This window comes from Euleptes europaea, chromosome 7 (assembly GCF_029931775.1).
Source record: "Euleptes europaea isolate rEulEur1 chromosome 7, rEulEur1.hap1, whole genome shotgun sequence".
Classification (NCBI taxonomy): Eukaryota; Metazoa; Chordata; class Lepidosauria; order Squamata; family Sphaerodactylidae; genus Euleptes; species Euleptes europaea.
In genome coordinates this window covers 90,055,809-90,340,952 of record NC_079318.1, presented here as the reverse complement: position 1 = coordinate 90,340,952, position 285,144 = coordinate 90,055,809, and the positions used below count along the sequence as shown (strand labels likewise).

General features: G+C 48.7%; 8 protein-coding genes across 9 annotated transcripts; 3 read left to right on the top strand and 5 right to left on the bottom strand.

Moving 5' to 3' along the window:
• Positions 1-5,565: 5,565 nt before the first annotated feature.
• On the top strand, positions 5,566-23,959 carry ADAMTS4 (ADAM metallopeptidase with thrombospondin type 1 motif 4). Its single transcript, XM_056853490.1, has 9 exons — positions 5,566-6,141; positions 11,494-11,817; positions 13,232-13,364; positions 14,655-14,822; positions 15,373-15,659; positions 17,184-17,370; positions 17,816-17,991; positions 20,580-20,755; positions 23,497-23,959. The coding sequence occupies exons 1-9, from the start codon at positions 5,566-5,568 to the stop codon at positions 23,909-23,911; spliced, it is 2,442 nt and encodes an 813-aa protein (XP_056709468.1). The 3' UTR covers positions 23,912-23,959.
• A 12,753-nt stretch (positions 23,960-36,712) lies between these two features.
• Positions 36,713-61,833, bottom strand: LOC130480867 (palmitoyltransferase ZDHHC3-like). The gene is made up of 9 exons (XM_056853489.1): positions 61,430-61,833; positions 58,866-58,954; positions 50,195-50,280; positions 47,859-47,971; positions 44,600-44,661; positions 40,328-40,430; positions 37,874-37,946; positions 36,993-37,122; positions 36,713-36,852 (listed from the first exon to the last, which is right to left on the bottom strand). The coding sequence occupies exons 1-9, from the start codon at positions 61,831-61,833 to the stop codon at positions 36,761-36,763; spliced, it is 1,152 nt and encodes a 383-aa protein (XP_056709467.1). The 3' UTR covers positions 36,713-36,760.
• A 17,681-nt stretch (positions 61,834-79,514) lies between these two features.
• Positions 79,515-99,376, top strand: B4GALT3 (beta-1,4-galactosyltransferase 3). Its single transcript, XM_056853869.1, has 6 exons — positions 79,515-79,773; positions 86,291-86,526; positions 88,945-89,135; positions 90,034-90,156; positions 92,755-92,859; positions 98,785-99,376. The coding sequence occupies exons 1-6, from the start codon at positions 79,521-79,523 to the stop codon at positions 99,374-99,376; spliced, it is 1,500 nt and encodes a 499-aa protein (XP_056709847.1). The 5' UTR covers positions 79,515-79,520.
• Positions 99,377-102,617: 3,241 nt separating this feature from the next.
• On the bottom strand, positions 102,618-120,878 carry PPOX (protoporphyrinogen oxidase). Its single transcript, XM_056853873.1, has 12 exons — positions 120,789-120,878; positions 118,734-118,868; positions 117,909-118,024; positions 117,671-117,803; positions 113,883-114,027; positions 112,251-112,441; positions 108,149-108,209; positions 107,171-107,289; positions 105,878-105,991; positions 105,005-105,154; positions 104,044-104,086; positions 102,618-102,754 (listed from the first exon to the last, which is right to left on the bottom strand). The coding sequence occupies exons 1-12, from the start codon at positions 120,873-120,875 to the stop codon at positions 102,618-102,620; spliced, it is 1,431 nt and encodes a 476-aa protein (XP_056709851.1). The 5' UTR covers positions 120,876-120,878.
• A 5,096-nt stretch (positions 120,879-125,974) lies between these two features.
• On the bottom strand, positions 125,975-218,738 carry USP21 (ubiquitin specific peptidase 21). Of its 2 annotated transcripts, XM_056853867.1 has the most exons (14): positions 168,256-168,351; positions 157,246-157,339; positions 155,417-156,233; positions 148,967-149,026; positions 145,207-145,330; positions 144,226-144,337; positions 142,222-142,359; positions 140,198-140,262; positions 138,594-138,697; positions 136,789-136,875; positions 135,840-135,918; positions 133,183-133,290; positions 132,030-132,144; positions 125,975-126,128 (listed from the first exon to the last, which is right to left on the bottom strand). In XM_056853867.1, the coding sequence occupies exons 3-14, from the start codon at positions 156,206-156,208 to the stop codon at positions 126,038-126,040; spliced, it is 1,875 nt and encodes a 624-aa protein (XP_056709845.1). In that variant the 5' UTR covers positions 156,209-156,233; positions 157,246-157,339; positions 168,256-168,351; the 3' UTR covers positions 125,975-126,037. The 2 variants fall into 2 exon arrangements, with proteins under 2 accessions (XP_056709845.1, XP_056709846.1); XM_056853868.1 differs by lacking the exons at positions 157,246-157,339; positions 168,256-168,351 and adding an exon at positions 218,732-218,738.
• Positions 173,145-180,943, bottom strand: UFC1 (ubiquitin-fold modifier conjugating enzyme 1). The gene is made up of 6 exons (XM_056853872.1): positions 180,792-180,943; positions 179,016-179,083; positions 177,726-177,789; positions 176,575-176,651; positions 175,878-175,968; positions 173,145-173,309 (listed from the first exon to the last, which is right to left on the bottom strand). The coding sequence occupies exons 1-6, from the start codon at positions 180,912-180,914 to the stop codon at positions 173,238-173,240; spliced, it is 495 nt and encodes a 164-aa protein (XP_056709850.1). The 5' UTR covers positions 180,915-180,943; the 3' UTR covers positions 173,145-173,237.
• On the top strand, positions 207,026-219,991 carry TOMM40L (translocase of outer mitochondrial membrane 40 like). The gene is made up of 9 exons (XM_056853874.1): positions 207,026-207,139; positions 208,494-208,561; positions 210,186-210,278; positions 212,772-212,873; positions 213,298-213,403; positions 216,294-216,416; positions 218,396-218,472; positions 218,568-218,670; positions 219,815-219,991. The coding sequence occupies exons 1-9, from the start codon at positions 207,034-207,036 to the stop codon at positions 219,952-219,954; spliced, it is 918 nt and encodes a 305-aa protein (XP_056709852.1). The 5' UTR covers positions 207,026-207,033; the 3' UTR covers positions 219,955-219,991.
• A 5,312-nt stretch (positions 219,992-225,303) lies between these two features.
• Positions 225,304-244,061, bottom strand: NR1I3 (nuclear receptor subfamily 1 group I member 3). Its single transcript, XM_056853870.1, has 8 exons — positions 243,886-244,061; positions 242,861-242,991; positions 235,975-236,168; positions 233,063-233,277; positions 230,577-230,722; positions 228,806-228,922; positions 226,464-226,569; positions 225,304-225,442 (listed from the first exon to the last, which is right to left on the bottom strand). Exons 1-8 carry the CDS (start codon positions 244,059-244,061, stop codon positions 225,304-225,306), a joined length of 1,224 nt encoding a protein of 407 aa, XP_056709848.1.
• Between the last annotated feature and the right edge of the window lie 41,083 nt (positions 244,062-285,144).

The following is a 285,144-nucleotide window of genomic DNA, read 5'->3' as shown; positions in this document are numbered from 1 at the left end:
GGGGGTGGGGGAAAGAAAGAGAGAAAGAAAGAAAAAGAGAGAGAGAGAGAGAGAAAGAAAGACAGACAGACAGACACAGGAAAGGAGTAGAAAGACAAAAGAAAAAAGAAAGAAAGAGAGAAAGACAGATACAGGAAAGAAGTAGAAAGACAAAAGAAAAAAGAAAGAGAGAGAGAGCGAGAGAAAGAGAAGAGAGAGAGAGAGAGAGAGAGAGAGAGAGAAAGAAAGAAAGAAAGAAAGAAAGAAAGAAAGAAAGAAAGAAAGAAAGAAAGAAAGAAAGAAAGAAAGAAAGAAAGACACAGGAAAGAAGTAGAAAGACAAAAGAAAAAAGAGAGAGAGAGAGAGAGAGAAAGAAAGAGAGAAAGAGAGAGAAAGAAAGAAAGAAAGAAAGAAAGAAAGAAAGAAAGAAAGAAAGAAAGAAAGAAAGAAAAAGCCATCTGTCATAAGCAGAGGAACTTATAATTATAAGGTCCAGCTGCCAAGCCAAGAGCGTGAAAGATTTCTCTCTGGACTTAGGCCTAGTTTTCCTTCTTCTTCAAAAGCAGTGCTTCTTCCAAGGCCCTTAACCCTTGTATTAACTTGCCTTGCCGAGCAATGGTCAGCTTGGCCTCTCTCCCAGCTCTTCCAAAGATGGTGCGGAGGCCTGTGGGAAAGAGGGACAGCGTGTTCCCAGAAGAGACCTGTTGGCCTGGGAAAGGCAGGGAGACCATCATAAACCAGCAGCTCTCACTCACTATGTGGAGAGGACCTTTTCGCACAGAGAATCGTCATCAAAGAGGGCAAAAAGTGGGATGTTCAGCATGAAGGCAAAGCGGGCATTCCCAAAGCATAGGGTTGCCAACCTCCAGGTACTAGCTGGAGATCTCCAACTATTACAATCTCCAGCCCACAGAGATCGGTTCACCTGGAGAAAATGGCCACTTTGGCAATTGGACTCTATGGCATTGAAGCCCCTCCCCTCCCCAAACCTCACCCTCCTCAGGCTCCACCCCAAAAAGCTCCCACCGGTGGAAAAAGGGACCTGGCAACCCTAGCGCCCAACAGTTGTTTAGGGGCTCGGCAACTTGCCATGAGAGTTTTTATTCCCAGGAACATCCGTTCAAATTTCTGTCTCGTTTCTCAAAGAACCACACCATAGCCTCCAGCTGTATCTAGCAGCAGGTATCTCCTTTCTCAAGATAGGTTCTACTTTGTGACAAATATCCATGCGCTAAGGGTCATGGTAAGGTTGCCCGGCGGAGGCTAAACTGGTGAACTGGATTGGTTTCCCCACTCCTACACACGAAGCCAGCTGGGTGACCTTGGGCCAGTCACACTCTCTCAGCCCCACCTACCTCACAGGGTGTCTGTTGTGGGGAGGGGAAGGGAAAGGTGATTGCAAGCCAGTTTGATTCTGCATTAAGTGGTAGAGAAAGTCGGCATATAAAAACCAACTCTTCTTCTCCTTCTTCTTCTAATGTGGGGAGGAAGGAGTCACGGGGCCATGATAGGCAGGGACCCTGTCAGGGTGGCAGCATTTTCTTCTCACAATACTGTCACTTCCTTAGGAACTGAGTCTAGGATATACCAAATGCGCCCGACCATTCTGCTTCTGCCGAAAGTGTGATGAAACCCCGAGGGAAATGACCACGGATCGCAAAAGACTTCCTTCCCGTTGAGGGTGATTACATTACTGTCCCTCTTTAGACATAATGATCCTCCTGCCCATCCGGGAACAATCCCTGTGGACGAGTGGCAATCACAACGGGAAGCCCTCCCTGCCCTACGGGACGACGTTTCCTATTGTCAGGGCCAGTCTCTGCTGCCTTCTACCTATTCCTGCATTGACCCTGTTTTTAACCTTTCGGTAGGGTTGCCAACCTCCAGGTCTTAGCTGGAGATCTCTTACTATTACAACTGATCGCCAGGCAACGGAGATCCGTCCCCCCCCGGAGAAAGTGGCCGCTTTGGCAATTGGACTCTATGGCACTGAAGTCTCTCCCCTCCCCAACCCCTGCCCTCCTCAGGCTCCGCCCCCAAAACCTCCCGCTGATGGTGAAGAGGAACGTGGCAACCCTAGCACATGCCCACAGAAGGTCCGTTTTGCATGCTGGAGAGACTCATTTTGCAGACTGCAGGCATAGGGCCATCGTGTGTCCCCCCCCCCCCAAAAAAATGTGTCTTGAATTTGAAGAAGAGTTAGTTTTTATATGCCCACTTTCTCTATCACTTAAGGGAGACTCAAACCAGCTTAAAATCACCTTCCCTTCTCCTCCCCACAACAGACACCCTGTGAGGTAGGTGAGGCTGAGAGAGTGTGACTAGCCCAAGGTCACCCAGCCGGCTTCGTGTGTAGGAGTGGGGAACTCAGTTCAATAGATTAGCCTCTGCCGCTCATGTGGAGGAGTGGGGAATCAAATCCGGTTCTCCAGATCAGACTCTACCACTCCAACCACCGCTCTTAACCACTATACCACGCTGGAAGTCACAAATCTGCAAATAGAAATGGTCTACTGTATTACCTTGCAGAGGCTGTTCCCTGATTTCCCAGACATTCATGCAGAAGGATCCCTAAGAAGGGACTTTAGAATTCTGGTCAGTTTAACCACAAGTTGCTGAACCTATCCCTTGCTTCCAGATACTTACCAGAGGGTCTTCCATTTACTGGACACATGAAGGTACCTTATACTGACTCAGACCTTCAGTCCCCCAAGGTCAGTATTGTTTTACTCAGACTGGCAGCCGCTCTCCAGGGTCTCAGAGCAGGAGAAGAACCTCTAGGGGAGGGGCTGTGGCTCAGTGGTAGAGCCTCTGCTCGGCATGCAGAAGGTCCCAGGTTCAATCCCCGGCATCTCCAGTTAAAGGGTCTAGGCAAGTAGGTGATGTGAAAGACCTCTGCCTGAGACCCTGGAGAGCCATGGAGAAGGGCTGTGGCTCAGTGGTAGAGCCTCTGCTCGGCATGCAGAAGGTCCCAGGTTCAATCCCCGGCATATCCAGTTAAAGGAGCAGGCAAGTAGGTGATGTGAAAGACCTCTGCCTGGAGGGCTGCTGCAGGACTGAGTAGACAATACTGACTTTGATGGACCAAGGGTCAGATTTGGAATAAGGCAGCTTCATGTGCTCATTTTTGGGGAGGGGCTATGGCTCAGTGGTAAAGCATCTGCTTGGCCTGCAAAAGGTCCCAGGTTCAATCCCCGGCATCTCCAGTTGAAAGAATCAGATAATAGGTAATATGAAAGTCCTCTGCTTGAGATCCTGGAGAGCAGCTACCAGTCAGAGTAGACAATACTGACCTTGATGGGCTGATTCAGTATAGTGCAGCTTCAGGTATGTTCACGTATGCCACTTCCTATTATGGAATAATGGAGTCGCGGACAGGAAGAAGCTTTTCTCCCTCTCTCATAATACAGCCCTGACCTGGATGGCCCAGGCTAGCCTGATCTCGTCAGATCTCAGAAGCTAAGCAGGGTCAGCCCTGGTTAGTATTTGGATGGGAGACCACCAAGGAATACCAGGGTTGCTGTGCAGAGGAAGGCACTGGCAAACCACCTCTGTGAGTCTCTTGCCATGAAAATCCCAAAAAGGGGTCGCCATAAGTCGGCTGCGACTTGACGGCACTTCACACACACACATAATACTAGAACACGGGGGTCATCTGCTGAAGCCTGAGGATGAGAGATTCAAAACTGATAAAAGGAAATATTTCTTTACACAACACATAGTTAAATTGTGGAACTCCCTGCCCCAGGATGTGGTGATGGCTGCCAACTTGGGAGGCTTTAAGAGGGGAGTGGACATGTTCATGGAGGAGAGGGCTATGCATGGCTACTAGTCAAAATGGATGCTGGTCACAATGCATGCCTTTTCTCTCCAGGATCAGAGGAGCATGCCGAATATATTAGGTGCTGTGAAACACAGGCAGGAGCATGCTGCTGCAGTCGTCTTGTTTGTGGGCTTCCTAGAGGCACCTGGTTGGCCACCGTGTGAACAGACTGCTGGACTTGATGGACCTTGGTCTGACCCAGCATGGTCTTTCTTATGTCCTTATGGAGGAGAGGGCCATCCATGGCTACTAGTCAAAATGAATACTAGTCATGAGGCATACCTATTCCCTACTGAATTATTATATTAGGTGCTGTGGAACACAGGCAGGATAATGCTGCTGCAGTCGTCTTGCTTGTGAACTTCCTAGAGGCCCCTGGTTGGCCGTTGTGTGAACGGACTGCTGGACTTGATGGGCCTTGGTCTGATCCCGCATGGCCTTTCTTATGTTCTTATGAGCAACGCAGGTACAAATCAATAAATATAAAGACAATAAAACTGGCATGCCAGACTCCTGTTGCAGCAACATAAAATGTGCCTGTGTGTGTGTGTGTGTGGGGGGGGGGGAACAATGTCTAGAAGCAAGCTCATGTTTCACTGATGCAATGTGAGACGGCACAGAGAATTTACAAAACAGAAGGTCCCGGCGCTGTGTTTTAAAATGAAAAAGAAAAGCTGCGTCAGAAACTGGCTTTTGGCCGACTCCATTGCACCTTCTGAAACTGGGCCAAGAGCCGGACCGTGCTTCCCACTCTCGGCCCGCTCCCCCCCCCCTTCGTTCTTATTTAGGAGAACAAGGGAGGCAGAAAACCCCAAACCCGTTTAATTTATGATGCCATCAAACTGCCGCTTGCTTGCGTGGTCAATGTGCATCAGCCCACAGGAGGAAAGGGGGGGAAAAGGACTCTTTAAAAAAAATTGTCCGGCTCAGCCAATCAGCGAGGGCCAGAAACAGCTGTTATAAGGAGCCGGCTGCTCTGGCAAGCTACTATAGAGCCATTCAATAAAAGGAGGAGGAGGAGAGATTAATATATACTTGCATCTCTCTCTCTCCAAGCTCTTAAAAGTGTCCCAAGAATTATTAGACAGAAGAAGAGGAAAGGAAAAGGGGATTTTAAAAAATTGGAATGACATTGATTTCCCAACCCCTTATTTTTCCTGACAGCATCTTTGCATCCAAAACGTGTTATTAAAAGGGAAGAAAAAGTATTTTTTTTAAAGTTGTCTTTCTTTTTTTTTAGTTTGGAGCGAAAGGAGAGCTGAGTTTCATTCTGCTGCAGAGACTCCCGGAAGGCAGCGTGTGGAAAATAAAGGCATATTCAGTTGGAAAGGACTTGGCCTCGAGCAGATCAAGGGGGGGAAGTCTGGAAAGAGAATTTTGATTGTTCACTTTCAGAAACCGAAATAGCAGCGAGGAACTTTGCATTCGGCCATTCGAGAGGACCAGAGATTCTGTCTGTTCAGGGCTGTCCGACTTCGAATGCAGGGGATGCCCTCAGATTAAGGGCCGAGAAGGACAGACAGCAAAGAGGAGAAACGTTTCTTTTATTGACAATTGGCATCTGCCGTGAAATCCCTCGATCTGTTCTTTTTTTGCTAATCTCAGGGGCTGGGCTTTTTCCTTGAAGGAAATTTTCCCTTCCAATTTTTTTTTTAAAAAAAAATTATTTTCAACGTTTTTTTCAGAATAGAATAATTAAAAAAAACATTTTGTTCCCAATGCATCTTCTGCTGTTTGCCACCTGCTGGTCTCTGGTCTTGGCAATGGACGACCGTGCTCGTTTCGGTGGGTATCAGGAAGAAATTATCTTTCCTGAGAGACTAAATGACACCTCCTATCCTTCGGGTCAGGATAAGGACGGCGTGTCTGAGAACAGCTTGGGTGGCGGCTGGAACCCAGAAACCCAGCTTTCGTACTGCCTCCGCGTGTTCGGTGAAGAACTGGTACTCAGTTTAGAGAAAGACCCCAGTTTCTTCTCAGAGGGCTTGACGGTACAGTATTTGGGCAGGTCCGGGCAAGCCGTGGACGGCCCCGCCGATCAAGGGACTTATTTCACCGGCACCGTGAACTCCGACCCGGAATCGATTGCGGCGGTCAACTTTGACGGGACGTCTTTGCTGGGGGTGCTCCAGTACCGCGGCGTCGAGTACCACGTGCAGCCTCTGGAAGGGGGAGTACCAAACACGGCGGGAGGAGTCGGCGCCCACGTGGTGAGGAAGAAAGTGTCGGAGAAAGCAGCCGGTCCCATGTGCGGCGTCGGATCCCAGGTTCCGGACACCGTGCCAGCCCCGGGAGGTGAACTGTTGGCTAGGAAGGATGAGTCCCCCAGGAGATTTAAGGTAGGAGAGTCCACATGCTGGTTCTAGGAGGAGGAGGAAAATCACTGGCAAAGGTTCTTGCCGATAATGCTTTTCAGATGCCGCTCAGCTCTGTGTTGGTCTTGGCAGTGAATCTCGTCCTCCCAGGGAAAGGAAAATGCCCTTATTTTAGCATCTCTGAGGTTCTTCGAGAGATTGTCCTCAACTAAACTATGTCAGATGGTGCACGCTAACCCAGATTGGTGCTAGGGTTGGCCATTTCCCCCCCTCCCGAGAGCCAGAAATCCACGCCTGACATATGGCCTTACCTGGCAACACTTGGAGAACCCAACAGTGGCTAATAACTTTCACAGTACACCCAGCAAAAGTTATTATTTCTTGGGCAACTGTGCTTGACGTATACCGTCGATAACTAACTGTTCTGACAAAGGTTTCTATACTCAAGCACAGCTTCATTTAGAATCCTCTGACTTAGTAACCCAGATTCTTTGCACAGCAGAATAGGGTGATCGGCAGATGTGAGGCAAGATCCGCATATATTTTTCATCATTCCTCAATTGCACGTCTTAGGAAAAGAAGTGCGTTTGGTGTTCGGGACCCCAGACTTCCAACTAGAATCCTTCTCTCTGGTAGTTTCCCGCATGCAGGGAGTTTTGGGCAGGGGGAAGCCCAATAAGAAATGCTATTTACAGAGCCCATAGCAAGTGTTGACAACAGCCCTAAGAGGTAGGCCACTAATGTGCATAGCAGGTGAGAGAAGGCCGGCTTGCTGAATGCCACAGAATGAATTTGTTGCCCGGGAGATTTGTTGCCAAGTGGGGTTTTTTCCAGCTCATGGACTAGGGCAGTGAGCGACTCCAGTTCTCATGTGTTTCCTGTGCCTTTGGAATCTGTTTTTATCCCACACTTCTCCCAAGGAGCTCAGGACAGCCCCCTCCCCATTTTATCCTCACAGTAACCCCTGCAAGTGTGTGAGGCTGACAGAGAGAGTGGTGAGGTTCATGGCCAAGTGGGAATTTGAATCCAGATCTCCAGGGTCGAACACTCTAGCCACTACACCACCACTGTATTTGATGTGCAGGCCTGTTCTTTTCCAAAGCCACCTATCTCCTAAATATGGTTACCAACTCCATGTTGGGAAATTCCTGGAGATTTGGGGGGGGGGTGGAGCCTGGGGAGGGCGGGATTTGGGGAGGGGAGAGCACTCAGGGGAGATGTAACATCATAAAAGGCTGATCTCCAAAGCATCCATTTCCTCCAGGGGAATGAATATAGTCTGGCGATCAGCTGTCATTCCGGGAGATCTCCAGGCCCCACCTGGAGGTTGGCAAGGCTACTGCTAACCTAAAATCCCGGCTCATCGGTCTCGGATCTCCCCATTCCTCCCTCCTTGCCTTTCCCGTCAGCTGCATACTGTAAGCATTCTGGGGCAGAGGCAATCGGTGTCTTTTCCATACAGCACCTAGCACAGCATCAGCGTTAGGGTTGCCAGGTCCCTCTTCGCCACCGGCAGGAGGTTTTGGGGGTGGAGCCTTAGGAGGGCGGGGTTTGGGGAGGGCTTCAATGCCATAGACTCCAATTGCCAAAGCAGCCATCTTCTCCAGGCGAACTGATCTCTATCGGCTGGAGATAGGTTGTAATAGCAGATCTCCAGCTAGTACCTGGAGGTTGGCAACCCTAGTCAGCATCACCAAATGTGAAGCAGAGATAGGCACTGGCCACCTTCTTCCCTATTTTGCTATTTGTTCAAATCGCGGCTCCTATGCGCACATCAAAAGAGTACAGAGATGTGCACAGCTGCCCATAAATCTCCCTCCCACAACTTCATTCTGCTCAGGCCAGGGTCCCTGCGTGTTCTTTCCAGAGTGTTCCCGGAGGCAAGAAAATAACGGCACAATCCGAACCAGGGAAAGGCCTGCCCCGTGGCACCGGTTTCATGCCCACGATTCCTTGTGCTTCTCCCTCCCCCTTTCTTTTCCTGCTGCTTCTTGCCCTGACTGGGAGATTTCATCAGCAGGGTTTGGGAGACGCACAGAAGTCTTGGCAGGGATCTAGAAAATGACCGGACGCTGGAAACGGATCGCTGGGATGGCGTAAGCGTTTGTCTGACGGACCCCAGAGACCCACATTCCGTTCTGCACTCAGCCATGAAAATAAATCACAGGGTGATCTTGGACCAGGCTGTCTAGACTGAGAGAGAGAGCCTGGTCTGCCTCACAGGGGTGTTAGGCGGATACAATGGGGGAGGACGGGACAATGTACAGCACATGGAGCTCTGTGGAGGAAGGGCAGGATAAAAAACGAGTTCTTGAGGGAGACACAGCTAATGCCAGAAGCAGTTGATCCTGTGGGCCAATTCCACAAACGGCAGCAGCTTTCTCTGGTGCAAGATCATCCTATTGAAGCAAGTAGGGTTGCCAACCTCCAGATACTAGCTGGAGATCTCCTGCTATTCCAACGGATCTTCAGCTGATAGAGATCAGTTCCCCTGGAGAAAACAGCTGCTTTGGCAATTGGACTCTATGGCATTGAAGTCCCTCCCCAAACCCCGCCCTCCTCAGGCTCCGCCCCAAAAATCTCCAGGTATTTCCCAACCCGGAGCTGGCAACCCTAGAAGCAAGAGGCTTGGGGGGGAAAGAAGGGGGCTGTGTGGGTCAGGCCAAACCCAGATCTAGGCTGGGAAAGAGTGTTGCAGAGGTGCTGGAAATGGAGCAAAAGGTTTTTGAGCCAGAACTGAGAACAATGGGGAAGTTGAGGCCAGGCCTGGCTAATCCAGAAGCTTCATACTGGCTGGCCAATTACAGGGACCGATGTTGCAAACGCCAGTCCCCTTCTGTACCTGAAGGGGGCTCGGAGGTCTCACGACTGAGCACATAAAGCCTTAGGTCCCCAACATACCCATTTTTAGGGCCCGACATGATTAAGCTGACCCCAGATAGGGTTGCCAACCTCCAGGTGGGGCCTGGATATCTCCTGGAAGTACACCTGATCTTCCGACTATAAAGATCAGAAAACGGAGGATGACCTCTATGGCATTATACCCTGCTGAGCTCCTTCCTCTCACCAAACCATGTCCTCCCCAGGCTGTACCCCCCAAATCTCCAGGAATGTCGTAACCCGGAGCTGGCAACCCTATATCTGGCTCCAGCCCAGGTCCTGTCAGGCAGGCACGCTCTGAAAATTCCTGGCTGAAACTTCGATTCTTGGGCATACAGGGGCTGGTTTGGATTGGTACCATGGCTTAAACCTTCCCTCCTTGAGCCATTTTCCTGACCTAAAACACCCCCAGTAGGGTTGTCAGCTCCGGGTTAGAAAATATCTGGATATTTTGGCTGTGGAACTTGAGGAGGGCAGGATTTGGAGAGGGGAGGGACTTCAATGCCATAGAGTCCACCTTCCAAAGCTGCCATTTTCTCCAGTGGAACTGATCACTGTCGCCTGGAGGTCAGTTGTAATAGCGGGAGATCTCCAGCCGCCACCTGGAGGTTGGCAACCGTAGCCCCCAGGGAGCTGCTATTTCCCTTGATGGAAAACATACGTGAACACATGAAGCTGCCTTATACTGAATCAGACCTTTGGTCCATCGAAGTCAGTATTGTCTACTCAGACCGGCAGGGGCTCTCCAGGGTCTCAGGCAGGGGTCTTTCACATCACCTACCTGCCTGGTACCGTTAACTGGAGATGCCGGGGACTGAACCTGGGACCTTCTGCATGCCAAGCAGATGCTCTACCACTGAGCCACAGCCCCTCCCCACCTATAGTCCCTTGGTATCTGTATTATCAGCACATGCAAGTGTTCCCCAGTGGGGCAAACCGTGGCTGTCCGGGGCTGCACTCCCCAACACCAATTTTGGCCTTTCACCTCCGGCTCTGACGCACTCCCAGTGCAGCTGAGACAGGCTTTGACTTTGCAGCGTTGTGGGGATGTCTCAGCGCTGAGCGGGCCCAGGGAGACGGCACCGCCTCCCTCCCACGAGCCCAGGGCTGGTGCCTGGCCTCCCTTAGCATCGAAGGCAAAGCTGGGTTCTGGCCAGAAGAAGTCGCTGCCCCCAAAGCCTTCCTTCGCTATTAAGGCTGGCAGGCGACCAAATGACATACGTTCACTGAGCTGGCTAACCCTCACGCTGCCTAAAGACGTCAGGCCTTCAAGGGCATTCTTTCTCTTGCGGCCGCCGTAAATTCAAATCAGCCCTAACAAAGAATGTAGCTACATTTATTAGTTGACTGTTCCTCCGATTAGAAGTAGCAGCCTTTTGGATCAGTCGGAGCCTGAGGAGGGCGAGGTTTGGGGAGGGGAGGGGCTTCAATGCCATAGTGTTCAATTGCCAAAGCGGCCAATTTCTCCAGTTGAACTGCTCTCTATCGGCTGGAGATCAGTTGTAATAGCAGGAGATCTCCAGCTAGTACCTGGAGGTTAGTGAACAAATTGCTGCCACTATGGCTAAAATCCTTAATCGCTTGCTATACGAGTTGTACAAACCAAACCAGGCTCCACATAAATTCGAACTAAATGTATTCAACCGTTTTATCAAAAAGCATTATTCCAGAATTACATTGTTAAGCACGCATCCAGACATATATAAACTGAAGTGCACTACATGGAAGTTACACCATGTCAATTTCGCCATCCACCATAAGAGTCTCTAATCACATGTGAAGAGTCCTCTGTATTCTGCAATTTTTACGGTATGAGCAAAGATTGTCTGGCAATAAAAATTGCAGAATACAGAGGACTCTTCACATGTGACCAGAGACTCTTATGGTGGATGGTGAAATTGACATGCCGTAGAGACCCTTATGGTGGATGGTGAAGTTGACATTGTTTACTAGTATCATGTGTATGTGTGCAAAGTGCCGTCAAGTTGCAGCCGACTTATGGCGACCCCTTTTTAGGGTTTTCATGGCAAGAGACTAACAGAGGTGGTTTGCCAGTGCCTTCCTCTGCATAGCAACCCTGGTATTCCTCGGTGGTCTCCCATCCAAATACTAACCAGGGCCGACCCTGCTTAGCTTCTGAGATCTGACGAGATCAGGCTAGCCTGGGCCATCCAGGTCAGGACACTAGTATCATAGGGGCAGCTCAAGCTCTGTTTTGTAAGTACCTGGAGGTCGGCAACCCAAAGATCAGTTCCCCAGGAGGAAAGGGCTGGTTGGGAGGGGGGGTTGATGGCATTGTTCCAAATCCCGCCTTCCTCATGCTCCACCTCCAAATCTCCAGGAATTTCCCTACCCAGAGTTGGCAACCTTACCTGCAGGTCACTTCTGCTAATTGCGCGGCTCCTTCACCCCTGGCGTAAGGACCCTTTCCCCAGGCGACAAGCTCACTTCCGATCAGCCCAGCTCACCGTTCTCCATCCCTTCTCTTCCCCGCAGAGGTTCGCTTCCATCACGCACTACGTGGAGACGCTGGTGGTGGCCGACGAGGAGATGGCGCGTTTCCATGGGGCGGGCCTGAAGCGCTACCTGCTCACCGTCATGGCTGCCGCCGCCAAGTTCTTCCGCCACCCCAGCCTGAAAAATCCCGTCAATCTGGTCGTGACCAGGCTGGTGGTGATCGGGCGAGCCAAAGACGGGCTGGAGGTGTCCTCCAACGCTGCCGAGACGCTGAGGAACTTCTGCAAGTGGCAGAGAGGCCTCAACACAGCTGAGGACAAGGACCCTGAGCATTTCGACACAGCAATCCTGTTCACCAGAGAGGTAAGCAGCTCATTTATGAAGCTATTATTATTATTATTTCTTAAATGTATTCTCAACCCTCCCCGGCACTGTCGGGCTCAGGGCGGCTTCCAATCGAATGAATACATATAGATATAAATACATTGTATTAAAACATATCACTTAAAATTTGAAAACTAAACCCAATTTAAATGTAGATGGCATCCTAATTCAATACTAAAGGTAAAGGAAGTCCCCTGTGCAAGCACCTGGTCATTACTGACCCATGGTAGATAGAAGGTCGAACCAGAAAAAACGGGTTGAAATTAAATCAAAAGAGTTTCCATATAGACATTAGGAAGAATTTTCAAAAAGTTGGAGTGGTTCCTCAGTGGAACAGGCTTCCTCGGGAGGTGGTAAGCTCTCCTTCCCTGGAGGTTTTTAAGCAGAGGCTAGATGGCCATCTGTCAGCAATGCTGATTCTATGACCTTAGGCAGATGATGAGAGGGAGGGCATCTTGGGCATCTTCTGGGCATGGAGCAGGGGTCACTGGGGGTGTGGGGGAGAGGTAGTTGTGAATTTCCTTCATTGTGGAGGGGGTTAGACTAGATGACCCTGGTGGTCTCTTCCAACTCTAGGATTCATGGGGTGACGTCACGTCACGACACTTACTAGGCAGATCATGTTTACGGGGTGGTTGTCCATTGCCTTCCTCAATAGTCTACACTTTACCCCCAACAAACTGGGTACTCATTTTACCGACCTCAGAAGGATGGAAGGATGTGTCAACCTTCAACTGGCTATCTGAAACCGACTTCTGTCAGGATCGAACTCAGGTCGTGAGCAGAGCTTTTGACTGCAGTACTGCAGCTTACCGCTCTGCTCCACGGGACTCTTCCTAATTCAATACTGGCTCCTATTTAAAAAGTGCTCACCAAGGAGGTTGACCAAGGTGGAAGTCAGCAAGGCCAGTAACCTGCAGGGGGTCCATCTAGGGTTGCCAGCTCTGGGTTGGGAATTTCTGGGAGATTTTGGGGGTGGGGCCTGAGGAGGGCAGGGTTTGGAGAGGGGAGGGACTTCATTGCCATAGAGTCCAATGGCCAAACCGGCCATTTTCTCCAGGGGAACTGATCTCTGTCGCTTGGAGATCAGTTGTAATAGGGGGAGATCTCCAGCCGCCGCCTGGAGGTTGGCAACCTTAGGTCCACCGGCCCCAGGCCAAGAAGGCGAACAGCATTGCCCATTTATGCTGGCATGGTGCAGTTATGGATGGCTCCCTGCCCTCCTGCTTGTCATTAAAGGACCCTGGGGTGAGTTCTTTGTGCAACTGAATGGCTCCTTGAGCAACCTGAACGCCGGCAGGGGAGGAGATTTCCTAACATTGTGGCATGATCATCTCTACTGCATGTCCTAACAGTGTCTTTTTCTTAGCGTGTGTTTGCGTTTCATTGGCAGGATCTCTGTGGGCGCGATAGCTGCGGCACTCTGGGGATGGCCGACGTGGGCACCGTATGTGACCCGGCACGCAGCTGCTCCATCGTGGAGGACGACGGGCTCCAATCTGCCTTCACCGCGGCGCATGAACTCGGTACGGGATGGTGCCGTTCATGCAAATGCTGGGGCGACAACCAGATGCAACCCCAGGAACTGTGCAATCGTTCCACCGGGGGCCAGCTCTGGGTTGGGAAATACCTGGAGATTTTGGGGGTGGAGCCTGGGCAGGGTTTGGGAAGGGGAGGAGCTCAGTGGGGTCTAATTAGGGATGCCAGCCTCCAGGTGGGGATATAATTAGGGATGCCACCCTCCAAGTGGAACTTGGGATCCCCCAGAATTGCAGCTCAATTCCAGACTACAAGGCTCAGTTCCCCCGGATAAAATGGATAATATGGAGGGTGGGTTCTGTGGCATTGTACCACACTGAGGCCCCTGTATTCCTCAGGTTTCATTCCCAAATTTCCCAGCCTCGATCTGGCTACCCTACCACCCCCCATCCCTGCCAAGTGGGCCCGACAACTTTAGGTATAATGCCATAGAATCCTCCCTCCAAAGCAGGGGAACTGAACTTGGTCATCTGGAGATCACACGAACACACGAAGCTGCCTCCTACTGAATCAGACCCTTGGTCCATCAAAGTCAGTATTGTCTACTCAGATCGGCAGTGGCTCTCCAGGGTCTTTCACATCACCTACATGCCTAGTCCCTTTAACTGGAGATGCCGGAGATTGAACCTGGGACCTTCTGCGTGCCAAGCAAATGCTCTACCACTGAGCCACAGCCCCTCCCCAATTGTTATAGCAGGAGATCTCCAGGTGCCACCTGGAGGTTGGCAGCCCTGGGTCTGGGCATCTATCTAAGCAGATGGCCCCCTACTGGCCAAAGAAGCTTGGACCATCTATCCCTACCAGGAATGAGTGACTGCCCCTAATCTGAATCGGGGGGCCATGCCCTCGGGAAACAAGTTCCTCCCAACATGGGACTATGTCAGGAGGGTTACCAACCTCCAGGTACTAGCTGGGGATCTCCTGGTATTACAATTGACCTCCGGCCGATAGAGATCAGTTCCCCTGGAGAAAATGGCCGCTTTGGCAACTAGACTCTATGGCATTGAAGTCCCTCCCCTCCTCAGGCTCCGCCCCAAAAACCTCCCGCCAGTGGCAAAGAGGGACCTGGCAACCCTGTTATCTCAGTCAAATTCAGGTTGGGGGATCTCAGACCCTAAATCCTTCTGTGTAGCTTGGCACTCAGATACTAAGAGCCTAAACTCCATTTTAGACAGCAGATTCCACCTTGGCACTGTAAACCGCTAAGTAGGGAATACCTGTAGCATATAGGATACAGGATCCAATTTTTAATTTCTCTTCCCGCCACCAATGTTTAGGTCACGTCTTCAACATGCTCCACGATAACGACAAACACTGCAAAGACATAAACAAGGAAACTAGCTCCACCCACATGATGGCTTCCGTCATGACCCCCGTGGACCCCGACGAGATGTGGTCGCCGTGCAGCGCCCGATTCATCACTGACTTCTTAGACAACGGACACGGTACAATCTCACCTTCCCATTTGCTGACACCAGGTCAGTTGCAATAGTGGGAGGTCTCCAGCTAGTACCTGGAGGTTGGCAACCCTAGCCTCTATGCCCTGTTGTGGGCCCTCCAGAGGAACTGGTTGGCCGCTGTGTGAGACAGGATGCTGGACTAGATGGACCACTGGTCTGATCCAGTTGAGCTCTTCTAATGAAGGTCTCATCCTCTATGCCCTGTTGTTGGTCCTCCAGAGGACCTGGTTGGCCACTGTGTGAGACAGGATGCTGGACTAGATGGACCACTGGTCTGATCCAGCAGAGCTCTTCTGCTGTTCTTATGAAGGCCTCAGCCTCTATGCCCTGTTGTGGGCCCTCCAGAGGAACTGGTTGGCTACTGTGTGAGACAGGATGCTGGACTAGATGGACCACTGGTCTGATCCAGCAGGGCTCTTCTTCTGTTCTTTTGGGTTCCTTCAACAGGAGTGAGTGTTCCACAAACAGTAGCTTCAGGGCTCAACCAGGCCTGGTCTCAGCTAACCCCCCGGGTCTCCCTTCTCTGCCCTTGCAGGCCACTGCCTCCGAGACAAGCCGCACGAACCCCTGCGCCTACCGGCTGCCTTCCCGGGCAGCGAGTACGACGCAGACCAGCAATGCCAGCTGAGCTTCGGGGCTGACTCACGCCACTGCCCCAACCTCAACCCGCCGTGTGCCTCGCTGTGGTGCACGGGCCGGATCAACGGGCAATTCATGTGCCAGACCAAATACTTCCCCTGGGCGGACGGGACTCGTTGTGGCGAAGAGAAGAGCTGCATGAAAGGCATCTGCATCAGCAAAACGCAGCTAAAGGCCTACAACGTGAGTAGCCCCGCCAGCGGGGGGAGCCAGAGAGTCTTTCCGTTTCACGATTTTGTAAGGGTTTAAGGGGGGAAATGGAGGAGGGGAAAGAAAGGTTAGAACTATCAAAATTCTAAATGTTGTTCAAATTGTGGCAAGCTGCAAATTCAGCCCCCATGTTAGCAGCTATTAGGGTTGCCAGGTCCCTCTTTGCCACTGGTGGGAGGTTTTTGGGGTGGTGCCTGAGGAGCGCAGGATTTAGGGAGGGGGGGGGACTTCAATGTCCTAGAGTCCAATTGCCAAAGCGGCCGTTTTCTCCAGGTAGGGTTGCCAACCGCCAGGTACTAGCTGGAGATCTGCTATTACAACTGATTTCCAGCCGATAGAGATCAGTTCCCCTGGAGAAAATGGCTGCTTTGGCAATTGGACTCTATGGCATTGAAGTTCCTCCCCTCCCCAAACCCCACCCTTCTCAGGCTCCACCAAAATCTCCACCGGTGGCAAAGAGAGACCTGGCAACCCTATCTCCAGGTGAACTGATCTCTATCGGCTGGAGACCAGCTGCAATAGCAGGAGATCTCCAGCTAGTACCTGGAGGTTGGTAACCCTAGCAACTGTATCCGGTTGGTGCACCCCAGATGAGGTGTGCTTAGAAGAAAATTGACACCACCGGAGTTAATGGAGAATGTGGGCAAGTTACAAATTCTCCCCTCCTCACCAAACTGCCTTGAAAGCTGATCCTGTCTGCATAGCCCTTAATTGGGAACCCAAAAGACAGACTTCGTGATAAATGGTGGCCCAGGTTGCTGGATACTGGAACAGGGAAACCAGTCAGACTGCAGGAGAGTGATTCTATTTTAGCATGCTTCTGTATGTATATTTTAAAATCTCTCCTGTAGAGTTGCCAGCTCCGGGTTGGGAAATAACTGGAAATTTTGGGGGTGGAGCCTGAGGAGGGGAGGGTTTGGGGAGGGACTTCAATGCCATAGATAGGGTTGCCAACCTCCAGTTGGCGGCTGGAGAACTCCTGCTATTACAACTGATCTCCAGCAGATAGAGATCAGTTCACCTGGAGAAAATGGCCGCTTTGGCAATTGGACTCTATGGCATTGAAGTCCCTCCCCAAACCCCGCCCTCCTCAGGCTCTGCCCCAAAAATCTCCCACCAGTGGTGACAATGAACCTGGCAACCCTAGCCGTAGAGTCCAATTGCCCAAGCGGACATTTTCTCCAGGGGAACTGATCTCTGTCGCCTGGATGTCGGTTGTAATACCTCGAGATCTCCGGCCACAACCTGGAGGGTGGCAACCCTACCCTCTTGGCAAGCCAAAAAGTAGCCCAAGAGGGAATGGATTGGGTTAGCTGTACTAAATTTCTACTTGCGGGGAGTTTTCTTCTGTTACATGTGGGGAGAACCTGTGGTTTGCAGGGCCATCTAAGGATCCCACCACCTGCTGTGTGGATAACACCCTCTGGGGTGTTACCGCTTTATTCTTTCAGGTACATCATGTATTTTGTTCTCTCTCTCTCCCCTACCTGTCTGCAGATTCCCACCCATGGTGGTTGGGGGCCCTGGGGCGCATGGGGAGAATGCTCGCGCAGCTGTGGAGGAGGAGTGCAGTATTCCTCTCGGGAGTGTGACAAGCCAGTCCCACGCAATGGCGGGAAGTACTGCGAGGGAAAGCGCACGCAGTTCCGCTCCTGCAACGTCCAGGATTGCCCTGAAGGCAGCGGTAAGATAAATGTATTGTATTTCAAAACCTCCCGTCCATTCCGCCTTGCTGTTTCGTAGACAACCAAAGCAGTCTGCATAACCTAAGCACAGTAAAAAAAGACTGAGTAAACTCGGCCCCGTGGCGCAGGGTGGTAAGCTGCAGTACTGCAGTCAAAAGCTCTGCTCACGACCTGAGTTCGATCCCGACGGAAGTCGGTTGCAGGTAGCCAGCTCAAGGTTGACTCAGCCTTCCATCCTTCCGAGGTAGGTGAAATGAGGACCCAGCTTGCTGGGGGTAAAGGGGAGATGACTGGGGAAGGCAACGGCAAACCACCCCGTAAAACAAAGTCTACCTAGGAAACCTCGGGATGTGACGTCACCCCATGGGTCAGGAAGGACCCGGTGCTTGCACGGGGGACCTTTACTTACTACTAAACTTGGCTCATCTGGACATTTCCTTCCAGCCTTGACCTTCCGAGAGCAGCAGTGCGCCGTTTACAACCACCGAGAGGACATGTTCAAGGGCTACCCTGCACCCATGGACTGGGTGCCCCGCTACAGTGGCGTGGCCGAACGGGACCAATGCAAGCTGACCTGTCAGTCCTACGCCTTGGGCTACTACTACGTCCTGGAACCGAGGGTGAGCGTTGCCATGGTGACGAGGCCTCCGGGCCCTTAGGAGACTTCTGCGCGGTGTCGTGGTTAAGAGCGGCGGCTTGGAGCGGTGGGCTCTGATCTGGAGAACCGGGTTCGATTCCCCACTCCCTCCACATGAGCGGTGGAGGCTAATCTGGTCGACTGGATTTGTTTCCCCACTCCTACACACGAAGCCAGCTGGGTGACCCTGGGCTAGTCACAGCTCTCTCAGCCCCACCGACCTCACAGGGAGTCTGTTGTGGGGAGGGGAAGGGACGGCGATTGTCAGCCGGTCTGATTCTTCCTTAAGTGGTAGAGAAAGTCGGCATGTAAAAACCAATTCCTACTCCTCCTCTTCCTCTTGTTCTTCTTACAACTTAGGTTAAGAGGGATCAGATGGTAGATGACGTAAAAGACTTGTCGTCCTGAGACCTTGGAGAGCCGCTGCCAGTCACAGTAGGCAATGCGGACCTTGATAGACCAATCGCCTGACTCAGTAGAAGGCAGCTAGATTCAAGTCCAGTAGCAGCTAAGAGACCAACAAGATTTTCGGGGCATAAGCTTTGACTCTCGAAAGCTGATGCCCCAAAAATCTTTGTTGGTCCAAAGATGCTTCTGGACTTGAATCTAGCTAAAGCTGGTCTACTTTAGACCAACACGGCTACCCTCCTGAAAATATCTTCAGTAGAAGGCAGCTTCATACGTTCGATCTGAGTGCCAATCCTTCCCCTGAGGAATCCTGAGAATTGGAGCATAGCCAGGATGTTGTTAGAAATTCCTAGGGAAGAGGAAATAACTTGGAGTTGAAGGCTGTAGCGAGGATCGGTAAAAAAAAAAAAAGGTCGGCCCTGGTCAGTATTTGGATGGGAGACCACCAAGGTATGCTAGGGTCGCTATGCAGAGGCAGCCAACGGCCACCCGCCTCTGCTCCTCTCTTGCCTTGAAAAACCTATGGGGTTGCCATAAGTCGGCTGCGACTTGGCAGCAAAAAGAAACAAGACCCCAAAATTGAAGGGTCAGGGTTAGGTCAGTTGTGAAACATTGACGATTGGCACCGGGAGAGCAATGTGTAACTCATTTCCCTCCAGATGTTCTGTCAGGGGTTGGTATTTGGAGGGAAGCACAGAGGAAGAAGAAAGAGCTAGGAGTGCATGAATGATAAGCTAGGAGATAAAGAATGGGTCTGACAGTGGAAGATTTCTGTGGAACAGGAGGAGGAGGAGGAGGAGGAGGAGGAGCTGGTTTTTATATGCCGACTTTCTCCACCACTTAAGGCAGAATCAAACTGGCTTACAGTCTCCTTCTCTCCCCCTCCCCACAACAGACACCCTGTGAGGTAGGTGGGGCTGAGAGAGGGTGACTTGCCCAAGGTTACCCAGCTGGTTTCATGTGGAGGAGGAGGAGCGGGGAAACCAACCTGGTTCACCAGATTAGCCTCCGCTCATGTGGAGGAGTGGGGAATCAAACCCGGTTCTGCAGATCAGAGTCCACCGCTCCAAACCACCACTCTTAACCACTACACCACGCTGGAGAAGCAGAGGTGAACAGAGCTGGAGACTGAACCCGGGATCTTCTGGGTGCAAAGCACAAGCTCTCCAGCTAAATGACCCTTGTGGAAATCCTTGAATGGACATCCCGAGTGCTGTTAACGGGTAAAAGGCAGTGCAGAGTAATGGTTAGAGTATCACCCTAGGAGCAGGGAGCCCCCGGTTCAAATCCCCAGAGAGCTCACTGGGTGATGTTGGGCCAAGTCTCTCGGTCTTGGCCTAACCAACCTCACAGGGCTGCCGTGAGGTCAATGGAAGAATCGCGCATGTCGCTCTTGGCTCCTTGGGGGAAGGCTGGGATAAAAATGTGATCAATAAATAATAGTGTGGGGTTTGGTTTGGTGTAGGGGAACGGGGAGGGGGACCTTCCTTCCCCTGTGCCGTTTTCCTGATCTCTCCGGAGCAGCTGTTTGCCCCGCTGGGAGAACCGTCGCAGGAACAGCAGCTCCAGACAGCCATTTGAGATTGGGAAATGGTGCATGTGAGGGAGAAGGTTATTCTGTCATCCCCGTTTATTCTGTCCTTCCCTTGTGCTGTGTCCTTAGCCAGAATGAGGGCCCCGCAGCTACTGTTTGCCAAGCAGAAAAGCTCAGGAGACCTGTTCACGAATCTCCCAGTTTTTCATTGACTTTGAAGAACAAGAGTTGGTTTTTATATGCCGACTTTCTCTGCCACTTAAGGGAGAATCAAACCGGCTTACAATCGCCTTCCCTTCCCCTCCCCACAACAGACACCCTGTGAGGTAGGTGGGGCTGAGAGCTGTGACTAGTCCAAGGCCACCCAGCTGGCTTCATGTGCAGGAATGGGGAAACCAATCCAGTTCACCAGATTAGCCTCCGCCGCTCATGTGGAGGAGTGGGGAATCAAACCCAGTTCTCCAGATCGGACACCACCGCTCCAAACCACTGCTCTTAACCACCACGCCACGCTGGCTTGTGTGTGTGTGTGTGTGTGTGTAAAGGCCAGAAAGCAGAAGAGGGAGAGCTAGAAATGGAAACAGATGGCCGCACAAGCCCTGGGCAAACCCAATCTCGCTTTGTTTCAGGTGGCTGACGGAACGCCCTGCTCCCCTGAATCGACCTCGGTCTGCGTTCAGGGACGCTGCGTCCACGCCGGCTGCGACCGCGTCATCGGCTCTAAGAAGAAGTTCGACAAGTGCATGGTGTGCGGAGGAGACAACTCGCACTGCACCAAGACCTATGGCTCCTTCACAAAGCCCAAGTGAGTGACCCTTGTTTCCGATGGCGTGGGGAATGAGAGGGTGCGGCCAGGTTCCCAAATGGCCAGCAACACTTTTAACCAAATGGAGGCCAATTGGACACCTCAGTAAGAATCCTCGTCAAAAGGAAATCAGTGATCCAGTCCCAAATTTAAAAATTTAGAAAGTTTTAGGTGGGTATCTGTGTTGGTCTGTAGCAGAAGGGCAAGATTAGAATTTGATAGCACCTTAAAGATCAATGAAGAGTTTCAGGATATGAGCTTTTGTTTATGCATGGGTACTTTCACTCACGTTCGCCTCCAGTTTGTCTCAGTTGTTCCTTGGAGTTCTGCATGAGTTGTCTGTCCATTAGAGATGACCTCACTGCCAGCCCTAGCAATGTCTGGGTCTTCCCATTCCTCTGTTAACCCGACTCTTCCATCTTCCCTGAGCAAAGCCCGGGTGAAATCCCCATGCATAAGGCAAAGTGTGGGACATGCAAGCTTGCTTTCTCTCACAGCCAGTTACAAAGCAGCATGTCGAGAGGCGTGGATTGAAATACTTCCTGCTTCCTCGGAGCTCTTTCTGAGCAGAAGAAAATCTTTTTTAAACGGAGGCATGGATTTCTCCCCCCACCCTTTCAGATTGCTCCGTTTTTTATTTTGTTGTTCTTAAAATGCTTTTTTATGTGGCAACTGGGTTTGGGGGGGGAATCTTCTCTCACAGCGAGCACTGCAAAGTAAGCCAATTACAAAGCAGCATTTAAAGGGGCGGGGACTTGATTTGAGCTTGGAGACTGCTGGTGCAGAGCTTCCCAACAGGAAAGCGTGGGTCCAGCGAGCAACAAACCTCAGGTCAAACTCCCATGCATAAACGACCAAAGTTTCCTTGGTCAGATACAAGAAAGAATGGAGATCCAAGTCCTTAGATCCCATCTTCTGACTGGAATATATAAGGGCTCAGGGATCTCCGTTCCTACTTGTATCTGATGAAGGGAGCTTTAACTCTTGAAAGCTTGTACCCCCCTAAACATTGTTGGTCTCTCAGGTACTCCTGGACTTGTCTCTAGGACATTTAGAAGTGTTTTCACTTGCACTGCATCTCTTACGATTCCAGAAATCACAACAGATTTAAGAGTCCCAACAACCTCCCGCCCCTTCTTCCAGGTCATGACATAAAAAGGTGGCACTAAAACCTTACAAAATATTTTTCAAGGACCGCCCCCCAAATAGTTATGAATACACAGAGGAACAAATGTGCCTAATTAAAGAATGCAGCCAACTTTTCAAATTAAAGAATTACAGATGGCCCCTGTTTAGAGTAGGAAAAGAATGCCGTACTTACTTGCAGCTTTCTTTTAGGTTAAGGGGAGACCGAATGCTTGGTGTCAACTTGCCCCTAAGCTCATGATGCTTGAAAGTGCAGGTGGAACGCACCAATATTAGCAGAACAGACCTGCAGGATGCATCTTGGCTTGAGTAGAGCATAGACATTTGTCCACCTGTACAAAACTATGTACTGTTGTCCTTCCCAATGCGGTGACTATTGTAGAAATGCAAAAGCACACCTCACTATGCATATATATGATAGCTAGGAGAAATCGCATAGGTCAGACACATTCCATACAATCACACAACAAGGGTACAAAATTATCAAAAGTGTATTAAGCAACCTAAGGTGAATAACTATGGGACGTTGTTAAGCACCTTTGACTAAGGCAGTTGCCTAGGTGAGGAGGTGCTCTCCATCTTCATGTTTTTGGATTGTCTTGGCCATGCCATGATTGTATTTTTCTGGTTGCTATATAAGTTAGTTAGAGATAGAATATAGTTTATGTAGGTTTCTGTTATCCACCTTAGGTTGCTTAACACACTTTTGATAAATGTTGTACCCTTGTTGTACTATGGTTGTGTGATTATATGGAATATGTCTGACCTCTGCGATTTCTGCTAGGGACTATTGTAGAAGCACAACCAGATTAACCTTGAGATTGTTTTCAGGAAATAGGTAGGGTTGATCACATCAGACCTCAGAAGCTAAGCAGGGTCAGCCCTGGTTAGTACTTGGCACTTGGAGATCTTCCGGAGGCTCGGCAAGGCCTGCTTGTTTGCAAGGGCTTTTGAGGGGGTTTGAATCATAGAGTCGGAAGGGACCACCAGGGTCATCTAGTCCAACCCCCAGCACAATGCAGGAATTTCACAAATACCTCCCCCCACACCCCCAGTGACCCCTACTCCATGCCCAGAAGGTGGCCAAGATGCCCTCCCTCTCATGAACTGCCTAATAGAATCAGCATTAGTGACAGATGGCCATCTAGCCTCTGCTTAAAAACCTTCAGGGAAGGAGTACTTACCACCTCCCAAGGAAGCCTGTTCCATTGAGGAACCGCTCTGTTAGAAAATTCTTCCTAATGTCTAGTTTGAAACTCTTTTGATTTAATTTCAACCTGTTGGTTCTGGTCTGACCTTCTGGGGCAACAGAAAACAACTCGGCACCCTGCTGTATATGACAGCCCTTCAAGTACTTGAAGATGATGGGCATCTTTTGAAGGAAGGCAGAAGGGAGAGATTTGGGGGGTTGCTGTTTTATTTTTGGTTCTAGCTGGGGATGATTGAACTATTGTAAGCTGCCTTGTACCATGAGAAAAGGTGGGATATAAATGTTTTAATAAACAAACACCTTATGGTCCTTCTGTAACTCTTCATCTCAGGGGTGATCAAAGATTCTCCTTGGTTTCTGACACGTTGTGCCTTCTGCCCACCAGGTATGGTTACAATGATGTGGTCACCATCCCAGTGGGAGCAACCAATATCCTGATCCGCCAGAACAGCGGCTCGGACTCCTCTAATGATGGGATCTACTTAGCCTTACGCCGGCCGGACAACTCGTACGCCCTCAACGGCAAGTATATTCTTGTGCCTTCTGAACAGGACATCCACCTTCAGAACGGGGTCAACCTGCGCTACAGCGGGGCCACTAAGGCCACGGAGGTTATAACGGGCCGCGGGCCGCTGAAGGAGCCTCTCATCTTGCAAGCCTTGGTGGTGACGGATCAGAGGGCCCCCCGCCTCAAGTACACCTTCTTCGTCCCCAAACGCCCAAAGAGTTCGTCGAACCAGTGGCTGAAGCAGAAGGCCCGCATCTTGGAGGTCTTGAGGAACCGCCAAGGCCGCAAATAGAGCCATGAGGTGATTCTGGGCAGGCCTCGTGGGCTGTTCCTGGCCCTTCTAAACCAGAAAGCGGTATTTTTTGAGGGAAAGAAGGGCTCAGAGGAAGATTGCATGTTGACGCCCTTCCAAAGGTGACAAACTGCACCAAATCAGCCCAAGGGATCCCAACTAATATCACTGGTCGGACTTTTGTTTTGTTTTGTTGTACACGGTTAACAAACAGGTACCATGGTGGTCCCTTCTTGACAGCTGCCAGTATCCCTGGGCCCTTCCAGAACTTTCCGCAGTTTGCCAGACTTTTCTTTCGGGTGGGCCCCCTTGGTTATGCCCGGACACTCGGCAACGCAGGATGCAAACCCAGTGATCACAGGCCTAAAGAGGACATTGCTCACGTGGACAGTGTTGGTTTGCCAGGTCTGCCTCTTTCTTCCCCGGGGGAATGAGAGAATTGTGGGGGTGACCAAACCAGGCTTTGGAAAGAAGGGGGGGAGAGGAGAAAGAGACGCCTCCCTTTTTCCCCGTGCCTGACTTGGCAAGAAAAGTTGGTTTGCGGACACGGGGACGGAGCGAGACCAAAGAGAGCGGGCATCACTGCTGGAAGAATTCCATTTGGGTTCGTTGAAGCTTTCGAGAGGCCTCGTTTCACGATCCGTTGCGGCTGCGCCGTTGGCTCGAACGGATCCCTGACCACACCTCTACTGTATTTATTAGCCGAGTTATTTATTGGCCAATCTGGATACGCAGAGCATTAATCGCGGGGAAGGTTGTCTTGCTTTCCTTTCTTTCAAACACGCAGGCAGCGACGTCCCTCCCCGCTCGCCACAGCTTGCCAATTCCAGGCCGCACGTTTTCTGGGACGGCCAGGAAATGTGCCGGAGAGAGTCTACCTCAGCCCCTGAGCGCCGCCTCCTTCCGCTTCTCAGAGTAACTCTTTCCTCGGCCCTTCAAGGCCTGTGGCTTCCAGAACAGCCCGGCCAAGCCTCTCTGGCGTTTTGGCACGGGTGCATTTTCTAGTGGCCGTGCTTAGGCACCAAAGAAATTACAGGCCTTGGCTTGAGGGCGGCCCGTTCCCAGGCCTCACCCTGCACACCCTGACCTCTGTGCCTCCCTCGTCCTTCTGCTAAGAGGGAGGGAACAGGCTGGACTTCTCACTGCCGGGGCCCGCGATCGAAACGTGTGCGCTGAGGAATTTCTCCTTTTTTGCTCAAAGAATTTTGTTCTTGGGCTGGTTCCGAATAAGGCAGGCTGCCGGCAGAGTCGGGAACCCTAATGTGAGGGCTGGAAGCTGCTCTCCACGGAGGTAGCGGGAGAGTAAACCTGAAACTTAGAAGGAGAGGGCCATTAAACGAACCCCTTTTTGGCTTAAAAAGACAATTAAAGGGGGGAGGAAGAGCAAGGGAGACAGGAGAATTCTTTTCGGCTTGCAGCTGTAAAATGGGAGCAAAGTTTAGTGGTTGGAGCAGTGGGAGAGGGCGATGGGACTGCAGCTACCATTGCGAGGGGGGGACAGCATTTTGCAGTGTGAGGCAGGCGTTTTGGGGCCCGGCCTTGGGTGCTTTCCCCCATCTTTGTTCTGTCCGTGACACTTTTGAAACCCACCTTCCCTCTGAGGACACGGGAGAGCCTACGTGGTTTGCTCCTCCTCCGCTTTATCCTCGCAACAACCCTGCGAGGTAGATTGGGCCGGGGGCAGCTACACTACGGTCACCAAGTCTGCATCTTGGCTGATGAGGGATTGGAATCCGGAGTGTTTCGGGGAGCCTTGAAAAGAGGAGAGCGCTGCTCACTTAACCCTGCGCTGCTGTTATCAAAGATCCTTCCTCCCCACCGAGGATCCTTTGTGGCCATTTCCACCTTTCCCCCCTTCCTTATGCCAGGCACTACGCCCTCCCTTTCCCATGCTGCTTCCAGGCAGTAAGAGCACAACCATTGAAGAAGCAAAGAGTGGAAGCGATGCCTTTTGAGCATTGCTGAAATTTCTTTCTCTGAGCATTGGCGCACTGCAAACTGTACTCTCCCAGGCAACCCTGACTACTGAGTGGTCGGAGCTAAACACTACCCGAGGGAATGAAAAGGAAGTGGGGCTCCTAGGTTCCTTTCCCCCCACTTCTAGGAGAAGCAGGGGGGCATGGAACAGAGACCCTCAAGGGTGCTCTCTCCCAAGAATCAAAGAGACATCCCTGCGTCCATGAACTCTGCTCACGCTGGGACTGATCTGCCTGCGGTTCTCTCTCTGGAGGGAGTGTTATTTAAACCCTCTGTAGAGCCAGAGGGACCCTTTCCCCTTGCCTCCGGTTACGCTTTGCATCTCCCCCCCCCCCATTACTTCCCCAAACCAAGAGGGGAGGAGAGCGAGGTTTGAAGGTAAATAATTTAATTAAGTTATAATTTAAAAGGATCGCCACAAAGACCTGGACCCCGAGGCAAGTCCCCCTGGGGGGGTCAGAGGGAACGTTTTAGCAACGCATTCATTTTTTGTATAAGCAGCTTGTTAATATTTAGTAACGATTGCTGAGATTCTGGTTTTTTTAAAATAATAAAACTCTGCCCAGTTTATTTAATACTATTTATAAACCAGGTCTTTGGTGCTTCGTGTTTCTTTCGGCACATGCTGTTGTATTAGCGGCCTGGCAACGTAACGGAGGGTTGGAATAAGGCTGCCAGGTCCCACTTCACCACCAGCGGGAGGTTTTTAGGGCAGAGCCTGAGAAGGGCGGGGTTTGGGGGGGGAGGGACTTCAATGCCATAGAGTCCAATTGCAAAAGCGGCCATTTTCTCCAGGTGAGCTGATCTCTATAGGCTGGAGATCAGTTGCAATGGCAGGAGATCTCCAGCTAGTACCTGGAGGTTGGCAACCCTAGGTTGGAAGAAAAGGCGAACTTGCAAGAGTGGGGCGGGGAAGACCTGGCTGTGTTGGGCCTACAGTACTTGCTCAAGAGGCCACAGCTCGGTGGTACAGCCCTAGTCTGGCTTGTTGGCAGTTGTCCCGTGCAAGTCCCCAGCATCTCCTGTTAAAAGATCTCAGCCACAGAAGCTGGTGGGTTTGAACCTTCTCTGCCTGAAACCGGCAAAGTGGCTGCCAGGGTCAAGAACCGTTACTGAGCTCATTGGACTACTGCTCTGACCTGAGCGGCCCAGGTTAGCTCGATCTCGTCAGATTTCAGAAGTTAAGCAGGGTCAGCCCTGGTTCGTACTTGGATGGGAGACCACCAAAGAAGTCCAGGCTTGCTAAGCAAAGGCAGGCAATGGCAAACCCCCTCTGCTGTTCCCAGCCTTGAAAACCCCATGAAGGGTCGCCACAAGTCAGCTGTGATTTGACGGCACTTTAGAAGAAGAGTTGGTTTTTATATGCTGATTTTATCTACCTTTTAAGGAGAATCAAACCAGCTTACAATCTCCTTCAGTTCCTCTCCCCACAACAGACACCTTGTGAGGTAGGTGGAGGTGAGTTCAGAGAAAACTGTGACTAGCCCAAGGCCACCCAGCAGGCTTCATATGTAGGAGTGAGGAGACCAACCCGGTTCCCCAGATTAGAGTCTGCCACTCATGTGGAGGAGTGGGGAATCGAACCTGGTTCTCCAGCCTAGAGTCTGCCACTTGTGTGGAGTGGGTAATCAAAGCCGGTTCTCCAGATTAAAGGCCGCCGTTCTTAACCACTGCACCACGCTGGCTCTCTTACACACACACAGTTGGACCAATGGCACAGCTGGGAATAAAGGAAGCTCATAAGTTCAGTTCAAAATACAGGGCTAGCCCAATCCAGAAAGCCAAAATTCCAGTGGTACCCACCTCAGTTCCATGAATATGATGATTGTACTGAACAATTTAAGATTAAGGGTATTTGGGTCTCCCTTTGGTACTAGGGTAGGGGGTTGTTATGGAAGGGAGTGGGGAATGGTACCTTCTTTGCTGGGACACTCCCTTAGACCAAGGGTTCCTTGGAAAGCACCCTGATAACCAGCCACCACCAATCAGGGACCTCCTGAGAAAATCTACACTGAGAAGATATCCTTCTAGTGCAGTGCTAGAACAATAACGAAGTAATAGGGTAGAAACCCTAGAAAATACCTTATATCCAACTATGTAGCACTTGTGCAATCCAGCATGTAGGGAAGAGCTTCAAAGAAATATCCCAGAGAAATAGATTGTACTAAGTGAAGCCAAAACATTTTTAATGAAAAAATGCTTATTATAAAGAGGAGAAAGGAAAAGCGTGGTTGGATTAAAACAGGGGTGGGGAAAGGACAGAACAAAATATGGGGGGGGGGGGAATCCACACAAGAACACAGACTTCCAAAATAAAAAGCAATACAATTAAACTAACTCAAGTATACCTAGGCTGTAGCAAGTTCTTCAGAGCATGTACAGAGTCACTTGCAGTAAGATGTTGGAGGAGTCCTTAACTCTTACCCAACCTCCTGTGGACTCCATTTTCTGCTGAAGACTGAAGACAAGTCAAAATCCCAAATGTCCAGATATTTATGGTCAAGGGAATTGGACCTAAGCCAGCCACCTCTCTAAGAGTGACGGCCAGTTTTAGCCAATGCCAGGCAAAGCTCCATCTCTGATGCCAGAGGCTACTGTTACCGATCAGAAACCTAGGAAATATACTCCCACCCTCCTCCAGCGCCCACGAATGGCTCTAAACTTCCATAACAAATAGGGGGTCTGGCCCAAACAGGATTGTCATTTTTCCAAAAAGGAATGGAGTTGGCCAGGATGATCCAATGTGGAATGGAAATGCATGGGTAATTCTAATGTAAATCCCAGGTGTAGTAGTAGATGAGTTGTTTTCTATATGCCGACTTTCTCTACCGCTTAAGGAAGAATCAAGCTGGCTTACAATAACCTTCCCCACAACAGACACCCTTTGAGATAGGTGGGGCTGAGAGAGTGTGACTAGCCCAAGGTCACCCAGCTGGCTTCATGTGGAGGAGCGGAGAAACAAATCCAGTTCACCAGATTAGCCTCCGCCGCTCATGTGGAAGAGTGGGGAATCAAACCCGGTTCTCCAGATCAGACTCCACCACTCCAAACCACTGCTCTTAACCCCTACACCACGCTGACACTCTAGGTAGTACTCGTGAGCCCTAGTAAGGTATTAGGGTTTCTGTCACAGGGGGCATGGTGATAATCTGGATAGATCTTGGCAATTAAAAAAAAAACCTTCACCCCTCCTCATAGCCAAGGAACATCTCTATGCCCTCGGGTAGCTTGTGACGAGCAAGTGGGTTATCCCCATTATACTATTGAAGGAAAACATCCTGCAGACACCAGCAATCTCTCCCATACATTTTGCACAGAGCTCAGAGTGGGGAAGGCAGTTCTTTTTCCCTAGCTTTTATCCTCACAAAAACCCTTGCGAGACACAGCGGGCCAGTCGGTCACTCACAGCCCAAGGTGACCCAGGGAACTGCATGACCGGGTCTTCCAAATCCCAATCCAACAGGCCAAGATCGCATTGGCTGACTGATCAATCTAGCCCAAGGTCAGGGATTTAATCCAACATCTGGCTGGGCAGCAAACACGCTTCCCTAGGCTGCCAAGGCCTGCCGTTGACCTTCGAGTGGAGACGACCAGCCAGCAGACGACCAGTCAGCCGCAGCCGCTGAAGCGATGTTCTCTCTTCCCCAGAGACTCTTCTAAACTTTGGTCAAGTTGTGGTGAAAACACAGGCCAGTTCTCGCACTTGCTAGACGGACCAAAAGGCGGATAAAGTAGGCACAAAAGCAAGACAGAGGCAGCACGCCCTTCAGAGAGCCAGCGTGGTGTAGTGGTTAAGAGCGGTGGTTTGGAGCAGTGGACTCTGACCTAGAGAACTGGGTTTGATTCCCCACTCCTCCACATGAGCAACAGAGGCTAATCCGGTGAACTCGATTTGTTTCCCCACTCCTACACGTGAAGCCAGCTGGGTGACCTTGGGCTAGTCACAGCTCTCTCAGCCCCACCTACCTCACAGGGTGTCTGTTGTGGGGAAGGGAAGGTGATTGTCAGCCGGTCTGATTCTTCCTTAAGTGGTAGAGAAAGTCGGCATATGAAAACCAACTCTTCTTCTTCTTAAGCGTTGCATTTCTCCGTGGGTTTTGGATGCTAGGCCAGAATTCTCCATGCACATACGCTTGGCGGTGGTCTTAGCCTGACAGCGACATGGCTCCAATTCCATAAAAAGCCTGTGAGGTATGCTTGGGCAGCAATATACACCTCCACCTTTCAGGAATGGACAGCAGCCTAATTCATGACAGTTGGCCATCTCTGACCTGGCAAATTAAAATACCCACTTCCTACTGTCTACCTCACAGATGATCACCTCTGCTTATCTATCTTCACCTACTCAGAGACAGATCATGATGGGTAGCCCTGTTTGCCTGTCGGTAGCGGTAGAAAAGAGCAAGAGTCCAGTAGCACCTTAAAGACTAACAAAATTTCTGGCAAGCTCATACCCTGCCAGCAATTTTGGTTAGTCTTTAAGGTGCTACTGGATTCCTGCTCTTTTCTACTGCCAATAAATAGGGTTGCCAAACTCCAGGTGGGGGCTGGAGATCTCCCGCTATTACGACTGATCTGCAGGTGACAGAGAAGAAGAGCTGGTTTTTATATGCTGATTTTCTCTGCCACTTAAGGAAGAATCAGACTGGCTTACAATCACCTTCCCTTCCTCTCCCCACACAGCTATGACTCACGAAAGCTCGAACCCTGCCAGCAATTTTGGTTAGTCTTTAAGGTGCTACTGGACTCTTGCCCTTTTCTACTGCTCAGAGAGAAAAAGCTCCAGCCATCTCAGGACTGGGAAACCCCTGATGCTGCTGCTGCTTTTTCTTCTCCTCCTCTTCCATGTTCTCCTGCTTCCTCCTCAGATCTTCTTCATTCCAGACATTCCCCTCCCTCCATCGCTTTCTCTGACTCATCCCAGAGCCGAAAGGCTGCCGGGCGCAACTCCAAGCCCCTAATCCTCCCGAAGCCCCGGAGTTGCAGATCGAATTCCGGCGCCCGCAGCCTCGGCTACAATTTCCTGGAAAGGGGGCAGAAGGCTGCTGGAACGCTTTTGACCCTCCTCTGTAGTGATTTTTGAGACAGAAGGTTGTTTTTTTCCAGGGGAGGGGGAGCTACCAGTAGGGAGGCTGACCCACAAACACAAAAGGCAGCATCATCAGACCAAATCCAGAGAGAATTTTTTTAATATAAAATGTCTTACTTTAATACAAATAGCAAACACACAGATGAGCCGTCAACATTAACACTGGCTGCTGCAACGGGAGGAGGGGGCCTTCAGCAGTACATCCATAGGAACACACCCCCCCAAAAAAAAATCTCTTCAGGCAGTGGTAAGGGTGCACGAAACCAGGCAAGGGGTTCCCCACTGCTGAATGCCTGTCAAAAGCACTCGTTCTCCTGTGTTTGTGTAACGGTTCACACTTGCAAGCTCATCCCTGGGTACTCAGCGGGTGACCATCTGAATGCTACATTAGAGGTGCCATGAAAGATCTGACTCGTAGTATTAGCTCTGTCATGGTCCATTCGAACGTATGAATGACCAAGAGACCTTAGTGCGGTCGCCAAGGGGGGATCATGCCATGTATCGAGAAACCCACGGCTGAGTCAAAGTGGCTGGTCTTCCTTTCCTACCCGTAGGCCATTTCTGCAGCTTGGCCTCCCCACTTGAATGTACAAGTGCGTGCGTGCGTCCCCCCCTGGCAACGCCTCTTCATATTCATAATGAGCAACAGAGGCGTATAGGAGCCGCACAGCTTCCTTGCGGTACATTCATTACCTGTCCGTCACATTTTTATCCAATCCTTCCTCCAAGGTGCACAAGGTGGCGCTTGTTTGGTTTTCCACTCCTCTGTTATCCTCGCAGCGACCTGGGAGGTGGGCAAAGGCTGAAGAAAGTGGCTGGCCCAAGGCTGCCTGGCAAACTTCCACGGCAAAGTGGGGACTGGCACTCGGGTCTAGTCTGACCCTCTAATGACTAAACCACATTGGGTGTTGTAGGGGAAAGAATGGGTGACGTACAGTCAATAGCAGGGGTGTCGAATTCAATTGTTAAAGAGGGTTGGATATGACATAAATGTCACTTGGTTGGGCCGGGCCATGCCTCGCCTGCCCAGATCGAGACTGGGGTGTGTGTGTATGGCTGCCTTGGTTGGCTCACAGGCCGGATGATAGCCAGCGTGGTGTAGTGGTTAAGAGCAGTGATTAGGAGCGGTGGACTCTAATCTGGTGAACCGAGTTGGTTTCTCCCACTCCTACACATGAAGCCAGCTGGGTGACCCTGGGCCAGTCACAGCTCTCTTAGAACTCTCTCAGCCCGATCTACTTCCCAGGGTGTCGGTTGTGGGGAGGGAAAGGGAAGACGATTGTAAGCCGGTTTGATTCTTCCTTAAGTGGCAGAGAAAGTCAGCATATAAAAACCAACTCTTCTTCTTTTTCAAGGGGCTGGATCCGACCCATGGGCCTTACATTTGACACCCCTGGTCGATTTCAGACCCTGATCGATTTCAGACCCTGATCGATTTCAGACCCCTGATCGATTTCAGACCAAGGAGATCCCGTTTGACATCATCACTCATTGGGTGACCATGGACCACACCGCCTTCTCTTATTTTAATCAACCTCCAAAGGGTGCTGTGACATTAGAAAGGTAGTGTGGGGGGCAGAGGATACACCCACTTATGTACACCACTGAACTTGAAGAAAGGATGAGATTAAAAAATAATAAGGTGAAGGGTTATACAATTTCATCAGTGCTTCACACAGGCAAAGGAACGAGTGGAACAGTGCATACCAAGAATATTATATCATTTTTTTTAAATAGCAAGTTTCTAGACCTTAAGACTGCAAAGAGAGGGGGAAGGAATTTGAAGGGCATTTGGGTAATGTCTGCCTATTTTGAGCAGCCACTTAGTGTCTTAGCCCCTAGTTCTTTGACCTACGGAAACAGAACAAAATTTGGGGATGGATCTCATTGATCCTCTCCATGAAGGGTGGCACCTGCCTCCCTCGCAAGGAGGATACTCATTCTGGGGAAAAGGCTCCGGTGGCCAGCAGAAACCCTTTAGCGGAAAAGCTCCATTCGAGCCCAGCCTATCCAAATGGACGACATCTGTGCAAAATCTACCTGGATTAATAAAGGTCGCAGAGCACAGGTTTTGTATGCGTAAAATTTGGGTTTGCCTCACTTCCGACCCTTCCCTCAACTGCGCAACAGAATGCAGACTCTCCTGTTCAGGGCTGACGGGCTGATAACAAAACTAATAAAATGAATTCTTCAAATTGCACAACTAGAATGAACAAGGGAAACACCATTCGCCATTCTCAAGCCGGCACCGTCTGCATCTTTCTCGTTGATGGGGTCTTGGCTGAATTCTGACTGGGCCAGAAGGAAGACAGAAAATGGAAGAGAGACACAAAAATACATTTGGCAGCCAAAGTGAGGTGGTGGAGGAGGCATGGTATTAAAACTTTGGACTCTAAAGACCAAAAGCCTTAAGCAAACGTGCTTGGGAGTAGGCCCCGTTTACTTCTAAGTACCCAAACAGGATTGGGTTCATCACCGGGGCCAAGTAACATGCAAACTTGCCTCTGGGGCAGAGGTTCCCAAACTGTGCTCCAAGGAGTACTTGGTGCTCCGCGAAACATCTCCTAGTGCTCCGTGAAGAGATTGGAAAGAAAAATACCACTGTCATTCAGTTTAGTATACAGGTGCTATGTGAAAATTAGTGCTCTGTGATTGATTTCTCTCCTGAAAAGTGCTCCATGACTCAAAACGTTTGGGAAACTCTGCTCTAGAGTATCAGACCCACACCAAGATGTCCTCCATCTGTCCCATACTTCCTTGAGAGAGAAAAATCAGAACTGATGAAATTATTCTTCACAGCAATGAGGATTAGAGCCTTGCTTTTTGTAAATTAAAAAAAAAACCCACACACACAAACCAATTAAAGCCAAAATTTTGTTCATGTCCCGGATTTCATGTCCCAAAGAACCTTCTTGGCTGTACAGAACTACGTTTTTATCCCGTCTGCAATCCAACGGATTCGTAACAGCATAGGTAGTCCTCCCACCCCCCACTGTATCCTAACAACCACCTTGTGAGGTAGGTTAGGCCAAGAATGCGACTGGCACAAGGTGACGTAGAGAGCTTTCTGGCAGTGCAGGTATGTGAACCCCATTCTCCCAGTTCCTAGGCCAACACTCTAACCGTTAAACTACACGGTCTATAAATGCACACTCTGTGCCAAGAAACCTCACATTTCTGGAAGCACAAGCAACTTTCCCCTTAAAACACGGATAGCGTGGCCTCTTGCCACAAAATGAAGTGTCACACGTGCAACCATGCCTTACAAAACAGCCCAGCTGGGAAAGCCTCTGAATTTATTCCAAAAGCAGCATTACTTGGTAATGTGAACACTCTCTGGAGGGCACTCAAGCAGCCGGACCCCTCCCGCGCACACACATCCCAGCGGCACTGCCAGGCTTGCAGTTTGGGGGTCTGCCCAGAACGTAAGCGTAGGACAGAAGCTTATCACGGTTAAACTCCATGAAAGAAAATCCTTCCCTGCCATTCATTCGGCAGTTAGCTTCACAGTTTAAAACCACCGGCGGCTCCGCTCGTTCTGTGGATTGGGGGAAGGGGGCAAGCGGCAGGAAGCAGCAGCTTTATTAAAACGCTGACGAAAGCTTGCAGGGCCTCGACACACCGAAGAGGCCCCCAGTGTAAAATAGAATGGGAACACGCGCGAGGATCCTGCAAGTACTGAAACACGCACCGTCGGATCACACAGCTCCATTCAGCCAACACTGGCACTATTTCCCACCCCCACCCCCAGCTTTCACACTTGTGCCAAGAAAAGTGCTGGCATTGGCTGACCGGATCCACAGGAGCCAACCGAGTGCATAACATGGGAGTAAGCCCAAGGGCTTATTCACAGGATGGGGGTGGGGGGAAGAGAGGAGAGACCACACTAAAAGTCGTTTCAGGTGGATTGCTGTGTTGGTCTGCAACTAGAAGAAGAAGAGTTGGTTTTTTTATATGCCGACTTTCTCTCCCACTTAAAGAAGAATCAAACCGGCTTACAATCACCTTCCCCTCCCCACAACAGACACCCTGTGAAGTAGAAGGGGCTGAGAGAGCTCTGAGGGAGCTTTGACTAGCCCAAGGTCACCCAGCTGGCTTCATGTGGAGGAGTGGGGCAACCAACCCGGTTCACCAGATCAGAGTACGCCGTTCTAAACCACTGATCTTAACCACTACACCACACCAGCTCTCTAGATGCGAGTCCATTAGCACCTTATAGACCAACACGATTTTCAGGGTATAAGGTTTCGAGAGTCAAAGCTCCCTTTAGATTCGAGTGCGGTAACACCTTTGACTCTTGAAACCTTATGAAACCATATTCTCCAAAAATCCTCCGGGAGCTTTGACTCTCGAAACCCTATACTCCGAAAATCTTGTGGGTCTCTAAGGTGCTACTGGACTCCAATCTAGCCACACTAAAGGCAGTAGATTGCATAACAGACAAAAGCTCTCATGGAAGGAATTGTTTCAGAGAGCACAGCTTCTCCCAAAACCAAAGCACAAGGACAGGAGAAACCGAGCCTACTGAAAATTCGTCCTCTTTTTCAACCGCCAAAGATTCGGACGCCCCAACCCAGACTGAACCTTTGTTGAGTACGATGCACCAGATGGTCTTGAGGGGTATTCTAGGAGCAAGAAGGTAGCCAGGCATCAATCCCTTGAGGGAGATCCTATCCAAAGGGCATGGAAGTTGTCCCTTCTGCCAGGCCAAACTGTAACAGAAGTTTCCCCTAGCTGACGAGTAAAGCTCAGGGGTCCAGCGTCTTCCCTCCCACAAGCACGGGTTTTGACTTGTAGAAACCACCTTAAGGGAGAGCGAGAGAAAGGGAGAACACACTCGAAGGTTCACAGTAAATGGAAGCAGACGCCCTAGGTAAAGGGTACATAGGGAAGGATACATTCCCTGATATACACACTGGCCTGAAATCAGTCAGGGGAGAAGAGAAATACAGCAGCGTCTACATCCCACGTAGACAGCTAACCAAAACCCCAAGAGGACTCTGAGGGCCTGTATATATCTTCTGTTACCCTGGCGTTTCCTCTAACCATCACCCTCCGATTTGCTTACATGAAAAAGCGGCAAATCAGAGGCTGAAGCAAGTCGCAAGGGTCAACAGTCCCTTGTGGCGAGATTCAGAGCGCTTGTTTCGCTTCTCACTGGGGTCAAGCAACCACGAGCAGGGCTGTGGTTGTCAGCGGTGGCCACGGTTCCCTAGTTATACTTGGTGACCTGCACATGACCCGGGACGAGTCAGCAAGAGAGCAAACATCCTGCAGATCCTTGTTCTTGTCCGGTGAGTTGGAGGATGTTCAGATTTGATCGAGATGCAGAGAACACCCTCTTTAGGAATGAGAGCAGCAAGACGCACAAGGCAGAGCTTAGGAAGAGGCGACGTTCCCCACTCCGCACTGCAGACTCAGTATTAGTTCAAGAGGATTCCGAGGCTGATCCCCATGTGTGGCTTTCCTGGGAACAAAACTCCAGTTCTGAGAGCTCCTCAGACAACCCATGAGTTCAAACACAGGGCCCCCTTCCAGTGACCTACTGAGCTCCACCTTACGGGAGGGGAAAAGAGATGTGCATGCTTATTCCCAACAGTGAATGGGGCTCCAGACATGGGACCTCTTCTGCGAGTCAACGCTTCTAGCCATGGCTATTGCCTCCTTCTCATCCTTCGCAGGCTATAGCAAGGAACTGAATGAAACCAAGGCCTGCGCCCTTTGCAGGAGAGAAAGACGGCAGAGCAACGAGGGAGGTGCTCGCCGGGAACGATGCGACGAGGTCACACATCGTAGTTGGGCAGGTAGCTGTAAGAGGGCCCGCTGGCTGACGGAAAGCTGCAGTTGCATGGGAAGAACCAGCAAATCATGAAGCCTGGATGGAAGGGGAGACAAGAGAGGAGAGACTGCTGAACGCAGCCCTGGCACAGCCTTGCGCTTGAACAGCTATCAAGAGCCTCAGGAAGATCAACCCCCCCATCCCCCTGCCCCCCCCCCAAGCACATGCTACCATACCACGGCCAAACACCTCCCGCAGAAGGGCGATCTTGGGCTTCCGCGTGTGCGACACCTCCCGATGCGGCTCCTTCCGGAGTCGGTTGCGGAGCTGCTCGATAGGGGTCTCGTCTGTGATGATGGAAACCAGCTGGGGGGGGCAGGGCGGTTAAGGGGTCAGGTTGAGAGAATGACAGATGGAAACACTTTATCTTTTAGGTGGCACTTGTTGGCAAATCTGGTTTTCGCCCAGAGAGGGCCTCCGAAAATCTAAGAAGCCCCCCTCCCCCACAAGGACAAAATGATACACAATGATGGGGTGAGGCGCATGGCTCTCAGGAATGTTCCCTGGAATGGGGGACCCCATAGCTCCATGGCAGAGCTCAAGCTGAAGGCCCTGGATCCAATCCTCAGTATCTCCAACTGAAAGGATCTCCGGAGTCAGAAAAGGCCCTGCATGAGCTTCTGGAGAGCCGCTGCTGGTCACAGAAAATAATGGCCTACATTGTCTGGTGACATAAGGCGGTTGCCTATTTTGGGAGGACTCATCTCAGTGGTACAGCTCCTGCTTGGCATGCAGGAGGTCTCAGGTTCAATCTCCAGAGTCTTCCATTTAAAGAACCTGCTGAGGCCTTGAGAGAACTGCTTCCAATCCGAGCAGACAACGCTGGGCTGGACAAATCAAATGGCTGACAGCACAAGGCAGCTTCATGTGCTGCTCATATTGGACAGCGTCCATGTCATCATGAACGATTTCCATTCCGGCTATGCAATTTTGCAACGGTTGAGATTTGATTCTATCGAAGGGCAGGGGTTTGTGGTTAGTTTAAGAGGACTGACATCCAATTAAAAAAAAAACTTTTAAAATTGACTGACAAAGACCAAAGCCGCCTGGAACCAACCTGGTCGTAAAATATGACTGTGACGAAGAGGCCAAAGAGGATGGATTCCACCAACAAGACGATGCGGTGGGCGCTAGAGGAGGGGAAGGAGAAAGCGCAGTCAGTTCATCAGCTAGAAACTCAGTGAGGCTACCTCACGTTTCCAGGGGGCAGAAGACGTACTGGGCTTGCTTGGAGGGGGCAGTCCACATACCCTAGGAACGCAGTCGTGGGGAGAGATGGTAGGCGAAAATGATGAGCGGAAGTTACACAGCAAGGCCGGGCAGCCTCAAGAAGAGAGTGGCCAGAAATTTGGGGGTTAGTAGCAATGCCCGACAGTATCATGGTAAGTGGGGAAAACCAATTAAATTAATCAGCAGCAGATTTCAAATGAATGAAAGGGGGGGAAAACATTTTCTTTATACAAGACACAGTTAATGTGTGGAATTGGCTGCCCTAAGACATGATGCTTCACACTGGCTTTAAGAGATTCAGGTAAGTTCACAGAGGAAGAAATGTTCTACCAATGGTAATTTGCCATGATAGCTAAATAGATCCTCCACCTTCAGAGGCAATACATCTGTAAAAAGCCATTGCTGCGGAACAACAATGAGAAAAAGGAGTTTCCCAGAAGTATCTGGCTAGCCATACTTGGAAACAGCATGCTAGACTAGAGAAAATGCATTTGGGACAAGATTCTCCTCTGTTCCTTTTATAACTCTGTGTAAATCAGAATATAAAGGTAAAGGTCCCCTGTGCAAGCACCTGGTCATTCTTGACCCATGGGGTGACGTCACATCACGACGTTTACTAGGCAGACTTTGTTTACGGGGTGGTTTGCCAGTGACTTCCCTAGTCATCTTTCCTTTACCCCCAGCAAGCTGTGTACTCATTTCACCGACCTTGGAAGGATGGAAGGCTCAGTCAACCTTGAGCCGGCTACCTGAACTCAACTTCTGTCGGGATCGAACTCAGGTCGTGAGCAGAGCTTTTGACTGCAGTACTGCAGCTTACCACTCTGTGCCACAGGGCTCCTAAATCAGCATATATAGCCTATTGTTCCTCGGTCAGTGTTCTATATTTTATCCAAATATTTCATGAAAGAGACATATGAATAAATTTTAGGAGCATTTGTGGGCTAGAAAGTGGTTTCAGGCAGGTAGCGTGTTCATCTGCAGTAGGAGAGAAAGATTCAAATCCAGTAGCGCCTTAAAGACCAAAAACGTTTTTCCAGGGTATAAGCTTTTGAGGGTCAAAGCTTATACCCTGGAAAAAACTTGGTTAGTCTTTAAGGCGCTAGAGGACTCAAATCTGGCTAGGACACGGGAAGCTACAAACTCCTCGCCGAGAAACTGGGCCGAATACCGCCCACGTGGTTTCCTTCCCACCTCCGCAGGACAAAGGCTTATAGGTTGCCACATAAAAAGAAAATGCAAACTGGATTGCTGCTGAGGATGCCAGGCCTCCAGCGGGACACACAGGCACGTTGATGCCCTCTCCGGCCCAAGCTACTGACACTGCTACGAAGAGGCTGTTTCCAGGGCTGTCCGTAAGTCGAGGGGACAGGGAGGCTCTCAGATGGACGGGGACAGCAAACGCCCCAAATTTCTGCCGCTGCGGCTCTTTTGCCAGAGCAGTTCAGCTACTGCGGAAAGACCCGCCCTGAGCATCCCGCCTGGGCCTTGAGCCAACGCTTTGAAGCCCCGGTTTTCTCTTGGCAGGATCTCTGTGACATGGCACTTTCTTTGAAACAAAAACAAAACGCTCAGCAGAAGGCCGAGATGAAGAACTCGCCGGACTTCAGCGACTCCCCTGTGTGTGTGTTAAGTGCCTTCAAGCCGCTTCCGACTCATGGCGACCCTATGAATCAAAGTCCTCCAAAATGTCCTATCTTTGACAGCCTTGCTCAGATCTTGCAAACTGAGGGCTGTGGCTTTCTTTATAGAGTCAATCCATCTCTTGTTGGGTCTTCCTCTTTTCCTTCTGCCCTCAACTCATCCTAACATGACTGTCTTTTCCAGTGACTCTTGTCTTCTCATAATGTGACTAAAGTACAATAGCCTCAGTTTACAGGCTTGATTGATCTATAACCCACTGATTTGTTTTTTGGGCAGTCCACGGTATCTGTAACACTCTCCTCCAACACCACATTTCAAAGGAATCTACTTTCTTCCTATCAGCTTTCTTAAATGTCCCAACTTTCACACCCATACACAGGGAATACGATGGCATGAATTAACTCGATCTTGGTTGCCAGTGACACATCCTTACACTTCAGAATATTTTCTAGTTCCTTCATGGCTGCCCTTCCCAGTCTCAATCTCCTTCTGATTCTTGGCTGCGGTCTCCCCTTTGGTTGATGATGGAGCCAAGGAACAGAAAGACTTCAACAATTTTAACTCCCCTACCTCTCGTTAAAAAAAAAAAAAATTAAAATCCACAGCTTAGCAGTGGGAGGAACAAGTGGGTACTTACGTTCGGAGGGGGTGACCAGAGACGCTTTCCTCGGCTCCGGCTGAGTCCATGGGCCAAAGCCATGTGGTCAGAACCAGCCCCATGGCATAAAGGCTAGCCAACCCTGCGGCCGGGAGAACCGAGTCAACAAAGGTCAGGAAGAATGTAAAAAATAAAAAATACTCAGGTCGACTGATCATAATTCCCTGATGCCGTCATCATCGTGAATTTCAATTATAGCCTGCCTTTCTCAATGACACTCAAAGGTGGATTATTATTTTTTGCATTAAGTTGCAGCCGATTTACGGTGACCCCTGGTTGGGTTTTCAAGGCAAGAGACATTCAGAGGTGGTTTGCCATTGCCTGCTTCTGCCTAGAGACCCTGCCATTCCTCTGTGGTTTCCCATCCAGATACTAACCAGGGGCAATCCTGCTTAGCTTCTGAGATCTAACAAGATTGGGCTAGCCTGGGCCCTCTAGGTTAGATCAGAGATGTTCAGAGGTGGTTCGCCATTGCCTGCTTCTGCCTGGAGACCCTGGCATTCCTCAGTGGTCTCCAAATACTGATCAAAGCCGACCCTGCTTAGCTTCTGGGATCTGACCCGATTGGGCTAGCCTGGGCTATCTAGGTCAGGACCAAGATGGATTACAACATATGAAAAATAATCCAGGCAGAAGCAAAGACCTTCAATAAACCATGTACTAGGACTAAGATTACAGAACTGGAAAACAATGCAAGAAAAAACTACAGCAATAAAAAGCTGTCTGAGGCATGACATACCATAACGAAGAAAGGGGGTGAAAAGTACAGGACATTGCAGGTGGGTCAGTATTGCAGCTTCACATTCGTAAAGATGACTACCAGATTCCTGAGAACTCTAGCATTCATTAAGTCTCTAGCTCTCTTGGTTGCACCAAACGGTTGATATAATAGCACAGATGGCCTCCCTGCCCACCACTATTCCTTTTTTTTGTTTCTGTTCCATCTGATTGACTCTTTGGTGGGGTCATAGAATCATAGAGTTGGATGAGTGTTAGCCGCTCTGAGCCCGGCTTTGGTCGGGAAGAGAGCAGGGTTAAAAGTCTAATAAAATAAATAAACTGGCTTAGAAATGGCTGGAGAGGAACCAGATGACATGGAGATCAGGATTCAAGGGCAAAGGGGAAAGGCCCAAGAACAGCTGCTCATTTGCCATCCCTCACTGCTGGCCAAGAGGAGACCGATGGATTCAGTCAAGGACAGCCCTGCGCCGGACATCCTTCCTGCAAGCGCTTGACGTCAACAAGGGCCAGGCAGCTGACGGAAGTACCGACCCTCGGGCTTCTATTCAATATTGTTGCAATTCTTTTCTTTACCGCTAGCCAAAGCCTATGCATGGAAAAGCCGGATAGAAATTTAATAGACCAGCAAACGAAGCCAAAACCACAAGGAGTGGCTGGGGCTCAGGGCTCGAGAACGTGCCTTGCATGCCGAATGCTGCGGGTTCAAGTCCAGCACCTGCCTTTTCCTGTCTGGGTCTACAGACAGCTGCTGCCGCCAGAGCAGCAAAGAGTGAGCTAGATGGACTAAAGGTCCGTGTTGGCAGACAGTAGCTGCATATGGAAGGATTTGCTAGGAGGCAGAGGGTGTTACGGGGCTATGGGGAGGGGCTGTGGCTCAGTGGTAGAGCATCTGCTTGGCATGCAGACGGTCCCAGGTTCAATCCCCGGCATTTCCAGTTAAAGGGACTAGGCAAGTAGGTGATGTGACCGACCTCTGCCTGAGACTCTGGAGAGCCGCTGCCAGTCTGAGTAGATGATACTGACTTTGATGGGCCAAGGGTCTGATTCAGTATAAGGCAGCTTCATGTGTTCATTAGTTAGTAAATTGCATAATCTGGGTTGCTCCAGAGGGCAGTTTGCCAGAGCTCTGAGACTGATGGATGACAGCTGAACACGTCCACTAATGTAACACTATTTTTCCACACTGGATCTGCAGAATGTAGCACATCTAACATGCTATGCTTATGTGGATTTCTAAATTCCTGGTCCTCTGACATTGCTTACTAGATCTCATTGCATTAACTACATCGATTTACATTGTATAATCCTCTTCAGTGGGAAAGGTGGACTATAAATATAGCAAATAAATAAACAGATACCCTATCCAGGCTAAGGGTTGCCCAAGGCCCTGCAAAATCATGACTCATAAGGGGAAATAATGCAGAAGAGGCAGAACTAAGGGACTAGTAGACCAATGGTAAGGTGGGGGTAATAAACTTCCTAAGACTAAGTAGAAAATAAGAAGTCAGGCTAAGTGACAGAACAAGTTTGCAATATGTTCCCCCCAGTGCTTGAACACGGACTCCAGGTAATAGAAGAGACAAAGAAATTGACTAGAAAACCAATTCCAGGATTATTATTTTTTTACAAAAATAACATATCTAGAACAAGAGCAGCCTCTAGTGGGATAAACCGGCAGTTCCTGTGTTGTTCCCACAGCAGGAAATGCATCAACTATTATGTTTGTTTGGCTGGTTTTTATTATGGTGATGTTTTTAATTCTAAGCCGCCTCGAGCAGGACTCTGAAGTGGCAGCACGGAAATATCCCGAATAAATACTGAATCGTTTCATAAATCATGCCCAGTGGGAATAAATACAACCGAACCTCAGAGGCAAATTATGTGAGTCTCTGGGAGATTTGTGAATGAAAGTCCGGGGTGATTTTACTGGGGAGCTGCACCAGGGGCTGAAGGCGAGGGATGAGCAGGCAGCTTTAGGAGCACATTACAGGTCAGGAAAACAGAAGGAAGGGTAGGGCTATAAAAAAAAATCCCTCTCTCATGCTACGGATCCAAGCTGTGTTGGGGCGGGGGGGGGGGAGCTCCATGGCTGCTATTGACCAATAAAAACCACCGGCGATCCATTCATGGACCTCAGTGCCTTCAACTGAAACAATGGCAGGGAGAAGTTTGTGGTTTTAAGGTCAGATTTGGGTTATTATATGACTAGGGCTATGCACCATTTCCCCCCATTATTTTTCAGGTTCAGGTTTAATAAAGCAGAAATTTTCAAAAAATCAAAATAATAATAATAAAAAAAAAGCCTAATAGCATTATCGGCTTTCCCCGGATAATCGAAAATTTTAGAGTTTATTAAACCCGAACCCGAAAATTATGCAGCACTGAGCCCAGCGTTCAGTTCGCTGCCACCTCCGAAGTCTACGTGGACTTCAGAGGCGGTGGTGGCTGAGGACTCAGCCAGCAGGTAAGTGAGGGGGAGAGGGAGCAAGGGTGGGGGGAAAATGGTAACAGGGCCAAAATGGCCCCAAATAATGCCAAAAAAAATTTCAACATTATTTGGGATTCACTTTTTGGTTCCCTTTAATTGCCACCATTTTTTAACCAGTAAACCCCACTCCCTGAAAAATACTGATAAATTATTTTTCAGGGGGGTTTAGGTCTGGCTTTAGTCAATGCACACCCCTAGTTATTACTCCCCCAGATTCTTTTATGCATGTTGTTTTCCCATATTAATGACACCTGGGTTGATCATTTTTATATTATATGATAGTAAGTTTATTTAACTGTATTGCTTGTAGATTGCATTTGTATTTTCTTTAAAGTTACACCAGACCAACCTCTGTTGGCATAGAAGCATGCAAGCGTTTTAGGTTTCACAGCACTTTTCAGACAATCGTGCGCAGCTCAATGATCAAGCACAAACAATGTAACAATATAAGCCTATCAGTTGTGCACTTTGGAATCTAGGTCTGCGGCGGCCAATAGCAGAAGGGACTCTTGGATATATGTTCAAGCAAGGTCCACTTTTCCCCATTAAGGTAAAAGTGTGGCTGAAAGATATCCCTCGCATATATTTTCTATGGTAAACAGGAGTCCATTTTCACATCTTAATCTGTTTTTATTTTACGTGCTTCAATCAACTTCAGTTCCTACTCTGAACAGAGCGGCACGTGTCGTATTTTTATTGAGATCTGAATTTTATGTACATCTGACAGCAAAAACTGAGATTTGAATATGAATGTAGTGGCAATTCTTGTAAAGTTGGGCTCGTCCATACTTGTGGCTTATATCTGAGCAAATACCATCAGCAGTAACTGTAGTGTGAACACAGCTGCTCCAGGACAATTGATTCTAAATCCTGAAGTACTCACTCCTTAGTTTGATGTCATCCATCACTTCCTATTCCTTCTAGATCATGCAAATACCCAAGGAACTGAACAGCTATTACTACTCATAATGCATCCCCCCCCAACTCCTCTGTCCCCGTATCTGTAATCTCTCTCAACGTACCTGTATAGAAGAGAAACTGGATGAAGTATTTCTGGTTTAGCTCCCCAACACAGTTGTTTATCCTTGAAGCAAGAGAGATCAACTGCATGAGTTAAACACACACAGCGCAGCAGATAACATCTAGAAAGGGAGGGGCGAAAGTCACCCTATCTTGGCCATCCTTTTGCTGGATTTTTATTTAAAGCTCTTCTATCTCGTCTTTCTCCGCAAGCAGACTCAAGGCACTTTATGCTAGTTTTAAACCATAAAGCTATCATGGCCTAAGTCCACAAACATGACGGTCACTCAAGGCCTTCCACAAAGATTGAAGCACCATTAACACTTTTGCCCTTACATAATTAGCTAAAATATAACAGGGTGGGCACCTTCCAGACAAAGTCAGGAAGGCCATTCAACGATATGGGAGCTGCGACAGAAAATGGGCGGCATCGGGCAGAAGCTGTTCAAGCTTGATGGCAAGAAGGTACAACCAGCAAGCTCTGGTTGGAGGACCACGTAATTTTGTCACATGGGAGCCTAGCATGAGGGGTGGTCCTGAAAGGCGGTGCCTAAGCCACGAAGGGCTTTAAAAGTAAGAGCCAATACCTTGAAATGAACCCTGAAACCGACAGGGACCCAATGTAAGGTTCTTAAGACCACAGTCATATGGGCAACGGCGGTATCTTCCATGTAACGAATGAGCAGCCACATTTGTGCACCAACTGAAGTTTCCAGGTTGTCTTCAAGGGCAGGCACAGTGTTTTCAATCATCTACTCTCCATGTTACCGTAGCAAGGATGAGTATGGCTGGGTCAGCCATGAGTCTGATAAGGTAATCAATTTTTGCACCAGATCAGGGGTGTCGAATTCAATTGTTACGAGGGCTGGATATGACATAAATGTCCCTTGGCCGGGCCGGGTTTTGCCTCGCCAGCCCAGATCGAGAGGGGTGGGGGTTGGCTGCCTCATGGGCTGGATTAGAGCTCTCAAGGGAAGAAAAAAGAAAAGGCGACTGAAACCCAACCTAGAAAACAACCTAAATTGTTTTACCAGGTTGATAATTGCACACACATTTTATATGGGAGATATATACAGCCCAGTGTAACAACTTGTGGACAATCTAGCCAGATGTTTGTATAATTGGAAATACACTATACGACCTATATACATGCCTGGTCTGATATATAATTGTCCGTATATATTTATATAGCTGTAAATACGTGTGTATGTTTTACGTGGCTTTCAACTGACCACTGAGGAAGGCCAAATAGGCCGAAAGCCGTCTGGCATGTGGTTACAGTATATCAACCTTAGGAAATGCCATTGTACTTTTTTTTAACGATTTTTTAAAACAATTTTTATCTCGATATAGCCCCTTAAATGAATTATATTTTCACTATCTATATATTTTATTTATCCTACCCAATCTTGGGTACCCAGCTAAGAGCTCTCAAGAGGCAGCATCCGGCCCTTATCTTTGATACCTCTGCACTAGATGGAATTGAAAGAACATAGTCTTTGTAGCTGAAGCTCACTCCATCAAAAGCGGGAAGCACAACACCCTCAAGGGCATCGGCCTTGCCAGCCAGCATCACCTCCACCTTGTCTGGGTTCAGCTTCAGCGGTTCACCCTCAGCATCTTGCTCACAGGAGACAGATGCTGGCCTAGGATAGACACGGCCACTTCTGAGGACTTATATAAAGAAAAAATATAGCCGGGCGTCGCCTGCGTCTTGATGACCAGCAACTCCAAAGCTACGGAGGGTCTCATTTAAAGGTTTCACAAAAATACAGAAATGTGGGCCCAAAACACTGTGGAACACTGCGGGATAAATCGCACGGGTCAGACTCAAAAGCCCCCAACAGCAACTGGCCAAATTCTGTTGAATGGAAAAGCACTAAGCCACTCAAGCGTTCCACCTGTAACCCCTCTCCAATTTCCAGGTGCTTTAATGATATCAAGTGGTTGGCTGTTATCAAAGGCCTCCGAGAGATCAAATAATATTAACAAAGAAGCGTATCTTTGTCAGCCTGCAAGTGGAGATTGTCCACCGGGGAAACCGAGTCCATCTTGGTTCCAGAGCCAGGCCTAAAGCCAGACTGAAAAGGGTCAAGGCTAGGTGGGTCACCATGGAAGCCCTGGAGTTAATCCGAACAGATCTATCGAGTTTCATTTTGCTCGGACCGCCGCCTCTGCAGGGGATAGGCACCACAATCACCCAGGCTCTCTCAGTAGATCACTCTAACAATGGCTTGACAAGGAAGCCTCCACGTGGATAACTGAAGTCCCCCAGGTCAACCAGCATGGGGGTCTCCAACACCACACCAAAGGCCACCTCTGCCACCTGAGACAGGGTCCCTTCTGGCGACCTAGGAGGACAGTCTGCCAGCAGAATACCCCATCTGTCCTTGGGACCCAGTGCAGGAAAATACAAACAAGGCTGGCAGCAGTTTGCACTGGGAACCTGTGAAAGAGAGAACTGTCGTTTATGCATGGGTACTTTCACTCACATTCACACACACACCCCGCCCCCGTCTGTCTCGGTTGTTCCTTGGAGTTATGCATGAGTTTTCCCTCCATTGGAGATAACCTTGCGCCCAGCCCTGGCAAATTCCAGACCTTCCTGTTCCTCTGTTAACCTGATTCTTCCCTCTCCCCTGAGCTCAGCCCAGGTGAATTCCCCACGCATAATGCAAAGCTGGGACAACCAAGCTTGGTTTCGCTCACAGCCAATTACAAAGCAGCATTTCCAGAGGCAAGGATTCAAATACTTCCTGCTTCCTGGGAGCTCTTTCTGAGCAGAAGAAAGGCTTTTTAAAACCAAGGTTTGGATTCCCCCCCCATTCTTTTTAGATTGCTCCGTTTTTTGTTCTTAAGATGCTTTTTTATGCGGCAATTGGGTTTGCGGGGGGAGGGAACTTTTATCTCACTATAGCCAATTACGAAGCAGCATTTCAAGGCGCAGGGATTCAAATACTTCCTGATTTGAGCTTGGAGACTGCTGGTGCATAGACTCCCAAAAGGAAAGTGTGGGTCCGGCCAGCAATGAACCTCAGGTAAAAATCCCATGCATAAACTACCAAAGACTCACAGAGGACTTTGGCTACCCTACCCCGTCCTCCAGTTTGGGGCTGATTACAGTGGCAATCCCCTTTCAGACAATCTCCGCCAGATGTCTCTTGGTAAAGGCCCCCCATTTCAGAAACGAAGCCCCGTTCAAGCTTTCCGATCTCACGGCTAGCTGTCCCCCCGTGCCCCTAAGCTGCAGGGGAAACTCACCACGGGCAGTGATGATCCATGCGGCGCACGCAGCGGTGGCAGACACGGCAGTGGTGAGCCCGAGGCGGCCGGTATGTCTCGCAGCGGTTGCACACTGTCCAGTCCTCGTTGTTCTGGGAGAGGAGAGACGTGGAGGAAGGGGCCATGGGACCAAAGGCCACCTCGGCCATTCGCTGACCAAAGCCTAATTCTCACTGTGGAGTAAACCTGCACCAGGGCAAAAACCGCTGCAGGAGGCTCCCTTCGCTGAAAGCTCTTTGATAGGGGAAAAGAAACTCCATGCAATGAGAAAACCAGCATGTCAAGACGGAGGCTAGAAGTATTCTTCCTGATGTGCAAGCTTTCTACATGCAGGAGATTGTTATTTTTGGAGGGGCATCCAATCCCCCGCAGTTTGAAGCAAGGCAGACCACAGGTTCACCATCTCACTAGGAAGTAAGGCCTCTTATGCAAGGCTGTTTTCCTTGCGGTCACCCCCCTGACTGCTCTGGGGCTTGGCTTTGATTATGCATGCCTTTTCTGACAATCAGAGGTCACCTCACTCTCCCCGCGCGTTTTGCCCATGTTTTCTGGATGCTGGAAAATGCAAGCATAATCAAAGCAAAGCCCTGAAGCAATCAGGGGGTGACCGCGAGAAAACAGCCATGCATAAAAGGCCCAAGTTAAAGTGTACAAAAAGGGACTGGAGAAGCTATTTCTCAACGTTTCTTTATTTAAAACATTGACATGCCGAATAAAATAAAATGCACAAACACACACAAACAGGGAGGAGAGCTAATGAGAGTTAGGGAGGGGAATGCCAATCAAAAGAAAAAAGGACAATGTGATACATTGTGAAGAAAAAGGAAGATCATAATATTAGCAACTTATTTAGTTCCCTGAACGTTAAGAGAAATATGGGACAACTATGCAGATAATTTGTCATCTGCAAAAACTCCAGCATTCAAGGTTGTAAATTACTTCCACCCTCGGTTTGATTAGGGGGTTTGGATGCAGAACCTCTAAGCAACAAGCTTCCCAGGGAAAGGGTTTAATTGACAAACTATGTGAACAGAAGACCGAGTAAAGAATTTTATGATAAACTGAAACCATATTACTTATACTGTTCCCAAAATATACTTTGAGGTATTGATTATATTCTCTGTGTATATCGCCCAGATATTATAATGATATAACTCTTGATTATATAATAGAAAAATATAATCTATTAACATATTTAAGGTAGAATAGAATCATAGAGTTGGAAGGGACCGCCAGGGTCATCTAGTCCAACCCCTGCACAAGGCAGGAAATTCACAACTACCTCACCCCCCCACGCCCCCAGTGACCAGAAGATGGCCAAGATGCCCTCCCTCTCATCATCTGCCTAAGGTCATAGAATCGGCATTGCTGACAGATGGCCATCTAGCCTCTGCTTACAAACCTCCAGGGAAGGAGAGTTCACCATAATATCACAGCTGGCCTCCCTGCCCACCACTATTTCTGTTTTTTGTTTCTGTTCCATCTGATTGACTCTTTTGTGGGGTAATAGAATCATAGAATTGGAAGGGACCACCAGGGTCATCTAGTCCAACCCCCTGCACAATACAGGAAATTCACAACTACCTCCCCCGCTCACCCCGTTACCCCTACTCCATGCCCAGAAGATGGCCAAGATCTAATTATTTAGATCACATAGAAACTAATGGTATATAGAAATGAACAGAAATAATTATATAAAAATAATCACATTGGTTTACATATCCCACTTATTGGTTTAACTAATTTTTATATGATATATTTTACTATTAGCTAAGCTACTTTTGAATTTTCTAACTACTCTGAAGCAATGTTTTCTATTGTATATTATATTAAGCATGTTTATTCTATTTTAATCTGTTTAAATGTGTCCCTTGGTTTGAATTTGCTAGGTACTTTTATGTGTAGTAGTAATCTCAGTCTTATCTGTTCTGTCTGTTCAATCTATTTTATCTTTTTTTCACCTTCTACATTTACTATTATTTAAAATAAATAAATATTAACAACAACAAGCTTCCCAGGAGAAGGGTTTGAGCTCTAGTGGGGTACCACTGAATCCCTGCAGGCAACCCACAATGGGAACGAGCATCGGGGAGGGAGGGAACTCGGTGATAGTGCACACGCTCCACACGCAGACACATGCTCTCTCTCCGGCGTCTCCCGATAAAAGGGATCTCTGGGAGGCACTCGCTTGAGACCACAGAGAGCCACCGCTGTGCCACGTGCGCCACGCAGATCCGTGGCCTGGCTCAGCAGGGAGCAGCTTGGTAACCTTTTGAAGAGAATCCTCGCCCAACGCGGGGGGGTTCACAACTCACCCGACTGCTCTTGTGGGATGAACTGCTGCTGCTGCTGCTCCGGAGGTCGGAGAAGTCAATGGCAGTATCAGGGAGAGGGACCATGCCTGAAAGAGGATCACAGGTCAAATCCCCCCCAGACGGCATTCTCCGCAAGAAGCTGCTTTTACTACGGCTGTGCAAACAACCCAGCGTGGCGTTAAGAGCGGTGGTTTGGAGTGGCGGACTCTGATCTGGAGACCCAGGTTTGATTCCCCACTCCTCCACAGGAGCGGCAAAGGCTAATCTGGTGGACTGGATTTGTTTCTCCACACCTACACATGAAGCCAGCTGGGTGACCTTGGGCTAGTCACACTCTCTCAGCCCCACCTACCTCACAGCTGGTTTGATTCTCCCTTAAGTGGTAGAGAAAGTCGGCATATATCTTCAGATGCATTCCTAACCCACATTATGCAAGCCTCTACATGCCCCCTGGTGCACAACTGCTTCCTGCTCTCCTCTTGGCAGCTCTGATTATTTATTACGATTTATCTTTGACCCCGTCGTGAGAGTTCAAGGCAATTAATCCCATCACTTTATAAGGGCCACCACCCCTATCAGAGCGATGGAAATTCACTCTGGCTTCCATCAGAGGACCGAGGGCTGCTGGAAAGCCGTGCCATCGGTACCAGATCAGGAAGATCATCTTGACCCCCAAGAGGATAGAAATGCTGATTAACAACTTTAAAATGCTTATAGCCTGCCTTCCCCCCACTAAAAAAACTGCAAGATCCAGTTCCCTACTTTGCTTACGCACCATCAGACCGATCTCTCTCCGCTCCCTTTTCTTTCCCTTGCATATCTTGCCCATGTGTTGCCAAGCTCAGTTTAAGGTATTGAACACATGAACATATGAAGCCGCAAAATATTGTCGAAGGCTTTCACGGTCAGAGTTCATTGGTTCTTGTAGGTTATCCGGGCTGTGTAACCGTGGTCTTGATATTTTCTTTCCTGACGTTTCGCCAGCAGCTGTGGCAGGCATCTTCAGAGGAGTAACACTGAAGGACAGTGTCTTCAGTGTTACTCCTCTGAAGATGCTTGCCACAGCTGCTGGCGAAACGTCAGGAAAGAAAATACCAAGACCACGGTTACACAGCCCGGATAACCTACAAGAACCAACGAACATATGAAGCCGCCTTATACTGAATCAGACCCATCGAAGTCAGTCTTGTCTACTCAGACCGGTAGCGGCTCTCCAGGGTCTCTTTCACATCACCTACTTTCCTGGTTCCTTTAACTGGAGATGCCAGGGATTGAACCTGGGACCTTCTGCATGCCAAGCAGGTGCTCTACCACTGACCCACGGCCTCTCCTCAATTGGCTATCACATACAAAGCCCTTCATGGCATGGCCCCCTCTTCTTTACAGGAGCACCCGTCTCCCTGTGCTCCGCCACAACTTCACTCACGTCAGGAGGGGCCTCTGCGGGTCCCAACCTGCAAATGGGCTGAATCAACAACTGCCAGTCTGTGTGGAACAGCCTGCCTGAAGTGGTCAGGAAAACTCCCACTCTCCAAGCCTTCCATAAACCATGCAAAAGTGAACTATTTAAGAGGGTTTTTCTGTGCAGGTCATAGAGCCGCATAATACAAAACGGTACTTGGATAAACGATTGGGACTTGTAGTCTATACTGCTGTGTATAGCGTATTGTAAGTAGGATCCTATTATGTAATTTCTGTACCGCTTCATGTGTCATGTTAATACTTATGCTATACTTCTGTTTCTTTATGATGGTTCCAGACTTCTAATATCCTAATGCATTGCTTGCTGAATGTCCCATTTTACAAAAGAACATAAGAGAAGCCAAGGTTCACACAGTGGCCAACCAGGTGCCTCTAGGAAGCCCACAAACAGGACAACTGCAGCAGCAGCATCCTGCCTGTGCTCCACAGCTCCTCGTATCATAGGCATGCTCCTCTGATCCTGGAGAGAATAGGGATGCATCATGACTAGTAGCCATTTAAACTAGTAGCCATGGATAGCCCTAACCTCTATGAGCATGTCCACTCCCCTCTTAACGCCTTTCAAGATGGCAGCCATCACCACATCCTGGGGCAGGGAGTTCCACAATTTAACTATGCGTTGTGTGAAGAAATAATTCCTTTCATCTGTTTTGAATCTCTCACCCTCCAGCTTTGGCAATGACCCCCGCATTCTGGCATTATGAGAGAGGGAGAAAAGCTTCTCCCTGTCCACTCTCTCAATACCATGCATAATTTTATAGGCCTCTATCATATCTCCCCTTAACTGCCTTCTTTCTAAGATAAACTGCCCTAAGCATTTTAACCGCTCCTCATAGGGCAGTTGCTCTAACCCCCTGATCATGATTCTAACTCACTATGTGTAATCTGTCTTGAGTCCCTGTGAGAAAGGCAGACTGTAAATAATGTAAATAAATAAAGAAAATATCTTGCTGTTCAGGGCCAAACTAGACAATATGCTGGAAGATAAATGCACAGGACACCTGAAGCAGGGTTTTTTTGGTAAAATTGCAGCTGCAACATCCAGTCTTATCTCCAACCTGGATTGGGGGGGGGGGCTTTACTATGAACACACATGAAGCTGCCATACTGAATCAGACCCTTGGTCCATCAAAGTCAGTATTGTCTACTCAGATCGGCGGCAGCTCTCCAGGGTCTCAGGCAGAGGTCTTTCACATCACCTACTTCCCTAGTCCCTTTAACTGGAGATGCCGGGACTGAACCTGGGATCTTCTGCCTGCCAAGCAGATGCTCTACAAACTGAGTCACGGCCCCTCCCCATTTCCTCCCATCCCATTTTCTCAACCTTTAAGGGCTTCTTAGAGATGTTGCATTTCCTGTAATGGGCAAATAACAGCTCTGCAGTCCTTCATGCAGTTGGGAAACTGATGGGGCCCCATGGCCAACCTAAGACGCTTGGGAGATCCCTCATATACTCTGGCCCTCCGTTTGCAAGCCTGGGGGAGGGGCAGGTGTCTCCTATTTCCATTGACAGATGGTACCTTTCACCAGCTTCGAGGCTTTTGAATTTTAACCCCTGCAAAAGCTACGCTGGGATGTGGCGGGAGTGGAGGAGGATGGGGAGGGGAAGGGTTCAGAAGACTAAGGAAATATAACAAGCAAATAAAAGAACACAAGAACATAAGAAAAGCCCTGCTGGATCAGATCAAGGCCCATCAAGTCCAGCAGTCTGTTCACACAGTGGCCAACTAGGTGCTTCTAGAAAGCCCCCAAACAAGATGACAGCAGCAGCACCATCCTGCCTGTGTTCCACAGCACCTAAGATAATAGGCATGCTCCTCTTATCCTGGAGAGAATAAGTATGCATCATGACTAGTGTTCATTTTGACTAGTAGCCATGGATAGCCCCTCTCCTCCATGAACATGTCCACTCCCCTCTTAAAGCCTTCGAAGTTGGCAGCCATCACCACATCAAGAAGCAGGGAGTTTTACAATTTAGCTATGCACGAAAGAAGATGGGGTGTTGCGAAGAGCCATCGCAGGACCCCCATTCAAATCCAACCCCCCCCCATGCAAATCACATGATTTGCCAACCAGAACCCCTGTATTTTCACTCCCATGGCCAACTCCCTTTCAGCAGTCTAGGGCAGGAGACAGAAAAGAGAAAGGGTTGTTAAGACACCCCAGAAAGGTGCGTTTCCAATGGGGCACTTTTTGCAAAGAAAACAATGACTTCCCCTTTCCCGCTTTTGCAGATGTTTCTTTGTTCCGTAAGGAAAGGGTCCTGCAAAGTTCCAGTGAATGGCCTTCTGCTAGTCCAGACTCCCCCCACCCATCCTTTACTAAATAAATCAAGGCCAATTTCTGCTCTTGGTACACAAAACAAACCAGCAGTTTGTTCTCCTTTAAAAAAAGAAAGAAAGCTGCAGCAACATATTTTTTCCTTTTTTGGATAAAGTTTGTCTCCACGGATCTTCCGGAAGAGAATCTGATTGTCAAGCTTGGGATATTTTATTTAATAATGAGTGTTTTGCATTTTCCCTTGACGTATCTGTTTCCTTACATATCACCCAGTTTATGCCACCAGGTACATGCTGATTTTTTTTTTAACCGCCTTTCCATTGTTTGGCACACACGCAAATTCATCCTGATGTAATCCTAGATGTATTAAGGGAGCTTTCAACATATCTAATTCCCCTCTCCCCAGGGTTTCCCCCCCCCTTTAATTCATCTGTTATGACAGAAACTTTGTTCTCTTCTGTCTTGACAGACGTCACCCAACATGTTATACCCTTTTAAAAAAGAAATAACCCTGTGGAATCTTTCTTTTAAATGAGAGACTCTTGTACAAAGATTCATCATTTATTGATAGCTTTTGTAGACTCTTTTTCCACTGAGACTTCGTGATGATTCTGTGCTGTTAACATAATTTCAAAAAAGAATCCGGCAACATTTACACTTCTAAAAAATTACCCCCCCCCCTTAAAATGAGCTCACTTGAGAGCAAAACAAAACCCTAGATGTGGAGTCAACAAACTGATAAAGGATGGCTGAGGGCTATTGATGTCTATCACAGATAGGAGTAAAACCTCTCTTAGAAGCAGAATACATGAAGCTGCCTTATACTTAATCAGACCCTCGGTCCATCAAAATCAGTACTGACTACTCAGACCAGCAGCGGCTCTCCAGGGTCTCAGGGCTGAGGTCTTTCACATCACCTACCTGCCTAGTCCCTTTAACTGGAGATGCCAGGGATTGAACCTGGGACCTTCTACAGATGCTCTGCCACTGAGCCACAGCCCCTCCCTGTTTATCAGGTGCCAGGTTCAAACAACATGGGTGGGCTGTGGTCTTCAGGATCTCTCTGTGGGCTGCTGAGACACATCTGGTTGGCCACGGCTGGAAAATGAACCTGGGGCATCTTGTTGGGTTAGATCAGGGGTCCCAACGTGGTGCCTGTGGGCGCCATGGCACCTGCCGACACCTTTCCTTGGCATCTGCCATGTGTTTCTGGAAAGCGGGTGGGGCCTGGTAGGGCTTTGGCCCAGCAAGGCTTCCGATTGGCCACTAAAGAGTTGATTGCTTGTGCAGATTTTAAAAAACATTTAAAACTTCTTGGGCGGCAGCTGCCACCACAGCACAAGGATCTTTGCTGTGTGACTGAAGGTAAGCTGCAGCAGCCATTTTGTGGGTAGCTCCGCCTTCTGCGGCGCCCACTTTTGCGGCAGCCATTTTATGAACGCGCCCACCATGATGTCGTTAATTCCAAAGGTGCCTGCAGGCTCAAAAAAGCTGGGGAACCCTGAGATAGGCAGATCTTTCTTCCAGTTCAGCAAGGCAATTATTCTTAAGAGCCAGCGTGGCGTAGGGGTTAAGAGTGGTGGTTTAGAGAGGTGGAGTCTGATCTGGAGAACCAGGGTTGATTCCCTACTCCTCCACATGAGCGGGAGAGGCTAATCTGGTGAACTGGATTTGTTTCCCCACTCCTCCACATGAAGCCAGCGGGGTGACCTTGGGCAAATTACAGCTCTCTTAGAGCTCTCTCAGCCCCACCTACCTCACAGAGTGTCTATTGTGGGGAGGGGAAGGTGCTTGTAAGCCGGTTTGAGTGTCCCTTAAGTGGTTGAGAAAGTCGGCATATAAAAACCAACTCTTCTTCTTCTTAAGCAATCAGCAAAAACCCTCACTGCAGCCAGAAGGACTAAGGACAATCACAGTGCCCCCCACCCTTTTAAAGTAGTTTATAGAGAAAACAAATCCAAGAGACGGGAACAGAATGAACTGCTAAGAATGATGCAGGCACATTCCGCAACCAAGATGTTCTATCTTGCAGTGACGCATCAGAGACCCATTTTTTTCTAAATAAATATTTGGATTTCTGCATTTGGACGAGAAAAGAAGCCGGGTGGTGCATTTAAATAATGTTAAGTTCCGCTTCTGCTCCATATGCCACTGGCAAAGATGATCGATAGTTCCCTCCCACCCCAGCATCTCTGCCAGGGATAAACAATGCTGAAGATCAGCAGGCCCCAGGGCTCCCTTCCAGGGTAAGATGACACTCTCAAGAAAACAAAGGTGGTGACCTTCAGCTGGACCGGAGAGAGGAGAGATGGAAAAATAATTCTAGGCAGACCATGAGTATGGCACCTGTCCTGCAGCTGCTTTGCCTGAAGATGCTAAAACAGCGTTGCAGAAGAAGCGAGGGGATGGCGCTGGCCAGGGCAGAGGGCCCTCTAACATACGGCTCCTAACTAATTCTGGCCATCCCGCTTGGTTTAGGGTCTGATTCCTCTGCCAGCGTGGTGTGGTGGTTAAGAGTAGTGGACTCCAATCTGGTTTGATTCCCCGCTCCGCCACATGAGCGGCGGACTCCAATCTAGTGAACTGGGTTGGTTTCTCCACTTCTGCACATGAAGCCAGCTGGGTGACCTTGGGCTAGTCACAGTCCTCTCCAAACTCTCTCAGCTCCACCTACCTCACAAAGTGTCTGTTGTGCGGAGAGGAAGGGAAGGAGATTGTAAGCCAGTTTGAGACTCATTAAAAAGGCAGAGAAAACTGGGGTATAAAAACCAACTCTTCTTCTTCTCTCCTGGAGATTTCACCAGAAGACGTCCTGTTGAAGTTTGCGAACTTCTGACAGACCAGCATTCCAGTAGCAGAGAACTCCAAGTCTGCTCATTCCACTCCCCACTACTTTTTACACATTTTTCCTTCAGTCTTTGTTTTTGGTGGGCAAGGGGAGACGTCTGTAAGTGCCAAGACTGCTTCAGAGAACCCGTGAGGGCATGCTGCTGGGCACTCAAAATTATTCCTGGCACTGAATGAACCACTTCTAAGTGCCAGGATCAAGTCTTGGAATAGAGCCGCTCTCGGGAGTCTCTTAGGACGGGACGCAATCATAAAATTGGATCTCATTAGATTTCTCAGTCGTCTTTACGTCTGACCCATCAGACAAGTCCGTACAGGGCCCACAGAATCACAGCTTCCATTGTCAGCAGGACTGTGTCCCTTTCATGTGTTGGGGTGAGGAGAGAGACACCCACACAAACACAGCCTTTGCAAAAAAGCATGGGGAGGGCAGGATAGAAGAGGTCCTCCAGAAGAAGAAGAGTTGGTTTTTATACCCTGATTTTCTATACCTATTAAGGAGACTCAAAATGGCTTACAATCACCTTCCCTCCCACCCACCCACCCACCCACAACAGGCACCTTGCGAGGTGGGTGGGGCTGAGAGAGTTCTGAGACAGCTGAGAATTCTGAGTCCACCGCTCATGTGTAGGAGTGGGGAATCAAACCCGGTTCTCCAGATTAGAGTCCACTGCTCTTAACCACTACACCACGCTGGCTGGGAGGGGAGAGAGTTTCAACCTTTCCCCAGTCCTTCACTGGGCCAGGGGGGTGCTTCCTTGTGGGTCCTTCTCTCTAGGCCACCCTGCCAGCAGACAGCCTCTGCCAGCGGTTCCCCCCGGCCAGAAGCAACTAGGATGTAAATACACATGATCACATGAAGCTGCCTTATACTGAATCAGACCCTCGATCCATCAAAGTCAGTATTGTCTACTCAGACCAGTAGCAGCTCTCCAGGGTCTCAGGCAGAGGTCTTTCCCATCACCTACTTGCCTAGTCCCTTTAACTGGAGATGCCGGGGATTGAACCTGGGACCTTCTGCATACCAAGCAGAGGCTCTACCACTGAGCCACGGCCCTTCCCCAATAGATCATGTCTGGCTTCCCTGACTCCACCTGCCCATTTCTTGTCCCGGATTCCCATACGGCCTTGAAAGACTACCCCCCTCCACCATGCCTGCTCCTAGTGGAGAGACTGGGCAGTGCCCTTGGAAGTTCCAGGATGCTCCTTTTCCATCAGGCCTCCCTTGCCCTCCACTCTGCTGTGGGGGGCACGGCCACGTCAACCCTGTGCTGCAAAGGCGGTGCCAATTGAGGCCTCAACGCCACTGCTGTTGGTGCAGGCGGGCCCTCCAGGGTGGTGTGAGCCATGGTCCACTCACCCCAGGTGAGCAGTGGTGGCTCGCAGGCCAGAGGGCCAGTTGGTCCCAGCCTCTGGACATGCCCACATAAGCTAACAACCTCCAGTGACTCATCTTGTGGCAAGAAGTTCCATAGGATAACTGTGTATACACTGGAGAGGGACCAACGCTGCCTTTTTGGCATGACCCGTGGTACAGAGTGGTAAGGTGCGGTACTGCAGTCAAAGCTCCGCTCAAGACCTATGTTTGCTCCCGATGGAAGTCGGGTTCGGGTAGCCAGCTCAGGGTTGACTCAGCCTTCCATCCTTCCGAGGTCGGTAAAATGAGTACCCAGCTTGCTGGGGGTAAAGTGTAGACAACTGGCAAACCACCCGTAAACACAGTTTACCTAATTAACATATCTTAGACTCATAGAGTCCAACCCCCCCACTTACTGCAGGATCAGCCTAGCATCCCTGAGAAGTGTTTGTCCAGCCTCTGTTAGAGCTCTCTCAGCCCCACCTACCTCACAGCTTGTCTGTTGTGGGGAGGGGAAGGTGAATCTAAACCGGTTTGAGTCTCCCTTAAGTGGTAGAGAAAGTCGGCATATAAAAACCAACTCTTCTTCTTCTGATTCCACTGTCGAACAACTCTTACTGTAAACTCTCACTGTGGAAAGAAGGATAACTGTGTATACAGTTTTGAGGGACCAAAGCTGCCTTTTTTGCGTGATCCGGTTCTTACCTGGGTCGGCAAAGACAGCCCGTGTGTGACTGGCCAGCAGCATGACCACAATGAAGTTGAACGCCACAGCGTGGAACGGACACCAGAGGCTGTGACAAAGGGAAGCAATGAGATCATCATCAGCTTGCCATCTTTCTTTCCTCCCCCCTTAATGTTTTCCCAGGAGGCGAACTCCATGAAATCTGAGAGTTCTTTCCACCCCTGCACCATCATCATAATGATCGCTAAAACTTCTATTATCAGGTTGCAAATGGCATATTCTGAAAGCAAAGCGGGGATCATCTTACTAATGCAGCCAGAGTTGGGTTTCTTTCTGGAAGAAAGGGAGGATATAAATTTTATGGCCACAATCCAAGGAGCTACTTCAGGGGCACCCAACAGCTTGGCAGCGCCCAATGGGGAGTTGTATTTCAAAAAACTGTGCTGAACAAGCTCCTTTGGAAACATCTATCTTTTAAAAAAATATGGTCTGGGGTCAGTGGATGGGGAAAAGCTATTTAAAAATCAGAACCCCCCCCAAGTCCCACTTGTCACATGGAATTAGTGACGCGCAGTTCTCCAGATCTTAGCATGCAGCTAATTAAATCACCGTCTAAACTCACACCTCGAACTCTGTAGCTCTACCCCAAGCTCTCCTTCCAGTTGCGACATGAGAGTTGCCCCCCTTTTGCGTAGAAAACTTGTCACCTAACTCAGAGCACACCTGAGAATGTGCAGAGTTCCAATCCATTAGATTCAACCACATCCTTTTTCTGGACCTAAGGACAACAAGCTCCTGAGCTTGAGCAGAGTTCTTTTCCCTCCCTGATAAATCTTTCGAAACAGGCCTTAAGATAAAAGGAGGCACAATAGCACTTTGTTCTTTTGTATATGTCCGTAGTCATGTGAAACGCTACTTGCTCCTGTCCAAGGGCCTGAGGGCAGCAGTGCCCTTGAGCGTACAAAGAGCACTCTTTTCAAAGAAGAAGGAATGAGTGTCTAAAGAAAGAGATCAACAGTCAAAGTGACTTTGAGCATGTGCCAGGAACTTTTACCTCTTCTGAGAAAAAAGGAACTGTTCTTTACAAAATAAAGTCCCTAAAGACACAATGCCCGGACCTGGATGACCAAGACTGTTACCGCACTAGATATTCCCAGCGATGTATCAAGAGTTTGGAAATGTTATAAAAAACATCGCTTTAAAAGGGTTTTTGGATGCCACGGCTAAAACATGGTTGGAAGACGTCTTCACAGCTAAAGGGGCCAAACAAAGTGCGAATAGTATTTTTCATAACAGTTTCAAACTCTTAATACATCAATGGGAATACACAGAAAGTGCGAACAGTATTTTTTATAACATTTCCAAACTCTTAATACATCGCTGGTAATACCTAGTGCGGTAACAGCCCAAGGCTAGCCCAATATTGTCAGATCTTGGAAGCTAAGCAGGTTGGCTCTGGTTAGTACTTGGATGGGAGACCACCGAGGCAATCCAGGGTCGCTGTGCAGAGGCAGGCAATGGCAAACATTTGGGGCCAATGCCCCCTTGGTTCCACAGACTCCACCCCAGCACTCCCTATCCTATCCAGCAACACAGTTGAAGGGGCCCACCTCTAGCGCCCCCCTGCTGCCCCCTTGTCTCTTAGTGCCCCCCTAGGTAATCCCACCCCCACCCACCAAGGGGTGGCACTGCTCACTTTGGGAACCACTGGTCTAGACGGAAACTCTTTGGATTTAATTTCAACCTGTTGGTTCTGGTCCGACCTTCTGGGGCAACAGAAAACAACTCGGCACCCTCCTCTATATGTCAGCCCTTCAAGTACCTGAAGATGGTTATCATATAAGCCTTCAAGAAGAAGGCCTAGGCACAACAAACGTCTTCACTGGTTCTTGTAGGTTATCCGGGCTGTGTGACCGTGGTCTTGGTATTTTCTTTCCTGACGTTTCGCCAGCAGCTGTGGCAGGCATCTTCAGAGGAGTAACACTGAAGGACAGTGTCTCTCAGTGTCAAGTGTGTAGGAAGAGTAATATATAGTCAGAAAGGGGTAGGGTTTGAGCTGAGTCATTGTCCTGCAAAAAGTATCAAAGGTAATGTGCTAATCATTGTCCAGTAAGTATCAAGATAATGTGCTATAGCTGCTGGCGAAACGTCAGGAAAGAAAATACCAAGACCACGGTCACACAGCCCGGATAACCTACGAGAACCAATGAACTCTGACCGTGAAAGCCTCCGACAATATAATATTTTAAACGTCTGCTCATTTGCAAGGTGGCTTCCATTTCCCTGCCGTCCAAGGCAGCCTTAAAAGGGGGGGGTGGATCTAGAAGCTAACCAACCCTGAACAAGCGCAGGAATTTTTCACTCGCTGCAAGGCGAAAGGAATCCTCCCCAAAAAGGGCGCAAGAGGTGAACTGGGGGGGGGGGGGGGAGAGATGCCTTTCTCCCCAAGGACAAGAAGACAACGCCTCAAGGAAATGTAACTGCAACCCAAGGACAAAATGCCCCTGCTCATGAGCAGAGCGCCCCTCGATTCCGCCCCCCCTTCAAGGCCGAGGCGCTCCTGAGCGTGTGCAAAGCGCCCTACCTTGCCCGGAAACCCGGCTGAAGCAGGACGTGCTCCAGGACGACGTAGTCGGCGTAGCCCACGCTGACGTAGGTGAGCAGGAGGCAAAAGACCCCGCACGGGTCCGCCGGGCACCGCGCCTTCCCGCAGCACCGGCATCGACCCCCGGCAGCCGCCGCTGCCGCCACCGCCGCCGCACCCATGGCAACCCCGGGCTCCCACTTCCGGCTCCGCCTCCACCCCGCCCGCCGGCCAATCGCGGCGCGAGAGAGGGGAGGGGCGCGGGAGCGGCGGCCAATGAGGCCGCCGTGATGCCTGGGTGTTTCGTTGCCATGGGGATGAGGCCTTGGTGCCGAGCCCAGGCGGATGCTGATAAATGTAGTTGCACGAAAGCATGCCGTGATGGTGAAGGTGGTGATTGGCATCCTCAGCGTGCCATTACGCTGACGTCATGGGCTAGGGCTCACATTAATCTACTTTGGGGAGGGGCCGTGGCTCAGTGGCAGAGCCTCTGTTGGCATGCAGAAGGTCCCAGGTTCAATCCCCGGCATCTCCAGTTACAGGGACCAGGCAAGTCGGTGATGGGAAAGACCTCCGCCTGAGACCCTGGAGAGCCATGGGGCTGTGACTCAGTGGTAGAGCCTCTGCTTGGCATGCAAAAGGTCCCAGGTTCAATCCCCGGCATCTCCAGTTAAAGGGACCAGGCAAGGAGGTGATGTGAAAGACCTCCGCCTGAGAGCCATGGAGAGGGGCTGTGGCTCAATGGTAGAGCATCTGCTTGGCATGCAGAAGTAGGGTTGCCAGGTCCCTCTTCGTCACCGGTGGGAGGTTTTGGGGGTGGAGCCTGAGGAGGGCGGGGTTTGGGGAGGGGAGGGACTTCAATGCCATAGAGTCCAATGGCCAAAGCGACCATTTTCTCAAGGGGAACTGATCTCTATGGCTGGAGCTCAGTTGTAATAGCAGGAGATCTCTAGCTAGTACTTGGAGGTTGGCAACCCTATGTAGAAGGTCCCAGGTTCAGTCCCTGGCATCTCCAGTTAAAGGGACTAGCCAAGTAGGTGATATGAAAGACCTCTGCCTGAGAGCCTGGAGAGCCATAGGGAGGGGCTGTGGCTCAGTGGCAGAGCCTCTGCTTGGCCTGCAGAAGGTCCCAGGTTCAATCCCCGGCATCTGCAGTTTTAAGGACCAGGTAGCTGGTGATATCAAAGATGTCTGCATGAAACCCTGGAGAGCCGCTGCCAGTCTGAGTAGACAGTACTGACTTTGATGGGCCATGGGTCTGATTCAGTATAAGGCAGCTTAATGTGTTCATGCATACAGGGTTGATGTGAATGAAAATAAAGGTGATGAGCATATACCTTAGGGTTGCTGCAAGCTCTTTGTGGGGAAATGCCTGGATATTTTGGGGGTGGAACCTGGGAAGGGTGAGGTTTGGTGAGGGAGGGATGGCAGCAGGGTATGATGCCATAGGGTGCACCCTCCAAAGCAGTAGTTTCCTCCGGGTGAACTAATCTCTGTCATCCAGCCATCAGCTCTCATAGTGGTGGGACATACTAAAACTAAGGACAGTGATTGCCCAGAGACAATACATGATTGCCAATAGGTAGGATTGCCAACCTCCAGGTGGTGCCTGGAGATCTCCCGCTATTACAACTGATCTGCAGGCAACAGAGATGAATAGGGTTGCCAGGTCCCTCTTCTCCACCGGCAGGAGGTTTTTTGGGGTGGAGCCTGAGGAGGGAGGGGTTTGGAAAGGGGAGGGACTTCAATGCCATAGAGTCCAATGGCCAAAGAGACCATTTTCTCCAGGTGAACTGATCTCTATCACCTGGATATCAGTTGTAATAGGGGGAGATCTTCAGCTAGTACCTGGTGATTAAGCAAAATATGCACTGGTATTAAATAGACAAGCTGTGTAAAAGAATAATACCAAGCTCAGACGTTTTCTTAATGAAACTTATATTCTAATAGTGAAAAAGTGTACAAGTGCTAAACAAACATTATGTGTAATGAAATGAAACTTAATACTATATATAATACACAACATACAATTAGAACAAAACAACACAGAGTAGCTGCACAAAACGCTACAAAGTCATGCAAGGCAATAAAGTTGCAAGGTAAGTATAAATAGCAACTATTGTAATCAATGTCCTTTCTCCTTTTAGAGTCAAGTGAATGAGTAGAATCACGAAGATCGGGTCGTAACGCGGTCCGGATGTCCGAGTGTTTTCACTGCCTGCTAGGTCAGCTTCATCAGCCGTTCGTTCTTTCAATACTTCTATAAACAACAATAAAAATACAATTCTCCAAAGCGTGTGTCTCATTCATATATCTATACACATATTACATTCTTAATAAGTAACATTAATTAAGACAACTATACTTTACCTAAAAATGGAAACAATCTCTTTTTCTTATTTCAAAGGATCCCATCTTTCTCTGCACCTGCATGGCTGTTCAGCTGTCAAATGCTTGGATCTAAGCTACAGGTGTAGTTAATTTATTTGCTACTGTTGGAATGTCAAGCCCCTCTAGTTGCCTGATGCAAAGCAGCTGTGATTTTTTACAAGAGTGGGCAAGATTCACTTATAAAAAACAAGATAAATCCAATTCGTTACACATGATGTTTATCACTTGTACACTTTTTCACTATTAGAATATAAGTTTCATTAAGAAAACTTCTGAGCTTGGTATTATTCTTTTACACAGTACCTGGTGATTGGCAACCCTAGAGTTGATGAAGAAGAGTTGGTTTTTATATGCCGATTTTCAATACTGTTGTGTATGTACATAGTTGGCAGACAGGCAGGGGAACGGACGAGCTTGAGTCTTGGACGAAGGATCCTAAACCCTGCACACGCGATTGGCCCCCTGCCCGCAAGCGCCATTGGTCCTAAGCCAGCATGTGCTATTGGTACCCCGGGGTTGTTACCCCCTATCACAGATTAGGGGGAGGAGTGGCCGCGGGCGGCCAGGGTAGTATATAAGCGGGGCCATTTCCACTGTATGCCCAGTTCTGTACTACAATAAAGCGTTGTTGTTGGAACTCTGTCTCGACCTCATGTGTTTTCCCCACGCAGACTTAACAAATACCATTTTAAGGAGTATCATGCCTTCCCTTCCTCTCCCCGCAACAGACACCTTGCGAGGTAGGTGAGGCTGAGAGAGCTCTAAGAGAACTGTGACTAGCCCAAAGTCACCCAGCTGCCTTCAGGTGTAAGAGTGGGGAAGCTAACCTGGTTCACCAGATTATTGTCTGACACTCCAAACCACCGCTGTTAACCACTACACCATGCTGGCTCTCTCACTTCACCTGGAGGAAATGGCTGGTTTGGAAGGTGGACTCTATGGCATTTTCCTCTTTGGAGTCTTTCCCCTTCCCAAACTCCTCCCTCCTCAGGCTCCACCCCCAAATCTCCAGGTATTTCCCAACCTGGAGCTGGCAACCCTACCAATAGAGAATGCATGATTGCCCATAGGGGATAATGGAGAACACACTTGCTCATGGGGAGTAATGGAAACCACACTGATCTCCAGGCTCCATCTGGAGGTCGGCAGCCCTAAATTGCCAATCTGAGCTAGTGGGAATAGTGGGATCAAAACCAAGAAACTAAATACTATGATTAATAGCTGTAGTAACAGTGCTAATTTGAACCGTTCAGTGATTCTAATGTCTTATTCTTCGCGCAAGTGTAAAAAAATTGTTTAATCAGATATCTGTACCCTGCGTTCCCCCTAATGGGGACCCAGAGTGTCTTGCAGTGTTTGTCTCCCCGCGTCTATTTTATGTTCACAACACCCCTATGAGTAAGATAGACAGAGAGTGTGTGGCTAAGATTCCCAGGAAGCTTCCATGGGATTTGAACCTGTGGCTTCCAGATCCTAGTCCAATGCTCTAACCAGTGCACGGTGTGTCATAGTTTTGATGCAAGGGAGTAATTGTACTCAAGTGTGTAATTTGGAAATCAAACTGGGGAAAAACTATCTTGGACTGGATTTTTAGCATTAAGGAAGCAAAGATTAATCTCCTGTTTCCAACCTGTTTTATTAACAGCTCCAATCTGCTAAGAGGCGCTGTCATATCATTATTTTGTGTGTGGCATTTTAAAAAAAAGGAATAATAAAACTTGTCACTGCTTGTCTTTTCATCTTTTCTTGTAGAACAGGCTACAATTATTTTGTTGTAACAGAGGGAGAGCACATGAAGCTGCCACGTGCGGAGTTAGATAAATGGTCGGTCCAGATCCAATCAGTTTGCTCTGGTGTAGCGGCATTCCGGCATCTCAGGCAGAATGGAATCCTAACTGGAACTCAAGATCTTCAACTGGAAATGCCAAAGACTAAAACTGGAACCTTCTGTGCCCAAAACACACAACTGGCACTTAACTGTGTTTACTTAGATTTCTATAAGACCTCCAGGCGAGTTTTTAGGATCGCAGTCAGGAATGATTTACCCAAGATGGGTTGCCAATTTTTCTTTCTAATTGGATTCCTGTGGGTGGGTGGAGGTGGTTGTGAATTTCCTGCATTGTGCAGGGGGTTGGACTAGATGACCCTGGTGGTCCCTTCCAACTCTATGATTCACCGGAACTCTATTTATTTATTTAATCTTGTACCCTCCCCTCCCCAGCCAAAGCCGGGCTCAGGGTGGCTTACACAATAAGATGAAAATAAAGTTAAAATAAAGCCCCTTTAAAACATCAATTTAAAAGCCCTAAAAAACAAGCAAGGCTGTCAAAGATAGGACATTTTGGAGGACATTGATTCATAGGGTCATCATGAGTCGGAAGTGACTTGACGGCACTCAACACACACAAAAAAACAAACAAAATCGAAACACACATGAAGCTAGCTTATACTGAATCAGACCCTTGGTCCATCCAAGTCAGTATTCCCTACTCAGACAGGCAGCAGCTCTCCAGGGACTCAGGTAGAGGTCTTTCACATCACTTACTTGCCTGGTTCCTTTAACTGGGAATGCCGGGGATTGAACCTGGGGCCTTCTGGATGCCAAGTAGATGCTCTACCACTGAGCCACAGCCCCTCCCCAGAGGACAACAATGTCCTGTGGAAGAAGTTTTAAAGGCAGAGTGTTCCCTATCCTTCTCAGAATGGAGTCTGGGGAAAACTTGAATAAACTGGAGTCAGGTGACAATGTGGGTTTTAAACACCGGGTTGCCAGCTCTGAGTTGGGAAATTCCTGGAGATTTGGGGGTGGAGCTCAGCTGGGGACAATGCCATAGAATCCACCCTCCAAAGCATCCATTTTCTCTCTGTTATGGAGATCAGTGGTGATCTTGAGAGATCTCCAGGCTCCACCTGGAGGTTGGCAACCTAAGCCATGACATTTTATGCTGGAATAAAAGCACTGCAAAACTCCTTATTTTTTATTTTTTTTGCAATAGACTAATCAAACTATCCCTCTAGAATGGTGTTTGGTGGACAAATGATTCCAGATTAGGGCCTGATCTTGCATAAGTACCCATCTACCCCGTCTATAATTGTCTACAAGGGTGTGACCTGCCATTAGCCCCGGAGAAAGGGGAAGCAGTTGTTGGAATAGATAAATACGTTGTAAATCCTGCAAACGTTAACCAGGACTTTTGGCGCAACAGGGTCATTTGAATTTGGCTCGGCCCTTCTCGCTGTTAATTAAAACCAGTCACAAAAATGCATGCTAATTATAATAATAAGCGTGCTAATTATAATGACAGCTCAGCTGGAGAGTGTTCAGGTGCTAACTCGAAAGGGCAATTCAAGGATAGAGGAAGCCAGAGCATTTGCCATCAGATGAGAACGTGCAAACAGTGTAACAAGGAAGAAGGGTTGGTTTTTATACCCCAATTTTCTCTACTGAGTCTTAAAGCCGTTTACAACCGCCGTCCCTTCCTCTCCCCACAACAGGCACCTTGTGAGGTAGGTGGGGCTGAGAGGGTTTGGAGAGAACTGTAACTAGCACAAGGTCACCCAACATGCTTCCTGTGTAGGAGTGGGGAAACCAACCCGGTTGTCCAGATTCGATTCCACCGCTCTTGACCACTACACCCCTCTGGTTCTTTTTTATTCTTGGGTTTTATCAATGTGTTGACACCGTTTTTGTTTCCTTGGGAATATTTTGTGGAAAGGTGCCCCCCCCCCAATCCAGTGTGATGTGAGAAATGAATGTTTGAACGCCCCCAGTGAATGGTGCTTTTCCTCATGGATCTTTCTGAGCATCAGGCAGAAATCTACTCTTTGCTCCACCACCAAACGTCTCCTCTGCTTTTTCCTCCTTTGCTTTCTGCCTCCTTGACCATGTAGCGATGCATCCTCTCTTATTTGTCATTTGACTTATTTGTCATTTGATAAGAACATAAGAAAAGCCCTGCTGGATCACAGACCCAGGCCCATCAAGTCCAGCAGCCTGTTCACACAGCAGCCAACCAGGAGCCTCTAGGAAGCCCACAAGCAAGACGACGGCAGCAACACCATCCTGCCTGGGCTCCACAGCACCTCATATATTCGGCACGCTCCTCTGATCCTGGCGAGAACAGGAATGCATCATGACTAGTAGCCATTTTAACCAGTAGCCACAAATACCCCTCTCCTCCATAAACATGTCCGCTCCCCTTCTAAAGCCTTCCAAGTTGGCAGCCATCACCACGTTTTGGGGCAGGGAGTTCCACAATTTAACTATGCGTTGCGTGAAAAAGTACTTCCTTTTATCTGTTTTCAATCTCTCCACGGTATCCGTAACACTCTCCGCCGGCCCCGGATAGAAACAAGATGGTTTCCCCCATGGACAAAGTGGAGTCCTTTTGCACTCCGTCCCTCCCCGTTTGCACCTGGTCTCCTGCCCAAGAGCTGCAGCTCAATGGAGACCCGCCCCGGTAATGGCTGATCTGAGACCAGGTCCCGCTGAACAATACTGGGAGCCCGGGAAGATCAGCCACTTAACGCACGCATTTTACTCTGAATACTTTTGCTCAAGTCTTTACCGGTAGTTTGCTTCGGTACTGTGTCTTTGTTTCCAATAATCCAATCCCATTGTATCCACCCTATATATGTTTCAATATATCCCCATACCTCTATGCTAGCCTTAAGTCTTTTGACCTGCTGAAATCGCTGTTCTTCTGAAATAAACTTTTTACTCGTATCGTCTGGAGGAAAGGTATTGCCTGGAACGCATCGACTTGCTGGGGCCTGACACTCTCCTCCAACACCGCATTTCAAAGAAATCACCTTTCTTCCTGTCAGGTTTCTTCATTATCCGACTTTCACACCCATACATAATAATGGGGAATACTATGGTATGAATTATCTTGATCTTGGTTGCCAGTGACACATCCTTAAACTTATATCCAATCACAAATACTGATGATATTCAGAAAAGACTCTTCTAAACCTGCTCTTGCTCAAAACCTCTTCATCCTCCATCCCTCCCAACCATGATTGCCATCCCCCAGGTGAAACCTGGAGTTCTCCTAGAATCACATTTCCTGACTACAGAGATCAGTTCCCCTGGAGGAAAAGGCAACTTTGGAGGGCAGACTCTGTGGTATACCATAGTCAAGGAGAAATTGAAGTCCTAGAGTGACATTACATCCTTCCTACGCTTCCTCCCTTCTCCAACCTCTGCCTTCCCCAGACACTGCCCCACACACCTCCATGAATTTCCCAAACCAGAGTTGGCAACCCTACACCAACACTAAGAGGGCCCTCCTCAGCACATCTGCTCCCCCTGGTTTTACCAACATACCAAACCAAAGAATTACTAACTAGAAAGGGCAGACAGATTCTTCCACTGTTTATTCCCTCCTTGCCCGACCTTGGTCCTATACAAGTCAAAGTTTCCATTGTAAGCTCCTTGGGGCAGAGGTCAGTCTTCTTGTCCTCTGTGCACAGGGATGGTGCTGTGTTTATTTTCCCAACAGTGTGTGTTTCTCCTTGGTGTATATGTCCTGTGTGTGTTAAGTGCTGTCAAGTAGCTTCCGACTCATGGCGACTCTATGGATCAATGTCCTATCTTTGACAGCCTTGCTCAGATGATCTTGCAAACAAAGGGCCGTGGCTTCCTTTATTGAACCAATCCATCTCTTGTTGGGTCTTCCTCTTTTCCTGCTGCCTTCAACTTTTCCTAGTGTGATTGTCTTTTCCAGTGACTCTTGTCTTCTCATCATGTGACCAAAGTACGACAGCCTCAGTTGAGTCATTTTAGCTTCTAGGGTCAATTCAGGCTTGAGTTGATCTAGAACCCACTGATTTGTCTTTTTGGCAGTCCAGGGTATCTGTAACCCTCTCCTCCAACACCATATTTCAAAGGAATCTACTTTCTTCCCATCAGCTTTCTTCACTGTCCAGCTTTCACACCCATACATAGTAATAGGGAATACGATGGCATGAATTAACTCGATCTTGGTGGTATACGTTCTAGTGGAAGGGATGATACACATTTTGCTCCACGTATTCAGATCTGGCTGGCACTTTCTACACTGCGTGCAAAAAAGAGATCAGGGCTAGCATGGTGTAGTGGTTAAGAGCGGTGGTTTGGAGCGGTGGAGTCTGATCTGGAGAACCGGGTTTGATTCCCCGCTCCTCCACATGAGCAGCAGAAGCTAATCTGGTGAACTGGATTTGTTTCCCCGTTCCTCCACATGAAGCCAGCTGGGTGACCTTGGGCAAGTTACAGCTCTGTTAGAGCTCTCTCAGCCCCACCTGCCTCACAGGGTGTCTGTTGTGGGGAGGGGAAAGTGATTGTAAGCCAGTGATTGTAAGCCAGTTTGAGTCTCCCTTAGGTGGTAGAGAAAGTCGGCATATAAAAACCAACTCTTCTTTTTTGGGAGGGCGCAGACATTTTAGGGGGAAATGAAATATGTGACACTTTCTTATTAATCTCTCCATGGTACATGAGCAGCGGAGGCTAATCTGGTGAACTGTATTTGTTTCCCCACTCCTCCACACGAAGCCAGCTGGATGCCCTTGGGCCAGTCACACTCTCTCAGCCCCACCTACCTGACAGGGTGTCTGTTGTGAGGAGGGGAAGGGAAAGGTAAGTGGTAGAGAAAGTTGGCATATAATAACCAACTTTTCTTCTTCTTATAACATCTTCCCCCGGTTTTTTTGTTTTAAAAACACCCACCCTGACTCTTGTGAGTTCTTTTGGACGGTTTCCTTTGGGTTGTACTCAGGGCCGGATTTAGGTTTGATGAGGCCCTAAGCTATTGAAGGTAATGGGGCCCTTTATATGTCCAGCTGTCCTTTGTCAACAACAAACTGTCGCTGTTTTTTGTGTTGAAAATATGCTATATGGTAATTTATGGACCTAATAGATATCTAAAGCCATTTGCACATAACAAAAAATGTATTTTTTCAAAGTAATTGTTGAACTGAAATACAATTAAGAAGTATATTAATAGTGAAATAATTATTAAGCTCTAACTTAAAATGATTTTTTATTCATAACAAACTTAATAATGCAAACACTGTTCCTCTATGTAGGTTTTATTTTATGTTTTTTATCTTATATTTTGGAAACATACATCCAGGTTTTTTTCTTTAAATATTTTGGGAGGCCCCAAGAGAGTGAGGCCCTAAGCTATAGCCTGTTTAGCTTATACGTAAATCCGGCACAGGTTGTACTTTGGCGAACGGCTGCTCCCGGCAACTTCCAGAACAGTCCCGGCGTCTCCTCCCACCTGCGGCCATTAGGGGGCGGGAGAGAGAGCGACGGGTGCGCTCTGCACGTGCTCAGAGATGCCCTTATCTCTAAGAACCCACCTTTCCCCGAGCTGGTCTCTTGCAAGCCAGACCAATCTTGGGGGACGGGGGTCCTTCCGGCCGTTGCAGCCCCCACCCCCGCCTACCCCCCTTCTGCAAATCTACGAGGAGCACTTTAAGGTGTGTGTGTGTGTGTTAAGTGCAGTCAAGTCGCTTCCTACTCATGGCGACCCTATGAATGAAAGTCCTCCAAAATGTCCTATCTTTAACAGACTTGCTCAGCTCTTGCAAACTGAGGGCCGTGGCTTCCTTTATTGAGTCAATCCATCTCTTGTTGGGTCTTCTTTTTTTCCTCCTGCCCTCAACTTTTCCTAGCATGACTGTCTTTTCCAGTGACTGTTGTCGTCTCATGACATGACCAAAATACGACAGCCTCGGCTTAGTCATTTTAGCTTCTAGGGTCAATTCAGGCTTGAGTTGATCTAGAACCCACTGATTTGTCTTTTTGGCAGTCCAGGGTATCTGTAACCCTCTCCTCCAACACCATATTTCAAAGGAATCTACTTTCTTCCCATCAGCTTTCTTCACTGTCCAGCTTTCACACCCATACATAGTAATAGGGAATACGATGGCATGAATTAACTCGATCTTGGTGGTATACGTTCTAGTGGAAGGGATGATACACATTTTGCTCCACGTATTCAGATCTGGCTGGCACTTTCTACACTGCGTGCAAAAAAGAGATCAGGGCTAGCATGGTGTAGTGGTTAAGAGCGGTGGTTTGGAGCGGTGGAGTCTGATCTGGAGAACCGGGTTTGATTCCCCGCTCCTCCACATGAGCAGCAGAAGCTAATCTGGTGAACTGGATTTGTTTCCCCGTTCCTCCACATGAAGCCAGCTGGGTGACCTTGGGCAAGTTACAGCTCTGTTAGAGCTCTCTCAGCCCCACCTGCCTCACAGGGTGTCTGTTGTGGGGAGGGGAAAGTGATTGTAAGCCAGTGATTGTAAGCCAGTTTGAGTCTCCCTTAGGTGGTAGAGAAAGTCGGCATATAAAAACCAACTCTTCTTTTTTGGGAGGGCGCAGACATTTTAGGGGGAAATGAAATATGTGACACTTTCTTATTAATCTCTCCATGGTACATGAGCAGCGGAGGCTAATCTGGTGAACTGTATTTGTTTCCCCACTCCTCCACACGAAGCCAGCTGGATGCCCTTGGGCCAGTCACACTCTCTCAGCCCCACCTACCTGACAGGGTGTCTGTTGTGAGGAGGGGAAGGGAAAGGTAAGTGGTAGAGAAAGTTGGCATATAATAACCAACTTTTCTTCTTCTTATAACATCTTCCCCCGGTTTTTTTGTTTTAAAAACACCCACCCTGACTCTTGTGAGTTCTTTTGGACGGTTTCCTTTGGGTTGTACTCAGGGCCGGATTTAGGTTTGATGAGGCCCTAAGCTATTGAAGGTAATGGGGCCCTTTATATGTCCAGCTGTCCTTTGTCAACAACAAACTGTCGCTGTTTTTTGTGTTGAAAATATGCTATATGGTAATTTATGGACCTAATAGATATCTAAAGCCATTTGCACATAACAAAAAATGTATTTTTTCAAAGTAATTGTTGAACTGAAATACAATTAAGAAGTATATTAATAGTGAAATAATTATTAAGCTCTAACTTAAAATGATTTTTTATTCATAACAAACTTAATAATGCAAACACTGTTCCTCTATGTAGGTTTTATTTTATGTTTTTTATCTTATATTTTGGAAACATACATCCAGGTTTTTTTCTTTAAATATTTTGGGAGGCCCCAAGAGAGTGAGGCCCTAAGCTATAGCCTGTTTAGCTTATACGTAAATCCGGCACAGGTTGTACTTTGGCGAACGGCTGCTCCCGGCAACTTCCAGAACAGTCCCGGCGTCTCCTCCCACCTGCGGCCATTAGGGGGCGGGAGAGAGAGCGACGGGTGCGCTCTGCACGTGCTCAGAGATGCCCTTATCTCTAAGAACCCACCTTTCCCCGAGCTGGTCTCTTGCAAGCCAGACCAATCTTGGGGGACGGGGGTCCTTCCGGCCGTTGCAGCCCCCACCCCCGCCTACCCCCCTTCTGCAAATCTACGAGGAGCACTTTAAGGTGTGTGTGTGTGTGTTAAGTGCAGTCAAGTCGCTTCCTACTCATGGCGACCCTATGAATGAAAGTCCTCCAAAATGTCCTATCTTTAACAGACTTGCTCAGCTCTTGCAAACTGAGGGCCGTGGCTTCCTTTATTGAGTCAATCCATCTCTTGTTGGGTCTTCTTTTTTTCCTCCTGCCCTCAACTTTTCCTAGCATGACTGTCTTTTCCAGTGACTGTTGTCGTCTCATGACATGACCAAAATACGACAGCCTCGGCTTAGTCATTTTAGCTTCTAGGGTCAGTTCAGGCTTGATTTGATCTAGAACCCACTGATTTGTTTTTTTGGCAGTCCACGGAATCCGTAACCCTCTCCTCCAACACCACCTTTCAAAGGAATCCATTTTCTTCCTATCAGCTTTCTCCCCCATACATAGTAATAGGGAATACGATGGCATGAATTAATCTAGTCTTGGTGGCCAGTGACACATCCTTACACTTCAAAATCTTTTCTAGCTCCTTCATGGCTGCCCTTCCCAGTCTCAATCTCCTCCTGATTTCTTGGCCGCAGTCTCCCTTTCGGTTGATGGTGGAGCCAAGGAACGGAAAGTCTTGAACAATGTCAGTGTCCTCATGGTCAACCTCAACGTTGTGTAATTCTCCCGCAGTCATTGCTTTGGTCTTCTTGATGTCCCGCTGTAGGCCTGCTTTGGCACTTTCTCTTTCGACTTTCAGCAGCAGTCGTTTCAAATCCTCCCTGTTTTCTGCCAATAAGGTAGTGCCATCAGCAGATCTCAAATTAGTAATGTTCCTCGCTCCAATTTTCACCCCACCTGCATCTAAAACCTAATGAAGCTTTCCTACTTATATGTTCCGCATATAGATTGAAGAGGCAGGGAGATCAAATGCACCCTTGTCTGACACCTTTGCCATTGGGAAACCATTCCGTTCCTCCGTATTCGGTTCGGTGGCCTCTGGTCCAGAGCACAGGCTGCGCATCAAAACGATCGGATGCAGCGGCGCGCCCATTCCCTTGCAAACCAGCCACAGCTTGAACCAGCCACGCCGCTTTAAGGGGAGGGGCATCTCTCCCCCCCCAAAAAAAAACCCCGCCCCGTTCGCCGACGTTTCCCCCCGGCATCCCCGCCCCTGGCTTGCCTTTTCCACCGTGCAAAGATGGCGACGCTGGGGCTCCGGAGCCCGGGGTGGGGTTGACGGAGGGGTCCCCTTGCCGGGCGAGCTCCGAGCGGCCAGGTAGGGGGGAGATCCGGGGGGAGAGGGGGCACCCCGGGGGGGCCGCCCTAGCTTGCCTCCCCGAGGCAGAGGGCGCCTGGATCCAAGGGTGGCTGGATCCCTGCCGGGCAGGGATGAGCGCGTCCCATGCTTCCCATGGGATCTGGGCCATTAGGGGCGATTCTCTCTCTCTCTCTCCCCCCCCATTGGGGTTTTCAGATAAGGGAGGGGGGATCTGGGGTGGGGGGAGGACCTTGGCCAGGTGGGGGGCTCGCTGCCCCCTTTTCCCGCAGAGAGAAGCTTGCAAAGGAGAGGGAAGTTGCGTGAACCAGCAGATGTGCAAAATGCCATGTCCCAGTTTTTTTGTTTTTTTTTTAATCCAGAAGGCCTTACTATTTTCCCAAATAAGGAGTGGGGCGGTGGAGGGAATAAGGGAAATGGGGGTAGGGGATTGCTCAGGCTGCATTTGTTTCATTCTGATTATTTTACAAGGAGGGTTTTTCTCCTAGGGGAAAGGGGAAAGGTGGCTGGTTATGGGAAGAGTGAAATGTGATTCTCTTACAGGGTGTCATTTATTCTCCATTTAAAAAAAATGTTTTTTGCAGGGTTTCCATTCCTGGTTGTGGGGAGGGGCCAAGGTGCTTCTGAAGGGCACCGAGGCCCCACCCTCAGCCTCTGGCAATCCGAGTCAGCCATTCTTCTCCTTTCTGAAATCATAGCAGGCTTTGCCAGTGTCTTTGGGACCATGAGGGCTAGTAACCTGTCCTTTAAAAAAAAAAAAAAAGGACAGGATTGTGCCTGCTGGCGTTCTTTAGAAGCTGTATATAGCACAACCTGAATGTAACTGGCTCAGGTGTAGTATTTATACAGCGCTTTTGCGTGTTCGGAGGGCTTCATGCCCCTGGTCTTGCTGGGATCGTTCCAGCTGCCCTACAAGACCGAGAATCTGGAGACAGGGGACCTGTAGAGAAGCTGGGGTCATCTGCTGAAGCTGGAGGGTGAGAGATTCAAGACAGATAAAAGGAAGTCTTTCTTCACACGCCGCATAGTGAAATTGTGGAACTCCCTGCCCCAGGATGTGGTGATGGCTGCCAACCTGCAAGGCTTTAAGAGGGGAGTGGCTTGCCTGAAACCACCATCAAATTCACGGTGCAGGTGGAATTCGAAGCAGGGATTTGCCTGTTCCCCTTTCTGGAGCACCTTATTTAACTTCTGTTTACTAACTTCACTCCAGGCTCTCACATGATGTAGGTTGTTGGCCAGTGAACACGTGAGGTTTCTCCGTGTGGGTCAAGCCACGGCTTTTTGGGGCATTGTGCTTAATGGCTCTCAAAACGTCTTGGGTCTGCTGACGTGTGGTATGGCTGCCAGCCAGCTCTTTTGTCCTGCCGTGGAAAAGGGAAGCTTGGCCTGCCCTAAGAGAAAACTAAATTTGTGTTTACTTCTTGGTGCTGGAAGGATATGATTGTTAAGACTTAATGGGTGAATAAAGCCAGATTAAAAAGGTATGCCCAGCTAACTGGCTAGCGGTCTTTGTTACCCCTTTCTAATCCAATGCTGCTTTCACATATGCTGAATAATGCACTTTCAATCCACTTTCAGTGCACTTTGCAGATGGATTGTATTGTGTGAAACAGCAAAATCCACTTGCAAATGATCATTACAGGCCATTTACGCACGGGAGGTTTTTGCCTTGGATTTGCCCCTGTCTAGATGCACATTTCCCCCATCCAAGTTCTTAAAACTCAACAATAAGCCCCCATGCAGCGTTCTGAGGATTTGGATAGGGAAAATGTGCATCTAGACAGGGGCAAATCCGAGGCAAAACCTCCTGTGCGTAAATGGCCAAAGTGGATTGAAAGTGCATTATTCGGCATGTGGGAAAGCATCCCAAGTGTTTCCAAAAGCTACCGTTGACAGGTGCCATTTTAGAAGAGGCATTCCTCTTTCTATCTTGCAAAAGGGGGAATGCCTCTTCTAAGATGATCTATGCTACCAGTTAATTTATGTCCCACACTTCCTTGAAGGGCCTTGCGGTGCCATAGATCATTCTTCTTCCAAATTCTTCTTCTTCCAAATTATTCTCACAACAGCCCTGGGAAGTAAGTCAGGTTGTGATTGATTGGCGCTAGATCACCTAGTATCCTTCTTCTCTCATAATACTAGAATGTGGGGTCATCTGCTGAAGCTGCAGGGTGAGAGATTCCAAACAGATAAAAGGAAGTGAAATTGTGGAACTTGTGGAATTGTGGAACTCCCTGCCCCAGGATATGGTGATGGCTGCCAACTTGGAAGGCTATAAGAGGGGACATGTTCATGGAGGAGAGGGTTATTCATGGCTACTAGTCAAAATAGATATTAGTCATGATGCATACTTATTCTCTGCAGGATCAGAGGAGCAGGCCTATTATATTAGGTGCTGTGGAACACAGGCAGGATAATGCTGCTGCAGTTGTCTTGTCTGTGGGCTTCCCAGAGGCACCTGGTCAGCTGCTGTGTGAACAGACTGCTGGACTTGATGGGCCTCGGTCTGATCCAGCATGGCCTTTCTTACGTTCTTAGAGAGGGCATTTGAACCTGGGTCTTCCCAGTTTAATGAAAATATTGTATCATTCATCATTTCGGATCCTAGAAAGAATATTTATTCTGCTTCAGAGCTGCTGTTTTATGGATATGCAAATATATTCAGATTTATAAGACTGATTGAGATTTATCATCTAGGGTTATTTTGATGACATGACTGCTCGAATTATTTTGACACCTAAACGCAAGTGGTAGCACTTAAGGCAGTTATATTAATTAGTCGTCAACTGATTAAAGGCTTCTGAAGTTTATTAATCTGCCTTTGAAGTCAAGCCTGTGAAAGCAGCTAGTCTACAGTGTTCAAGGGGCCCTACTTAACCTCTGCCTAAAAGAGGAAATCCTGTAGCTCACGAACAGTCTGAAAGGAAAATAACCTGCTTCCCTCTAAGTTTACAAAGGCATCCTTTCCTCCTCATGCTGGAGCAACTCTTGCCATAAACCTATCTTAACTAATTCAGTTGACATAAGAAGAAGAGTTGGTTTTATATGCCGACTTTCTCTACCACTTAAGGGAGAATCAAACTGGCTTACAATCATCTTCCCCTCCCCAAAACGGACACCCTGTGAGGTAGGTGAGGCTGAGAGAGTGTGACTAGCCCAAGGTCACCCAGCTAGCTTCATGTGGAGGAGTGGGGAAACCAACCCAGTTCACCAGATTAGCCTCCGCTGCTCATGTGGAGTGGCGAATCGAACCCGGTTCTCCAGATCAGAGTCCACCCCTCCAAACCACCACTCCATAAAGTTTTGTGGGACTTCAAATCAAAAATTCAAAAAGACAAAGTATCAGAAGATTGCGATGTCAAAACAGTGTTACTGAAAGTGTGGAAAAGATACAAAAAGAGAATAAGTCCTTCTCCGCCACCCATAATGTCACCAACTGAAGCTTATCACGATAATGTTAAACTGAAACCGGGTGTTCATTTTACCTACAATGATATGATAGAGTCCACGGGAGAAATTAAGACCATGATTAAACTTCAAGAAAAATTTCAAAAGTTGAATTGGTTAACTTATCTACAATTGAGGTCCAATTTGCAAAAAGACTGTTTATACCCACAACCATTTCGTGAATTAACAGAATTTGAGCAGTTAATATCTAAAAATGATTCACACGTCTTAGGAAAAATATACAAGCTTCTCCTGAAATACGATACAGAAGAAGAACTAGTGAAAACAAATATGATAAAGTGGATGCAAAATTTCGGAGAAATGATCAATATGGACCTATGGGAAAAACTTTGTTCTTCCGAATTGAAATATACTGTCTGTCAAGAAGTGAAAGAAAATTGGTACAAAACTTTTTACAGATGGTATCTGACTCCTAATATGCTTTCCCAGATGACAATTCCAGGGAAAAAAGGTGCATGTTGGAAATGTCAAGAGTCAGACGGCTCCTATTTTCATGTCTGGTGGACGTGTTCAAAACTACAACTATACTGGAAAAGAATTCATCGGGAACTACAGATGATGTTAGATATGAAGTTTACATTTGATCCTAAATTTTATCTACTCAGTATAGTGCCGTCAAATTTACCTTTGAAATCGCATGACGTCTTCAAATATGCTACAACAGCTGCCAGAACAATTCTAGCAAGAACCTGGAAACAAACTCACATACCTGAAATTGATGACTGGAAAGAAAAACTTCTGGAATATGCAACCATGGCCAAAATGACTTTCGAATTAAATCCTAAAGCTAGTGAATCCACTGAGCAATTCGAGGAGAAGTGGGCGTCTTTCTATACTTACATGAAATGCAGCTAACCTAAACGAAGTATGTTTAAACATTATAATAAACTCTGTATTATATTTTCTTATCTCAATTAACTGCCAAGTAGAATATGAAATTTTAAAATATTAGAAATCAGCCTGATGCAAGTATAATAAACTAAAGATATTCTGTAATTATGTTCTATTTAGAAATCATTTTACAATACTGTATTGTTTTTATAACGATAACGTTTACCCCTTCCCCTTTTTCTCTTCCTGTACCCTCCAATTATATAAATAAAATAATAAAAAGTTATAAAAAAAAAAAAGTAACACTAGTAACTTTTTAAAACGCACTAGTAACTTTAAAAACTATTACTGATGCTTTGTATCAATTCTTGCCAGTGAAAATCAGTCATCACTCAAAGTTTGGGTTGCCATAAATTACCAGTTGAGCCCACTGAAGGTTTAATTGGTAACTTAATTACCCTGTAGCACATAGAACACGTCCACACCACACATGTAAACCTGTTTGAATCTGGTTTAATGTCCATGGCTTTCTTGCAAGGATTCCTGGGAAATGTAGTCCTATCCTATGAGGCTGCTTATCCCACCAGTCTCAGGGTGCCGGGTTTTGTTCTCCCCACTCCTTCAGGGGAAGAGGGAGGCATCTTTTCATGGAGCAAGCTTCAGGTAAGCAGGGGGGTGACTCTGTCTTCTGTTTTCCAGGAGTACGACCCCCCCGCCCCGAAAGGCGAGATCGTCCCCCTAGCACCATGCTCCGACGGCTTCTGGATCGGCCCTGTACTTTGGCCCTCTTGATCTGTTTCCAGTTTGCCTTCATGGCATATTTCTCCTTCGGCGGCTTCCGGAACCTGGCCTCCATCTTTGGGCACGATCCTAACCCATCTTTTGATTACTCCCGGACCCACGACGTCTACACCAATCTTAGCCTCTTGCCTCTGCAGCCCCGTCATGGAAACCCCACGGGATCTCTGCCCTACTGCCCGGAGCGATCGCCTTATCTCGGTGAGTCTTGACTTGTGGGCTGAGTGATAGCCATACTCACATAAACACACATGAACACATGAACCTGCCTTACACTGATTCAGACTCTTGGTCCATCAAAGTCATTATTGTCTACTCAGACCAGCAGCAGCTCTCCAGGGTCTCAGGCGGGGGTCTTTCACATCACCTACCTGACTAGTCCCTTTAACTGGAGATGCCGGGGATTGAACCTGGGACCTTCTGCATGCCAAGCTGATGCTCTATCACTGAGCCATGGCCCCTCTCCTAAAAAAATACTCAGTCCACTCAAGTAAAGAACTAGCATGTCAGGGTGAAACATTCAGCCCAGCAACATTAGTCTCTGGAGGGAATGCTCCACACAAGAAGCTTTTTAACTGGAGATGCTAGGGATTGAACCTGGGACCTTCTGCATGCCGAGCAGATGCTCCACCACGGAGCCACAGGTAAGGGGAATAGGTTGGTGAGCGTAGGGTTGGAAAGAGTTCCAGGGCTGGACAGGATCCTGAAGTCTCCTTTAAGATAGCAGGCTGAAAATCAATTTTTAAGTTACCAGTCCTGAAGGATGCAGAGAAAAATACTCCAGTTACCCTGGTAATGTGTATGTTATGAGCCATCAAGTCACTTCCAACTTATGGCAACCCAATGAATTAACATCCCCCCAAAAGCCCTGCCCTCTGCAACCCTAGAAGGCATATTTAGGAGATTACCAAGGTCAGAATGGAGATGTCCCTGTAAATCAGTTGACGTTGAATCTACTGCGCATGTCTTTTTCAGGTGCTCTTTCTACCTGGAAGTCCGATGCAAGCTAATTTCCCCTCTTCTTGATCTAATAAAGGATAGTTCCGAGGAAGGGAGGCTGAGGAGTCTCCTATGGGATGGATCAGAACATAGGGTGAAGCAAGTAGCGAAATTCTGTGCCGCAATATCTAATATCCGCCAGACAAAGCTGGGGCGTGGTAATTTAACTTACAATGGAGAATGTTTTATTAATCCGAGGTCTGTTTACATTATATAAACTGTCTATGAATCGTATATCCTATAGTTTTAGTTACTGTACATTCTCCAGTTTTAATTCTGTAACCAATATGAATGTTTTTAATGGCATTTGCCGTATTAATAAATGAATCTGAATCTGAACATCCTCCAAAATATCCTATCATTAACAGCTTTGCTCAGGCCTTGCAAGTGGAGAGCCGTGGCTTCCTGTAATGAGTCAATCTATCTCATCTTGTGTCTTCCTCTTTTCCTGCTGCCTTCCACTTGCCTTCCACACTGGAGAGCTAGTGTGGTGTAGTGGTTAAGAGCGGTGGTTTGGAGCGGTGGAGCCTGATCTGGAGAACCGGGTTTGATTCCCCACTCCTCCACACGAGCTGCGGAGGCTAATCTGGTGAACTGGATTTGTTTCCCCACTCCTACACACGAAGCCAGCTGGGTGACCTTGGGCTAGTCACAGCTCTCTCAGCCCCACCTACCTCACAGGGTGTCTGTTGTGGGGAGGGGAAGGGAAGGTGATTGTAAGCCAGTTTGAGTCTCCCTTAAGTGGTAGAGAAAGTCGGCATATAAAAACCAACTCTTCTTCTTCTTTTCCTAGCGTTGTTGCCTTTTCCAGCGAGTCTGGTCTCCTTGTGATGTGACCCAATTACGGCAGCCTCAGTTTAGTCATTTTAGCTGGTCGGGAGAGTTCAGGCTTGATTTGAACTAGAGGCTACTTATTTGTCTTTTTGGTGGTGCGCGGTATCCGTAAGACTCTCCTCCCTTATAATACTGTACTTTAAATTGTCGGTTATTTTGGAGTGTGGGAGGTGTTACCAGAGAAGGACTAAGCTGAAACCAACTCCTGAAAATCCGGTTTAGATCAAGTGGCCGTTGAAGGTTCGCTTCTGGCAATTTGTTTATTAACTCTTTGATGGGGTGATGCGTTCATTACACCTCAAATCCTAACTTGAAGATGTCTTTCTTGATATTCTGGAAGAGGTGGTTGCTCTTTAGGTAGGATAATTTAACACTTGAACAAACCAGTGGCTGTTGAAAGCAACCTCTGGTTTTAATTTTTCATCAGAGGCGGAGGGTATGAAAAAGCCTCCCTATTGAAGAAATGACCAAAGAAATTCCCGGAAGCTACAAAGTTCAAAAGCTGTCAGTATAATAGAAGACTCTGGCTTAAATGATATACTGTGGTCGTTTTCCACTTTTAAAAAAAAAGAACGCATGAAGCTGCCTAATACTGAATCAGACCATTGAGGTCAGTATTGTCTACTCAGACTGGCAGCGGCTCTCAGGCTGAGATTTTACACGTCACCTACGTAATCCTTTCAACTGGCAATGCCAGGAATTGAACCTGGGACCTTCTGCATGCCGAGCAGATGCTCTATCACTGAGCCACTGTCCCTCCCAAATATAATAGTCACTAAAACTTTATTTAGTACTCAAAGCACAGACAGTGTTAAAGTTATCAAAACGACTGTGTTGTGATATTGCACAACCCTTGTGGCTCTAGCAATGAGAATATGGGGCAGAGGCGAGGGACCTTTTTCTTGTTGCATTTCAGATGACTCTTCCCATTTTCTCTGATGGGAAAAAAATAGACATTTTGGAGAACACAGAAAAGCAGCTAAAACATTTTCTCTTTTGGAATTGCTGAAATACATCTTGAATCTGGGGTTTATTCGCTCAAAACTTTAGTTTCAGAGGTTAGCCATGTTGATCGGCAGTACATCAGCTAGATTTGAGTTCAGTAGCATCCTAGAAACCAGCAAGATTTTTGGGGTACAAGCTTTAGAGAGTCAGAGTTCCCTTGGTCAGATACCTGACGAAGGGAGCTTTGACTCAAAAACTTGTCGATTTCTGAAGTGCTCCTAGGCTCGAATCTAAGTGTTCACTGAAAAATGTGTTAGGCTTTTATGAAGGGCAGTCTGCAGCCTTGGTTGATAATTCCTGTGTATACTCTTGGATTTAATAACGCATTTACAAGGATCCATTTTGTTCAAACATGACTCATTTTGTCCACAGTGAATCACGTGCACGGTGATGCTCTGTTGGATGGCTTTCAGGACTATATAGCTGACCTCGATAAGCAAATATTTAGTCAATTGCTTCATTTATGGTCTGCCATTCTCATGCGCAATTAAAACAGTGCAGTAAGAACAGTATACCGCACACAACCGACAGTGGATAAGAGTAGGTTACAAGCTACAAGAATGCACTGAGAAAGCTTTGATTCAGCAAATGATGCAACAGCTAGACTGCCCAAATAGAGCCAGTGTGGTGTAGTGGTTAAGAGCGGTGGTTTGGAGTGGTGGACTCTGATCTGGAGAACCAGATTCGATTCCCCTCTCCTCCACATGAGCAGCGGACGCTAATCTGGTGAACTGGATTTGTTGCCCTGCTCCTACACACGAAGCCCGCTGGGTGACCTTGAGCTAGTCACAGCTCTCTTAGAGCTCTCTCGGCTTAGAAACATGTTGTACATCTATATTTCTTAAATGTGCCAAAAGTGGTTTTATACGCTAGCTAAACAATATGTTTATTGAAATATTTATGCCTCGCCTTTTCTCATGGTTCAAGGCAGCTTACAGTCAATTCTGTGTTTCGCACTGGTAAGTGAGGTTTTAATAAGAAAGTGTCATATATTTCATTTTCCCCTAAAATGTCTGCGCCCTCCCCAAAAAGAAGAACAGTTGGTTTTTATATGCTGACTTTCTCTACCACTTAAGGGAGACTCAAACCGGCTTATAGTCACCTTCCCTCCCCCTCCCCACAACAGACACCCTGTGAGGTAGGTGGGGCTGAGAGAATGTGACTATCCCAGGGTCACCCAACTGGCTTCATGTGGAGGAGTGGGGAAACAAATCCAGTTCACCAGATTAGCCTCCGCCGCTCCAAACCACTGCTCTTAACCACGCATGGCTCTGTGACCATATGTGGGATTCAACCTTTGTTCATGATAACCACAAACACGCCATCTTGTTTAGTTAAATGCAAGGTGTTGGTTTTGTCATTCAAAGCCCATCACAGATTGGGACCGAGGTATCTGAAGGGCCGTATTCTCCCACACGTTCCTGCCCAGGAATTTAGATCGCAGGGAGATGCCCACCTGACTGTCCCACCAATCAAAGAGGCTTGTTTGGTGGGTACACGAGACGGGGCCTTTTCTGTGGCAGCCCCACAATGATGGAGCAACCTCCCCAGGGAGGTGTGCCCCATTGTCAATCTTCAGGAGGCAGTTGAAGATGGTTTTATTTAGGACTGCATTTTGATTGGTTTAGCTTTCATTATTGGCAGTCCTAATTGGGGCTGTCAATCTGTGACTTGTAGAGGTGTTATAAATGCTGTTTTTATTGTGTTTCTGTAATGTTGCCCATATATTGTAATCCATCTTGAGTTCTGCATGAGAGAAAGGCAGCTAACAAATATTTTAAATACAATTAAATAAATAAATATATTCAGTATTTGGGGGTGGGTAGGAAGAGTAGTTCAGTTTCTCACTATCAGGTTGTAGATTGTATGTTCCATACAGGAGCCAGACAAAAGCCCTTTTTTCCTGCCGTTTTGTGTCTGGCACTCCTCTGGCTGTGTATGGGAGGGGCCGTGGCTCAGCAGTAGACCATCTGCTTGGCAAACGGCAGGTCCCAAGTTCAGTCCCCAGCATCTCCAGTTAAAAAGGACCAGGCAGTAGGTGACATGAAAGACCTCCACCCAAGACCCTGGAGAGCTGCTGCCTGTCTGAGTAGACAATATTGACCGTGATGGACCAGTATAAGGCAGCTCCATGTGCCGATGGTCTTCTTGGTATGTGCAATCACCATTTTTTTGTGAAACGGGCACCATATTCTTTTCCAACCACCAGAACACACCGCCTGAAAACCAGGTCTTCGAGGGTATAATAAAAAGAGATTTATTGGTTGCTATGTTAGATAGTGTTTAGCTCAACCCCTTTGGTTTCCCCTGCATCACCTGAAACATCACTGTCTCCATAAAAGCTGATGTTTCAACCCCCGTTTGCCTTAAAGTTGTATTACTAGGATGGGCCTTCTCACAGAATCATAGAGTTGGAAGGGACCACCAGGGTCATCTAGTCCAACCCCCTGCAGGAAATTCACGACTACCTCCCCCACGTACACCCCAGTGACCCCGTACTCCATGCCCAGAAGATAGCCAAGATGCCCTCCCTCTCATGAACAGCCTAAGGTCATTGAATCGGCCTTGCTGACAGATGGCCATCTAGCCTCTGCTTAAAAACCTCCAGGGAAGGAGAGCTCACCAACTCCCGAGGAAGCCTGTTCCACTGAGGAACCACTGTAACTGTTAGAAAGTTCTTCCTAACGTCTAGACAGAAACTCTTCTGATTTAATTTCAGCCCCTTTGGTTCTGGTCCGACCTTCTTGGGCAACAGAAAACAACTTGGCACCATCCTCTTTATGACAGCCCTTCAAGTACTTGAAGATGGTTCTCATATCCCCTTCTCTTGGTACTTGTGACATTGTGCCAGTTCCGGACGCCCTTTACCCTGTGCCAAGGCAACCTTTGTTCTTATCATCCTTGCCTCTGGGCATTGTTTTCTCATTTCCTGGAAATCCTGCTTTAAAGACTTCCAGACTTCCTCCAAAGCCCCTTTGGCAAGGCTGGAGAAAGCCAAGGGCCTTCATCCTGCGGTTTATAAGCAGTGAACTAACAAACAGGTGCCCATGTTGGTTTTTGTGCGTTGGATCCATGAGGATTGGGAACTCAGAGGTTTTGGATTTTGCCAACTGCTTACCATTAGTCCAGTGACCCCGCTGCTATGTTGCAGTGGCTAAAGCATTGGGACTAAAACCTGCAAGACCCGGCTTCACGCCATGATGCTTATTGAATGACTGTGGGCCAGTTACTCTCTCCCGGCTTAACCTGCCTCACAGTGTCGTTGTGAGGGCAGAACGGGAAGAAGGAAACCCTGAGTACTGCAGAGAGCTCGTCGGAAGGAAGCAGGCAGCATAAAATGTGATAAGATTGTCCGTTATTTTTGAATCTGGGCGGGTGTGTAGGGACTATAGCGATGTCTCTTTCTTATCTTTTCTGCCTCTAATCTGGAGAACCGAGTTTGATTCCCCACTCCTCCACATGAGCAACGGACACTAATCTGGAGAACGGGGTTGGTTTCCCCACTCCTCCACATGAAGCCAGCTGGCTGACCTTGGGCTAGTCACAGTTCTCTCTGAAGTCTCTCAGCCCCACCTTCCCCACACAGGGTGTCTGTTGTGGGGAGGGGAAGGGAAGGGGATCATAAGCTGGTTTGACAGTCATGCTAGGAAAAGTAGAGGGCAGCAGGAAAAGAGGAAGACTCAATAAAAGAAGCCACAGCCCTCAATTTGCAAGACCTGAGCAAGGCTGTCAAAGACAGGGCATTTTGGAGGACACTGATTCATAGGGTCACCATGAGTCAGAAGCAACTTGACGGCACTTAACACACACATAAAGTGGTAGAGAATGATGGCATATAAAAACCAACTTTTCTTCCTCTTCCTGCCCCACCTGCTCGCAGTTGGCCCTTTGACTGTGACCTTCAGTCGAGTGCCGACGCTGGAGCAGATCCAGCAGAAGAACCCAGCTGTGAGCAATGGGGGCCGATACCGCCCTTCCGCCTGCGAGCCGCGCTCCCGCACCGCCGTCGTCATCCCGCACCGCAACCGGGAGACCCACCTCCGTCACCTGCTGTACTATCTCCACCCGTTCCTCCAGCGCCAGCAGCTGCAGTACGGTATCTACGTCGTACATCAGGTATGTAGTTTGTTGGTGAGGGGCTGTCGCAGGAGCCTGGGAAATGACTGGGTGGTTTTGAACACATGAAGCTGCCTTATACTGATTCGGGCCCTCAGTCCATCAAAGTCAGTGTTGTCTACTCAGACTGGCAGCGGCTCTCCAGGGACTCAGGTTGAGGTATTCTCCATCACCTACTTGTCTAGTCCCTTTAACTGGAGATGCCAGGGATTGAACCTGGGACTTTCTGCATGCCAAGCAGATGCTCTGCCACTGAGCTACGCCCCCTCCTGCCATTTCTGGATTTTGCCAAAGTAGGGGTGAAGTGGAGAAACTTGGCTGCAAATCAGCCTGACGGCCCCATTCTCTCTGCACGTGGTCTCCAGGATGCGAGATCCCCCCCTGCAGATCTTTGGGGTGAATTCTTCCCAAGTCAGTGTGCCTGGGATTTGCAACCTTTGAAGCAAAAAACCTGGTGCTTCTCTCTTCAGATGTTATTTTAGTGCATTTGGTTTAGAAGGTGACCTGAAACTCTTTACAGCCGATAAGCGTATATCCCCGCCCCCTCTTTTATGTTGGTGCTGTGTCCCAAACTAGGCCATTTCCACTGCTGATTTCAGCCCGAGATAACCAAGGAGGAGAAGAATGCATGGCCAGCTTTTCCGACCGGCTGCCCGGGTCGTCAGGGCTGTGTGCCTTGGCACACAATACATCCTATTTTATTTTATTTAGCTTCATTTGCAGCCTTCCTTTCTGACTGAGACTCAAGGTAGATTACAATTAAAACAAAAACAAAAAAACACAACTCAGTCGGACAGCAAGGCCCTCCAATAAAGCAGTAGGAATAGGATTAAGGAATTGGAAAACAATGCAAACAATCCATATGTATATGAAGCAGACAAAGACGGAGCTGGGCATCTAGCCCAGCAAGATTTATTCAGGCTCTGGCTTGGATCCAGCGGAAAGTTTCCATGGGCAGAATGATTTCCTGCAGGGGGAGAGGGCAGGTGAAAAAGCCATGCTGTGCGGGTGGAAAGCGTTTCATCAGTGGAAACGCTTCGTTGGATCTGAGCCTGTGTCTCCGAGGCCTGAGATTTAACCTGCAGGCGGTTGCATGCAAGGGACGTACCCTGCCCTCTGCACGTGACTTCAGCCCTCTGCGTGTGACTTCATGCACCTTGAAATCAATGCACATAGAGGGGCAGGGGCCACGGATGCGCCGCCCCTGCCGATTGCCTATTTATGGCCAGCAGCTTTTGAGGATGGTGTCTACGCACGTATGCTTCCCCTCTGTGACTGGGAATGCTGCTTTTTCAGATGTTCCCAATGGTGGGGGGTGGGGGAGCGTGATTACGCGCCCATCCCATAGCCTCTGTGCTTGTGAGCCTTATCTTGTGAATCAGTGGGGTCCATGCGCCTGCACTTGCTCCCCCACTGAAGTCAACACGCAGAATCTCAAGTGTAGAGTGCTTCTGTACAGGCCCAGGTGGTGTTCCATTTTGTCCTGCCCCTTATAAGCAGCTCTGGGAGTCTAGAAAGCTCCTAAATCAACCTCTCGCTGGCCTTTTCCTCGGTTCTTTATTTAAGTTATGTAGTTATTCAAAACATCTATTTTAAATTTAGTTATTTAAAACACCTATTTTAAAGAGATGTTTTAAATCACCACAGGGCCGGGAGTTCCACAATTTAACTATGCGTTGTGTGGAGAAATGCTTCCTTTTATTAGTTTTGAACCTCTCACCCTCCAGCTTCAGCCGTATTATGAGGGAGGGAAGCTTCTCCCTGTCCACTCTCTCCATACATTGCACAATTTTATAGACCTCTTTTATGTCTCCCCTTAATCGCCTTCTTTCCAAGCTAAACAGCCCCTAAGCATTTTAACTGCTCCTCATAGGGCAGTTGCTCTAGTCCCGTTCATTTTGGTTGCTCTCTTCTGCACCTTCTTAAGCTCTGCAATATCCTTTTATAAATAAATATTAATGAAATGAACACATGAAGCTGCCTTACACTGAATCAGACCCTTGGTCCATCAAAGTCAGTATTGTCTACTCAGACAGGCAGCGGCTCTCCAGGGTCTCAAGCAGGGGTCTTTCACATCACCTACCTGCCTAGACCCTTTAACTGGAGATGCCAGGGATTGAACCTGGGACCTTCTGCATGCCAAGCAGAGGCTCTACCACTGAGCCACAGCCCCTCTCCATGGCTGTCCAGGGTCTTAGGCTGAGGTCTTTCACATCACCTACTTGCCTAGTCCCTTTAACACTGAGCCACGGCCCCTCTCCAGTGAGTAAGTTCGAGAGATAGAATTACCCTTTTAAGGGCATCTGAGGGGGTTGCCTTGGGGTATTGCTGACCCTGGCTCCGCGTGGGCCCCGCTTGGAGGGTCCTGCGTCTCTCCCCGTCGCCAAATCATGTCAGATCGATGCTGCTCTTCCGTAGGCCGGGAACTCCACTTTCAACCGAGCAAAGCTGCTCAACGTGGGTGTGAAGGAAGCCCTGAAGGATGAAGAATGGAACTGCCTTTTCCTCCACGATGTGGATCTCATCCCTGAGAACGACCACAACCTTTACACCTGCGACCCCTGGAGTCCCAAGCACGTCTCTGTTGCCATGAACAAGTTTGGCTACAGGTGAGGGAGGGCAGCGGAGGTCTGGGGTGGGGCAGACTGACTCATTACTACATCTGTTGGACTGTCGGCCATGTTTGTATCATGTCCTTCCTCCAAGGAGCTCAGGTTGGTGTAGAGAGCCAGCATGGTGTAGTGGTTAAGAGCAGTGGTTTGGAGCGGTGGACTTTAATCTGGAGAACCTGGTTCAATTCCCCACTCCACGAGTGGTGGACACTAATCTGGTTTCCCCACTCCGCCACATGAAGCCAGCTGGGTGACTTTGGGCTAGTCACGGTTCGCGCTGAACTCTCTCAGCCCCACCTACCTTACAGGGTGTCTGTTGTGGGGAGGGGAAGGCGATTGTAAGCCATTTTGATTCTTCCTTAAGTGGTAGAGAAAGTCGGCATCTCTTCTTCTTCTCCTCCCTTCCTCCATTTTATCCTCCCTGGTTTATACAATGATTTTTAAAGACAAAGACAAACAGAAGGAGCTGTCAGAAACTTTGGGGCTGCAAAATTTGTGTTGTCTAGAATCTCAAGCAGAAGAAGATCCTTCCTAACACTTTTTATTTGAGATCTTTACTATGGAGATGGCAGTTTAAACGTGGGACTTTCTGCACAAAAAGAGAGGGCTGTGCCTCAAACCCTCCCCCCATAACAGCAGAAGCTGCCTTGTACAGAGTCTGACTGTTGGTAAAGGCTCTGGATGATCTATTCTGATCGACCGTGGCTTTCTGGAACAGAAAGCTTTCCTTTGTTATCCAAGACCAACAGGAAATACCCAGTATTGAACTTGGGACCTTCTGTACGCGCAGCAGGTGTTCTGCCATTGGACTGTGGACTCCTTTTCTTGGAAACCCTGCCTGACTTAAACAGGTATTGACTTTTGTCTTTCTCTCTCCCTTCCCCCTTCTCTCCAGCCTCCCGTACTCGCAATATTTTGGCGGTGTGTCGGCGCTCACCCCAGATCAGTATCTGAAGATCAATGGCTTCCCCAATGAGTACTGGGGCTGGGGAGGGGAAGACGATGACATTGCCACAAGGTGGGTCTCTTGTTCTCTCCCCCCCCCCCGGCTTTCTACTCCGCTTTTTTCCCATCATGTCTGGCTTAAGCTCGTGAGAGTTTCTTCCACTTTCTCACAGCCACTTTGGTATTTTCTTGGCGTCCAATTCAGCCGGGTCCAGATCTGGGAAGTCTCTACATTTCCAGTGGTGGCTGGGGATTCTGCTGCCTTTGCCCTGTATTTCCAAACTAATCCCTGCGTCCATAAGGACTACGAACTTGTCTTTTAAAAAATGCAAACTTCCGTCAAGAAACTGAGTATCACACTTGGGCAGGGGGGCTTATTCTGTCCTTGTGCAAATGCCAATGATAGAGGTCTATAAAATTCTGCATGGTTTGGAGTGGACAGGGAGAAGCTTTTCTCCCTCTCTCATAATACTAGAACGCGGGGTCATCTGCTGAAGCTGGAGGGTGAGAGATTCAAAACTGATAAAAGGAAGTATTTGTTTCACACAACACATTGTTAAATTGTGGAACTCCCTGCCCCAGGATGTGGTGATGGCTGCCAACTTGGAACGTTTGAAGAAGGGAGTGGACATGTTAATGGAAGAGAGGGGTATTCATGCTACTAGTCAAAAAGGATACTAGTCGTGATGCATACCTATTCTCTCCAGGATCAGAGGAGCATGCCGAATATATTAGGTGCAGTGGAACACAGGCTGCTGCAGTTGACTTGTTTGTGGGCTTCCTAGAGGCACCTGGTTAGCCACTGTGTGAACAGACTGCTGGACTTGATGGCCCTTGGTCTGATCCAGCATGGCCGTTCTTATATTCTCATGTGCCACAGTTCCACACAGTCATGTTTATAGTGAAAATGAGGCAAGAGAACGTGGAAGACCGGTAGCTGACCTTTGTGGGGTCTTGTGAGCACAGCGGGGAGGGCTCGGGAACAGTGACTTTCCCTTAGCAAGATCTGCTTGCAACACCTATTCCATCCTCCGCTTCCCGCTCTCTAACTGGGGTAAAGCTTGCCTTCTCATCTCCTTCATCTCTTTTCTTTCTCTCCATTCCACCTCACGCGCTCATGGATCTTTGCATGCTCATTTCCACTGCACAGGGTTGCGGGTAAAGCTGCAGCATCCAGGTAGGTGAAATAGTAGCCAGTGTGCCAACGGGGGCCCAGCCGAGGGATCCTTATGAGCATGCGGGCGAAACGCGGTTTGCCGTCGACCGGAGCTTCTGCGATGGTCAAGGAATGTTCTGAAGCGCTCTAACTTTGAAGGGGGTGGGGGAAAGGGCCTGTTGTGAGGATTTGATTGGCACAGCGGTGATCAGGGAAGACAGAAAATTTAGCCCTGTTCTCAGGAGACTTAATTTATTTGGAAAGCCTAGATGCAGCCTCTCCAGAGACCTGCTCCAAGCAGTTCACGGGTAAAATAAAACAAAACAAGCCGGGGCATTAAGACAAACATTGAGCAGCCTAAAACGATGTTCGTAGAACAGCTAAAAGCCGATGATAAAGCAGCTTAAAAAAAAAAAAGGAACCTTTTTAGCCTGGTTAAAAAGAATGTTTTGGCCTGGTGTCTAAAAAGATAGTGAGTTCAGCACCAGGCTAGCCCCGAGGGGAGGGCAATCCAAAGGCGAGGAGCCACCACTAAAAAAGCCCTGCCTTTACCCACCTCCCCTCTACAGGCAGGGGCACAAAGGACAGGGCTTGAGAAGAGGATCTTAACTGGTGGGCTGAAAAAGATTTGAACTTTGCGTATTGATTCTCAAGAAGCGGGGCCAGAGTTCGGGGGAACTGGGAGTCGGGCAGCAGCAGAAATATTGCCTAGGGCAAGCAACTGGTAGAATTCAGGGCCTAAACTATGCTAAGGCGATTGTAGGGACTGTGATCCAGTCGCTCTGGGTTTTGGCATGGGGTGTCTGTCCAGCTTTGCCTGTTCGGTGTGGAGCCAGACAGATTTGTGACAAGTCAGCCACTTCACTTCATGGCAATGGGAGAGGAGTCCATTCTCCCCTTCCCCGATTCTGCCTGGTCCCTGCATGCTGGACAATGGCCGTCTTCTCAAGGTGAGAGGCCCGCCGATGTACGTCGATTCTTTGAACGACGTCTAAAGAGCACAGGAGCTCCCAAACGGAGGATTGTCCCACGAGCAAGACCGCGGAGGGACAGAAGGAAAAGGAGAGTTGGGCGAAGGGAAGGAAACGCCGTTTGGCTGCAAAGGGCCGAGCCCGGGGAACTGTTCGTCTCCGGAGCCGTGTGTCTCAGCGAAGCTGGCTCGAATTATTGGTCGCCATGGTGACTGCTCATTTCCTGCTGTGTGTGTGTAGGGGGGGGAACAGTTTAAAGTATTTAACCTTCAGCAGAGACAAAAGAGGGGGAAGCGGGTATTAGTTTTCCAAGTGTGTGTTGGCGCAACCGGGAGTGGCTGCCCCGTGCCGCTTTTTCAGAGGTCGCCTGCGCATGACGCCCACGTGGTCTGACGGACACGTTTAGAGCCTGACAAAAGGGCTGGTTGGAGGGGGGGTCATCCTTCTCCCAGGGGAAGGTGGCCCTTTGAGGCGGGGACCTTTGGAGGTGCCCGTGGTCTTCTCCAAGGTCCTGAGTCCCTGTTTTTCCCTTCTGTGTCTCCAGGGTGCGTCTGGCTGGCATGAAGATCTCGCGGCCTCCCGTCTCCGTTGGCCACTACAAGATGGTGAAGCATAAGGGTGACAAGGGAAATGAGGAGAACCCCCACAGGTGCGCCTCTTATCCCTTGGGACCAGCAAGGATCGGGGAAACGGACTCTGCAGAGAATCATAGAGTTGGAAGGGGCCACCAGGGTCATCTAGTCCAACCCCCTGCACAATGCAGGAAATTCACAACTACCTCCCCCCCACACCCCCAGTGACCCCTACTCCATGCCCAGAAGATGGACAAGATGATCTGACTACGGTCATAGAAAGTTTGGGGTTGCATTATACTAGGGTTGCCAGCTCTGGGTTGGGAAATATCTGGAGATTTTGGGGGTGGAGTCTGAGGAGGGTGGAGTTTGGAGAGGGGGAGGGACTTGAATGCCATAGTGTCCAATTGCCAAAGTGGCCATTTTCTCCAGGGGAAATAATCACTGTCGCCTGGAAATCAGTTGTAATAGTGGGAGAACTCCAGCCATCTCCTGGAGGTAGGCAACCCTACATCATGCACTTGGTTAAAAGCGGAAGCTGAAAGTCCCCAGTTCAAATCCTGGTCTAGGGTTGCCGGGCAGTTCCGGAAGTGACAAAGGTGGCTCTGGGAATTGCAGGGAAGTCCTAGATCTTCCTGTAAAGAACTTCCAGCAAGTACACGAGGCTGCATTTGTTCTTTCATTTTCTCTGGCAACAGGACCTGGGGGGCGGGGGATTCCCCCATCCCCTCTGGGGGGCTTGGCAGCCCTAGATCCCATTTTGGGAGTCTTTGGCAAGATTGTTTCAGAGGGTAGCCGTGTTGGTCAGCAGGAGAGCTGCTAGATTTGAGTCCACCAGTACTTTAGAGACCAGCAGGATTTTCAGGGTGTGATGTTTTGAGAGTCAAAAAGGTTGCGCAGGGAGCTTTGACTCTTGAAAACTTATACCTTGAAAATCCTGTTAGTCTAAGGTCTCAAATCTCTAGGGTTGCCAGGTCCCTCTTCACCACCGACGGAAGGTTTTTGGGGTGGAGCCTGAGGAGGGCGGGGTTTGGGGAGGGACTTCAATGCCATAGAGTCCAATTGCCAAAGCAGCCCTTTTCTCCAGGTGAACTGATCTTTGTCGGCTGGAGATCGGTTGTAATAGCAGGAGATCTCTACCGCCACCTGGAGGTTGGCAACCCTACGAATCTCCCTGTTTGGCAAAGTTCTGTCACGGCTATGCAAGCTTTCCCTTTCCCTGTATTCCTAATATATGGAGAATACTTTCCCACAGAGCTGTGGCTGTTGACCATTTTTCAACCAACAGATTCGTCCCTTGGTGTCCCGGCCCAATAAGCACGCCAAGGAGGAGAAGGTTTAGAGATGTATTATTCAGCTGAATAACAGGCTCCAGGCCAAAGCAGAAGCAAACACTTTTAGTCCAACATACTTGCCAAGATGTCAGTCATTACAAACGTCATGTTCTCCTCTTTACGCCGTTCTTTCACCACCTTAGACATACAATGTCCTGTTACACCTACAACATATCTCTTCATAGATAGGGTTGCCAGGTGCCCGGTGGCGGCTGGCAAACCCCTGGAAATTCACCCCTCTGCCCGCTGACCAGCTGAGGGTCGGCAGGCAAACATGCATGCGCGCGCATGCACACCGCGCGCATGTAACTTCTGGTTTACAATTGGAAGTGCCGCCTGGCGAGGGGCCTTATACCACTCTTTAGAGACCAGCGATGCGGCACTTCTGGGTGTAAATGCATTGCAAGAGTTCGAGTGGCATAAGGCTCCTTGCATCGCCGTGTGCGCGCGCGATCCCAAGCTCTGGCAGCCCTATTCATAGATCCCATGATCAAAAAATGGAGGCGATTCCTCCCCTTAGGGTGGGCAGTTTACTACGCTAATGAGGTGACACCTCTACCTCTGTCCTTGACCAAGTTAGCAACCTCATCCACAATTGCCGAAACAGTGAACGCCCAGAGAAGTTCTGTGGGAGATGGGCATACATCATCCTTTTCTTCTCTCCTCTCTTCTTGCAGTTACTTTTTGCAGCTACTAGTTACCAAGGAGTCCTTCATTCATTATCTTGCCGCTTTATGGCTGCCTTTTAGCTCAGTTTAGCAAAAGCCTTTATTTCTTTAGTTCATTTTCTCATTAACCCTTTGGTCAAGCCTACAGTTGCAATACATACTACTACTACTAATAATAATGTAGAATTGTACATAAACAGATGCTATGAGCTGCGTTTGCAGCGTAAAGAAGACAACGCTGCCGTGATCCAACACCACCCTCCAGTGGTTGGAGGACTTGTTTTCCTTTTGCATGTGTGAGATTTTAGGATCTATAAACAAGCGCAGCCTTATGTACTTGCTGGAAGTTCTTTACAGGAAGTGACTAGGAAGTGTTCAGTTTTCGGCACCGCAATTTAAGAAGGATGTAGACGAGGTGGAGCCCTGACCTGGATGGCCCAGGCTAGCCTGATCTGGTCAGATCTCAGAAGCTAAGCAGGGTCAGCCCTGGTTAGTACTTGGATGGGAGACCGAGGAAGTCCAGGGTCACGACACAGAGGCAGGCAATGGCAAACCACCTCTGTTAGTCTCTTGCCATGAAAACACCAAAAAGGGGTCGCCATAAGTCGGCTGTGACTTGACGGCACTTTACACACATGCAGACAAGCTGGAACGTGTCCAGAGGAGGGCAACAAAGATGGTGTCCCCCCTCAACCTCCTCCAGACTGAACGTTCCCAACTCCCTCAGCCTTTCCTCACCGGGCTTGGTCTCCAGGCCCCCGATCATCCTCGTAGCTCTCCTCTGCGCCTGCTCGATACAGGGTAAAGCGATGCAGGGAATGGCTGTTCCTTTCCTTTTATCCCTTAGAAGCTCCTTGATCCATTGATCTTGAGCAGCATATATCTAGTGTTGGAGGGATATAAGGACTGAGACAAATCTTGCCACTGACAATGCAGCCTTGGGATCCCTATCGCTTAGTAGAAAAGGCATTATGTCAGACACAGAGGCGTTGGATTTGTATGTTACAAGGGGGAAATATAATGTGATCGAAGTTCCTCGTAAAAGCGGCCTTCCAAAAGGGCATGGGCTAGTGAGTCGATAGAGCCAGAAGAGCAAGGACAGGTCCTGTCTGAATATGGTATATTCAAAATCCTGCCCTGCATAACCACAGAGGGGTTAGCATTCAATCTAGCTAAACAAAAAGCTCTAGAAAGACGAGGGGATGGGTGTTCCATACTGTTGATTTCAATCTGTTAATGAGCCATCTCTGAAGCACTCTTGACATGTCAAACAGCGCTGCGCTCCCCGCCGCCGCCTTTTTTCACGGCACATTCTTTTCCAACTTTTTACTTAACATCGTCAGAATAGTGCTATATCACTGAACTGCTGTAACGCCACCATTCGGACACATAGGATTACTATGGCACTACAACCCTATGACGCTAATCTTAGGCTGTTTTTTTTTTTTTTAAGCCGGAAAAGAACACGCCATGAAAAAAGGCCAAAAAAAAAGCGGTCCTTTTGGAAGCGGCCCAGACGTTTTAAACAGCCCACTGCAGCGATTCAGAAGCTCTAGGAAAAACTGAAAACAGGAGAAAGCCGTTTTCATTAAAAAAAAATATGGCTGAGCCTGGGGATGCCAATGGGGGACACAAGCGGCTTTGTCTGAAAAGGTTTTAAAAAACCCGTTAGCAGCTGGGAGCCAAAACAGTTGTGTCTAAAATGACACAAAAAATCTTTTAGTGTTGTGCCGACCTAACCACATTCAGACACGCAAGCTACACGCATACCCACAGAAGCCGCTTGTCAGTGGCCCCCCCTTTCCTTCAGCAAGTAGGCACACACACACGAGCCAAAGGCTGGAATCTTTCCTCTCACATAAGGGAACAGCCTTCCTCCCACCTATTCCTCCTTTAAGTTTCGCTTCACCCTGCAAGGGAACAATAGAGTTCTTTTTTTTTTAATATAATTTTTATTATTTTTCAATATTTACCACACATCTCATTTGAAAATACAACCTATATACTAATCTTTAAACCAACAAAGCATTAACAAATATTTAGGTGTAAGTCTTCAACATTAAATCTAATTAAATGTGGTGAACTTCCCCACCGACTTCCTCTCTCCCAACATTAATCTGGTATCTCCTTTGTATTAATATTTTCTAATGCTAATATATTATTATTTTAATGTTATATTTCCCCCTTATATAGTACCTTTCCATAATTAATAATAAGATAACAATAACAATAAGCAGGGGGAAAAGAATAAACCATTAGGAAAAAAAAACAGACAACACAAAATATATTAATACACTGTTCTCCAATTACTCATCTCTGTCATATTATAACGGATTAGTTCTTAAAAAGCTGAAATCCCTAGGAAAAAAGCTAATTTAATATTGTAATATCTCTACTTCCCCCATTCCCCTTATAAAAATTGAATTAAAATTCTTCTGGCTTTCTTAGCCCTTTTTAAACTTTTTCTTCTGTCTGGATGAACAAGAGTTCTATTCATTAATGTAGCAAAGCTCACGCAGGCGCTGTAGAAACTAATGACATTGCATTGACAAGCTAACATCGAATGTTACTGGAATGTCAAATGTCTATAAAACCTCTTGCATTGCCCCTCCCTCGGTGTGACAGGATCACGGAGCTCTTTTGTCTGGATCCTGGATCACCCGGTTATGACTTCTTGGCCAATAAAGCAAGCCAAAAGCTCACACCAGCCTCCTTGCCCTCATTACTCCATAGGGGGGGGACACATCATTAGCAGCCGGCTGCTAAAACAGATGATAAGGGGCCTTAGTGATTCTGGGCCCCTCGGCCAAAGTCCCGGATGGAGCCCCTGAATCACTGCCACCTTCTCACTGCCCCTCAGTGAGTGAGGTGGGTGGGAACCATGGCTGCCGACGTAAGAAAGGCCATGCTGGATCGGACCAAGGTCCATCAAGTCCAGCAGTCTGTTCACACAGTGGCCAACCAGGTGTCTCCAGGAAGCCCACAAACAAGACTACTGCAGCAATATTATCCTGCCTGTGTTCCATAGCACCTCATATATTAGGCATGCCCCTCTGATCCTAGAGAGAATAGGTATGCATCTTGACTAGTATCCATTTTGACTACTAGTCATGGATAGCCCTATCCTCCATGAACATGTCCACTCCCCTCTTAAAGTCTTCCAAGTTGGCAGCCATCACCACACCCTGGGGCAGGGAGTTCCACTTTTTAACTATCTGCTGTGTGAGGAAAGACTTCCTTTTATCTGTTTTGAACCTCCCACCCTCCAGCTTCTGCAGATGACCCCGTGTTCTAGTATTATGGGAGAGGGAGAAAAACCTCTCCCTGTCCACGCTCTCCAAACCATGCATAATTTTATAGACCTCTATCGTGTTTCCCCTCAGCTGCCTTCTTTCCAAGCTGAACAGCCCTAAGAGTTTTAACCGCTCCTCATAGGGTAGTTGCTCTAACCCACTGGTCATTTTGGTTGCTTTTTTCTGCAGAAGACTGCTGCCCAAGCTTCAGATGGGACAGGCATGGACGGGAACAGGAGCCTGTTCTTTTTCTCCCCCCCCCTTCCGTTGGGAAAGGGAGTGCCCAGGGCAGCTGCCCGTATTGCCCATGTCTAAGACCGCCTTTCTGTGAAACTCCCTGCTATGCCACACCATTGTTCATGGAGGGGTATTCATGGCTACTGGTCAAAACGGATGCTAGTCACGATGCATAACCTACTCTCTCCCGAATCAGAGGAGCATGCCGAATATATTAGGTGCTTTGGTACTCAGTCAGGACAATGCTGCTGCAGTCGTCTCGCTTGTGGGCTTCCTAGAGGCCTCTGGTTGGCCACTGCGTGAACAGACTGCTGGACTTGATGGGCCTGGGTCTGATCCAGCATTGGTGGTCTTATGTTCTTATGACTGGTCCTCGAGCGTACGAGGTCACAGGGTGTTCCTATTGAAGGGTGGGTGTCTTTTACCTCTCCGATTGTACAAATTTATCCTTTTTCCTGTCCTTTTCGCAGGTTTGATCTGTTGATCAGGACGCACCGGGCCTGGACTCAGGACGGCATGAATTCCCTCTCTTACACGCTCCTGTCCAAGGAACTCCTTCCCCTCTACACGAACATAACGGCCGACATCGGTACCAACCCCAGAGCCAACAAGGGCGGCAAGGGCTCCTTGCCCAGCCTGGGTGGGAGGAACTACCCAACCGGCAGCAACCACAACTTCCGGCAGGAGATGTTACGCAAGACCCCCTTTGCCAAACTCTCCCAGGCCATGGGTTGGGGGGAAGCGACAACCCCGGCTGTGGGGCGGAAGGAACAGCCAGGTTCGAAATGGAAGAACCCAAAACCAAATCTGGTGATGGAGAAAGAGGGGAATGAGTCCCATAATACAACCAGCAGCAACTTCAGGCAGGTGGTCTTACGAACGTCCACGCCCAGCCTGGAGGCTCCGAAGCGAGGAGCAGAGGAGGCCGGGAGAGGAAATCGGCTCCCGGGAGCCGACGAGGCGGAAATGGACTCCACCAAAATATTGGCCGCTGGTGCGGCCTTCGACTCGAGACTCCGGAGGCCGTCGGACAATCGCACTGACCTGCAAAGGGCTAACTAGGACAGGCGTATGCCAGCGGGTGTTGGCACCTAGAACCCCCGTCCAGGCCTTGGTTCCGGTGGTAGCTGGCCGTTTCCTCAGTGTCTAGAACCAATAATTGGAATTGCACTCATGCTGTCTCCCAGAGGTTTTTGGGTGCTGAGGGGGGGTCTGGCAAATCCCAGTTGGCAATAGATCGGGGGCGGGGGGAGAATGTCCTTCACGGTGTCTCCTGCCAGTGGGCCGCAGAGCCACGGAGCTCCCTGGTGTGTCCCCTCCTACCAAAGAGGGGGAGACCCAGCCACGTAACGGTGGTTCTGCCTTCCTTGCGCTCGAGTGGAGTTCCAGCAGCTGCGTCCCCCCTCCTCGCTTTGGGGGGTGTGTGTCACGTCCCTTCGCTGGGCCTTTGTGGGACTTTATACACTGATAAGGATAAATCAAGTTGGCTTGAAAACTCGGGGAGGGGAGCAGGCTGGCCCAGCAGGCGGCTTATTCCATGAACGGGGCAGCTCCGCTCCGTCCCCAAACGACGGCGTAAACGCTCGGCTTCTGACCGGTGCTGTTCCAGAGAAGAACGGAAGCGGTTTGGACGGTCCTCGGCCGTCGCCCTCGCCGGCTTCTTGTTCAGAAGCAGGGGGAAGGCGCTCCATTTTGCAGCCTGGTGCTGCCGGGTTACCTTTCTGGAGCGGGGAGGCAGAAGCGCCACGTCCGCTTCCTTTAGGCAGGCTCCTGTCTGGCGGGCGCAGGGTTTTAGAGTTGCTGTCTTGCTCTAGGGCGGGTAGCAGGGGTTGATGCGTTCACCTTTCTGCTTGCGTCCCTGAGCCCCCTCCCTGTTCCTCTCATGTGGACATGGCCAGGTGGTTCACAAGAAGGGGAACTCGGCCCAGCGGGGCTCCCCACGGTGGAATTAGGGGTGTCCCGGCCTTTTTTCTAGGCTAATTTACCCTGCGAGAACGCCATTAACAGCTCCTAAGCTATGACCGAGGCCGGGTGGAAAGCAACGTTGGCCGAAGCGAGAGAATCCGCCCGTGGGATTTCGGCAGTCGCTCTGCGTCCCGTTGAAAGGGGGCTGCTACCCATATGGACGGGGTGCGACGCGAGCGCGAAGACCTGTGTGTTTTTGCCTCATTTTTAAGCTGCGCCTCGAGGCCTAGGGCTGGCCATAGTTGTTCCGGTCCCCCTGACCTGCCCTGGCTTGGTTGCTGCAAGCCAGCCGCACGAAAAATCCTTGCCAAGGGACTGAAGTCCGGCTGAACGGGGTACCTTGAAGGTGTTTTAATTTCTTTTTTAAGCTCTGGGCGACAGAACACTACCCTCCTCCCCAAATCTGGGCACTTTATGCTGTAGCGTCTCGTTCCCTTCCCTGTTCCGGGGCCCGTCTATCTTGGAAAAGGCCTCCGGCCCTAGATGGTGGAAGGTAGCAAACTACCCCTCTCTTAAAGATGTTCTGACCTACCTTTTTCCTGAGCGGTTTGTAGAACAGATCTATATCCCCCCACACACACCCCCGCTTCTATCGGGGCTGGTCCCAGCCTGCCACCCATGTGTATTCCCTCTCTCCCCCACCCCAGACAACCTCACTGTGTTTTCCTTGCTTGGGGTGTACCTCTCACAATCTCTAGCTGTGTAACTTATTCTATTTATGAAGTCGCTCCCTTCCCGCAGCTGCTCCGGCCTTGAACTGCTCCTACCCCCCCCCCCACAACACCACCACATTTTTGATAATTGTCTTTTTAAAAAATAAAATAAATCTGTCCACTGAACAGAGACCGGGTTGTTGTCCTATGTATACTTCCAGCATGTTGCTTCCGGTTGCTTTCCTGCTGTTAAGATTCTTTCATCGGTTGAGAAACAGGCAAATCCTGGTGAACCGTGTTGGTTTCCCCACTCCTCCACATGAAGCCAGCTGGGTCACCTTGGGCTAGTCACTCTCTCAGCCCCATCTACCTCACAGGGTGTCTGTTGTGGGAAGGGAACGTGATTGTAAGCCAGTTTGATTCTTCCTTAAGTGGCAGAGAAAGTCGACTTATAAAAACGAACTCTTCTTTTTTCTCAGAACTCAGGAATGCCCAAATGAAGCTATGGCCAATAGATGTAGGATAAAATTATTTCTTTACTCAGAGTAATAAATCACTGCCACAGAATGTGGCGATGGACACCAATTTCCTCCACTTTAAAAGGGGGTTAGACAAATTCACAGAGATGGGCTCCATCAGTGGCCCTCAGCCATGATAGCTGAGGGGAACCTCCACGTTCAGAGGCAGTATATCTCAACACTAGCGTTGGGAGAAGCTTTGGTCTCCATGCCCAGCTGATGGGCCCCCAGGGCGCCCAGTGAGCCACTGTGTGAAACAAGATGCTGGACTAGAAAGAGCATTGGTCAGATCCGGGCGCGGCGGCTCTTACACATGAGTAGTATTCAGGTGTCCAGGCCTTTTCTTGCACAGACTAGCCAGCATGGTGTAGTGGTTTGGAGCGATGGAGTCATCTGGAGAACCGGGTTTGATACCCCGCTCCTCCACACGAGCAGAGGACGCTAATCTGGTGAACTGGACTTGTTTCCCCACTCCTGCACACGAAGCCAGCTGGGTGGCCTTGGGCTAGTCACAGCTCTCTCAGCCCCACCTACCTCAGAGGGTGTTTGTTGTGGGGAGGGGCAGGGAAGGTGATTGTAACCCGGTTGGATTCTCCCTTAGGTGGTAGAGAAAGTTGGCATATAAAAACCAACTCTTCTTCTTTACATGGTCACATGATGGGACCCACTCAAAATTCTGATGAACCAGACTCTGTTCCAGTTGAGAGCGTAGGAGGCAGCAGGATTTTAATTATGGGTCAGAGATATACAACGGGAAGGCACAATCTGTGGTGGGGTTTGGAGTTGGGGAGAGACTTGCTTTCACATATGCCGAACAATGCACTTTCAATCCACTTTCAATGCACTTTGCAGCTGGATTTTACTGTGGGAAATGGCAAATCCATTGCAAACCATCATGAAAGTGCATTATTCGGCATGTGTGAAAGCGCCCTATTCAACCCTACTCAAGTGCCCACTTGTTCTGAGGAGGGAGAAGCAGCATTCTGACTCCAGATGGCCACCTCTTGTGGTCATTTTGAAACAGGAGCCTCCCAGGTCCGGCGACAGAAACCCTCTGTTTCCCTTTACCAGGAAGTTTTCCTCACAGAAGCCAACCCTCGAGCAACTGCAGGAGAGGAGCAATTTGCCACAGGAGTCCCAAAGCTGAGGGAAAGATGATCTGCCCCCTCAGGAGGGTTCGCCGAGAAGCTTGGCCACGGCCTTCCGGGCACTGAAGATGCAGTCATTGACGGAGACCCCCTCGTAGGAGGCGCCGACCAGGCTGAGGGGAAGCTTCTGCTCCTCTAGGTAAGCAGTAATGGTCTCTGGCCAGGGAGAGAACAAGAGGAACTGTTAGCAACTTGGGGGTGGCGGGGCCACGGTAAACCAGGCCAAAGAATTCAGACTAGGACTGGGAAGACCCGGGTTCAAATCCCCATTCTGCCAGGAAGCTGACCCTGGGCCAGTCACTCTTTCTTTCTCGCTTGGCCTAACCTACATCACAGGGTTGTTGTGAGGATGGAGAGGAGGAAAGGAGGGAGAACAGTAGGCACCACCCTGAGCTTCCCAGAGGAAGGGAGGAATAGGAAATGTGTGTGTGTGTGTGTGGGGGGGGGAACACATGGGGCACTTTCACATGTACCAAATAATGCACTTTCAATCCACTTTCAATGCCCTTTAATGATGGTTTGCAAGTGGATTTTGCTGTTTTGCACAGAAAACGCAGCTGCGAAGTGCACTGAAAATGGATTGAAAGTGCATTATTTGGCATGTGTGAAAGCACCATGGTCAGACCGGCAGCAGCTCTCCAGGGTCTCAGGCAAAGGTCTTTCACATCACCTACTTGCCTGGTCCCTTTAACTGGAGATGTCGGGGGTTGAACCTGGCTAGATTCTGAAATGCCTGGCCTGTGTGTTAGCAATTCCACTGAGTGCAAAATGTGGTTTCCTCTTTAACAGGTTAAAAAAAATAATCAAATTTCTTGTCCTTAGTGTTTGCTAGGTGGGGATAAACCCACTAGGGAACCTCAGGTTTCTTGTTTCTGTGTTTAAAAGCAGAATTAGGCAAAAATGGGAGCAAAGGCATCCATCTGCCCGACTTTTCATGCAGGTTGTAGGGAAAAAAACACAGCCCCAATTACTGTTATTAGTCAAATGGCATAATCTCTTTTGTCTCCCCACCACCACACCACCACCACCAATTTTAGGATTTTTGGCTTCTCAGATCCACAGAATGCAAGGAAGCACCCAGGGCTGCAAAAAGAAAGACGAAACAGATAGATATGCGGATATATCTTCCTCCTCCCCTCAGACCTCCCTCGGCTTTTAGCAGCCGTTGGAAGTTTTAATTTTAGGCTGTTTAAAATTTAAACTGTTCTCAACTGCTTCCCAGACCTCTGCACCCTGTTCTCACCAAAGACGCTATAAAGCGGTGGGATTACTCGCCCGAACAGTTTATAGTGCTATGGAGGGGAGCTAGGAGCAGGATGCACTCGAAAGATCCTTGTTACGTTTGTGACATTGTGATGTGCTTGTAAAAACGTTCTGATTTACGAGCCTCCTCGGGAAACCTCAGGATATGAACGTGGAACACAAATATTTAAAGTCAGACCAACCTATGCGCTTCCAGTGACCGAGGGTATACTGCGGAATGCAGGCCTGAAAGAGAAAGACGAAGAGAGAGATTAACCAGGTTTTTGGCCTACTGGGATCCTGACAGAAACCAGACCTGGTACCTCTCTCTCCTTGTCCCATAACCTCATACCTGCCCTCCCAGTAATCTTTCCCTTGGCCGCTCTTTGGCCTCCCATTCCCATTGTGAGGCCCCTTATCCAAAACCACAGCCTGGATATTGGGGAAAAATATTTTTTACAGTAAGTTGTTCGACAGTGGAATCAGCTACCTAGGGAGATGGTGAGCTCCCCCTTGCTGGCAGTCTTTGAGCAGAGGCTGGACGAAAACTTGTCAGGGATACTCTAGGCCAGCGGTTCCCAAACTGTGCTCCACAGAGCACTTGGTGCTCCGTGAAACGTCTCCTAGTGCTCTGTGAAGAGACTGAAGAGATTGGAAAGAAAAATACTGCTGTCATTCAGTTTAGTTATATAGGTGCTAGGTAAAAAATTAGTACTCCGTGACAAATTTCTCTCCTGAAAAGTGCTCCACGACTCAAAAAGTTTGGGAACTGCTGCTCTAGGCTGATCCTGCATTGAACAGGGGGTGGCCTGGCCTGTATGGCCCCTTCCAACTCTAGGATTCTATGGTTCTATGACTGTGATCCATAGAGGAGGCATGGATGCAGGAGAGCTGGGTTCCGATCCTTCCTCATCCGACAGATTAACCGGATGGCCAGAAACAAGAGCTTTGATGCCCAAGCTGTGAACGGTAGTGGCCCATTTTCCAAGGACGAAAATCACTCTGGAGCTAGCTTTGCACTGACCACGAGCAAAGCCCTCAAACTGATTTTGTTTTCATCCCCTTCCTCCAGTTCCAGATGTCGACACTATCGTAGGGAACAAAGTTTAGGAAAAATTGATCAGATATGGAACGCTCTCTCTTTTCTGTCTCCCTCGTGCATACCTTGTGCACCTTGACGATCGTGTGAGATGGCTCGGCAGACACCCCCAGGTGTTCCTTCACGGCTGCCCGTGCTCTGCTCACCAGGGTAGCATCGGAGACAGTGTCTGGGTTGCCCAGGCTAGGTGTGAACCAGGCACCACCCAGCATCACCTGCAGGAGGCAAGGGAATCACGTAAGAAGAAGAGTTGGTTTATATATGCCGACTTTCTCTACCACTTAAGGAAGAGTCAAACCTGCTTACAATCACCTTCCCCTCCCCACAACAGGCACCTTGTGAGGCAGGTGGGGCTGAGAGTGTTCATACAGAACTGTGACTTGCCCAAGGTCACCCAGCAGGCTTCATGTGTAGGAGTGGGGAAACCAACCTGGTTCACCAGATTACCATCCCCCACTCATGTGGAAGAGTGGGGAATCAAATCCAGTTGTCCAGAAGGGAAAAGGTAATGGGAGTTTAGCTGGCTTTAAAAGGGGATCAGACCAATTCATAGAGGAGGAGAAATCCATCAAGAGGTATTAACCCACATGTTAAATGGAACCTCCCGGGTGAGAGGCAGTGTACCTCTGAATACTGGGAACAAACTGAAGAAAGCTGTGCTTTCAAGCCCTGTTTGGGCTTCCTGAAAGCAGCCAGCTGACCCCTGTTGGAGGCTGGAGGCTGGACTGGATGGCCCTTTGGTCTGATCTCCAACAGTCACTCAGAAGCCTTGCTGGGCAAAAGCCCTTCTCGGCTCCACCCACTTCCTAAAAATACTTGGCAGGTGCAAGAAAAGATGTTGTCGGGAGCCATGGCCATAAGCAATAAGTGATCACAAATACTCATTTCTACAAGATTCTTCTCCACCCCCAGTGGTGTCACCCCAGCCTTGTTCTCACTGTAAGTCGGACAGCAGGTCCGCTGGATCCATCTTGTTCGGGGAAGGCAACAGAATCGTAAACGATGCCCAGGAGGGCACTGTCTTCGAAGGAAGGCACGAGGTGTCCAAAGCCCTGGAGCAACAAGAGGTTAGAATGGCACATTTCTCTTAAAAAATAAAAAAAGTTATTTAATTTAAAGTTATTCATCCCCTGACTTTGAACGAGGGAAGCCTTTTGCGATTATACCAAAACAGCAACAGTTAGGAAATGGTACGATCAAAGGCCCATCACAAAAGCCAATCGCAGAAGTCAAACATCCGCTTGGAACCATTTTTATTCAACCCCGGAAAAGGAAGCCAGCAGGCAACAGAAGCCATTGATGGGCATGGTAGGCGTCAGGTCTTTACTTACGAGCAGGGGTCCCAAATGTGGCACCTGCCAATACCTTGGCTGGTGCCCGCTAAGTGTTTTTAGGAAGTGGGTGGGGCCAAGTGGGGCTTTAGTCCAGCAAAAAAAAAAATGTTGCTTTGGCAGCAGCTGGGTACCCAATAATTATAATTATATAAATAATAAAATATAATGTATTAGAAGCACTATGTCAAGATTAAAATTATTTAAAAACATGGAAACAGAACAATGGCATTTCCTAAGGTTGATATCTACAACTGCATTGCTGGGGGTTAACGCACTTGTATTCCCAGTGATGTATTAAGAGTTTGAAAATGTTATAAAAAATACTGTTCGCACTTTGTTTGACCCCTTTAGCTGTGAAGACGTTTTCCAACCATTTATAAGCTGTGGTATCCGAAAACCCTTTTAAAACGATGTTTTTTATAACATTTTCAAACTCTTAATACGTCGCTGGGGATACAAAGTGTGGAACCCCCCACTGACGCGTTTCGGCTTATATGGCCTTCCTCAGTGGTCTATTTGAAACCCATGTAAAACATGTACACATTCACAGCTATACATACATATACAGACAATATAAAACAGACCAGCCATGTAACAGGCTGAATAATATATTACCAATACACAAACATCTGGTAAGATGGTCTCAAGTTGTAATGCTGGGCTGCATATGTCTCCCCTATAAGGTGTGTGCAATCATCAACCTGGTAAAACACCGCAGCACAAGGATCTACACTATATTACAGAAGTTAAGCTGTGGCAAACATTCTGTAGTTGGCTCCACCTCCTGGTATCACTATGGGTTGACAGAATTCCTGCCCACCATGCAGCTACGTACAGGACCCAACGGGCAGCTGCGACCCTGCAGGGCAGGTCCTGGATGGGCAGGCAGGTTCTTACCGTGACAGGAAGCATCTGGCCTTTGTACTGCAGGTTCACGACCCCCACGGACACCGCGGGGATGGCCAGCAGCTCTCGGCTCAGTGGCTCGGCCCAGCTGGGAAGCGAGGCGGCGAGAGCTAAGGACAGGAGGAGAAAAGACTGATGGGGAGGGACTCCTCAGGGGGGAATGACTGTTTTCTGAGGCCTACCTGTTCATCGACAGGACACTGGGAAAGATCACGAGAGGAGGGTCGTCATGACCGTGGGACTTTTGGCTGCCTTTTACTGCAGGCTGGTTTTGCTGCCAGTCATCTTTTATATGCAAAATGCAGCATCCTGAAAACTTATTCATTTATTTATATCTCACTTTTCTCCCCAGTTGGGACTTAAAGAAGTCTAGATCATTGTTCTACCCACCTCCACCCTCGCACAACCCTGTGAGGTAGCCCAGGCTGAGATTTTTGTGACAGGTACAAGGCCCCCCAGCGAGCTTCCATCATGGTGGTGGTGGAAGAAGAAGAGGAGGAGGAAGAAGAGGGATGAGTTGGTTTTTATACCCCGATTTTCTCTACCTTTTAAGGAGTCTCAAACTGGCTTACAATCTCCTTCCCTTCCTCTCCCCACAGCAGACACTTTGTGAGGTCAGTGGGGCTGAGAGAGTTCAGAGAGAACTGTGACTAGCCCAAGGTCATCCAACAGGCTTCATGTGTAGGGGTGGGGAAACCAACCTGGTTCACCAGATTAGAGTCCTCCACTCCTAACCACTACACCAAGCTGGTAGAAGTGGGGATCTGAACCTGGGTCTCCCAGGATCCTAGTCCGACACTCTATCCACTATATCATGTTGGCTGCCAGCATTCTTTTGTTTTTAAGGTAAACCTCAGCCCTGAACGTTGTGTAAACTTGACCCTGTGTGGGCAATAAGCTGAGAAGCCAGCAAAGGGGGCCAAACAGGTTTTTGGCCTGAACACAACTGGGAGCAGCTGTGTGGCCTACCTTTGGCGGGCAATGCGCTGATCACATGGTCGGCCTCCACCACACCATCCTCCAGGGCAATCTAGGGCAGAAAAACAAAGTCAGCCTTCTGCTGGCTCCTGTGGTCTTCAGCCACAGCAAAGTCCCTGCAGAACTGGATCTCGAGGCATTTGAGACCACAGCAACAAGAAGCTGGACTGCATCAAAGGCCCACCTCTCGCTGCTGGGACAAACTGTCATCTGGACTGACTGTTTCGATCAGCAGGATATTCTCTCAATGCTGAAAACTAGCACAGTAAGGAGACCACGTCCTATGAGGAAAGGATGAAGGAGGTATGTTTAGCCTGGAGAGGAGGTGACTGAGAGGTGATAGGATAACCACCTTCAAGTACTTGAAGGGCTGTCATGCAGAGGATGGTGCCGAGTTGTTTTCTGTTGCTCCAGAAGGTCGGACCAGAACCAACGGGGTTGAAATTAAATCAAAAGAGTTTCCGTCTAAACATTAGGAAGACTTTTCTAACAGAGTGGTTCCTCAGTGGAACAGGCTTCCTCGGGAGGTGGAGAGCTCTCCTTCCCTGGAGGTTTTTCAGCAGAAGCTAGATGGCCATCTGTTAACAATGCTGAGTCTGTGACCTTAGGCAGATCATGAGAGGGAGGGCATCTTGGCCATCTTTTGGGCATGGAGTAGGGGTCACTAGGGGTGTGGGGGAGGGAGGTAGTTGTGAATTTCCTGCATTGTGCAGGGGGTTGGACTAGATGACCCTGGTGGTCCCCTCCAACTCTATGATTCTATGGAGAAGATTTAGCCTCCCTCCTGACATGCTTGCTTTCCACATACAGGGGGTATCACGCATAGAGGAGCACTCAGTTACGTGAGCTCCCACTGATTCTATGAAGTGGTACAGCCCAGAAAGCGGTTTGCCACCCCAATTAGATCTAGGCCCTAGATCACAGGAGGGGCTGTGGCTCAGTGGGAAAGTGCTGGCTTTGCCACACAAGGTCCCAGGTTCAATCCCCAACATCGCCTCTTAAAGGATCTCAGGTAACAGGTTTTTGGGAAAGATGTTTCTCCCAGACCCTGGAGAGCTGCCAATCAGAGCAGGACTCAATTTAGGATATGGCCTCTGCAAGCTATGCAAAACTGAATTATTCCAGATCTCTTTTCTATGCAGGTGATAGTTACATAAGAACACAAGAAAAGTCCTGCTGGATCAGGCTGAGGCCCATCAAGTCCAGCAGTCTGTTCACACAGTGGCCAACCAGGTGCCTCCAGGAAGCCCACAAACAAGATGACTGCAGCAGCATCCTCCTGCTGCATGCTTCTGTGATCCTGGAGAGAACAGGGATGCATTATGACTAGTATCCATTTTGACTAGTAGCCATGGATAACCCCCTCCTCCATGAACATGCCCACTCCCCTCTTAAAGCCTTCCAAGTTGGCAGCCATCACAACATCCTGGGGCAGGGAGTTCCACAGTTGCACTGTGCTAAGTGATTCACAAAGTTAATTGGATAAATTATTAGGGACTGTGCCTATATGCCCGTGTTTAGCTTGCTGGAACTAGGGTCCTACTATGCAATTTTTGCATCATTGAATGCATCATGTTAATACAGTGAGGGGGAAAAGTATTTGATCCCCTGCTGAATTTGCCCGTTTTTCCTCTGACGAAGAAATGACCAGTCCATAATTTTAATGGTAGGTTTATTGTAGCTGTGAGAGACAGAATAACAACAGGAAAACCCCCAGAAACCCAGAAGACAAAAGTCAGAGACTGATGTGCATTATAATGAGTGAAATAAGTATTTGATCCCTTTGCAAAAGATGACTTAGTACTTGGTGGCAAAACCCTTGTTGGCAATTACAGAGGTCAGACGTTTCTTGTAGGTGGCCACTAGGTTTGCACACATCTCAGGAGGTATTTTGTCCCACTCCTCTTTGCAGATCCTCTCCAAGTCAGTAAGATTTTGAGGCTGATGTGTAGCTACTCGAACCTTCAGCTCCCTCCACAGATTTTCGATGGGATTAAGGTCTGGAGACTGGCTAGGCCACTCCAGGACCTTAATGTGCTTCTTCTTGAGCCACTCCTTTGTTGCCTTGGCCGTGTGTTTTGGGTCATTGTCATGCTGGAATATCCATCCTCGACCCATTTTCAATGCCCTGGCTGAGGGAAGGAGGTGCTCACCCAAGATTTGACGATACATGGTCCTGTCCATCATCCCTTCGATGCGGTGAAGGCGTCCTGTCCCCTTAGCAGAAAAACACCCCCAAAGCATAATATGTCCCCCTCCATGTTTGACGGTGGGGACGGTGTTCTTGGGGTCGTAGGCAGCATTCCTCCTCCAAACACGGCGAGTTGAGTTGATGCCAAAGAGCTCGATTTTGGTCTCATCTGACCACAACACTTTCACCCAGTTCTCCTCTGGGTCATTCAGATGTGCATTGGCAAACTGCAGACGGGCCTGTACATGTGCTGTCTTGAGCAAGGGGACCTTGCGGGCTCTGCAAGATCTCAGTCATTCACGGCGTAGTGTGTTACCAACTGTTTTCATGGTGACTATGGTCCCAGCTGCCCTGAGATCACTGACAAGTTCCCCCTGTGTAGTTCTGGGCTGCTTCATCACCATTCTCATGATCATTGCAACTCCATGAGATGAGATCTTGCAAGGAGCCCCAGACCGAGGGAGGTTGACAGTTAGGGTTAGGGTTGTCACCTTCTCACCAAGCTGCTTGGCAATAGTCTTGTAGCCCAGTCCAGCCTTGTGCAGGTCTACAGTCTTGTCCCTGACATCCTTGGACAGTTCTTTGGCCTTGGTGGCTAGTTTGGAATCTGATGGATTGATTGCTTCTGTCGACAGCAGAACCCTAACCCTAATCTGGCTGGTTGATAGGGGATCAAATACTTATTTCACTCATTATAATGCACATCCATCTCTGACTTTTGTCTTCTGGGTTTCTGGGGGTTTTCCTGCTGTTATTCTGTCTCTCACAGCTACAATAAACCTACCATTAAAATTATGGACTGGTCATTTCTTCGTCAGAGGGCAAACGGGCAAATTTAGCAGGGGATCAAATACTTTTTTCCCTCACTGTACATATGCTTCGCTTCAGTTCTGATTTCAGATTTCTGGTTGGGTCTACAACCCTAACCCTATTGCACTGTTTACTGAATGTCCCATCCTTCGATTGCATTGACTCACTCTGAGCAATCTGCCTTGAGTCCCAGTGAGAAAGGCGGACTATAAATGACACAAATAGTAACTGAAGCCACTCTGCATCCCTAGAGTCCCATCTTGCACGGAGAACCTCAAGAGACTCTGCAAGTAGTGTCCTCTTTGAGCTTGTGATGTTTCTCCTCTCCAAGGCTACCTGGCCTTGATTTTCAAAAAGCCCGGGGTGTGAGAAGGCGAGTCTCGGATATACACACTCCCAGCTTCACCCCTTTTTGCATTGCTTGGAAGGGAATTCCCAGCTTCCGTTTTGCCCCGCCCCAGGAGAAAAATGCAGTTTTCGATGGGCCTTTTCAAGAGCCCAATTTAATGCCTTTCCAGCAGCTATGCTCAGCAGGAGATTTCAGTTCGATCCCTACGGAAATTGGTTTCAGGCAGCCGGCTCAAGGTTGACTCAGCCTTCCATCCTTCCGAGGTCGGTCAAATGAGGACCCAGCTTGCTGGGGGTAAAGGGAAGATGACTGGGGAAGGCACTGGCAAACCACCACGTAAACCAAGTCTGCCTAGGAAACGTCAGGATGTGACGTCACCCCATGGGTCAGGAATGAACCCGTGCTTGCACAGGAGACCTTTACCTTTTAATTTTAATTCAGTTGAGTCAGTTATACATATTTTATTACACTGTGAATTTTATTGGGAGGTTAGAAATTTTATTGTAGAAATTTTATGGGAAGATAAAGATGCTTTTATCTCTTATTCAGTGGAAAAGTTCTGTTATGTAGCCAGTAAGATACGGAGGTCCTCGGGGTTTTAAAATTGTAAATTTTGTACTGATACTTGCTGGTCAAATGACTGTAAATAAACTGAACAAGGAGATCCCCCCACCATGCCCTGCCAAAGAATCAGTACCTCCCCCAGCAGCCCCCTTTTCCCACCCTGTTCCTTTTCTCCCTACCTGCCAGCGGCCAGTGGCGGTTCTCTCTAGCTGCTTCACAGAGGCATCCCGGTGGATCTCCACCGCACGGCGCTTCAAGAAGTCTGCCAAGGCTTCCGGCAGGGCCTCCAGGCCGCTGCGCAGCGACCATTGGCTCCAGCGCTCCTTCTGGGCCCTGCGGATCAGCGGAAAGTCCACGGGGAGGCTTTTTCCTTGCAGGGAAGGCAGATAAACAGACAGCTGAATCTCCATGTTGAGCCCTTTCTATATGCTGTGCATTTTTGCTAGGTGTCATTTCCTTTATTAAAACATTTGTGCCTGAAACAGGGACCTTTCTAGGGCTGCCAACCTCCAGGTGGCTAAGCAAAAATCAAGCACAGATACCTTTAGACAAGCTGGATAAAGATAATGGTATCAAGCTCAAAATGGTATGCAAAAGTGATATATTATTTACAAGTCTTATCATTAACAATATTCGTATATTCAAAGTCTTATTCTTCCATGCAGCCATCCTGGTGCATGGAAGAATAAGACTTTGAATATACGAATATTGTTAATGATAAGACTTCTGTGAAGGAGCAACATTTTAAGGCCACCAGCTGATGAAGCTGTCTTTGGATGGCGAAAGCGTTTAAAGCATCTGGAAAACGCTCCAGCAGAGGCGTGCCTACGTCATTCTCAAGCTCCATTATTTCGTTCTGTAAAGAGAAAAAATTAAATCATTGTACTTACCTTTGAAAGTATTTTACAAGTCATTGTACTTACCATTGAAAATTATTTGCCTTCTTTGAGTAGCTTTATGCTACATATTCTTTATATTTCTGTATAACGTCTGCACTTGTAAATAATATATCACATTTGCATACCATTTTGAGCTTGATGCCATTATCTTTATCCAACCTCCAGGTGGCAGCTGGAGATCCCCTGGGATTACAACTGATCTCCAGGCGACAGAGATCAGTTCCCCTGGAGAAAATGGCCGCTTTGGAAAGTGGACCCTATGAACATAAGAACATAAGAAAGGCCATGCTGGATCAGACCCAGGCCCATCAAGTCCAGCAGTCTGTTCACAAAACAGCCAACAAGGTGCCTCTAGGAAGCCCTCAAACAAGACGACTGCAGCAGCACCATCCTGCCTGTGCTCCACAGCACCTAATATAATAGGCAAGCTCCTCTGATCCTGGAGAGAATAGGTGCACATCATGACTAGTATCCATTTTGACTAGTAGCCATGAATAGCCCTCTCCTCCATGAACATGTCCATTCCCCTCTTAAAGCCCTCCAAGCTGGCAGCCATCACCACATCCTGGGGCAGGGAGTTCCGCAATTTAACTATGCGTTGTGTGAAAAAATACTTTCTTTTATCTGTTTTGAATCTCTCACCCTCCAGCTTTAACGCATTATACCTCACTGTGGCTCAGTGGTAGAGCCTCCACTTGACATGCAGAAGGTCCAAGGTTCAATCCCTGGCACCTCTAGTTAAAGGGACCAGTAGGTGATGTGAAAGACCTCTCCACCTGAGACCCTGGAGAGCCGCTGCCAGTCTGAATAGACAATACTGACTTCGATGGACCAAGGGTCCAATTCAGTATGAGGCAGCGTTATGTGTTCATGAGACCCCTGATGGACCCCTACTTGCCTTTTAGGCCTCACCTCCACCAAGGACCATGCATAAGATGACCGAACGGTGCGTCCTCTCCGCCTGGAACAATGCTGGGAAGCAGGAGCGCATGCTCAGCGCCCGACAGTCCCCGGCAAACACCCCCCGGCAAAGGCAGTCGATGACGATGTCGGCCAGCTAAGAGGAGGACAAAGACTGGCTCAGATGGAGACCCATCTTGTCCGGCACCCTGTTTCCCAAAACAGCTGACCCAATCAGGGTAGGTTTCAAGTTTTGGGGGGTCCTGGGCTAGGGTTGCCAACCTCCAGGTAGCAGCTGGAGATCTCCCGCTATTACAACTGATCTCCAGCCGATAAGAGATCAGTTCACCTGGAGAAAATGGCCACTTTGGCCATTGGACTCTACGGCATTCAAGTCCCACCCCTCCACAAACCCCGCCCTCCTCAAGCTCAGCCATAAAATCTCCAGGAATTTCCCAACCCAAAGCTGGCAACCCTATCCTGGGACCCCATCTGCCCACCACAAGGGCCCCCTTCATGCCTTCCTTCCTGCCCCCACACCTGCCTGCCCCCACCTACTTGTGCGACCTCCTCCTACTTGTAAGCCCCCTCCAAACTGCCCATGCTCAGTTGCCTTCCCTGCCTGCATGCCCTTTCCCTGACAGCACTGGCCGGTGTACACAGCTGGGTGCGCTGCCGCCCATGCCACCAGGAGTGCCACCTCTGTGCTCACCCACATGCCCTTCCTCAGTCGTGCTGACCAGTTGGGAGCATGGTGGACATGGGTGGCTGGGGAGGTACATAGAATCATAGAAACATAGTTGGAAGGGACATAGAATCATAGAAACATAGTTGGAAGGGACTTTCAGAGTCACCTAGTCCGACCTCCTGCACAATGCAGGAAATTCACAACTGCCTTTACTTTTTACACTTTGCTCTGGTCAGACCTCACCTAGAGTATTGTGTTCAGTTTCGGGCACCGCAATTTCAGAAAGATGTAGACAAGCTGGAACATGTCCAGAGGAGGGCAAGGAAGATGGTGAGGGGTCTGGAGACCAAGTCCTAAGAGGAAACGTTGAAGGAGCTGGGTATGTTTAGCCTGAAGAGGAGAAGACTGAGAGGGGATACGATAACCATTTCAAGTACTTGAAGGGCTGTCATAGAGAGGAGGGTGCCGAGTTGTTTTCTGTTGCCCCAGAAGCAGAACCGACGAAATTAAATCAAAAGAGTTTCCGTCTAGACATTAGGAAGAATTTTCTAACAGTCAGAGCGGTTCCTCAGTGGAACAGGCTTCCTCGGGAGGTGGTGAGCTCTCCTTCCCTGGAAGTATTTAAGCAGAGGCTAGATGGCCATCTGTCAGCAATGCTGATTCTATGACCTTAAGCAGATGGTGAGAGGGAGGGCATCTTGGCCATCTTCTGGGCATGAAGTATGGGTCATTAGGGGTGTGTGGGGGAGGTAGTTGTGAATTTCCTGCATTGTGTAGGGCGTTGGACTAGATGACCCTGGTGGTCCCTTCCAACTCTATGATTCTATGCCTCCCCCCATGCCCCGTGACCCCTTCACCATGCCTAGAAGATAGCAAAAAAAAAACAAAAAACCTCCAGGATTCCTGGCCATTCTGGCCTGGAGGAAAATTGCTTCCTGACCCCAAAGTGGCGATCGGCATTTCCCTGGGCATGCAAGAAAGGGCCACAAGAGCTGAGCACTCACATAACCCTTCCTGCCTTCCCTCTGGCTGGAGGTCAGCAATAGCAGGCCTCACCAGAAATCTTGGCAGCTGCCCCAACTCAGGGTATGTTGATGCCGACCCTGGACCCAACGCCCAGAGAAGGCCTGCAAACAGGGCACAGAGGTCGATGTCTACCCCAGTTATCGCCCCCCAGAGGTGAACTGCCTCTGAGCTGCAACTCTTGGCTACGGCAAGGCGCCTCCAACTAGCCAGCCCCAGCACCTATTGAGGAAAGGAAGCCTTGAACCCCCAGGGACACAAGTTCTCAGAAAACAGCTTTTCCTGACCATCTTGGGAGGGATTTACGTGAAAATGTAGGGTGGGGTGGGAAAGGCTGAGCACCCCTCCCTCCTGCCAGATACTGCAGAGAGCAGATAAGGAAGGCAGCAGCCACCCCGCCTGCAGGGTGCCTCTCCGCTCCCCCAATGCCCAGGAAAATAAATAGCATCTGCACAGGCAGGAAGAGCTTTCCCTGCCTCATTCCCTCCATAAGGTTGCAAAGGCAGCTGTGCCTTTAGCAGCTGCAGGAATGAAGCTGTTGGAACTCCCTGCACCAGGAAGATCTTCCCCTCTGAGATTTCTACATGCCAGGCAGCTGTTAAATGCACAGGAGACCCAGGGCGGAAATGTGGCAATCCTAGTTACAATATCAGCAGGAGATCTGTGTGTGTGCGTAAAGTGCCGTGAATTCGCAGCTGACTTATGGCGACCCACTAGTTTTCAAGGCAAGAGACTTCACAGGTGGTTTCCCACGGCCTTCCTCTGCATAGTGATCCTGGTATTCCTTGCTGTTCTCCCACCCAAGTATTAACCAGGGCTGACCCTGCTTAGCTTCAGATCTGACAAGATCAGGCTAGCCTGGGCAATCCAGGTCAGGGCCAGCGGGAGAGACTGGTTGTTTATTCCCCTCCCTCTCTCAAAATCCCACCAGCCCCACTTTCCCACGAAGAGCTAAGACCAGCAAATTAATCATATAGAGGATGGTGCCGAGTTGTCTTCTGTTGCCCCAGAAGGTTGGACCAGAACCAACAGGCTGAAATTAAATCAAAAGAGTTTCCGTCTAGACCACTGGTTCCCAACGGGGGGTCCACGGACCCCCAGGAGTCTGCGAAACAAAGTTATAAACCCATAATAAATTAATATTTTCAATTAAATTTCTCTATTATAAAATATATATATTCAAATATTATTCTAAGTTTAATGTTTAACTAACAGTTATGATTAAAGTTTATTTTCAAATTCTCCGAATTTTTATTTTGAACCTTGGGGTCCCTGCACCGAACAAAAAAGGCCTAGTGGTCTCTGGTCAAAAAATGGTTGGGAACCACTGGTCTAGACACTAGGAAGATTTTTCTAACAGAGCGGTTCCTCAGTGGAACAGGCTTCCTCGGGAGGTGGTGGGATCTCCTTCCCTGGAGGTTTTTAAGAAGAGGCTAGATGGCCATCTGTCAGCAATGCTGATTCTGTGACCTTAGGCAGATGATGAGAGGGAGGGCACCTTGGCCATCTTCTGGGCATGGAGTAGGGGTCACTGGGGGTGTGAGGGGGAGGTAGTTGTGAATTTCCTGCATTGTGCAGGGGGTTGGACTAGATGACCCTGGTGGTCCCTTCCAACTCTTATGATTCTATGATTCTATGAATGCCCCTCCTCCATAATCCCACCACAGCCCATAAGAAGCCAGAATCCTGGTGCCACAATAGCTGGAAGGGGCTGTGGCTCAGTGGCAGAGATCTGCTTGGCATGCAGAAGGCCCCAGGTTCAATCCCTGGCACCTCCAATTAAAGGGATCAGGTAGTAGACCTCTGCCTGAAACTCTGGAAAGCTGCTGCCAGTCTGAGTAGACAATACTCACTTGATGGACCCAGAATCTGATTCAGTAAAAGGCCGCTTCATGTAATAGCCAACCAGGTGCTTCTGGGAAGTCTGCTAGCAACATGTGAACAAAACTGCTCCCCCCTGTCATTTGTCCCCCAACAACTGGTTTTCAGGGGTAGACTGCCTTTGAACCAGGAGGTTTCATTTAGTCGTCAATAGCCACCAATAGACTGTCCTCCCAACCAGGCAAGGTTCGGAACATGCAGCAAGTACCTCTTGGCCAAAGCGGCGCCTCACGAAGGCGTGGACGCTCTCGTCTGTCTCGGAGCTGCGGGGGGCCGTCAGCTCTTTCAGCCCGCTCCAAATCAAGGGACGAGTAAAAGGAGGGACCGTCCGGAGAACGCCCCTGGAAGCCGCCAAAGGAGCAAAGGTGCTTAGGAAAAGGGGTTTACCTCACCGATTCCCAAGCTGACCCAAAGCCATCCCCAGGGTTCATGGGAAATTAGCATACCCAATGCCAGAAGGGAGTTTGTGCAGGGACCCACCAACATAGAGGTATCGGTTCTTGGAAGCAGGGTGGTCACCACAGACAGGAAGGACATCTGCCTCCAGGCCAAGCTCAGAGACCTAAAGAAGAATCGAGGCCCTCTGTTTCTCTAAGCACAGTGAAGATATGTTTATTGGTCACGGTACTACGGGAATTAACAATGGTATTTTCGATTGTCTAGCCACACAGATTAAAAGTTATATAGTCTGTGAAAGTAGACAGGAACATTTTCTCAGGAGGACATAGGCGAGAAACATCCTAGGGCGTTTAATGATTGTTCCACAACCATCTGAGAAGACAACAACATAATGCACTTCTACGGTGGGGGGGGAGCACATGGCTAGCAGCAGGCACTGAATGAAGCACGTCGCTAGTAGTGCATACTGACGTCAAGTGGTTTCTCTGTCCGATAAGCACATTACTAGGGGTTCTGATATTTGTTGCATTTATACTCCAACCCACCCAAAGCAGCTTACATCATTCTCCTCTCTTCCATTTTATCCTCACAACAACCCTGTGAAGTAGGTCAGGGGGAGAGGGAGTGATTGGCCCAAGATCACCCAGTAAGCTCCCCTGGAGGAGTGGGGATTTCACCCTGGGTCTCCCAGATCCTAATCTGACCACTGTACTACACTCTCGGTCTGTAAAATATGGCATATTTTCTCTCCAGTAGGCATTGGCTGGTACGTCACCAACAGGTTATCAGAGGTGGGCAGAACGCACCTGCCCACCTCTGTTGGTGAAGTTATCTGATAGCCTGTTGGTGATAACCTCCCGTTCCAAACTCACCATAAGTAGGGTGTTTTTCCCCACTGCTCCAGCAGGACGGATCCCTCTGGGCCCGTGTTCAAAAATCATCCCATCCTCTGCACGGGTGGAATGGATCCAGCCTCCGAGACGGCTGCTCCCTTCTAGGAGAATGACCTGGTTGAAGGACAGGAAAAATATCAGCAACCAAAACCGATCCTCCAGACACATCAGCTGCTTGCTTTCTGCTGCAATACTAAGCACGCTTATGTTAAAAGATACCCCACTGAACTCAGTGTGAGTGTGTTAAGTGCCTTCAAGTCGCTTCCGACTCATGGCGACCCTATGAATCAATGTCCTCTAAAACCTCCTATCTTTAACACCCTTGTTCAGATCTTGCAAACTGAGGGCTGTGGCTTCCTTTATTGAGTCAATCCATCTCTTGTTGGGTCTTCCTCTTTTCCTGCTGCCCTCAGCTTTTCCTAGCATGATTGTCTTTTCCAGTGTCTCTTGTCTTCTCATAATGTGACCAAAGTACAACAGCTTCAGTTTAGTCATTTTAGCTTCTAGGGTCAGTTCAGGCTTGATTTGATCTAAAACCCAGTGATTTGGTTTTTTTTTTTTGGCAGTCTAGGGTATCTGTAACACTCTCCTCAAACACATTTCAAAAAAATCTACTTTCTTGCTATCAGCTTTCTTCATTGTCCAGCTTTCACACCCATACATAGTAATAGGGAATATGATGGCATGAGTTAAATTGATCTTGGTGGCCAGTGACACATCCTTACACTTCAGAATCTTTTCTAGCTTCTTCATGGTTGCCCTTCCTAGTCTCAATCTCCTTCTGATTTCTTGGCTGCCGTCTCTGTTTTGGTGGATGATGGAGCCAAGGAATAGAAAGGAGGACTTACTCTGGGGTAAACATGATTTTCAGTGCACCACAAATAAACCGGAAACAACTAAGTTGGCTTCAGCAAATGCTGGGGAGAAAAATTCCTGGATTAGCAGGTTTGATTGCTGGCTTTGCAAAGTCTTCAGAAACAATGTTTACTCCCACTCAGAGTTACACAATTATTGCTCAAATGTTGCATGACAACTTCCATACATATCAGTTTGTGTGTGCAATTTGTGCATAGAAGGAGTGGGGACAGCGCACACAGTCATGACTAAGGGAGAGGGGCAACTTGCTTACTTTACCGCAGACATGCATCTATGATGTGTACAAGGCATAGTTAAATTGTGGGACTCCCTGCCCCAGGATGTGGTGATAGCTGCCAACTTGGAAGGCTTGAAGAGGAGAGCAGACATGTTCGTGGAGCAGAGGAGTATCCATGGCTACTAGTCAAAATGGATACTAGTCATGATGCATACCTGTTCTCTCCAGGATCAGAAGAGCATGCCTGTTATATTAGGTGCTTTGGAACCCAGGGAGGACAATGCTGCTGCAGTTGTCTTGTTTGCGGGCTTCCTAGAGGCACCTGGTTGGCCACTATGTGAACAGACTGCTGGACTTGAATGGGCCTTGGTCTGATCCAGCATGGCTTTTCTTATGTTCTTATGTTCTAAGGCATACACGAGGCAGTGGGAGAGCATCTGCTTTGCATGCAGAAGGTCCCAGGTTCAATTTCTGGCATCTCCATTTAAAGGGTCTCCGATAGAAGGTGACAGGAAGGACCCTTCCCTCATATGCAGCTGCTGCCAGTCGGAGGACAGAATATTGAGCTAGATTAGCAAATTATTTTGACTCAGAAGAAGGCAGGTTCATGCATTCATTTTTCATAGAATTAGAGAGTTGGAAGGGGCCATGCAGGCCATCTAGTCCAACTCCCTGCTCTATGCAGGATCAGCCAAAAGCATCCCTGACAAGTGTTCATCCAGCTGCTGCTTGAAGACCGCCAGTGAGGGGGAGCTCCCCACATCCCTAGGCAGCCAATTCCATTGCTGAACTGCTCTTATTGTAAAAAAAAAAAAATTCCTAATATCCATTGCACTCCCCTAAGGCCATTTTGGTTTGAGGAATCCAGACAGGGGCCCTTGCACTGGGGAATTGACTTCCCAGCAGGGAACTAAATGACCTACAGGTGAAGAAGCTCTCACCTTGGGTGCCTGGGGGCTTCTGGCCAGGTAGTAGCAGGCAGCCAGGCCGCTCACCCCACCGCCAAGGACAGCTACTGTACGCTGCATCCGGAGCCTAGAGAGTAAAAAGGAAGCGGAGCTGAAGGAAAGGTACAGGGGTCAGCCAAATCCCCGCATCACTGAAATGGTCAACAACCTCCATAACATCCCTCCAACATACCTCCCTTGGGTATAGAATCATAGAGTTGGAAAAGACCACCAGGGTCATCTAGTCCAACCCCCTGCACAATGCAGGAAACTGAATACAGTACTCTAGGTGAGGTCTAACCAGAGCAGAGTAAAGCGATACCATTACTTAACGTGATCTGGACACTGTACTTCTGTTAATGCAGCCCAAGACCGCATGGCAACCTGCATTAAAATGGCATCACGATCACCCTCCAGGTTGATCACGTCTCTGCTCTTGGGACGGGTACCCAAACAGCGCTGCCATCCTCCAGGTGGGGCCTGGAGGTCTCCTGGAATGACATCTGATCTCCGGGCAGGAAATGAAATGGTTGTTTTGGTGGTTGGACAGTGTGGCATTCTACTCTGTTGCGGACCCTCCCCAGGCTCCACCCACCAAAACTACAAGAACTTCCCCACCTGGAGTTGGGAACTCTTTAAAGCACATCTCCTCGCTCCAGGTTAGCAAATGCAAAGTAAGCCCCACCACGGCCAGCTTCACAGTTGCAATTGCTATTGTGTGTGTGTGTGTGTGTTAAGTGCCGTCAAGTCGCTCCCGACTCATGGCGACCCTATGAATGAAAGTCCTCCAAAAAGTCCTATCTTTGACAGCCTTGCTCAGATCTTGCAAACTGAAGGCTGTGGCTTCCTTTATTGAGTCCATCCATCTCTTGTTGGGTCTTCCTCTTTTCCTGCTGCCCTCCACTTTTCCCAGCACGACTGTCTTTTCCAGTGATTCTTGTCGTCTCATGACGTGACCAAAATACGACAGCCGCAGTTGAGTCATTTTAGCTTCTAGGGTCAGTTCAGGCTTGATTTGATCTACAACCCACTGATTTGCTATTATTGCCATTATGGTCTGCTATTCTGACTTCCCCTGTCAGCATAAATTGAAGGGGGGGAAAATCCTCCTGCCTAACCCAATCCCTAGATAAACCACCAACCTTACCGTATAACCTTGCAAAGTCTACATTAACATCGCCTCTATCGCCGCTTGTGAATGCATTCACACGTAACCCGACCCAGGGCGTCCAACCTAACGCGCCGACTCCTGAACTCGGGTTCCCGCACGCGACAGCAGCGCCCACCTCTTGCACCTGAGCGCCAAACCCCACCCCCTCCTGTTGGGATTGGCTAAGGGAAGGATGACGCGACATTCCGGGGGCTGGCTGTTCTCATCCAATCAGATGCCTGTCGGGTTAAGGGGGCGGCGCCACGACGGCAGGGAAGGCGGGGCGAGTGGACGACCGAGCTTCCGTCTCATACAGATCGCCGCTAATGGGCGGGGCTTGCTGGGATGTGGGCGGGGCATCCGGAAAACCCAGACATCAAAGGTTTGAATAAGTTGGAGGTTCTTTTATTGGCTTCAGGAAAGTTCAGGTTGGAATTAGAATAAGCAAATGAAGATGAACAAACGCTTCGTATAGTGGTAAAAAGTTCCCAGGCTCTGCTCTCCCGTCCCTTCCAGGATTCCTATGCCTTTAAGAGCTGTATTCCAGGCAGAAACTCAACTGGGGCAGCGACCCCCATTTATAGGGTTGCCAACTTCCAGGTAATAGCTGGAGATCTCCTGCTATTACAACTGATCTCCAGCCGATAGAGATCAGTTCCCCTGGAGAAAAATGGCCGCTTAGGCAATTGGACTCTATGGCATTGAAGTCCCTCCCCTTCCCAAACCCCGCCCTCCTTAGGCTCCGCTCCCAAAACATCCCACCGGTGGCGAAGAGGGACCTGGCAACCTTACCCATTTATGTGCCTAGGGGAACTATACCTCTTGAGTCTCTACCGATCAGCAGTTATGGCTTTGCTGGTAAAATTGTATTTAGATATATAAAGGCTGTAACAAACAGCAGGACAAATTCAGAATACAAGACCAGAATGTTTGTGTGTATGTTTACTTTATTAAGACTACACAAAATATAAAACGGAGCAAGCTTTTGGCTTCCTCAGACTACTTCAGGAGGTTGGATATTCTGTCCAAAAAAATGGGGGGAGAGGAAAGATGTTTCAGGGTATGACCAAGAAGCCCCTAATCTAGAGTTGCCAACCTCCAGGTACCAGATGGAGATCTCCTGCTATTACCACTGATCTCCAGCCAATAGAGGTCAGATCACCTGATCAGTTCATATTTTCTCTATGGAGAAAATGGCCGCTTTGGCAATTGGACTCTATGGCATTGAAGTCCCTCCCCAAACCCCACCCACTTCAGGCCCCGCCCCAAAAACCTCCCGCTGGGGGCGAAGGGACCTGGCAACCCTAGATACAGGAAAAGCTAAACAAGGAAAGCAGAAGCTACAGAGAGAGCATTTTTTTTTTTTTGCCTCACTTCATTTCCCCCCTAATATCACAGGCTGATAAAAAGTTCTGGAGAGCTCAAAACCTGGCACATATCTTCGCATCATTTGGGTCAGTCATTACAAAGGATATTACACAGATCTTGGATTTTTCATTGGAATTAAGGTGGCTACTTAGAACTTCTTTGTGCCCCTGTATTCAAATTATCACAAATAAGCCACCTGATACCCCACAGGGAAGAGAACTTTTTATAAACACACCAGAGAGTTTCTGCAAAAAGAATTGGAGAAGAAACGAGAGGGATACACTTCCCACGGGTGGGTTTCCTTTATCCCATGTGAACAGAGATGTTAATTGGGCCCTGGTGAGAATTTCCCCAGCAACCAATATCAACAGTTTTATTTTTCAAACACACTTACCCAAGCCTTTTATCATCCTTCACGCCCACAGCAAAACAAAGCCGAAAGAATTGTTTTAAAGAGAGGAAGAATGTGAAGGTTTCCGGGTGACACGGAATTCTTGGCCAAACAAAACGGAAACTCAGTGTTTACTTATACTAAGTAATACACTTGGGGGTAAGAAGTACTACCCTAACTCAAAATTGGCAGGAAATTTCTATTACCAGTTGGATTGAGAGCTCCCATAAACTGGCGCACACTTAGGTCAATATACGTTCATTTCTAAGAAGTCTTGGAAGGGGATATTTGGACATTACTCATTCAAAACAGGGGCCTCGGTGGCATATCCTAGATTTGTCAAGGTACTTCCAAATTAGTGGCAGAGCTGAACTTTGGAGCATACATAGCACACTGTGTGTGTGTTAAGTGCCGTCAAGTCGCTTCCGACTCATGGCGACCCTATGAATGAAAGTCCTCCAAAATGTCCTATCTTTGACAGCCTTGCTCAAATCTTGCAAATTGAAGGCTGTGGCTTCCTTTATTGGGTCAATCCATCTCTTGTTGTGTCTTCCTCTTTTCCTGCTGCCCTCAACTTTTCCTAGCATGACTGTCTTTTCCAGTGACTCTTGTCGTCTCACGACGTGACCAAAATACATAGCACACTACAAGTAAAAAAAGACCAAAAATTAGATTTGGGTTTTTAAATTTCTAGTATCAAAACCGAGGGCACAGATCTTTTCTCAGAACAGAGGGCATCCTGCATAGCAACGGAAGTTTTACATGGGCTGGAATTTTGGATTACGGGGATTCCCCTACACTTTCAAAGGCTGCCCCCCTTAGAATCAGAGTTGGAAGGGACCACCAGGGTCATCTAGTCCAAACCCCTGCACAATGCAGGAAATTCACAAATACCACCCCCTCCCACACCCCCAGTGACCCCTACTCCATGCCCAGAAGATGGCCAAGGTGCCCTCCCTCTCATCATCTGCCTAAGGTCATAGAATCAGCATTGCTGACAGATGGCCATCTAACCTCTGCTTGAAAGGCTCCAGGGAAGAAGCTCTTATCACCTCCCGAGGAAGCCTGTTCCACTGAGGAACCGCTCTGTTAGAAAATTCTTCCTAATGTCTAGACGGAAACTCTTTTAATTTCAAACCGTTGGTTCTGGTCCGACCTTCTGGGGCAACGGAAAACAACTCGGCACCCCCCTCTCTATGACAGCCCTTCAAGTACTTGAAGATGGTTATCATATCACCTCTCTTCAGGCTAAACATACCCAGCTCCTTCAAACTTTTCTCATAGGACTTGGTCTCCAAACCCCTCACCATCTTTGTTGCCCTCCTCTGGACAAGAGGCAGGAATATTGATCTAAATCAGGGGTTCCCAACCTTTTTGAGCCTGCGGGCACATTTGGAATTCTGACACCACACGGTTGGTGCAGCAACAAAATGGCTACCACAAAGTGGCTACCGCAGGGATGCTCTAGGCTGATCCTGCATTGAGCAGGGGGTTGGACTAGATGGCCGTTGCGGCCCCTCCCAACCCTATGATTCTCCCATCACAAAGGAAAGGTACTTAGGATCTACTGAAGCATCCTTGAACTTTCCTGATCATAGGTCATTTTCCCCCTGGGGAGGAGAGAAAGCACACTGCACATGCTCAGAGGCACACCATTCAAGACATCAAAATTTTCAAGTTTATTGCCCCACCACAAGCGGTAACTCGACAGTGAACTCGACAGTTCAAAGATCCCATGCCCTGTCAATCAGAAATGAGAGAAATACTGGTGTTTTGGGTTTTTTTAGTAAATTTATTCACAAAAAAATCTCATCCTCTTCATTATTTTTTTTCTGTCATCACCTATGTACAAAGCCACCTTTATATACAAAGTAACAGAGTCGTTTAAAATCAGTAGTGGTCGGTGCCGCCTCCAACTGAGGGGGGAGAAGCAGGCGTTATTTCCCCGGGCGCAGAGGTTGAGGGGGGGCAGGGGGATGAACGGTTGGGACCAGGTCGGCCTGGTCTCTCCAGACACCCGTAACGGACCCCTGCCCGTTCCAAACACAGCTTGGTGGGCTGGCAACCACCCAATCCGGGCGCTCCCCTTCTCCACCCTGCTCCTTCCTCAAAAATACAACAGGAGGAAAAAAAATATGTATAGATAACGAGGTTACATATGTAGGAAGGGTGGACAAACCGGGTCAGTCTTAGAAATGAGTCGCACACAGTGTCGTTTGTTGTTAGGGTTTTTTTGTTGTTGTTGCTGCTTTTCGCTCTTTTTTAAAATAAAAGACCCGAGCACAGGACTCTGAGGCAAGAGGGCAGTGGGCCGGAGTGCTGGGTTCGATACTGTCACTGCTTCTTCCAGTGCACGTCGTCCAGCTCGTAGAACAGGACGTAACCCTCGCTCGACGGGACTTGGTTCTCGCTGATGGTAGACACTCTGCCGGGAAAAGAAGAAACGGGAGGGAAGGAGCGGTCAGGACGGAACGTCGGGAGCTAACCTGGCACCCAACCGGATCGAAGTTGTAGCCCACCAGCCTTACGTAAAAGCCTCCTTGACAAGGTTAGGAAGGTTCCCATGCGCCTGGCTTTCTATAAATTGTGCAAAGCTGAATTATTCAGGAGGGCTTTTGGGAAGAAATAGGACCATACTCAGAACATAAGAAGAAAAGCCCTGCTGGATCAGACCCAGGCCCACCAAGTCCAGCAGCCTGTTCACACAGTGGCCAACCAGGTGCCTCTAGGAAGCCCCCAAACAGGACGACTGCAGCAGCACCGTCCCGCCTGTGTTCCATCACACCTAATGCTCCTTTGATCCTGTAGAGAATAGGTATGCATCATGACTAGTATCCATTTTAACTAGTAGCCATGAATACCCCTCTCCTCCATGAACATGTCCATTCCCCTCTTAAAGCCTTCCAAGTTGGCAGCCATCACCACATCCTGGGGCATTGTTCAATTGTTCAGAAAGTTGCATTGGGAAAGGGACGAGGGATTATGGTCTATACTACCACACTGCTGCCTATCACTGCCTGGTAATGGCTCCCCAGGATCTCAGAGAGCAAAAGCACACTGTACTGGATCCCTTTGATTGTGGGATCCTGCATGGCGGGGGGAGGGTTGGGGTCACTGGGGATGTGGGGGGAGGTTGTTGTTAATTTCCTGCATTGTGCAGGGGGTTGGACTAGATGACCCTGGTGGTCCCTTTCAACTGTATGATTCTATGAACAAGAATTCAAAGAGTTTTGCAAAAATTGCGCACAAAATTTATGAAAAGTGAAACACAAAATTACAACGATGAGACAGGAATGCCGGCTGACAACATTTACCGACTCTAGGACATGAGCCCAGTTGTTTCTTATTGATGACCTATTTATATACTGATTCTGCTGGAAAATTTGGGTCTCAGTAGATATGGGCCGTACTGACTGAGGAAGAAACCGAAACGGGAACTATCAGCCGGCATTCCTGTCTTGTGGTTGTAATTTTGCTGGGTGACTTTGTTAAAAATTAAGACTTTGTTAAGAATTATCGCTTATTATGAACGCAGTTTTTGATGAGTGACCTGGTAAATAGTTTTCACACATCTGATACTGAGGTACTGATGAACTGTCTTGTCATATTGTGACACAAATTTAATTATTTTTTTGTATTTCACTTTTCATAAATTTTACACACAATTTTTTGTAAAACTCTTTGAATTCTTGTTGTTGACCTCTGGTACTGGGTACCTTTGCCTCTCTTGACATGTTCAGGTCTTCCTTTCCCCCTTTCCCCCAGGATCTTAGGCAGAGAAGGGCATTGCCCACTGCCTGCCTCTCATCATCCTTTTAACAGTGCATTGTATGTGTTTCAAGTGCCATCAAGTCACTTCCGACTCATGTAGACAAGCTGGAACGTGTCCAGAGGAGGGCAACAAAGATGGTGAGGGGTCTGGAGACCAAGTCCTATGAGGAAAGGTTGAAGGAGCTGGGTATGTTTAGCCTGAAGAGGAGAAGACTGAGAGGGGATACGATAACCATCTTCAAGTACTTGAAGGGCTGTCACGTAGAGGAAGGTGCCGAGTTGTTTTCTGTTGCCCCAGAAGGTCGGACCAGAACCAACGGGTTGAAATTAAATCAAACGAGTTTCTGTCTAGACATTAGGAAGAATCTTCCAACAGTTAGAGCGGTTCCTCGGTGGAATAGGCTTCCTCGGGGAGGTGGTGAGCTCTCCTTTCCTGGAGGTTTTTAAGCAGAGGCTAGATGGCCATCTGTCAGCAATGCTGATTCTTTGACCCTAGGCGGATCGTAAGAGGGAGGGCCTCTTGGCTATCTTCTGGGCATGGAGTAGGGGTCACTGGGGGTATTGGGCGGGGGGGGTAGTTGTGAATTTCCTGCAGAGGGTTGGGCAAGATGACTCTGGTGGTCCCTTCCAACTCTATGATTCTAGATATCAGCACTTTAAAATAAACAAATTTCTATATATTATTTAGTCTTTCTCCACCCAACCTTTGGGTACCCAGCTTTTGTTTTTAGGTTGGGTCTTTCTTTCCTTTTTGTTTGTTGACGCCCGGAAGCCAGGCTCATGCCCCATGGAGACCATGGCAACCCTTCCTGTAGGCCTGTTGTCCCGAGCTGTGGCTGCTAGTGTGCCTCGGGGCCTGCGGGTCGACGTTCTTGGCCCTGAGCCTGCAGACGGAGGCCAAGAAACAGCTCTTGGCTAAGCAGCTTATGCTTCTATATCTGGCCATGTGTTCTCTGTGGCAGGCTGGAGGGAAGCAAGCAAACCGAGCTATAGATGCGGCACCCTGACAGCAAACCACCCCCAAAGCCACCTGGTCTCCCCCAACTCAAGGCCGGGTGCCCTAAAAAGGTGGGGGTTCCAAAGCTGGATATTAATGTATAACTTTTAATGGGCTGTCAGATTGACTCTATAAAGGAAGCCACAGCCCTTGGTTTGCAAGACATGAGCAAGGCTGTTAACAGTGGGACGTTTTCGAGGACATGGATCCATAGGGTCGCCATGAATCATAGAGTTGGAAGGGACCACCAGGGTCATCTAGTCCAACCTCCTGCACAATGCAGGAAATTCACAACTACCTCCCCCACACACACCCGGTGACCCCTACTCCATGCCTAGAAGATGGCCAAGATGCCCTCCCTCTCATGAACTGCCTAAGGTCATAGAATCAGCATTGCTGACAGATGGCCATCTAGCCTCTGCTTAAAAACCTCCAGGAAAAGAGAGCTCACCACCTCCCCGAGGAAGCCTATTCCACTGAGGAACCGCTCTAACTGTTGGAAGATTCTTCCTAATGTCTCTTTTGATTTAATTTCAACCCGTTGGTTCTGGTCCGACCTTTTGGGGAAACTGAAAACAACTCGGCACCATCTATATCAAAAACATTAAAAGTCAGATTAAAAGAAAGCACAATGGCAACTAATACGGGTTGATAAACCACAACCAAACAAGTTTTGGCCCACGGCCTTCATCAGTGGTGTAATAAATACTCCTATGGAGAATTACAAAATTTGGTAAAGCTGAATTGAGATTAACTAGTTAACATGTCGTGGGCTAAGGCATTAATTGACCTGAGCATATGGTTTTCCTCTGGATCTATATGAGTAAAAGGCATTTCTTAAGAACTGATGCAGTAATGTGGGGTAAAGTTCATGCTAACTGAAAGCTGTTTTAAGATAACTGCATGGCTGCAAGGTTAAGACTTTTTAATGCTGCCCACTTGATAGCTGGGTCTGAAAAGTCGGCAAATGCTTATCCAGAGTGCTCTTCTAGGCAAAAAACTAGAAGGTCATCTCTGTGTGGAGGTTTTTTTGGTCTCTGCTCTGAGATACAGTGTAAAAAGAAGGAATTATGTCACTGTCCGATAAGCAGTATACCAGCTGTACACACTTTAAGCAGTACACCAGCTGGTGACCTTAGGAGCTTGGTGACTTAATGCCACATTAATACATAGTAGAGATTTCTCCACAGACCAGGTAGAAGTGGACCTATCAAAAAGTGACCAATTTGGACACAGGACAGAAGTTTTTAGCCTCCTCAGCTCAGATAACCACTGGTCTGAGAGAATATAAGGAAGCCTCAAACAGCCAGAAGGCAGGAGGGTTGGTAGAGGACAGCTGAATGCTGTCTGGCTGCTGGGCCTCCCCAAACATCCGCTAAGATGTAAAACTAGGAAAGCAGGGAGTTGATGGAAGTTGGCTGACACTGACTGACCTCACTCCCTATATCTGTCTCTTGCGTGAGACACAAGAAATGAGTTACAGAGAGGGCAGCAAGTCTGTCTGGCCATAACTCATTCTATTATTCCATATCTTGCGTGATATGGAACTATATCATTTCACAAGCTCTCTGTGAGGATGGGAAAGACTCTCCTTGAGAGCAATTCATTTCAAGATGACCTGCTAAGGCTGGACATCTGAAATGACTGCTGGCAGACGAATTATTTAAATGGTCTGACCTGGCTTTCCTTGAGAAACATGGAAGTTGTGAAACCCAAGTTACAGAACTGGTCTCTCCAGTTCCCAGAACCAGAAACAGGGAAAAAAGAGTCAGAGGTTCCCCCAACATAACAGGGGAAGCTTCTACACTCAGAATAAGAGGCCAGAGATGTTCCTGGGGGAGAAAAGGAGAATCTCTGTTCTCTATAACAAAGCTTAAGGCACATATAAAATGCTTACATAAAACATATACAAAATCTATCAGGCCTATTCATGGAGACTCTTAGTCCAGGAAACATATTCACTGAAATTGGCAAAGCCAGAGAATAACTGAGTCTTCCATACAAACACTAATACAGCCTTAAGCTTACACATAATGAATTATACATAATACATAAGCTCTGCATTGCTGACTGTTAAGAAATACACATACCATCAGCATGTATGAAGCATTCCTGATCTTAACAATGATCAGAAGTCCATAAACATAAATATAAAACATAAAAGCTTACTACATATAGCTATAACAACTGACTATAGTCTCAAATAGCTCTAACTTCAGCTCTATCAGATAAATAGACTTCAGAACAGTATTTCAATGAGCCTAAATTGGCATGAAATACTCAATGAGCTTTTGGACTATAATTCTCAAGTAAACTAAGAACTAGAGAATCAAAGATATGGTAAAGACATAGAAACATGGGAAAAGACTATGTCCTTACAGAAAAGGTTTGCAATATCTTAAATATCAGCTATGCATATGAGCTGGAGAGGTTTAGAAATAATATAAGGTTGTACTCAATTTACTATAACTTATAGTTTATATTTCAGGTACTCTGGATTAAGAAGCTCTTAACTATAACAGGGTCTTTTCCCCATTATATTTAACCATATCTTCTCTCCCATAATACTAACTATGTTTTTACAAGATTCTGTAACTGTAGTATTCTAAATGAATCTAGAGATACAAGTTAAAATCTCATAGAGAGAAATGCATTAAACGTTTAAGGTTAGAAAACCTTACATAGAGAAATTGCTTATAAAGATTGTATGAAACTGCTTGCATATATTAACATAACTGAACATGTAAAAGAATCATAATGTTTGTACTTTATGACATGTTTTGAGAGTGTGTAAATATTCACATGCATATATATATATTATGTGAAATAAATGTTATTTAAAGGAAGTCCCTTGTTCATAAATTTTCTGGCACTTCTCAATAGAAAGCCTACAGTCCTTGTAGGAATTATCATTGACTTCTGGCTGTGAGGTCTCGCTGAATAGATAGCTCCATTTCTCAGTAAGTGGTACATTCTAGGAGTGTAGACCCCTTAACGCCACAAGCGGTGACAAACATTTCTTATTCTTTTCAGACAACCCCAACATACATATCTGGGCTGTTGTAATTCTGTTATAATACTGTTATACATGTTGTATAATGTGTATGTGTGTATTGCAAGGGGTTTTATTATACCACTGATGAAGGCCAGGGGGGCGAAATGCGTTTGGTTTGTGGTTTAAGTTTATCAACCTATATTTAGTTGCCATTGTGCTTTCTTTTAATATGACTTTTAATGTTTTTAATATAGATATCAGCGCCTTAAAAGAAACACATTTCTATATATTATTTAGTCTTTCTCCACCCAACCTTTTGGGTACCCAGTACTTGGCTGGGAGACCATCAAGGAAGCCCAGCATTGCTATGCAGAGGAAAGCAACAGCAAACCACCTCTGATCATCTCTTGCCTTGAGAACCCGACGGAGTCGCCAGAAGCCTGCTGCGACTAGACGCTGCTTTCTGCCGCCACGTTTTCCTCAGCGCCGCCCTCCACCCTTTTCCCTCTGCACCTCCGAAACTGTGGCTTCCGCACAACCTCCCTAAGCGTTCCCTTGCTTACCTGGAATCGTTGTAAACCCGCCACCCGGACTGGTCCTTGCAGAAGGCTGTGTAATGGCCGTAGTGGACACTGCCGGAGTGATTGCAGAGGGCGTAGAGGTTGTACACGGGGGTGCCTGCCACGGAGGTGGAGAGAGGGGATTTAAAGAATACGCTGAAGTCGGACCATCCCTGCCTCGACAGCCCAAGGAAACTGCAGTAGCAGGGCCGGCCCAAGCTTGGGGCACCCCGATGGGGAGGCAGCAACGGATGTGGGGAAGGGCCGTAGCTCAGTGATAGAGCCTCTGCTTGGCATGCAGGAAGTCCCAAGGTTCAATCCTCATCATCTCCAGTTAAAGGGTCTAAGCAGGTAGGTGATGTGAAAGACCTCTGCCTGAGACCCTGGAGAGCCATGGGGAGGGACCATGCCTCAGTGGTAGAGAATCTGCTCGACATGCAGAAGGTCCCAGGTTCAGTCCCCGGCATCTCCAGTTAAAAGGACTAGGCAAGTAGGTGATGTGAAAAACCTCTCCCTGAGACCCTGGAGAGCCGCTGCCAGTCTGAGTAGACAATACTGACTTAGATGGACCAAGGGTCTGGTTCAGTATAAGGCAGCTTTGTGTGTTCAACTATCACCGCCAGCGTCACTGCTAACTGGGACCCATCCAAGGAAGAGCCCAGAGGAAGCATCTCTGCTGCCACCACCCATGATCCCCTCTCCAAATTGGGCTTGGGCCTGGCACAGAGGAGGGCACAGGACAGCTCAACAGCTTCAGTTTCCCTGCCCCTCTTGCCCAGTGTGGCAGGGATCGCCCCAGTCGTAGCAGGGATTGCCCCATGTCGGAAAACTTTATTACAGACATGCTGTCCATGATGTCTGTAATAGAGTTTTCTGACATGGCACGCTAACGGGGTATGTAACTTTGCATTTTTAATTACTGTATCCAGATCTGTTACAATCTGTTAGATTTTTTCATGTAATATGACTTTCATATATGCTATTGTGTTTTATACTTTTACATGAATTATCTCGAAGCCTTAACAATAAAAAGAATTCTAATACAATTCAAAGTTGTATCTGAGGTGGCAAGTTAAGCAAGATAACAGATCTTCTAGTGAGATATAAAATCTATAATCACTGCTTCACACACACACACACACCCCACATGACTCACCAGCTTTTTCACTGGCAAACTCCTTCAGGTTCAGCTGCTGGAGGGGGAAATCCACATACACGGAACATTTCTTGATGGAGTAGCGGGTGGTGGAGAAGCGGTTCAGATCTGGGGTGGTGGCAGTTAAGGAGCTGCTGGACAAGAGGCTGCTGGGGGCTACGAGGGAGGCCCTGGCTGGATATGAAGCAACTAAAGATCCCTGGGGCTATCGTCCTTTGTCACATTATGAGACAGCAGAAGCCACTGGAAAAGACAATAATGCTAGGGAAAGTCGAGGGCAGCAGAAAAAAAGGTAGACCCAACATGAGATGGGTTGACTCTATCAAGGAAGCCACAGTTTACAAGACCTGAGCGAGGCTGTTAACGATAGGACGTTTTGGAGATCTTTGATTCACAGCGTCGCCATGATTCGGAAGTGACTTGACGGCACTTAACACAGACACACGGATCAAGTCAGACCTGAATTCTACTAGAAGCTAGCTAGAATGACCAAACAAGAGTCACCAGAAAAGACAATAATGATAGGAAAAATTGAAGGTGGCAGGAAAAGAGGAAGACCCAACATGAGACTCTAGAAAGGCAGCCACGGCCCTCAGTTTGCAAGACCTGAGCAAGGCTGTTAACGATAGGACGCTTTGGAGGACATTAATTCATAGGATCACCATGAGTCGGAAGTGACTTGACAGCACGTAAAACACACACACATATCCCTGTCCTGGAGCCCACTAGACCTTGTTGTTCAAAATAATTCAAGAACAGAGAAGACAGATGGAAGATAAAATAGATATGGCTACTTCGAACAGACTAAACTATCGTATTTTGGTCCCATTATGAGAAGGCAAGAGTCATTAGAGAAGACAGTCATGCTAGGAAAAGTAGAGGGCAGCAGGAAAAGAGGAAGACCCAACAAGAGATGGACTGATTCAATAAAGGAAGCCACAGCCCTCAATTCGCAAGACCTGAGCAAGGCTTTCAAAGATTGGACATTTTGGAGGACATTGATTCATAGGGTCGCCATGAGTCGGAAGCGACTTGATGGCACTTAACACACACACACACACCATGAGAAGACAAGAGTCACTGGAAAAGACAATCATGCTAGGAAAAGTTGAAGGCAGCAGGAAAAGAGGAAGGCCCAACAAGAGATGGATCGACTCCATCAAGGAAGCCACGGCCCTCAATTTGCAAGACCTGAGCAAGACTGTCAAAGACAGGACATTTTAGAGGACATTGATTCATAGGGTCACCGTGAGTCGGAAGCGACTTGACGGCACTTAACACACACACACTTCGAACAAGTTACGGAAGAGTTAAAGCACATCAATGAAGAAATGGTTCAAGTATTTTTCCGTTTCTAAGCAAAAGGCTATTAGGGGGAGACTTTATTTTCGTCTCATTTATTATTTTTAAACTTAAAAAAAAACTACTCTGCAAGGTAGGTCATTATTATATTGCAGATTTTTCTTGTCTCAGACTGTGTAACACCCCCCCACCAGATAGTTTCAGGTGGATAGCTGTGCTGGTCTGCAGTAGAAAAACAAGATTGGAGTCTGGCAGCCCCTTGAAGAGAAACAGAATTTTCCAAGGGTCTAAGCTTTTGAGAGTCAAACCTTCGTTTGTCAGATACAAGACTTATTTATTTATTTGACTTATATCCCGCCCTCTGTCCCGGCCAAAGCCAGACTCAGCGCGGCTAACATCAACTGAAATATCAGAACAGAAAAAAATACAAGTTAACTTCAGTACAGATTAATACCAATAATTGCAGGGCTAAAACACAGGTGCTCAAATTCTTCGGCTCACAGGATCCCGGCCAGACTGGAAAATGCAGTCAGCGTCCTTTATTTAGATGGTCCAATAAGATAAAAATGAAGGGGGGAGGGAGGGAGGCCAGCAACGATAGAAACCGTTGCTGCCCTGAATCATAGGCCTGGCAGAACATTTTGGTCTTATAGGCCCTGCGACAGTTTTAGATCCAGCAGGGCCCTGGTCTCATCAGAGAGAGCGTCCCATCAGGCCAGGGCAAGGGCCGAAAAAGCCTTGGCCCTTGTTCAGGACAGCTGGACGCTTCTTGGGCAGTGGGTCACCACGGAAATTGGCATTAGACGATCACAGTGCTCTCTGGGGGTGTATCGGGAGAGGCGGCCTCAGAGTTACAATAGTCCCAGGCCATTTATGGCTTATCAGGAGAGGTGGCCCTGCAGATACGATAGTTATAGACCCTTTAAGGCTTATCAGGAGAGGTGGTCCCGTAGATACGATAGTCCCAGACCGTTTAAGGCTTATCGGGAGAGGCGGCCCAGCAGATACGATAGTCCCAGACCGTTTATGGCTTATTGGGAGAGGCGGCCCCGCGGATACGATAGTCCCAGACCGTTTAAGGCTTATCGGGCGAGGCGGTCCCGCAGATTCGATAGTCCCAGACCGTTTAAGGCTTTAAAGATGCATCTGATGAAGGGAGCTTTGACTCTTGAAAGCTTAGACCCAGGAAAAACTTTTGCTGGTCTTTAAGGTGCCACTGGACTCCCCTCGCCAACCAGAGTATACCCTTAATGGCACCTGAGTCAAACGTCTGGCTGTCACCCTTACTGACGCCAGAACACACACACCCGTTTCTTGCCCCACATATGGCCAGTGAGTACATGCAGAAAGGATACGTAGCACGAGGATGCGGGGAAAGCGCTGGATGGTCAGCTTCTTGGTGCTTCGGGTCCGTTGCCGGCATTTGTCGCACACCTGCCCCGATGGAGGCAAAGGGGAGGCCAGGTTAGCATTTGGCACAGCCTTTTGCAGAAGCATTTCCCAAGACCATGCCCTGCCCAATGGACCCCCTTCCTCCCCACTTCTGGCTTGCTTCTCCCCCTCCTCACATTCCTTTTAGCCAGCGTGGTGTAGTGGTTAAGAGTGGTGGTTTGTAGCCGTGGACTCCAATCTGGAGGACCGGGTTTGATTCCCCACTCCTCCACATGAGTGGCAGACGCTAATCTGGAGAACCAGGTTGGTTCCCACTCCTCCACGTGAAGCCTGCTGGGTGACCTTGGGCTAGTCATGGTTCTCTCTGAACTCTCTCAGCCTCACCTACCTCACAGGATGTCTTCTGGGGGGAGGGGAAGGGAGGGGAGATTGTAAGCCAGTTTGATTCTTCCTTAAGTGGTAGAAAAAGTCGGCATATAAAAACCAACCCTTCTTCGTCTTTTACTAAAAGGGCCCAGGCTAGCCCAATCTCGTCAGGTCTCAGAAGCTAAGCAGAGTCGGACCTGGTTCGTATTTGGATGGGACACCTCCAAGGAAGTCCAGGGTTGCTACACAGAGGCAGGCAATGGCAAACCACCTCTGAACGTCACTTGCCTTGAAAAACCTATGGGGTTGCCATATGTTGGCTGCGACGTGACGGCACTTTCCACCCCCACCCCGCTATATAAAATTCAACGGGAACTCAGATATCCACCATCAGGACAGCACAAACCGAGCTGAACTCAGAATGAGCTCTCGCGGTTTCTCCCACGGCTGGGGCCTGGGCCTCATGGCATGCAAAGAACACTGTTACAGGCAGCCACTTTGTTCCTTGCCGCTATCAGACTCCGGCCCGAGCGGCAGCAAGCTTACCGGCGCGTTTTCAGAATCCAACTCCTCCTCCTTGGTGAAGAGGCTGAAACAGTCGAGCAGGGAGACCTTCCCGCCGGTGAAGCCTTTCTGCGAAAGCAGAGCAAGGACACGTGAGGGAGTTAGTAGCAATATAATTTATTGCGGTCCTTGACCAGTATTACAAAGCTAAACTATCATTAAAACAACAATAGTTCTGTACAACAACAATAGCTGCATGAACATTTGAGCTAGTCAAATGGGTTTAAAACTCTGCATCAGCTTTAATATCGTTTCCCCGTGTCTTACATATCCCAGCGGAGGGGCTGTGGCTCAGCGGTAGAGCCTCTGCTTGGCATGCAGAAGGTCCCAGGTTCAATCCCCAGCATCTCCAGTTAAAGGGACCAGGCCAGTTAAGTGATGTGAAAGACCTCTGCCTGAGACCCTGGAGAGCCGCTGCTGGTCTGAGTAGACAATACTGACTTTGCTGGACCAAGGGTCTGACTCAGTATAAGGCAGCTTCATGTGTTCATGTGTTCAAGTCAGAATTTAGCTACTTGTCTGGATACCCAGTGGTTTCTATCAGACAACAGATATTCCAGTTTGGCCGCGTCAGATTCATCAAGAACTCCAACTAACATTGGCTGGAGATATTTTGATCTGGCCTCCCTGTAACATGGACATCTCAGAAGCATGTGCTCCGCAGCTTCCACTTCCCCCATCGAGCATAAACATAATCTTTCTGAGCATGGGATCTTTTTGAATCTCCCTACCAGCATGGCAGAAGGAAGCGCCGCACACCTTGCCCAGGTAAATGCTCTTCTGCTGTTGTTATAGAGGGAGTCGAAACCCCAGACGGCTGCGGTGAGGCCTCCCTGTCGCCCAGAACATATGCGGCCCGCCCGCCACTGCGCATGGCTTGTCCTTTGCCATACCTGCTCGGCCCCACACTGGAGGTGTGAGGGACATGCGAGCCCTGCCCCAGTATCACTGTGGTGAGGAATGCGCTTGCCTGGCCCAGGAAGGGAGGGACAAAGCCTGGCCTCACCCCACCCGTCATGATTGGGGCTGGCTGAGCAGGCTCTCCATCCCTCCTTTGGGGGTGGTGTCTTTTCCCAGGGCCATTTCCTCCTCCCCCATCTGCCTCTGGAGGCAACAGGCATCTTATTGCCAGTTGCTGGGGGGACAGCCTTTGGCCTCCGAGCCCCTGCTTCACGGGCCCTTCCAGGTTCACCTCGGAGAGAACCAGGCCGACCTCGGTGAAACATTGGTCTGATCCAGCCAGGCTGCCCTTATGATCTTACAACTCCAGGTGAAGCCAGTGTCCTACGTTAAGAGAGCTGATTATCCTGGAGCTTTCCTTTATTGTGTGGAAGGCCCACAGCTCAGCTGCTGCGCCCCTAATGGGTGTGCCTCAGACCCCCAGGCTCCACCCATGGCACGACTGGGGAAATGAACCACAGGTAGGAGGACCGGAAGGAGACCAATCCCTGCCCAAGACCACGGAAAGCCATTGCCAGCCTTTGTCGGAAGAACATGTGAAGTTGTCTTATACTGATTCATAGCCTCGGTCCATCAAGGTCAGGATTGTCTACTCTGACTGGCAGCAGCTCTCCAGACTCTCAAATGGGAGGTCTTTCACATCACCTACCTGCCTAGTCCCTTTAACTGGAGGTGCTGGGGACTGAACCTGAGACTTTCCGCATGCAAAGCAGAGGTGCTCCCACTGAGCCACAGCCTGCTTTGCCAGAAGAACTGACAGCTTGCTCTGGTACGAGGAGGCTTTGTAAGTCTCTTCTCGACCTGTGCTGCTCCATCGCTGAGCCTACCTTTGGGATGGGCAAGGAGAGGTCACAGAAGACCTCAAAGGTGGTGGACCGATAGCCGCACGCTTGACACTTCAGGCAGCTCTTCAACTGGCCGACAAAGAGATCTGGCGGGGAGAGGGAGGGGACACTGTTAGTCTACAACCACGGCCCCATTTTGGGGGTTGGCATCCTTAAGACAGGAGATAAAAATTAAGGCCAAGGCCAATGGGGCAAAATAAAGTCAAAATATATTTTACTACTCGGTCAAAATTGAAAATCTCATAGTCTTGTGGTGATTTTCCAAAAGAGAGTACAAGTTCAGTGTAAGTAAGTAAGTAAGTAAGTTTATTGATACTGTCTGTTTGACCAGCCAAAAGTTATGCATAAAATTAACTGACTTAATAAAATTGCAAAATTACTATAAATTACAAAATTAGATATAAGTCTAATGCTATTTAAAATGTAAGATTTTAACCCAAATCACAAGAATTAACTTAGCATCTTAATATTTCTAAAAATATAGCAAAGTTAAGTATTTTTTTCCATTCTATTTTCCCGAGTTTTGATTGGATTGGAACAGAATTTGGCGGTTGGGAGCGAAATGTGTGGAGTTTCACCCATCAGCAGCCTCTTAGTCAGGAATTCTACTGGCTTATTGGGGAATTCACTGATCAGGGAAGTAATGAATTTGATACGGGCCTCATGATAGAATGAACAGCTGAACAATACATGCTCGGTGGTTTAGATGCCTCCTGACCTGCAGAGGCATAGCCTTTCTGATCTTGGCGTCCTCTTATATTTTCCTTCTAGGACAGCCGAAGGCAGGGCATGACATCTGGCTAGAGTGTAGGCCTTCCTATAGTTAATAATTTCCAAATGGGAGTACAAGTGCCTACTGATCTTGCACTCTTTTAGGAAAATCACCACAAGTTGAGAGCCCCAGCCATGCCCCCCACCCACCCACCCCGGGTATGCTGCTGCTGGCCTGGAGCACCTCCCTTTGCCGCTCCACTGTGGGAAGATGGGTCTGGGATCCCTGCACTGCTTTAACATGCTACAAACAGCCGTGGAAATAATTTGATCAACAGGAGGGGCAGGAATCTCTCTGAGAGGCAGTGTGGGGTAGTGGTCAAGAGCAGCAGACTCTAATCTGGAGAATTAGATTCCCCACTCTTCCACATGAAGCCTGCTGGATGACCTCGGTCCGGTCACAGTGCTCTCAGAACGCTCTCAGCCCACGCGGAGGCAGGAAAGGGCAGACCCCCTCCAAATGTCTCTTGCCTTGAAAACCCTACAGGCAATGTCAAACCTCTGAACATTTCGGAGAATCGGGTTAGTCTCCCGACTCCTCCACATGAAGCCTGCTGGGTGTCCTCGGGCAAGTCACAGTTCTCTCAGAACTCCCCCAGCCCACGCGGAGGCAGGCAAGGGCAAACCACCTCCGAACAACTCTTGCCTTGAAGCCCTACGGGGTCATTGTAAATTGTGACCTGATGGCAATTTCCACCACCACCAGGAATCTCTCCAACCAAAGAAGGGAAGCAGGAAGGGCTGCCAGAGGTCTGGGCAGGGCTCACCGAGATGGATCGCAAAAGTCTTCCCTTGGAAGGCCCGGGGCCGCTCACCTACTATCTTGCTGTCTTCCTTCTCCAGGTAGCGCTTCCACATCTGGTTTGCCTGTTCATCGTCACTGGGGAAAATAAGAGGAACGTCACGGTCACATCGAGGTGTACATGAAGTAAGGTTGCAGAATATGTTTGATCGTAGGGGCGTGGCGGGACCTTTCTGTTAGGGACAAGACTAACCTACCCCACAGGGTCATTGTGAAGATAAAATTGAGAAAAGGAGAAAGATATAAGCTGCTTTAGATTGTAGAATATATTTGATTGTGGGGGCCACGGTGGGACCTTTCTGTTAGCGACAAGACTAAAATACCTCACAGGGTTGTTGTGAGGATAAAATGGAGAAAAGGAGAAGGATGGAAGCTTCTTGGGGCTGTGGCTCAGTGGGTAGAGCCTCTGCTTGGCATGCAGAAGGTCCCAGGTTCAATCCTCGGCATCTCCAGTTAATAGGGACCAGGCAAGTAGGTGATGTGAAAGACCGCTGCCTGAAACCTAGAGAGGCATGGGGAGGGGCTGTGGCTCAGTGGCAGAGCATCTGCTTGGCACGCAGAAGGTCCCAGGTTCAATCCCCAGCATCTCCAGTTAATAGGGACTAGGCAGGTAGGTGATGTGAGAGACCCCTGCCTGAGACCCCGGAGAGTCGCTGCCGGTCTCAGTGGACAATACTGACTTTGATGGACCAAGGGTCTGATTCAGTATAAGGCAGCTTCATGTGTTCATGTATTCTCATGGGCATATCATGGAGCACTGGAACAATAACGCCGTGGCTCAGCAGTAGAGCCTCTGCTTGGCATGCAGAAGGTCCCAGGTTCAATCCCCGGTATCTCCAGTTAATAGGGACCAGGCAAGTAGGTGATGTGAAAGACCCTCTGCCTAAGACCCTGGAGAGCTGCTGCCGGTCTGAGTAGACAATACTGACTGATTAGACAATACCCACCCATTTCCTAAAAACAATTGGCAGGCGCCAAGACAGTGTCAGTGGGCACCGTGTTGGGGACCCCTGCTCTAGGTGGTCTTGGGAAAGCTACTCCCCTCACAGCCTCAGTCACCCCTTCCGATCCACAATACGTTGCCAGTGTGAAAAATCAGATTTAAGAGTGCTAGACCAGGAAATGGGACCCGAGTTAGATTCAAACTGGAGATGTCCAGATACGTAGCTCGGCCATTTGCTACACCGCCCGTCAATCTCCTTTTGGAAGGGCCCTTGACTCAGTGGCAGAGGCACCTGCTTTGTGAGCAGAAGGCTCTGCCTCCAAGGTTAGTCCTTGCTTTCCCTAGCATGCTTGAGCGCCAATGGACTAAAAAGCATGAAGGGAGAAGAGCAGACTCATATGCTGGGCAAGGGGAGGGGCCGTGGCTCAGTGGTACAGCCTCTGCTTGGCATGCAGAAGGTCCCAGTTTCAATCCCTGGCATCTCCAGTTAAAGGGACCAGGCAAGTAGGTGATGTGAAAGACCTCTGCCTGAGACCCTGGAGAGCCGCCGCCAGTCTGAGTAGACAATACTGACTTTGATGGACCAAGGGTCTGAGTCAGTGTAAGGCAGCTTCATGTGTGTTCAGGGCTCAGGGGTTTGAAGAGCCACAGGAAGAGTGTACAGGCCTTGATAAAGCAATGGACTCCTTGCTCCGCAGCATTGGAATGACAACACTCACCAACTTTACTGAGTTTTTGTAAAGACCGTTATGAAAACAGCTCTTTAGACACTCAAGTTCCCTGCTCTGGCTGGCTAGCTCTGCCTCCTGTGGCAGGCTTGGTGTAGTGTTTAAGAGCGGTGGACTCTAATATGGATTCGATTCTCCACTCCTCCACATGAAGCCTGCTGGGTGACCGTGGGCTAGTCACACTTCTCTCTGAACTCTCTCAGCCCCACCTACCTCACAAGGAGTCTGTTGTGGGGAGAGGAAGGGAAGGTGATTGTAAGCCACTTTGAGACTCCTTAAAAGGTAGAGAAAATCGGCACATAAAAACCAGCTCTTCTTCTTCTCTCCAACTCATAGGAAAGCACCCACCCAGTGGGCGCTGCTCACCTCAACGTGTTCATGTCCTCCAGCACCGAGGTCCGCTTGGTGTCCGAGAGAATGCTGGGAGTTCTGCGACCCTTCCTATTAATCTCCACGTGCAACCGATCCATGAGGAATTTCAAAAACTCTTGAGCGTCTTGCTGGCTGAAGAAGGGGGAGAATAAACGCATTTCTTAAAAGGTGCTGGGCAACAGAAGACTGTTCAAGCTTTATTTCTTCTAAGTAAAGGGTTCTGGGAGTAACCACAGGTGCAGATTTCCTACCAGACTTGGGGCCGGATACCCCAGATCTGTTCCCCTGCCAGTGCCTCCCCCTCCCCAAAGAGCTTTCCCCTGCCACAAAATGCCTGAGGTCAATAGAAGACATTATCTGTAGTGGAAGAGATCGGCAGAACCCCGCCCTCCTCCCCCACCCCAGCCTTAGAAGAAGAAGAGTAGGTTTTTATATGCTAACTTTCTCTACCACTTAAGGGAGAATCAAACCAGCTTACAATCACCTTCCCTTCCCCTCCCCACAACAGACACCCCGTGAGGTAGGTGGGGCTGAGAAAGTGTGATTTGCCCAAGGTCACACGGCTGGCTTCATGTGGAGGAGTGGGGAAACAAACCCGGTTCTCCAGATCAGACTCCACCACTCCAAACCACCGCTCTTTACCACTACACCACGCTGGCAGACAGGGAAAGAAAAATCTAAAGATGGAGCTGCTGTTTCTTCTGAAGACAGACAAAAACACGAGCACAGCTCGATCCAAGTCCAGTAGCGCCTTCGAGACCAACAAGATTTTTGGGGGTATGATGTTTCGATAGTCAAAGCGCCCTTTGCCAGATATCTGATGAAGGGAGCTTGGACCCTCAAAAGCTCATGCCCTAAAAATCTTGTTGGTCTGGAAGGAGCTACTGGACTCGAATCCTGCTCTTCTAAGGCAGACCAACATGGCTACCCCCCTGACACTAAACATGTGAAGAGTACAAGCTCAGTCCTGCAGCCCACAGCTCATTCTGCAGCTCGCCCAGATTCTCCATGGCCAGCTGCGAGAAGTGTACACAGGGGTCGAGATAACGTTTGTACAAACAATCAAGATTGACACAATGCGGACCTGTAACCCAAGTGGGAATTTCCCACAATACACCTTGACAGACCTATTAAACAGGAAGGGGGGGAAGGAGCCATCGTGTCTGGATGCAGCTCTGGCTGACAGGCCCCCTTGGTCCTCTTTCCAAACATCATCAATTGGAGGGGGGGGAAGCAGCCAGACACCCCTTCGTCGTGCCTGGATCCAACTGTGACCTTCCATCCTGTTAGCTTCCAGTTGACCTCCATGAGCCCATTGAAGGGAGGGCAAGAATCCCGCCCTAAAAAAATATCTGCACTGTTCCCAGATTCTTAGATAGGGACCACCCCCCGCCCAAGCATCCTTGACTCACAGCTTAGAATCACAGAGTTGGAAGGGACCACCAGGGTCATCTAGCCCAACCTCCTGCACAATGCAGGAAATCCACAACTACCTCCCCCCCCCCACACCCCCAGTGACTCCTACTCCATGCCCAGAAGATGGCCAAGATGCCCTCTCCCTCTCACGGTCTGCCTAAGCTCATAGAATCAGCATTGCTGACAGATGGCCATCTAGCCTCTGTTTAAAAACCTCCAGGGAAGGAGCGCTTACCACCTCCCAGGGAAGCCTGTTCCACCGAGGAACCGCTCTAACGGTTAGAAAATTCTTCCTAATGTCTAGACGGAAACTCTTTTGATGTAATTTCAACCCGTTGGTTCTGGTCCGACCTTCTGGGGCAACAGAAAACAACTCGGCTTTTAAGAACTGACACTCAATTTTGACATTTCAGTCAAAGGAAGTGCAAGTATGCAGGCGACCCCCTCAATGGTAGATTGGCAGTTCTTATTTTGAGCTTTTGACCTTAAAAACAAACAAACTTAATTGACGCAGGGGGGTTCTTCATGTGAAGGAACAGCCACGGAGGAACGAAGAGGGCCGAGAAAGGCAGCTTCCCTCACCTGTATCCTGTGAAGGATGGCACGTATTTCTGAAAGACGGCTTTGAAGCGTCCGGGGTTGGTGGCCTCCGTGGAATCTGGGTGCCACAAGGCAGCCATGACGTCTGCAAACGCTGGGGGACGAGGAGCCACCGAGAAACAAGAAGACCCCCCGGTTAGTCTTCCCTCCTCTGCCGCATGTATACAAACATTTAAATCTGCAAAACCCGCTTAATTTGCAGTCTTTAGTTTGTTCTCGTTGTAGTGAGGCTGTTTGCTTACTATTCCTACTTTTTAAAAAAATGAGGAGCTGAGGTTGGGAGTTAAATGCGATAAATTTTGCCACTGCCACTGTAGCCTTGGGGTCCCTATCACTTAATAAAAGAGGCATTATATCAGACATAGAGGCGTTGGATTTATGCATTAAAAGAGGAGATATCGTGCTCTAAGGTCCTCATAGAAACAACATTCCAAGAGCACATGAGCGAATGAGTCGATGGAGCCAGAAGAGCATGGACGAGTCCTTTCAGAGCATGGTAAATTCAAAATTCTGCCGTGCATCACCATAGAAGGATTAGGTTAACCAATATCAACACAGCATCAAAACTGGGCATCAGTGCTGTCCTGCGCGGGCTTACAATGCTCCGTCCCCACGCTGCTCCACCCTGGCTGCCGCCACCCTCACAGCAAATCCCCGGCTGTGAGCCTGGGCTCCTTTGCAGCATGCCTGCCAACCGACAGCAGGAGAGCGCAGCCTACAAAAAAACCCCACGGGGGAGCGAGGGACAAGATGGAGGCGGGACCGGGCCCGCTCGAGACCAGGTGCTTAGGTAACGGCGGCGGCCGAAGGACTGCCGATTAAGGTCCTTCGGAGAGGGATTTAGATCCCCGGCTCGCTGTGGGGATCTCATTGGCTGGAGTGAGATCAGGCGGCAATCTGGTTACGTAACCCGCTGCTACACCTGCTGGAAAAGAGCTCTCGCTTCGGAGCTGCTCTCTTTACCTTCGGTCAGCTCCTGCTGGGACCGCAGGGCGCTGGGCTGCTCCTGCCGGAATTCCCGCCGCAGACAGTAATCCCGCAACGGCTTGGTGCTGCTCAGGCACTGGAGCACTGCGTTCATGAAGCACTGCAGGGGGGGGGAGACAAAGAGGGAAGGCGCATCAGGGCATTGCTGTAGCCACAATCTTCTCATAGAATCATAAAGTTGGAAGGGACCACCAGGGTCATTAGTCCAACCCTCTGCACAATGCAGGAAACTCACAACTACCTCCCCCCCACACACACCCAGTGACCCCTACTCCATGCCCAGAAGATGGCCAAGGTGCCCTCCCTCTCATCATCTGCCTAAGGTCACAGAATCAGCATTGCTGACAGGTGGCCATCTAGCCTCTGCTTAAAAACCTCCAGGGAAGGAGAGCTCACCACCTCCCGAGGAAGCCTGTTCCACAGAGGAACGACTCTGTTAGAAAATTCTTCCTGATGTCTAGACAGAAACTCTTTTGATTTAATTTCAAACCGCTGGTTCTGGTCCGACCTTCTGGGGCAACAGAAAACAACTCGGCACCCTCCTCTGTATGACAGCCCTTCAAGTACTTGAAGATGGTTATCATATCCCCTCTCAGCCGTCTCCTCTTCATCTCAGCCAGCTCTCCAACCTTTCCTTTCCCTTCTCCATTCCTGGCAGAAGCCAGCGGCTTCCTTGGTTTGATAGGAAGAAAGGAGGCATAGTGCCATTGTCTGGTTCAGGGGTCCCCAACCTGGTGCCCATGGGCACTAAGGTGCTAATTTCTGGTGCCAGTCAAGGTTTTTTAGGAAGTGGGTGGGGTCCAGCAAGGCTTCTAATTAGCTGTGCGGTTTTTTAAACATTGCGTTGGCAGCAGCTGCCACCACAGCACAAGGATCTGCACTGCGTTCCTGAAGTTAAGCCGTGGCAATCGTTTTGTGGCTGGCTCCGCCTCCTGCGGCAGCCATTTTGTTGTTGTGCCCACCACACCAGTGTCAGAATTCCAAATGGGACCGCTGGTTAAAAAAGCTGGGGACCCCTAGTCTAGTTAGTCATCACACTACCCCCAACTGTTAGGAAAGCAGGATCTTGTTGTTTAACAGAAAGGCCCCTGTGGCTCAGCGGTACAGCGCTTGCTCTGCAGACAGAAGGTCCATGGTTCAATCCCCGGCATCTCCAGCTCCGGCTCTTGACCAAGAGGTTTTTCCCCCCCCTGCCCATGATACTGGAGAGTTTCTGCCAGTCTGAGAAAGTAACGCTGTAAAAGGGACAAACGGTCCAACCCTGGCTGAGGCCGTTTCACGTGCTCCTACGGCACCCCGAACCTTCTAATTTCTCCTCGCCCAATACAAAACCACAGAGCAGAAAACCAAGCGTGTGCTTGTACAGGGTGAGGAAAAGCAGCCGGCTGAACACAAGAGGCCTCTGGAATTCTCAAATAGATGCTTCAACATGCAATTATCTGGCACCACAGAGGCAAATTCTGCAAAAAAAACCCGCCCATCTCACAATAGCTTTTTCAGGAGAAAGAAGAGGAAGAGTTGGTTTTTATATGCTGACCCTCTGCCACTTAAGGAAGAATCAAACTGGATTACAATCACCTTCTCTTCCTCCACGCACAATAGACACCCTATGAGGTAGGTGGGGCTGAGAGAGTGTGACTAGCCCAAGGTCACCCAGCTGGCTTCATGTGGAGGAGTGGGGAAACAAATAGTTCACCAGATTAGCCTCTGCCGCTCATGTGGAGGAGTGGGGGAATCGAACCCGGTTCTCCAGATCAGACACCACTGCTCCAAACCACCGCTCTTAACCACTACAACCACACTGGCTCTCATGCTGGCAAAAATAGTTGAGAAACCTGAAAGCTGACTATTTTGTGACTTTCAGTTGGTCCTGATAAAAGTACTCTACCTACGGCTGCCGTTTGAGGTTTTTCCCCCGGTCAGAATACAGCCCAGCGCTGACCGGATTCCTCCTCCACCCCATCTTCTTGGGGGGGGGGGGGAAGCCACTCTCAAAGCATTTAGGGTTTTATGAGAAGGAGAAAGCCATGTGGCAGAAAAGCCCTGTTTCTGAATACTGCAACTCTGCAGACTGTCCTTGATTGCGCACCTTCTGTTCTACCCTCACAACCACCCTGTAAGGTAGGGAAGGCCAAGAAAGAGTGTGGCCGGTCCAAGGTCACGCTGATTGCCTGAACCCAGGTCTCCCGGATCCTCATCCAATACTATATCCACAACGCAACCCGCTGCCTCTCGCTGATTTGAGACTCGGATGTAAAAAACCGCAGAGCTTCGATTCCAAATGATGCAAACCCTCAAATCCCACATTGTTTTTTGCCAAGCGGGAAGTCTCAGAACAGAAACGCGCCGGTCTCACGGCTGTTTAAAATGAGCCAGAATCAGGTTTTGTTGGGCCCATTTTCCCCAAAGGTAGCTTGTGATGATGATGATGAGTTGGTTTTTATATGCTGACTTCCTCTGCCACTTAAGGGAGAATCGAACAGGCTTACAATCACCTTCCCTTCCCCTCCCCACAACAGACACCCTGTGAGGTAGGTGGGGCTGAGAGAGCTCGGAGAGAGCTGTGACTGGCCCAAGGTCAGCCAGCTAGCTTTGTGTGTAGGAGTGGGGATCCCAACACGGTTCAGCAGATTAGCCTCCGCTGCTCATGCGAAAGAGTGGGGAATCAAACCCGGTTCTCCAGATCAGACTCCACTGGTCCAAACCACTGCTCTTAACCACTACATCACGCTGGCTCTCTTGTGGGGCTAAACAGCCATTCCGCCTCACCTAACCGGCAAGATAAAGAGCGAGGGATTGTTACTCCACGGCAGAGCACGCACCCTGTGCACATGACGGTTTAGGAACTGTCCCGGCATCTACAGGGCACGTGGATCTTGAAAAGAAGCACTCCCTCTTGCCTTGGAGAGGGCTGCCAAACAAAGCTGACGGCCCTGGGCTGTACAGGACACCTGTCCCACCCCATACAAGAGAGCATCTCATGCACCCTTCCCCACAGATGTCGTGCTTTTTCATTTTCTGTGGTGTTGCGCTGAGCAGCCTCTGCTGCTCTCCCAGCTGCCGAGCACTTCTTGATTACCAAGCATGTGTCCCCCCCGGACACCCGCATCGCGGGAGAGACCAGGGATCGAACCTGGGACTTCCCACACATAAAGCACATGTTCTACCACGGAGCCGCCACCCCTCCTCTCTCACTTTCTGCGCTTGGCGCAGCCCAACCGTGCTCACAGCTCTGCCTACCCTACCCCCCCAAGGCACACGAGCGTTCGGAGCCTCGCTGCTCTTTCAAATAGGCCAGGAACAGACAGTGGCTCGCCTACTGCGACGCTCCGACTCCGTAAGGCAAACGCAGCAATCTGCTACCAGTTCAACGTTCCAACGCCGGCTATTTTAAGACGCCAACTGAGAAGCATAAAACTGCACGTTACTCGCTTTTAAGAAACGTTTTGAACGTGAGCGCCTTGCATACGAGGGAGAGCGAGCTGATTTCTAACCACTGCGGGGAGAGAGCCCACCTGTTACCGTGAAAAAGCAGCACTCCTTTTTGCCTTGGAGAGGGTTGCCAAACAGAGCTGACCGTCCTGGGCTGTACAGGACATCAGTCCCACCCTGCACACAGGACATCAGTCCCACCCTGCACACAGGACATCAGTCCCACCCTGTTTTGAACGTGAGCACCTTGTGGGGGGGGGGAAGCTAATTTCTAACTGCTATGGGGAGAAAGCCCACCTCTTACCGTATTGCCGAGATTGCGGAGACCGATGTGCCCGGACCCCAGCAGGAGAGTGTGATGGGTCTGGAAAGAAAGCAAAAATCAGGAAATATAACAGAAGGATGGTTTTCCCCTCGTGCTGACAGCTTATCTCGTTTATTTACTTTGTTTATACCCCATCATTCTCCCCAAACCAAAGCGGCTGACATTGTTCTCCTCGTCTTTGTTTTATCCTCACAACAACCCTGTGAGGTAGGTTAAGCTGAAAGTGTGAGGCTGGACCAGCGGGCTTCCGTGGCAGAGTGGAGATTCGACCCAAGGCCTCCCAGATCCCAGTTCAGCCACTACACCATGCTGGCTCTTGATCCCATGTCTCTGGACAGATACACAGCATGGTGCAGTGGTTAAGAGCGGTGGACTCTGATCTGGAGAATCTGGTTTGATTCCCCACTCCTCCACATGAGCGGCGGAGGCTAATTTGGTGAACCGGGTTGGTTTCCCCGCTCCTACACCTGAAGCTAGCTGGGTGACCTTGGGCTAGTCACAGCTCTCTTAGAGCTCTCTCAGCCCCACCCACCTCACAGGGTGTCTGTTGTGGGGAGGGGAAGGGAAGGTGATTGTAAGCCAGCTTGAGTCTCCCTTAAACGGTAGAGAAAGTTGGCATATAAAAACCAACTCTTCTTCTTCTTCTTTGTGGGGGAACACCACCTCACACAAAGAACACGCTGGTGCACACCCTTCTGACGCACTGCTGGCGTCCTTTTTCTACACCAATGTCTTTGGATGCTGACTGGACAGAACTGCCGCTTAAACCCTTAATTATATATATTCCCCACCGCCCATTTCAAGAACGGCGTGGTGGTGATTTTCGGCTCCCTTCTTAACCAGCCCGCACAAAGGGCTGCTGGCAAATTGCAGCCCGCGGCGGAGGGCCCGCTTGTAACTCTGAACACAAAATATAACAACAGTGAAGACATCCTTAATGGTATCGTTAACGCTAGTGGGAATGACATACGAACAGAGTCGAGAAAGGGATACGGGAAGCAGTTTGGGGTCCGTTTCGTTTGACGGCTCGCATTCTGAAACGGGCTGTGGACACCGAATCGATTTCCCCGCTGGGCTCATTTAAACTTTAGTGTTCATGCAGCAACACCCCCCCCCAAATTGGCTGCAACCAGATTTAAGACCAGGCTCCCTAGTGGGGCCACCACCATATTTTAGAAGCAGTTAGAAGGTGACCAGAGTGCAAAGGAAGAGAGGGAACTTCATGACTTTCAACAGCTTGGAAGAGGTAGTGCAGCTTGCCTCCCTGTGCATGAAGATCACCCCCCCTTCCAGCTATTAAAAGCTATTAAAGTCATGGCAGCTCTTCTGTCCTCCTTTGAGGTCGGTCATCCTAGAGGGAAGAGGAGAATGAAAGACTTCCCCAAAAAATCAGAGAAGCGCCCTGAGTCGAAATAAAAGATGCCGCCTGGGTCTGACAAGGTGGAAGACCCCTGTTCTGACCACGAAGAAGAAGAAGAGTTGGTTTTCATATGCCGATTCTTCTCGACCTTTTAAGGGGAATCAAACCGGCTTACAATCGCCTTCCCTTCCTCTCCCCACAACAGACACCTTGTGAGGCAGGTGGGACTGAGAGAGTTCTGAGAGAACTGTGACCGGCCCAAGGTCACCCAGCAGGCTTGATGTGGAGGAGTGGGGAATCAAACCCAGTTCTCCAGATTAGAGTCCACCACTCCAAGACCTGACAAGATCAGGCTAGCCTTGGTCATCCAAGACAGAGCCCTAAGATCTTAGGGCGAGCCAAACAAGTCAATTCAGCTGTCCTAAGCTTGCGGTATAAACCTCAGCCAAGAAGCCCCCCCCCCCCACGGCCATAGGAGCCCAGTGCTCCAAGCAAACACAGTCATACTTGCTTAGCCCCAGCAGGCTTCCTGTGGAGGAGTGGGGAAACAAACCTGGGTTCACCAGAGTCTGCAGCCCATGGGGAGGAGCGGGGAATCAAACCCGGCTCTCCAGACTAGAGTCCACCGCTCTTAACCACCACACCACACTGGCTCTCACAAAGCCATCCCCACCCTTCCCAACCTCGGCACGTGGCAACGGCAGCTTCCATGCCGAGGTGGCCAAAAAGGGGGTCCCCGCGGCGTTACCTCGCTGGCCATCAAGAGAAGCCCCATCACCGCCGTGTGCACCACCGACTCGGAGATGTCGGCCCCACGGCCGTGGAGCTCCCGCTTGGTGGCCAGCGTGCGCTGCAGCTTGCGGGGCAGCTCCACCAGAGTGGCCCCCGGGAGCCCCGCCGGCATGGCTCCCCCTGTCTGTGTGGAGGGAAGGGAAGGAGAGCGCGCTTGCCCTGCGCGGCGCCAGACGGAAAAGGACTACGGGGCCCTTCCCCCCGTCCCTATAAGCCACCTGCTCATTAGTTGATCCGATTTCCCTTGGCTATTCCTGGCTCTTCGGGAGGCTTTGCTCTTCGGGATTAATTAGCAGGGAGAGATACTCAGGGGAATAAGGTGGTGTTTGGAGACCCAACAAAGACTAAAAAAACACCCATATACAACCATAACAAAATGCAATGTGCAGGGAGCCTGGGGTTACCAGGCCTCTTAGGAGAACTACGGAGATCTTCAACCCAAGGGAAACCCCCAAGTTGCCCAAAGATTCTCGGCCGCCATATGCCAGTGAGCTGGACTGACTTCTCAGAGAGCCAATGGGAACATTTGTCCCTCCCAACCCAACCGGCCATTCCCCCGGGACACCATCGAACAGCTCCCTGACCCTGATAGGACAGCATAGAAGGCTTCCCGGGGGGAATTAATTAATGGTTACACCTTCACCAGGCACCAGATGGACCAGCACGCGAGTTGACAGTGTTGCCAAGGAAACCTTGGGTGCAAATACGGAGCCAGGTATGACACGGGGGGGGGGGGGGGCAGACCATTCTCCAAAAATAGAGGGGAACCTGGGATGCGGAAACAGACAAGAGGTGGGCTGGGCAGCAGGTCAACTGGGTGTGGGGGAGAAGAGCGGCACGTCTGAGCATGAGGCTTCTCGTTTATTTGCCATATGCCCCACGCACAAGAACAGGAATGAACAGGTCTGCCTGAGACCCTGGAGAGCCGCTGCTGGTCTGAGTAGACAATACTGACTTTAATGGACCAAGGGCCTGAATCAATATAAGGCAGCTTCATGTGTTAGGTCCCCAGCAGCTGGCTTCCCGAGCTATACTGCCTCTGCACTCAGAGGCTCCATTTTGATCTCACTTGTCTAGACCCTTACTAAAGCCGATGGCCAACCCCTACATACTTGGGGCAGTAGGCAGAACCCCACAGATCTGTCCTGATAGCAGTGTTTGCCCCTGGCACAAGAAGCTTTTCCCCATCAGGAGAAGGACCTTTGCACCACAGGAAGGCACGACCATCAGGGGAACTGATCCATGGGCTCCAGCCCAGACAATCCCGCAAATTAACTACACCGCGCGTGAAGAAGCTTTTCTGCCCTGAATGTACTGCCCATCAATTCCACTGGTAACCACCCCAGTTCTAGTGTTCTAGGAAAAGAAATGTCTCTCTGTCCACTTTCTCCACATACACAAAACTTTCCTGGTGTTCACAAAATGGATTTGGAGGAGGCATATGTTGGCTCCCTGCACGTGCATCTATTTCTATGGAAACGGAGCCTGTTTTCTGCTACGCTATCATTATGCAAATCGGTCCCCGCTCTTTTACCACAATCTGCCTTGACAGCTCAACTGCAGGGCCGCACCTGGCTTCCCCAGGAGCCGAACGCCACCCTCGAGAACAGCTCTTTGGCCCACCTCGCAAGAGGCTTCTCCTTGGGACAAGTGTGTGCATGTGTGCGCGCTGTCAAGTCACAGCTGACTTATGGCGATCCAGTAGGGCTTTCAAGGCAAGAGACGTTCGGAGGGGGTTTGCCATTGCCTGCCTCCGCATCACGCCCCCGGTATTCCTTGGAGGTCTCCCATCCAAATACTTGCCAGGGCCGACCCTGCTTAACTTCTGAGAGCTGACAAGATCAGGCTAGGCATGGTTAAAATCAGGAAGTCCTTTTGTCCTAAAATATAGCTTTCCCTCCCTGTTTGGAAAGCAGTGAAACAGCATAGGTTCATATCTGTGGTCTCAGGCAAGTTTCTTTGTTCCAAACAGGAGCCTCAGAATATTGTTGAAGGCTTTCACGGTCAGAGTTCATTGGTTCTTGTAGGTTATCCGGGCTGTGTAACCGTGGTCTTGGAATTTTCTTTCCTGACGTTTCGCCAGCAACTGTGGCAGGCATCTTCAGAGTAGTAACACTGTCCTTCAGTGTTACTACTCTGAAGATGCCTGCCACAGTTGCTGGCGAAACGTCAGGAAAGAAAATTCCAAGACCACGGTTACACAGCCCGGATAACCTACAAGAACCAAGGAGCCTCAGAACTCACAAAGTTTAGATTCTCAACTCTGCTCTGAAGGAATACAAAGCAAACTAGTTCTGATAAGTAGGCCTGGAGCCTCACACAGACATAGAAGTCTGGGACGATGATATTATTCTTTTCACAAATATGGACAGAAAGCTGAAAAAGTATATCAATGTTTCCACTGGAAAATTCCAGTGAAGTAGGGCTGCCAAGACCCCAATGGGGTTGGGGGATCCCCTCCTCCCTGGTCTCCTTGCCGCTCTTCATCGGTATGCTCAGAGAAGAAGAGTTGGTTTTTATATGCCGACTTTCTCTACCACTTAAGGGAGACTCAAACTGGCTTACAATCACCTTCCCTTCCTCTCCCCACAACAGACAACCTTGAGAGGTAGGTGGGGCTGAGAGAGTTCGGAGAGAACTGTGACTGACCCAAGGTCACCCAGCAGGCTTCATGTGGAGGAGTGGGGAATCGAACCCGGTTCACCAGATTAGAGTCCGCTGCTCTTAACCCCTACACCACGCAGGCTCTCTAAATTTAAACTACCTTTTGTAAAAAATAAATAAAAAAGCAAGAAAATAAATCCTCTCCCCACAACAGACACCTAGTGAGGTAGGTGGGGCTGAGAGAGTTCAGAGAGAACTGTGACAAGCCGAAGGTCACCCAGCAAACTTCATGTCAAAGAGTGGGGAATAGAACCCGGTTCTCCAGATTAGAGTCTGCTGCTTTTAACCACTACACCAAGCTGCCTCCAAAAGACGGTGTGTGCATGTGTGCGCTGTCAAGTCACAGCTGACTTATCCCGTAGGGTTTTCAAGGCAAGAGATATTTGGAGGTGGTTTGCCTTTGCCTGCCTCCGCATGGGCTGAGAGAGTTCAGAGAGAACTGTGACTAGCCCAAGGTCACCACAGCAAACTTCATGTGGAGGAGTGGAGAATCGAACCCGGTTCTCCAGATTACAGTCCACTGCTCTTAGCGACTACACCACGCTGGCTCTCCAAAGGGGTCTGGCATACTTATTTATTGCAGCGCATGTCTGCTGTTGTCGTTGTTATGGAGGTTGCCTGTGAAGGTTCTTTTTGCAAAAAACTTTGCAGTCTCTATAGCAGCCACGTACACAGTTAATAATTATTACACAAGGGCTCCGTATAATACTAAAAAGAACAGGCCGAAGAGGAGCAGCACACATAGTATGGAGCGGATGGGCCAGATTCCCATGATGCCAGTGCAGTTTTTTCCAAAAAGAACCCTCACAGGCAACTTCAAAATTAAGAGAAATCCCTGACAGAGCCAGTGTGGTATAGTGGTTAAAGAAGAAGAGTTGGTTTTATATGCCAACAACAGACACCCAGTGAGGTACATGAGGCTGAGAGAGCTCTAAGAGAGCTGTGACTAGCCCAAGGTCACCCAGCAGCCTTCAGGTGTAGGAGCAGGCAAACCAACCCCGTTCACCAGATTAGCGTCCACCGCTCACGTGAAGAAGCAGAGAATCAAACTCGGTCCCCCAGATTAGAGTCCACCGCTCCGAGACCTGACAAGATCAGGCTAGCCTCAGTCATCCAGGACAGAGCCCTAAGATCCTAGGGTGAGCAAAGCAAGTTAGTTCAGCTGTCCTAGCGTGGTGTAGTGGTTAAAGCTGGTTTGGAATGGTGGACTCAGATCTGGATAACTGGGTTTGATTCCCCACTCCTCCACATGAGCAGCAGAGGCTAACCTGTGAACTGGGTCGGTTTCCCCACTCCTCCACAGCTGGGTGACCTTGGGCTGGTCACACTCTCTCAGCACCACCAACCTCACAGGGTGTCTGTTGAGGGGAGGGAAAGGCTATTGTCAGCCAGTTTGACTCTTCCTTAAGTGGTAGAGAAAGTCAGCATATAAAAACCAACTCTTCTTCTTCGGTCATCCAGGAGAGAGCCCTAAGATCCTAGGGTGAGCCCAACAAGTCAGTTCAGCTATCCTAAGCTTGCGGTATAAACCTCAGCCAAGAAGCCCCCCCCCCCCACGGCCATAGGAGGCCAGTGCTCCAAGCAAAGGCATTCACCCTTGCTCAGCTCCTTACAGTGGATGCTTTCTCTTCCAGCCTGCTTGGAAGGGGGGTCTTGGTCTGCGGGGGGCTGGTCGATACCGGGATGTCCTGGGTGCGAGCATATTCTACAGCCTGCGGGTCTGAAGCACGGAGCCTTGGGCAGCCCTCCGTGCGGACGGACAGCAGCGTGGCGGTCGGCCTCCCGTCCAGCCCCCCGCCGGTCACATTGACTCTGCGGAGTGAGCAGCTCCTCTTCAGGGCCAGGGAGCCCAGGCCGAGCTTGTGGCTACAAGAGGGGCTGCGGTCCCGTTCCCGGAGGGCCAGCCGATTCAGGACGGCGCTCAGCTGCTCCTCCCCGCGGGTGCCCGCCTGGCTCAGGTCGCCGATGCTAATGGACTTGGAGCGGATCAGACTGCTCCTCCGGCGCTCAGCGTCGGGTCCGCCAAGGAGGATGCCCGGCGGCAGAGTGAAGGAGGCGCTGCTGGAGATGGGGCCAGCGTGTGGGCAGCCGGGCACTTTGAGCGCGTGGTCCGCCTTCACTGGGCCGCGCCGGGAGGTGGAGCTGCGCAAGGCGTCTGCCCGCTTGGAGGCCCTGCCCCGGTCCAGCTCCGCCTTCTTGCCCCGGTCGTCCAGAGGGCTCGGCCTAGGTGGCAGCGGCCGGAGCTTGGGCGTCACGGAGAGTCCGTTGGAGACAGCCGAAGGGCCCCGGTGCTCTTGGCTCAGGGTCCGGTGTCCGTTCGGGATCCTGGTGGTGGCTTTCGGCTGAGAGGTGATGACTGCCTGCTCTCTGGCCCGGGCCATGCGGTGCTCGGAGGCTTGGGGCATTGTGGAGACAAAGGAGAGGAAAGCCCTGGGAAGAGAGAAGAGAGGAGGAGTTGGTTTTTATATGCCCACTTTCTCTACCACTTAAGGAAGAATCAAACCGGCTTACAATCACCTTCCCTTACCCTCCCCACAACAGACACCCTGGGATGTAGGTGGGGCTGAGAGAGTTCAGAAAGAACTGTGACTAGCCCAAGGTCACCCAGCAGGCTTCATGTGGAGGAGTGGGGAAACCAACCCGCTTCTCCAGATTTGTGCCTGCCGCTCATGTTTAGCTTGGAAAGAAGGAGCTTAAGAGGAGACATGATAGAAGTCTATAAAATTATGCATGGTATGGAGAGAGTGGGCAGGGAGAAGCTTTTCTCCCTCTCTCATAATCCCAGAATGCGGGGTCATTGCTGAAGCTGGAGGGTGAGAGATTCAAAACAGATAAAAGGAAGTATTTTTTCACACACGCATAAATTGTGGGACTCCCTGCCCCAGGATGTGGCGATGACTGCCTACTTGGAAGGCCTGAAGAGGGGAGTGGACATGTCCATGGAGGAGAGGGGTATTCATAGCTACTAGTCAAAATTGATACAAGTCATGATGCATCCCTATTCTCTCCAGTATCAGAGGAGCATACCTATTATATAAGGTGCTTTGGAACATAAGCAGGATAATGCTGCTGCAGTTGTCTTGTTTGTGGGCTTCCTAAAGGCACCTGGTTGGCCACTGTGGGAACAGACTGCTGGACTTGATGGGCCTTGGGCTGATCCAGCATGGCCTTTCTTACATTCTTATATGGAGTGGAGAATCAAACCCGGTTTTCCAGATTAGAGTCTGCCACTCCAAGCCACCGCTCTTAACCATTACACCACGAGAGCTAGAGATGGAGGCAGTCAGAACAGATAACAGGAACCATATGAAGGTTAATGCTGGGAAAGTGGTACACTCGTCAGCCTGCAAGCTTTCCTGCCTGTTTGTTCACAGAGCCCCGTAGACGGAGTTGAAGAAACAGGTCGACAGCAGCACAGCTACCCCTCAGTCGGCACACATACCTCTCACAGGCTGAGAGCCTCTCGCCCCTGCCCGCCCCGGGATCACACCTCGCAGAGGTGGCTGATGGCACGAGGGCTCCCCTCTGCTCTTGCCCTGGAAGACAAAACACAAGATAGGACTCATTAAAAAAAGGAAGAAAGAAAAGACTCTGCCTTCATTCAGAGACGATCCCCTTGATTCCGAAACCCACTGGGGTAGATCCTGGGGGTACAATCTGGACTCAGGATTCTTGAGCACCCCAGGTCTCCCTTCCCTTTAGAAAAGCTTACAGACAACTACAGCAGCAAGAGTGGTCTTGGCTTCAATGCGGAAACCAGAAAATATCCCAGACTTGGGAAGATGACAAGGAAAAAATGGTTGATTACGCAGCGATGGCAAAATGATTGAACTTGTCGAAAAGAACACCAATGGATGAATTTCAGAAGAAATGGAAACCTTATTACGATTATGCTAAACTGAAACTGTGATCTAGTAAAGCAGGATAAATGAAAAATATTTCCTAGATTAGAACAGCTGCATATATGCAATAGATTAAAAAATTATAATAAACAGACTATGGAATTATTGTCGAAGGCTTTCACGGTCAGAGTTCATTGGTTCCTGTAGGATATCCGGGCTGTGTGACCGTGTTCTTGGTATTTTCTTTCCTGACGTTTCGCCAGCAGCTGTAGCAGGCATCTTCAGAGGAGTAACACTGGAGAGACACTGTCCTTCAGTGTTACTCCTCTGAAGATGCCTGCCACAGCTGCTGGCGAAACGTCAGGAAAGAAGACTATGGAATAGTTAGAGGAGACCTAGAATATAGAGAATTTGAAAGATAAGTATAGATAATAAATTATTGTGATTATTTTCAAATGGTTAAATATAACTCTGGTTTTGTCAGTCTACAGTGGAAATATTAGCACTGGACTTAGAACAGAATGTTAATTAAATAAACCTCTTGTAAAACACAAATAGACTGTACTAGAAGGCAGTATACTGCACTTGGAAGCCTGAAAGTGCTGTATGAGATAGTATGTGTCCAATTGGATTTTATGTAATATATAAATTTTCAATAAAACAGCATAACAAAAGAAAAGCTTACCGACCAAACTAAAACAGTAACCTGGAAAATATAATGATGGGGTTCTAAGGCATTAGCAAAGTGGGTAGGGGATAGGGTGGCCAACCTCCAGGTGGTGGCTGGAGACCTCCCGGGATTACAACTGATCTCCCAGCGACAGAGATCAGTTCACCCAGAGGAAACGACCACTTTGAAAGGTGGATTCTATGGCATTATACCCCACTGAAGCCCCTCCTGTCCCCAAACCTCCATCCTCTTCAGGCTCCACCCCAAAAAAACTCAAATGAGAACGGGGGGCACAGAATCACATAGGATTGGCACGAAGGTGGAGGAAGAATGTGCTGATTCTACGTTCACACGCACACAGAATTTACCCAAGATGGTTTCTCCTCCAACCTTGGTGGTGGTAGACAGTGCCGTCAAGTCGCAGATGCCTTACGGTGACCCCGCAGGGCAGGGGTCCCCACCCTTTTTGAGCCTGCGGGCACCTTTGGAATTCGGACACAAGGTGGTGGGCACAGCCACAAAATGGCCACCGTGGGAGGCGGAGCTAGTCACATAGTGGCTGCCGCAAGAAGCAGGGCAAACAGAAGCTCAAGCGCAAGGGACAAGAGGATCCAAGAGCAAATTGGCGGAATATGCTGTGATGGAGAAACCAACCAATCTAGTAAACAAAAGACCTAGAGAAGAATTCATCTTAAACTGGGGGCTTTATTATGCTTATGTGAGAACAACATAAGTTACGAGGAGTTTGATATAGAGGATATCAAAACTGTGTTATTAAAATGTATTGTTGTTCAAGTTCAATAGAAATACAGAAACAGACAATAAATATAGTATACTTTAGATTCTATCTGGATATAAGGGATATCCACAAGCAGGGTAGTAAAAGGTAAAGGTCCCCTGTGCAAGCACCGGGTCATTCCTGACCCACGGGGTGATGTCACATCCCGACATTTACTAGGCAGACTTTGTTTATGGGGTGGTTTGCCAGTGCCTTCCCCAGTCATCTTCCCTTTACCCCCAGCAAGCTGGTTACTCATTTTACCGACCTCAGAAGGATGGAAGGCTGAGTCAACCTTGAGCCGACTACCTGAAACCGACTTCCGTTGGGATCGAACTCAGGTCGTGAGCAGAGCCTGAACTGCAGTACTGCAGCTTACCACTCCGCACCACGGGGCTCCTGTAGCAGGGTAGACATGCATGCTTTTGTCAAAACAATTGAACAGTAGAGAAGATCACTGTAACCCCCATCCTCCTCGTCCTTTTTTTAAAAAAAAAGTTTATCCTTTTTTTTTTTGGAAAATATTTTTTTTTAATAAAAGAACAATTAAAAAAAATACACTGGGAAAGAGTAAAACCAACACTGTAGCGGTAGCTGCCACCAAAACAATGTTTAATGCGCACAGCCCATCAGATCTTCAGGGCTAAAGAGGGCCTGCTGGGCAGGAGCCCCACCTGGCCCCACCCACTTTCTCAAAACACCTGGCAAGCACCAGGAAAGGTATTGGTGGGTGCCATGACACCCAAGGGAACCATGTTGGGGACCTATGCCATAGGGTTGTCAAGGCAAGAGAGGAACAAAGGTAGTTTGCCACGTTCTGCCTCTGCATAGCAGCCTTGGACTTCCTTGATGGTCTCCCATCCAAGTACTAACTAGAGCCAACCCTGCTTAGCTTCCGAGATCCAATGAGATTGGACTAGCCTGGGCCATTCAGGTCAGGGCCTTCCAACCGTAGGCCCCCTATAAAACAATTTATGTGTTCATCAGTTCTTGTAGGTTATCCGGGTTGTGTGACCGTGGTCTTGGTATTTTCTTTCCTGACGTTTCTCCAGCAGCTGTGGCAGGCATCTTCAGAGGAGTAACACTGAAGGACAGTGTCTCTCAGTGTCAAGTGTGTAGGAAGAGCAATATATAGTCAGAAGGGGGTTGGGTTTGAGCTGAGTCATTGTCCTGTAAAGTATTGAAGGTAATGTGCTAATCATTGTCCTGTAAGTGTCAAGATAATGTGCTAATGTTCCACATTAACATACCACACCCTCATTAGCACATTATCTTGATACTTACAGGACAATGATTAGCACATTACCTTCAATACTTTACAGGACAATGACTCAGCTCAAACCCAACCCCCTTCTGACTATATATTGCTCTTTCTACACACTTGACACTGAGACACACTGTCCTTCAGTGTTACTCCTCTGAAGATGCCTGCCACAGCTGCGGGCGAAACGTCAGGAAAGAAGATACCAAGACCACGGTCACACAACCCAGATAACCTACAAGAACCGATGAACTCTGACCGTGAAAGCCTTCGACGATAATTTATGTGTTGTGCATGAGAATTTTACGCTTACATCTTTTGGACTGCTTTACGCTAACAAAGGCTGACAAACATTTATTTCCAGCCTGCCTCTCTCAGAGATTCAAGGCAGATTGCACCTTGCAAAACAAGGGTGTTAAATCGGACTAGACATCTAATAAGCAACGTGATAGGACGAGGGTTACAAAAATGAGAGATAATTCAGGAAAAAAGTGACAGACATCTCCACCCTTGAGTATCAACTCGAACCAACTTGCTGCATTGTTAGTTAAACATTCATCTCTCTGTCTCTCAAGAAGAAACTACTATTTAAAAGGGGAGGGGGAGAGAGATTTGTTGACTATATGAACACATGAAGCAACATTATACCAAGTAAAGGCATTATTGGCTCACCTAGATCAGTATCATCTGCTCTGACTGCAGTGACTTTCCAGGGCCTCGTTCCCAACCCCTGGTACCCAGGAGCTTTTTAACTGTAGAGGCCATGGGAAGGGTCTGTGGCTCAGTGGAAGAGCCTCTGCTTTGCACACAGAAGGTCCCAGGTTCAATCCCCAGCATCTCCAGTTAAAAGGACCAAGCAGTAGGTGATGAAGAAGAAGAGTTGGTTTTTATATGCCAACTTTCTCTACCACTTGAGGAAGAATCAAACTGGCTTACAATCACCTTCCCTTCCCCTCCCCACAACAGACACCCTTGCGAGGCAGGTGGGGCTGAGAGAGCTGTGACTAGCCCAGGGTCACCCGGCTGGCTTAGTGTGTAGGAGTGGGGAAACAAATCCAGTTTGATGTGAAAGGCCTCCCTGCTTGAGACTCTGGAGAGCGGCTGCCAGCCTGAGTAGACAATACTGACCTTGATGGACTGAGGGTCTGATTCAATAACGTGTGAACCTGGGACCTTCCGCAAGCATAGCAGGTGCTGGGAGATACAACTCCCCCCCCCCCATTTCTGATGTGATGAAGACAGCCAGATTCAGCACACAATGTAATCCTTCGGCAGAGTTATTTCGGTTTCCCCCTAAGTTGTTCTGTATGGAGTGTTCTTTCCCCATATGCGGCATGCTGGAAATTCAGTCCCGTAGACCAGAAATTCATTCGTACCCTTCACTTTTTCTCAGCCGCCGCTATCCTCAGACAATGGCCTAAGGGGCTACAAGACTCCCAAGTTAAATATATATTTCTTGAAAAAACAGTTTCTTGCAAGCTGAGCCAAGTGTTCCACAACCACAAAAGCAGCATTCTAAAAAGCTTGCCAACTACTATTATGAAAATAAATTACATAAATCATGGAAACAAGAATAACATGCTGCCGGACTGAATTAGATCAAGCACAACGTTGTTTCAAAAGTGGCCACATGCGTCCTGGGAAACTGACAACCAGAGCATGAAGGCAGCAGCCTTTTTCTTTTATTCGATCCCTCCAGTATTCAAGAGGTAGACTGCCTCTGTACACAGAGGTTCCATTTTAGGTCTCATCGCAAGTAACTGTTGACAGACCTGTCCACCATGAATCTGCATAACTTTTTTGAAGCTACTCTGTGCTAGAAACCCTTACATTGTTATTAAGGCAGTGAAACTCAAATGCTCCTCGGACTCAACGGAAGCAGCAACAATTGAAATGAGACCAGGCACCCCACGCCCTGACTTGGATACCCCAGGCTAGCCCGATCTTGTCAGATCTCGGTAGCTAAGCAGGCAGCTAAACATACAAGCTGCTCATTCAGATTTGGATTGGGGAGGCTTACTCTACCCCCTCTCCACTGACATTTTTTAACCTAGTTGCTTGCTTATTTCCAGGTCTTATCTCTGCCACCAAGAGGACTGGAAACTTCTTAGATGTTGCCTTAATTGTGGATGATTCACAGAAGCAGGGCGAGCTGTGGCTCAGAGGTAGAGCATCTGCTTGGCATGCAGAAGGTCTCAGGTTCAATCCCCGGCATCTCCAGTTGAAGGGACTAGGCAAGTAGGTGATGTGAAAGACCCCTGCCTGGGACCCTGGAGAGCCGCTGCCGGTCTGAGTAGACAAAACTGACTTAGATGGACCAGGCTTCAGTAACCTGCCTTAAGCACGGGACCACCCAAATCAGGATAAAAGAAGGACGAATATGCAAATATATTCCTTTTCAGAATTCAGCTGCTCTCAGTGGGGAGGCAATGGAGGACTGGAAACTACTGATGTACGTCCGACTTGTATACTGCCCTGACCTGGATGGCCCAGGCTAGCCCGAACATGTTAGATCTCAGAAGCTAAGCAGGGTTGGTCTTGGTTAGTATTTGGATGGGAAACCACTGAGGTGGTCTAGGATCACTACACAGAGGCAGGTAACCTGCTTAGGGAGGCATGACGCTTACACAGAGGCAGCCAACGGCACACCACCTCTGAGCCGTCTCTTGCCTTGGAAACCCTAAGAGGTTGCCATAAGTAGGCTGTGATGACAGAAATTTTCTCCACCACCATTTGTCTACAACAGACACCGAATGCTATCTTCACAAATGGGAAGGGGCAGTGGCTCAGTGGTAGAACATCTGCTTGGCATGCAGAAGGTCCCAGGTTCAATCCCTGGCAACTCCAGTTAAAGGGACTAGGCAAGCAGGTGATGGGAAAGACCTCTGCTTGAGACCCTGGAGAGCCGCCGCTAGTCTGAGTAGACAAGACTGACTTTAATGGACTGAGGGTCTGATTCAGTATAAGGCAGCTTTGTGTGTACATGTACCTTCCCACATCTTCATATATGAGACTATCCTTAATTCTGACATAGCTTCCCTTTATTCTACTGGCCATTTTATTGTAGCCAAGGCTGAAATCAAGATGATCCTGTTGTGAACAGCCACCCTGAACCTTAAATGTGAAAAACAACCCCCCAACCCCCGGCCACTGTTCCCCATTCCACACAAACATAACAACTGTCTTGCAAGATCTGACCACGCACCCACCCAGTTAAGTGTTCTGTTTCCAACAGTGGTCAGCCATAGGCCTCTGGAAAGCACACAAGCAGAGCATAAAAAGCGACAGCTCCCCTACTGTTTGCCTCCAGTCTTCAAAGGTATTCTGCCTCTAACCTGGAGGTTCCATTAGCTATCAGCCACTGATAGATGTATTTCCCAGGAACTTGCCTAATAATGTCAAACTCATTCTTTTTTTAAAAAAAATGTCTCGCTTACCATCACTTCCAGGGGTATTGAATTTCATGTTAATTATGTGGACAGGTTCACCAACAGCCCCTGCCAATGCTCTCCTACTCGGTGAACGGGCCTTTGAAAAAACCATCTCTGAAACCAGCTTGTACTTTACACAGGTGTGCTTTTAAAGAAGAAGAGGCATTGTTTTTTATATGCCGACTTTCTCTACCACTTGGCAGAATCAAACCGGCTTACAATCACCTTCCCTCCCCACAACAGACACCCTGTGAGGTAGGTGGGGCTGAGAGAGCTCTGGGAGAACTGTGACTAGTCCAAGGTCTCCCAGTTGGCTTCATGTGTAGGAGTGGGGAAACAAACCCAGTTCACCAGATTAGCCTCTGCCGCTCATGTGGAGGAGTGAGGGAATCCAACCCGGTTCTCCAGATCAGAGTCGACCGCTTTAAACCACCGCTCTTAACCACTACACCACACTGACGTCTAGATACCCAAGCCCTCTCTCCTTCCCCCGCTCCAAACTCACTTACGCCATATAGGGGCCTCCTCTTGTCAAACCAAGCCCCCCTCCCTTATTCAAAGCTCCTCTGTCTGCTAAAAGCCCCTTCCCCTACAATAAAAAAGCCCCATTGCAGCCAACTTCCCCCATCCCATCCCTCTCACTGATGACCCTAAGAAAAATGTCATCTCCACCTCTAGCTGAAACCCCACATATTATTATTACACATGTAGATTACCTAATAATGAAAGGCAAAACCTCCCCCTCCCCAGCCTATCTCTATCTAGAGAGGAGGTAGAGAGTAAGGGCTGAAAACGTGAACAATAAATTCCTAGTCCAGATATTTTTAAAAATGCTTAAACATTATTAGTACAAATAAACACACACATATTACAATTTCAACTGAAAAGATAAGATAAAACATATCAATAATGCTCATTGCATGCAGTAAAACCCCACCATGTTTAAGAAGAGGAAGAAGAGTTGGCTTTTATACGCCAACTTCCTCTACCACTTAAAGAAGAATCAAACCAGCTGGCAATCTCCTTCCCTTCCCCTCCCCACAACAGACACCCTGTGAGGTAGGTGGAGCTGAGAGTGTGTGACTAGCCCAAGGTCAACCAGCTGGCCTCACGTGTGGGAGTGGGGAAACAAATCCAGTTCACCAGATTAGCCTCCTCTGCTCATGTGGAGGAGTGGGGAATCAAACACGGTTCTCCAGATCAGACTTCACAGCTCCAAACCACCGCTCTTAACCACTACACCACGCTCGCTCTCCTACAATAGTGGTACTCAATCTTCAACTTATGGAGAGCCACATTTGCAGTTACCATCACCCAAAAGATGCACATTTACCTCGATCCCTGGCATGAGGCCTGCTTAGGGAGGCTTGAAGCTTACCTGTTCCTCTGGCAGCAGCTATTTCAAGGTGGGAACCACTTGTATCACAAGCTCCACCTGGCAAGAGCCTTGCCCATTTTACTGAATTATGGGGCAAGTGCCACATTGAGAACAGTGCTCAGAAGAGTCAAAGGTACAATGTCAAAGAGGCACATGTGGTTCCTGAGCACCACTGACATATCACATCATAAGAACATAAGAAAGGCCATGCTGGATCAGACCAAGGTCCATCAAGTCCAGCAGTCTGTTCACAGAGTGGCCAACCAGGTGCCTCTAGGAAGCCCATAAACTAGATGACTGCATCACCATTATCCTGCCTGTGTTACTCAGCACCTCATAGAGTAGGCATGCTCCTCTGATCCTGGAGAGAACATAAGATCGTAAAAAAAGCCATTTTGGATCAGACCAAGATCCATCAAGTCCAGCAGTCTGTTCACATAGTGGCCAACCAGGTGCCTCTAGGAAGCCCACAAACATGATGACTGCAGCAGCATTGTCCTGCCTGTTTTCCACAGCACCTAATATAATAGGCATGCTCCTCTGTGCCTGGAGAGAACAGGTATGCATCATGACTAGTATCCATTTTTACTAGTAGCCATGGATAGCCCTCTCCTCCATGAACATCAAATGATAGGGATGAATTTTTTTAAAAACAATCCTATTTCAGATCAATATAAAGCAATTACAGCTGTTTACTCATGTGTGTAGTACATTTTTATCCCACTCTCTCTTCCGAAGAACTCAGGACAGAATACACTGGCCCATTTCCCTCTGCTTAACTTCACACCAACCCTGCGAGGTAGGTCAGTCTGAGCAAGAGTGCCTCCCCGAGGTCACCGAGTGAAGTGCCATGGAGGAATGGGGATTTGCTACCAAATCTTGCAGATCCCAGTCCAAATGTTTCACCGCTACAGCAGGCTGTTCGCATCTCAAATCCTCACTCCTTTCTTCCAAAACCCTCAAAAGGGGTTTCCAGTTAACTTCTAAAGTTGCTTTTTTGGAGCCTAGCAGTGGGCCAGGACTGGACACCCCATGTATTAATTGGTAAACTGGATGAATATGAGCCCCGTGGCGCAGAGTGGTAAGCTGCAGTACTGCAGTCCAAGCTCTGCTCATGACCTGAGTTAGATCCCAACAGAAGTTGGTTTTAGGTAGCTGGCTCAAGGTTGACTCAGCCTTCCATCCTTCCAAGGTCGGTAAAATGAGTATTGCTGGGGGTAAAGGGAAGATGACTGGGGAAGGCACTGGCAAACCACCCCGTAAAACAAAGTCTGCCGAGTAAACGTCAGGATGTGACATCACCCCATGGGTCAGGAATGACCCGGTGCTTGCACAGAGGACCTTTACCTTTAAAAAAAAAAACTGGATGACCCAGGCTAGCCTAATCTCGTCAGGTCTCAGAAGCTGGGTTGGTTCTGGTTAGTACTTGGACGGGAGACCACCCAGGGAGCCCAGGATTGATATGCAGAGGCAGGCAATGACAAACCGCCTCTGTTAGTCTCTTGCCTTGAAAAACCTACTGGTTTCCGGCTGTGACTTGACAGCACTTTACACTCCTATCAGTCTATCAGCTTGGGTGGCCAGTTCTCCTTTGCTCCGCTACGATCACACAACATGAATGAACTGGTAGAAGCCTTGTCACCGATGATATCTCAGCCCTCACCTCCAGCCTGCAATATTGGGGGGGGGGGGGGAGAAAACACTGACCTTACAAGACTGTTGTAACTAGGACAAATCACAATGGGAAGCCGTGTTAGTCTGTCGCTAGCAATAGAAAAGAGCAAGAGTCCAGCAGCACCTTAAAGACTAACAAAATTCCTGGCAGGGGATGAGCTTTCGTGAACCACAGTTATCTGAAGAAGTGAGCTGCAGCTCACGGAAGCTCCTACCCTGCCAGAAATTTTGTTAGTCTTTAAGGTGCTACTGGACTCTTCTTCAGATGTGAAGAAGTGAGCTGTGGCTCACGAAACCTCCTACCCTGCCAGGAATTTTGTTAGTCTCTAAGGTACTACTACCCTGATCTGGATGGCCCAGGCTAGCCTGATCTCATCAGATCTCAGAAGCTAAGCAGGGTCGGCCCTGGTTAGTATTTGGATGGGAGACCACCAAGGAAGTCCAGGGTTGCTGTGCAGAGGAAGGCACTGGCAAACCATCTCCATTAGTCTCTTGCCATGAAAACCCCAAAAGGGGTCTCCATCAGTCGGCTGCGACTTGAAGGCACTTTACACACACACACACACACACACACACGGTACTACTAGACTCTTTCTCTCTTCTATTGCTAGTAACGAGGACAAGAAAACCTGGAACATTTCGAAATGAGCTACACGAATGCTAAATAATGGGGGCTACCGCACTTTGTATTCCCAGCGATGTATTGTTTGAAAATGTTATAAAAACATCGCTATAAAAGGGTTTTTGGATACCACGGCTTATTAATGGCTGGAAGACGTCTTCACAGCGAAAGAGGCCAAACAAAGAGCGAACAGTATTTTTTTATAACAGTTTCAAACTCTTAATACATCGGTGGGGATACACAGAAAGTGCGAACAGTATTTTTTTAATTCACAGTGGGTAGCCGTGTTAGTCTGTTTGCAGCTCACCTTTTCAGCTCATACCCTGCCAGGAAATATTTTTGTTAGTCTTTAAGGTGCTACTGGACTCTCGCCCTTTTTGACTAGTCTTTTTTAAAACGTTTTCAAACTCTTAATACATCGCTGGGAATACAAGTGCGGTCACCGCCATTCTCACACGCAAATGAAACGTGCTATATGCACGCTAAATATGATCACAGATCTACTTATACGCAAGGCGTGGGGCATCTTCGCCGACGAGGGGCATCACCTGCATTGGCGATGCCAACCGACGAGCAGCCTGCTCCAAAGAACCCCCCATAGGGATCAGCAGCCCCACCACTCAAAGGCACCCCCAGCTTCTTAACCAGCTCAGTGGGAGGGGAGACCCTCTTCGCCGGCGCCCCCTGCCCGGCTGTTGCTCGCCCTCCCCCCAAAACCCCACCGAGCAGGACCTCCCCCGCCCCCCAACCCTCACGCCGACCCGCTCCCGCGAAGGAGCTCAGGTGTGGGCCTCACCGCCTGCAGGACGCCATGGCAACAACAACTCCTGCCGCACGAGCCGCCATCTTTGTTCCTCCCCCGCAGGTGCCCTGCCGGAGTCGGCTTCGCGCGGCCGCAGCGCGCACGCGCCGGCGCCCCCCTCCCCCGGCGCGCGTCGGCGGCCGTCGCCAGGCAGGGTTGCGCGTGCGCAGCGCGGCGGCGCTCGACCTCTTTCCCCCTCCCTCCCTCCTTTCCCCCCCCGCGAGCTCGCGTCTCACCCGCCTCCTCTCGGCCACGCCCACTTCGCGTCGCTATGGAAACCGAGAAGCGTTGCCCGGGAGTTAAAGGGAGAGAAGCGTGAGAGCGGATGGCCGGAGGAGCGCCTTTTGCAGCCCGATTCTCAGTAGCAATGTCCACTTTGCTCAAACGGGCTTACTCACAAGTAAGAGTGGCTTCGGAGTGCGACGCTGCAAGCTATCCCTAACCGGGTTAACTGTTTAGAAACAGAGATTAGAGAGACTGCTGAATTACAACTAAAAAAGAAGCTCAAGGCAATGCATTCTCCTGGATTGAACAGAGAGCTGGGATTCCTGGTCTCATTACCAATGCTGATTTCTCCACGCCTACTACCCCTCTGCATATCACACCTAACCCAATCACGCCTGCTAATGTCATTTACTTGCTTTGGACATTTACATCGCCATCGTGTGTCTACATTCACTCTTCTCTACTTAAGGAGAGATGGACCCACATTCTAGTTGTATCTGAAGAAGTGAGCTGCAGCTCACGGAAGCTCATACCCTGCCAGAAATTTTGTAAGTCTTTAAGGTGCTACTGGACTCTGGCTATTTTCTACGTGTTAACTGTGAGCAACAACGCCTGCTTTATTAAACAGATTGCAGTCCCATAGAAGCATGCATAGAGATGTAAACTGATCCCCTGCAAGTTTTAATTAGAAGTCATTCCCACTTTGCTCAGGGAAACATGCTCTGGAGTGAGAATGCATAAGACCGGCACTCCAGCTGTAGTGCTTTTTTAGTTAGGATCTTTTTTTAAAAAGTCCAAACCATTACTTTTCTTTGAAGCACCTAGTCTAATTAGCATTCTCAAAATTAATACTTGTATCCCAGCCTTTCTCCAGAAAATCCTGGGCAGCATGCAAGGAGAATTATCTTGCCACTTTGCATCGTGCCTGTAGTAGTAGGGGATGGCTGGAGATTTCCCGCTATTACAACTGATCTCCAGACTACAGAGTTCCTTTCCCCTGGAGAAAATGGCCACTTTGGAAGGTGGACTCTATGGCCGTGTTGGTGAACCTATGGCACGCGTGCTGACACACGTGGCTCAGCTGGGCGGCAGGGGTTTCAAAGCCCCCCCCTTCCCTGCACTCCCCACCGCCCAGCTGGGAGTCCAGGGAAGTTGTTTTTTCTAAACTAAAACCTCAGTATTCAGGTTAAATTGCCGTGTGGCACTTTGCAATAAATAAGTGGGTTTTGGGTTGCAGTTTGGGCACTTGGTCTCTAAAAGGTTTGCCATCACTGCTCTATGGCATTAGACCCCACTAAAGCCCCTCCCCAATCCCCGCCCTCCTCAGGCTCCACCCCCAAAATTTCCCTGTATTTCCCAACCTGGAGCTGGCAACCCTACTGTACTAGTCTGGTTTGAGAACCAAAACCCAGCTAGGTTTGTTTCAGGATTTGAACCCAGATCTCTTCAGCTCCAGCATGACACTCTAGAAGAAGAGTTGGTTCTTATATGCCAACCTTCTCTACCACTTAAGGAAGAATCAAACCGGCTTACCATCACCTTCCCTTCCCCTCCGGACAACAGACACCCTGTGAGGTAGATGGGGCTGAGAGAACTGTGACTAGCCCAAAGTCACCCAGCTGGCTTCATGTGGAGGAGTGGGGAATCAAACCCGGTTCTCCAGATCAGACGCCACCACTCCAAACCACCACTTTTAACTACTACACCACGCTGGCTGTAGCCCCTACACACGCCCCTATGCAGTCTCTGTCCCATTGTTGGTGACAGATGCTTACGTGCTCTCCTTGTGGTGCTGGCAGGCCGTGCTTCTAAGAGGTGTTGCTCTTGCTGCCCTTAAGAAAGAAAAGTGTCTCTCTCCAGCTTGGTAAACACATCCACATGGATCAGCTTGCAAAAAAAACATTCATCTCAGCTCTCCCGCTCTGCTGTGTTCAAGGCTTATGCTGTATTAGTTTACCCGGCGCAATACAGGTGTGAAAACCAGAGGCTCCTCTGACTCATGACCCAGTCACTACCAAAGCCCTGCTCCTGACGCCCCAGCAAACATTAGCTGCAGGCAAGATCAACTGCAGCAGCACTTTGCATAGAATTAAACACCTACTGGATCCCGTCCAGCCACAGACAAGCGTGATCCTCCTGACAAGCGTGATCCTCCTGAGAAGAAAGGCAAAGCCTTCTATTGTTATGCAGACTCAGAAATGCTTGCTCTGAAGTAAGCGCAATGGAATTTGTGTGTGCGTTAAGTGCCGTCAAGTCGCTCCCGACTCCTGGCGACCCTATGAATCAATGTCCTCCAAAATGTCCTATTTTGGACAGCCTTGCTCAGGTCTTGCAAATTGAGGGCTGTGGCTTCCTTTATTGAGTCGATTCATCTTTTGTTGGGTCTTCCTCTTTTCCTTCTGCCCTCAACTCATCCTAGCATGACTGTCTTTTCCAGTGACTCTTGTCTTCTCATAATGTGACCGAACCACGACAGCCTCAGTTTAGTCATTTTAGCTTCTAGATTCAGTTCAGGCTTGATTACCCCCAGGCAAAAGCATCCAAAGAAATAATTTTATTTATTCATTTACACCCCAACTATCTCCCCAAGAGGGATCCAAAGCAGCGTACGTCATTCTCAGCTCCTCCATTTTATCCTCACAACAACCCTGTGAGGCAGGTTACATCGAAAGTCTATGACTGGCCCAAAGTCACCCAGCAAGCTTTTGTGGCAGAGGAGGGATTTGAACCTGGGTCTTCCTGTTCCTAGTCCAAAGTCTGAGTTCAGAAATGTCTTAAAGACCACTGATCCTCTCCCATCGTATAAGGTTTCTTGAGTCAAAGCTTGCTTCATCAGGCACAGTTCCTAGTCTGACGCGATCCATTAGAAGAAGAAGAGTTGGTTTTTATATGCCGACTTTCTCCTCCACTTAAGGGAGACTCAAACCAGCTTACAATCACCTTCCCCTCCCTACAACAGACACCCTGTGATGTAGGTGGGGCTGAGAGTGTGTGACTAGCCCAACGTCACCCAGCTGGCTTCACGTGGAGGAGTGGGGAATCAAACCTGGTTCTCCAGATCAGAGTCCACCACTCCAAACCACCGCTCTTAACCACTACACTACGCTGGCTCTCATTACATCACACCGGCTCTCAGTGGGAGAGACACTTGCTCAGAGATCACTCTGGACCTCTTGCTGACTAGATGCGAGCCGTCTGGGACGCGCTGAAGTCAGCCACCAGTCGAGTCAGGAGGGCAGAGTCCTCTTATGCCAAGCGCGCCTCCTCCAGTAAAATGTCAAGCCACCAAAGTTTGTCCTGGGCATGGAGGTCAGCCTCCCGCGAGTCCCACGGGGCCGCTGCTTCCTCAAAGATTGCGAGGTGTGAGTGTGTGTCATAATACATAACCAAAATTAGAAAATTTAGGATTCTGGGGACCGGGGGGGGGGGAAGTACCCCTTAACCCCCTGCAGACATTGCAGGGTTACCTAGAAACACAGAGCTGGAAGGGACCTCAAGGGTCATCTAGTCCAACCCTGTGCACAACGCAGGAAATTCTCAACTACCTCTCCCACACACACATACACACACACTACCCCACTGACCCCTGCTATATGCCCAGAGGAAGACCAAAGACTTCCAGGATCCCTGGTCAAGCTAACCTGGAGGAAAATTGCTTCCTAGAATCATAGAGTTGGAAGGGACCACCAGGGTCATCTAGTCCAACCCCCTGCACAATGCAGAAAACTCACAACTACCTCCCCCTCACACACACACCCAGTGACCCCTACTCCATGCCCAGAAGATGGCCAAGATGCCCTCCCTCTCATCATCTTGCTTAAGGCCATAGAATCAGCACTGCTGACAGATGGCCATCTAGCCTCTTCTTAAAAACCTCCAGGGAGAGCCCACCACCTCCCGAGGAAGCCTGTTCCACTGAGGAACCACTCTGTTAGAAAATTCTTCCTAATGTCTAGACGGAAACTCTTTTGATTTAATTTGAACCCGTTGGTTCTGGTCAGATCTTCTGGGGCAACAGAAAACAACTCAGCACGAGCCTTTTCTACTTAGGAATTGCTCTGACAGGAAGTTCTTAATGTTTAGCCAAAAACTCTTTTGATTTGATTTCAATCCATTGGTTCTGCTTCCTCTTCCTGGTTTCCTCTACCTGATTTAGGGCACTGGGAGACCAGACACACATCTTTAACTCTCCCAGTACAGAGAGAGAGAGAGAGAGAGAGAAGAGGCAGTCACATCTCTTCCTACCCACCCTATCTCTCCTTGTGTGTCCCATTTGCCCCAGAAGGAGAACAAGTTGGATAACAGGGAAGGAACAGACAGCAAGCAGCTGCCTCACTGCCTGTTGCCTCAGAGGACTGAAATATGCGCATCTGGGTTGCACGATTGCACCTCTAACAGTGCCACTGCGCTGCTTGCTGCTGAAAGGCTTCTTGCAAAAATGCTACTTGTTCCAACCCAGGCTAACAGCAGAAGCAAGACTTTGCTGAACAGGAGTAAAGGCTCATGCTAGCAGGGGGTAGTTTTAAGGGAGCTTAGCTGAAAGAGTCTGTGCACCTTTCTAAGAGGCAAGCTGGGAGCAAAGCAGTTTTTATTGGCAAGACATACGCCAACCACAGGTTGGCAAACGAAAGTCCAGACGTTACACAACGAGAAAGAGAAGTCACTAGCATCGATGTGGGCCTGCTGGAGCTGAGAAGAGAGGCCTAGAAGGACGGCCGAGGCCCCGTTTCCACGCGTAGGCCGCAATGGACTCACTTCTCTTTGTGCTCAATCAGGCCCTTGGATATCAAGTCTGGGATCTCCACAGCCAACCAGGGTCCCAGCTGCAAGGCAAGGAAGGTCGTCAGGCGCCAATAGCACGGCTACCATCCCCATATCCTCCACTCCCATATCCTGAACCCATCAGGCGGCCATTTTGGCAGTGTGCAATTTCAGTCACCACCCAACTATTCCTCAGGAACACCTCCGTCTCTGGCCAAATCACAGATTCAATATGCTACACAACTAGATTCACATCCAGTAGCACTTTAAAGACCAACAAGATTTCCCGGGTATAAGCTTTCGAGAGTCCAAGTTCCCTTCATCATGTCTGACAAGTGGAGCTTTGACCCTTGAAAGCTGGTCTCAAATCTAAGCTGGTCTCAAATGGTCTCAAATGTAAGCCTTCTACTGCAGAGCAACATGCGTGGTGTAGTGGTTAAGAGCGATGGTTTGGAGCAGTGGATTCTGGAGAACCGGGTTTGATTCCCCACTCCTCCACGAGTGGCGGACTCTAATCTAGTGAAACAGGTTGGTTTCCCCACTCCACACGAAGCCAGTTGTGATCTTGGGCCAATCACAGTTCTCTCAGAGCTCTCTCAAACCTAGTACCTACCTCCCAAGGTGTCTGTTGTGGGGAGGGGAAGGGAAGGTGACTGTAAGCCGGTTTGATTCTGCCTTAAGTGGTCGAGAAAGTCGGCATATAAAAACCAACTCTTCTTCTACCTTCCTGAAACTATACGCTGAATGACTTACTGGCATAATTCCAGCTGTGTTAGTCTATTTTAGCCAAACAAAAGATGCCCAGTGGCATGTTAAAGACCAACCATGTTTGTTCCAGCATGAGTTTTTGTGACTCAGAGCTCACTTCTTCAGATGCCACAGTAATAAACGATTTCCCCCTTCTTCTTTCTTCTGCCCTATCCCACCAAATAGTTATATTTATTTGTTCAGAATTATTACTTTTCAATTACAGATTTCATTATGAAATAACACTCTGTGTTGTTTTTAATCTCCTAGTTTGTATTGTGCCAGTACCTGGTTGGCCCAGGCTAGCCTGATCTCGTCCAATCTCAGATGCTAAGCAGGGTCGGCCCTGGTTAATTCTTGGACAGGAGACCACCAAGGAAGTTCAGGGTCACTACATAAAGACAGGCAATGGCAAACGACCGCTGGTCATCTCTTGCCTTGAAAACCCTACGGGGGTGGGGGGGAGGGAGGGCTGTTCACCATGAGCTGGCTGTGACTTGACAGGACTTTCCACCACCAGGTTGTATTGTCAGAATGGATTACTGTCCGTATTATTTCACAGTTTTAAGTTTGCTTCTGTAAGGCAATTCAGGAGAACATTTTATTAAGAGTACCGAATATAGCAGGGTTCCTTTTAAATCAATAATAAATGGCAAGAAGAAGAGTTGGTTTTTATATGCCAACTTTCTCTACCACTTAAAGGAGACTCAAACTGGCTTACAATCACCTTCCCTTCCCCACAACAGACACCCTGTGAGGTACGTGGGGATGAGAGAGCTCGGAGAGAGCTGTGACTAGCCCAAGGTCACCCAGCTGGCTTCATGTGTAGGAGTTGGGAAACCACCCAGGTTCACCAGATTAGCCTCCGCCGCTCTTGTGGAGGAGTGGGGAATCAAACCTGGTTCTACAGATCAGAGAGAACTGCTCCAAACCACCGCTCTTAACCACTGCACCACGCTTAAAAATCAATAAGGAACAGTCTTGTGTAAAAGCAGAAATTCCATTGCTTTCGCCGGGGGGAAAGTGCCTCGTTATCACTATAGTGGAAAGAAACACAAAGGCTGCAATCCTGAGTGGGGTGGGGGGTGGGGAGAGAAGCTCCTTAGGAGGTGGCGTGACCTCACTCCAGTGTAAATGCCCATTTAACCCAGGATAAGGGGCACTTACGCTGTTACGGGTGGGCTGTGGCTCAGTGGTAGAGCATCTGCTCGGCATGCAGGAGGTCCCAGGATCAACCCCCAGCATCTCCAGTTAAAGGAACTAGGCAAGTAGGTGATGTGAAAGACCCCTGCCTGAGACCCTGGAGAGCCGCTGCCTGTCTAAGCAGGCAATAGTGACTTTGATGGACCAAGGGTCTGATTCAGGTTCAGGCAGCTTCATGTGTGACACAGTGGTGTGGGACTTGGGCACCGCCTCCTGGCAGCATTCTAGCAGCACAACTCCCCATGCCAGTGTCCTTGGAGATGTTCCCGGGGCGTTCCTGGGGGCAGAACTTTTTTTAGGCAGCTTCCTGACCCCTTCTGCCCCAGGAATACCTCTTCTTGCTTTGGAGTAGCTATGCCACCTTTTTGGGTGGCAAAGTCCCGTTGATTAAAACAGAGGGTTTTTGGAGACTTGCTATGTTTCTTTCTTCTTAATTTTCGTTTTCTGGCTGGGAATCCTCTGTGGCTGCGGCGTGGCTGCGCTGCTCCCAGCCACCGTTGAACTACCCCCCCTTTTGGATTGCACTGAAAGGCTCTTAACGTATTCGGTGGGTCTTCAAAGGTATTTAACCAAGCGCATTAGCCCGCGCTTCACTTCATGCCTGCTTTTAGAAACCTGAGATGGTGTCCCCTGCAATCCCAACCCCCCATATACTTCCTCGTGCCATGCCAACAACTCACCCCCAAAGCCATGAGGTGGGCCAGTCCAAATTTGGGCACGTTTCTGGCCCATAAGGGCTTAAAGTGGTCCGTCAAGCATATCTTGCCGCCTCTGCAAGGAGAGAAAGAGATCAGGCCTAAGACAGCAGAAAAAGAAGTTAAACGCAAACACACAGAGTAGGCAGAAACAGAAGAAGAAAAAGAAGAAGAATTGGTTTTTATAGGCCAACTTTGACTACCACAAGGGAGACTCAAACTGGCTTACAATCACCTCCCCTTTCCGTCCCCACAACAGACACCCTGTGAGGTAGGTGGGGCTGAGAGAGTGTGACTAGCCCAAGGTAACCCAGCTGGCTTCATGTATAGGAGTGTGTGTGTGTGGGGGGGGGGGGGGAATCCGGTTCTCCAGATTAGCATCCGCCGCTCATGTGGAGGAGTGGGGAATCAAACTCAGTTCTCCAGATCAGAGTCCACCACTCCAAACCACCAATCTTAACCATTGCACCAATAGGCATCCTCACATGCAAAGGGGAGGGGGTGGAGGCACGGTATAATGCCAACAGAGTTCACCCTCTGAAGGTGCCTTTTTCTCCAGGGGAAGTAATTTCTGCAGCCTGGAATTCAGTTGTAATTCTGGGCATTCTCCAAACCCCACCCAGAGGCTGGTAACCCTAATATAGCCATATTCCTCAGGAAGTGGAAAAGCAAAGCCTCTCACCTGTACATCTTTGCTGTTTTCCCATCCAGTTCTGGAATGGCAATTTCTGGTGCGGTAGATGGGTACGTGACAGGAATCTGCAAGCCAGAATAATAAATTCTGAAAAATAAACTAGTAGAAATCTAGATCACAGGATAACAATCCTCTTCCTCACTGAATTGGCAAATGTCTGTACGACCTCATTTCCAGTCTCTTAAGAGCCTGTGTCAGAATTCCAAATGTGCCCACAGGCTCAAAAAGATTGGGGACCCCTGTTCTAGATCCTTATGCTATTCCTAGCACAAGGACTCTAGCCCTTATGGAGTGGGAAAGAAAACCAGATGTGTGCTGGCAATTTCTGCCAAACATTTAAAAGACCAAAAAAAAAAAAAAAATACAACACTGGGCTATTATATTACGTACTATATTTACTAAGGATTTCTATCAAATATGACAATAATCCCTAGAAACTAAAGCATTCAGTCAATATTTTAAATGCAATTGAACAGAACAGAACCCTCCAACGGAGGTAAAGGCAAAGCCGAGAGTTTAACAGGTTTGCCTTTACCTCTGTTGAAGTGTTGGGTACTGTGCAATTGCATTTAAAATACTGAATGAATACTATGCATTATTGTCATGTTTGATAGAAATCCTTAGTGAATATAGTACATAATATTATAATAGCCTGTGTGTTTGTAAAGTGCTGTCAAGTCGCAGCCGACTTATGGCGACTCCTTTATGGGGTTTTCAAGGCAAGAGACTAGCAGAGGTGGTTTGCCAGTGCCTTCCTCTGTATAGCAGCCCTGGACTTCTTTGGTTGTCTCCCATCCAAATACTAACCAGGCATGACCCTGCTTAGCTTCTGAGATCTGATGAGATCAGGCTAGCCTGGTGTGTAATTTTTTGTGGGTTAATAGTTTGAACAACACTGATTTTACTTGTTCTGAGCATTTAAAAGAGAGCATTTGGCCATATTTTTCCAGTCGCAGCTTTATATTATTATAGCCGCAATTGCGACTGTATGCAACAAAATGTGAGCAGTAAGCAGAAGGAAACTGCTTACTGTTCAAAGGGGCAACTTATGATTTCATTCTGTGGCTCCCACAAGGGGCAGAGGTAGGAACTGAAATGGGGGCAGGAAAGCCCCAGGCAGGGCAGAGAGCAAGACTCACATCAAACTCAACAGCAAATTCATACTTCAGAAGGTTGTGAATGTACCAGCACTTCCCAAACCACCTGCAAGAGAGCAAAGAAATACATATTTCAGGTAGAAGAAGAGTTGGTTTTCATATGCCAACTTTCTCTGCCACTTAAGGCAGAATCAGACCAGCTTACAATCACCTTCCCTTCCTCTCCCCACAACAGACACCCTGTGAGGTAGGTGAGGCAGAGAGAGAACGACTTGCCCAAGGTCACCCAACTGGCTTCGTGTGTAGGAGCGGGGAAACAAATCCTGTTCACCAGATTAGCCTCCGCCGCTCATGCAGAGGAATGGGGAATCAAACCTGGTTCTCCAGATCAGACTCCACCGCTCCAAACCACCATGGTGTAACTGGTGCATTTACACTTGGAAGACCCAAAATGGCATTCACACCCAACCTCTCCGTCTCAATGCCTCCTCCCCAGCCTTGTGACCTTCCCTTTAAACAAACTCTCAGTTTGATTTCCCTCCACATATCTGAGTAGGTGAGTTGTGACTCACAAAAGCTCACACTGAAATAAATGTTAATTCTTTTTTAAGGCACCAGCGGACTTTGATTTTGTATGCCATTGGACTCGCAAGGAAAATGCCGTCTGCTCCGGTGGGTCTATCTAACCAAGCATAGTCTCCTCTGACCAGCATCTATTCTCCAGAATGTCATGCAAAAAAAGGTCTTTCATGGAAGAAGAAGAAGAAGAAAAGTTGGTTTTTATATGCCGACTTCCTCTACCTTTTTAAGGAAAATCAAACCAGTTTACAATCTCTTTCCCCAACACTCCTCACAACAGACACCTTGTGAGGCAAGCGGGGCTGAGAGAGTTATGAGAGAACTGTGACTAGCACAAGGTCACCCAGCTGGCTTCATGTGTAGGAGTGGGGAAACCAACCTGGTTCACCAGATTAGAGACTGTCGCTCATGTGGAGGAGCAGGGAATCAAACCTGGTTCTCCAGACTAGAATCCACTGCTCTTAACCACTTCACCACACTGGCACCACACCAGTTACCTGAAATCGTTTCATCACCAGAGATACCAGGGTATTAAAGTTGGCACTTTGGCATACAAAGCAGGTGCTTTGCCACTGGACACCACAGGGCCCACCCAGCTCCAACCAGGCATGTCTTCCAAGGTTCTTAGACAAGGTGTTTCCTAGCCCAGCTACCACTAGGATTCCCAAAAGGCGAGATGCTATGGACTGAGCCAGGACCCTGCTGTACTGCTAAGCTATGGCCCACTCTCCCATCCTGCCAAGCGGGCCTCACCTGGTGCCTTCCTTGTTGGATTCTAGCCGGAACCAATCATTATCGGCATTCTTGTTGTTTTCCACATACTGAGGAAAGGGGTGGGGGAGAAAGGCAGAAAGGTAAGTTTTGTGGCCGGATGCTCACAGATGCCACCTTTTGAAAAACCGATAAGATGACATTTAGGGATGGTTCTCGTGACTGTCTAAGCCAGGGGTGTCGAACTCATTTCTTACAAGGGCCAGATGTGACATAAATGTCACTTGGTCGGACCAGGCCATGCGTAAGATAAAATTTAATGCCAGATACCAGAGATACAAACTTTATAGAAGACACAGGCAAAGCCAATTAATGATATATATATATTTTACTTTATTTTTTACTTAAAATACAAACATGCTTAAAACAATAACACCCTTACACTATTTTCTTTTATTTCACAGTCTTTGATAATTGACAGTTCAGGAGCAGGGGGGTGGCTGTCTTGGGGCCGGATAAGAGCTCTCAAGGGGTTGGATCCCCGTGCCTTACGTTTGACAGCTCTGGTCTAAGCCCATTGTGGTAGCAGGAGCAGAAGGAAGAACATGCCCCTGCCAGTTTCCGACAGAACAAAAAAGAAGGGAAAAGGCCAACTCAGACAGTTCAGTTGCTAAGACATTAAAGTTCAGGCAAGCAAGAAAGGGGAGGGGCCGTGGCTCAGTGGTAGAGCCTCTGCTTGGCATGCAGAAGGTCCCAGGTTCAACCCCCGGCATCTCCAGTTAAAGGGACGGGGCAGGTAGGTGATGTGAAAGACCTCCGCCTGAGACCCTGGAGAGCCGCTGCCGGTCAGAGTAGACAATACTGACTTTGATGGACCGAGGGCCTGATTCAGTATAAGGCAGCTTCATATTTTAAGGGGAGAGGCTGTGGCTCAGTGGTACAGCAACTGCTTGGCATGCAGAAGGTCCCAGGTTCAATCCCCGGCGTCTCCAGTTAAAGGGACCAGGCGAGTAGGTGATGGGAAAGACCCCCTGCCTGAGACCCTGGAGAGCCATGGAGAGGGGTTGTGGCTCAGCGTTAGAGTATGTCATTTGCATGCAGAAGGTCCCAGGTTCAGTCCCTGGCATCTCCAGTAAAAAAGGACCAGGCAGTAGGTGATGGGAAAGACCTCTGCCTGAGACCCTGGAGAGCCGCTGAAGGTCTGAGTAGACAATACTGACTTTGATGGACCAAGGGCATGATTCAGTATAAGGCAGCTTCATATTTTAAGGGGAGAGGCATCTGCTTGGCATGCAGAAGGTCCCAGGTTCAATACCCGGCATCTCCAGTTAAAGGGACTAGGCCAGTAGGTGATGTGAAAGACCTCCACCTGAGACCCTGGAGAGCCATGGAGAGGGGCCGTGGCTCAGTGGTAGAGCATCTGCTTGGCATGCAGAAGGTCCCAGGTTCAATCCCCGGCATTTCCAGTTAAAGGGGATAGGCAAGTAGGTGATGTGAAAGACCCCTGCCTGAGACCCTGGAGAGCCGCTGCCGGTCTGAGTAGCCAATACTGACTTAGATGGACCAAGGGACTGATTCTGTATAAGGCAGCTTCATGTGTTCATGTAAAGGAAGGTTTGGCTTCTGTGTCTTATCTCAGGAGCTGCTGGATGCCACTAAGAGGCTCGCCTACAAATGCACCCACCTAGCCGCTTTCCATCCCGTCAACCCCAACCACCTGCAGAGCCCAGGGCGGAAAGCAAAACGCCTGACCCTCCAGAGCCGCCGTAGGCAGCCACGTCAGCCAATGAGAAACCACCTTCCCGACCCCTAACAGACCTTAATGAGGGCCTGGTATTCTTCCTTCAGCCGCTGAACCCACAGTTCCCGGTCCCGCGGGCCCGCGTTGGTCTTCAGCAGCGGCAGCTCCGCCACCACCCGGCGGGTCGCTTCGTCCGCCATCTTTGGGGCGGGAGAACAGGAAGTGGCTTCGCGCTGCAAAGGGGGGGGGAGTGAGAAAAGTGGCAGCGGCTGCCATCATTGTTAAGGGCAGGAGGGTTGGACCGGAAGTAGGAGGCCGGCCTGTAACCCGCCATGATTGTTGAGGGCTGGCTCTAGGAAGCGGAGGACTTTGTAGGCGTCAGGTTGGCTGGGTGACGCAAGCGTCGCCTAGTAGTTGAGTAGGACGCCATGGCTGTTGATGGCAAGGTCTCTGGCCAAGGTCATAATAATTTCCTGGGGGAATTCTTTCACAAGATTGCAGCAGGCAGGAGTGGGAGAGGATGTCTGCTGCTCCCAGACCCCAAGACCATTGCTTGGAAGAAGAGGCTTGCCACATTTTATGGGCTATGCCCTGACCTGGATGGCCCAGGCTAGCCTGATCTCATCACATCTCAGAAGCTAAGCAGGGTCAGCCCTGGTTAGTATTTGGATGGGGGACCACCAAGGATTACCAGGTTTGCTGTGCAGAGGAAGGCACTGGCAAACCACCCCTGTTAGTCTCTTGCCATGAAAACCCCAAAAAGGGGTCGCCATAAGTCGGCTGCGACTTGACCGCACTTTACACACACATAAGCAGGGTCAGTACTTGGATGGGAGACCACCAAGGAGAAAACTGCAGAGAAAGGCGATTGCAGAGGAAGGCAATGGCAAATACCTCTGCTTCTCACTTGCCTTGAAAACCCCTTGATGGCACTTTACACACATATCGCGTAGGGATGCCAACCTCTAGGTGGGACCTGGAGATCCCCCGGAATCACAGGTCATCTCCAAACGACGGAGATCAGTTCCCTTGGAGAAAATGGCTGCTTTGGAGGGTGGGCTCTATGGCATACTACCCCAATGAGGTCCCTGTCCTCCCCAGGCTCTACCCCCAAATCAACAGGATTTCCCCAACTGGAAATGGCAACCCTACCCACCTTTGAACTTCACCTTTGGAAGGCGGGCTCTGTGTAGGGTTGCCAACCCCCAGGTACTAGCTGGAGCCTCCTGCTATTACAACTGATCTCCAGCCATTAGGGATCAGTTCCCCTTGAGAAAATGGCCATTTTGGCAATTGGACTCTATGGCATTGAAGTCCCTCCCCAAATCCTGCCCTCAGGCTCCGCCCCCAAAACCTCCAGGTATTTCCCAACCTGGAGCTGGCAACCCTAGCTCTATGGCATCCCGTCCCAACCTGCTAGGGTTGCCAACTGCCGCTTGGGACATTCCTGCAGCTTCGGGGGGTGGATCCAGGAGAGGGACAGTGGGGTACAAAGCCATAGAGCCCACCCTCCAAAGCAGCCATTTTCTCCAGGACAACTGATCTCTGTCGTCTAGAGATAAGTTGTAATTGTAATGCCAAGCAGTTGCTGTACCACTGAGCTACGGTCCTTCCCCTAGGGCCTAGAGCAGGAGTCCCCAAGGTGGTGCCCACGGGCACCGTGGCGCTCACCAACACCTTTCCTGGCACCCACCAAGTGTTTTTAGAAAGTGGAGAGTGCCAGCTGGGGCTTTTGCCCAGGAGGGCTTCTGATTGGCCATAGGAGATTGGCTGGGCAGATTTTTTAAGATATTGTTTTGGGGGCAGCTGCCACCATGGCATAAGGATCTTCACCAAGTTACTGAAAGTGTGCGTAAGAAAAAATACTTTAAGTATTCACTGCCATCTCTTATAACAGCGGCCTTTTTAATATTTGTTGTTATAATTTTTGTTTAAAATGTTATGATCAATTTTTATTGGAATCAAGTTTGTCTCCATGGAGAGTTGCGAGTCATCTAGCTAATTACCAGCTGAGTGCATAAGAAGAAACGTTCCACATAAATAAATTGTTCCAATAACCTATTTTTTGCAGATACAATCTTTGAACACACATGAATCTGCCTTATACTGAATCATAGAATCATAGAGTTGGAAGGGACCACCAGGGTCATCAAGTCCAACCCCCTGCACAATGCAGGAAACTCACAACTACCTCCCCCATACACACCCAGTGACCCCTACTCCATGCCCAGAAGATGGCCAAGATGCCCTCCCTCTCATCATCTGCCTAAGGTCACAGAATCAGCATTGCTGACAGATGGCCATCTAGCCTCTACTTAAAAACCTCCAGGGAAGGAGAGCTGACCACCTCCCGAGGAAGCCTGTTCCACTGAGGAACTGCTCCCACTGTTAGAAAAGTCTTCCTAATGTCTAGACGGAAACACTTTTGATCTAATTTCAACCTGTTGGTTCTGGTCCGACCTTCTGGGGCAACAGAAAACAACTTGGCACCATCCTCCCTCATAATACTAGAACGCGGGGTCATCTGCTGAAGCTGGAGGGGGAGAGATTCAAAACAGAAAAGGAAGCATTTCTTCACACAACGCATAGTTAAATTGTGGGACTCCCTGCCCCAGGATGTGGTGATGGCTGCCAACTTGGAAGGCTTGAAGAGGGGAGTGGACATGTTCGTAGAGGAGAGGTGTATTCATGGCTACTAGTCAAAATGGATACTAGTCATGATGCATACCTATTCTCTCCAGGATCAGAGGAGCATGCCCATTATATTAGGTGCTGTGGAGCACAGGCAGGACGGTGCTGCTGCAGTCGCCTTGCTTGTGGGCTTCCTAGAGGCACCTGGTTGGCCACTGTGTGAACAAACTGCTGGACTTGATGGGCCTGGGTCTGATCCAGCATGGCCTTTCTTATGTTCTTATGTGTACTGGTGCTGTTTTAATATTGGGCCAGTTCCCCAGCATGGTTAGTAGAGTCAGCATACGGCATCTTGGCTGGAGATTGAAACATTTGAATTTACCAAAATCCTGAGACACGCACACACACAGACACAGTCAGGGGATAAGGCTTAAATGGTTTTTATTGCGGCGACAGCACGATCCTGACACAGTCATGGCATTCCTATGAGGCCCAAGAATCCCCCCCCCCCAGCCCCCCTCTCGTCAGACAGACCCGGTGGCTCTTAGAAGCAGCTTCTACTGGTTATTGAATGGCCGCCTTGGCAGACTCCACCACGGTATCGAACGCTTGCCTGATGCGGTCCGTCAACTGCTCATTGACTAAACGCTCGTGCAGTTGCTGTAAATACGCCCTGCAATTGTAAAGCATTAAGAACTTAAGTGCCCTGGGAGAACCTGACCCCCACAGTCCATGGAAACAAAGCGTTTTGTTCAAAACAGTGGCATTTTGGATAGGTTTTTTAAATTGAAATTTAAACTGCCTTCCGGGATTATGTGGCATAAAGGCAAATAGGAGGATAAGTACACGGGCCTGCCTCGCTGTGCTGTTACCTGCTGACTCCTCGGCAGGAGTCAGGTCTGACTATGGTTGCCAGCTCTGGGTTGGGAGGGACTTCAGTGGGGTATAATGCTAAAGACCACCTTCCAAAACGGCCATTTTCTCCAGGTGAACTGATCTGTGTCACCTGGAGATCAGCTGTAATCCCAGGAGCTGTCCAGCCAGCATCTGGAAGTTGCCTACCCTAGGTCTGACAGCACCAAGGGCAGTGCCCTCTGCAGAGACTCAGAGGCACTCTTTCCTTCCCACCTCCCCAAGCTGAGTTAGAAGAAGAAGAAGTTGGTTTTTATATGCCGACTTTCTCTACCACTTAAGGCAGAATTGTTGTGCCTAAAAAAACGTTATCCCAGGTATGTCAGATCAAAGGATAACGCACTGGAGATCAGGAGTTAGTTTTACAGCTATGCCGTTTAATGGTACCAATTTAAACAATACAAGCTGGGATCAAATCTCTCCAGCCCAAAAGCAAAAGAAAGAATCACATTGCTGTTTAGAATTGCTCAAGCTTTATAGACTTCTAACAATAAGAATATTTTTCTGTTTTCCTCATGCTGTCATTCTTAACAAACAATTCTGCATTAAGCCAGTTCTTTAGCTGAACGTGACGTTCCCGTTACCAAGATATCAAGCTAGCGAAGCACAGGAAAGCAGCTCTGTTTAGCAATGTTGCGACTGAGGAATGTTTGTGCTTTTATGCAAACTCAGTTTGAAGAGAGAGAAAACAGGAGGAAGGGGGTGTGTGATTCTTGACACGCATTTATCTACATGGGTGTCACGTCAAAAAGGAGGATTCCTGCACCTGTTCATGTACACAGGGGCAGTTCATAGTGTCACAGGTAAAATACCATTATTGTGGGCACTTCAGAATCAACCCGGCTTACAATCGCCTTCCCTTCCCCTCCCCACAACAAACACCCTGTGAGGTAGGTGGAGCTGAGAGAGGGTGACTAGCCCAAGGTCACCCAACTGGCTTCGTGTGGAGGAGTGGGGAAACCAACCTGGTCCACCAGATTAGAGTCCACCTCTCCAAACCACTGCTCTGAACTACTACACCACGCTGGCTCTCAGAAGATGTTCTGACGCTAAGCTCCGCTGAGAGGGTCTGTCTCAGAAATCAGCATTTGGAGGCTCTTGAGACCACCCTGCCCAGGGCAACAAAAACCACAGCCTGCCTTTTCTCTCCGGCTGGCAGCCCTGAGCCTCAAGTGGGAGATTAGCTAGGGTTAGCCATGCCTAGGGTTGCCAGCTCTGGGTTGGGAAACACCTGGAGATTTTTGGGGCGGAGCCTGAGGAGGGTGGGGTTTGGGGAGGGGAGGGGCTTCAATGCCATAGAGTCCAATTGCCAAAGTGGCCGTTTTCTCCAGGGGAACAGATCTCTCTCGGCTGGAGACCAGTTGTAATAGAGGGAAATCTCCAGCTAGTACCTGGAGGTGGGCAACCCAGCCACGCCTGCCTCTGTCTCCCCTCTTCCCACACCAGACAGAGGGCGATGCCGCTGTTCACTCGTCTGCCCGAGCGAGCAGTGCCGGCCAGATGGCACGCACCTTGCTGCCAAGGGGGTCGAGTGTATCCACCTGCCCCTCCCATGTTTTGAAATGATGCTTTACCTCGCCTGGCCTGCATAGTCAGTGATGGAGTCCTTTTTGAAGAATTCCGCAAATGTTTGATGGAATCGAGCGAAGCTCAAGGGACTTTCAGTGGGTTCAGCCGCAGCTTCGCCTTCAGTGTCCCGTTTCACCAGGGCACCTGTCGAATGGCCAAGAAAAGCGTGAGTAAGGGCTGCCACCCGATCGAGGGAGATTTTGCCATTGAACGGAATAATCTGTCCATATGTTGGACATGTGGCCAAAACTGGTAAAGGGGCCATTTGAACACATGAAGCTGCCTTTCTCTATCAAGGTCAGTATTGTCTACTCTTAGGGTTGCAAACCACCAGGTAGTAGCTGGAGATCTCCTGCTATTACAACTGATCTCCAGCCGATAGAGATAGGTTCACCTGGGGAAAATGGCCGCTGTGGCAATTGGACTCTATGGCATTTAAGCCTCTCCCCAAACCACGCCCTCCTCAGGCTCCACCCCAAAAACCTCCCGCCAGTGGCGAAGAGCGACCTGGCAACCCTATCTACTCTACCCTTTTTTTAATATAATTTTTTTATTGTTTTCTAATTTAATCACATATATTTCCATCATTCATTTAATATAATTATACAATACATATGATGAATATCTAATCAATATAAATGTTCTATCTATTCGACTCCCCCTCTCCCCTCCTCTATCCATTTAATGATCTCTATTCTTTCCTTTGTATCTAACTTCTAATTCATTATAGTAATTTATTTATACATTTAATCACTTATCCCATCTAGATTTTAACATTAGTATTACTTTTTGTTGGTTCTTGTAGGTTATCCGGGCTGTGTAACCATGGTCGTGGTATTTTCTTTTCTTTTCTTAGGAAAGAAAATACCAAGACCACGGTTACACAGCCCGGATAACCTACAAGAACCAATGAACTCTGACCGTGAAAGCCTTCGACAGTATTACTTTTACTTTAGTCAATTGAATTAGATCAAAGCATATCCTTTAACATACCCAAGTTAAATTCATTAACACAGTATGTTGTCCATGCCTCCCATTCTCCCACAAATTCCGCATTTTCCTTTTGATTTATTAATGCAGTGAGTTTGGCCATTTCTGCTAGTTCATCCTATCTACTCTACCCTTGATGGTAGCCCTCTCTGGGTGCAGAATGGCAGGGGTACACAGGAAGTTGCCTTATACTGAGTCAGACCAGTGGTCCATGTTGTCTACTCTGACTGGCAGCAGCTCTCCAGGGTATTAGCTAGAGGTCGCTCAAATCACCTGCTACCAGATTTTTTTTTTTGTTTAAACTGGAGGTGCCAGAGACTGAACCTGGTACTTTCTGCATGCCAAGCAGATGTTCTACAACTGAGCCACAGCCGGTAGAAGCTCTCTAGGGTATGAGATAGAGGTCTTTCACATTGCTTATACCTGGTCCTTTTAACTGGAGATGCCGGGGATTGAACCTGGTACCTTCTGCATGCCAAGCAGATGTTCTACCACTGAGCCACAGCCCCTACTCTGACCGGCAGAAGCTCTCCAGGGTCTTAGGTAAATGTCTTTCATGTTGCCTATACCTGATCCTTTGAACTGAAGATGTCTGTGACATTTATTTATCTAACCAAATGTTATACCTTGCCTTTCTGCCCTCATAAGGGCCACCGTGGCGGTACCAAGATTGAACCTGAAACCTCCCGAATGCAAAACAAGATGCTCGGCCACAGCCTTCCCCTTTCCCTCCCCCCATTTGGGGAAGGAGAATTAAAAAAAGAGATTCTGGAGTTCATACTGTAATGCCTGTGTCATAATATTAATTTCGAATTAATATAACACAGTGGGAGGTTGATAGTTCAAAGCAATAGTTTTATTGAGCTCAATATACATACCGGATGAAACTGCCCTAATGCGCAGGACAGTCTTCATACAGAACAAAGGATTGCTACCCCAGTTATAACTTCTGGTTAGGGATGTTCCAATTACGTCGACTTACTAAACATTGGTTGTCTGCCTTTCTTTAATTAACATAGTATATAGAGATTGGTAGAAGCTGTCTCTAAGCAAGCACTTGGTCTTGTGATTCACATTCCTAACAGTGAAGGTAAGACACTGTTTTTCTCTACAGGGGAAAGCCTGTACTAGGCAATGTGTTCTGTTGGCTTCTTATAGTTATGGATGCCAACGTTCCCAAAGTTTCCATGTGTGGGTAGAATATATTTGCCTGATGCTATGCTCTATTTTTGAGCATAGCACCTCATGAACCTATGAATGTTTATATATATGAAAGAATATATGTTTTCCTATAAATGAAGTTTATAGGACTTCAATACTCAATGCATGCTAAGTCCCTGGTAGAGAGGGGTTGCAACAGTGCCCCTATGTCCATTGACTTTTTAAAAAACAATTAACCCACAGACGTAGGACAACAAACACATATCTGTTTGCCCACCCCCTCGTTCAAGTAACACCACCCTCCCATCTGATTTCTGGGTCAGTGCCCTGCCTTCCTAGATGGAGGCTGGGTTCCATCTAGGGTTGGCTAGGGTTGCCAGGTCCCTCTTCACCACCGGTGGGAGACTTTTGGGGTGGAGCCTGAGGAGGGTGGGGTTTGGGGAGGGGAGGGACTTCAGTGCCATAGAGCCCAATTGCCAAAGCGGCCATTTTCTCCAAGGGAACCGATTTCTATCGGCTGGAGATCAGCTGTAATAGCAGGAGAACTCCAGCTACCCCCTGGAAGTTGGCAACCCTAGTTGTTGACCTCTGGTACTGTGTACCTTTGCCTCTCTGGAATTCCAACGGTGCCTGCAGGATCAAAAAGGTTGGGGACCCCTGTTTTAACCCCTTTCCTAACGATCCCTTTTCAACGTCACTTGCAACTGTGAAGAAGAGAGTTGAAGTTCTCCTCCATTACCTTCTATGCAGTACAAGCTGACCAGCAGGATCCCCAGGACAAACACCTTCATTTTGGCACCGTTTGGAGCACTCCTAGACACTGGGGAAGAGGACAAGGAAAGCTTGTGAAAAAGGGAGGAATGCAGAACCAATCTTTCTTTGCACGGCAGATGCCCTTCACTCAACTGCCCACCCTTTGCTTTGCCATTAGAATTTCTACTTTGACCTAAGCCGTCATGAGTAGGGTTGCCAGGTCCCTCTTCGCCACCGGTGGGAGGTTTTTGGGGCGGAGTGGGTTTGGGGAGGGGAGGGACTTCAATCCCATAGAGTCCAATTGCCAAAGCGGCCATTTTCTCCAAGTGAAAGGATCTTTATTGGCTGGAGATCAGTTGTAGTAGCAGGAGATCTCCAGCTAGTACCTGGAGGTTGGCAACCCTAGTCATGAGGACTAGAAACTTGTTTTGTTCAAAGGGTAGATGCAATTCTTGGCATACCGGGATCCTTATCAGGCAAGGGTATATAGGGAAAGGTGGAGGAAAGGCTTGCCCTATTCCAAAAATAGAGGGAAACCCTTCCCAATCTCTCCTTTACTTTCTATACATGAAAAATGATTGAGAAATGTCAAAGTGTGGACCCAGAAGGTTGGAGCCAACCAGTTTCTCTGCCGGTGAGAAAGGAAATAATGGATCCGTTGACACCCCCCCCCCAAAAAAAAAATTACACTGAGAATCATGGGACCTGCCTTGTGGAATGGCAGATGTAGCTAGGAGGGGAATTGGAGGAGATTCTTTTTTTTTTTTAAGGATTGTTAGATCCAAGACAAAGAGATCTCAATTCTCTGCTTTAGATCTGAAGAATGGGATTTTACTGGTGATTTTCAGATTGCAGAAAAGGGGTATGAAATAGATTATGGGATAAGAAGTTCCGACTTGGATGGCCCAGGGTAGCCTGATCTCCTCAGATCTCAGAAGCTAAGCAAGGTCAGCACCGGTTAGTACTTGGATGGGAGACCACCAAGGAATACCAGGGTCGTTATGCCGAGGAAGGCAAAAGCAAACCACCTCTGAATGTCTCTTGCCTTGACCTGGGTGGCCCGAGTTAGACGGATCTCATCAGATTTTGGAAGCTAAGCAGGGTTGGCCCTGGTTAGTCCTTGGATGGGAGACCACCAAGGAAGGCTGGGGCTGCTAAATGGAGTCAGGCAATGGCAAATGGCAAACCTCCTCTGTTCATCTCTTGGCTTGAAAACCTTATGGGTTGCCATAAGTTGGCTGCAACTTGATGTCCCTTTACATACAGACACTGGATAGGGGACTGCTAGTGGTCTAGAACAGGGCTTTTTAAACTTTTTCCACTCGTGACCCCTTTCCGCCTGAGAAATTTTTATGCGACCCCGGGTATATAAGATAGGTATACAAATCAATCATAATAAATCATAAATCATAAAGAAATGTAGAAACCAAATTTTTCGTGACCCCCACATTCAGCTATGCAACCCCATATAGGGTCGCGATCCACAGTTTAAGAAGCTTTGGTCTAGAATGATTGTGGATATGGCCAGTGGGCAATGCCGCTCAGAACTTAAACAGGAGACTTGGAGCACCACGAATCCCAGAAGAAGGTTTTGTGGGCCTGAGCCAACTTCTTCCAATACCATTAACTTATGGTGAAATCAGACTGGAATCCCGTTTATTTTTCCTGCTACCTCTCTGGGATGACTTTTGCAGGAAGTCCTATTGCAGGAAGGAAGGCAGCATGGTATAGCCCAATGTGGTAAGCAGGGTCAGTACTTGGAAGGGAGTCCGCCAAGAAAGGCTCTGCAAAGGAAGGCGACTGCCAACCATCTCTGCTTCTCCCTTGCCCTGAAAGCCCCTTGCTGGGGTTGTTATATGTTGGAAGCTAAGCAGGGTCTGTACTTGGATGGGAGACCACCAAGGAAAACTCAGCAGGGGAAGGCGATGGCAAACCACCTTCTTACTTGCTTTGAAAGCCCCTTGCTGGGGTCATTATATGTTGGAAACTAAGCAGGGTCAGTACCCTGACCTGGATGGCCCAGGCTAGCCTGATCTCATCAGATCTCAGAAGCTAAGCAGGGTCAGCCCTGGTTAGTATTTGGATGGGAGACCACCAAAGAATACCAGGGTTGCTGTGCAGAGGAAGGCACTAGCAAACCACCCCTGTTAGTCTCTTGCCATGAAAACCACAAAAGGGGTCGCCATAAGTCGGCTGCGACTTGACGGCACTTTACACACACATAAGCAGGGTCAGTACTTGGATGGGAGACCACCAAGGAAAACTCTGCAGAGAAAGGCGATTGCAGAGGAAGGCAATGGCAAATACCTCTGCTTCTCACTTGCCTTGAAAACCCCTTGGTAGGATCATTATATGTTGGAAGCTAAGCAGGGTCAGTGCTTGGATGGACCAAGGAAGACTCTGCAGAGGAAGGTGATGGCCAACCTCCTCTTGCTTCTCACTTGCCCTGAAAGCCCCTTTGTACACCCTTGCTGGAGCCGTTATATGTTGGAAGCTAAGCGGGGTCAGTACTTGGATGGGAGACCACCAAGGAAGACTCTGCAGAGGAAGGCAACGGAAAACCTCCTGTGGTTCTCCCTTGCCTTGAAAGCCCCCTGCTGGGGTCGCTGTAAATCGGCTGCGACTTGATGGCACTTTTTACACACACACACGCACACACACACACACACACACACAGAGAGAGAGAGAGAGAGAGAGTCTTATTGCACTATTCATTCGATGTCCTACACTGTATGATTATATTTTCCCCTCTTTTCCTGTACTCTATAATTCACTTTGAGTCTCATGATAAAGGCAGGATATAAACCAGCTAAATAGACAAATCATGAACAGGATTCTGCTTGAATACAGATAAATTACATAATATACTGTGTGCGACATTGGCAAATAAAAAAAAGGGGGGAATTATATTTCTGTATTAAATATCTTGTCCCCTCTTTTCCAGCCACAAATGCAGCCTGAAAGTAACCATCATACGCCCCCCCCCAAAAACAGTCAATAATACCTTAGCAAGGTAACCTTCCCAACAAAACAGAAATGCATGTAAGCAGTAAAGCACATCATGTCTGATATTTTTCCCTCCCACACCTTTGGTTTTTCACTTTCACACACATCACTCTTTTCCTCCAGCTCTGCCCCCTTTCTCCCCTCCCTCGATAACAGACAGCCATTCAACTGGTGCAGCCAACGGGCACCTATTCCGAGACTTAACTTGCCGCAGGTTTCTCTGGGTCCTCCCGTCTCATAACGTTTTCCGAGCCAGACCTCAATCTTGAAAACCTTGAAATAGCCCCCCACCCAGAAAACCACTGTACCGCTGAGGGGATGAGGGCAGAGTGCCTTTTCCCTCCTCGCTGAGTAACTACGGAGAGTCCCCACATATTAGCAGTTGGAGAGAAAGATTTTCCAAGTCAGCTGCACCTGTTGGATTTCTACCTGTTAGGCACTTGGTAAAGTCACCAAGTTTCCAACAGGGAGAGAAAAAAACCCGCCAAGCCCATTGCTTTCCATAAATGCTTTCATTCTTACCCAAGGAAGCCAGAAAAGGAGCTAGTCAGGAGAGAGAAGTGCTTTTTCGCCAAAGGCTGCGGGTTCTTATATACCGGAGGGGAAGAGCCGCTGGTTTCACCTGGTTTGTTCCACCTGTTTATTTGGTGTCGATCCCACCCACCACCCACCCCTGCCTCATACCCCGTTCTCTGGCTCCGAATCTGCGGTTTACGTGCCGTAGAACCGCTAACAGCGACACTTCCTAGGCAAACAGGTTTGGGGTCTAAGGGTCAAGTTCCCCCTCACCACTGAGATAAGACTGGGCAGGGCTAGTTGCTGCTGCTTTTGCACATGGTAGCGGAGGTGATGTGACCAGGCCAGGTTTGATCCAGGGGCATTGTTGACTTCCTTGGTGTGCGGGAGGCTGCGTCCGATTTTTGGCCGCAGAGGTAACATAAAAACACAAGAAAGGCTCTGCTGGATCCGACCGAGGCCCGTCAAGTCCGGCAGTCTGTTCACACAGTGGCCAACCAGTAGGGTTCCCAGGTCCCTCTTTGCCTCCAGTGGGAGGTTTTTGGGGTGAAGCGGGAGGAGGGCGGGGTTTGGGGAGGGACTTCAATGCCATAGAGTCCAATTGCCAAAGCGGCCGTTTTCTCCAGGGGAACTGATGTCTTTCGGCTGGAGATCAGTTATAATAGCAGGAGATCTCCAGCTACTGCCTGGAGGTTGGCAATCCTACCAACCAGGAGCCCATAGGAAGCCCACAAACAAGACGACTGCAGCAGCATTGTCATGCCTGTATTCCACAGCACCTGATATAATAGGCCTGCTCCTCTGATCCTGGAGAGAATAGGCATGCATCATGACTAGTATCCATTTTGACTAGTAGCCATGGATAGCCCTCTCCTCCATGAATATGTCCACTCCCCTCTTAAAGCCTTCCAAGTTGGCAGCCATCACCACCTCCTGGGGCAGGGAGTTCCACCATTTAACTATGCATTCAATGAACGGCCCCTATCAGGATACAACCCTGTGCCTTCCTTAATAAACTCCCTTCCCCACCAAGGATCCCACTCCTTCTCCTGCCTCTTATGGCCATCTTTTTGACCAGATGGACCAGTCTTTTGACACTGGTCAGACAGGGAGAAACTAGCCTGTTTCAAGGTTTTTTTCTTCAGCCACCCCAAAGGGACATAGAGCCTGATTCAGCGTCTGGATATTATTATATATTCTCAGAACACTCAAATAGTTGTATGTATATTCAAGCACAGTAACATGTGAGGTATGGACCTGACAAGGTTTCTTTCTTGTTCTCAGTCCTGAGAACAAGAAAGAAACCTTGTCAGGTCCATACCTCACATGTTACTGTGCTTGAATATACATACAACTGGTTGTATATATATAAAGCTCAACCCAACCCCTTTCTGACTATATATTACTCTTCCTACACACTTGACACTGTGCTTGAATATACATACAACTGGTTGTATGTATATAAAGCTCAACCCAACCCCTTTCTGACTATATATTACTCTTCCTACACACTTGACACTGAGAGACACTGTCCTTCAGTGTTACTCCTCTGAAGATGCCTGCCACAGCTGCTGGCGAAACGTCAGGAAAGAAAATACCAAGACCACGGTTACACAGCCCGGATAACCTACAAGAACCAATGAACTCTGACCGTGGAAGCCTTCGACAATATACATACAACTATTTGAGTGCTCTGAGAATATATAATAATATCCAGACGCTGGGGGTCAAATAATATCAGGCTCGATGTCCCTTTGGGGTGGCTGAAGAAACAAACCTTGAAACAGGCTAGTTACCGGCATCCTGTTCTACCCTACAAATTACAATGACATAACCAATCGTTTTATGAAGAAAAAAGGAAATCTTGTAAACAAGGAACAAGGAAACAAAGATTTTTCTTTGGTTCTTGTAGGTTATCCGGGCTGTGTGATCATGGTCTTGGTATTTTCTTTCCTGACGTTTCGCCAGCAGCTGTGGCAGGCATCTTCAGAGGAGTAACACTGAAGGACAGTGTCTCTCAGTGTCAAGAGTAATATATAGTCAGAAAGGGGTTGGGTTTGAGCTGAATCATTGTCCTGCAAAAAGTATCAAAGGTAATGTGCTAACCATTGTCCTGTAAGTATCAAGATAATGTGCTAATGAGGGTGTGGTATGTTAATATGGAACCATTGTATCCTGAAGTGATCTGTTAATGCGTGAAATCCAAAGCTAATCCGCATGGCTATTGTGGACTGTAGTCTTTGTTAGTCTGGAGGTTTTCAGGACAGGAAGCCAAGCCTTATTCATTCTTAAACTCTCTTCTTTTCTGTTAAAGTTGTGCTGATGTTTATGAATTTCAATGGCTTCTCTGTGCAATCTGACAAAATAGTTGGTAGAATTGTCCAGCCTTTCAGTGTCTTGGAATAAGACCCTGTGCCTGTTTGGGTCAGTCCATGTTCAGCCACTGCTGATTTCTCAGGTTGGCCAAGTCTGCAGTATCTTTCATGTTCTTTTATCCTTGTTTGTATGCTGCGTTTTGTGGTCCCGATGTAAACTTGTCCACAGCTGCAAGGTATACAATATACTCCTGCAGAGGTGAGGGGGTCTCTTTTGTCTTTTGCTGATCTTAGCATCTGTTGTATTTTCTTGGTGGGTTTAAACAGATTTTTCTGTTGACTTTATTTTCATGGACTTTATTTGGACATACTCACTGACCTATAATACACTTGTGCCCTGCTGCAAAGGTTTGTATGTAGGTCTCACAAGGACAGAATCATTCTGTCCTTGTGAGACCTACATACAAACCTTTGCGGTCCTTATGAGACATCACCTATTAAGGCATATATATATTTGCTGCTGATACAGGTCGCTGAAGAAGCCATATGCGAAACGTGGTCCCGATCTAGACGACACGTCTGACATCCTTTTCCTGTGGCTCTGCTCCAATTTTTGGAATAATCAATAGACTTTGATATCAATGGATGCCCTTATGGGTTTTGACTTATTTGTTGCTTGAGGATTTGTGATATCCCTTGAAGAATAATATATTTATTGGATTGCATTTTGTAAATTTTGTATCTTCTTGTACTTCTATTTTGTACATATTTTTGTGTATATATTTTTTCACTATTTCACTTTATAAAATTCACTTTAATTTGCTTTGAATTGTCATAGTGCTGTTTTGGGTTGCTACAATTATCCTCACAGCACTGAGCCTTCTTGTCTTGTGCAGTACCTGGAGGTTGGCAACCCTAGTCATGGCTTGTGCAAAGTTTGTTCGTAGAGGGGTGAAGGACAGTGCTCGGACCTAATCTTATCGCTGGACATTAACCTCCAACAAGTCAGACTGGAGGGGGGGAGAGAGAAACAGGGAAATTGAGTCAGCAAGAAAAAAGAGTCCAAGGTATAAAAAACACTTCCTAAGCTTTTCCAGCGGCTTTAGCCTGGGGGTCAAATAAACAAACCCTCTATTCTTTGCAAAATGGGAAAAAATCCGTTTCAGCTATTTGATCCCCCCCCTTCTTTTTGACCTTAGAAGGAGTCTTTTTCCTAAGGAGACCTTAGACTTCCCTGAATGCTTTCCTTATACCTTCAGTACAGAAAAGAGGCAAGAAACTTGGTGTTTTCTTTCTTAATGAAAGCAGAGAGAAAATTCAGATAAGGCCCCTCTGCCGTCCGTAAAGGGACGGATCCTGTTGGCCACTGGTGTGCCGGCGGCAATCCTGTTTCTAGTGCTAGGATTTTCTGACAGCAGCTTCACCATAGTACAGTGATCCCCAGTAGGGTTGCCAGGTCACTTTTTGCCACCGGCGGGCTGTTTTGTGGGGGAGCTTGAGGAGGGCGGAGTTTGGAGAGGGGAGGGACTTCAATGCCATAGAGTCCAATTGCCAAGGCGTCTATTTTCTCCAGGTAGGGTTGCCAGGTCCCCCTTTGCCAATGGCAGGAGGTTTTTCTGGTGGAGCTTGAGGAGGGCAGAGTTTGGGGAGGGACTTCAATGCCATAGAGTCCAATTGCCAAGGTGGCTATTTTCTCCAGGGGAACTGATCTCTATCGGCTGGCGATCAGTTGTAATAGCTGAGATCTCCAGCCACCACCTGGAGGTTGTAATCAAAAAACGGCTTGCAAGTGCTTAATCAGGAGTGTGGAATTCAAAATATAGCACAAAACAATTGTTTCTAAAATAAAGAAACCAAACAATAGCAACTCATCCTATTACAGACATATATTGGAAACATACAATAACCACAATTCTGGAGCAAAGAAATGTATATCACAATTGGTCTAAGTAAGACCCCAGCTCTCAGCATAAGGCTTTACAATGCAAAATATAAGCCAAAATGCTCAGTCCTTATTCAGTCCGTATTAATAATTTCAATTTCATAAAGTGCATCAGTAAACCACGGAAACAAGAAGTAGAGCAATGGATCTCCGTGGTTTACTGATGCACTTTATGAAATTGAAATTATTAATACGGACTGAATAAGGACTGAGCATTTTGGCTTATATTTTGCATTGTAAAGCCTTATGCTGAGAGCTGGGGTCTTACTTAGACCAATTGTGATATACATTTCTTTGCTCCAGAATTGTGGTTATTGTATGTTTCCAATATATATCTGTAATAGCATGAGTTGCTATTGTTTGGTTTCTTTATTTTAGAAACAATTGCTTTGTGCTATATTTTGAATTCCACACCACCTGGAGGTTGGCAACCCTAATCCCCAATCTTTTGGCGCCTTTGCTATTATGACACAGCGTGGTTTGCGCAACCACGAAATGGCTGTTGCAGGAGTTGGCGCTAATCACAAAATGTCCGGGAGTGAGGTCATGCATTACTCTAAATGCAACTCATCAACGCTTCTGGCAGACATTCTGCTTAACAGGTTGCCTTTTTAAATGAACATACTGTTCAGAATATTTTCTTGCATACACCTTTTGTCACACAGTGAAGAATCTTGTGCTGAGGGCCAGTGACGCACGCTCAGCCTCACCTACCTCGCAGGGTCGTTGGTTTGAGGATAAACTGGAGGAGAGGTGAACGATGTTCTAAGCCGCTTTGGGTCTCCCTTGGAGAAAAAAGGGGGCTATAAACATCTACATAAACGCATCAGCTCTGTCCTCTGCGTGGCTATCGGCACAATCCAGACATTCTCAGCACTGTAAACCACAGTAGGGGACAAAAAGTTTATTAAAGACGAGGGGAAAGGACGGAAGGCGGTGGGAGAGGAACAACGGCCTTTTTTTGGTCCTCCAAAGGAAAAACAAATCAGTGGGTTACAGATCAAATCAAGCCTGAACTTTTCTAGGGCCTAGAAACTAAAATGATTAAACTGAGGCTGTCGTATTTTGGTCACATTATGGGAAGGCAAGAGTCACTGGAAAAGACAAGAATGCTAGGAAAAGTGGAAAGCAGCAGGAAAAGAGGAAGACCCAACAAGAGATGGATCGACTCTGTAAGGAAGCCACGGCCCTCAGTTTGCAAGACCTGAGCAAGGCTGTTAAGGATAGGGCGTTTTGGAGGACGTGGATTCATAGGGTCGCCATGAGTCGGAAGCGACTTGACGGCGCTTAACACACACACACACAGACAGACACAGTTCTGGGAAGCTGTCCTTCACAATCTGCTGGCTCAGCAGCCACAGGGGTATCATCTAAGGATGTGATGGACGCTCAATCTGTGCCTTCTGTCACCGGGAGTGTCTATCACATGCCGTTGTGTTTGGAGAGCTGCTGGGTGCATCAAGTCCAAAAGGTTTTGTTATGTAATCGCCGCCGCCACAATATTTGGACAAGGCAGGACACCAGGGACCCCTCCCCCAACTCTGCTCCCACCCCCAACTAAAAATCAGTGGAAAGTTTTGGATCAGCGTGGCTGTTTCTCGGAAAGAAATGGTCCGGCACACGGACACGCACATACAACCCAGAAGCAGAAACCAGCGGAACATTGGATAATCCCATCAGTTAACTATATATATGTATATATATATATATATACATACACACATACACATATACATACACACACACACATACATATACATATACGTGTGTGTGTGTGTGTGTGTGTATATCTATCTATCTATCTATCTATCTATCTATCTATCTATCTATCTATCTTTCCAAAAGAAAAACAAAAAAAGAACAAGGGGAAAAAACTTAAAATCCAGCAATTAAATAAGGTTTAATTAAAAAAAAAAAAACTTAAAATCCAGCAATTAAATAAGGTTTAATTAAAAAAAAAAGATATACATAAAGTAGAGACAAAGAAGAAGAAGAAGAGTAGGTTTTTTATATGCTGACTTTCTCTACCACTTAAGGAAGAATCAAACCGGCTTACAATAACCTTCCCTTCCCCTCCCCACAACAGTCACCCTGTGAGGAAGGTGAGGTTGAGAGAGCTGTGACTAGCCCAAGGTCACCCAGCTGGCTTCATGTGTAGGAGTGGGGAATCAAACCCGGTTCTCCAGACCAGAGTCCCCCGCATCTTAACCACTATCCCACGCTGGCTCATATAGCAACAATGGTGGCAGATCTATGAACAGGTTCCAGATATCTAAAAAATTAAGTCCATACGCAATTGCCGTCTATACGCCACGCGTTCAAATATTGACAGAGTTCTAAGGTCCTCAATCCATTGATTTACCAGAGATGGGCTTTTATCTTTCCAATGATGTAATACCAGACTTTTAGAGAGCCAGCGTGGTGTAGTGGTTAAGGTGTCGGACTAGGATCTGGGAAAACCAGCTTCGAATCCCCCACTCTGCCATGGAAGCTTGCTGGGTGACCTTGGGCCAGTCACACACTCTCACCCTCGACCCTGGCAAGTATTTGGATGGGAGACCTCCAAGGAATACCAGGGGGTGTGGCGCGGAGGCAGGCAATGGCAAACCACTTCTGAACGAGAGTCTCTTGCCTTGAAAACCCTACGGGGTCACTATAAGTCAGCTGTGACAAGATGGGAGACAACAAACAAACCCAGTCTTTTAGCTGTAGTAAGGGCACTGACGGACGTTGACCTTCGGTTAGCCTCCAAGGGACGGGCAAATAGTTTAAAAGTACATAAGCATCCTCAAAAATCAATGCACAAGCTAATACAAAATTGATATGGTTCAGTCTTATGAATCTGCCTGGGACCTAAGAGTAGGGTTGCCAGGTCCCTCTTCGGAGGTTTTTTGGGCAGAGATCTCCTGCTACTACCTGGAGGTTTAGAAAAACCAACAGCACGAAGGCTCAACTTGAAAATCAGTGTACAATATTTACTAACAACAATTTCTGCAATGCTTAACAGTAATAATACCAGATACAAAATCTCAAAGGAACAAGTTCATTGCGACCCATAGAGAACTATGAATCAAGGTGAGTAGAAATCATAGCGAAGAAGTGAAGAGCTTCCTTTCAATTCTACTTTTGCAAAGACGTTAAGCAGCCCTTCCGGAGCTTTCCGCTTTTTCCAAAGAGAGAAAATATACACGCATGCAGAGTCCAAGCAACGGTGAACAAGACGACACTTCTAGATTGGTGTACGTTTCGCAAAAGATTGCTTCTTCAGTTGGTCTCCAATATTGTTATTGTGTATTGCAAAATGACAAGCTTAAGGGTAAATATACCTCATAGCATTGACCCATAGACCTGAATCTGTCTGGGACCTAAGAGTAGGGTTGCCAGGTCCCTCTTCGCCACCGGTGGGAGGTTTTTGGGGCAGAGATCTCCTGCTACTACCTGGAGGTTATACAATTCAAAAATCGTCCCTCGTGCTATAATAACAGAGTTGAAGGAAAATAACAAGCACTGATGGCTACTGGAAACATCAATAAGACTTTTTATAATTCAATCATAAAAATCAAACCTTATACAGTGAAACAGAAGCAAACAAAGTCCCGTGGTGAAAATAAATTTCGCCAGGTGAGGTCTCCCGGTTGCCAAGTTCCAGGTGAAGGCTGGAGATCCGTTCACTGGGGCGGCACTAGCGGCATGCCAAGCCGCAGATGAAACAGGTACCGCAGGCAAAGGTAGTTGCAGATCGATATTGGCTGTATGTAGCCGAAGAATTTTGAGCCAAAACTTGATTTTAAAGTATATTGTAACAAAAATTGGGGCTAAATTGCCCTTTACTTTGAGGAGAATTTCCTTAGCATATTTTAAGCCCGGTGGGAGGTTTTTGGGGCAGAGATCTCCTGCTACTACCTGGAGGTTGGCAACCCTACCTAAGAGCCACCCTGTTGGGTGTGTGTGGCCGTTTATGCTCGGTAATTAGCAGCACGTCCCAGGTTGAAGTGCCCTACATATTTTTTTGAGTTCTTCACGCTGAACCGTCATTCCAGAAGTCACTGCGAAGCCAGCGCATACCTGCTTCGCATTTCTTAAGGGCCCCTTTAACGCAACCTCCGTCCACGCCTGGAAGCACCCACTCAAGGAAGTATGGAGAATCACAGCCGAGGGTTAGCTATGCAAATGAAGATTGCTAATGGCTATGCAAATGAAGGAATGAAGGAGCAGGCAAGTGGGGGTGGAATTTGTTTGACTTTTTCCTCTTGCATTGGGACCATGAAGAGGCATTTTAAAGGTCAGATTTAAAAAAGGAGCTTTGAGCGAGCATCAAAATCGACCCTGCGTAAATGGCCTGTGTGTTCTCTAGGAATAGGCGTATGTGATATGGACCCTGACCTGGCTGGGTCAGGATAGCCTAGTCTCATCAGATCTTGGAAGCTAAACTGGGTCAGCCTTGGTTAGTATTTGCATGGGAGACCACCAAGGAAGTCCAGGCTTGCATGTGATATGTGCATCTTTGAGATATTTTTCAGCCAAAAGCCACCTCTGAAAGATTCCTTAGGATTAGTCCTCATGAACCCAATACAAATGGCACCGTTCAATGCAGTGTGTTCTTTGGGGGGGGGGGGGAATGCTTAGTTGCACGTTCCAGGGTTGCCAACCTCCAGGTGAGGCCTGGAAAATCTCCCACAATTGCAACTGATTTCCAGACTACAGAGAGCAGTTGCCCTGGAGAAAATGGCAGCTTTGGAGGGCGGACTTTATGGCATTATACACTACTGAGGTCCCTCCCCAAATCCCACCCTCCCTGGGTACCACCCCCAAATCTCCAGGAATTTCCCAACCTGGAGTTGGCAACCCTAGTTTGCAATGGACCTCGGAGGCCTGCCTGGCCTGTTCTCTGCCGTCTCTCTGGCAGTCTCTGCAATGGTGGGTGAAAGGTGGAGGAAGGGGAGCTCTCGGCTGGCACAGGGCCTGGGCATGGGAAGCGTGCCAGGCTGCCCTCTGAGGCTCTCGCCGATGAGAGAGTTGGATGAAAAAGTTGCCAGCAGCGTGACTGAAAGCCACCGAGGTCAGGGTTCCTGGACTTCAAACAGCTGTGTGTGCAAAGGAGGAAACCACAAGATAAATTTGCAGAGGCGGACAGATGCTAAGCAATGATTTTTGAAATGCCTGTGTTCAGAGCAAGGTTGCCAGCCTCCAGGTGGGGCCTGGAGAATCTCCCAGAAATTTACAACTGATCTCCAGATTGCAGGGATCACTGGAAAGAATAGCCGCTTCAGGGGGTGGACTCTATGGCATTATATCCCCACTGAGGTCCCTCCTCAGGTGCTGTTGAAAGTAACAATGGCCGTTTATGCTTGGTAATTAGCAGCGAGTTCCAGGCTGAAGTGCCCCACATTTTCTCTCTCTTCACGCTAACCCTTCACGCCAGATGTCACTGCGAAGCCAGGGCATACCAGCTTCGCATTTCTTAAGGAAGCATGCAGAATCCCAGTTTAGCGATGCAAACAACTATTGCTAATGGCTATGCAAACGAAGGAGCAGGCGAGTGTGTGTGTGTGTATGCGGGGGGGGGGGTGGATTTGACTTTCTCCTCTTGCATCAGGACTGTAAATAGTCATTTTAAAGGTTGGATTATTGAGCAAGGAGCAGAATCGACCCTGCATAAATGGCCAATGTCTAGCATGCAAAGGAATTGGAAAAGACCCAGCAGGGGGCGGGCAAGTGGTCAGCTAGATAGGGCTGTAAAGTTAGAGACCCTTCCACTCTTTTTGTGTCACCTTTTGTCTGTCCTTAGACTGATAATCTCAGGTCTAATTTCTTCCTTCTTCTTGGAAGTTCCTTCTCTCTCCCTTCTTAGCTAGCTGGTCAGCTAGAGACTGTCTCTCAGCTTTCCTATCTGAAATGTAGTTCCCAAATAAACATTTAACTTTACATTTAATCAGTGAGTCTGCCAGCATGGTGTAGTGGTTAAGAGCAGTGGTCTGTAATCTGGAGAACCAAGTTTGATTCCCCACTCCTCCACATGAGCGGCGGACTCTAATCTGGTGAACCTGCTTGGTGTTTGCTGTTTAGATTTGGCTGGCACCCCAGGCTCCAGTGAAAACAGCAGTCAGCACAGTTTGTACAAGTGCTATTAACACTTATTTACAGGTGAAATATATACACAATTCTGGCACACGCCGACAAAGTGCTCCGCCAGCATCTGCATTTGCATCAGAGGTAACATACACAATCTTTGTACAACTATATACAATTCTGTCCAGTATTTTAACCAATCAACTGGCAGTTGCTGAGTCACCTAGTCATACCTGTCCAGGCCAGTTCTGACTGCTTCTTTCTGCAGTCTTTCTACAGTCGTGTGACTACAGCTGTTAATACATCTGTCAAATAGATTGTTCTGATCTGGCTCATGGTCTGCAGTCTCTCTATATACTGACATTCCCCACTCCTCCACATGAAGCCAGCTGGGTGACTGTAAGGTCTGAGTCCACCTGTCAAATCCCAAACAACAGACCATCCAGACAGAGTCGTCTAAGAAGCAGTTTCTTGACCTTGGGCAAGTCACAGTTCTCTCCAAACGCTTTCAGCCCCACCTACCTCACAAGGTATCTGTTGTGGGGAGAGGAAGGGAAGGAGATTGTAAACCGGTTTGATTCTCCTTAAAAGGTAGAGAAAGTTGGCACATAAAAACCAACTCTTCTTCTTCTCCTCTGTGTAAGTAGCTCTCTGCTAACAGGTTCCATCCCCAAATCTCCAGGAATTTCCCATCCCAGAGTTGGCGATCCCACCCCATACACACACACACCACCAGCAACGGGCATTCAGAAGCGCACTTTAAAAAGAAGGCAGGTAAAACCTTTTATTAGGACCAACCCAATTGACACAAAACAGTGAGCAAGCTTTTCAGTTCTGCAGAACTCTTCACTCTGAAATAGGGTTGCCCTCCTGGGGCTGGGAATTTCCTGTATGTTTGGGGGTGGAATCTGGGGTTTAGAATCATAGAATCATAGAGTTGGAAGGGACCACCAGGGCCATCAAGTCCAACCCCCTGCACAATGCAGGAAATTCACAACTACCTGCCCCCTCCACACCCCTAGTGACCAGAAGAGGGCCAAGATGCCCTCCCTCTCATTATCTGCCTAAGGTCATAGAATCAGCATTGCTGACAGATGGCCATCTAACCTCTTCTTAAAAACCTCCAGGGAAGGAGAGCTTACTACCTCCCGAGGAAGCCTGTTCCACTGAGGAACCGCTCTAACTGTTAGAAAATTCTTCCTAATGTCTAGAGTCTAGACGGAAACTCTTTTGATTTAATTTCAACCCGTTGGTTCTGGTCCGACCTTCTTGAGCAACAGAAAACAACTCAGCACCATCCTCTATATGACAGCCCCTCAATACTTGAACATGGTTATCATATCCCCTCTCAGTCTTCTCCTCTCCAGGCTAAACATACCCAGCTCCTTCAACCTTTCCTCATAGGACTTGGTCTCCAGACCCCTCACCATCTTTGTTGCCCTCCTCTGGACACTTTCCAGCTTGTCTACATCTGTGCCCAAAACTGAACACAGTATTCTAGTTGAGGCCTAACCAGAGCAGAGTAAAGGTTTGGAGAGGGAGGGACCCCCATGGAATAGAGAGTCCTCTCCCCAAAACAACCATTTTCTCTGTGTCACAGAGTCCACTTTCCAAAGTAGCCATTTTCTCTAGGGGAGCTGATAGATCAGTTGTAATCCCAGGAGATCGCCAGCCCTCTACCTGGAGGTTGGCAACCCTACCCTGAGGGTTCTAATTGGTTGCAACTTGTAGGCACTCAATCATCATCATCATCATCATCATCATAATTTAGTATGCTAAAGGTTGTAAACAATGCCCGGGGTTATGTATGTTTACTCGGAAGTTCCGGAGAGCAGTTCTTCAGCAGGGCTTTCTCTTGAAGCATGTAGAGGATCGACACAGTTGTCAAAATTCTGTGGGAGAAACCAGATTGGCTTGAGCATCCGACCATCACACGCAATCTCCAGCACTGGGGGGAGAGAGATGCGGAAGGAGATGTGTGTGTTAAGTGCCATCAAGTCTCTTCTGACTCATGGCAACCCATCAATGTCCTCCAAAATGTCTTATCCTTAGCAGCCTTGCTCAGATCTTGCAAATTGAGGGCCGTGGTTTCCTTTATAGAGTTCATCCATGTCTTGTTGGGTCTTCCTCTTTTCCTGCTGCATTCAATTTTTCCTAGCATGATTGTCTTCTCCAGTGACTCTTGGCTTCTCATAATGCGACCAAAGTACAATAGCCTCAATTTAGTCATTGTAGCTTCTAAGGTCAGTATAGGCTTGATTTGATCTGTAACCCACTGATTTTTTTTTTGGGGGGGGGGCAGTCCACGATATCCGTAACCCTCTCCTCCAACACCACGTTTCAAAGGAGTCTACTTTCTTCCTATCAGCTTTTTTCATTGCCCAGCTTTCACACCTATACATAGTAATAAGGAATACGATAATTCACAGTGGGTAGCCGTGTTAGTCTGTCTGCAGTAGTAGAAAAGGGCAAGAGTCCAGTAGCACCTTAAAGACTAACAAAAATATTTTCTGGTAGGGTATGAGCTTTCGTGAGCCACAGCCGAAAGCTCATAACCCTGCCAGAAAATATTTTTGTTAGTCTTTAAGGTGCTACTGGACTCTTGCCCTTTTCTACTAAGGAATACGATGGCATGAATTAACTCGATCTTGGTTGCCAGTGACACATCCTCACACTTTAGAGGAGGAGGAGATACCTTTTGATAATAATAATAATAATAATAATAATAATAATAATAATAATAATAATAATAATTTACAAAAATAGAGGCTAGAGGCGACTTTCGAACGCTGCGAAGAGGCAGGAAAGTGTTTGCAACGCTGCCGTCCAATCACAAAAGCTCATACCCTACCAGAAAATATTTTTGTTAAGTCTTTAAGGTGCTACTGGACTCTTGCCCTTTTCTACTAAGGAATACAATGGCATGAATTAACTCCATCTTGGTTGCCAGTGACACATCCTCAGACTTCAGAGGAGGAGGAGATACCTTTTGAATAATAATAATAATAATAATAATAATAATAATAATTTACAAAAATAGAGGCTAGAGGCGACTTTCGAACGCTGCGAAGAGGCAGGAAAGTGTTTGCAACGCTGCCATCCAATCACAAAAGCTCATACCCTACCAGAAAATATTTTTGTTAAGTCTTTAAGGTGCTACTGGACTCTTGCCCTTTTCTACTAAGGAATACGATGGCATGAATTAACTCGATCTTGGTTGCCAGTGACACATCCTCAGACTTCAGAGGAGGAGATGCCTTTTGAATAATAATAATAATAATAATAATAATAATAATAATATACAAAAATAGAGGCTAGAGGCGACTTTGGAACGCTGCGAAGAGGCAGGAAAGCGTTTGCAACGCTGCCGTCCAATCACAAAAGGTCATACCCTACCAGAAAATATTTTTGTTAAGTCTTTAAGGTGCTACTGGACTCTTGCCCTTTTCTGCTAAGGAATACGATGGCATGAATTAACTCGATCTTGGTTCCCAGTGACACATCCTCACACTTCAGAGGAGGAGGAGATACCTTTTGAATAATAATAATAATAATAATAATAATAATAATAATAATAATAATAATAATAATAATAATAATAATAATTTACAAAAATAGAGGCTAGGGGCGACTTTGGAACGCTGCGCAGAGGCAGGAAAGCGTTTGCAACGCCGCCGTCCAATCACAGCGCGGCCTTTCCCATTAGGAACGTGGGCGGCAGGATTCCGGCAACCTTGTTGTCCAATCACAGAACAGCCTGCAATGCTGGCTCGTTCGCTTCCCGTTAAGGGAAGGGAAGGGAAGGGAAGGGAATGAATGAATGGAGCGCTTGCCCGTTTCAAATATGGCCGCCGAAGGGAGGGCACGTGGAGAGAGGATGCCCTGCTAAAAGTCACTTCCAGGGGAAAACAGGGAGGGGGGAAGATGGCTGCCCCATCAAGAACGCAGATGTGATACTGTACCGGAGTCCAGCCTGATCCCTGGTGCAACTTTCCTTTGTTCCCCTTGCACGCTGCTTTTGCCAGTGCACGGTTGCTGGTCTTGCAGGGCAACTGAGCAGAGGGGCCCAGAGAGCCCCCCCCCATCCCATGCATTCTCCACGCCCTGCCTTGGGTAGAAAAGTATGCATAGCCGGATTTCCCTGCTGAGAGCCCCTCCCGTGACCTTGCGCGCACCTGCAAGAAAGGTGCTCTCTTTGCAGATGGCGAAGGAGCCAGACGTTGCTGGTGGTTTTTGAAACTTCAAGCAGTTGCTTTTGTGCAGACGGGCTTCTCGGGGGATGGGGAGGGGGTCGTGACCCTGGGTGTTTTCGGTGAGGCTCAGTTGTGCACGCTCCTTTGTTTAATTGGGGATGTTTTCGTGTCCAATTGAGACGAAGGGAAGGGGTTCAGGGTGGTGCAGAGAGGGTTAAGCCCCCCATGAGCTCAAGAGGAGGTGCATGGTGGGATCGGGGCCATGGGGAACGTGCTTTACCCTGCGCCCCTCCTGCGAAGGGGACCCCGCAGAGAGGAGCCCCTGGCTAACCCGGGCAGTTTTGATGAACTCCACAAGAAATGCAAAGGTAAGTCCCGTTTCATGTCCTGCTGGTTTCGTGTGTTGCTCGTTCGGTTGCACCAAGCAGCCAAGAGCCTAGCAGCACCTTAAGGATGGATGGGTTTTATTTTTTTAAAAAAATTATTTTTTGTTTTCAAAACTACATAGAACAAAATAGACAAAACAAGCACCGCACATGCATCATACATAAACACAACGAAGTACCTATTCCAAAATACCCATTGGCTACTTTTTGGAGTGGGTATAAATCATGCCAAACCTATTTGCTTATTTGTAAATCTAGGGTAGAACAAGTCTTTTAAAGGAAGAGAGAGACCCAAGCATATTCTCCTGCCTACCACTGTATACATAAGTAACAATATTTCATTGCTATTGTTGTAATTTATTGTTACAGTCATTAGCCAGCATAAATTGCTATTATTTAATTCTAGTAAATATGCTATATTCCATATACATATGTCCTTAATAGATAGCAGTACATAATTCTAGTAGATATGCTATATTCAATATACATATGTCCTCAGTAGATAGGGTTGCCAAGTTCCTCTTCGCCACTGGTGGGTTTTTGGGGTGGAGCCTGAGGAGGGCGGGGTTTGGGGAGGGGAGGGACTTCAATGCCATAGAGTCCAATGGCCAAAGCGGCCATTTTCTCCAGGGGAACTGATCTCTATCGGCTGGAGATCAGTTGTAATAGCAGGAGATCTCCAGCTACTTCCTGAGGTTTGGCAACCCTATCAGTACATAACAATGTAGAATTGTTATTCTATAGATCTAATATTAATAGATGGGTGGATTTATTGTGGAATAAACTTTTTCTAGAAGTCTTCCCCGAGTCTCCTTCCCCAGATGTCAGGGATTCCCATTGTGTATCTGCTGAAGTGGTGACTGGGCCACAAAAGCTGAAGCCACAACAATTTTTTTGTGCCTCAAGGCTCTTCATTAGAAAAGGCTGAAATAGAGGCTGGGGATTTGAAAAGCTACACCACAGGTGCACTTGCCTCATCAGGGTGTTGATGAGTTGGAGAGAAACTTTACCTGTTGAATTTCTGCTTGTTGGGTAACTGTTAAAGGCACACAGATCCCGCCCTCGAGCTTTGTGTCTTAAGTGAAAGGGTATGCTGCCAGATGAGACACCGCTCCCTACAAGAAACACTTTGACTTAAAAAATAAGCCGCTAGTCCTCATTTATATATTTTTTAAAAAACCCTTTGCTTTCTCACTCCCTTTATTCCTTCCTGCCAAGAGGGAGGGGAAATCCTATTTCGTTTATGCATTATATTCTGTCTGCAGCAACAACACAATCCAAATTTTGCAAAGTTGGTGATTTAACTTAACGGGGCTGCTTTTCTTCCTTATTCTAGAAGTCTTCCCTCAGCAGATGGAAGGGGTCAAGCTGATCATTAACAAATCCCTCAGTAGCCATTTTCAGGTCTGATCTCTTGTTAGTGTTCTTAATAGTGGGGTGGGTGAGGGGCGAATTTTTGTAACCCCATTGAGCAGGGGTGGGGAACCTTTTTTCTGCCAAGGGCCATTTGGATATTTATGACATCATTTGCGGGCCATACAAAATTATCAGCTTAAAAATTAGCCTGCTGTATTTGGTCACATATTTAGCCAAGAGGCACGACCGGAGATGGCTCGAATTGTCTGCCACGTAGGGCCACTTGCTTTTGAGCTCTGCCGTCCCCAGCTGGGCCCAAGAGATTCAGGCAGGGCAGCATCCTTCTGAGCTAGAGATAAGCCAGGACCCATGGAGGGCCAGACCAAATGATTTCGCGGGCCTTATATGGCCCCCGGGCCTGACTTTCCCCACCCCTGCTATTGAGGATAAATTAGCTTGCCTGTTAGGGTTTGGCACGGCCTGGTCGTTGAGGGTGGGGCGGGGAACGTTAATTAGGGCTGCCAACTCCGGGTTCGGAAATACCTGGAGATTTAAGGGTTGAGCCCGGGAAAGCGGGGTTTAGAGAGGGGAAGGGCCTTAGTAGGGCATAATGCAGAGGTCCCCAGTGTGGCACCCATGGTCTCCATGGCGCCCGCTGACGCCTTTTCTGGCACCCAAGGGTTTTTAGGGTGGGCCCAGCAAGGCTTCCGATGGACTGCTGGGGATTTGATTGCCTGGGCAGGTTTTTTAAAAGGTTGCGTTGGAAGCCGCGGCCACCACATCACAAGGATCTCTACTGTGTGACTGACGTGAAGCTGCGGCAATCGCGTTGTGGCTGGCTCCGCCTCCTGCGGCCGCCATTTTGTGGCGGCCGTTCGGTTGCTGCGCCCACCGTGCCCGGTCAGAATTCCAAATGGGCCCTCAGCCTCAATAGGTTTGGGGACCCCCGGTATTATGCCCTGGAGTCCACTTTCCAAAGCGGCCATGTTCTCCAGGAGAAGTGGAATAAAATGTTTTAAACAAGTAAATAACAAATAAGCAATTTATGCAGTCTGGAGAGTACGGTAGTTGTAATCCCGGGAGAACTTGGCAGCCCTAACATCAATGGGCAGTTTGGTGGTTTTCACGTTCCTAGAATGTACGTCATCATTACTTGTAGAGAAAGGAAACTAGTTTTGCCTGATCCGGCAAAGAGGTTTCTGCAGTCTCTTGGCCTTGCCTGCCTCCATGCCACTTTGCTCGTCTTTGGCCGGCATGGGCAGAACACGGACCGAAATGTGTGGCGGTCGGTCCTCTTGGCCTCTCCCGTGCCCAGCTCCACAGGGACCTGGATCTACGGCTTTGGTGAATCTACTCTGTGAAGTGCCAATGTGCTTTTGCCCCATAAATTGTAGTGGTGTGGTCAGAAGTGCTGTCAAGTCACAGCAGGCTTATGGCAATGTCTTTGGGTTTTCCAGGCAAGAGACCTACAGAGGTGATTTGCCATTGCCGTACTCTACATAGCAGCCATGGTCTTTCTTGGCTGCCTCCCACCCAAATACTAACCAGGGTCGACCCTTCTTAGCTTCCGAAGTCTTTCTCAAATGGCTGGGAAATGATCCTTTATCCCAGAAAGGGCCGCATCTTCTCATATCTTTTGCGCCATCCTTTTAAACTGGTTCTCTCTCCCCAGGTGTCCCACACAATCCATATGAGCACAATCGGGCAGTCAAATTACCACCTAAATGCGATGTATGTTGGGGATCAACAGACCACTCCCACAGAGGTTGGTGAACCATAGTTTCATTGGGGTGTGTGTGTGTGGGGGGGTGTTGAAGAGGGAATTTGGAATGTGTTTGTTTCGTACTGGGCGCAAACATATGGGGTAGGTAGGTGTCGACTTTGCACCTATTTTACGCATCTTTGCTGGGTCAGCCAGGCTTGAACTGGTATGGTTTAATGGTTAAAATCTCATGCTCAGGTTGGGGATTTGGGGTGGGCTGGGCCTACTCACTTGTTGCCTTGAGGTCCCTTTTAATCTTTTACTTGTGTCCTCAGTATTTAATCTTTTACCGGTGTGGTAGTAAAAGATAACTACAGGAATATTGAGGAAAATTAAAAGTTTGGTTTAGTTTTTTTTTTTAATCAGCATAGATAGCAGTTACTAGCTCTGCACATATTTCTAGCTGTTTTGTGGGTGTGGCACATTGTATCAGTCTGTTATGGGAAGTTGATGGTGGTGTCTATATCTTTGTCCTCCCCATCCCAAAGATTCTACCTGCTTATTGTAAATTTTTAACTGTTCCCAAAGACTGAATGCTTTTCTCCAAGGCCAGATTAAATGTACTGCCACGGGGGGAGTTAGCAGGCAGGTTTTCTGGGGTCCCTTTTTCCGAGCGACTTTGTGATTGTGGATCAGGGAGTTTGGACACTCTGGCATTTTTTTTTTGTAGATTGTAAAAAGCATGATCTCGCCAGAGGCAAATGGATCACAATACACATTCAGAGGTGGGGACCTGCCCTGAAGCAAGATATAGTTGCAAAGCTATTGGCTGATACTGATCCAAATGTATCCCTCGCTGTGGCAGAATTTTTATCTATAAAAATGTAAAAAGCATGATCTCGCCAGAGGCCAATGGATCACAATACACATTCAGAGCTGGGGACCTGCCCTGAAGCAAGATATAGTTGCAAAGCTATTAGCTGATACTGATCCAAATGTAACCCTCACCGTGGCAGAATTTTTATCTATGGTTTTTAATGATACCACCTTTTAACTGTACTGTTCGGATATTTTTGTATGTTTGGTTATTTATGTATTATGGAATGTATTGAATTTGTTTTGCTCATGACCTTATTGGTCCACGAGCACAAAGTATGGAATAAAGGAAAGGAAGGAACTCCTCCTGGGACCTTCTGTGTGCAAAGCAAATAATCTGGGGAGCTGCCTTCTTGAATTAGAATTCTTCCCCCTGACTAGGAGGGGGGCCTGGATTCGAATCCTCACTCATCTCTAAAGCTTGCTGGGTGACCTGAACTCAGTCATCCCCTTTTGGACACACATCATCACAGGATCATTGTGAGGCTAAAATGGGGGATCCAGAGCCCTCCCCAGTGCGCGCCCAAAGCAGGTTAGATCCTCCTCCTCTCCTCCATGTTATCCTCACAACAAGCCTGCGAGGTAGTGAGAACCAGGGATCCCACCCTAAACTTCTTGGAGTAAAGGTAGGATAAAATTGTGAGTGAATAGTAGGCTGGGGTTGTTGTAATGCTAAGATCCTTCTGACAAGGTACAAAGTGTACTTCCTACACTGGGAAGTAACCATACAATGGATGAGATAATAGACTGGACTGTATCACTTCAGACACCAGGTGGGACGCCTCCATGCAAAAAGTCTCTACAAATGAAAAAAATTATGACATTGGAAAGGAAGTGGCTAGCCTACCCTTTCACATGCCATCCTGGGGAAGGGCTGTGGCTCAGTGGCAGAGCATCTGCTTGGCATGCAGAAGGTCCCAGGTTCAATCCCCGGCATCTCCACTTAAAGGGACCAGACAAGTAGGTGATGTGAAAGACCTCCGCCTGAGACCCTGGAGAGATGCTGCCAGTCTGACCTTGACATGACTGACCTTGATGGACCAAGTATAAGGCAGCTTCATGTGTTAATTTATATCGCAATATTAATGTAGGGGTGCTTAATTCCTTTCCTGCAGCCTGAAGTGGTATAGTCCTTCCTCTTCCTTCATTCTGGTATGTGGGTGGAAGGTGGAGCCACACCGGACTCTCCGTTCTCTTTGAAGAAGAAGAAGAGCTGGTTTTTATATGCTGACTTTCTCTACCACTTAAGGGAGACTCAAACTGGCTCACAAATCACCTTCCCTTCCTCTCCCCACAACAGACACCCTGTGAGGTAGGTGGGGCTGAGAGAGTGAGCCTAGCCCAAGGTCACCCAGCTGGCTTCGGATGGAGGAGTGGGGAAACCAATCCAGTTCACCAGATTAGCCTCCGCTGCTCATGTGGAGGAGTGGGGAATCAAACCCGTTTTTCTAGATCAGAGTCCACCTCTACAAACCACCGCTTTTAACCACTACACCACGCTGACTCTCTTTGCCCTACCCCTGTACCATTCTGTTCACTCCCTCCCAAGATGATAACAGGGGGGGTGTTCTCCTTGTTGGCTATGACTTCCTAGAGTGGTCAGTCCAAGCCAATAACCTCTCTTCAGCCTGGCTTCCATTTCCCCAGTTCATTCTGCCTTCCTTCCTGCTTCCGGCGTAGGCCTTCCCGACCCTCATCGGGGACATCAACACTGCTGGAAGTCTCAACGCTCAGGCGCTCCTCCTACTGGCAGAGCGGATCCGGACGAAGGCAGTCTTCCAGGTAGATGCCACATGTAGCCTGGCTTGAGTGGGTGTGTATGGATGGGAGGAGTTCCCGGGTAGGAGCCTGGAGATCTCCTGAAATTACTGCTGGTCTCCAGGCTACAGAAAATGGCTGCTTCGGAGGGTAGACTCCATGGCACTCTACCCTGCTGTGGTCCTTCCCTTCTGCAAATCCCACCCTCCATAGGCTCCACCCCCAAAATCTCCAGAAATTTCCCAACCCAGAGCTGGCAACCCTACTCCCAAGGTAGAGTCTTGGCTGCTTTGCGATGGCTGGGCTGACAGTTCAGCTGCATTCTTCTCGTGGCATGCCATCCGTGACCCAGAATAAGTAGCGGGGAACAGGGTAAATGAGCCAGCTGCTTATTCGAATCGTGCCTCCTTCCTGAGCTGGTGCCCTCCCCTTTCTCTTTCCGTTCCAGACGCAACAGTCCAAATTTGTGACTTGGCAGTTTGATGCCGAATACCGGGGCGATGACTACACCGCCACCCTGACGCTGGGCAACCCGGATTTGATCAGCGAGTCAGGTGAGTGCTGTCACGTGACCGATGGGGATGAGGTCACACCGATCGATTCCTTCTCCAGTTCACAGCTGTCCAAGGCTTATAGGGAGTAGGACCAATATGGATGGGTATAGTGGGGAAGCTGTCCGGCCTGGCTTCTAGCATTGACACTTTGGAGCATATCTTCATGGCTTTTTAAGTACACGATAGCACCCTGTCATGTGCGAGAACTCTGCAGACATTTGCTTCTTTGCTGTCTGTGTGGCTACGAACCCTGCCAGTCTGTTACCGAGGGACCACCCCCCCTCCGATTTTCAACAGGAATGCTGTCTGATGTGGCGCTGCTAGTCTTGCGTGATTACTGCAACGTACAGCCAGGGTCTTGCTCCAAGGTGTAAATAAGGGAAGAAGAAGAGTTGGTTTTTATATGCCGACTTTCTCTGCCACTTAAGGGCGACTCAAACCGGCTTACAGTCACCTTCCCTTCCCCTCCCCACAACAGACACCCTGTGAGGTAGGTGGGGGTGAGAGAGCTCTAACAGGGCTGTGACTTGCCCAAGGTCACCCAGCCGGCTTGGTGTGTAGGAGTGGGGAAACAAATCCAGTTCACCAGATTAGCGCCTGCCACTCATATGGAGGAGTGGGGAATCAAACCCGGTTCTCCCAATAAAGAGTCCACCGCTCCAAACCACTGCTCTTAACCACTACACCACGCTGGAATTGGTGTGCTCTCCTTTGGAAGTTTTTAAGCAGAGGTTAGATGGCCATCTGTCAGCAATGCTGATTCTGTGACCATGGCCAGATCATGAGAGGGAGGGCAGGAAGGGTTGCATCAGTGCTTGGCTCTTGTGGCCCTTTCTTGCATGCCCAGGGGTCAGGAAGCAATTTCCCTCCAAGCCAGATTGGCCAAAGATCCTGGAGGGGTTTTGTTGCCATCTTCTGGGCATGGAGTAGGGATCACTGGGGTGTGTGTGGGGGAAGTAGTTGTGAATTTCCTGCATTGTGCAGGGGGTTGGACTAGATGACCCTGGTAGTCTCTTCGAACTCTATGATTCTATGGCATCCTTGCCAGAAGTGCAGAATGGAAAGCCCACACTGCACGTAACTTGGCAACCGAAACCCTCAATAGCCAGGGCCCTATCACTTGTTTGTTTGTTTGCCATAGAGTGGGGTGGGGTAGAGGCCCGGATTGCCTTCCTTGGAGGGTGGTGGTAGAACCACAGCCCCTGTGATACCCCACAACCATCAAAAGAGGGCGCAGGAATTCTACAACCCCATAAAATGGGACTGTATCCCAGTTCCTGGGTAACCTAGTAACTGTTGCTAAGGACAAGACCGGCTGTATGTAACCTAGCAACTGCCTCTGAAAGGCGGTGGGTCGCTATGACGTCTGTGTGGCTTAGAGAAGGATGGAGCATCGCACCTCCAAAGCTGCTTAACAACTGTCATATGTGAGGGGGAACAACGAAATCACCCTTGACTACTGTGTGATACATAGCAGTGTTACCTCAGAGTGAGCAGGGGGTACCATAACCTCTGAGCAGCTTTGGAGGATTATTACTAAAGAGCCTAAGCAACCCTTGGGTGCTTCTGTGGGCAGGGCTGGGCATTGTGCTGGTCACATGATCTGGTCATGTGACCGGAAGTGACATCACATGTTGCCGGGACACTCTAGCAACCCCCCCAAACCTGCTAGAGCGGAGGTAGTCTGTATTATAAGGTGTCATTTTGTAAGACTTGCATTACAAATATATAATATGTACCTTTGCTACCATTGAATTTATATACAAATACATTATGAGTCTTTAATGTAAGTTTGCACCAATAGTTGGGTGCGGTTTTATATTTTGTTAGAGCAGGGGTACCCAAAATGGTGCCCATGGCGCATAGTGCCTGCTGATTTACTTGGTGCCTGCCAATTTTTTTTGAAAATGTGTGTGTTAAGTGCCGTCAAGTCGCTTCTGACTTGTGGCGACCCTATGAATGAAAGTCCTCCAAAATGTCCTATCTTTGACAGCTTTGCTCAGGTCTTGCAAATTGAAGGCCGTGGCTTCCTTTCTAGAGTCAATCCATCTCTTGTTGGGTCTTCCTCTTTTCCTGCTGCCCTCAATTTTTCCTAGCATGCCTGTCTTTTCTAGTGACTCTAGCCTTCTCACAATGTGACCAAAATACGATAGCCTCAGTTTATGGGTGAACCCAAGTTGGGTTCTGCCCAGGAGGGCTTCTGCTTGGCCACTGGAAATCTGACTGGCTGTGCAGAATAAAATGTTTCATTTGCAGTTGCCACCACAGGGTTAGTTTTATGTTCTCCAACTCCTCTTTATGTTGTGTTTTTTAGATGATCCCTCTCCTCCCCTGCGCTTGGGTTTTCTCTACATGGGTCGCTTTGCTTCCTGCGGCAGCCATTTTATCATTGGTCCCATCTCCCGGGCAGCCATTTTGTAGTGACGCCCCCCCACCCTTTGTCAGAATTCCAAAGGTGCCCACAGGATTTAAAAAGTTGGGGACCCCTGTGCTAGAGTGTCTCGGCGGCGTGTGATGTCACTTCCTGTTACGTGACTGGAAAGGATGCTGTGAAGTCCCCTTTTCACCCACATTTCTCCCGGGACCAGAGGTGGCAGCGGAAGGTCTGCTACAGCAAGAGACCTGATTCCCCATGCTTATAGAACACCTTGCTCCAGTGTGAGCTATGCAGACTCCAGACTTTCTTGATCAGTCCTCCGGGGTCCCCAATTTCTGTTTCCACCCCCCCAGAGGAATTTCTGAAGCTCTTTAACAGCTGTGTTTTGGGAGAGTGACCATTTCCTGTCATCTATTTTGCAACACAACGGTGGTTGCAGTACAGCTCTTAATGGGCCGGGGAAGCGTTCCGTCTTCTTGATGAACGGCAGACACTGTGTTTCCTTCCCTGCAGTTATTGTCGTTGCGCACTTCCTGCAAAGCGTGACTTCACGACTGGTTCTAGGTGGTGAAATGGTATACCACCGGCGGCCGGGTGAAGAGGGTGCCATTGTCACATTGGCCGGGAAGTATACAGGTTGGTTCCTGTGATGAATCTTTGGGGTCTGAAATCCAGAAGGGTCCTTCTCCACAGTTCTTTTCTATCCCTCATAATGTCTGGCTTTGAAAGGGCGATTGTGTGTCAAATAAGATCAGCAAAAGGGCACAAGGAGCTGATTCATATATTTGGAAAAGGCCATGGTTCAGCTAAGGGATGCCAGCCTCCAGGTGGGACCTGGGGATCCCCTGGAATTACAGCTCATCTCCAGACTACAGAGATCAGTTCCCCCGGAGAACATGGATGCTTTGGAGGGTGGACCCTGTGGCATTGTACCCCACTGAGGTCCCTGTCCTCCCCAGGCTCCATCCCCAAATCTCCAGGAGTTTCCCAACTTGGGTCCAGTAACCCTACCCCCCATCCCCCGCTGGTGGGCAGGGGGAACCTGGCAACCCTTCTGCCATGTTGGATTGTACCATTTCAGAATGGATGGGGAGATAAAACGTTTTGAGTAATTTCCCTATGTTGTAAGCTAGTGTCGAGACTGATAAAAATATCCACAGTGAGACAGGCGAAACAGAAATAGTTATCTGTTCAGTTCTTTGACAGAGATTGTCTTATAGACATTGTCTTAGGTGCTTATGATCCCTATAATGTATTAACCAAGGCTATAAGCAATTGGAAAAAAATGTCATTTGGTTTCCCCCCTTCAATTGACTCCCTTTCCTCGCTTTGTTCATCCCATTCTAGCTCCTGACCAACGTTCCAATAAAGCTAGAACGTGACACTGAGAAGAAAAGACTTTGTTTAAAAAACTTAGCCATTTTGTCATGCCAGCTTTCTGGGGGCGGGGAGATTTTTTTTACATGAATAAGCATTCAGAATGTCCTCTTCCCCCCCCCCCCCGCATCTGCGGTAGTAAAGTCCAGTAAGGTCTTCTCTGAATGTGTAGCTTGTCTTTTTGTTTGCAAAATTAAACTGTTCCTTTGGAATGAACTGGCGTGTTAAAGTTCACTGTTCAAGAGAATCCTTGACCTACATTTGTTTTGAAAGGGGGAGACCAATATGCTCCATCCGTGTCCCCATCTAAATCCCATGCATCGGAACACCGAAACATAGAGCTGCCAATCCACCCTGCTGCCTGCCGACCAGCTGAGGGTCTGTGGGCAAATGCATGCGTGCCTGCACATCGCAGCACATCGCTTCCAGTTTACACCCGGAAGCACTGCATCGTGAGGGGCCTTTTACCACTCAAATTCCCTTTTACCACTCAAACTGGAAGTGACCCGTGCACGTGATCCCCTCAGCTCTGCCCCAAAAGCCTCCCACCGAAGGAGATGGGGGACCTGGCAACCCTAGAAGTGGTGGGGAAACCAAGCCAGTTCACCAGATTAGAGTCCGCCACTCATGTGGAGGAGTGGGGAATCGAACCCGGTTCACCAGATTAGAGTCTACCGCTCCTGACCACACCACCACACTGGCAAGATAATGCATACAGCATAATATATACTATACACAATAGTAAAAGCCCACACCTGACCTGGATGGCCCAGGCTAGCCTGATCTCATCAGATCTCAGAAGCCAAACAGGGTCAGCCCTGGTTAGTACTTAGTACTTGGATAGGAGACGGGACCTCAAGGGCCATTTCTTGTGCACAATGCAGGAAATTTATGACTACCTTCTCCCCCCCACTCCCCCAGTGACCCCTGCTCTGTGCCCAGAGGAAGGCAAAAACCCCTCCAGGATCCCTGGGCAATGTAGTACACGTTTATCCTGCCCTTTCTCCAATGAGCTACGGGTGGTGTTCATAGTTCTCCCTTCCCCATATTATCCTCAGAACAACCCTGTGAGGTAGGCAAGCCTGAGTTGCAGCAGTCGCGCAAAGTCATGCCACTATGGTACATAGCTCTGATGCTTTTCCAATTCTAACCACTACACCAGCAGTCCCCCTGTGAGGTCAATAGTACCCTAATGTATACATGGCTTATATTTCCCCCCATTCTTCTCCCTGCTGTAGCTCTCAAATGGGTAGCCACGCTTAACCTTGGCTACGGTGGGGCTCACGCCAGCTACTACCACCGAGCCAACGACCAGGTGAGATGAAAATGAATCCCACCCCCCCATCCCTGGGATCAAATACCTGTCCCTTGTTTTTGTTTTTTTCAACCTCCATTTTCTCCTCTTTGCAGATTCAAGTTGGGGTAGAATTTGAAGCTAACACGCGGCTGCAGGACACGAGCTTTGCTTTTGGTTATCAGCTGACCCTTCCTCAAGCGAATATGGTTTTCAAAGGTGAGCAAAGAGTGGGGACACCCTCTGGCCTAGGCAGGAAGTAGGTGTTGGCCCTTGACACTTCCCACAAGCCGTGCCCCCTAGACTCTCAGTCCTCATGCCTTGTCCGTTCTGGACACTAGTATGGTGTTTATATATATATATGGGCAGGCCTTATTTTTTATGGCAGTCCCCTGACTGTTGTTTTAGATGGTTGGTGAAGGTGGACTTGGAAATTCTTGGGGGGCAGGGCTTGTGATAGGTTGCCAGGTCCTTCCTGCAGAAGGTCCCAGGTTCAATCCCCGGCGTCTCCAGTTAAAGGGACCAGGCAGGTAGGTGATGCGAAAGACCCCTGCCTGAGACCCTGGAGAGCCACTGCCAGTCTGAGTAGACAATTCTGACTTTGATGGACCAAGGGTCTGATTCAGTATAAGGAAACTTCATGTATTCAACTTACTGGCAGCAGGGAAAGGCCTAGGCCGACACTGCCTACACACACAAGAAGTGATGTGATTGTGCTGCCCGCAACGGAGGAAGCTCTGGTATTTGGGCAAAAGCTCTACGGTAGATGCCTTTTTACCATGGCGCTTAGGCCCAAATACCAGAGCGTCCCACGTCGCCGGCGGCACAGTGATGTCACTTCCGGTGCAGGCTGGAAGTGATGTCATGTCACTGCGATGCTGGCTTAGGCCTTGTTCCCCACTGCCAGTAAGGCCCCCTGCTAGCCATCTATGCTCCTGTTGGGGGCCTACCAGCCCTGACTTGGGGGTTTCCTTAAAAGCACCCATACCTGACTAACCAGAATTTTGAGTGCTGAAAAGGAGCTGAGTACATTGCTTGTGAAAACGCAGCTTGTTCTGGTCCCCCAGATGCTTTTCCTTCAGCACTTCCCAGTGGAAGGAAAACCACGTTGAGTGTCCATGGCCAAAGGGGGCGGGGTTTCCATACCACTTCAGTGGAGGACGCCGTCTTCTTCCCTTTGGTCGGCGTGTGGGCCCTCGTCTGAGGCCAAGTTCCCTCCAAGGCTCCTTGAAGGAGGGCAGAAAAGCAGGCCGGACTGTTGGAATATAGTGCTGCCTGGATTTTGGCTGAGAGCTTGGGGGAAGATGGGGAGAGGGCCGTTGCTGTCTCTTGAGCTGCTTTAATGGTTCCTTTCTTTCTTGAGGCTTCTTGGATAGTAACTGGTGCGTGGGGGCCGTTCTGGAGAAGAAGTTGCCCCCTCTGCCCGTCACCCTGGCCTTGGGCTCCTTCCTCAACCACTGGAAGAATCGGTTCCACTGCGGCTTCAGCATCATCGTGGGCTGAGAGCTCTAGGACTCGTCTTGGCCGGGAGAGGCGCCGTTGGGTTTAATTTTTGCGAAACTGTTTGCCGCGGTTGGCCCGGCTGTGTGTGAGGGCAGCGGGCTGGTTCGCCACGGACTTGCACGTGTGTGTGTGTAGGGGGGGTGATTCAGGGCTTGCTAGGCCCTCCCCCCTCAGAGCCTTTGCTCTGGAGTCCCGCCAGGACGGGGTTCTCCGATCGGCCCGTGGAAAGACGGCGGATGCTCAGAGGGCCATCGAGAAGCGATTGCGGATTGCCCTCGTCCTGATCTGCAGGGTACTGACTTTGTGGCAGGGGGGCGTGGCAGGGGGAAGGAATGCCACCATCCTCCCCTCCCCTTATGGATGGATGCCTTCCTGCCTTCGTTTGCTGAGGATCGGAAGATGCCGACCTCATGGAATCAATGTTTCTATGTCGGACCTGTGGCAGAGTTTGGAAGTTGGGAGAGAGGCTTGTTTATCTCCCACCCTGGCATGCTGCAATTGGTTTGTGGGTGCTGTGTACCCCCCTTCTCTTCCCCTTGAAATGGTTGCTGATTCTATGTATCATGCCTTGGAGCCCGATTAAAATCATGCTGGAGACCACTCCTCCTCTTTCCCAAATGACGTCTCGCTCGCAGTCCTTTTGTAAACCATGCCTCCGCCTTCCCAAAACAGTTTTAGGGTTGCCAGCTCTGGGTCGGGAAATACCTGGAGATTTCAGAGGTGGAGCCTGGGGAAGGTGTGGTTTGGGGAAGGGAGGGACCTCAGCAGGGTACAATGCCTTAATAGAACCCGCCCTCCAAAGAAGCCGTTTTCCCCAGGGGAACTGATCTTGATCGTCAGGAGATCAATTGTAATAGCGGGAAATCTCCAGGTGCCACCAAAGGTTGGCGACCCTACGGGACGTGCAGTTTCCTAACACGTGGACATAGCTTGTTTTCATGAATCCTGCTCTTCCCTGCAAATTTTTGGGCTGGCCCTATTTCCGTTCTTGTGAGGCAAAGGTATGGGTTCCAAGATGCTTTGTTGTTGTGCGACTATCTCAGGGCTGAACGCTACAGCACCAGAAATGAATTGGTAGTCCTGGTGTTGGGCAAATGTTGGCTTAAAATGAAGGGTGCTTGAACATTCATTGACTCCACGTACGTCCTGGGGGCCAGGCACCCGATGTATCGCCAGGCTGTTGGGCTCTTCGGGACCATTTTGTCCCTGTCTCCAACGAGCAGGCGGCATCTCACTCCGCAGGGACGTGATCAGAAGAGGCCTTCCCGCTGACGTTGTGATGGAGAGTGCCGTCAAGTCACAACTGACTCATGATGACCCCTTGGGCCAGGGGTGGGAACCTTTTTTCCACCAAGGGCCATTTGGATATTTATAACATCATTCACGGGCCATACAAAATCATCAACTTAAAAATTAGCCCACCAAGCCCCAAGCAGGCAGCTGCCCCGGATGACCCCCCCTGGTACGGGCAATCAGGCAGGCATCCATCCGGTGGCGCACTTGCCCACCTGGTGGCACAGGATGGTCTGTTGCACCAGCCGGGCGTAGCCATCCAGCCGCCCGTGGAGTTGCTCCTGCTCTGCATGGTTGGGGACGGATTCTACAGCCGGCTCCTGCTACCTCCGCCTGCAGGGATGAAATGAGGACACACGGGCTAAGAACTCCCCCCCCCACATGCATTCTGACCCTGCCCCCTTTAACCCCTCCATTGTCGCCACTTCTGCCCCCTAGCCCTCTTGTAGTACAGAGGGAATACGTTTCTGCATGGCCTGGGTGGGAAAGGATTAACAAAGTTTCTTGGGCGGTCCTAGCAACTCCATAGCTAATGACTCTTCTGCAAGGGGGGAAAAGGGTTCCTTTTCTCAGCAAAACAAACTCACATCCGCCTTGAATAGAGGCTATTCCTGTCCGCCGGAGGGGGCGGATCGCCAGTCTTAGATCCTTCTGAGCTAGAGATTTGCCAGGACCCACGAAGGGCCAGACCAAATGATTTCGCGGGCCTTAAATGGCCCCCGGGCCTGACGTTCCCTACCCTTGCCGTAGGCTTTTCAAGGCAAGAGATGTTCAGAGGTGGTCAGGCCCTGGCTAGGCAGAGGCAGACCCGTGTTCTGCGATCCCTGGTTTTTAAAAGCGCACAAGAACATGCCGCTTGTCAACCTGTGCTTTGAAGTGTAAGAGATAGTGTTAAAACTTGAGGACCAGGTAGGGAAGGATCCAGGAAGCATCTGCAACAGAGAGAGATGGCTGCAGAAGTCGAAAAATAAAACCAGCTTTTTAATCTTTTAAAGTGCTCGGGTGGCAGTGGTGAAAAAAGCTCACTGCCTCTTCTTCCATTGCAACCCCCCTCAAGTGCTGTACTGATGTAGGGTTGCCAACTGAAGCATGGGAAATTCCTGGAGATTTGGGGGTACAACCTGGGGAGAGGAAGAACACCCGCAGGGTATAATGCCAGTAGACTCCACCCTCCAAAGCAGCCATTTTCTCCAGTGGAACTGAGGAATCTGGAGACCAAGTCCTATGAGGAAAGGTTGAAGGAGCTGGGAATGTTTAGCCTGGAGAGGAGAAGACTGAGAGGGGATATGATCACCATCTTCAAGTACTTGAAGGGCTGTCATATAGAGGAGGGTGCTGAGTTGTTTTCTGTTGCCCCAGAAGGTAGGACCAGAACCAAGGGGTTGAAATTAAATTTCCATCTAGACATTAAGAAGAATTTTCTAACAGTGCGGTTCCTCAGTGGAACAGGCTTCCTCGGGAGGTGGTGGGCTCTCCTTCCATGGACGTTTTTAAGCAGAGGCTAGATGGCCATCTGTCAGCAATGCTGATTCTATGACCTTAGGCAGATCATGAGAGGGAGGGCACCTTGGCCCTCTTCTGGGCATGGAGTAAGGGACACTGGGGATGTGGGGGGGGGTAGTTGTGAATTTCCTGCATTGTGCAGGGGGTTGGACTAGATGACCCTGGTGGTCCTCTATGACTCCAAGTGTTCCAGAATGCAAGAAAAATTCCTCTCTGTGCTGAAATGAACAGCATCAATTGTTGAGTAGATAAGAATTAATTGTGACCGTGAGCCCAAAGGAAATGTGATGGGTCTAAGTTGGGGTGGGGAGGTTGGGCCTTGTCTGGTTGTATGAGCTGAGTTCCTGGTTGCTTAGCAATGCTGCCCTGGCCTAGGGGTTCTGATCACGGAGGCCTCCAGCGAAATCCCACTGGCCAAAATTTACTTAAGTTCTGAGGCTGGGGGGCCGGGGGGGGGGAGAAAAAGCCCAGATGTTTGCACCACTGTTGGATGTGCCCCCTCAAGGCAATTATGTGCTCAGTCCACACTGGGTGTCTGCCACACAGGAAATAGTGTTAGAAAAGGGCAAGAGTCCAGTAGCACCTTAAAGACTAACAAAAATATTTTCTGGTAGGGTATGAGCTTTCGTGAGCCACAGCTCACTTCTTCAGATATCTGAAGAAGTGAGCTGTGGCTCACGAAAGCTCATACCCTACCAGAAAATATTTTTGTTAGTCTTTAAGGTGCTACTGGACTCTTGCCCTTTTCTACTACTGCAGACAGACTAACACGGCTACCCACTAGGAAATAGCGTGGGAGCTTAAATTTTGTTTAAAACGTTGGGGGGAAAAAACGAGTACTGTTTTCCTATATGTGTTCACCAAAACAGTGAACACCAGGCTTAGGCTATCCTGGCCTCCCCAGTTCAAATTTGTTTGTGCTTTTTGTAGTGGCTTATGTGAATTTGAAAATGATAGTTCTTTCAATGGTTCTTAAGACGTTGGCGAGGTAGAACCTCCATGGGCTGAAGCAGGGTGTGTTTGAACACATGAAGGGAGGTAAGAAGAAGAAGAGTTGGTTTTTAAATGCCGACTTTCTCTACCACTTAAGGGAGACTCAAACCGGCTTGCAATCACCTTCCCTTCCCCTCCCCACAACAGACACCCTGTGAGGTAGGTGGGACTGAGAGAGCTCTAAGAGAGCTGTGACTAGCCCAAGGTCACCCAGCTGGCTTCGTGTGTAGGAGCGGGGAGACAAATCCAGTTCACCAGATTAGAGTCTGCCACTCATGTGGAGGAGTGGGGAATCAAACCCGGTTCTCCAGATCAGACTCCGCTGCTCCAAACCACTACAGCACGCTGGCTTTCCCAGGTAATGGGGCAGGTGGGGGGGAGACTGTTGCCTTCATGCCCTTCACAGAGAAATAAAGCCAGTTGGCCGGGGCTGTGAAATAGAAAGCTGGGGCACATGGGCTCTGATTCAATGGGCTTCCTTTTGCTTTAGTGCTTTTGGCCAGAGGTAGAAATAGTACTGGAATAGCCAAACCATATTTGTTGAAGTTTTATTGGGGGTGGGGACATCCTCTTCTAGGTGTGGATTTGCAGAGCAGTCTAAACTGCTTTGTGTGTTCAATCTGACCGTGCTTGCTAAGTGAATCACAGAGTTGGAAGGGGCCATCTAGTCCAACCCTCTGCTCAATGCAGGATCAGCCCAGACTTGAGCATCCCTGACAAGTGTTCGTCCAGCCGCTGCTGGAGGACCGCCAGTGAGGGGGAACTCAGCACCTCCTTAGGCAGCCTATTCCACTGCTGAACTACTCTCGCTGTAAAAAATCCCATTAAGGAGGCATTTAATCATGTTTTTTCAAGAGTTGCCCAGAGCCATACGCTGGGGGCGGGCGGGTGCTGATTTGGTTAAATGCAAGGGCAGTGGATTGAAAGGAAGTTAGTTCAGCATGCTGGGAAGTCTACTGGGTTTTGATACCCATGGTGATTATGTCTCACCGCTTCCTATGAATCTTTCCCAATTTGTCAAAGTTTACATAGGCATGGCCGGTTCCCCCTTGCCAACCAAATTGTCTTTCTTTTGTGTGTGTAAAGATGGCCCTAAACTTCTCACCATTTTAGGAGGGGAGCACGGTGGGTTGTGCTTCAATGACCTCGAAAACCTGAGGGCTCAGCCAGGGCAGCTTAGAAAGGATCACTGGATCAGATATGGCTGGATCATATGACACCAGCTAAGCTGGGCTCAGCTGGTTGGGGGGTTGCGTGCATGGAAAGGATTGGCTGCTATTGGATTTACGGGAAGGAGGATTTAGATGGCTGTGGGGAGAACATCGGGCTCAGAACAGATCGAGGGGAGAGATTCCGGCTCTGCCGCGGTAGCCCTGGCTCAAAGCGAAAGGGATAAGGGTGCCCCGTTTTGCAAACGATCTCTGGTATTTGGGTTTTAAAAATCAGGATTTGTCCTAGCCATTTCCCAGGGAAGGTGTCCCTTTTCAGTCTGGGTGGCTCTTCAAAGCAGTAGGTATCTTAGACACAGGAAGCCAATATCCACCTTCCTGCCTCCAGTGTTCAGCTGATAATCTCTGACAACAGTGGCGTCATGGAAGTGAGGTCCTGCGTGTGTTGTATGCGGAGGATCTGCCGCATGTTCTCCACTTTCAGGGTCCGCAGCTCCGTCAGCAGCAAGAGAAGCTTGGCGTACAGAAACCTGGGGAGAGGTGAGGGGCCACAGTCAGAACTTCCTGCTCCAGATTGTAGCTCAATGCTCTAACTGCTATACCACACTGTCTCTTCTGCACACAGGGGGGTGTCCATGCTCTTTTAGGGCCAGGTCTGACCCTGGAGGGGCTGTGGCTCAGTGGCAGAGCATCTGCTTGGCATGCAGAACGTCCCAGATTCAATCCCCAGCATCTCCAGTTAAAGGGACTAGGCAAGTAGATGATGTGAAAGACCTCCACCCGAGACCTTGGAGAGCCGCTGCTGGTCTGAGTAGACAATACTGACTTAGATGGATCAAGGGTCTGATTCAGTATGAGACAGCTTCATGTGTTCATGTGAGAGGCCGTGGCAGAGTGGCCCTCCAGGGTCTCAGGCAGGGGTCTTTTCACATCACCTACCTGCTTAGTCCCTTTAACTGAAGATGCCGGGGATTGAACCTGGGACCTGCATGCCAGGCAGATGCTCTACCACTGAGCCACAGCCCCTCCCTGAGCCCGCTGGGTGACCTTGGGCTAGGCACAGTTCTCTTAGCGCTCTCTCAGCCCCACCTACCTCACAAGGTGTCTGTTGTGGGGAGAGGAAGGGAAGGAGATTGGTAAACCGGTTTGATTCTCCTTAAAAGGTAGAGAAAGGCTGTTACCACGCTAGGTATTCTCAGCGAGTTTGGAAATGTTATAAATTAACAGTTTGGAAATGTTATAAATTAACAGCACTTTAAAAGGGTTTTTGGATGCCGCGGCTAAAAAATGGTTGGAAGACGTCTTCATAGCTAAAGGGGTCAAACAAAGTGCGAACAGTATTTTTTATAACAGTTTCAAACTCTTAATACATCGCTGGGAATACCTAGTGTGGTAACAGCCTTTATCAGAGGATAAAAAACTATCTCTTCTTTTGAAAACAAAGCAGGGCCAGTTACTGCAGAGTCAATGAATACCCTGCACAGCAAATGGAGCAATGGACCAATGCTGTATAAAGCGTCTTAGAAAGCGCGGCAGCTGCTTCCTACTCACCTGCCTTCAGGCAAAGGGTGCCGCTGGTCGATGTAGTTTTTCAGCGTGAGGGCGATCTGCTCTTGAATCCGGTCGATCTCATCTCGCTGCGTGACGTTCACGTGGTCTGCAAAGGGGCAGGGCTTGAGCAACGAGAGACAAGGGAAAGGAGAAACGGAGCAGGAAAGCTGTGGGTCGGGCCTGACCCTGAGGGGGGCACGGACTGCCCCTGTTTGCAGATGAGGCAGTGTGGTGTAGGGGTTAGCGTGTTGAACTGGGATCTGGGAAAGCCAGGTTCGAATCCCCACGGAAGCTCATTGGGTGACCTTGGGCTAGCCGCACGCTTGCAGCCGGGCCTGGCCTACCTCCCAGGGGATAAAATGGAGGAGAGGAGATGATACACTTTGGGTCCCCATTGGGAGAAAGCCCCCCCCACACCAAATGAAGTAAATTGTGTTAAGTGCTGTCATGTCGCTTCCGACTCATGGTGATCCTATGAATCAAAGTCCTCCAAAATGTCCTATCTTTGACAGCCTTGCTCAGATCTTGCAAATTGAGGGCTGTGGCTTCCTTGATGGAGTCGATCCATCTCTTGTTGGGCCTTCCTCTTTTCCTGCTGCCCTCAATTTTTCCTAGCATGATTGTCTTTTCCAGTGACTCTTGTCTTCTCATCATGTGACCAAAGTACGACAGCCTCAGTTTAGTCATTTTAGCTTCTAGGGTCAGTTCAGGCTTGATTTGATCTGTAACCCACTGATTTGTTTTTTTGGCAGTCCACGGTATCTCTAACCCTCTCCTCCAACACCACATGTCAAAGGAATCTACTTTCTTCATTGTCCAGCTTTCACACCCTTACATAGTAATAGGGAATACGATGGCATGACTTAACTTGATCTTGGTGGCCAGTAACACATCCATAAATAAAAAAAGGAGAAATATTGTTGAAGGCTTTCACGGTCAGAGTTCATCGATTCTTGTAGGTTATCCGGGCTGTGTGACCATGGTCTTGGTATTTTCTTTCCTGACATTTTGCCAGCAGCTGCTGGCGAAACGTCAGGAAAGAAAATACCAAGACCACGGTCACACAGCCCGGATAACCTACAAGAACCGAAAAATGGAGAAATTTGGCGGTGATGGTGGACTGTCTAGATGTCATAGGACTCCTTTGGCCACCAGAACAGAGGTGTGTATGTATGAGTGAGAATTGGGAAGGAGGTTTTTTAATGTGATTAACTTTAAAACGGTAGGTTAGGGGGTGTCGAACATACGGCCCGTGGGTTGGATCTGGCCCTTGGGAGCTCTTATCCGGCAAGCCAGCTGATGTAGCCACCCCCAATCCCGATCTGGGCTGGCGAGGCATGGCCCAGCCCGACCAAGTGACATTTATGTCACATCCGCCCCGTTCGACACCCCTGCAGTAGATATAATTTTTGTTTTAAAAGGAAGAAAGGTCACTCAGCACACGCTCAGAAGTACATAGACTTCAAATCCATTCAAAACGTTTCACATCTGGGGAAAGGTGCTATGCGTATGCCTGACCTGGATGTCCCAGGCTAGCCCTATCTCATCAGATCTCAGAAGCTAAGCAGGGTCGGCCCTGGTTAGTACTCTGATGGGAGACCACCAAGGATGTCCAAGGCCGCTACGCAGAGGCAGGCCATGGCAAACCCCCTCAGTTCTTCTCTTGCCTTGAAAACCCTACAGGGTTGCTTTAAGTTGGCTGCGGCTTGATGCCACTTTCTACCTCAATATCATAGAATCATAGAGTTGGAAGGGACCACCAGGGTCATCAAGTCCAACCCCCTGCACAATGCAGGAAATTCCAAACTATCTACTCCTCCACATCCTCCGTGACCAGAAGATGGCCAAGGTGCCCTCCCTCTCATGATCTGTCTAAGGTCATAGAATCAGCATTGCTGACAGATGGCCATCTAACCTCTGCTTAAAAATCTCCAGGGACTGAGAGCTTACCACCTCCCAAGGAAGCCTGCTGTAACTGTTAGAAAATTCTTCCTAATGTCTAGACGGAAACTCTTCTGATTTAATTTCAACCCGTTGGTTCTGGTCCGACCTTCTGGGGCAACAGAAAACAACTCGGCACCCTCCTCTATGTGACAGCCCTTCAAGTCCTGGAAGATGGTTATCCTATCCCCTCTCAGTCTTCTCCTCTTCAGGCTAAACATACCCAGCTCCTTCAACCTTTCCTCATAGGACTTGGTCTCCAGACCCCTCACCATCTTCGTTGCCCTCCTCTGGACCTGTTCCAGCTTGTCTACACCTTTCTTAAATTGCGGTGCCCAAAACTGAACACAATACTCTAGGTGAGGTGTGCCTTTGAGTGAAGGGGAGGGGGTGGGTCTTACCTGGGTAGAACAGCACCAAGGCCTGCAACAGGACATATTCGGCTTCATGCAGTCTCAGCTTCTTCAGGCTGATGTGAAACTTCAGCAGGGGCTCTAAGTAGATCTGCTGGAATCCAGCTGCAAGAGAAGGCGTTGGGGGGGGGGCAAAATGAGCCTACAGGTGCTGGAGGGGGGGTCTGTGCTTGCGCCGCCAGAATAATTGGTTCAAGAGAAGCCCTTGAAGGCCACAAAACCAGGATACTCTGGTATCCTTTGACAAAATAACATACCTCGCCCTGGCCACACGAGGGTGCATTCACACAACAAATCCATGGCTGCACTGTGGCTTTTGAGGACTTGTTTCATGAACCTTGCAAGTTTGACAGTGTCTGGAAAGTAGCAAGGTCAGGCCTCGCCCCTCAAAGCTGCAAAAGGCTGATTGCGCCAACAGGGCCCCTATTCCTATTAGGGGGGTACTTGGGGCTGGAAACAACAGGAGAAAAACCCATTTTCGGTGTACGTACCTTGCTGTTTCCAGGCAAGGCTGGAGGGCTGCCCATGAGCAAAATTACTGTGGCTGTTCAAGAAGAACAGTTGGTTTTTATATGCCGATTTTCTCTACCTTTTTAAGGAGAACCAGTCCATCTTGCAATCCCCTTCCCTTCCTTATCCCACAACAGACACCCTGTGAGGTAGGTGGGGCTGTGAGAGTTTGGAGAGAACTGACTAGCCCAAGGTCACCCAGCTGGCTTCACGTGTAGGAGTGGCGAACTGAACCTGGTTCTCCAGATTAGTGTCTGCCACTCATGCTGATTCTGTGAACGTAGGCAGATCATGGGAGGGAGGGCAGGAAGAGATGAGTCAGTGCTTGGCTGTCATGGCCCTTTCTTGCATGCCCAGGGTAATGCTGATTGCCACTTTGGGGTCAGGAAGCAATTTTCCTCCAGGCCAGATTGGCCAGGGGTCCTGGAAGGTGGGTTTTTTTGTTTTTTTTGGCCATCTTCTGGGCATGGAGTTGGGGGGGGAGGGGAGAGTTGCACTAGATGACCCTGGTGGTCCCAACTCTATGATCCTAGTATGTGACAGTATCAACAATACTACTTAATCACACACTTTAAGGCTACATAAATTGCAACCTTCAGATTTATGTTGATGGAACATGTGTAATATTTGATTAACGCTTTTGGATTTTTGTGTTTGCCATGTGTACATATTATATTCATGTGCGGTTATTTTGTTTACATTTTGTAGAGGTGGTCACTTTGCAGTTTCTTTCTTTCTTACCCTCCAATGGGGAACAGCAACATAGAAGAAGAGAAGAGTTGGGTTTTTTTTATATGCTGACTTTCTCTACTACTTAAGGAAGAATCAAACCGGCTTACAATCTCCGTCCCCTCCCCTCCCTAGAACAGACACTCTGTGAGGTAGGTGGGGCAGAGAGAGCTGTGATTAGCCCAGGATCACCCAGCTGGCTTCATGTGTAGGAGTGGGGAAACCAACCCGGTCCACCAGATTAGCCTCACTGCTCATGCGGAGGAGTTGGGAATCAAACCCAGTTCTCCAGATCAGAGTCCACCGCTCTTAACCACTACACCATGCTGGCTCACTGATAGGGGGAAGAGTTAAATGTCCCCTTCCCTGCGGGGTGGTCCTGATGCGAATCATGGCTGCTCTGTGGTAACAAAAAAAGTTCTGCAGATCCAGCCAGAGTTTTTCCTGCATTTTATCTTAATTCAATGGAGAGAGTCAGAGGGTCAAGTCATATGTCGGTAACACAAAGCTCTAGACTTACTCAGGGCACCATCTTGGATGGTGTAGCAGTGTTGACCGCAATTCCACGCATTGGTTTCTTCATTGAAGATGATATTACCCCGGATCTGGCATATCTCGAGAGTAGCCCCTTTGAGGAGCGAGATCTGATCATCGATCGGCAGACTTCTAGTTAGAAACAAAGAAAGTTGTCAGCCGTGGAACCAACTCAGCATGAAGAAGAAGAAGAGTTGGTTTTTCATATGCCGACTTTCTCTACCACTTAAGGAAGAATCAAACCGGCTTACAATCACCTTCCCCTCCCCACAACAGACACCCTGTGAGGTAGGTGGGGCTGAGAGAGCTCTAAGAGAGCTGTGACTAGCCCAAGGTCACCCAGCTGGCTTCAGGTGGAGGAGTGGGGAAACCAACCTGGTTCACCAGATTAGCATCCGCCGCTCATGTGGAGGAGTGGGGAATCAAGCCTGGTTCTCCAGATTAGAGTCCACCACTCCAAGCCACCGCTCTTAACCACTACACCACGCTGGCTCTGTCTCATGCTGGCATGGGACCAAAGTTCTAGCCATTTTTTGCTTAACTTTACCAGGCAAAACACGAAAGCCATGTGAAGCAAACTGTCTCCCAGTATTGTGTCCAGTAGATTAGGGCAATTGACAATCCATTGGGTGCTAGTTGCTGTTTTTTAATTTACATTTTATTTTAAAACATCAGTGTATTAAATCATCAGTCGGTGGTTCGGGATTCTTAAGTGATCCATAGGGTTGTCAGCTCTGGGTTAGGAAATACCCAGAGATTTTGGGAACGGAGCCTGAGAAGCGCAGGGTTTGAGGAGGGGAGGGACTTTAGTGGCGTATAATGCCATAGAGTCCGCCCTCCAAAGCGGCCATTTTCTCCAGGTGAACTGATCTCTGTCGCCTGGAGATCAGTTGTAATAGCGGGAGATCTCCAGCACCCATCTGGAGGTTGGCAACCCTAGTGGTCCATCTGATCCAAGGGAAGTCATGTCAATAATCCTGCCATATGGGACGGAGGGGTAGAGAGAATGAGCAGGAGAAAAGCAAAGAGGAAGAAGGACATAGACAGTTGAAAGTGGGCCCTTGTTGTAGATTAACAGTGCAATCGTAGGGAGAGTTACTCCAGTCTTAGCCTATTCAATTCAATGGGCGTAAACTGGAGTAATTCTGCATAGGATTGCGATGTAAGTTGCTTCCCCATTGCACGTTCAGGTTCGCTTTGGTGCTGATGGGAAGTGGACTTTCCCTCCTGCTTCCACAGAGCATTGTGCTACTCTGATCTATCTTGCAGCTTTTCTGGAACCTGTTTCACTGCGGTCTTTTTATGAGGATCACAGCAAAGCCAGGGTGGCTGCCCAATTCTGTTAATCAATGCTGATTCTATGACCTTAGGCAGACGATGAGAGGGAGGGCACCTTGGCCATCTTCTGGGCTTGAAGTATGGGTCACGGGGTGAGGGGGGGAGGTAGTTCGGAATTTCCTGCATTGTGAAGGGGGTTGGACTAGATGACCCTGGTGGTCCCTTCCAACTCTATGATTCTGTCTCTTGCCTTGAAAGCCCCATGAGGGGTTGGCTGAAGTCGGCTGCCACTTGGCAGCACTTAATTATCAATGAACAACACTGGAGTTTAACTTCAGAGGATGCACTAGGTTCGTTCGAGGGCACTGTATATGAAGACACCATAGACCAAATTGATGCATCGGACATCAACGCACAGGAAGGTCAAAGCATAGCTGTAAGGCGACCTCTGCACATGACCCATGATTCAGAAGCCTGAAAGGAGCAGGTTTCCAAGGGCCTGCCCCCGACAACAGGAGGGGTTGAAAATTGTAACTTTTGCCGCAAACTGGCCTTTCTCGGCCAGTGTCACCCTCCTCCAACTGGTAGCAGCTCTGCAGGGCCTCAGGGAGACATTTCCAACTGGAGACACCCGGGATTGAACTTGGGAACTTCTGCTTGCAAAGCAAGAGCTCTACGGCTGAGCTACTACAGCCCCTTCCCCGGGGCTTTCTCCTTGCTGCTGGCAAGGGGACTTCTGCATGTCAGGGTCTCTGCATTTTCCTTGCCCTGATTTCCTGTGACAGTCACCTCTCCTGTGCCACTTGGCGGAGGAAGGGCTTTTTCATGGTTTTTTAAAATTGGTAACTGACAAGTTGTGAAGACAGGAAAAGCCATGCAGTGTTAGCTTTTGCTTAGCATCACTATTCTCCATTTTGAGTGCTTAAGAAACTGTTGCTCTTATTCTTCTCTAGATTAGAGTCCGCCACTCATGTGGAGGAGTGGGGGATCAAACCCGGCTCTCCAGATTAGAGTCCACCGCTCTTAACCACTACGCTACGCTTGGGTAGAGAAGGATGGGAAAGACCCATAGTCCAGGGTGAGTAAATAACCACATTGAGCCCTGTCCGGGAGAAAGTACGGCATGCAGAAACGTGGAACCAAAAATCCCCGGGGTTTGAAAAGAGAAGGGGATGCGCCCCATGCAAATCTAACCTAAAAGACGGTATGGCCTTGGCAAACTGGATCACTTCCTGGATCATGAAGGTGCTGAGGTCGGCAAAGAGCGGCAGCAAGGAGAACACGTCTGGGAGGACCTCCTCTGGGTAGCTCTCCAAGTGGTCTTGCGGACTGAAGGGGCAGAGGGGCGGGACGGCGGGATCCTGGGGGCTCCGAGACCTTGGACTGTGGATGTAGAGGCGCACCGGAGGCTGGAGGGAGAGGCTGGTTAAGTGTGGATGACTCTCGATAAACACATGCCCCTGTTAAGGGGCTAGTCCTCATGAGAAATGGACAGACACTTTAAAACCAGGAGCTGAGAATTGCCTCTAAAACTGGTTCCCAAAGTGGGCGTTACCACCCCCTGGGGGGCGATGGGATTACCTAGAGGGGCACTAAGAGGCGGGGTGGGGCGCTAGAGGTGGGTCCCTCAACTGTGTGGTTCACTAATTTACAATAGATCAAGCTATGGCACCATGCTGGCAGATTTGGTGGAAACTCAGAATTTTTTTCCAGACTTTGAAGAGCTGGTACCACTGGATCAAGTCCATCAGCTCTGTTGAATAAATTTCAACTAAAAAGTTTTGATTTTGAATAGATGTGCAATTAATTGATACTGTTTTGAAATTTTATTGTTATTATCTTCAATAAAGGAAGCCACAACCCTCAAATTGCAAGATCTGAGCAAGGCTGTCAAAGATAGGACATTTTGGAGGACTTTCATTCATAGGGTCGCCATAAGTCGGAAGCAACCTGACGGCACTTAAGACACACATCATCTTCAGCGTGTCATGCAAACCCCTATTTTGAATAATGCTTTTTATAGGATAGGGTTGGGGGTGCTGGGATTGAGTTTGTGGAACCAAGGGGGGGGTGGCCCTAAAAGTTTGGGAACAACTGAGTCTAAAAGGTTTTACGAACTGGAAGAGTGATGTTTTTCTCACGCACACCCTTTTTTTCTGCTATAAAACCAATGCGTAACAAATTACTACCAAAGGCTGTGTGGGCAGGCAGGCTAATAACCGCTATTTATACATGTTACTGTGGCTGTTCGTTTCTCTCTCTGGTCCCAAAGAGTATAAGCCAGCCCTGCAAGATTCTTTTGCCGAGGTGCCTATTTGACAGTATCCGTGAATCCGAGCTTTTAAATACTGCGTATGTGATTAATTTCAATGACGGTATTTATGGCTCGTTGAGACTGGGCTATAAAGGGGCCTTGATGTGTTCTTTTTCTTGGTTAAAAACAAAAATTAGGCAGGACGAAATTGGCAACCGAGAAATCTCCATCCCAAGCAAACTAGCTCCTGCGCTTCGGAGATGGCTCCACCAGATATATCCCATAGGGGAAAATTGAAAATTCAGAGGGGAAGCTTGGATGAGAACTCACTGCCACAAGATGCAACAGTGGGCTTGGATGGATTTGAAAAAGGGGGTTGGATAGATTTATGGAAGACACATAAGGTTGCCAATCTCCAGGTACTGGCTGGAGAACTCCTGTTATTACAACTGATCTCCAGCCAATCGAGATCAGTTCCCCTGGAGAAAATGGCCGCGTTGGCCATTGGACTCTATGGCATTGAAGTCACTCCCCTCCTCAAACCCCGCCCTCCTCAGGCTCCGTCCCAAAAACCACCCGTCGGTGGCGAGGAGGGACTTGGCAACCCTAGTGGGGCTCTTGCCCAGCACAGCTTCTGATTGGCCACTGATGATCTGATTGGCTGCACAAATTAAAATAACGTTGCTTTGGTGGCAGCAGGCTAACGATATCGGTTTCGTTCTGTATCTCACTCCTCTTTCCCAATGTATTGTTTAAATACCCCTCCTCTTCACGGCATGGGGGGGCTTCCTCGGCCTCCTGCGGCCACCATTCTGTGGTTGCCCCCACCCCCTTGTGTCAGAATGCCAAAGGTGCCCACAGGCTCAAAAAGGTTGGGGCCCCTGAGTTGGAGGGATACCAGCTGTGCAGCAGTATCTTGCAACAGTCCATGACAACAACAGCAGACATTAGGAAGAACATTCTAACAGAGCGGTTCCTGGGTGGAACAGGCTTCCTCGGGAGGTGGTGAGCTCTCCTTCCCCAGAGGTTTTTAAGCAGAGGCTAGATGGCCATCTGCCAGCAAAGCTGATCCTATGACCTTAGACAGATGATGAGAGGGAGGGCATCTTGGCCATCTTCTGGGCATGGAGTAGGGGTCACTGGGGGTGTGAGCGGGGAGGTAGTTGTGAATTTCCTGCATTGTGCAGGGGGTTGGACTAGATGACCCTAGTGGTCCCTTCCAACTCTATGATTCTATGAGCTTTCAGTTTCCTTTCTTCTAAATTCCTGTTTCTATGGGGTTTTTTTAGTTCTGCATATGTTTTGCTTCCTCTATGGTCAATTAACCATAAAGCAGCTTTAAATGCAACTTACCTTCCTACAAATTTAAACTGCCGCTTTTAATGCTGTAGAGGGAGCAAAACACATGCAGAACTGGGGGAACCCCCCCCCCCCCAAACAGGAATTTAGAAGCGAGGAAACAGAGAACGTGGGAAAGCCCTACTACTACTACTGATTAATTATTATTTTATTATTAGCTTCATTTATAGTCCGCCTTTCTGACTGGGACACAAGGCAGATTACAAATATGATAAAAGCTATTCAATCAATCAGCAAACAAATTACAAAGTGTGGTTTTAAAAAATTGATTCTTAATAAAATAATGCAGCAGGTCCCACGTTCAATGTCTGGCAGCTCCAGCTAATAGGACCGGGCTGTTGGTGTTGAGAAAGACCCTGTTTGAGTTCACAGAGTGCCACCGTCTGCTAGACCAAGGGTTTGAGTCCGCATAAGGCTCATTCACGTGTCCATGTGAGCTTCCCCTTCACTCTTGCTAAAGCACAACTCTGCAGACGACGCCCCAGAAACTCACTTGGTAGTGGATGAACTGGGCGAAACTGGAGTCAAAGTGCTTCTTGTGCGCCTCCGTCAGGATCTCAATCAGTTGCTCCTGCTCCGCGGTTAACCCGGTCTCCTGGGACGGCTCCTCCGTGGGAGTCTGTTCTGGATGCTGCTTCTGCTGCCGTAGTGCCCGGCGTAGGCGCAAGGCCTGCTCGGACATGATCACTAGAGCAGAACATAAGAACATAAGAGATGGATCAGACCCAGGCCCATCAAGTCCAGGAGTCTGTTCACACAGTGGCCAACCAGGGGCCTCTAGGAAGCCCACAAACAAGACGACTGCAGCAGCACTATCCTGCCTGTGTTCCAAAGCACCCAATATAATAGGCATGCTCCTCTGTGCCTAGAGAGAATAGGGATGCATCATGACTAGTATTCATTTTTACTAGTAGCCATGGATAGCCCTGTCCTCCATGAACATCAAATGATAGGAATCAATTTTTAAAAAAAACACAATCCTATTTCAGATCAGTATAAAGCAATTATAGCTGTTTATTCATGTATGCGCCCTGACCTGGATGGCCCAGGCTAGCCTGATCTCATCAAATCTCAGAAGCTAAGCAGGTTCAGCCCTGGTTAGTATTTGGATGGGAGACCACCAAGGAATACCAGGGTTGCTGTGCAGAGGAAGGCACTGGCAAACCACCTCTGTTAGTCTCTTGCCATGAAAATCCCAAAAAGGGGTCGCCATAAGTCGACTGCGACTTGACGGCACTTTACACACACCATTCATGTATTTTTATCCCACTATCTCCTATGAGGAGCTCAGGAAGGAGTACATTGGCCCCTTTCCCTCTATTTAACTTCGCACCAACCCTGTGAGGTAGGTCAGACTGAGAGAGAGTGACTGGCCCAAAGTCACCGAGTGAACTGCCATGGAGGATTGGGGATTTGCCACCGAATCTCCCAGATCCCAATCCAAACGTTTAACCACTACAGCAGGCTGTTCACGTACAGAGCCCTCCCTCCTCCTTTCTTCCAAAACCCTGCCCGTATTCCAAAGCACCTAATATAATAGGCATGCTCCCCTGATCCTGGAGAGAACAGGTACCAAGAGATGTCACTCGAAAGCACGTCAATCTGGCTATTGCCCCACCAAGCCTAGGTCTGACCCAGGGGTCCACAGGGCATTTCTTTTCATGTACAGCCAGACCCAAAATGTAGAGTTCAGGAAGGGAAATGCACAGTTACCAAATGACATCTTCTGGTCACTAGGGGTGGTGGTGGGGAGGTAGTTGTGCATTTCCTACATTATGCAGGGTGTTGGACTAGATGACCCTGGTGGTCCCTTCCAACTCTATGATTGTGTGATATATGTGCAGAAATGTGCAGGAGGGAATGCTCTGATGAAGCTTTTGGGTGAAAACGTTTCTGGATGGAGCATTCCCTCCTTGTTTTCCCATGACGCTGGGCTTCTCCCGGCCCCCACCCCGTCTCCCGGGGTGAAGACATTCCACCGATGTTCGGGCTATGGCTGTGATATAAATGCTGACAGATCACACAGTGACAACCGTTTACAGCGCTTCATCACAGCGTCTATCTCATCACCTTCAGGAGCTTTATAGACTGGTCTCTGTTGGGTCTTAGATAGCGAGATTCGTTACATGTCAGACAGTCAAGGGTTAATTAGCCAAATGGTCAGGAAGAGCAGATCACCATTGCATTCATGTCATATGGTCACGTAGGCAAAGTAATCTACATTTTACTGTCTTTTGTTTGAAAGAGAAACCGCTGCCCAGTTACCTTTTAGTTACCATCCTGCAAGTATGGAAGAGTACATTCTCCCTGTGAGAATGGCTACTTGTGAGTAAGCGTAGTAACTGCTAGAGGAGTCTAGCAAGCCTAGGGAACCTAGATATGTAGGAAGTTTATTGTTTAACCCATGTACCCTACCTTTGAGATTAGTTAGTAAAGAATTAATTTGATTAAGAAAACGACTCTGTGGTGTTTTTGTGTGTGACTGACCCTTCTTTTCAATAAGCCAAAACCAAGATCCATCACCCTGAATGGTAGTAGATTAAGTAAGTGAGTTACAGAATCTAACAGTCTCTTTCACTTTGAGTTATATGAGAGCCTTGTTGCATAAGCATTGTAACTTGTTTGTATATAGTGTGTGGTTTAGTGTATATAAAACAACACGATAGAAAAAGTGCATTTTGGAAAATTATTTAATATAGAGTGTATAGAGTGTTTAAGTAGAGTGAGCCCGTGTGCTGTCTTTTTTCCAAACCTCCAGGTAGTGGCAGGAGATCTCCTGTTATTACAACTGGTCTCCAGCCGACAGAGATCAGTTCCCCTGGAGAAAACGGCTGCTTTGGCAATTGGACTCCATGGCATTGAAGTCCCTCCCCTCCCCAAACCCTGTCCCTCTTCAGGCTCTGCCCCAAAAACCTCCTGCCGGTGGCAAAGAGGGACCTGGCAACCCTAATGGTAGCAATCAGCAGAAGGTAAAGTCACAGGTCCTGCCAAAGTAGGATCCAGACAAGCATTTCTGGGGAGGTAATTCCCCATCTAAGAGAGAAGCAGGGAAAGTCTGCCTACTGGGGATTATCTCTAACAAGTAACATTTCCAAAAATGAAAGCCTGCTGGGTGACTTCATGTGGAGGAGTGGGGAAACCAACCTGGTCCTCCAGATTAGAGTCCACCGCTCTTAACCACTACACCATGCCGGCTCTCTACTTCATTTGCATCCCACCTTTCTCTCCCAAAGGTCCAGGTGGGAAACCAGAGAGGGAAGCGGAGCTGCTGCCCATTGCTGAAGCAAAGGAAAGAGGCAACCCTGGAGACGTGGCCTTTCCGCTGCATTCTGAACCCGCAGAAGTTCCTGAGCAGTCTTCAAGGTCAGCCTTGGGTGCAGCATCGTGTGGTAGTCTAGACCAAAAGGTCACCAAGGCATTGATAACTGGCAAATTCTTTGCTCCCTTCTCCCCTGGACCCACAACTCTGCTCGTCCGTGGCAGGAATGGCTAACACTGCATAAAGGTGTCGCTGTCTCTTTCGCACCAACCTTCCCCGTGCGCATGTGTTTCTCCCCCCCCCACCTGCCACTCTGCTATGGCTGAGAGCCTGTTCGCAGTTCTGCAGGGAGCCCCTGCTAATTGAATCGCGAGGCCTCCCTCTTCGCGGTGCCCGCCGGTGGAAGCTCCTTAATGGGATTCTGCAGAGGGGTCAGGTGCCGGTGGCAGCTTGCGTGAGGCCCAGATCTGGATTGCATTTCTCACCCCCCCCTCCCTTCTCAGCGGCTAAACAGAAGGCGGACTGCAGCATGGCACGGCCTACCAAAGCGAGAGACTGCAATGCATCACCGTTCGGGCCTCCCTCTCCCGCACCCGGCTCTTCCCCCCCACTGCCGCTTTCTCTCGACACTGCCCTGCGGTGCGGGATTAAATCGGCTTGATGCCAGTGCGCCCTCCTGCTCTCGCCCCGTTAGGGGATTCTGCAGAGGTCCCCTTTCAATCTGTCTCCAAGCAGCCTAGTTTGCTTTGGCAGGGCGGGAGGGAATTCTAGCTTCCACTAAAGGAAGCGATGAATCTTTTTCTCTGATCTGGTTCTCCCCCTCCCACCCACATCTTAATGGAACCTGACCCGGTTGGCCGACCAATGCATTGGAAACCCGGCAGGGCGGCCTCATCCATCCAGCTCTCTAGCACAGTGTGTGGCTCCCCGGGGAGATGATGCGGCTTGGCTGACAATCGCCTCCTCCTCCTCCTCCTCTCCCTCTCCTCCCCGTCTTGCAGCTGCTCCCTCCTCGCTGAAGATAGCTTCGGAGCAAACAAGCAAAAGGATTTTCCGCTCATGACGTTCGAAGCCCACCCACCCGCTGCGATGGGGGCTGTTCATAGCATCATAGAATCACGGAGTTGGAAGGGACCACCAGGGTCATCTAGTCCAACCTCCTGCACAAGGCAGGCAATTCACAACTACCTCCCCCCCACACCTCCAGTGACCCCTACTCCATGCCCAGAAGATTGTCACTAGGGAAAAAACACACACACCCCATACTCCCCAAGCTAGGAGCCTAAAGCCTGCTTTTCAGCCCAGGTACATAGCCGTGTTGGTCTGTTAACAGCAAAATTAAGGTGCCATGGAACTTTATTTTGACCCACTAGTTTCTGAACATTGCAACTTCTTGAGTCTGATTTGTGTCTGTTTCTTCTCTCACTTAAGGACCAGTCTATTCATCCATAACAATATTAGCTATGGAGGGAGCTGTTCATAAAATCATAGAGTTGGAAGGGACCACCAGGGTCATCTAGTTCAACCCCCTGCACAATGCAGGAAATTCACAACTACCTCCCCCACCCCACTCCCCCAGTGACTCCTACTCCATGCCCAGAAGATGGCAAAATGCCCTCCCTCTCATGATCTGCCTAAGGTCGTAGAATCAGCACTGCTTACAGATGGCCATCTAACCTCTTCTTAAAAACCTCCAGGGAAGGAGAGCCCACCACCTCCCGAGGAAGCCTGTTCCACCGAGGAACCGCTCTAACTGTCAGGATGTTCTTCCTAATGTTTAGATGGAAACTCCTTTGATTTCCAAAACAGGCATATCTGGCATAGGGTTGCCAACTCTGGTTTAGGAAATCCCTGGAGATTTTGGGGGCAGTACCTAGGGATGGACTTCCATTTCTCCTAGACTCAGTGGTATACCATAGAGTCAACCCTGTGACGTTGCCCTTTTCTCCAGGGAAACTGATCTCTGTCAACTGGAGTTGTAATTCCAGGAGAACTCCTGGAGGTTGGCAACCCTAGTCTAGCATTTGAACCCAGGCCTTCTGGACCCCAAAGCGAGAATCCTGCCTCTAAATCTCACACAGATTTTCATATAATCTTATCAATGAGAGGATCAATAAACGGCAAGCAAGCATCCCGGAAATTCAGCTTGCCATATCAATTAGGCATCTTCCCCTGCTATGCGCAGCTGTGAGGGAGAACGAGGCATGGTTTTGGCTCGCTGCGAGTTCACGTGGGGCGTTAGGCCCGACGGGTCCGGCCAGCGCACAGCATGAACCCTGTGTTCGTGCCTTAGAGCATCCCCCCAGAATGCTTTGCAGCACACAGCCGCTCCACAGCTGAAAAAATCAATGTTGCCTGGGAACAGAAAGTTTGACAACATCCGCGGCGCAGAGACATGCTTCCTCAGATCACCTCGACCTGCAAATCCCGACTCCCCTCACGCCGCCCGGCAGAAAACGGACCAAGCAAAGGAACAGCACCAAGGCTCAGTCAACTACCATATATATTGTACCATAAATGTAACAACGGATACAAAGAATACAAACAAGCCAAACAAACCCAAAACTACCAAGGGACCCCTAAATGTGTACAAAAATCATGGGGGGTGGACCCCCGATCACACAAACCCCAGTACTGCAAAGTCCAGAGTCCAAGCAAGTAACGCCAATAGCAAAGTCGACAAGACCCGGAGGTTCAGCCTGAAGACGCCAAAGGAGCCGACGGCCCGCTGGACTTGAGGACGCGGATTCAACGCAGGTAAGTAGAAGCAAACAGAATGGTTTCCAATTGGCAAAGGTGTTAGACAAGGATGTGTTTTATCTCCCCATATCTTCAATCTATATGCAGAACATATAATTAGGAAAGCTTCATTAGATTTAGATGAAGGTGGAGTGAAAATTGGAGGGAGGAACACTAACAATTTGAGATATGCCGATGATACTACATTACTGGCAGAAAATAGCAAAGGCTTGAAATGACTACTGCTGAAAGTTAAAAGAGGAAGTGCCAAAGCAGGACTACAGCGGAACATCAAGAAGACAAAAGTAATGACTACAGGAGAATTGCTCAATTTTAAGGTTGGCAATGAGGAAATTGAAATTGTTGAAGATTTTCTATTCCTTGGCTCCATCATCAACCAAAAGGGAGTCAAGAAATCAAGAAGGCGATTGAGACAGAGAAGGGCATCCATGAAGGAGCTAGAAAAGATTCTGAAGTGTAAGGATCTGTCACTGTCCACCAAGATTAAGTTAATCCATGCCATCGTATTCCCTATTACTATGTATGGGTGTGAAAGCTGGACATTGAAGAAAGCTGATAGGAAGAAAGTAGATTTCTTTGAAATGTGGTGTTGGAGGAGAGTGTTACGGATACCGTGGACTGCCAAAGAAACAAATCAATGGGTTATAGATCAAATCAAGCCTGAACTGACCCTAAAAGCTAAAATGACTAAACTGAGGCTATCATATTTTGGTCACATTATGAAAAGACAAGAGCCACTGGAAAATATAGTCATGCTAGGGAAAGTTGAGGGCAGCAGGAAAAGAGGAAGACCCAACAAGAGATGGATTGACTCAATAAAGGAAGCCACAGCCTTCAATTTGCAAGATCTGAGCAAGGCTGTCAAAGATAGGACATTTTGGAGGACTTTCATTCATAGGGTCGCCATGAGTTGGAAGCGACTTGACGGCACTTAACACACACACAAGTAGAAGCAATGTCCGGGCTGTGGCAAAAATATCCTTGATACGCTTCTTCAGCCTAGAGTTAGGTGTGCAAACTGTGCATATAACAACATATATCATGTAACAACATATATCATCTAACAAACGCGGCTTGTCGACTTTGCTATTGGCGTTACTTGCTTGGACCCTGGACTTTGCAGTGTGATTGGAGGGGTCCACCCCCATGTTTTTGTACACATTTAGGTGTCCCCTTGGTAGTTTTGTGTTTGTTTGGCTTTTTTGTATTCTTTGTATTCATTGTTACATTTATGGTACAACATATATGGTAGTTGACTGAGCCTTGGTGCCGTTCATTCGCATGGTGCCTTCTCTACAGCACCTATTTTGCTTTTGTTATTGGTGGAAAAGGGAGCCAAGAACCACCGAGCTGGACTTACTGTCTTTCCGCATGCCCGCGTCCAGGCATTTCTGGTAACGGCAAGCCTGGCATTGGCGTCGCTTGGCTTTGGTGATGGTGCAGCTGCGGGTGAAGTGACAGGTAAACTGGACGCCCTTGATGACGGACCGCCTGCGAGAGAGGAGGAAGGAACGCAGGGTGTCTTGAGGGGGTCGAAGGCAAGAGACGAGCAGAGGGGGTTTGCTGTTGCCTGCCTCTGCATAGCAACCCTAGCCTTCCTTGGTGGTCTCCCACCCAAATACTAAGGTTGCCAACCACCAGGTACTAGCTGGAGATCTCCCGCTTTTACAATTAATCTCCAGCCGATAGAGATCAGTTCCCCAGGAGAAAATGGCCGCTTTGGCAATTAGACTCTATGGCATTGAAGTCCCTCCCCCAAACCCCGCCTTCCTCAGGCTCCACCCCAAAACCTCCCACTGGTGGCAACCCTACCAAATACTAACCGGGGCTGACAATCTCAGGCCAAACTGGGCAATATGTTCTTCACATGAACACATTAACACGCCTTACACTGAATCAAACCCTGGGTCCATCAAAGTCAGTATTTTGTACTCAGGCAGCGTCTCTCCAGGGTCTCAGGCAGGGGTCTTTCCCATCACCTACTTGCCTGGTCCCTTTAACTGGAGATGCCGGAGATTGAACCTGGGACCGTCTGCATGCCAAGCAGATGCTCTACCACTGAGCCACGGCCCCTTCCCTCTTCATTTTCACAATGTGTGGGGAATGCCCTTAGAGGGGTCCCACTACATGATGGGCAGGCAATAGGGCCCGGATAACCCACAAGAACCATCACTCAACAGCCTTTGACTCAGCTTTGGGCCACCTCCTGCCTGTAATATGAAGATAATTCTACTGGCCGTCTGAGAAGAAGACTCTGCCCTAGAATTGCTAAGTGTGGGTTTTGACTGCTCTGAGAAATCCCATCTCCTCTCCCTACACATAACAGTTTCTCCCCTGTGAACTCCAGTTTGACCGAGGAAAACCTGATGCTGGGCAAGTACGTACCGGAAGAAGCCTTTGCATCCCTCGCAGGTCATGACGTGGAAGTGGTAGCCTGTGGCCCGGTCTCCACACACAGCGCAGATCTTCTCCTCGCCGTCGAGATCCGTGTCCCCACGACTAGAGGTTGTGGTGCTCGGGCTCCCGCTGCTGCTGCTTTCACCTTCTGACGGGCACTGCATGCTGGCAGGCCTGCCCGTCGGTGCCCTGCAGATTGCTGTTCTGGGACCACAGAAACCAATTCTGTTAAAATTCACATTGTTTATCGTCCACCTTTCTCATCAAGACTCAAGGGCCATTTATGCTTCGTAATTAGCAGTGCGTTCCAGGCTGAATTGCCCCGCATATTTTTTTGAATTTTGCACGCTGAACCGTCATTCAGGAAGTGACTGCGAAGCCGGCGCATACCTGCTTGGCATTTCTTAAGAGCCCCTTTAACGCAACCTTTTGTGTTTGCTCCACCCCTGCCTTGAAGAATCCCCTCAAGGAAGCACGCAAAATCACAGCCCCGCATTAGCTATGGAAACGAAGGAACGATGGAGCAGGCAAGGTCGCATTTAAAAAAAGAGCTTTGAGCAAGCATCAAAATTGACCCGGCCAAAATGGCTGAGGAGAATTACACAAGGCCAGTGATGATGGAATAAGCTGTCTCGTAAGCTAAATAATAGGGTTACAGAAATCTGAAAACAATAAACAAGGATTCGATGTGATAGGTTAACAATGCCAAAAGATGGATTTACATAAGTAGATGACAACGAAGAGAGAGCAAGAAGAAGAAGAGTTGGTTTTTATATGCTGATTTTCTCTACCTTTTAAGGAGTCTCAAAGCGGATTACAATCTCCTTCCCTTCCTCTCCCCACAACAGACACCTTGTGAGGTAGGGGGGGCTGAGAGAGCTCTAAAAGAAAGGTCACCCAGCTGGTTTCATGTGTAGGGGTGGGGAAACCAAGCCAGTTCACCAGATTAGAGTCCACCGCTCCTGACCCTACACCACGCTGGCAAGATAATGCATACAGCATAATATATACTATACACAGTAGTAAAAGCCCACAGCTGACCTGAATGGCCCAGGCTAGCCTGATCTCATCAGATCTCAGAAGCCAAACAGGGTCGGCCCTGGTTAGTACTTAGTGCTTGGATGGGAGAAGGGACCTCAAGGGCCATTTAGTCCAACCCCGCGCACAATGCAGGAAATTTATGCCTACCCCCCCCCCACTCCTCTAGTGACCCCTGCTCTATGACTAGAAGAAGGCAAAAAAAAAAAAAAAAACCCTCCAAGATCCCTGGCTGATCTGGAGGGAGAGAAGGTCCTACCGATATCAGGATCCAAGACCATGAAGGGCTTTATATGTGATAGCCAATACCTTGAATAGAGCCCGGTAATTGATGGGCCACCAGCGGAGTGATTGCAGAGTGGGTGTCATAGAATCATAGAGTTGGAAGGGACCACCAGGGTCATCCAGTCCAACCCCCTGCACAATGCAGGAAATTCACAACTACCTCCCCCCCCCACACACACACACCCAGTGACCCCTACTCCATGCCTGGAAGATGGCCAAGATGACCTCCCTCTCATCATCTGCCTAAGGTCACAGAATCAGCATTGCTGACGGATGGCCATCTAGCTTCTGCTCAAAAACCTCCAGGGAAGGAGAGCTCACCACCTGCCGAGGAAGCCTGTTCCACTGAGTGGATGACCTAGATAGTTAAGGCTAGCCCAATCTCACCAGATCTTGAAAGCTAAACAAGGTCGGCCCTGGGTTAGTACTTGGATGGGAGTCCACCAAGCAAGTACAGGGTTGCTACGCAGAGGCAGGCGATGAAAAACCACCACCGTTCCTCTCTTGCCTGGAAAACCCCATGAGGGGCACCGTTAAGTTGGCTGCAACTTGGCGGCACTTTACACACACCACTCCCTGTAGCTCAGCTTTGACGCTTTAACCATAGCTCTGCTGTGCTCCCCCTAAATCAGGGGTCAGCAACCTGTCAGTTTCAGGCGTCTGTCCCTAGCATCCCATAAGCAAACTCATCCAGGCAGGTAGCTCTGAAGCAGTAATACTTTATTAGGAGCAAAAAGACAGATTAAAGGACTGACTGCCTAAAGGCAGGTGAGGCTGGAAATGGGGAACACAGGCAGGTTACACGTTAAAGACACTACGGACTGAAAAGGTAAACATTGCTAGGCAACCCTGAGATAAGCGGGTCCCAGGAAGACGGACTAAACATTACCACAGCTGCAGAAAACAGGATCAGCGAAACTACACAGACGTTCATAGGCATGAGAACCAAGGACTTGACGTGTGGCCAGAACCTGGCCTGACTCATGTCAAGAGCCTTTGCTCCAGCAAAAAAGGCAAAGGCCTGACACAGCCTTTCATGATTAAACAGCCAAAGTGTGTTGAAATTGAGAGCAATCGATCCACAGACAGCCAGTATAAGAAAGCACACTTATATAACCTGAAAATATAGAAACGATTGGTAATGGAGATGTTGATTAATAATCCATAACGACAGATCACAATGGGTAGCTGTGTTAGTCTGTCTGTAGCAGTAGAAAAGAGCAAGAGTCCAGTAGCACCTTAAAGACTAACAAAATTTCTGGCAGGGTATGATCTGTGTCTCACAAAAGCTCATACCCGGCCGGAAATTTTGTTAGTCTTTAAGGTGCTACTGGACTCTTGCTCTTTTCTAACAATCCATTAAGTTTTTGAATGCAAATGCTAGCGCTTGTGGAGTCTCACAATAACTAATAAATAAGCACTGGAGTGCCCTGCATGATAAGAACATAAGAATATAAGAAAGGCCATGCTGGATCAGACCATCAAGTCCAGCAGTCTGTTCACACAGTGGCCAACCAGGGGCCTCCAGGAAGCCCACAAGCAAGACAACCACAGCAACATTATCCTTCCACAGAACCTCATATGATAGGCATGCTCCTCTGATCCTGGAGAGAATAGGGATGCATCATGACTAGTATTCATTTTGACTAGTAGCCATGGATAGCCCTCTCCTCCATGAACATGTCCACTCCCCTCGTAAAGCCTTCCAAGTTGGCAGCCATCCCCACATCCTGGGGCAGGGAGTTCCACAATTTAACTGTGTTGTATGAAGAAATACTTCCTTTTACCAGTTTTGAATCTCTCACCCTCCAGCTTCAGCACATGACCTAGTACTACGAGAGCGGGTATAAATCTGTGCATAGTTTGCATGAGGATTACTGGCACCTGTTTCACCTCTGCCATGTCCCTTTCTGTTACAAGAAAGGGTCCCATAAAAAACTCTTTGCCTGTCATTCCTTCCACATATCCATTGTAGCATCTGACCTACTCCTCCAGTCTACCTTAACTTAAAGAGTTTGTTCCCCTTTTTCAACAAGCCAGATTTGGTTCCGCGCTGACCCATAGGTTTGCAACCCCCTAAACTGATCTGTGTTAAGCCAAGTGGAGTTTCCAGCCCGGTAGGAATGCTCTGTTCGCTTGCTCCCAAATGTTCTATGGATGCAGGAAGGCAGGGAGAAAAATGACATTATGTAAACCTCTGGAACCAAAGGTCACGAGAAAGTGCTTCTCTTGAGCATGGAGTTAAAGAAAGAGGGGAGCTTAAGAGAATCACAGAATCATAGAGTTGGAAGGGTCCACCAGGGTCATCTAGTCCAACCCCCTGCACAAGGCAGGAAATTCACAACTACCTCCCCCCACACCCCCAGTGACCCCTACTCCATGTGCAGACGATGGTATAAAAAACCCCTCCAGGATCCCTGGCCAATCTGACCTGGAGGAAAATTGCTTCCTGACCCCAAAGTGGCAATCGGCATTACCCTGGGCATGCAAGAAAGGGCCCCGAGAGCCAAACACCGATGCAACCCTTCCTGCCCTCCCTCTCATGATCAGCCTAAGTTCACAGAATCAGCATTGCTGACAGATGGCCATCTAGCCTCTGCTGAAAACCTCCAGGGAAGGAGAGGAGGGGGAAATAAAATATACTTGGGGCTTCTTAAGTCTTATCACAAAAGGGTCCTCCTGATACACCTGTGAATTGAGCTATCTATTGAAGGACCCAGCAGGAGACAGGGATGGGGGGGTTTACCCTGCCGTTCTGTAGGTCAGCCTGTCCCGACCCCTGATCGTTCTTTAATCCTCTTCTTCCTCCCCCACCCCAAGTCGATCTCCCCCCATCCTCTACATCCTCCCCCCATCCTCTACATAGCTTGCAAAGGTTCTGTCTCACCCAGGTACCACCACCCTCCGACTGCTTACCGTTTGAGTGTACAGCAGCTTGTGGACAGGGGTGCGAGGGGTCGAAGGGGGTGTGATGAGCAGTGGGCCGGGGAGGACTGGCTGCTCAGGGGCCGAGCCCCCTCCCCAACTCTTTCCCCAGCGGCGTCCCAGGTCTCAGGAAGAAGAACCAGAGGGATTTCATGTGACAGGGTGGAATTTGGACTTTGCACCTGAGGAGACTAAGGAGCGGACTGGAACAGCTGAAGGGGTGTGTGCGTTCGTGGGTGGAACCGTTGGGAGGAAAGGAGGTCAAAGGCACAGGCATGGGATAGGGTTGCCAACCTCCAGGTGGTAGCTGGAGATCCCCCGGAATTACAAGTGGTCTCCAGGGAAAAGAGATCAGTTCCCCTGGAGAAAATGGTAGGGTTGCCAGGTCCCTCTTTGCCCCCGGCAGGAGGTTTTTGGGACAGAGCCAGAGGAGGGAGGGGTTTGGGGAAGGGAGAAGACGAAGAAGAAGAGTTGGTTTTTATATGCTGACTTTCTCTACCACTTAAGGCAGAATCAAACCGGCTTACAATCACCCTCCCCTCCCCACAACATGCCCTGTGAGATAGGTGGGGCTGAGAGAAAGTGACCAGCCCAAGGTCACCCAGCTGTCTTCATGTGTAGGAGTGGGGAAACAAATCCAGTTCACCAGATTAGCCTCCGTCACTCATGTGGAGGAGTGGGGAATCAAACCTGGTTCTAGATCAGATTCCACCGCTCCAATCCGCCGCTCTTAACCACTACACCACGCTGGAGGGACTTCAATGCCATAGAGTCCAATTGCCAAAGCGGCCATTTCCTCCAGGGGGACTGATTTTTATCAGCTGGAGATCAGTTGTAATAGCAGATCTCCAGCCAGTACCTGGAGGTTGGCAACCCTAAAAAATGGCTACCCTCCCCACACTCTGCCCTCCACAGACTCCACCCCCAAAATCTCCAGGTATTTCCCAACCCAGAGCTGGCAACCCTAATGCGGAAGGAGGTTAGAAACAGATCTGATGGGGAAAGGGGGGGGAGTAGATTGAGAAAGAGATTTGCTCCCTGTTTCCTGGCAGCGTTGCAACATTTTCACCTCTTGCAACAGCTCCCCATACACTGCCAGGGGAAAGCCGCATCTGTTGAACCAGGGCCGGTTCCAAGTTTTGGGGGGCCCTGGGCAGAGCGTTGAGGAGCCCCTCCCCTCCTTTGCCCACCAGCCCCCACTCGTGCCTCTGTCCCCTCCCCACCCATGGGTGTGCCCCCCCACTTCTGTATCCTTCCCACACCCATTTGCAAGCCTTCCCATTTTCCATGCTCACCCCCACCCCTGCATTAGAGTTGCCAGCTCTAGGCTAGGAAATACCTGGCGATTTTGGGGGTGGAGTCTGAGGAGGGCAGGGTTTGGGGAGGGGAGGGACTTCAGTTGGGTATAATTTGGGTTGCCAACCTCCAGGTGTTGGCTGGAGATCTCCCGCTATTACAACTGATCTGCAGCTGACAGAGATCAGTTCACCTGGAGAAAATGGCCGCTTTGGAAGGTGCTGCTGTTTCTTCTAGCTATTTCTATTTCAGCATAGGTGTTTGTTTTGATAGTACCTGGAGGTTGGCAACCCTAGGTATAGTGCCATAGAGTCCAATTGCCAAAGCGGCAATTTTCTCCAGGGGAACTGATCTCTATCGGTTGGAGATCAGTTGTAATAGCAGATCTCCAGCTAGTACCTGGAGGTTAGAAGAAACAGCAGCACGAGGCTCTCAATTCAGATACCATAAGCTGTGAAAAATTGGATAATAAATTAAATAAAAAATCTGGCTGCCCAAGATAAGTATATAGCATACATACACCAAGTAAGACTCAAAACTCAAAAAAACAAAACAAAAATGTATTCCAGTTATAGGCACTTTACAAAAATAATGCTGGTTACTTCACCATCAATGTAATAATACAAGGGTAGACTCAAAAAAAAAAACGTGTTTTGCAAGTAATGTACAGGTTACATTGATGGTGAAGTAACCAGCATTATTTTTGTAAAGTGCCTATAATTGGAATACATTTTTGTTTTGTTTTTTGAGTTTTGAGTCTTACTTGGTGTATGTATGCTATATACTTATCTTGGGCAGCCAGATTTTTTATTTAGTTTATTATCCAATTTTTCACAGCTTATGGTATCTGAATTGAGAGCCTCGTGCTGCTGTTTCTTCTAACCTCCAGGTACTAGCTGGAGATCTGCTATTACAACTGATCTCCAACCGATAGAGATCAGTTCCCCTGGAGAAAATGGCCGCTTTGGCAATTGGACTCTATGGCATTGAAGTCCCTCCCCTCCCCAAACCCCACCCTCCTCAGGCTCCGCCCCCAAAACCTCCTGCCGGTGGCGAAGAGGAACCTGGCAACCTATCCAAATTGGACCCCAACATGCCTGAGAGTCTTTTGCTTAGGAACTCCCGGTGCCTGTCTGCTTGACAGGGCCTTTGGTACGATGGAAACCATCAGGCATCAGAGCTGACTAAATGGCCCTTCTTTTCAATACCGGTTGTCCTTGCCTCCCTTTCATAGTAAGGAAGGCACACTGCACATGCTCAGAGACACCGAATCACCACGTTGCCTATTCCAAGAAATGAGCCTTGGGGGTGGGGGATGTTCTCCAGGGCTAATAAAACCTGGCTCAAATGATATATAAACACTTTCTTGTTCCATAAGGTATTTGAAGGGTACTAATTTTGATTCACGATTATGACACCCCCAAGGAATGAGTGGTTGCCTGAATTTTAATTAATTGCAAAAATTATTGTTATGGAGGTAATACGATGATTAAAAAGGGGCTTAACTCCTTTCTAAAGCCATGGCAGACTTACACAAGAGGTGATTCCCTTCATTTATTTTATTTTATTTTTAACCTGCCCCCTCCCTATTAAGGTTGGCATCAGGGAGGCGTACATCAGTTAAAATACAGTATCTCAGCAATAAATAAACATCATAGAGCCAGCATGGTGTAGTGGTTAAGAGTAGCGGTTTGGAGTGGCAGACGCTAATCTGGTGAACTGGGTTGGTTTCCCCACTCCTACTCATGAAGCCAGCTGGATGACCTTGGGCTTGTCACAGCTCTCTCTCTCTCAGCCCCACCTACCTCACAGGGTGTCTGTTGGCGGGGAGGGGAAGGGAAGGTGATTGTCAGCCGGTTTGATTGTTCCTTAAGTGGTAGAGAAAGTCGGCATATAAAAACCAACTCTTCTTCATCATTAAAACCAAAGCACCCAATATAATAGGCATGCTCCTCTGATCCTGGAGAGAATAGGCATGCATCATGACTAGTAGCCATTTTGACTAGTAGCCATGGATAACCTCCTCCTCCATGGAGATGTCCACTCCCCTCTTAAAGCGTTCCAAGTTGGCAGCCATCACCACATCCTGGGGCAAGGAGTTCCACAATTTAACTATGCGTTGTGTGGAGAAATTGTTCCTTTTATCTGTTTTGAATGTCTCACCCTCCAGCTTCAGGAGATGACACTGTGTTCTAGTATCCAGCCAGTACCTTTCCGCCTGCAATTTAAATCCATTATTGCAAGTCCTAGCCTCTGCTGTCAACAGGAACAGCTCCCTGCCCTCCTCTAAGTGTGTGTGTGTGTTAAGTGCTGTCAAGTCGCTTCCGACTCCTGGCGATCCTATGAATCAATGTCCTCCAAAATGTCCTATTTTGGACAGCCTTGCTCAGGTCTTGCAAATTGAGGGCTGTGGCGTCCTTTACTGAGTCAATCCATCTCTTGTTGGGTCTTCCTCTTTCCTCCTGCCCTCAACTTTTCCTAGCATGACTGTCTTTTCCAGTGACTCTTGCCTTCTCATAATGTGACCAAAATACGATAGCCTCAGTTTAGTCATTTTAGCTTCTAGGGTCAGTTCAGACTTGATTTGATCTATAACCCACTGATTTGTTTTTTGGCAGTCCACGGTATCCGTAACCCTCTCCTCAAACACCACATTTCAAAGGAATCTACTTTCTTCCTATCAGCTTTCTTCAATGTCCAGCTCTCACACCCATACATAGTAATAGGGAATAAGATGTCATGAATTAACCTAATCTTGGTGGCCAGTGACAAATCCTTACGCTTCATAATATTTTCTAGCTCCTTCATGTCCCTTCCCAGTCTCAACCTCCTTCTGATTTCTTGGCTATAGTCTCCCATTGGGTTGATGATGGAGCCAAGGAACAGAAAGTCTTCAACAATTTCAATTTCCTCATTGTCAACCTTAAAGTTGTGTAATTCTCCTGTAGTCATTACTAAGTGACATTACTAAGTGACCTCTAAGTGACAGCCCTTCAAAAACTTAAAGATTTAAATGTTTAGCTTCTGAGATCGGAACTATCCTGGGCTATCCCAGTCAAGGCTCCTGGAACCTACCAAACAAATAAAACCCTCTTGGCTTTTAAATTAATGGAGGGTAACACTGCAGAGTGAACTTAATAGCGCATGCATGCAGCAGCAGAATGGAGCCTTGAGCAATGTGTAACAGTTGGAGTTGGGCAGGCAATGATCCTCAGTATAATCATGTTCTTGTTTTCCTCTGTGCAATGTTGGCCAGTGCGCCAACTTGCGCAGGTATGCTCTACCTGTTTTTTTTTAATATGTCAAAAGCCAAGTACTCAAAGGGGATCCTCTTGTTCCCTGGGTACTAGGTATAGGGGTCCTAGGGTTGCCAGCCTCCAGGTACTGACAGACAAAATAGACACCACTGTACGAATACTGTGAAGTATCACACACACCGGTCAGCTATTATCACACACACCGGTTAGCTATTTAGCTTCTAGTAAAGTAGGAGAGGATACTGCTACACTTTATGTATCCCTGTGAGGAACATGGTAACTAACCTGATTTTTTGGAATGCAGTCATGGATTATAGAAGCTTGAATAAGATTGATGATTTGTAAGTATGATAATGTATATATTTTTGTATCATTTGGTAGGTTATGTGGTTTGTATGTGTGTAAAATAATTGTATGTATGTAAATTGTTTGTTACTTGCTATATACTTCCAGAGGGGAATGAGGAAGAACTGAACAGAAGAATTTTGAAATGGCCATATTCTCTTTTCACTTGAACTTCAGGATCACATAATTTGCAAGAACTTTTTGCCTTGACCATGCAGACATAGGATATTTGCATATATGTTGCAGAACATTGTATTATGTGATGGCATGATGGTAGCTCACTAATAGATATTTTTGCACTTTGTTTACGAGTTGTGTCGCTCCTGTACTTATTTCCTAACCTCCAGGTACTAGCTGGAGACCTCCTGCTATTACAACTGATCTCCAGCCGATAGAGATCCGTTCACCTGGAGAAAATGGCTGCTTTGGCCCTCGATCTCTATGGCATTGAAATCCCTCCCTTCCCCCAAACTCTGCCCACCTCAGGCTCCACCCCAAAGACCTCCCACCGGTGGCAAAGAGGGACCTGGTAACCCTAAGGGGCCCACCTGATCATAATGGGTTGCATTTCCCATCTCTCTTAGCCACAGGCTTGATATGAGTCATTTCTCCCGTGCTACCAGAGTCCCGGGGGTGGTGATGGTGGTTTGCGGGGTTACGGGAGGAGAAGCCGAAGAGGGAGGTTTGGAAGTGATGAAGCTGTCAACGGGGAAAATGAAGACATCCTGTTCAAATATAATTATCATCTCAGCCCGAGCCACCACCACCGCTGGCGAGCCGGGGGAGAACGGATCAGCCTGGCTTGGCACGGTGCAGATTAATCAAGCTTCCCTCGAAGTTTCATTAGCAGGAAATTGGGCTTCATCGCCAGGGGATTGGGGCATTAATCAGACACCGGGGAACGAGATGATGGGACCCAGTGGGTTGTAGTCAGCTCCGCTTCGCTGCTTTCTTAGGCCCGGGTTGCCATATTTTAACCTGGGTCCTGCTCCAGCGCCTTTAACAGCGATTTAAGCAGGAGAATCTTTCCCCCCCCTGGCATGGGATGGAAGGAATAGGAAAAGCGCCTCTTGCTCAATGTTTGTGAGCCAGGCTGCCCGCCGAAGGCGCAGGAGCCGGGCCAGAATAAAAGGTGGCAACCCTGAAGGGGCGGCCCGGTAATCATGCGCGTCTGTGGAAGAAAGGATGACGACAGATGGGGCAAACCCGATTCTGAAGCATCATTCCGGTCATTTATGCATGGGAGTTTTATCTGAGGTTCATCGCTCGCTGGACCCACACTTTCCAGCTGGAAATCTCTGCACCAGCAGTCTCCAAACTCAAATCAAGTCCTGTAGTGCCTTATTAACTTAGTTTATAGGGAAAACATATATTCTTTCACATATATGTATATTCACATAGTATGAGACACACATATATATTCTTATACACAGATCTAGAATCACTATGCATGATGGGTAAAGTAGGAATCTTTGGTCAAAGATTTCACTAGTGTGAGGCCTGGGTCAGGTTGACCCAGCAAAACAGTTTGCAAGTCAGCTGCAAGTGAGATCATTCTCACTTGGTACAGGCAGGCTCTCTAATTAAGGCTGAAGCTTTGATTTAAGACAAGAAATGCCATTATGGAATGACTCTCGGTTCTTCATCATTAGCTAAAGTCAACGCCTTTAGAAGATTCTTATAGGACATGCAAATAGTTGTTTATACAATCTTAATGGTCAGTGGCTCAAGTCTTCTACGCAATTATCATTAGTTGTCTGTTTAACCACCTATAAAACATGCTGTCTCTTTTGTTCTCGGTGGAGAGCTCTGACTTTTAAAAAGAGTTTCTTCCACGTGCGCTCTGCTCTTTTATTGATCAATAAAAGACCTGCTTAATTGTTAACCTCTGTCTTGGAATTACTTGATTGAATGCTAAAAGTAATTAGGGCTTTACAGTCCCGCCCCTTTAAACGCTGCTTTGTAATTGGCTGACTTCGAAGTGCTTATTGTGAGAGAATATTCCAACCCCCCAAAAAACCAATTGCTGCATAAAAAAGCATTTTAAGAACAAAAAACAAAAACCGGAGTAATCTGAAAGGGTGGGGGGAAGAAATCCAAGCCTTGATTTTTAAAAGCCTTTCTTTTGCTCAGAAAGAGCTCCGAGGAAGCAGGAAGCATTTGAATCCCCGCCTCTTTACACACTGCTTTGTGATTGACTGTGAGAGAAAGCCAGCTTCTGTGTCCAGTGCTTTGCCTTCTGCATGGGGATTTCAGCCGGGCTGAGCTCAGGGGAGAGGGAAGAGCAAAGGGGCAGACCAAACCGTTGTAGAATACTGCCTGCTTTGTTCCCATGAAAAACCAAAACTGCTTCGAGATTGAAGGGGATGATCCGCGGCCATGTCAAAAAAATTTTAAATCGGTTTTTTTTTTTTGCTCCATGGCAAGAAAGAAGTAAAATCCACCGTGAAACGTTGGCCTATGATTGTATGATTCTATGATTCTACCTTCTGAAAGCCAAACAGATTCAATCCAGGAGAATGCATTGTCTTGAGCTTCATTATTAGTTGTAATTCAGCAGTCTCTCTAATCTCTAAAATGGAACTATACAGTTTTGCCACTTTACAGAACCTCTGACCAGGGCTGTTCAGAGCTGTTCCCCCTCCCTGTCTATTAAAATTATGCTTGAAATCACTTGAGCTTGTATTTACATGAGGAATCTGTGTATGCACTGGGACTTCCCTCTTGCAGCACCGTCCTCCTATTAACAGGGCTCCTGTTTAAGTATTTAAAATATTTATATGTCACTCTGCCCATTAGAAACACTCGAGTTAGCTCGCGGCAAACGTGTAAAAATGTGTATCAATAAAATATAAAAGCCCTAGAGCATAAAAAGATTAAAAACCGTTCAAACAGCAGCAGAGAGTAAAACGCAGCCTCATTTAACACAGGGCACCGTCTTGTAACAAACCAGTTGCGTTAAAATCTACGGTTCCCAGCTACAGGCTGGGAAATACCTGGAGATTTTGGGCGTGGAATCTGAGGAGGGTTGGATTTGGGGAGGGGAGAGACTTCATTGGGGTATAATGCTATAGAGTCCACCTTTCAAAGCGGACATTTTCTCCAGGGGGACAGATCTCTGTCGCCTGGAGATCAGTTGTAATAGCGGGGAGATCTCCAGCCACTACCTGGAGGTTGGCAATCCTATTAGAAGAAGAAGAGTTAGTTTTTATTTGCCGACTTTCTCTACCACTTAAGGAAGAATCAAACCGGCTTACAATCACCTACCCTTCCCTGCTCCACAACAGACACCCTGTGAGGTAGGTGGGACTGAGAGAGTGTGACTGGCCCAAGGTCACCCAGCTGGATTCATGTATAGGAGCGGGGAAACCAACCCGATTCACCAGATTAGCCTCCGCCGCTCATGTGGAGGAGTGGGGGAATCAAACCTGGTTCTCCAGATCAGAGTCCATCGCTCCAAACCACCGCTCATAACCACTACACCATATGTAAACCTAACGCCAAGACCAAAGCCAATCGTGGCAGGCAAGGGAAGGGAGGCAAAATAAAGAGAGAAAAATATCAGTAAAAGGGAAAACAACAATGTTTTTAATTGGATGCTTTACATTTCACAAGTTGGGTACCAAGCAAATCAGAGTAGGGGCAGGATTCCAGGAACCGAGCCGCCACCACAAAGAAGGCCCTTCTCCTCCTTTCCTTTTGTGGTGGGGGCATGGAGAAGGGTCTCTGGTCTACAGGAGGCAGGCAGGTTCACAGGAACGCAGGCAATAAACTCTGCCATGATAGGCACATGCTCAACACGTGCATTGTAAAGCTACAATGATGGGGAAGAGCAAGAGTCAAGTCCAGTAATAACTTAAAAGACCAACAAGATTTGCAGGGTATAAGCTTTCGCGAGTCAAAGGTCCCTTTATCGTTATCTGACTATGGGAAGAAGAAGAGTTGGTTTTTATATGCTGATTTTCTCTACCTTTTAAGGAGTCTCAAAGCGGCTTACAATCACCTTCCCTCCCCCTCCCCACAACAGACACCCTGGGAGGTAGGTGGGGCTGAGAGAGCTCTTAATAGAACTGTGACTTGCCCAAGGTCACCCAGCTGGCTTCATGTGGAGGAGTGGGGAAACCAACCCGGTTCACCAGATTAGCGTCCACCGCGCGTGTGTGGGGGGGTGGGGAATCAAACCTGGTTCTCCAGATCAGAGTCCACCGCTCCAAACCACCGCTCTTAATCACTACACCACGCAGTGGCTCTCAGAAGTTTATACTCTGGAAAACTTGTTGGCCTTCGAATGCTACTGGACATGGATCTTGCTGTTCTGCTGCACACCAACATGGCTACCCACCTGGAACGATGACATGGAAAAGCTTCTTCTGTCGAGTTGACAGTGTGGCGTAGTGGTTGGAGCGGTGGAGTCTGATCTGGAGAACCGGGTTTGATTCCCCCACTCCTCCACATGAGCGGCGGAGGCTAAACTGGTGGACTGGATTTGTTTCCCGACTCCTACACACGAAGCCTGCTGGGTGACCTTGGGCTAGTCAAGTTCTCTTAGAGCTCTCTCAGCCCCACCTACCTGACAGGGTGTCTGATGTGGGGAGGGGGAGGGAAGGTGCTTGTAAGCCAGTTTGAGTCTCCCTTAAGTGGTAGGGAAAGTCGGCATATAAAAACCAACTCTTCTTCTTCTTAATAGGAGCTTCATAGGATGTTATCAGCCAGGTGATGTTATTGATCTCCATGCCACGAAAGGCTTCGGCTGCCCATTTCCAGGCATCGAGCCTCTGTTAAAAGGGGCAGGGGCATTTCACCCCCGGACCTGCCGGCAATCATAATCTCCTGGTCCATTTGCCTTATTTGGCAGGTCACTCCACACACACACGCACACACACACGCACACGCACACACACACAAACAGAATGCCTCAATGCTGATTGGAAGTGTTTTGCGGCAAGCTGTGCATATGTCATTCTGGCAACTGGAACAGCACACAAAATTTTTCTCCCAGGAAAATTGCATTATAAGAGAATGACATATACAAACCACTTCGGTTGAAGTGTGTGTGTGCGGAGTAAGGCAAATGGATCAGGGGATTAAAATAAAATAATAATATTAAAGGCACAGAACAACCAAAAACCACAGATGGGGAGCTCTAGGCTGATCCTGTGTTAAGCAGGGGGTTGGACTAGATGGCCTGTATGGCCCCTTCCAACTCTGTGATTCTATGTACCTTCCTGCTTCACTTGTTGTGTTCACACTTACCACCACAATAATAAACTAATAAACACTTCTTACAAATACCCTAGGCCAGCTAACTGGGGGCTAACCAGTTGTCCCCTTCCTTCTGGACCTTGGGTCTTCCACCCACATTAGGCTTGCCAGGTCCCCCCTGGGCACCAGAGGGGGATGGCCAGATTCATAGAATCATAGATTTGGTACCACCAGGGTCATCTAGTCCAACCCCCTGCACAATGCAGGAAATTCCAAACTACCTCCCTCCCACACCCCCAGTGACCCCTACTCCATGCCCAGAACATGGCCAAGATGCCCTCCCTCTCATCATGTGCATAAGGTCACAGAATCAGCATCACTGACAGATTCAGGTTGGGAAACTCCTGGAGAGTTGAGGATGGAGCCTGGGGAGAACAGGGACCTAAATGGGGTACAGTGTAGATCTGCCAGGTCCCTCTTTGCCACCGGCGGGAGGTTTTGGGGTGGAGCCTGAGGAGGGCGGGGTTTGGGGAGGTGAGGGACTTCAATGCCATAGAGTCCAATTGACAAAGCGGCCATTTTCTCCAGGGGAACTGATCTCTATCGGCTGGAGATCAGTTGAATTAGCAGGAGATCTCTAGCTAGTACCTTGAGGTTGGCAACCCCAGTACAGTGTCATAGAGTCCACCCCCCCAAAAAAGCATCCATTTTGTCCAGGGGAACTGACCTCTGTAGTCTGGAGAGGAGCTGTAATTCCAGGGGAACCCCCAGGTCCCATCTGGAGGCTGGCATCCCTAACCCACATCCATCTTCAGTTCCATTCCAGGCCCCACATGCTAGCAAATCCCTGCTACGTAGGGTTGCCAGGTCCTTCCCAGAATTACAATTGATCTCCAGACCACAGAGATCAGTTCCCATGGAGAAAATGGATGCTTTGGAAGCTGCACCCTATGGCGTCATATCCCACTGAGGTCCCTCCAAACCCCAGGCTCCTCTTCCAAATCTCCAGGAATCTCCCAACCTGGAGTTGGCAACCTTGTCGTACTAGTTGTGACCCAGGCACATGCAGTAGGGTTGCCAACCTCCAGATACTAGCTGTAGATCTCCTGCTAATACAACTGATCTCTAGCTGATAGAGATCAGTTCACGTGGAGAAAATGGCTACTTTGGCAATTGGACTCTATGGCATTGAAGTCCTTCCCCTCCCCGAACCCCCACCCTCCTCAGGCTCTGCCCCAAAAACCTCCAGGTATTTCCCAACCCGGAGCTGGCAACCCTACACGTGTAGTGAATGCTGGCGTTGATGACCAACACTTACATAGGATGGTTATGATGTGTGTGTGTTATGGGGGGAACACAACCCAGGGAAAATGGACCTTGGAACTGGAAAGTAAGATTCTGGTCTTCGCTAGGGTGGGAAAATGCTGATGGGAGCAGGATGAACAGAGAAAGGAGGACAGGTTGCCAACTGATCACAATAATCCCAGTGTATAAAAACCATCTCTTCTATCTCCTCCTCCTCCTCCTCCTCCTCCTCCTCCTCCTCCTCCTCCTCCTGAATAGAGACTTAATAGGGAATGTCATTTACTTCCATGCCATGAAAAGCTTTACCTGCTTATTGCCACACAGTTAGCCTTTATTAAGGACATTTTTCTCCGGGACTGTCGGCACCCCTACCAACCACTGTTTTGCTGTTTTGCTACTCTTCCAGGGTCAGGCCGGCTCCCCACTCTGTACCACTGCAATCCTCCCTCTAAACTCAGAGCCTTCCATCTGATGTTCGTGTTGGGATGCCCAGGGGAATATCTTGCTTGTTCCTCCTCATATGTGGGAGGGAGGGAGAGAAAGTTGTCTTTTCATTCTCTCCTGTCATGTTGGCCTTCTCTCCCTAGGCTTTGTATACCTGCAATGTTAGTGCTACAATCACTGAGTTGGAAGGGACCACCAGGGTCATCTAGTCCAGCCCCCTGCACAATGCAGGAAATTCACATCTACCACCCACCACACCCCCAATGACCTCTACTCCATGCCCAGAAGATGGCCAAGATGCCCTCTTGGAGGGGATTGCCAGGTCCCTCTTCGCCACTGGCAGGAGGTTTTGGGACGGAGCCTGAGGAGGGTGAGATTTGGGAAGGGGAGGGACTTCAATGCCATAGAGTCCAATTGCCAAGGTGGCCATTTTCTCCAGGGACACTGATCTAGATCGGCTGGAGATCAGCCGTAATAGCAGGAGATCTCCAGCTAGTACCTGGAGATTGGCAACCCGATGCAGTGTGGATTTGCTGAGGATGCAAACCCCACTCCTGTCTTGTATGTACCAGGCACCTCTGCTGGAGTGATTCTGCAATGAAGGTTGCCAACTTTTCAATGGCCCCTGCGCCTGTGTTTCTAGCAGCAGTGTGATCGATAACAATTGAGCGGGAACATTGAGCAGTGTGCCACAGAAACCTGCTGGTGTTACCCATCTCATGAGCTTCCCCCGTCTTTCTAGTCAGTTGGCAACCCTATATCGGCACCTGCAGTTTGCAGAAGATGACAAAGCTCTTGATTTTTGATGGTTCTGAGTTTATCGGTGGGGTGTCTGCTTGCGGATTTATTTGGGCACGTTTTGCTTCCTTGTAGAGCAGCGGTTCTCTGATTGTGGGTCAGGGGATCTAGAAGCGAGTTGCGAGACAAGGAGTGGCGGGGGGCGGGGGGAGAGCCGGGGAGAGGAGAATGGATGGCCAATTTGCGTCTGGCTCTACCTAATGTTTGAAGTGGCACACAGCCAGGAAAGCTGTACATTTATAAATACTAAAGGTGAACAATAAAGCATATACTTGTCAGGCTCCAACTCCTGAAGGCCAGAGTCTACAGCTGGGGTTGCCAGCTCCGGATTGGGACATTTTGGGGGTGGAGCCTGAGGAGGGCTGGGTTTGGGGAGGGACGTCAATGGGATATCATTCCCTAGAGTCCACCTTCCAAAGCGACAATCTGGTCTCTGTCACCTGGAGATAGGGTTGCCAACCTCCAGGTAATAGCAGAAGATCCCAATCCCCACCCTCATCAGGCTCTGCCCCCCAAATCTCCCGCCGATGGCAAAGAGGGAACTGGCAACCCTAATTACAACTGATCTCCAGCCAATAAAGCTCAGTTCCCCTGGAGAAAATGCTGCTTTGGCAATTGGACTCTATGGCATTGAAGTCCCTCCCCTCCCCAAACCCTGCTCCCCTTAGGCTCCACCCCAAAAACCTCCCACCGTTGGTGAAGAGGGACCTGGCAACCCTACCTGGAGATCAGTTGTAATAGCGGGAGATCTACAGCCACAGAAAGGGTGGGGGGGCCAGGGAGATGTTCCAAGAAAAGGCCAGGGTAAAATATCGACCGCCCCACTATTGTTTGTGCCCTGTGAGAACAGACATAGCTGCTCTGGATGGACGCTTCGCACGTATAGCAAAGGGAGCTCTGACTCATGGATGCTTGTGGGGGAGTGAACTCGGTGAGTCCCGAAGGGGCCTCTGGCCTCCTGCTTTATTCAGCAGCCGCAGGCTGACCTGGCTGGAACGACCAGGGTTGCCAACCTCCAGGTGCTAGCTGGAGATCTCCTGCTCTTACAACTGATCTCCAGCCGATAGAGATCAGTTCACCTGGAGAAAACGGCCGCTTTGGCAATTGGACTCTATGGCATTGAAGTCCCTCCCCTCTCCAAACCCCGCCCTCCTCAGGCCCCACCCCAAAAACCTCCAGGTATTTCCCAAGCCTATGAATTCAGCAACCAGGACCATATTTTTGCTCATGACTTTGGGCATGCAGAATGAAGCCCCGCGCGCATGGGCTTTGTGTGAATATTTTGTCTCAATTTACAGTTAAGGTTCTGAGGTTTGGGAGCAGGAAACTCCGTGGGGATGCAATGTCACTCTAACACTTCTGTTTCCCTACAGCTGATCTCCAGCATACTATAGAGTCCACCCTCTATATACCACACCCAGCGTGGTATAGTGGTTAGGAGCGGTGGACTCTGATCTGGAGAACCAGGCTTGATTCCCCCACTCCTCCACATGAGCGGCGGAGGCTAATCTGGTGAACCGGGTTGGTTTCCCCTCTCCTAAACATGAAGCCAGCTGGGTGACCTGTGGCTAGTCACAGCTCTCTTAGCCCCACCTGAGGGTGTTTGTTGTGGAGAGGGGAAGGAAAGGTGGTCGTAAGCCAGTTTGATTCTTCCTTAAGCGGTAGAGAAAGTCGGCATATAAAAACCAACTCTTCTTCTTTCTCCTCCTCTGAAGCTCCAGAGGTAATGATCATCTGGAGGTCAGCTGTACTGTAATTCTGGGATCAGGAGACCTCCAGCCTCCACCTTGAGGTTGGTAAGCTTACCTGGCCCTTTGCTGCCATTCATTGGGTCCAAGAGAAGACAAGGGGAATTAGGAGATCAGATGTAATTAGGGTTGCCAGGTCCCTCCTCACCACCAGCGGAAGTATTTTTTGGGTGGAGCCTAAGGAGGGCGGGGCTTGGGGAGAGGAGGGGCTTCAATGCCATAGAGTCCAATTGACAAAGCGGCTATTTTCTCTATCGGCTGGAGATCAGTTGTAATAGCAGGAGATCTCCAGCTAGTACCTGGAGGTTGGCAACCCTAGAGGTAATCCTGGGAGATCTAGCATTGCGATCAGTTGCAATCCCCAGAGATCTCCAGCCACCACCTGGAGGCTGGCAACCCTACTTGATTGACTGGATCCAAGAAATACCACGGAAACCCCTGGGGTGGGCTGATAAACTACCTCAAATTAGTCCTGTGACAGCTGCAGACTCAGTCCTTTAACTCAGATTCATTTTGCTGTTAACTGCTCAGAAATCCCAACGATGTACTCCTGTAGAAAAGAGCCGGAGTCCAGTAGCACCTTAAAGACTACCGTAACAAAATTTCTGGCAGGGTATGAGCTTTCGTGAGCCACAGCTCACTTCTTCAGATACAGCTAGAAGGCCAACCTCCTCATTCTAGCTGGGTCTGAAGAAGTGAGCTGCGGCTCATGGAAGCTCATCCCCTGCCAGAAATTTTGTTAGTCTGTGGTCATTTATGCATGGGTACTTGGACTCACATTTGCCCCCTGTCTGACTCAGTTGTTCCTTGGAGTTCCGCATGAGTTTTCCATCCATTAGAAATGACCTCGCTGCCAGCCCTCGCAATGTCCGGGTCTTCCCGTTCCTCTGTTAACCCGACTCTTCCCTCTCCCCTGAGCTCAGCCCGTCTGAAATCTCCGTGCAAAAGGCAAAGCACTGGACACAGAAGCCGGCTTTCTCTCACAGCCAATCACAAAGCAGCGTGTAAAGAGGCGGGGATTCAAATGCTTCCTTCTTCCTCGGAGCACTTTCTGAGCAAAAGAAAAGCTTTTAAAAACCTAGGCTTGGATTTCAACCCCCCCCAACCCCTTTTAGATTGCTCCGGTTTTTGTTTTTTGTTCTTAAAATGCTTTTTTATGCAGCAATTGGGTTGGGGGTGTGTGGATTTTATCTCACAGTGAGCACTGCGAAGCGAGCCAATTACAAAGCAGCATTTAAAGGGGCGGGGACTTGATTTGAGTTTGGAGACTGCTGGTTGCAGAGATTCCCAACAGGAAAGTGTGGGTCCAGTGAGCAACGAACCTCAGGTAAAACTCCCATGCATAAATGACCTTTAAGGTGCGACTGGACTCTCTTTTCTACTGCTGGTTACAGACTAACACGGCTACCCATCGTGATCTATGTACTTCTGGATTGTAAACGTAACACACCGCTGTGAATGCCAGAGATCCTAGCAGGAGGGACACGTAGAGCACACAAGAGACTCCCCTCCGAAAGGCTATGCTTCTGGGTGTACCCCTGATTGTGTTAGCGTAGGAGGCATGCTTATGCATGCGCCTCTCTCTCTGTATCTGCATGACTGAAGCATGGAAAGAGACAGACTGCATTTATGTGTCCCTCCTGCGCACAAGTCTTCTTCTCCGTGTGTATGAATAGTGTCTGTTTGGGGGAGTGAGCGCATCTCTGCGAGCTCACCAGTGGGTGTGTAATTGAAGGCGCTGAGGCACATCGGCTTTCAGGCTGGGTGTTTTGGAAGCGGAGACAGAGGAGGGTACCTGTACCGCTGTGTCCTTGCTGGATCCGAGGCACTAAACCAAGCGCCACGTGAGAAAGAAAGCACCTTTCTGGTGAATGGGAACAGTAGGGTTGCCAATCTCCAGGCACTGGCTGGAGAGCTCCCACTATTACAACTGATCTCCAGCCGTTAGAGATCAGATCACCTGGAGAAAATGGCCACTGTGGCAATTGGACTCTATGGCATTGAAACCCCTCCACTCCGCAAACCCCGCCCAATTCCCCTGGAGAAAACTGATGTGGTGGAGGGGGGCTCTATGTCGTTACACCTTATTGAGGTCCTTCCCCTTCCCAAACGCTGACCTCCCAGATTCTTCTGTGAGCAGTCGGACCCCTCTTCCTGCTAAGTAGGGTTGCCAACCTCCAGGTAATAGCTGGAGATCTCCTGCTTTTCCAACTGATCTCCAGCCGATAGAGATCAGTTCACCTGGAGAAAATGGCCACCTTGGCAATTGGACTCTATGGCATTGAAGTCCCTCCCCTCCCCAAACCCTGCCCTCCTCAGGCTCTGATTTAAAAACCTCGTGCCGGTGGCGAAGAGGGACCTGGCAACCCTACCGCTAAGGGGTGCCACGAAGGCACAGGGGCCAAACACTGGCATAAGAACCAGACATTGCGCCCCACCAAATAGATGTCCATTATTACCCATCATGGCTATTAGCTGCTAACGGAGTGAGACAGGCAGGAAGGCTCAATTATAAATCACGGTACAGAAACAGACAGGTATTGCTTGTTTTATTAAACTCCAGGTACTAGCTGGAGATCTCCTGCAATTACAACTGATCTCCAGCCAATAGAGATCAGTTCACCTGTAGAAAATAGCCGCTTTGGCAATTGGACTCTATGGCATTGAAGTCCATCCCCTCCCCAAACCCTGCCCTCCTGAGGCTCTGCCCCAAAACCTCCCGCCAGTGGTGATGATAGACCTTGTAATCCTACCTGGCTGTAATGCCATTTCAAAGCTGATTAACCCACTAAGAAAACGGCTATAAACAGTCCCCCTTGGGCGGGAATAATGAGGAGGGAAGAGTAAAGACGCAGCCTCCCCTAATATTTTAAGTAGAGACTATCTACCTGTCCTAGGAGCCCCGTGGCGCAGAGTGGTAAGCTGCAGTACTGCAGTCCAAGCTCTGCTCACGACCTGAGTTCAATCCCAACGGAAGTCGGTTTCAGGCAGCCGGCTCAAGGTTGACTCAGCCTTCCATCCTTCCCAGTTCGGTCAAATGAGGACTCAGCTTGCTGGGGGTGGAGGGAAGATGACTGGAGAAGGCCCTGGCAAACCACCCCGTAAAACATAGTCTGCCTAGTAAACGTCGGGATGTGACGTCACCCTATGGGTCAGGAATGACCCGGTGCTTGCGCAGGGGACCTTTACCTTTTTTTATCTACCTGTCCTAGGGTTTCCAGATCCCTCTTTGCCACCTGCCATTTTCTCCAGGTGAATTGATCTCTATCAGTTGGCAATCAGTTGTAATAGCAGGAGATCTCGGGCTAGTTCCCACCAGATAGCCAACTTGCGTTTCAAACTTGCGGAAGCCTCTAGTTTCTCTTTCCAGGGGGCGACTTGGGAGCTCTCACCCACAGGTCTGCAAGATGTGAGCAGCGCATAGTCTTGCGGAGTGGGGCCGGCTGGTGGGAAGCCTCATTGAGTCAGAGATTTCCGTCTTGATCTGCTCCTCGCCTCTCCCTGGGTCTGGCTGTGCCACATTAATTTTTTATCACTTGCTTCTTCGGCTCTAAATTAACCATGAGGGGAAAACAGGGCGGGAGAGCCACCCCCCCGAAAAGAAAATGTCTTTTATCAACTCTAAATGGGCCAGGGCGGGTGACGGGAGCTGTCTCCTTGTGAAAAGTTACGAGAACGCGGCGGAAGCTGTCTTGAGGCTTACAGTGGGAACAGGGAACCACGTCAAATTCTGCCTCGGCACAACTTGCTAGTTTAATAACATTAAAGTGTCCAAACAATATTTTAAAATGTATACTCCGTTTTTGTTCCCAATGGGGGGGAGGAGAAGAAGAAGAAGAAGAGTTGGTTTTTATATGCCGACTTTCTCTACCACTTAAGGCAGAATCAAACCGGCTTACCATCACCTTCCCTTTCCCTCCCCACAACAGACACCCTGTGAGATAGGTGGGGCTGAGAGAACTGTGACTAGCCCAAGGTCACCCAGCTGGCTTCATGAGTAGTAGTGGAAAACCAACCCAGTTCACCAGATTAGCGTCTGTTCCTCATGTGGAGGAATGGGGAATCCAACCCGGTTCTCCAGATCAGAGTCCATAAAGAGGCTTACAGCATCATTTCTCCCTCCTTTCTTTTATCCTCACAACAACAACCCTGTGAGGTAGGACATGTTGAAGGACAATAATTGGTTCAAGTCACCTAGGGAGTCTCTGTGGCAGAGCAGGGATTTGAACCTGGAACTCTTGAATCCTGTTCTGAAATTCTAACCACTACGCCATGCTTGGCTTCTATATAACACTTTCAGGGTTCAAGGCACATTTATTTAAAATATGTATATCCAGAGGACTGATGTGTATTGGGGACCAGTGTTGCTTACACAATACGTCAGCATCAGCTCGCGAAACTTATAAAAACATAAAGAAGTGTAATAAAAAAACCCGATGGTTGTAATAAACATTATCACAGAAATCCTCACATAGGGTTGCCAACCTCCAGATACTAGCTGGAGATCTCCTGCTATTACAACTGATCCCCAGCCGATAGAGATCAGTTCACCTGTAGAAAATGGCAGCTTTGGCAATTAGACTCTATGGCATTGAAGTCCCTCCCCTCCCCAAACCCCGCCCTCCTCAGGCTCCGCCTCAAAAACCACCCGCCAGTGGCGAAGAGGGACCTGGCAATCCTATCCTCACAACATGCCTGTAAGGTAGGCCGATATTACTATCTCCCCCCCCCCGTATTGCAGAAGAGAGTCTGAGTTGCTGAGCTCCTACCACATTATTTATGCTTGTGGTTTTTTTAATGCAGCACATTGGGTTAGTGTCTTATTCCCATTTTATTGAGCTTGATGCTATTAAAGACTTCAGTGGTTCAGCCTAAGTCAAAGAGCTGTAACCAGATAGCTGAGAAGCGTTGTGGCGAAGAGAAACCCTTAAAACGCGCAATGCCTTTTATGAAGATCCAGCCTAAAACTACAACACAAACAATAACCACACCTCCTCTCTAGCACCAGCTGCAGATTTATACTCCCTGGAAAGGTACACACATAGGAGGGACTATACACTGGCCAGATGTGCAGCCCTACCATCTGCCATGTTAGAAGGAAGATTTAAGAAGATCCCCCCAGGGTGGAGAGACTTTGCCCATGTAACACAGGGGAGCTGGAAACTATTGAGCACGTGTTTTTGAGATGTCCCCAGTGCCGGATTTACGTATACGCTAAACAAGTTATAACTTAGGGGCCCAAAAAAAAAATTTAAAGGAAAAAAAAACTGGATGTATCTTTCTAAAATCAACAATTACTTTGATAAAATACATATTTTGTTATGTGCAGATGGCTTTAGATATCTATTAGGTCCATAAATTACCATGTATATATTCAACACAAAAAACAGCGACAATTTGTCCACGGCTCCAAACCACCGCTCTTAACCACTACACCGTGCTGGCTCCCTGGGAGGGGGGAGTTGAATGGCTGAATAGCAGAGCAACGGTTGACAGATTGCCAAAATGGTTGCCTGGTTGCCAAATTGGCCAGCTAGGTGCCTCTAGGAAGCCCACAAACAAGATGACTGCAGCAGTATTATCCTGCCTCTGCTCCACAGCACCTACTATAATAGGCATGCTTCTCTGATACTAGAGAGAATAGGTATGCATCATGGCAAGTATTCATTTTGACTAGTAGCCATGGATTACTGAACTCTTACTGAACTCTTACCGAAAAAAATGTCTTCCTAATGGGTTTAAATTGCAGGCTTCCTGGAGGCACCTGGTTGGCCACTTTGTGAACAGACTTGATGGGCCTTGGTCTGACCCAGCAGGGCTTTTCTTACGTTCTTATGAGATGTCATGAGATCGAGCTAGCCAGGGCCAGCCAGGTCAGGGCATGATTTGAACACATGAAAACATGAAGATGCCTTACACTGAATCAGACCCTCGGACAATCAAAGTCAGTATTGTCTACTCAGACTGGCAGCGGCTCTCCAGGGTCTCAGGCAGAGGTCTTTCCCATCACCTCCTTGCCTAGTCCGTTTAACTGGAGATGCCGGGGATTGAACCTGGGACCTTCTGCCTGCCAAGCAGACGTTCTACCACTGAGCCACGGCCTCTGCTTTTTAATTTGGTGTGTGTGTGTGGGGTCATTCTTCCAGGTTAACTGATCTAGAATAAAATCTGTTACAGTATAGTTTTCTTACAGGAAATCTGGAGGGGGGGGGGCTTTATTTATTTAGAGCATCTATATGCTGCCTTTCCAGAGATCTGCTTACTCAGAATTTGCATTCTTTTCAGCTTCCCCCAAACAGGGCTGAGTTCTGCAAAAAAAAAAAAAAAAACACAAACAAACAAAAAAAACCAATACCCTTGGTTTGGACACATTAATCTGTTTTCATTGCTTGCCGATTGAAAATTGCCCCGCACAACCTTTTGCTTTGAGAATGAGACAGAAACAAAATCTCTGAGTTGGGGCGAGGGTGGGGGGAGAGAGAAGAGGAAGGAAATCTAGCTGTGTTTGCTTAGAACCAGCCAGGTGGCAAATTCTCCCCTAAGCGTCTGTTTACTATCACTAACCGATTGCATTAACCTAGTTTGCAAATGCAGCAAAAGCCAGGGCGCGCTCCTATTGGCTGCCCGCGCCTGCCACTCAAAGTGCCGGCATCTTTGAGTCCGGCAATATGCTATATATGCCAGGCAGCCGGAGAGAGAGGGGGGGCAGTGCGTGAATGAGAGCGAGAGAGCGAGGAAGAGGACCACCGCATCTTTGCCGGAGCATCCCTCGGGTACCAGCCCGGCAGGCGTCATGAGTAAGGTGAGAGGGATGCCGGCCTTGGGAGAGAGCGGGATGGAGGGGGGACGTGGAAGCCGGTCTGGTCTGCGATGGGGGGGGGTGTCCCCCCCGTCCAAGGGAGCCCCCCCTGTTGCAGATGCGGCTTCTCTGCGCTTGGCATCCCCTGGGGGCAGCTGGCACAGCGGGGCCGTGATGCCACCGTGGAGGCAGGAAGAGACAGATGAGTCTATACCTAGCGAGGTGAGGCAGACAGACTTGCGCTTAATTGTGGGTTGTGTGCGTGGGGAGAAAGGCAGACAGGCTTGGGGATTATCCGAGTGTGTGCGTGTGCCCCGATCCAGCTGTGCGCGTGGGTATTGCGAGAGAGATTTCATGGATTGTGGAAGAGAGAGAGAAAAGAAAGAGATAACTTTCTTCTGGGGTCTGAAAGAGAGAGGAAGGCGGGAGAGAAATCTCCAGCAGGGCTAACCGGTTGTGCGAAGAACAACCTGCAGAGGTAGGAGTTGCCTCTGTGTGTGTGTGTGATTGTGTGTGTGTGTTAGGGTGATTCCACACAAACATAAATACCTTGCTTATTTCGACGGTTTGTGTGTCAGCGTTTGGCGCAACCGAGAGATAGCTTTTGTTTCGCAGACCTCCAAGATGGGGTAAACGGAAGGAAAGAGATGAGGAGCCAGGGACTGGGTATCTCTGCCAGAGGGAATTTCATAGGGTGCAGCTTCTCTCTACCTGGTGTGAAAAGCCGGGCTTGGGGAAATGCCTCTTGGGTGTCTCTGGAAATGGCCCTGCCTTCTTTCGCCTCTGGACCGCGCTGGCGTGTGCCCGTCAGAGAGGTGCAGAGAAAGCACAATCTTGTGTAAGTCATGCAGAAGTGAGGGGTAATTTTGAGCACTAGTTGTGTGTACGTGTGTGAGAGAGCAAAACAGATTCAGACCTGCTTCCAGCTGTACTGTATCATACTCGGTACAATCCCATCTCGGTAGTGGAGCCAGCATTCTTTGCTATGCGCGTTTAGGCGCATTGATCCGAATGCATGTGCTAGGAACCCCGAGGCATATGCGCTATGAACTCTGCAGCATGTGTGGCCCGATTCTGGAAGGGCGGGAAGCGAGCTCCCCTTGTCTGTGAATGAAAGAAAGGGCGGGGGGACCCCATCGAGGGATTCAGACGAATCGGCAGCAGTGCGGAGAGAGTGGATAGGCAGAATTCTCTTCCTCTCTCTGTCAAATAATAACAGACGCCTAAGCAGTGGTCAGTTCACAGTGGCCCAGAAAGGAAGTCCTTCATGCAGTGCCTGTGGAACTCACTGCCACAAGAGGTGGTGATGGCCACCAAGTTTGATCCCTTTGAGAGGAAAAAAAAAGGATTTAGTCCCCTTCAGGGAAGGCATTGTGAGCCAGGATAGGTAAATGGAACCTCCATATGCAGTGGCAGAACACCTTTAATTACCAGATACTACAGAGGGGGGCAGTTACCCTCATGCTTTTTTCGGGAGCTTCTCGGAGGAAGGAGGAGATTTGGCTTAGACGGACTTGTCATCTGATCCAGCCAAACCGCCTTGACAACCATCCGCTCCTGTAAGAGAACTCGGTGGAAGCTGCAGTAGGGTTGCCAAACTCCAGGTACTAGCTGGACATCTCTTGCTATTACAACTGATCTCCAGCCGATAGAGATCAGTTCCCCTGGAGAAAATGGCCTCTTTGGCAATTGGACTCTATGGCATGGAAGTCCCTCCCCTCCCCAAACCCCACCCTCCTCAGGCTCTGCCCCCAAAACCTCCCGCTGGTGGCAAAGAGGGACCTGGCAGCCCTAAGCTGCGGTGATGCAGTTGTGGTTGCGTGGCACCCCGGGCGCTCCTGGATCTCCCCTCCCCCAGGGGGCAAGCCTCCGCCTTGTGATTCCCACCCCAGATACAAATCTCTTGCAGAGAGAAGAGCTGCCCTGAAAGAGCCCTTGAAGCGGGAAGCATCTAAGTGGGGTTGACAGGAAGCATTTAGGCGTGAGGCTGGCCAGGCCGATTCATTTAATGATGGTTAATTGCCTTGGAAAGGTCAAGGAGAGCCCTTGGAGGGGGGTGCTTGGGACTGGGGGATGGGAACGGGCACCGAGCCCCTCTCTTCAGATGGACACAGCTGATTCGAAAGGTGTCTTGAGCACATGAACACATGAAGCTGCCTTATACTGAATCAGACCCTTGGTCCATTGAAGTCAGTATTGTCTACTCAGACTGGCAGCAGCCCTCCGGGGTCTCAGGAAGGGGGTATTTCACATCACCAACTTGCCTGGATACTTTAGCTGGAGATGCCGGGGATTGAACCTGGGACCTTTTGCGTATCAAGCAGATGCTCTACCGCTAAGGTTGCCAGGTCCCTCCTCTCCTCTGGTGGGAGGTTTTTGGGGCGGAGGTGAGTTGAGATCACGCGCGTGGACGCGCAGCAATGCGATTGCCTCACTTCCAGTTTACACCCGGAAGTGCCACATTGCAGGGGGCCTTTTACCACTCAAACTGGGAGTTTGAGTGGTAAATGGCTCCTTGCAATGTGGCTCTTCCGGGTGTTAACCGAAAGTTATGTGGCGCCGCAGGCAGGTGCGCGGGCATGCGTTGCCCGCAGACCCTTAGCTGGTCAGCGGGCAGCCAGGTGGATTGGCGGGGGTTTGCCCGCCACCACCTGGCACTTGGCAACCCTAGGAGGGAGGTTTTTGGGGTGGAGCCTGAGGAGGGCGGGGTTTGGGAAGGGGAAGGACTTCAATGCCCTAGAGTCCAATTGCCAAAGCTGCCATTTTCTCCAGGGGAACCGATCTCTATCGGCTGAAAATCAGTTGTAACAGCAGGAGATCTCCAGCTAGCACTGAAGGCTAGCAACCCTGTCTACCACTGAGTCACAGCCCCTCGCCTAATCTTGTTGGCCCGGGCACTACCAGCTCCCCGGACCCTTCCCCTGTTTGCTTATGGTGTGGGCTCCCCTTTCTTCCTACTAGAGGACAGTTAACTCGGCCAGCAAGGGACCACAAGCCAGGCTTGCAAATGGATGCTTTTCCTGCTCGCTTCCAGGCGACCAAGGAGAAAAGCTTTTTCAAAAGTTGGCAGTGGGGTGGGGAGGAGGAACAGTTAGCTGTGAATTTTTTTCCCTTTTCAGGTTGCTAATGTGGCTCATGAAACTCTGATTTGTGGGCAAGCAGTGTGGGGATTTTTGTGGACAATATCAGGACTGCGGCAGGTGTGGAAAAGGGATGCCACCGGGGCTGGCAGTCCGTGCATCGTGGAAAAGGCATCAGTTAAAGGAAAGGGTTAGAACACTGCAATAGTTTATTTATGATCTGACATATTTCCACCCTACCCTTCCACCAAGGAGCTCAGGGTTGAATCCTTGGATTGTCCTGGGTTATGGCAGGCTGGGGATTTGAACCCAGGCCTTTTTGGTCCTAATCCACAACTCTGTTGAACACATGTGACGCAGCCTTGTACTGAATCAAACCCTGGGTCCATCAAAGTCAGTATTGTCTACTCAGACCAGCAGCAGCTCTCCAGGGTCTCAGGCAGAGGTCTTTCACATCACCTACTTGCCTAGTCTGGAGATGCCGGGGATTGAACCTGGGACCTTCTGCATGCCAAGCAGATGCTCTACCACTGAGCCACGGCCCCTCCCCAAAAATGAACACATGAAACTGCTTTCTACTGAATCAGACCTGTGGTCCATCAAAGTCAGTATTGTCCATTCTGACTAGGCTTGCCAACCTCTAGGTGCTAGCTGGAGATCTCCTGCTATTACAACTGAGTTTCAGCCGATAGGGGTCAGTTCCCCTGGTTAAAATGGTTGCTTTGGTAATTGGACTCTATGGCATTGAAGTCCCTCCCCAAACCCCGCCCTCCTCAGGCTCCACCCTAAAAACCTCCCACCGGTGGCGAAGAGGGACCTGGCAACCCTAACTGACTGGTAGTGGCTCTCCACTGTCTCAGGCAGAGGTCTTTCTCATCACCTAGTTCCTGGTCCTTTTAGCTGGAGATGCTGGGGCTTGAACCTGAGACCTTCTGAAAGCCAAGCAGATGTTCTCCCACTGAGCCACAGCCACTCCCCATGGCTCTCCAGGGTCTCAGGCTGAGGTCTTTCCCATCAACTACTGCCTGTCCTTTTTAGCTGGAGATGCCGGGGATTGATCTTGGGACCTTCTGCATGCCAAGCAGAGGCTCTTCCACTGAGCTGCAACCCTATTCCCCCCCACATATCCACAACATTATTTCTTTACCTATCTCCAAGTCTGATCTGACCTCTTAGCTCAGGCCAGGTTCGTAATCTTGTCAACAAGACTTTCCCTTTCCTTTAGAGAGCCCATGACTTAATAAATGCAGATTTGCTCCAGTCTAAGCCGACTGAAATCAATGGCCTTAGAGTAACTCCCCATAGGCTTGCACTGTTAGATAATGAAAAAATATATTAATTTGAACAGATTAACATTCACTGAGATTGATAGCGCTGTTGTAAAGCTGGCAATATTGTGGTGAGAGGCAGATTTGGTTGGGAGAAGCCTAAATTCCATTCCCCATTCATGGATTCATAGAAGGGGCCAACGAGGCCATCTAGTCCAACCCCCTGCTCAATGCACGATCAGCCTAGAGCAGCGGTTCTCAACCTGGGGCCATATGCCCCCCCGGGGGGCCCAGGATATTCCAAGGGGGCCCCAGGTGAAAATTGCGTAAATGGGGGGCCACGGCATGAGACTAGGGGGCCACAGAGGGAAGTGAGAAGTGTAGGAAACAGAGACGTGACCGAGGAAAGAAAACAGAAAAGAAAAAAGAAAACAGAGAAGTCGAGCGAACAGAGAAGTGACTGTGCTTCCCAGTGGTGGGGTTGCCAGGTCCCTCTTCGCTATCGGCGGGAGATTTTGAGAGTGGAGCCTGAGGAGGGTGGGGTTTGGGAGGGACTTCAATGCCATAGAGTCCAATGGCCAAAGCGGTCATTTTCTCCAGGGGAACTGATCTCTATTGGCTGGAGATCAGTTGTAATAGAAGGAGATCTCCAGCTAGTACCTGGAAGTTGGCAACCCTACCCAGTGGATAGATCGCCATGCGCACTCTCCGGCAACAGCGCTTCCGCTTCCTTCTCCCTCCCACTTCCGCACTCCACCGCTGCACTTGTTTTCGAACATTGTTGTTTATTAGCGTGTTGTATTCCCTTTTTGTGGGAGGGAAGGCAGCATGGTACAGCCCGATCTCAGAAGATCTCGGAAGCTAAGCAGGGTCAGCCCTGGTTAGTATTTGGATGGGAGACCGCCAAGGAAGACCAGGGTTGCTGTGCAGAGAGGAAGGCACTGGCAAACCACCTCTGTCTCTTGCCTTGAAAACCCCATAAGGGGTCGCCATAAGTCGGCTGCGACTTGACGGCACTTTACACACACACACACACACATTCCCTTTTTGTGGGGTATTTTTTTTTGTAAATTTCAGTTTCCCAATAAGAACTGCATGTGTGCATCTTGTGTGGCTGTTTATGCTCCTTTGTTCCTTGGCTATTTACAAACAAAACATGTAAATAGTTACCTTTCTACCCATAGGACAGGGGGGCCACAGGAAGGAAACAAGGTCGGAAGGGGGCCACGGTCGGAAAAAAAGTTTGAAAACCACTGGCCTAGAGCATCTCTGAAAAGTGTTCGTCCAGCCGCGGCTTGAAGACTGCCAGTGAGGGGGAGCTTACCACCTCCCTAGGCAGCCCATTCCACTGTTGAACAACTCTTACTGTAAAAAATGTTTCCTAATGCCTAGCTGGTACCTTTCCACACATAATTTATACCCATTATGGCAAGTATACCCATTGTTGCGAGTATACCCATTGTTGTGGCTTCCTAGAGGCACCTGGTTGGCCCCTGCGTGAACAGACTGCTGGACTTGATGGACCTTGGTCTGATCCAGTAGGTCCTTTCTTATGTTCTTATGCAATTCAGTTTCAATTATGAAACTCACTGAAGGGGAGGCTTTTGGAGAACGTAACTCTCTTTCAGCCCTACCTACCTTGGAAGATTGTTGTCTGGCTAAAATAGAAGGACAGGCCAATTCTGTGTCACCTGAAAGGTTGCGTTAGGAATGATGAGAAATTTCAGTCCAGACCAACTGTAGAGTTGCCAGCTTCAAGGTGGACGCTGGAGATCTCCCAGAATTACAGCTGATCTCCAGACTATAGAGATCAGCTCCCCTGGAGAAAATGGCTGCTTTGGAAGGTGGACGCAGTAGCATTATACCCTGCTGAGGTCCCCCCCTCTCCAAACTCTGCCCTTCCCAGGCTCCACCCCCAAATCTCCAGGAATTTCTCAACCCAGAGTTGGCAACCCGAACTGGGACATTTAGCTCTTGAGTGAGTTGAATGAAGTCAGTTTGGTGTAGCAGCTAGATGGTGGTTAATATTTATGTATTCACATTTTTATTACCTTCATCTCCTCTTGGATCAAGGCAGCTTACTAAGCATCTGGGGGTAGGGTTGACAGGTCCCTCTTTACCACTGGTGGGAGGCTTTTGGGGTGGAGCCTGAGGAAGGCAGGGTATGGGGAGGGGAGGGACTTCGATGCCATAGAGTCCAATGGCCAAAGTGGCCATTTTCTCCAGGTCAACTGATCTGTATTGGCTGGAGATCAGTTGTAATAGCAGGAGGTCTCCAGCTAGTACCTGGAGGTTGGCAACTCTATCTGGGGGCCAACTCCTGTCTCTCAGCCTAACCTACTTCACAGAAGTTGCCATAAAGGACTAAGCATCATTTTGGTAGACCTGGTAAAAATTTATGACACATTCCTATCCCATGGGGTAAGAATTCATGAATCTTGAAAGACAATTATCTGATTTTTGAGAAGGCTCTGGAATTGACAGGCCTCTCTGTGCTCCCAGGCCCCAATGATTTGGGTTGCCAGCTCCAGGTTGGGAAATTCCTGGAGATTTGGGGGGTGGGGTCTGGGAAAGGTGGCATTTTGTGAGAGGAGGGTATAATACCACCTTCCAAAGTGTTCATTTTCTTGTGGGGAGCTGATCTCTGCCGCCTGGAGATCCGTTGGAATCCCATTAGATCTCCAGCCACCACCTGGAGGTTGGGGGAGAAACAGGCACCTCTATACTAATACAAAAGGTTAGGAAAATAGTATAGGAGCAAAGAACATTTAGAAACAAGGTGCAATTTATATAAGCTCCTGAGATACCTATATATATACAATGTACAAACACAAGCATGATGTGAAGTACCTTTTGGACGTCTTATAGTAACCTGATTTATATTTACCCTGTGTGGGATATGAAAATGATTGTGTATGACTATACACTCCTTAGAAGCAATTCTCTGAAGGACTGAAGAAGGATTCTACATTATTGTGAATTTGAAACGGCTGTATCCTATTGAAGATTGTGGCTTCTCATTCATCTTGAATATTGAACTTGAACTCATATTACTTACTTGGTACTCTGCTGAGACCTTTGAAAGATTTTTTGCCCTTTGATTGTATATTTTGTACATACTGTGTGTTGGTTATAGTGTGGTGTTTGTACATTGTATGTATATAGGTATCTCAGGAGCTTATATAAATTGCACCTTGTTTGTAAATGTTCTTCGCTCCTATACTACTCACCACCTGGAGGTTGGCAACCCTTCCAATGATAGGCCCCAGTTATGAGGATACAATTGTGCATGAGGAGGAATTCTCTCCTTGAAGACAGAATAAGATGCAAAGAAGATGGATAATTTATTTGACGCTTTTTAAAAACAAAAATCCCGCCTTTCCACTATTTGTGTCTGTGGCATTTTACAATGAAAGAAGTTTGCTATTTTTAAAAGGAAGCACTACGTGGACAAAGAAGTGTAGGGTTGCTATGCAGAGGCAGGCAATAGCAAACAGCCTCTGTTCATCTCTTGCCTTGAAAACCCTATGGGGGTGCCATAAGTCAGCTGCGACTTGACGGCAAATTTCCACCGCAGTTCCTGCAACAGAAGTGTAAAGTTAATTTAAACAAATTAATTAAACATGCCAAACAGACAGATTCAGCAGCGACAAATCACATAGCTAAGCAAACATCCAGGGAAATCACATCACTTTCTCCTGGCATGAATGCCAAGCAAGCGTTCCTCGAGAGGGTATTTGAAACATGGTAGGGGGGCGGCAGGAGCTTGGGGTAAAATATAGTCTGGAGGATTCCTCCCGGAGGGGGCCCCCCCAATACTGTCATAGGTAACACGGTGAATTTAAGTACATGGGACATTAACATAATAAATACATAGTTTAGCACGTAATGATGAATGCATCCGTAGCAATGAATGCTGATTCACCAAATGGGCACATATTAAAGTCACTGTCCCAACGGTGAAAGTTCAGATGCAGCCTTGCTGTCTACTAATCTTAGATTAGATAAACCAATACAATGGAGGCCCCTCAACCTTGTGGGGCCCCCAGGGCAGTCCCCCCTTATAAATGAGATCCCACCGCAAAGTAGGGTTGCAAACCTCCCGGTACTAGCTGGAGATCTCCAGCTATTACAAGTGATCTCCAGCTGATAGAGATCAGTTCACCTGGAGAAAATTGCTTTGGCAAATGGACTCTATGGCAGAGAGGGACTGGTGGGCAGCCCTACCACAAAGAAGGCCCTTCCTGCAGCTGCTTCCTCTTAAGAAAGAGGAATTTCCACTGGGATGTGACAGTTTTTAATGAAATGAGTCAGAGTTTGCCCAACCTGGCTCTCAGCTCTGCTCAGACAGGGGGCACCTGCAGGGATCTAAGTTCCAAAGCCCCCCAAAGGGCCTGTTTCTGATCAGGAACATGGCGTAGGGGGGAGGAGAGTCTCCTACCTCCTCCCGTGGCATTTTCCTGACCCAGAATGGCCCTGCCCAGTCCCCCAATGGAGGAAATAACTAGGGTTGCCAGCACGGGGTTGAGAAATACCTGGAGATTTTGGGGGGTGGAGCCTGGGAAGGGCGGGGTTTGGGGATGGGAAGGACCTCATCAGGGTATAAGGCTGTAGACTCCACCCACCAAAGCAGCCATTTCCTGCAGGTAGGGGTGCCCACCTCCAGATACTAGCTGGAGATCTCCTGCTATTACAACTGATCTCCAGCCGATAGAGATCCGTTCACCTGGAGAAAATGGCCACTTTGGCAATTGGACTCTGTGGCACTGAAGTCCTTCCCCAAAACCCATCCTCCTCAGGCTCCACCCCAAAAACCTCCCACCGGTGGCGAAGAGGGACCTGGCAACCCTAGCCATTATCAATGAGGGCTGGAGCCAGGGAAGAAGGGGACATCAGAACATCCTTCCCCCACTCCTGAGTCCAGTTCAGCGGAGAATCCCCCCCCCCCACATTTTGCATGGCGCCTCAATTGTCATTTTTATTCCATTTTTCATTCAAAGAGCAGCTCCGGGAGTTACTTTTTCCCCTCTGAAAAATTAGATAACAATGTGATGTATGAATAAAGGAATCTCCCCCCCCCCCAATAATTACAAAAGCTAGAAAAAGGATATAAAGATCCAGCCAACAACAGGAGGGAAAGACTCACCCATCGCTGCCAGAAAAAAGGCAGTCATAAAAATCAATCTCCGTATCGGCAGCCTTGCCCAGGTCTTGCCAACTGAGGACAGTGGCTTCCTTTGTCGAGTCAATCCATCTCACGTTGGGTCTTCTCATCTCATGTTGGTGTAGTGGTTAAGAGTGGTGGTTTGGAGCGGTGGAGTCTGATCTGGAGAACCGGGTTGGATCCCCCACTCCTCCACATGAGCGGCGACTAATCTGGTGAACCAGATTGGTTTCCCCACTCCTCCACATGAAGCCAGCTGGGTGACCTTGGGCTAGTCACAGTTCTATTAAGAGCTCTCTCAGCCTCACCTACCGCACAGGGTGTCTGTTGTGGGGCGGGGAAGGGGAGGTGAGTGTAAGCCGGTTTGAGTCTCCCTTAAGTGGTAGAGAAAGTCGGCATATAAAAATCAACACTTATTATTATTCTTTTCCGGCTGCCTCTAACTTTCCCTAGAGTAATTGTCTTTTCTAGTGACTTTTGTCTTCTTATAATGTGAGGAGAAATAAAATATCACCAGTCTCAGGTGATAAAAAATAAGGTAAAGGCTACTGATCTTATATTCTCCTTTGAGAAACCACTGCGACTAACAGATTCCCCTGCAGAAGCCTTTTGGGCAAAAGCACGTAGGGAATTTTAACGGAGTGATAAAATATATTTTTACCTATTTTGCACCATCGGCATTGGCCTTATTTTTTACTTTCTCATAATGTGACCAAAGCACAATAGCCTCAGTTTGGCCATTTTAGTTTCTAGGGAGAGTTCAGGCTTGATTTGATCTAGAACCCACTGATTTGTCTTTTTGGCAGTCCACGGTCTCCATTAAAGGCTCCTCTCACGCTACATTTCGAAGGAATCAACTTTCTTTCGTTTCAAGTGAATCAACTAACTTTCCTGTTAGCACCTTTTGATCCCACCCCTTCTTCCAAGGGGCTCAGAATGGCATATATAATTCTTCTGTTGCTGTGCTATCCTCCTGACAACCCTTTGAGGTAGGCTCGGCTGAGACTGGCCCAAGGTCACCGAGTAAGCTTCCATAGTAGTGTGGGGAGTCAAACCTGGGTCTCCTAGATCCTGGTCTGACTAACTACTATGCCATACAGCTGTCTTTCAGTCTTCGAAGGTGAATATCAGTACTTTGGAGAGGGAAGGCAGCAGGGTAGAGCTCTTGGAAGCTAAGCAGGGTTGATATTTGGATGGGACACCATCAAGGAAGGCTCTGCAGAGAAGGCAATGGCAAACCACCTCTGCTTCTCACTTGCCTTGAGAGCCCCTTGCTGGGGTCACCGTAAGTCAGTTGGGGAGGGGCTGTGGCTCAGTGGTAGAGCCTCTGCTGCTTGGCATGCAGAAGGTCCCAGGTTCAATCCCCGGCATCTCCAGTTAAAGGGACCAGGCAAGTAGGTGATGTGAAAGACCCCTGCCTGAGACCCTGGAGAGCCGCTGCCGGTCTGAGTAGATAATACTGACTTTGATGGACCAAGGGTCTGATTCAGTATAAGGCAGCTTCATGTGTTCCTGTATGATTTGGCGGCACTTATGTATGTACGTATCAGCACCTTGAATTCGGCCCAGTGACTAACTGGCAACCAGTGCAGATAAAAGAAGGCAGTAGAACTCATGAAACTGCCTTATACTGAGTCAGACCGCTCATCTATCAAGGGCAGTATGGTCTACTCAGACCGGCAGCAGCTCTCCAGGCTCTCAGGCAGAGGTCTTTCTCATCACCTACTACCTGGTCCTTTTGACTGGAGATGCCAGGGATTGAACCTGGCACCTTTTGCATGTCAAGCAGATGCTGTACCACTGAGCCAAAGCCCCATCACGGTCCTAACAACTGGCCCCCATCAGCAATCAGGGAGTTGCGTTTCAGGCTAGGGGTGGGCTTGCAAACTCTCTTCAAAGGCAGCCCCACGTAAAACATGTGACAGTAGACTAGTCTAGATGTCACTCCCTCTTCAGTTTTCTCCAAGGGTGGGTATCAGGCAATAGGATTTTTGGATTTCTGCAGGACCCCTTATCTTTCTTCCTCCCTCCCCACTACGAGCTCTGAATGAGAAGGAAGGGAAGCAGAAACAGCTGTGGCTCATATGGAGAAACAGTGACGGAGTAGGGTACTTAGAACAGAAGCAAGAAGTAGGAACTCCCTGCCCCAGGATGTGGTGATGGCTGCCACCTTGGAAGGCTTTAAGAATATCATACTGCCCTTGTACAAATCTATGGTGAGACCACACTTGGAATACTGTGTACAGTTCTGGTCACCACATCGGAAAAAAAGGATATTACAGAGCTTGAGAAGGTGCAGAAAAGAGCAACCCAAATGATTAGGGGACTAGAGCAACTGTCCTATGGGGAGCGGTTAAGACGCTTAGGGCTGTTTAGCTTGGAAAGAAGGCGGATAAAATTATGCATGGTTTGGAGAGAGTGGACAGGGAGAAGTTTTTCTCCCTCTCCCATAACACTAGAACTTGGGGGTCATCTGCAGAAGCTGGAGGGTGACAGATTCAAATCAGATAAAAGGAATATTGTCGAAGGCTTCCACGGTCAGAGTTCATTGGTTCTTGTAGGTTATCCAGGCTGTGTAACCGTGGTCTTGGTATTTTCTTTCCTGACGTTTCGCCAGCAGCTGTGGCAGGCATCTTCAGAGGAGTAACACTGAAGGACAGTGTCTCTGTCAGAGACACTGTCCTTCAGTGTTACTCCTCTGAACATGCCTGCCACAGCTGCTGGCGAAACGTTAGGAAAGAAAATACCAAGACCACGGTTAGCCCAGATAAAAGGAAGTATTTTTTCACACAACGCATAGTTAAATTGTGGAACTCCCTGCCCCAGGATGTGGTGATGGCTGCCAACTTGGAAGGCTTTAAGAGGGGAGTGGACATATTCATGGAGGAGAGGGGTATTCATGGCTACTAGTAAAAATGGATACTAGTCATGCTGCATACCTGTTCTCTCTAGTATCAGAGGAGCATGCCTGTTATATTAGGTGCTGTGGTACTCAGGCAGGATGGTGCTGCTGCAGTCATCTTGTCTGTGGGCTCCCTACAGGCACCTGGTTGGCCACTGTGTGAACAGACTGCTGGACTTGATGGGCCTTGGTCTGATCCAGCAGGGCCTTTCTTATGTTCTTAAGAAGGGAGTGGACATGTTCATGGAGGAGAGGGCTATTCATGGCTACCAGTCAAAATGGATACTAGTCATGATGCACACCTATTCTCTCCAGGATCAGAAAAGCATGCCTGTTATATGAGGTGCTGTGGAACACCGGCAGGATAATGCTGCTGCAGTCGTCTTGTTTGTGGGCTTCCTGGAGGCACCTGGTTGGCCACTGTGTGAACAGACTGCTGGACCTGATGGGCCTTGGTCTGATCCAGCATGGCTTTTCTTATGTTCTTATGTCATACTCATGTCATTTTAGGAAGCTGTTACACTCTGCCTTTCCTTAGTGTTCACATACATTGTTTCAATAACCCTCGTGACAACCCTGCAAAGTGGGCCAATATTATCCCCAGGTTTCAAACTGGGAGTGAGGGGCTGAAACTGTGAGGACAGCACCTTGCCCTAGTGAGTTCCTGGGAGAGGTGAAATTTCAACCAGGCACTTCCCAGCCAATTTCAATCATTTTTAATCATAGTTCTAGGAACACACCGAAGCTTGTTTGGTTGAGGGGATCTCATGTACATATAACATTTTCTCGGGTGGGTTGACTTTTGGTTTGTGTCCGCCATGTTTTGGGTTGAGAGAAAGCTCTTCTCCCCCACAGATCAGAGTTTTTCTCCCTTTCCCCAGGAACATGTTGTTTGGCTTACTCGCTCGCGTTGTGGCCTGTAGGCAACTTTGATTTAGCGCACCTGGCTTCCTTGTGCTCTCTGCCTGTGGCCTATTATGGTCTGGTTTTCATACTTGCATCAGGGAGAGTCTCTTTTTGCTAATGGGTTAGAATAGATGGCCTTCTGATAATGTCCATTCTGCAGTCGTATGATTAAATGCAGTGCCTATTTTGTTTTTAATGTGCATCAGAAATTCATAATTGAATTTCTATAATATGGCTCTGTCATCTCTATCCCCTTAGGCTGGCTTTGAAAATGGCAACGTACCTATTTATGTTGCCCTTTCAATTCTTTACTTCATTTACACACTGTCTTTCTCTCCAGTCGGGACCCAAAACAGCTTCCATCATTTCGCTTGCCTCCATTTTACCCTCACAAGATCCCTGTGAGGTAGGTTAGATCACCAAGGTCACAAAGTAAGCTTTCATGGCAGAATGAGGATTCAAATTAGGGTCTCCCAGATCCTAGTCTGACTGCTAACCCCACCGGCTTTTGCAAAATATGAACATTATGCCATTCTGAACAGGCTGAGGGCACACAAGGGTTGAATCAAGGCCTGGAAAGGTCTGACCTGGAACAACAGCCATCCAGCAACTTGAAGAGCCAGGGTGGTGTAGTGGTTAAGAGCGGTGGACTCTAATCTGGAGAACCAGGTTTGATTCCCCACTCCTCTGCATGAGCAGCAGATTCTAATCTGGTGAACCAGGTTGGTTTCCTACACATTAAGCCAGCTGGGTGACCTTGGGCCAGTCACAGTTCTCTCCAAACTCTCTCAGCCCCACCTACTTCACAAGGTGTCTGTTGTGGAGAGACGAAGGGAAGGAGATTGTAAACTGGGTTGATTCTCCTTAAAAGGTAGAGAAAGACAGCATATAAAAACCAACTGTTTTTCTTCTATGTAGGGAACAGGCTTCTGGGTCCTGCTGTTCAGGACCACGGAGAGCTCCCAGGGAAGGCTGTTGTTATTCCAACAAGGTCCAAAGTTCAACTAAGCTTTTGATATCCCCAAACCAGAGACAGGTGACTACTAGGGCCCTACCCCTCAAGGAAAGTTTCAGAATATTTAAAGGGTCCGCACTCCGGTTTCTTTTTTTTTTTACCTTTTCCAGTGGGATTCAGGACGAGAGCAAACAGCCTTGGGCAACTGGCAGATTTTGTTTGTATAAAAGATCTGCATTCCACCTTCCTACCAGGCTGGTCCTCTGGGTGGTTTATGCAAAACAATGTAAAACAATACCATTAGACAACCCCCCCCCCCCGCAAGAAACAATCTAAAAATGCATGAAAAAGCAAGAGGGGGGAAACAGCTGTGTACTTAAGGTTCATTGCCTCTGAAAGTCCATGCAGGCAGATCAGGGTTTGCCTGGCATCTTAAAGACAAGAAGGACGATGCCCGGTTTGGGGAGGGAGTTCCCTAAGGCCTGATCACCAGTAGCCACCCACCAAGCCCCTCAAGGCCAGGCCACCTGGAGTAGGGTCTTGGAAGAATTCAGCTGATTGCCAGGTTCAAATCGGAGAAGGCAGCTCTTCAGGCCTGCCTCAGGCGTCTCCCCTGAAAAGGTCTGAGCTGTCAATCCCACGATTGAAAGTCTGGTCATTCATCCTTCCGGCGGAGTTCCCCTACAAGACTATATTCCCTAGTGGATTCAAGAGCCATACAAATCAGTTTCCCACTGTATTGGTCAGGCCGTACCTGGAGCACAGTGAGCAATTCTGGGGGCCTCAGTTCAAAAAGGATGTGGACAGAATGGAGCGGGGGCAGAGGAGAGCGACGAGGATGATCGGGGGCCTGGAGACCAAGCCCTACGAGGAAAGGCTGAGGGAGTTGGGAATGTTTAGTCTGGAGAAGAGGAGGCTGAGGGGGGACACAATTGCTCTCTTTAAGTATCTGATGGGCTGTCACTTAGAGGAAGGTGGTTTTTCTTTTGCTGTCAAGTCACAGCTGACCCCGTAGGGTTTTCAAGGTGATAGACATCCAGAGGTGGTTTGCCACTGTTTGCCTCCACGTCACAACCTTGGCATTCCTTGGAGGTCTCCCGTCTAAATACTTGACAGGGTCAAGGCTGAGAGGGTGTGACGGGCCCAAGGTCGCCCAGAAAGTTTCCACGGCAGAGCGGAGATTCGAACCTGGGTTTCCCACATCCTGGTCCAACACCTTAACAGCTACACCACGCTGGCTCTTGCGGTTGATGGCCACTCATTGGTTTCCCAGAGGTTAGTTCTTTTTGCCTTGGTGTGATTTCCGGTCCAGTTTTTTTACAGCAACGTGAAACCCAAATGTGTTCTTGATTCGCAAGATGACAGAGCAAGAAAAACAATGGTAATGAAGCTCATCATAGCATTTCCAGCTTTTCAGTATTATTGTCTGGCTCCAACCTGAGTCTGGGGCATGGGCCAAGAGATCTGGGGGGGGGAAAGAGACAGTGAGAACGGCACGGATCAAAATGTCTGGAGCTGTCTGCAGAAAGC

Coding starts and splice junctions, on each gene's coding strand:
- LOC130480867 (XM_056853489.1), bottom strand. CDS start 61,833: ATGCCAATCACCACCTTCACCATCACGGCATGCTTTCGTGCAACTACA. Junction 50,281..58,865: donor GGCTGTCTTTGCCGACCCAG/GTAAGAACCGGA, acceptor ATCCTCTTTCAG/GCATGGTCCCTCTCCCTGAT. Junction 40,431..44,599: donor CCAGTTTCTCTTCTATACAG/GTACGTTGAGAG, acceptor TCCCGGCCGCAG/GGTTGGCTAGCCTTTATGCC.
- UFC1 (XM_056853872.1), bottom strand. CDS start 180,914: ATGGCGGACGAAGCGACCCGCCGGGTGGTGGCGGAGCTGCCGCTGCTG. Junction 177,790..179,015: donor TCCAACAAGGAAGGCACCAG/GTGAGGCCCGCT, acceptor GCTCTCTTGCAG/GTGGTTTGGGAAGTGCTGGT. Junction 173,310..175,877: donor CCCACCTCATGGCTTTGGGG/GTGAGTTGTTGG, acceptor CTTGCCTTGCAG/CTGGGACCCTGGTTGGCTGT.
- TOMM40L (XM_056853874.1), top strand. CDS start 207,034: ATGGGGAACGTGCTTTACCCTGCGCCCCTCCTGCGAAGGGGACCCCGC. Junction 212,874..213,297: donor GGACGAAGGCAGTCTTCCAG/GTAGATGCCACA, acceptor TTTCCGTTCCAG/ACGCAACAGTCCAAATTTGT. Junction 213,404..216,293: donor GGATTTGATCAGCGAGTCAG/GTGAGTGCTGTC, acceptor CCTTCCCTGCAG/TTATTGTCGTTGCGCACTTC.
- PPOX (XM_056853873.1), bottom strand. CDS start 120,875: ATGCAGCGTACAGTAGCTGTCCTTGGCGGTGGGGTGAGCGGCCTGGCT. Junction 118,869..120,788: donor GAAGCCCCCAGGCACCCAAG/GTGAGAGCTTCT, acceptor TCCTTCAACCAG/GTCATTCTCCTAGAAGGGAG. Junction 105,992..107,170: donor GCCAGATGCTTCCTGTCACG/GTAAGAACCTGC, acceptor TTGTTGCTCCAG/GGCTTTGGACACCTCGTGCC.
- B4GALT3 (XM_056853869.1), top strand. CDS start 79,521: ATGCTCCGACGGCTTCTGGATCGGCCCTGTACTTTGGCCCTCTTGATC. Junction 79,774..86,290: donor GGAGCGATCGCCTTATCTCG/GTGAGTCTTGAC, acceptor ACCTGCTCGCAG/TTGGCCCTTTGACTGTGACC. Junction 90,157..92,754: donor GACGATGACATTGCCACAAG/GTGGGTCTCTTG, acceptor CTGTGTCTCCAG/GGTGCGTCTGGCTGGCATGA.
- NR1I3 (XM_056853870.1), bottom strand. CDS start 244,061: ATGCAGTGCCCGTCAGAAGGTGAAAGCAGCAGCAGCGGGAGCCCGAGC. Junction 242,992..243,885: donor GGATGCAAAGGCTTCTTCCG/GTACGTACTTGC, acceptor CCTCTCTCGCAG/GCGGTCCGTCATCAAGGGCG. Junction 225,443..226,463: donor CACCCTTTGCCTGAAGGCAG/GTGAGTAGGAAG, acceptor ACCTCTCCCCAG/GTTTCTGTACGCCAAGCTTC.
- USP21 (XM_056853868.1), bottom strand. CDS start 156,208: ATGCCCCAAGCCTCCGAGCACCGCATGGCCCGGGCCAGAGAGCAGGCA. Junction 149,027..155,416: donor TGGAAGAGAAAGCATCCACT/GTAAGGAGCTGA, acceptor CTTTCTTTCCAG/ACCCATCACACTCTCCTGCT. Junction 136,876..138,593: donor TCTCCTTGCCCATCCCAAAG/GTAGGCTCAGCG, acceptor CTGCTTTCGCAG/AAAGGCTTCACCGGCGGGAA.
- ADAMTS4 (XM_056853490.1), top strand. CDS start 5,566: ATGGACGACCGTGCTCGTTTCGGTGGGTATCAGGAAGAAATTATCTTT. Junction 13,365..14,654: donor CACCGCGGCGCATGAACTCG/GTACGGGATGGT, acceptor ACCAATGTTTAG/GTCACGTCTTCAACATGCTC. Junction 17,992..20,579: donor ACTACGTCCTGGAACCGAGG/GTGAGCGTTGCC, acceptor GCTTTGTTTCAG/GTGGCTGACGGAACGCCCTG.